General features: G+C 42.9%; 5 protein-coding genes and 1 long non-coding RNA gene across 16 annotated transcripts in view; 5 read left to right on the top strand and 1 right to left on the bottom strand.

The window, feature by feature from the left end:
- Window positions 1-28,901, top strand: part of LOC138758912 (cyclic AMP-responsive element-binding protein 3-like protein 3) — an 83,100-nt gene extending 54,199 nt beyond the window's left edge. For 4 of the 7 annotated variants that reach the window (XM_069928517.1, XM_069928518.1, XM_069928515.1 and 1 more), the window contains 8 exons: window positions 31-313; window positions 6,602-6,711; window positions 8,322-8,432; window positions 9,476-9,582; window positions 10,992-11,060; window positions 15,863-15,947; window positions 19,461-19,557; window positions 20,760-22,709. In XM_069928517.1, coding sequence (XP_069784618.1) covers window positions 31-313; window positions 6,602-6,711; window positions 8,322-8,432; window positions 9,476-9,582; window positions 10,992-11,060; window positions 15,863-15,947; window positions 19,461-19,557; window positions 20,760-21,115 — 1,218 coding nt within the window. In that variant the 3' untranslated portion in view covers window positions 21,116-22,709. Of the gene's footprint in view, window positions 1-30; window positions 314-6,601; window positions 6,712-8,321; window positions 8,433-9,475; window positions 9,583-10,991; window positions 11,061-15,862; window positions 15,948-19,460; window positions 19,558-20,759; window positions 22,710-22,750 lie in introns of those variants that run through there. The other 3 variants (XM_069928520.1, XM_069928516.1, XM_069928519.1) reach the window with 3 other exon arrangements.
- Window positions 28,902-48,091: 19,190 nt separating this feature from the next.
- Window positions 48,092-50,976, top strand: LOC138756838 (relaxin-3 receptor 1-like). Its single transcript, XM_069923229.1, has 2 exons — window positions 48,092-49,197; window positions 50,922-50,976. Exons 1-2 carry the CDS (start codon window positions 48,092-48,094, stop codon window positions 50,974-50,976), a joined length of 1,161 nt encoding a protein of 386 aa, XP_069779330.1.
- Window positions 50,977-62,637: 11,661 nt separating this feature from the next.
- On the bottom strand, window positions 62,638-97,334 carry sirt6 (sirtuin 6). 4 transcript variants are annotated; one of them, XM_069928503.1, is made up of 8 exons: window positions 97,195-97,334; window positions 93,779-93,906; window positions 90,901-91,083; window positions 78,483-78,542; window positions 75,005-75,100; window positions 70,952-71,032; window positions 66,513-66,636; window positions 62,638-64,034 (listed from the first exon to the last, which is right to left on the bottom strand). In XM_069928503.1, exons 1-8 carry the CDS (start codon window positions 97,258-97,260, stop codon window positions 63,681-63,683), a joined length of 1,092 nt encoding a protein of 363 aa, XP_069784604.1. In that variant the 5' UTR covers window positions 97,261-97,334; the 3' UTR covers window positions 62,638-63,680. The 4 variants fall into 4 exon arrangements, with proteins under 4 accessions (XP_069784604.1, XP_069784605.1, XP_069784606.1 ...); XM_069928504.1 differs by having other exon boundaries at window positions 90,955-91,083; XM_069928505.1 differs by lacking the exon at window positions 70,952-71,032.
- An 84-nt stretch (window positions 97,335-97,418) lies between these two features.
- LOC138756513 (uncharacterized) lies at window positions 97,419-102,071 on the top strand. The gene is made up of 3 exons (XR_011353123.1): window positions 97,419-99,016; window positions 99,868-100,053; window positions 100,661-102,071. It is a non-coding gene; the product is annotated as an uncharacterized lncRNA (long non-coding RNA).
- A 2,844-nt stretch (window positions 102,072-104,915) lies between these two features.
- On the top strand, window positions 104,916-215,347 carry ankrd24 (ankyrin repeat domain 24). The gene is made up of 21 exons (XM_069928502.1): window positions 104,916-105,012; window positions 112,709-112,795; window positions 146,988-147,118; window positions 149,652-149,740; window positions 151,801-151,865; window positions 159,836-159,893; window positions 166,174-166,244; window positions 167,062-167,168; window positions 168,778-168,965; window positions 176,976-177,007; window positions 179,090-179,164; window positions 181,457-181,540; window positions 184,198-184,305; window positions 187,068-187,115; window positions 191,963-192,061; window positions 194,459-194,528; window positions 197,276-197,397; window positions 203,161-204,669; window positions 210,098-210,262; window positions 212,565-212,630; window positions 214,982-215,347. Exons 2-21 carry the CDS (start codon window positions 112,760-112,762, stop codon window positions 215,057-215,059), a joined length of 3,201 nt encoding a protein of 1,066 aa, XP_069784603.1. The 5' UTR covers window positions 104,916-105,012; window positions 112,709-112,759; the 3' UTR covers window positions 215,060-215,347.
- Window positions 215,348-232,474: 17,127 nt separating this feature from the next.
- Window positions 232,475-255,623, top strand: LOC138758908 (interleukin-27 subunit beta-like). 2 transcript variants are annotated; one of them, XM_069928501.1, is made up of 7 exons: window positions 232,475-232,561; window positions 237,871-237,967; window positions 239,172-239,408; window positions 242,121-242,238; window positions 246,502-246,665; window positions 248,534-248,697; window positions 254,978-255,623. In XM_069928501.1, the coding sequence occupies exons 1-7, from the start codon at window positions 232,541-232,543 to the stop codon at window positions 255,128-255,130; spliced, it is 954 nt and encodes a 317-aa protein (XP_069784602.1). In that variant the 5' UTR covers window positions 232,475-232,540; the 3' UTR covers window positions 255,131-255,623. The 2 variants fall into 2 exon arrangements, with proteins under 2 accessions (XP_069784602.1, XP_069784601.1); XM_069928500.1 differs by having other exon boundaries at window positions 246,496-246,665.
- The last annotated feature ends 32,735 nt before the right edge of the window (window positions 255,624-288,358 follow it).

Here is a 288,358-nt window from a genome sequence, read left to right as displayed (position 1 = left end):
TCTCATGTCAAGCTCCTTCCTTTGTCACAGACGCACAGTGGGAGAAGTAGTGAAGAGATCCTGTCCTCAATCCTGGCTGAAGCTGTCCCTGGCTCCCCACTCTGGTCCTCATCTGGCAGCGACAGTGGGATATCTGAAGACCTCCTGTCTGATCAGCTGGATAGTCCACAGCAGCCATCCAACAGCCCCTGCCATTCTGAGGGTTTCCACAGGGAGCTGCCCTTTCACCCCAGGCCAGAGTCTTGGCGGCCAGACCCTTGTCCAGGAGCTCCAGATGTGACATACCCAGATGCGGATTTCTCAATGAGCTTTGGTGAGAAACACAGCTGCTCTCTAACTGCCGCCTCTGGGAACTAAGTAGGAGTCTCCCTGGTATTTTCCCAAGATATTAACCTGTTGTTTTCCCATGTCCCTTTTGGATAGGATTTGTGGGGTGTAATTGGTTCAGATTGAGGTTTTGGAAGAATGCCAGAGTTTAAATTAATATTAGTAGGTCAGCATCTGTGGAGAGAATCAAAGAGAACTTTCAGGTCTTTTCACCAGAATCGAAGTGTCACCATCACAGGCATCCTCTTTTGTGTGCTCCCTGGTTCCGATGAACAGTTATTGATGTGAAAGGGTTGCTTCTTTCTCGTCAGCTGCTGTTCAAACAGCTGAGTGTTTTCAGCACTCCCTGTATTTATTTCACAATCCATTTTTTATGTTTTTAGTGCAAAATAATCTTTTTCTTGTAAATCATGGGAATTCCTTGCAACCTTGCTCCAAGATTCATTCAGGTGTCTGAATGCACACTAGGAAATGCAAGAAATCTGACCCCTCACATCACTTTGCTTTCATGGAAATGTTGAGAGATTGGTTACTATTGATGTTGAAAAGTGAACTGAGTGTCTTTTTACGTAAGTCATGAAAACTAACCTGGAAAAATTGACATAAAGCAAAAAACAGTCGAAGTTTAGAACCTGAACCTCAGGCTCCTGAAGAAAGGCTCAGGCCTGAAACGTTGACTTCCCGTGGATGCTGCGTGACCTGATGAGTTTCTCCAGCAACTTCTGTGTATTGAACAAAGATCAGTCGTGACTACCTTGAGGGATGGAGCAAGCTCCAAAGGATGAATATCCTAGTCTGATTTCTCATACTTTATATTCTTTCTTCTGTTCTCACTGGCTGGAATTTCTTCACTCACTTGCCTACAACTGTGACTGGGTGGACAGAGATTGTAAGGATACAGCTTCAAGTTCTATACTGGGGTTTGTTGCCTTACAATACTGATGGATTGTGTCACGACAAGACATGTTGCTGTTAAACTGATGTCCCTTCTCTCAGCCAGGTGCCTGGTAGGGTCCCACTCTTTCCAGAATAGCAGTGAAGATATGGCTGTCCCTCTGCTGACATCACAAAGAAATTATAGCCTCATTTTCTTATTGATGATTATGGGAGCTTTCCCTGTGAGATTTCTCGACTTTGCTTCCTACTGACTGCTGTTCAAAAGTAGAAATTTTTACACTCATGGAGTTACACAGCACAGAAAAATGCCCTTTGGCCTCACCTCCATATTGATTTGTCCATGCACACTAATGTTTGCTCCTACTGCTTCTGACCACCCAAATTGATGAAAGGCATCAAAAGGTCATTATGGTTTTGCTGCAACACCACAGGGAAAGCAAAAGGCTCAATTCGACCTTGATGCCACATTAACACAAGGTGGCAGCAGGTGACCATTTTTACAGTGAACGTGGAGCAGCAGGGAGAGACTCAAAAGGTCAGGCAGCGTCTATGGAGAGATGGCGAGTCAATATTTCGGGGGGGGGGAAAGAGCTGAGTTGAAGCTGTGAAGGGGCTAAGAGGTGATAGGGTATTTGACAGAAGGTGGGAAAGGTGGAGTGATTGGTGGGGAGGAAGGCAAGAGAGGAAAGTAAGAATGGGAGTAGGTCAAGAAGAAATAGCAGCAGTGGAACCAGTGGTTTTTTTTAAACATGGAAAATCAATGTTTATGCTGTTGGCTGTCCATGAGGAATGTGATGTGTTGCTGTTCAAGTTTATATCTAGCCTCACTCCAGATGAGGTCGAGGACAGATATGTACGCGTGGAAATGGTGAGGGGAATTGCAATGTTTAGTTTCTCGGAGTTCTAGCTTGAACCTATAGGTGTTTGGTGAAGCAATCATACAATCTGTGTTTATGCTCACTGATGTAGAGGAGGCCACACTGTAGCTCAGGTTGGATGACGTGCAGGCAAAGCTTTGTTTCACCTGGAAGGACTGTCTGCGTTGGATGGAGATGAGGAGGGAGATAGATGTAGGGTCAGATGTACAGGAGCATCAAAATCAGGACTGCCAGGCTGGGAAATAGCTTCTCCCTGCAGGCTGTGAGATTGATGAACAGTATCCTGTAACTGAGTAAATAATCTTAAAACATTGATATATATTTATATTATTTCTTTCTGTGTATATGTGATTATTATGTGATGTGTAACGAGTGTGTATGTGCGTGGACTGTGGTCTGGAAAAACATTGTTTTGTTGAGTTGTGTATGTACAGTCAGATGACAATAAACTTGCACTTGATAGGTTTTGCAAAATCTGTGGTGGAAGCGAGAAGAGGACCAGGGAGAGACTGATCCCTATGAATGGCAGATAGAGTTGAAGATCCCCCTAGTGGTGGGATCACACTAATGTTGGGAGGAGTGTCAGAGGATATAGAGTTGCAAGATAATGTGTCCATTGTGGAGGCTGTTGGAGTGGGAGAGCTCTGTCCTTGTTCTGCCTGGGGGTGGGGGGGGGGGGGGGGGGGGAGGTTCAAGTTTGAGTTTATTGTCATTTGGCTGATTTCTCTGGACCACGGTGCACTTGCATAAACACACAATACACGGCACAGAATAAATAACAAATATACATAAAGATGTGATGCAAAAACTTAATAAATATTTTGGAACAATTGTTTCATTTATAAGAGACACCAAGGTTACTGGTTTACTGCTCATCAATCTCACTGACTGCAGGAAGAAGCTATTTCCTCTCCTGGCAGTCCTGATCTTGATGCTCCTGTACCTCCTTACAGATACTATGTCCAGGATGGATAGGGTGCTCAATAATTCTTTGAGCCCTATTTAAGCAATGCTTCTAGCGAATTTCAACAATGGAGAAAGGGAGACCCCAGTGATCTTTTCGGATGTGTTGATGATCTTCTGTATTGACTGATGCTTTGCAGTTACCACACTGCACAATGGTGCAACCATCGTATGCTCTTAACTGTAACATGTTGTCAGGAATGAAACTGGTAGTCTTGCCCTCCTCAACTTCCTTGGGAAATGTAGGTGCTCCTGTGCCTTCCTGACTAATGAGGAGATGTTACATGCCCAGGATGGGTCATCTGCTATACGCACACCAAGGAACTTTGCGAGGTGAGAGCAGAAATGTCATGTATTCACTAAAGTTCTTTGCTGAATCCTTGAATACAGACCAGACTTCTAACTTGAAGCAGTCATAAGGGAGGCCATTTTTTAAAAAAGTGTATAATGCCCACACAAACATGAAATCCGGGCGCAATATTGATTATTTTGATCTAGAATCCTGGAAATTTAACAAAGATCTCAGACTGGTACTGTCCGCAGTGAGTCCATTTCTCTGTACTAATTCCTGACAGCAGAGAAGTACTGAGTTTATTTCTTACCAGCCCTGGCCACATCCGTCATATGAATTCCTCAACGTAACATGCCATCAGAAGCTTTCCTGCCCTTCGTCTATATTTCTGGTTACAGAACCACTAAAAACATTGGACCTGAACCCAAGTACTTTTTTTTGAAGCCCCCTTATTCTTCCTCTAGCAGATAGGAAAGTTTCTATTGCACTTTTTCTAGGAAGAGCTGGGGAGTTCTTCCACTTTACTGTCTAATATTTAATCTTCAACCCATTTGAGTTTTGATCTTTTTGGTCTTTGTTGGCTTTGGTTGCTGTTGCAAAATCATTTCCAAAGTAATTCAGGTTCTGTAAGGTTGTTTGGGCTCTCCTGTAGTCTGAAAGGTGCTGTATGAATGCAGGCTGTATCTCGCTTGATTTAGTTTATTGTTGCATGTACCAAGATACAGTAAAATGCTTGGTTTGATGTGCAATCCAGGCATCGCAAGAAAAGAGCTGTCATTCTCCAGTGTCATTTTTGATTTAAAATTCACAGAAAACATGGCAAAGACAAAGTGATAAGATTGATCATGACATTTGATCAAACTGGATTTATAGCAAGTTAACAGAGATAGAGATGGAATCGCTTGAAGACAGGCCATTTAGTCCAGCATGTTCATTTCAAGGGAGATCTTTAGTTGAACCTTGTCTATGGGTCTCCTACAGATCCACGGTATGTTTGTTCAACCCCATCAACCATTCTATGTCCCCCATCCTGTGGTCTTGTACTCAGACCTTTGTGGTGCAACCACTGTATGTATGTATTATATGAGCTGGCCCATCCCCTGAACCTGTGATTCCTCCCTCCTGGAAATCCCTATAAAGGCTGTTACACCCAAACTCCTCCCTCAATACCTGCCTTGGAACCGGCAGGGCCAGCAACATGTGAGATGTGTTGATTTCTTAAGGTGATTAAGGCCTATTAATCACCACTCTCAGTCTAATGTGGTTGATCGATAGCACTGCAACCTTATTCTGGAATTCCTTCCCTAAACCCTGTGTCTTTGCTGCCTCCCTCTCCTTTCACTTCTACTCTTTGTAAGAGCCTTTCATCAGCGCCTCATATCAAATATCTCAATCATTTTTGCAACCCTAATGTTTTCTGCTGAGTCCACCATTTATTGCCATCCAGGGCTTCCTTTGAGAAAGTAGTGGTGACTTAGAATATGGAACATTACAGCACAGTACTGGCCCTTCAGCGCATGTCATTGTGCTGATCTGAATAAACCTACTCAACAATCTAAACTTTCTCTACCTCAGACCCATCACCTTCTGTTTTTCTTGCATCCATGTGCCTGTCTAAGGGTCTTTTAAATGTTCCTATTTTATCAGCATCTACCATGACACCTGGCAATGCATTCAGGCACCCACTGCTTTCTGCGAATGTAAAAATAAAACTTATCCCTGATGGCTCCCCTAAACATTCCTCCCCTCACCTTGTACAGATGTCTTCTGGTGCTTGCTGCAGTCGCCTCTCTAAGCCCCTCATAATGTTGTAGATCTCCATTAAGTCACCTCTCATTCTTCTTTGCTCCAAAGAGAAAAGCCTTACCTCTGTTAACGTTGCCTCATTGAACATATTCTCCAACCCAGGCAAGTTGGAGTCTCCTCTGCACCCTCTTCAATGCTTCCACATCCTTCCTGAAATGAAGCGACCAGAACTGAACACCATATTCTAAGTGTGGTCTAACCTGAATTTTATAGAGCTGCAACATTACCTATGGCTTTTGAACTCAATCCCCTGAATAATGAAGGCCAACATGCCATACTCCTTCTTAACTACTATATCAACCTGCGCGACAATCTTGAGAAATGTATGGATTTGGTCTCTCAGTTAATTGTGAAGAATCCTTTCCACACTGTTAAGAATCCTAGAAGAGTTTCAAGTATCCCTTTTACACAGAGATCCCACTTAATTGGTGTGCGACCGACTCATGTTTAAAGCCAGATCAAGTCGTTCACACTGAATCAAGAAAAACAGGGTCAGGAGCTAAAGTAAAGTGCATCAGCTCTGACAATACCCACCTTGTCAGGGTTAAAATGACCCCCCCATCCTGCGTTCGTTGCATTTACACAGTGAATTGAAATGGTTAAAAGGCAATTAATTCCTGTCTTTTAAGAGCTGTGTGAAAGGGGTAATAGTGACATGAACCTCTCAGGCCCTTCAGATGAAGGTACTCCCACAAAATGAAGAGAATTAAATTTGTTGATGATGAAAGACTCGTGATGTACCTTCCAAATCAAGATGGGGCAGAACTTGGTGGTGTTTCTATGAATCTACTGCTCTTGTCATTCTTGCTGGGAGAGGTTGCAGGGTTGGAAGGTGCTGAGACATAGCTTGGGTGAGTAACTTTCATGAATTTTATAGATGGTGCACACTGCAGCTATCATGTGCTGGCAGCAGAGGGAATGAATATTTAGGAAACCTTACCTGTGATGTGCCCTGGGATGCTTTGTTGCATTAAATACAATTTTCTGTCTTTGCATTGTGCTTTCTGTCGCCTGAGGAATCACTGAAATCCTGGATAAAGAGTCGTACCCAAGGAAACAGGCCCTTCAGCCCAAAGTGCCCACGCCAAACAAAATGGCTCACCCACATTCATCCCACCTGCCTGCGTTTGCCCGTGTCCCTCTAAACCCATCCTATCCATGTTAATGTCCAAATGTTTCTTAAGAGTTGCCATTGTACCTGACTCAACCAACTCTGGCACCTCGTTCCGTACACTCACCACACTGTGTGTTTTTAAATTAAAAATTTTTTTTAAAAAAAGTTGTCCTCAGGTTCTTGAGGGTAATCTTCCATCTTCCCTCTCCCCACAAACTTATGTCCTCTGGTTACCAATTCCCCTACTGTGGGCAAAAGGTTCTATGTGTCAATTTGATCGATTCCTCTCATGGCTCTGTAAACCTTGATTTGTTTTTCTGCCAGGTGACTGGAACACTAAACTCCTTGAGGAAGGAGCACAGACCATCCCAACTTCCAACAATTTCCTCGCAGTCACTGTCAAGGACCTGCTGCTGTCAAACATGGCAGAGAAAGTGAGTCTGTGGGAATGTTGCTGGGAATGAACACTTGAACCTGAAGTGAAGTGTTTATTTATTTTACACTGTTTAGTTTAATCATAAGGTTGAGTGAGAACTTAATTTTGATGTAAGTGTGAATAGAATGTAAATGTGAGACTAATTTTGCATTGAGCTAGTGCACACACATTGGATTGAATGGCATGTTATAGGCTGCATTATAACTACCTAAGCTTCTTCACAAATTTCAACTGCAAATCTATCCTGTTTGGTTCCTGCTGACTTCTTAATCAATACATTGTTAAATTCTAACTACAAAAAAGACTGTTAGTAAATGCTCTTACTTAAACTAAATATTTAATGATGCAGGGAATATTAAATCCTTATAAAATATATTGACAGTGTATGAACCTATTCTCATAGAAACAGTTATTTTTCCAAAAATGAACTTTATTCAGAATAAAATCATTTACAAAGGAAAACTGTACAGAGTCTTATCACATCCTTAGTGTCATATTCATACATTCCATTCCTGTACATTGTCACATTCATTCTCCAACTGGTATGTATCACTGTTGCCACTACTGTGGCCCATAGGAGGGAAGAATTCTCTTGGAAGACATTGGCACAAGTGATAGTCTTGGTCTAACTTCCAAATCTGAGGTTTGTGGATTTGTGATCAGAGACCTGAGAACATGGGGAGTGCTCCCAGGTCAAGATGTTGTTCTTCAGAGAAACGAGTGACTTTCCTTTCTGGTCAATGTAAAGAGGGCCCTGTTGAAGAAGTTCATGGGGACTTTCCCAGTCCAGCCTGAGACCTTTATCTCCAGGCCATTATGAAAGTGAATTATCCAGCTAGTGATGCACAAAAGCATCCATGGAAACCAACAGGCAGTCAATGTCTCAGAGGCTCAAAATGTTGACCTGCTGAATCCCTCCACTATTTTTATGGATTGTCCTAGTTCTCTTAGAAGCTGTAGACTCCTCCTTTATCTGATCGGTATGTCACTGATGTTTGGGAGACATAATGTGTCGGTATTGAGTGTCCATAGTCAATTCTGACTAAGCATCTGGACATACAGCAATCTGAGCTATCCTTTGCTGTTGTTGACGGTCTCTCTTCAGTTTGTGTAGAGTTGAAACAGACCCTTCAGCCCATCATGTCCATGCTTCATATCAAATGCCCATCAATTTACCAGCACCTGGTCCATACCTTCATGTGCCTTCATGGTTCAAGATACTTTCCAAATATTATGAGAGTCTCTGCCTTCACCACTCTGTCAGGCACAATGTTCCACCTGATGGGTGAAAATGTTCCTCCTCTAATTCATTCCACTACACAAAATGATTTATCCCCCAAGAATCGGTGCGGACTAGAGGGGCCGAGATGGCCTGTTTCCGTACTGTAATTATTATATGTTATATGAAACCTGCTGCCCTTCCCTTAAAGCTGTGCCCTCTAATTATAGACACCTCTGCTTTGGGGAAGAGTTCCTCACTGAGTACCCTATATCTGCCCCTTATAATTTTGTACATCCACAAGGTGAACAAGTCACATCTAACCAGCCTCCCTTCATAATTGAGATTCTCCACCTGAATTTCTTCTGACTTTCCCCCTTGTTCTTTAGCAGCACCAATCACAGCTACACCTTGCCAGGGAGCTGGTGCTCAATGATGATGAGAAGAAGTTACTGGTGAAAGAAGGGGTCACACTTCCATCACAGCTGCCATTGACTAAGGTAGGCCAATGTCTTACTGTCTCCACCGAGAACATGCATGGCTATCAGGCTCTTGAACCTCCTCTTACTACCCTAACCTTAAACTACTCCAGATCTGTCTGCACTATTGAAACACCACATTTTTTCCTTCCACTAACTGTAACTGTGAATGTTATTTATCTATCCTTTCTGTACTGGAGTAACTTAAGAGTATGCTATTGTAGTTGGTCATGTAAAGAAGGTGGTCCACCGAACATAGAACATTAGAGCATACAGAACAATCCCCTCAATCCATAACCTCTAGTGTATACACCTGCTCCATAACAATCTGAACTTTCCCTACCTCACACCCATTACCCTCTATTTTCCTTACATCTATGTGCCTGTCTAAGGCTCTTTTGAATGTCCCAATAGTACCATCCTCCACCAATACCTCCGGCAATGTATTTCAGACTCCCACCACTCTCTGAGTGAAAAAACTTACCTCTGATGTCTCCCCCTAAACTTTCCTCCACTCATCTTCAACAAATTTCCTCTGGTATTTGCTATTGTTGCCCAGGGAAAAGATTGCTGGCTGTCTAGCCTACCTAAGCCCCTCATAATCTTATATACCTCTGTTAAGTCTCCTCTCATACTTCGTCACTTCAAAGAGAAAAACTCCAGCTCTGTCACCCTTGCTTCATATGACATATGTTCTCCATTCCAGGCAACATCCTGGTAAATTTACTCTGCCACTCTCTAAAGCTTCTACATCCTTGGAGTGAGGTGACCAGAACTGAATGAATACTCCAAGTGGTCTAACCAGAATTTTGGAGAGCTGCAACATTACATCACGGCTCTTGAACTGAACCCCTCTACTAATGAAGGTCAACACACTATATGCCTTCTCATACACATTAGTGTCTTGTGAGGCCATCTTGAGGGATCTGTAGACGAACAACTCTTTCACGTTCTCAATCTCCCTATCTCTTTCTCACGCCTTCTCTCTTTGCCGACCTTCTCTATCTTTGAGTGACTGAATCAAAATGTGACAGATTAAAGAGTTGAGTTTCTTGTCGTTCCAGCAAGAAGAACGAATTTTGAAGAAGATCCGGAGGAAGATCAGGAATAAACAGTCTGCCCAGGAAAGCCGCAAGAAGAAGAAGGAATACATCGATGGCTTAGAAAACAGGTGAAGGATGTCATAAATTGATGCAGCATGGAAACAGGCTCTTCAGTCAACTTAGTCCGTGCCAACCACCAAGCCCTGATTTAGATTTATTCTCCATATCCCTTTCCTGCCCAAATTTCCATTAATTCCTCCTAGATTCTCCTTTCCACCCGCTGGCCCACACACTTGGTGCAATCATGGCCAATTGACATAGCTACCTACATGCCTTTGGGATGTGGGAGGTAAGTCATGCGGTGAGAAGGAGAATGTGTAAACTCCACACAGGCAGTGGCCAAAGCCAGGATCGAACCCAAGTTACTGGAGCTCTGAGACTGACATTCTCCCAGATGTGCCTCCGTGCTGCCCAAGACATCAGCTGATTGGCTGATTCCAGACAACTTGATGGTGGAAATGCTGCAACTGACCTCAGTGCCTTTGCCACGAATGGCAGAGCAAGGGATCATGCCCATTCACGGTAGGAATTTATGAGGGAGAAGTTGGGTGCCAAGCAAATTGAAAGTGTCTCTGGAATGGCTAAATTTCCTCATTGGGAAATGAGGCCCACTGAATCAATGGCCGTTTATACATATATAATGCCCTTTGTGCAGTAAAATCATTCAAGTCCTTTCACAGGTTCATCAGAGAAGAAAGGGCACCAAATCATCGAACCAGATCAGCAGTAGTGACAAAAGGCTGAACTGGGGAGAGGTTTAAGGAATGCCACTTTAAGCGGGGAGATGTGTGGTGTGGGGTGGGGTAGAACCTGCCCAGAAGAAGGTTATCTCTGATCCAGGATACTCAGTGCTCAGCGTCAATTGAGTCAATTGAGTTCCAATGAGTACTCTGAATTGATAACAGTTTATTGTCACATACATTGTATGCACCAAAATTCTTACTTATGCGTACTTTGTAAGAAAAACCAATCACAATAAGAATGTAATTGAATTAAAGCGACTAAAAAAAGATGATATACATTCACAGTTATCCTCGTGCAAAAAAAAGTGATTTAGCAAAAGTGTAGACAATTATTTTGTGGTGTCCCTGATTAGTGTAACAAGGGGAGGTTCAAGGGCCTGATAATTGTTGGAAAAAACTGTTGTTGAACCTGGAGTTGAAACACGATAGAATGCAGGTGCTGTGATTGTATTAAAAATACTACTTGAAGAAGGGCTCAGGCCCGAAATGTTGGCAATATATCTTTGTCTCCTATAGATGCTGAAAAGACCGGCTGAGTTCCTCCAGGATTTCGGTGCTTTTACTTGAACCTAGAGGTGCTGGTCTTCTGGAACACCAACCATTCTTTTTCTCCCGCTGATGCTACTCGACTCATTGAGTTCCTACAGCAGGTTGTGCTATGTGCTCCGATTGAAGAGGTGGCTTTGTGTTTGAGTTGCTCCATCAGAACCATTGAATTCCTCTTTTCCCATCAGGATGGCTGCCTGCACAGCCCAAAACCATGAGCTGCAGAGAAAGGTCATCCACCTGGAGAAGCAAAATACGTGAGTAGTTACCTCTGCTGGTCCACGGTACAGTGGCAGACATCATGACATTGAAAATCCAACGAGCAGTGCACATCTGAAACCAGGGCAAACCTCTGTCAACCCAAGGACCTTTCTATAAGTGGCTGGGAGTGGACCACAATCCCAGTTTGCTATATCCTTCCGATACTGTTACTGATAAAATTAACACCTGCCACATTAGTGAGGTTTGTTGAAACTAATTGCCTCTCTGAATTAACATCTGGTACTAGGTAAAATAATAAAAACTTTGTATGCACAGATAAAATGTTTGAGAAGCTAAAGGGAATATTAGGAAGTTTGACCAAAAGTATACTTGTGGAGGATCTTCAGTTCCAGCAACATCTTTTTTAAATCTTCTCTGCACTTTTATCAATCTTATTGATAACTTTCCCAGAGGTAGGTGACCAAAATTGCACTCAATAATCCAAATTTGGCCTCACCAATGTCTTGTAAAACTTCAATATGACATGCTAACTCCTGTACACAATACTTTGATTTATGAAGGCCAATGTGCTGTTCAACTACATCTGCCTCTGACGCCTCGTTCAGGGAATTATGTACCTTTATCTGCAGACCCATCTGTTCAACTGCACTCCACAGTGCCCTACTGTTTACAGTGTAAGTCTTACCCCGGCTTGTCCTCCCAAAGTAAAACACCGCACAATTTAAATTTAGATATACCAGCCATTTTGGCCCACAAGTTTGTGACGGCTAATTTAGACCCAATTAACCTACACCCCAGAATGTTTTGAATGGTTGGAGGAAACCAGAGTCCCTGGGGAAAACCCACGCAGACACGGGGAGAACGTACAAACTCCTTAATGACAGTGCAGGATTTGAACCCCAGTCTTGAACACTGGCACTATAAAGGCATTGCGTTAACAGCTATGCCAACCGTCCCGCTCTTTGTTTGCATTAAACTCAATTTTCCAGCTGGTCCAGATCCTGCTGCAAACTTGAAAAGCCCCACCGTCCACTATGCCTGGAATCTTCATTTCATCTGCAAATTTGTTGACTCAATTTATTTTATTTAATTTAGACATACAGCATGGTAACAGACCCTTTCGGCCCACAAGCCCGTGCCACCCAATTACACCCAATTGACCTACATCTCCAGAACGTTTGAATGATGGTAAAAACTGGAGCTCCGGAGGAAATCCATGCAGACACAAGGAGAAAATATAAACTCCTTTCAGACAGCGCTGGATTTGAACCCTAGTCGCTGGCACTGTAATAGCATTGTGCTAACTGCGAACCTAATCGTAACCACGCTATCATCCAGGTTGTGATGTAGACGACAAGTAACAATAGATACTCCATTAGTTGCAGGCCTCCAGTCAAATAAGGAATCCTCTACCATTCTCTGGCTTCCTCGCAAGCCCAGTATCTAATCCAATTTACTACTTTATCATGGACATTGAGCAACTGAACCTTCTTGAACAACCTCCCAAGTGGGACTTTGTCAAAGGCCTTACTAAAGATATCTCCTACCTTTCCTTCATCAATTTTGCTGATAACCTCCTTGAAAAATTTATAATTGGTTAGACTTGACCTACTAAGCACAAAGCCATGTTTACTATCCCCAATCAATCTCCATATGTCTAAGGATTTATATATCCAGTTTCTAAAGATACCTTCCAATACCTTATCCACTACTGATGTCAGTCTCACGGCCTGTCATTCTCAGATCATTTCTCCTGCAATCCTCCTGCATCTCGTGCGTGGCTGAGGATGTTTTAAATACCTTTGCTAAGGCTTCTGCAATTTTGGCACTAGCCTCCATCAAGTTCCAAGGGAATATCTTGTCAGGGCCTGGGGATTTATCCATCTTTATTTGCCTCATGACGGCAAGCACCTCCTCCTCTGTAACCTGTTTAGGGTCCATGGCATCACTGCTGTTTTGCCTCACTACTATAGACAGTCTCCATATCCTGAGTAAATACAGTAACCATAAATAAATAAATAAATAAAATCTCTCCATCTCTTTTACCTCCATGCATAGATGACCACTCTGGTCTTCAATAGGATCAATTTTGTCCCTTGCTATCCTTTTGCTCTTAATATATTTATAAAACTCTTGGGGTGTTCCTTCATCTTGTCTGCCAGAGCCCCTTCATGCCTTCTTTTGCCATTCCTGATTTACCTCTTGTGTTTTCTTGCATTTCTTATCAAGTAACTTGTTAGTTCCTTGCTGCCTTTACTTGTTTCTTCTTCTTCTTAACCATGGCTTCAATATCTCTCGAAAACCAAGGTCTCTAGACCTGTTAGTCTTGCCTTTAATTCAGACGTCCTCTCAAAAGTTGACCAATGAAGACCTTCACTTACCAAGCACATCTTTGCCAGAAAACAACCTGACCCAATCCACACTTGCCAGATCCTTTCTGATACCATCAAAATAGGTCTTTGTGCAATTTAGAATCTTAACCTGAGGACCAGACCAATCCTTTTCCATAATTATCTTGAAACTAATGGCACTATGATCTCTAGATCTAAAGTTTTCCCATATACACACTTCCCTCACCTGTCCTGTCTTGTTTCCTAATGTGGGGACCCTGTAGATCCAGTATTGCACTCTCTCTAGTTGGTACCTCTACATATTGATTTAGGAAATTTTCCTGAATACATTTAGCAAACTCTAACCCACCTAGCCCTTTTACAGTATGGGAGTCCTAGTCAATAACTAGACCGTTTAATTCACAACTTTGTTGTTTGCAACTGTCTACTACCTCTCTAAAATGTTCCTCCAATTCCCACTATTATAATCCCAATACATGATCATCCCTTTCTCATTCCTCAGTTCTTCCCATATAGCCCTCTAATCTGTCCTATCCAAATAATGCAGTGACCAGAAATGCCACCCCTCCCCCTATCATATCTCCCTTGCTATCATGTCTAATACAACAGAACCCCAGAACATTGAGCAGCCAGCCCTGTCCCTACTGTAGCCAAGTCTCACCAATGGCCATAATGTCATAATTCCACATGCTGATCCATTTTCTAAGATCATTTGCCTTTTCTACAATACTCCTTGAATTTGAAATGGACACAACTCATAACAGCATTTCCACCATGCACAACCTTTCTATTTCTGACTTTGTCTTCAGGCCTGACAATATATATTTGCACAACCACTCTGCTATTCACTTTGGCACACTTGTTGACACCCCCCCACCCTCTCTCCACCATCCCGCAATTCTAGCTTAAACCCTCCAGAGCAGCACTAGTAAACCTTCTTGCAAGAACATTTGTCCCCCTCCAATTCAGAAGCAAACCATCCTGCCAGCACAGGTCCCACCTTCTGTGGAAGGGAGGCCTGTGCCCTCCCTCTTGCATAATCTCCTTAGCCACATATTAAGCTGTATTATCCTCCTATTTCTGGCCTCAGTAGCAAATGGCCCAGGTAGCAATCCTGAGATCACAGCCCTAGAGATCTTTTCCTTTAACTTTGCAGGATCTCATCACCCTTCCATCAAATGTCATTGGTCTCAACATGGACCACAACATCTGGCTGCTCACCCTCCCACTTGAGAATGCAGTGGACTCAATCAAAGATATCCCTGACCCTGGCACCCAGGAGTCTCAATCTCATCCACAGAACTTCCTGTGAGTTCCCCTAATTATTGAATTCCTATCACTACAGTTCACTCCTTCTCACCCTCTTTCCCTCAGAGCCACAAGGCCAGACATCATGCCAGAGACCTGACCATTGTAGGTCATCTCCCTCAGCAATAAACTGTGCTACCTGCCTCTAGGGAGTGACTGCCTCCCTGTAACTCCTGTCTATTACCCCCTCAACCTTCCAAATGTCAGGAGCTGTAGTTGGATTCACATCTTGCAGGTGAAGTCATCAGGAGCACCAGTGGTTTCCCTGATTTACCACATCCTACGAGAGGAGCATACCTCTGGCACCCACTCCTCATTCTGAAATTTAAAAAAATCCTTACCTTACCTGTGCCTTCTGTCTGAAATCTTTTTGTCCTACAGGCTGTTATCACTGCACTTCCTCTCAGCAAAATCTCAAACCAAAACCTTTGTGCCCCACTCTTAACATTGGACCACTCCTATGTGGATGCTTCATTTAAGCTTCCCTTCCTTTTAATGCCTACGGTTCATTGTTTATTACAATCACCTTTTACTGGTCCTTATCAAAGTGTCCCTCTCTTGCTCACTTTCAGACCAGTACTGTTGCTAAAAAAGAAAAATGCAAAAAATTAACTGTATCTTAAATTCATTTAACAAGGCAGCCTCTGCTGTTTCACTGGGCAGAGAATTCCACAGATTCACTACTTTCTGGGGGAAGCAGTTCCTCCTTATCTCTTGTCTTTAATCTACTTCCATTAATCTTGAGGCTATGTCCCCTGGTTCTAGTCTCACCTGTCAATGGAAACAACTTCTCTGCTTCTATTTATTACACATTTCATCATGTTATAAGTTTCTAGGACTCCCTTTCATCTTTCTAAAATGCAGTAAGTTTAGCCCATTACGTATTTGGAGAATTAATTTGATTTTAAAAATAAAAGCCCTGATCACATCACTAAATCTAAAACAATATCAGGTTGCAAGCTTTTGGGCATCTTGGAGATGGTGATGCCCCAGTACAGACTGATGGGTAGGGGTGTCGGAGATGTACTATTGATCCCTGGGTTAATCATTGCCGTTGAGCAGAACAGTAACAGTTGAGGCCGCTCCGTCTGGGAGACATGCTGCATTTCTGAAAGTCTAGAATATTTATCATTTATAATAAACAAGGAAATGTTTCACACACTGCTTTCTTCCTGCAGGTCATTGCTGCAGCAGCTGCGAAAACTGCAGGCTCTGGTGATGAATACTGCGGGCAAGACTGCACAGACAAGTTCATGCATTATGGTAAGTGGACAGACCTACTATTTCCACGATCCTGTTTGTACTGACAATAACCAGACCAGCAGTGCGAGTATAAGACAGCTTTAAACTAATATGTACACTAAGAGGTCTTGTCTCTCTGCAAGACGAACCTGGAAGGCTAGACCTTGCTTTATATACAAGGTCACTGGGGTGACCCCTGGTGACCTAGTGGTGTAATTACATATCGCCACACTGTTGGCACAAGTTACTCGTGAAATGTAACCTGCTGGTGCATTTAATTGGAGAGAGTGAGTGAAATTATTCATCACTGCTCTGGGTGGTGTGATAGTCTCTGTCCAATATTCAGGCCCATTGACTTCCCTGGAATGAGTAATGGGCTTATCAAGTGTCCTGGGTAAACTTGTACCTCTCACTTTGTTTTAGATTGGTCACAGTGTTTGAGCTACTGAAAGAAAATAGACACACACACTGAGAGCAGTTCAGTTTATACAAATGTTTATTACAAATTCAAAAGCTGATTTCAAACTACAATATGCAAGCCCTTCCCAACTATACTTATCAACACCAGGACTGGTCCCAACTGCTGAAGCGAGGCAACAACCGCACACTTGTAGTAGGTTGTCAGGGCGCCGGTAGCAGCTTCTCCATCTCCCTCGACCGGGACGTTAGCTGGACTCTATAAGTTCTTCTTCTTGCTGAGAGATGTTGCACCTCTCGGAGAATCTCAAACTTCAGCAGCGGGACCATGGCTTATATTACCCAAAAACTGCTTACCCAAGCACCTATTCCCAGCACAGTAAGAAAGATAAGCGAGCAAGCTAGCATGCCTAGGCTTCTATCGAATAAAGTAATTTTCAGCTTATCACTTTGAATACAATGGTTTATTTTGCATCAAGGCTAGGCCTCTGACAGTCTGTGACCAAAACAAGCAGGAAGATTAAATGTTCTTGGTACACAGATGTCCTTTCGTCAGATAATTGCATCTCTGGCCCCTCGGTGGTATTTAGCTTATGTCTGCTGATTCTAAAAACAAGCAGGTTCTCAGCCTTGCAGAAGCAAAGGCTGTAAAAGTAAAAAACACGGTTTAAATCTTCCTTTACATCAAGTGATCCCAGTTCTTTAGTGTCTTGGCCATGTACAGTGTCACCCTCTGACACAATGCATACTTCCTTAATCAATTATTTACTTTGGCCATTGAGTAAGTTACCTTTAATATATCATTCCTGTTAAGGTCTGTTCATGTGACTAAATTCACTGCAGTCACATTTGTTTTGTGTTGGTGATTTTACCCGACATCCCAATAATATCTGAATTGTCCAGATATGGGGCATCTATGTTCCAGTGGAGTTATCCTGATTTTCACAGCTAAACACAGATCAGAGTCTGACATATATTAATGAGCCACAGGTAAGGTAAAATGAAGATGTGGAATTCACTTTTAAATCAACACAAGAGTGCAAGGTTGCTGGGAATGTTGATCTGTGAAAAACAAGTTCATGGCTTGTGCAACATAACCCCCTGAATACCAACCAGCAGGGATTTAAAAGTATTTACAGATTGGCACTAGCAGTGAGCTGTGAGCTCAAAACACTAGGATGAAAACAATGTTGGTATAAAACATGGTCACCTCTGTTCATCCACCAAATGTCCTTTTAATCATTCAAGGGATGTGGGCTTTGCAGGCTGAGCCGGCATTTAATTGCCCTTGATAAGGTGGTGGTGAACTGACTTTTTGAACCTGCTAAGGGATGAGTGATTTAGACAGAAGCTGAAAGGGGAAAGAGCCGATTGAACAGAGAAGGTAAAACAGTGCAAATTACAGACTCTTTGGCCCATGATGTCTGACAAAACAAAACAGAAGTCAGAGAAAACATGGCTTGAAGGAGTATTTGAAGATGGAAAGTAATTGCTGTCAATAAGAATTAAAGAATTAACGTGGTGTATACCTCATATCCTTTCCAGTTCAACTTGCAGTGCATGCATGCAGCAAACACTGGGTAATCATATCATCTCTAAGCTCAGTTCATACCTGTATTAATTATACATCCACATTAACAAGGGTCAGGCTTGGAAATGCTGATCCACTCCCCCCCCCCCCCCACCCCAGAACTATTCTTTCTACTTCCAAATATGGCAGTGCAAACACGTCTTTCAATAATCTGAGTGAGCTTTCGATCTTTACCTCCTATACCTTGTCCAGCCCTGAACCCCACCTCTGACTTTATTATTGACCAGTGCCCCTGGGTGAAATGGCCAGCCACATTTCACTAACAGATCTGTGCATTTGGCAGCAAGACATTGGGTCAGCCAGCTCTGGCTTCTGTAGAATTTGTTATCATGTGACAGACTCGCCCATCAGAAAACCAAGAATCAAATGTGAGAAGATTGTTTGAAAATCCTCAAAATAAACTGCCTTCACCTCAATAATGCAATTAAATGCAGTGAGGAAAATTCTGCATGCACTTGGATCATGAACATGCTTAAACCAATCCACATTCCTGACGTGTATTCTGTTATTTTTAACATTATATATGCGACCAAAAACCTCACAATCCTAACTCCATGGAAACTGTTTTAGTAACATGGGTTGGGAATATAAATATTGGGGAGAACATCCCTAATTTTTCCAAATACAGTACACTACCACGGGATCCACATGGTGTATTTGGAACCTGGATTTTACTTCCTCTGAAACATCATCGCCTGCCATGTACTTGACTTCCCCTACAAGGGATTTTCCCCTATAGAAGATGAGAGTGAAAAGAAAACACAGGAACTCATTAAAAATGCAAAGTGCTGGTGAAACTCAGCAGTTCTTGCAGCATCCTTAGGAAGTAGGAAGGGCTCAGTCCCGAAATGTCGTGCCTTTTACGGCACTTTATGTACTGCACTTGACCCAGCAATTACAGATTTTCTTGTTTACATTCATTAAATACACGTAGTTCTCCTTTTTTTTGTGGGGCATAGATAAGGTGAATAATCAATCATCTTCTCAGGATAGAGAAATCTAAAACTAGAGGGCATAGGTTTAAAAACGGAGGGAAAGATTTGCAGGAGTCTTGAGGTCCAACATTTTCATGCAGAGGGAGGTGGTGGAAAGAACTGGCAGAAGAATTGGTAGAGGTGGGGACAAATATGTCAATGATTGGACCCGTCCAAGATTAGGAATGGTTTAGAGCAGGGGTGGCCAACCTTTTAATTTTTAATTTCGACATACACCATGGTAACTGACCATTTCAGCCCACGTATCAAGGGTGTAGGTTAATTGGACAGCACAGACTTGTGGGCTGAAATGGCCTGTTACCGTGCTATATATCTAAATTAAAAATTAAAAGGTTGGTCATCCCTGGTTTAGAGAGATATGGGCCAATCACAAGCATATGGAATTAGCTCAAGTGGGGAGATGAGCTGAGCTGAAGTGCCTGTTTCTGTGCTGAATGACTGGAACCGTGTGACTATGACATGTCCTATAAAGTGAATGTCACTTCAGAGTGCTGAGTGCAATTATTGTTAATGTGAGTCTTCTCTCTTCAGGTGCTGATGTTGACTTTCAGTCTGATCATCATACCCAGCTTCAGCTCATTCAGCACCAGCAAGAGTGCAAATGAAGGTGACTTCACTCCTATACGAGGTAACAGTGGTTGTTTTGGCTAACACTCCAACACTGTACATAAGCTGCAAACAGAACCCTCAATCTAATTAATACCTTTGACTTCCACCGATAATGTGAGAGTTCTAGGGTGCGGAAGGATCATAGGACTATCTAACAGTTAGGCTGAACATAGAACACTAGTCACTAGAGAGACAATAAAAAAGTGGGAAAGAAAATCTCCAATATGTCAGAAAGCAACTCATGGTAGTAAATGCTCTTTCTATGGATGGCTGAACCTGCAGGGGCAATTTAAACATCACCTGCCTTTAGAAAAGCAAAATCAAGACCATAAGACCTAGGAACCGAAGTAGGCTATTCAGCCCATTGAGTCTGTCCATTTTCCCAACTCCTCAGCCTTCTCCCCATAACCTTTGATGTCCTGGCTAATCAAGAACCTATCAATTTCTGCCTCAAATACACCCAATGACTTGGCCTCTACAACTCCCTATCACATCTAATTCAACAAATTCACCACCCTCGGGCTAAACAAATTTCTTTGCACCTCTATTCTAAGTGGACGCCCTTCAATCCTGGCTGTGTCCTCTTGTCCTCTACTCTCCCACCATGGCAAACCACCTTTCTACATCTACCTTGTCCATGCCTTTCAACATTTGAAATGTTTCAATGAGGCACCCATTGAAACTGAACCCTAACCCTTACACCTAATGTGTCCCCCAAACCTTCCTCTCTTCACCTTAAACAGATATCTTACAGTATTTGCTGCTGTCGGTCCAGGAAAAAAGGTGCTTGTTGGCCTCCCTATCTATGCCTCTCATAATCTTGTAGACCTCTATTAAGTCACCTCTCATCTTTCTTTGCTTCAAAGAGAAAAGCCCTAGTTCTGTTAACCTTGCCTCATAAGACATGTTCTCTAATCCAGGCAACATCCTGGTAAATCTCCTCTGCGCTCTCTCCAGAGCCTCCACATCCTTCCTTTAATGAGGCGACCAAAACTCAACACAATATTCCAAGTGTAGTCAGTGCTGTTCATGAGAGTTTACTGCAGCTAACTAATTTCCACATGACCATGTTGTGACTAAACTTCACACGTAATAAGCTAGAAAGTATTTTGGAGCATTAAGAAAGACCACATAAATTGATTTGTTTTTTATCTGGGAAGGAAGCTGTCAATATTTCTTCCTGCAGTCACTGGAAACCAATAAAATGGATCTGCCATGCAGTATTTTCTAGGTCTCTGCATGATGTGGAGTCAAGCCGTGTGCTTCATATATTGGCCAATCCTCAACAAGAAGCTTCAACGGAGAAGAAGCAGGAATGGAGTGAACAGGTGACCTTGGAGAACATTGCCACGATCAATGAACAGAACCAACCAGAGAGTGGCAAAGAACTCACTGGGGCCATTGACAGCTTCTCTCTCGACAAGCCTAGCTCTTTGCAGAGGAATGGCACCGCTTCCAAGGCGGTCACAGTCTGCAAGGATCTCCATCCTGAACACCACACGACAGAACATGGCCATTCAGTCCGGACTGAACTCAGCTCTTCCCAACTGACCTCTGACCATGGAGATGAAATGTAGCGGCTTTGAATGTCTTATTAATTGATACATAAATTAGGGGCTGATCGGGTTTTGAACATGAGAGTGAGATTAAAGTTTTTCCATCAGAATATATTCTACCAGTTCACTCTCGAGATTAGAAACAGTTTCACATTTCCAAATTGACCATTTTGCAGTCCAAATATTTGTTGATCTTCCATATCTTGGTTTTATATAGCTACAGTTTATATATTTACATTTTTAAAAAAGTTAAATGCTAGTCTTAATGACATTAATGTAGCAATCACCACTTCGTATCACCATCAAAGAAACTCAACAACTTCAGATGCTGGAATCTTGAGTAAAGAATGAGATGCTGGAGGGACTCAGCAGGTCAAGCAGAGTCCACAAGGAGTCAACATTCAGAGACTGAGTCTCGACAAAGGGCCCCAAACTGAAATGTTGACTGGACTGTTTCTCTCCATGGATCCTGCTTGATCCGTGGAGTCACTCCAGATTCTCTTTGTTCCCTTCAGATCATCGCTGCTCTGCACTTGAAATATTTTCTGGTAATTGGAGCTAAATGCATCCTGTGTGTTGAGACTGTTGGGTGATTTTGGTGATCTTGTTGCTACTGCAGAGACAGGATCAGTTGTGTGAGAGCTGCAGGATATCCTGTGACTACCAGCTTCCCTCTCCCTCTCTGATTTCTCAGATCCACCATCCTCAGCTGGGATGCCCCAGTCTCGACCTTTCCGCTGGGATGCAGAGGAATGCCGCCTTCACTGGCTGTTGCTCATTGCTAATGTAGGCTCCTAGGCCACCTCAGCTGTGGGAACTGCTGAGTAAACCATGTGTGTTGCTCAGAGCTTTCTCATTACCCTGACTGGTTTTCTTCTCCAAAGAGCAAGAGTGAGACCAAATGCAGGTTCCACCCCCATTCAAATGATCCCAATTCATCACCATCCCACATCTCATCATTATCCAGATCTTGCCTCAGCATTCCTTCCTCCTCCATCACTACACTCCTCTCTCATCAATCATCCACCCTGTGATGTGATGTTGTCGCAAAACAAATTTTGTGACACGTTCATGACAATAAATCTGATCCTGATTCTCCTTACCCCAACTCGTCCAACACCTCCTCCCCGTCCACTGCCAGCTTCCAACCATCCCTGATCCCTCCCCATCAACCCCTCCTCCCGATCCACCACTAATCCCACATACACCCTTCCACCCACTCCCCCTCCCCATCAACCACTCCTCAATTCCAACCATCACCTTCTCATCCAGCCCATAACCTCTCCTCCCTATCCACCTCCAATCACATCCAGCCCTCCTTCAACTATTACCCTCATTCCACCTTCCCATCTATCTCCTCTGACCAATCCTCCTTTCATCACTCACTGAAATCTTTCCCCACCATTCACTCCCACCCCATCAACACCATATCCCCAACTCTCCCCCTGAGCTGCACCATCCCTCATCGCTTTTTGATCCTTCTATCGTTGCACTTTGCTTTATTGGTGACTTTCCAAATAAAATCATTGGTTGATGTTGAACATTTTTTAAAAGATGTCATTGCAGCAATCAGATTGAATGTTAATCATTAAAATTCCATAGCTCTTTAAAAATACATTTAAGGATCTAAATCGTCAACCTCTTTCTCCCCAGCAGATAATAGAAATGGGAAAATAACTTTCTACACATTTTGGCTTCAGTGCCACACTTCACTAATGGAAGCGGAATTCCAGAGGTGACTTCCCTTGACATTGAGAAGGCAATCAAATTAGTGAGGTACCAAGTCAAGGTATTATCAAGGTATATTAAATAATGAAGGGCATGGACAAGGTGAATGCCCTGTCTTTTTTTCCTCCAGGATTGATGATTTTAGAACAAGAAGGCATATGTTTAAGGTAAGAGGAGAGAGATTTAAGAGGGCCCCAAGGGGTAATTTTCTTCTCTTAGAGGATGGCTGCCAAGGAAACTGTAGAAGCAGAGACTTTTGGTCAGATCTATGGGTTTAGAATGATATGGACCAACTTCAGGTAAATGGGATTAGCCCAGTATGTTACCTTGGTTGGCATGGAGAAGTTGGGCAAAGGGCCTGTTCTGTGCTGTGTGGCTCTGCTAAACCTGGACAATTAGAATACAATCCACACATCTCCAATAGCTGGGTTTGGACCAAACAGTGATGGCGACGGTTGGAAGATGTGCTTCTTCAGCCTCATACCTCACTCTTCAGCAGTTGGTTGTGATAGTAAGTGGATGTGCAGCCTTTCAGAACCTTGAACTTCCACATGCTGCTACTTCATATGTACACAGTGAGCAAGATTTGAGCTGTCTGTGCATGGACAGCAAAGGGAAGAGGCAATGCATGCAGGTGATGCCAATTGGAGAAACAGAGGGCTGGCAGTTGCACAATAGCAAGTGTTCCATTGTAGCTTCAACTCTTACCATTAACACTTTGCAGACAAAAGTACAGTGGGTTGTAGAGCTATACAATAATGCAACATAGAAATGGTCCCTTTGGCCCACCACTTCCGTGCCATTGCTCATTTACAGCAATCCTACTTGTCTGCATTGGAACAAGGTAGGAGCCCAGGAGATCCATGGCAATTTGGCAAGTCAGGTCCTAAATTGGAGACACTGGAAAAACTCAGTGGGTCGAGTAGCATCATTGGGAGAGAAAAAAAGGAGTCCTAATGATGTGTCTGATACATTGGCAATGTTTTTCTCCCACTGATGATGTTCGAATAGTGAAAACAAAGCATGCTGAATATTGAAAGAATTGGATAGGTGGACAAGGAGACGATGTACAGTCTGGATAGGAATGTAGCACATTGGATTAGTAGCTTCACAGAGACCCAAAATTGGCAGTTTTGTTAATTGTGAGGAGTGTAATGATAGGCTACAGAACAATAATAAGTTGGGCAGTGTAATGGAAGATGGAACTTAGTTGGGAAAATGCTGGGGTCAAATACAATACGCAAACATACTGGAGAAACTCAGCAGGTCACACAGTATCCATAAAAACCAATGTTTCCGGCCTGGGCCTTTTATCAGGAATAATCTATTGCCTCCCAAGATCTTGGTTTGATTCTGACCTCAGCTGCTGTCTGTAGGCTTTCTCCCGATGTTGCATCTGCTAACCTTGTACATCCAAAAAAAAAGTTGGTAGGTCAATTGGTCACCTTAAATTGACCCAAGGATGCAGGTTAATGGTAGAATCTGGGAGGGGGAGCAGACGAGAATGCAGGGAGAATATATGAGATGCAAGTGGGTGCCTGATGGGTGACATAAGCTCATTTGGTGAAGGGTTTATTTCTGTGCTGTATATCTCTTACGACTCTGAAGCCTGAAGCTGACAGTGCAGGTGAATAAAGTGACAAAGGAGGCATTTGGGATTTATCCTTGTTAGATGGGACATACAAGAGCAGGTAGATCATGTTGCAAATGTACCAAAGACTGGTGAGGCCGGAGATGGCCACACAAGAGGGAGTGAGGGATTGTAATGGAGAGGGTACCGAGGCCTTTACCTGGGATGCAGCTTGGCAGTTATGAAGAGAGAGCTCGGATAGGCCAAAGCTGGCTGATAGAGGTATACAAAATTATGAGGGGCATGAATGGGGCAGATAATGAGAAACTTTTCCCTCTTCACAGAGGTATCTGTAGCCAGAAGGCATTGGTTTAAGGGTGGCATGGTTAGTGTGCCAGTTAGCATGACACAGGACTCGTACTTGTTATGATGGGCCAAATTGCTAGACTGCTCCTGTTTCAACCATGATCTCCTTGCTTCCAATATGAGACCAGCCAGGCATTATTTTAGCAGATGCTCTGATATTAAACGTGTTCTCAAGAATGCATGGCACCATCCTCTTGAGTTTATAATCCAGAAGTGTCCAATGAGATACAGAGACAATCCCTTAATTTAGACATTAGATCAATGTTTTGTTCTTTCAGATGACTGACAGGGACTTCTGCCCAACATGGTTCCCTTAATTAGCACCACCAAGACCAATTAAGCTTTGTGTCAGATTGTCCTGGGCACAAAGTAATTTCTTTGTACTTTATAGAAATTCTTTGTGTGAGTGCTGAGATTTATAAAAAGATAAGATAATAACAAATACCAGAGAGCATCTATTTTTGAGTGGAGGAAAGTTTAGGGGAGATGTTCATTTATGTATTTTATACACAGTGAGTGGTGGGTGCTCTCTCCCCAATTGTATCTGCTTCCACATCACCCCCGACAATGCATTGAGTGGTGGTGGAGGCAGGTACAATAGGAGCCTTCAAAAGACTCTTAACCATGTGGTTGTAAGAAAAATAGAGGGGTATGGGTGTGAGGTAGGGAAAAATTAGATTGTTGTGGAGTCGGTTTACATGGGTCAGCATAACATTGTGAGCTGAAGAGCCTGTATTGTGCTCTAATGTTCCATGTTCTAACCGCTATGCTAATCATGCCACCAAAGTGTCGAGGATTAATTATCTCAGTCTCCTCCTCTAATACCACCATCACAGGAACAAATCTTCAGTCCACATGACTTCAGCAAATGGTTGAGGACATTAAGTAGTGCCTAGACTATGGGGCCAGACAGCATAATGATATTCTAGTCCTCAAGATTTGTACACCAGAACTGGCCACTCCTTTCATCAAGCTTTCAACACTGTTACAACATAGCCATTACCCAGCAATGTGGACATTGCACAGTGACGTCTTTTATTGAAGGCAACTATTTACTTAACACATTGCTATTAGAGCGCCAGTGAACCAGGCTCAAATCCGGCGCTGTCTGTAAGGAGTCTGTGCGTTCTCTTCGTGACCTGCTCTGGTTTCCTCCCACCCTCCTAAAAAAACATACAGGGTTTGTAGGTTAATTGTTATATTTGGGGGACATGAGCTCGTGGTTGGAAGGGCCTGTAATCATGTAGCATCCCTAAAATTAAATTAAATGAAAAAATAACAAGTTGTGGCAGCAGGATGGGATACAACAGAAATTTGTGAAATTCTTGAAGGAAGAATGATGTCCATGCTCAGTGAATCCTTTCCACAAATAGCAGGCTTCATGACAGTTGAACTAACACACCCGAGATGTGCACATTTACACATTGAGATAATGTAGCACTCTTGATGTAGGCATTCTTTGTCTGACCTTCGAACCATAGACTCTTCTGGCATTGGAAGAGGAGCTAACACAATGAGTAGGCCAATACTTCAACTGACCTTGGCCACCTAACTTATCCTTGGAGCTTCCCATGCTCCAATTAGCAATTGTGTTTCCTGATGTTAATTATAAGGGGATAGGCACTTCCTTTATGTTTGTTCTGTCATTTTTAGTTTTCCACTGCGTGTAATTTCCTGAACAAGGAATGAGCTTAAATAATTTACAAAAGTTTAATTGTTTTTAATTTAGACATACAGCGCAGTTACAGGCCCTTTCACCCCATGAGGCCATGCCGCCCAATTACACCTAATTAACCTATAACCCCAGTATATTTTGAATGGTGGAAGGAAACCAGGGCACCTGGAGGAAACCCATGCAGACAAGAGGAGAACATACAAACTCCTTACAGACAGCGTGGGATTCGAACCCTGGTCGCTGGCTTGTAACAATGCTGCGCTAACCGCTATGCTACCGTACATTAATGTTTGCCTCTATGTGTACATGTGGGTATCCACATGTACATGCATATCTCTGTGATTATTTGCAAGAGTTCATAAACATGGTGTAATTATTCAAGTTTACCCTTCAAGTGCAAGATCAGGTTGCACCTGAATTAGAGGGTCATCACTGTCCTGGCAGAGAGATTTGCTCGTGTTGCTCATGGGGGTTTAAACTAGTCTAACAGGGGGCAGACTCAAAACTTCAAAAGAGTAACAAGGAAAACTGGGGCCCCTTAAATCTCAACAAGGTTTTCTATGTGCGGAACTACAAGAGATGCGCGAGGTCCTTAATGAGTATTTCTCGTCTGTATATTCCCTGGAGATTAGGGATTTCTGGAAAGGAATCAAGGAAAACTGAGGCCCCTTAAATCTCAACAAGGTTTTCTATGTGCGGAACCACAAGAGACGCACGAGGTCCTTGATGAGTATTTCTCGTCTGTATATTCCCTGGTATGGAGATTAGGGATTTCTGGAAAGTAGAGAATGATGTTTTGAAAAGAGTCCAGGTAACAGTAGGTCTTAAAACACAGTAAGATAGATCTCTGGGGCCTGATCATGTATCCTAGAATGTTCTGGGAAGCAAGGGAAGAACTTGCAGGAGCCCTGGTTTTGCATGAGTGAGGCCTGGGGAGAGTTGTAGATCAGAGTCTTGGGGATACAGGTACACAGTTCTGTGAAAGAGCTGACACAGGGAGTGGTGAAGACAGCATTTGGTGTGTTTGCCTTCATCGGTCACGGCACTGAGAACAGGATCAAGGGCATCATGTTACAACCCTTCAGGACACTGGTGAGACTGTCCAGTTTTGTTCACCAACCTATAAAGGTATTTTTAAGCTGGAAAGGATGCAGAAAAAAAAAATCACAAAAATCTTGCCTGGACTGTTAGCAGAGACAGGATAGGCTGGGACGTTTCTCCCTGGAGTGTAGAAGATTAAGATTTACAAAGTCATAAGGCAATAGTTTTTTTTTTAAGAGTAGGTGAATATAGAAATAATCAGCATGGATTTAAAGTGAGGGGAAATATTTAATAGTGAACTGAGGGTGGGAGGTAAATGGAATGAGCTGCTAGAGGAATGGTAGAAGTGGGCACAATTATAGTCTTCTAAAGGCATTTAGAGAGAGATACATAGCTTAGAAAGGGTTAGATGCACATGGACGAAACGCATGCAAATGGGTCTATCTGGGTCGGCATTGGGACGTTGGGCCAAAAGATCTGTTTCCACACTGATGCAATGAAAATCTCCCTTGCTGCAGCTTCCCAGGTTCATAAAGCACACGACATGTAACAACACACCATCATTGGGAGGAGAAAGAATAAATAAATAATAATAAATATTCAAATTTGGTCGTGATGCAAAGGCAAATGGTTTGAGCCAGTGGTGCAGACAGATCTTTGGTGGTGTTGAAGCAGTGTCATGGAGAGAGTAGTGAAACGAGGTTCTAGAACCTGATAGCTGTTGGAAAGAATCTATTCTTGAACCTCGAGGTGCTGGACTTCAGGCTTCTGTACCTTCTGCTTGAAGGGAGCAGCAAGAAGAGAGCATGACCAGGGTGATGTTGGCTGGCTTCTTGAGGCAGCGCCTCATATAGCTGTCTGCAAAAACCAGGAGATTGGTGCCTGTGTTGGACTTGGCTGCATCCGTCATCTTCTGCGTTCCTGGACATCAACTTTCCAATCCTGCCTGCGATGCAGCTTGTCGGTATTCTTTCCACAGTGCACCTACAGGAGTTCACTAAAGCATTTAACAACACGACAAATCTCAAATTCCTTAGAATCTCCTCAAACTCTTTAGAAATTAGAGTATACAGTAGCTACACGTGACATGCATTGCACATGTGAGTGTGTAATTACATGGAGGGAGCTGATTGAATCAAGGGATGTAGATTTTAAAAATGAAGAAAATGTTTTTGAAGGGAGTAATTATATTCTGGCCTTTCCTAAGGGGTGAAGGAAAGAGAATCAGAAAGTAAACTAAATAAGCATAGCGTCAGGGTAACACTAGACACTGCACTTTTTCCTGCTGTAACACTATACCCTGTTCTGCTATTATCACACGACCTGCTGTACTTACCAATGGGTTGGCCTGTCTGGAAAGAAAACAAAACAAAGCTTTTCACTGTGTTTCTCTACATGTGACAATAAATGATTCAATTAATTATCTACTTTTTTTGTATTTCTAATTCAATTAAGTGCACTTTTGTAGTTCTTTTAGTTATTTTAAAAAGTACCTTTTCAGCTGCCACAGGTAAAAATTCTCAAGGTTGCCATGCAGATGAGTTGGGTGGTTAAGAAGGCTAATGGTGTGTTGGCCTTCATTAGTCAGGGGATTGAGTTCAAAAGTTGTGAGATGATGATGCAGCTCTATAAAACGCTGGTAAGACCACACTTGGAATATTGTTCTGGTCACCTCATTACAGGAAGGATGTGGATGCTTTGGATAGGGTGCAGAGGAGATTTACAAGGATGTTGCCTGGAACGGAGAACATATCTTATGAGGCAAGGTTAATAATTTCTCTTTGGAGCAAAGAAGGATGAGAGGGGACTTAATAGAGGTCTACAAGATTATCAGAAGCATAGATAGGATGGACGGCCAGCCAATTATGCCTGAGTTTTCAAAGAGATAGTAAGTTTTCACAGATAATTAATCTTAAGTGTTTACAAGTCAATTAAAGATGAAAGTAGGCATTTGAAAGAGCCATAATACACATTAAGGTTCAGGATCAAGATCCCATTATTGTCATGTACACAAAATGTGTTTATTGAAGCAAGAAAGTGCTGGAGAAACTCAGCAGTTCACGCAACAACCGTAGGACATAAAGGGTAAAGTTTCAGACCCGGGCCCTTCATCAGGGATAAGCAAAAACTGGCAGGTTCCTGAATGAAAAAAATGGGGGGTGGATGAGGAGAAGGGGTGAACAGGGACGAGGTCATAGGTGGATGCAGGTGCAAGGGTAGAAGAGGAAAAAGCTGAAGTTATAGGGGATGATGATAGAGCTCTGATAGGAGAAGGGAGGGAAGGGGGTGGGGAGCTGGAGGAATGGCAATAGAAGGATAGGGAAAGATAGAGACTCCTCTTGAAGAGCTTTTTCTTGATGACGAAGGGCCCTGGCCCGAATTGTTGGTTACCCTTTTCTTTTGATGGATGCTTCATGACTTGCTGAGTTTCTCCAGCATGTTTGTGTACGTGTTTGTGTATTGAGCAAAATGACATTGACATAGAGTTTTGTAGCTGGGAAATGGGCCCTTCAATTCAATCTGCCCATAACAACCAAGTTGTCTACCTGAGCTGGTTCCATGGCCCATATCCCTCTGAAACTTTCTTATCCATGTACCTATCTAAATGTGTTTTGTGCATCATACCCAGCTCTGCCACTTCTTGGTAGCTAACAGGTCCCAAACCCTTGGTGAGATAGAGAGTTGTTTATCCCAGCATGTGAAGACAGACACCGGCAGACTGAGTGGATAAGACCAATGTAAGGTCCAATGGTCAAGAAGCCAGTCCCTTCAAGAGTTGTGGAACACGAAGAGCACGACAAGACACAGAAGATGTCCTGTTCATCCACTGCACGTAGTCCCATCTCCAGCTGTCTCGACTTTTGAGCTGCCCCTGGATCCAGATAGGAATTGGGAAGGGAGAGTGAGGATGATGCTGTGCAACTCTCCCTCACTTTAATCTAAATAAAGCGCAGGTCTCGATACCATCATTACTAATGGTGTTGAGGTCTTCTTCATCGATGGACGAAAGAACCACTTCTTCTGGTAGTTTGTTCCCTTTATCCACCAACTTCTGTGTGAAGAGGTTGGCTTTTGTTCCTTCAAATCCTTTTCCTCACACTTTAAATCTATGATCTCTCCCTGTGGAAGATACGTTGGGGAAGGACCACAGCCTAGAGATCTTCTGTTTCTGGACACTGATGGGCTGAGACCAGAAAAGAAGACCCTCAAACAGCAGAGTGGGATGTAAGTATAAGGGGCTACAGGTTTGCTCCTGGGCCTGGTCCATGGGTCTAATCAGCGGGCAGTTGAAGGTCGGGCTGAGCTGACTGCCCGCCTATCTTCCAGGGTTACGTCCGTGCCCATGTTTCTCTTCAGAAGGAGCAAGCAGTACCCACAGGTATGATGGGACAGGCGGGCACCAGAGTGGCTCGAGACCATTATGGATAGTGATGACTGTTTAAGTAAGTAGTGTGTAAATAAAGTACCGTATTCACTGAATTAAGGAAAATAAAAGGGACCACAGGTGTGGAAATGGTGCTGTGAAGCAAATAAAAGAATGAATATAATAATGTACAGTAATGGAATGTATGAATATAACACTAAAGATGCAAAAAGACTGTATGATTTTCTTTTGTACGTAATTTTATTGTGAATAAAGTTAATTTTTGAAAAACCGTCCAAAGTGAGTGGTACAGAGAAAAGTGTGGTTAAAGAGTAAAAAGACTATTTTTGTTTTACCAACGAGCAGTCCATTTAAAAGGCTGATAACAGAATGATTTTTGCAGGACATCTCTCGAATATGATGAATGAAGCACCCTTCGACAACCTTTACCATCAATCTGCACCAACTCAGTGAACCATTGCCAGGGGATCCTTCCAATATTCATTCACCCTGCTGGTTGGGGTGTCTGCCATAAGCTCTGACATGCCCATTACTTTGTGGCTTGCCTCTAGTCATTAAAGAGACACCAAGGTAATATATGGCATCATCTCTCAGGCAAGTTAACGTGTGAATGATTAAAGAATGCATAAGGTCTGCAGGCAGTATTGACAAAAATCTCTGCAAGCAGCATAATGAGCCCAAAAGACACACTTACCATAAAATTATACTTGATTCATGCCTTTAATAATTTAGTTGCAGCCATAATGAGTTCTGTGTGAAGATGAACATGAGGGCAGTGACATTAAGCATGATTTAACAGTAGTTAAACTCCTTATTAATATCTTCTTTAAAGAACTCTGCCATACATCGAAACAGAATTTGGACATCCACTGTCAATGAGGCAAATAAATGAAATGCAATCTTTTTCTTCAAAGAATCATGGAAAAACTCAGTTGAAACAGGCCTTTCAGACCACTGAGTCCCTGTCAACTATCAACCTCCCATTTATACAAGTTCTCTTTGAAACCATTTTTAAAATTTCTTCACATTCTCATCTATCACCCTCTCTCCTCTCCCTCCACCACCCCCTTCCCTTTCCTACCATTTTATTCAGACATATACCTGTTTTTCCACATTCATGCTCAAAATGTTGACTGCCTTTCACTTCCTATGGATGCCATGTGACCTGCTGAATTTCTCCAGCCCTTTTGTGTCCTGCACTAGACCCCGGCATCTGCACATTTTCAGTCAACCAAGTCAGCCAATTGTGCCTGTATTGGCTCCTTGGACGAGTTAAGTATACAGCCACACCCTGCATACTCTCCCAGTGGACGACAATTATCTGCTCCAGTAGGCATGCAGTTCCTTTTATCAGCTGCTTTTCTTAACTTTGCTCAGTTTAATTGTGAGCATTTGCTGCTAGCAAAATGATGTCCTTTCTCACACCACTGTGGTAACAAAAAACTATGAATTTTTGTTAATTTTTTTCTTTTATATTTTTTTACATTTTTTTTCTCTTTGTGGCACCTTATTGGCAATTATAATTAATTTATGTTGGTGTGGTGAGCTGTTAGCCAGAATCACACACACACACACGGTAAAGACTGTACAACATGCTTTAATCCACAAAGACTTCCACAGAGTGGCTGGAGCTGCAGAAACTCTTGAGTGAGCTTCGGGAGACCATCCGGTGCAGGCTTATAATCCCAGAGGGTGATTGACACCCAACCGGGTGAGGCTTGATCCCTTCAGGCCAACTGATTGGCAGTCGGCCAGGTGTTGTCCTGTCCCCTTACACTCCTGCAGGTACAGAGGTTGCCCTCTGCAGTAGGCCGGCGGTGGACCACCACAGTTGGCGTGTTTTATGTACCTGGAAAGCTGCAGTAAATAAAGGTTCTCTTGCATCTGGGGATTGTACTTATATATATGGCAATAAACTAAACTATGAAACTATCCACTCCACTCTAACCAGTTTGCAATACCTTTTCAGGTAATGCAATCTGGATTTTGGAAACCAACTTCACAACACTTTCCTCCTTTTCTTCTGGTGCATTTTTCCAATTACTTCTAGTGCAATAGAAATAATTCTATTGATGGAGCATTTCATAATGTCAGCATATTCCTCAGTGATTTGGTATCAATCAAGAACATTCTGCTGTTTGCATTGTAGTAAATGCATTCAGAGCCAGCTCTTCAGCGCTTGACGTCCTGCTTTGCGGAAACTGCCAAAATGTTTGGCCTGGAAGTCAGCCTGAAGAAAACTGAGGTCCTCCATCAGCCAGCTCCCCACCATGACTACCAGCCCCCCCACATCTCCATCGGGCACACAAAACTCAAAACGGTCAACCAGTTTACCTATCTCGGCTGCACCATTTCATCAGATGCAAGGATCGACAATGAGATAGACAACAGACTCGCCAAGGCAAATAGCGCCTTTGGAAGACTACACAAAAGAGTCTGGAAAAACAACCAACTGAAAAACCTCACAAAGATAAGCGTATACAGAGCCGTTGTCATACCCACACTCCTGTTCGGCTCCGAAACATGGGTCCTGTACCGGCACCACCTACGGCTCCTAGAACGCTTCCACCAGCGTTGTCTCCGCTCCATCCTCAACATCCATTGGAGCGCTTACATCCCTAACATTGAAGTACTCGAGATGGCAGAGGTCGACAGCATCGAGTCCACGCTGCTGAAGATCCAGCTGCGCTGGATGGGTCACGTCTCCAGAATGGAGGACCATCGCCTTCCCAAGATCGTGTTATATGGCGAGCTCTCAACTGACCACCGTGACAGAGGTGCACCAAAGAAAAGGTACAAGGACTGCCTAAAGAAATCTCTTGGTGAATGCCACATTGACCACCGCCAGTGGGCTGATAACGCCTCAAACCGTGCATCTTGGCGCCTCACAGTTTGGCGGGCAGCAACCTCCTTTGAAGAAGACCGCAGAGCCCACCTCACTGACAAAAGGCAAAGGAGGAAAAACCCAACACCCAACCCCAACCAACCAATTTTCCCCTGCAACCCCTGCAATCGTGTCTGCCTGTCCCGCATCGGACTTGTCAGCCACAAACGAGCCTGCAGCTGACGTGGACTTTTTACCCCCTCCATAAATCTTCGTCCGCGAAGCCAAGCCAAAGAAATGCAGTAAACAGTTTTGTACATAACCAGCAATGAGATATCGACAAGACAATAGTTCAGTGATGTTGGTTGATGATAAATGCTGGCTAGGACATCAGAAGACATACAGTGCCTTCCTTTGAGTAATGCCACAACTGTCAAACTTAGTTTGACATCTCTTGCACAGATGGGTTCTCAGAGAGCAGAATTGCACTGTAGTGTAAGATGGATTACTTGATCCGCATTACCAAGTTTCAACGCTGACTTGAAACATTGCTCTAGTCTCAATAAAGGGTTGCAGCCTGAACAATTGACCATTCTTAACTTTAATGTTAATGGTAGAGCATGGTAGAAGGCCCTTCCAGCCCACGAAACGTATGTTGCCCAATTGCACCAAATTCATCTCCCAGCCCTGTATGTTTTGGAAGGTGGGAGGAAACTGGAGCACCGAGAGAAAGCCCACGCAGGTCACGGCGAAAACGTTCAAACTCCTTACAGACAGCACCGGATTCAAACCGGGTCACTGGTACTATTATAGCATTATGCTAACTCTTCTTTGGCTTGGCTTCGCGGACGAAGATTTATGGAGGGGGTAAATGTCCACGTCAGCTGCAGGCTCTTTTGTGGCTGACAAGTCCGATGCGGGATAGGCAGACACAGTTGCAGCAGTTGCAGGGGAAAATTGGTTGGTTGGGGTTGGGTGTTGGGTTTTTCCTCCTTTGTCTTTTGTCAGTGAGGTGGGCTCTGCGGTCTTCTTCAAAGGAGGTTGCTGCCCGCCAAACTGTGAGGCGGCAAGATGCACGGTTTGAGGCGATATCAGCCCACTGGCGGTGGTCAATGTGGCAGGCACCAAGAGATTTCTTTAGGCAGTCCTTGTACCTTTTCTTTGGTGCACCTCTGTCACGGTGGTCAGTTGAGAGCTCGCCATATAACACGATCTTGGGAAGGCGATGGTCCTCCATTCTGGAGACGTGACCCATCCAGCGCAGCTGGATCTTCAGCAGCGTGGACTCGATGCTGTCGACCTCTGCCATCTCGAGTACCTCGACGTTAGGGGTGTGAGCGCCCCAATGGATGTTGAGGATGGAGCGGAGACAACGCTGGTGGAAGCGTTCTAGGAGCCGTAGGTGGTGCCGGTAGAGGACCCATGATTCGGAGCCGAACAGGAGTGTGGGTATGACAACGGCTCTGTATACGCTTATCTTTGTGAGGTTTTTCAGTTGGTTGTTTTTCCAGACTCTTTTGTGTAGTCTTCCAAAGGCGCTATTTGCCTTGGCGAGTCTGTTGTCTATTATTATTATAGCATTCACGTTGTCCCCAATGCTTTGCATCTTCAGAGCTACCTCTGCCCAAGCAAATTTGATGCCACAGTCCATGCTGTTGCCGACATTCCTCTCTTCCTGCCAAAGGCAGAACCTGCTCTCCCTATTAATCTCCATCAACACCAGACCTTGTTGATTCCTCCTGATGACTCTAACACCTCTGGAACGACATGCATGGAGAGTCTTCTCAATCTCACGCATTCTTCCTGTAAAGTTGTGCGGTAACATCACCTCCAGCATCACTTTCCAAAATGAATTTTGCTCTTCTCCTGCTCTTCAGGGTTTTCTGAACTTCTGGAAGATGTATCTGCATCTTCCAATCCCCTCTTATCTCTGTTATCTTTTGTTTGATGTCAACATCTCTCTCTCTCTTTCTACATGCTCTGATAAATGCCGAAGCAAAAGATTATATTTAATCAGTATTCCTCATGGCTTAAGGATGAGCTATGAGGTCAATTAAGTTTTTTAAGCAGTTGTAATATAGGACATTTATATTCAGCTAAGTCCTACTTACAGTTAGTCAATTAATTTTTAGATGAAGACAAAAAAAAAACTGCAGATGGAATGGAGCAGGGGAACGAGGAAGTCCAGATGGAGCTTCAGGAGACAGAGGATGAACGAGAGATTGAGGGAGACTTCTACAAAGCATTTGGAGCCCAAGTTGGACATGCTTCTGATACTTCACGGAGCTCAGGAATTCTACAGTCTATTGGTTGAAAGAATGGATTTGGCAGAGGATGGAGTAGAATTATGGGTCAGGGAACCCTTGGGAAAGAAGGCCTGGAGCTGTGGGAAAGAAAGAGAAAGGGCCAAGAAGATAGCAACACAAAGTAGAGAATGGTAGAAGGTTGGTCATGGAAAGCAGCTCTTTGGGAGAAGTGGTTGAACTGCTTGAGATTTAAAAATGGTACAGGTTCCATTATTGTCACATAATACTACGTTTAGAATGTAACATACATGAAATTCTTTAACTTTGTCTACCGTAAGGAAGACAGAGAGTCACCACTTTGTCCTGTGCCCCCCGCAGAAATGAGGCCCCAGTGAGGAACGAACTTAGGACCCCGGTTTAGAAGACAAGTGCTCTAACCACTGAGCTATCAGAGCCTCCACATTGGTTAGAAATAAATATGGGCCAGAAGATCTTGAAGAACACCTCTTCAAACACTGTTATGGACTTCTTCCATCGACGTGAGTAAAGCCTGCAACTGAAAAGTGAAGAATTACCAATGCTAAAAATGGGAAATAAATAGAGAATGTACTAAAGAAACTCCACAGGTGAAAGTGGGTGCTGCCAGACTGAGATCACCAGCAAAATGGAGGAACAACAGCTCATCTTTCATCTGGGAATCCTCCAACTGGATGGCATCTGTTTCTGTAAAACCACACCACCCCCTTCCCTGTCATCTTTCTCTCATATCTCTCTCTCTCTCTTTCCTTTTCCCTCTGTCTCCTTTCACAGAACCAAAATCAATTTTCAGCTTTCCCCTCAACATCTCTTGTTGGTCTGCACTCCTCTCCCTGCCAATCATCAACCTTTAATCTGACACCTTCCTGTTCTCTGTTTATACCTTGAAGAAGGGCTCAGGCCCGAAACATCTTTACCTCCTATGGACGCTGCAAGACCGGCTGAGTTCCTCTAACTTTTCTGCATTTTTGCCGCAAACCCAGCATCTGCAAACTTTTGTGTTTCACTCTGTGAAGAGAGAACCACCGAGTTCCTGTTCTCCTTCATCAGACAATTATAATACAAGCTGCAGAGAAAGGGCAAGAGTTCAGGCAATGAGATTGTCAGTGCCACGCTGGAGATTTGGGTTTCTAGATGCTTGTCGTGATGTCCAGGAGCTCGTCATGCCAGGAGGAGTGCAAGCAAAGGAATGAGAATGTGAGCAGTGGGAGAGGAAAACAACAAACTGGTTGAGACATGAGATGCCGACCTGAAATTTAAATATGGGAAATATTCAGAAGGTCAGGCAGTATCCGTGGAGAAAGAAAGGCAGGAGCTCAGGTTAACATCTCATGGAAAGGCAGCTCCTCTGACATTGCTGCAAAGGAGAATCAGGTCAGCCTGCCTGTGTCAGTCTGGTGTCTCCTGAGTGAGCTCACACATACAGTGTCAGTGGAATTACCACCAGAACACTGATGGCTATTGTCCCTGGACCTTCCTGGTATCTGGGAACTCTCCCCTCAGCCTTATCAGACCTCTGTAAATCCAATATGATTCTCCCATTTCAAATAGAATCAATTACATCTTAAAACCATTCAAGAAATTAAGCATTTTCAGATTCAGATTCTGAAGACTGCAGGATGGCTGGGACAATTAAAAACAACAAAAGTGAGATTTCAGGAACCATAAACATGGGGAGCAGTAAATTAGTTTCATCCATTCTATATTTTATCTCTCTTAAAAGGAAACAGGAATCTTAAAACCACTCCATGAAATCTTTTAATTATGATCTGGTGGGGGATCAGTTTAATTGAAGATAAAGTAATGTACAATTTGCAACAAAGAATCAGGATCCAGTTCAGTATTTGAGGTCTCATGTGAGTTTTCCTTCCCTCATTGCAACAAAGTACAGCACAGGAAACATCAATTTACACTAATTCTATATTAATCCTAGTTTTTTAAAAATTCTCTCCGCATTCTCTTCAACTCCCCCTGCAATTTTCAGCGGTCATCATTCTACCAACACATACCTCTTTGGAAACTGCCGAATCCAAAAGAAACTCCCATGGTCACAGAGAGAATGTGCAGATTCCACACAGGTCAGGATTGAACTGAATCATCCTAACAGTGAGGTTGAAGGCTAACTACGTATGGCCAAATATCCTAAATATAACTCACATCCCTCTTTCTGTTCTTTCATCAATAACTTACCTGGCTCTCCCTTAACTTTGAGTTGCTATTCTCCAAAAAAAAATGTTTCTTCTGACGTTCTCTTTCTTTGAGTAAAAATACCAGCAAGGTAGCAGGCAAGTTGGGACCAGGTGAAGGCTACTCAGGCTCTTCAGTCCAGATGAAATAAAAATGCTGAAAATACTCACCAGGACAGGCAGCATCTGTGGAGAGAGAAACACTTAACGTTTCAAGTCTGTGAATAAGAAGGAAAACAGAACTCCCTGGTCTGCTCTTCCCTCCCACCCACCCACCCTTTCACCCTCTGCTGCAACTACAGAAAGTGTAAAACCTTGTCCCTACATCTCCGCCCTCACCTCCATGCAAGGCCGCAAAGCTTTACCTGCATGCTGTCTGACCGGATCCATCCCATCCAGTGTGCCCACTGTGGCCTCCTTTACATTAGGTAGACCAAATGCAGATTGGGACCACTTTGCCAAACATCCACACTCTGGGTATAGGTCTAAGCTACCTCTTCCTGTTGCCAAACATTTTAACTCCCCCACCATTCCTGCACTGACGTGTCTGTCCTTGACCTCATCCATTGTCAGGTTGAGGCCACATGTAAACATTAAGAACAACACATCATGTACCTCCTGGACAGCCTTAAACCTAACGCAGAGGTTCTCAACCTTTTTCTTTCCACTCACATACCACTTTCAGTATTCCCTATGCCATATGTGCTCTATGATTAGTAAGGGATTGCTTAAGGTGGGATGTGGGTGGAAAGAAAAAAAGTTGAAAATCACTGTTTTCATCTAATTGACTTGTTATGTGCATGGTTTCATAACTCCAAAGGAAATGGGCCAATGACAATTTTTCTCAAGCAAAATATTTCAGAAACATTTGGGTCTAGAGCAGTGTTTCTCAACCTTCCCTTCCCACCCATGTGCCACCTTAAGCAATCCCCTACTAATCACAGATCACTTTAGGATTACCTAAAGTAGTATGTGAGTGGAAAGTAAAAGGTTGAGAACCACTGGCCTAAGGGAATGAATATTGACTTTTCTAATTTTAGGTGACCTCCACCCTCATCTGATTCTACTATTTCCATCTCTTCTTACCAACTCCTGTACTTATACTTTCTCTCTCGCTCCCCACCCCCAAACCTTTCTTTCCCTACTCCCCTTCCTAATGGGTTCTCCCTCTACCTGTCCCTCCACTGCCTCTCCCTCTCTCACACCTTCTGCCTTATCACCTGTGGGCCCCTCTCACTTCTTTCTCCCATTGTGTATGTAATTTAATTGTTTCCATTTTAGTCTTTGTAAAGGGTCCAACCCAAAAAGTTGACTGACCATTTCTACCCATGGATGAAGTCTGCCCTGTCAAGATCACCCCCACACCCAAGTGATTTCTTCATTCGCAGTGCAACCAGTGTTTATTTGGGAATAAATATTGCTCACCTGTTTATGATTGGGCTCAAAAATTATGCTGATGTTAATGTTGCTGTAGGTCTGCTTAGAGACAGGAAAGAAAAAGAGGTGGGAGCTGCCGAGGACTCAAGGGGGGAACATTGCAGAAGCAAATCACCACAGGAGTATATAATGAGAGATGATTAGCTTGGCAGTGGTAATTAATTAAACTGAAGAAGTTTAGAGAATGCCAATTCTTCCTATCAATTGTCTAACGCTAATTATCCTGAGAAGATTTCTGCATCAGTGCTTACATTGGCTGAGGCATTAATCTTGAATGTTATATTCAAAGTATGAATGTTTTGAGAAGCCCCCTGGCTGGTTTGCTCATTTGTAACTAGCTTATTACTATTTATCAGCACATAAGAAATTTGCAATTCAGTTTGAGAACTGGAAAATTTGGAATTTAGATGCAAATGATATACAATGTCATTGTAAAGTAATGTTAATGGACTTGGATGTCCCTGCTGTTCAAAACCAGTTGACTTGGTCCACTTTTAATCAGTCATAATTGTTACTTAAAAAGAATGACAGACAACTTCCAGAGAACAGAGTAATGAGGTAAACTGCAGCAGACCCGTTTCAATGATACAGCATGGTAACAGGTCCTTCTAGCCCACATGGCTGTACTGCCCAAATACACTCCTGTGACCAATTAACCTGCAACCCTACACATCGTGGGAATGTGGGAACAAAACATAGCACCTGGAGGAAACCCATGAAGGCACATGAAGAAATTACAGACAGCGGCAGATTCAAACCCGGGTCGCTGGTGCTGTGAAGGCCAACCATGCAGTGGCAGATTTGGTAAGGCTCCCCCTGTCCCACCCTTCATTGAATAAAATAAATTGATGTTAAATTATGTTAAACAACATATTTGGGGTCTCCAAAGTGGTTGATATCGACTCCTGGGAGATGATGGGACTATCCAAGGGGTCAAAAATGCCAGGGGGTCAAAAGGGGGGCGGTGGGTTGACAAACACTGGGGGGTCGATTGAACTTTTGGGGTTGAAAGAATTGTAGAGCCCGATGCCCCTGTTCCTGCCCGTGAACCCAAGGTCCCCGCTTCTGCTGGGAGCCTGACGTTCCCACTCCTCCCGGGTCCGCCTAATCAGCCTAATGGTCAATCCACCACTGGATGCCATCTGGTTGGAGACTGCTGAGATGGATTACAAGTTGTTTCTCCAATTTATGGGTTGCCTCGACTTGGCAGTACATGAGGCCATGCTATGATACCATGGCTATGATACACAAAGTTGAAAAGGAAGATCACTGCCATTGCAGTAGGCAGAGCCAAGGTGCTCAATGAGGCCACACCCCAGTCTATGTCCATCTCCCCGATGTAGAGGAGGCCAAATCCACATTGACCCCTGCAGATTTACAGGTGGAGTGTCGCTTCACTTGAAAGGACTGCTGGTGCCCTGAATGGTGGTGAGGCAGGAGGTGTGGGTACAAGTGTAGTTTTTCTTGTGGTCACCGGGGTAGGTATTTGGGGGCAGGTCATTGATGGGAAAGGATGATTGGATGAAGGTGTCCCAGAGGGAGAGGTCTCAATGGAGAGCTGAGAAAGGAAGGGAAGATTAGCCTGGTGGTGGGATTACCCTCTATCTCTCTCACCACCAATTCTGATGGACCTGCTGAGTATTTTCAGTCTATTTTAGTCCAATTAGTCACCGGCACCCAACCTGCCACCAAATGCATGACCTTTAGTGACCCGGTCATTCCAGACATTACAAGTCAGGCCTTTGTGGCATGTTTATCTCTATGAGCCTGCTACCCTGGCCTCACTTCTGCACACACACTGATACTTTAGGGAATACAAAAGGTTTGATGCACCTTGCACCTCTAACGCAAATCACAGGAAGTTACAAAGTGATTTCCACAGTAGAGGGTTACTCTTGTTAACCTGCAGTTAATTACTGCACAACAAGCTCCCACATATGAGGGCAAATGAATGATTGGATAATTAGTTTTATTGGGTCTCGGAGCTTGGCAGAATTCACCAAATCTTATCTGAACTCTAATGACGTTCAATTTTTTGGAGTAATGAGCCTTTTCTGAGACAAATATTGGGACTTTGGAATGGAATTTCCTCCATTTAACCACTGAAACAGTTATCATTCCAGGGGTCCAGCAGTTCGATGGAAAGGGGTGGGGGATGCCTGGGTCTCTCCAAAAGATCTGCAAGAATGTGAGGAACCACTGACATGAATTAGGATAGAAGGGCTCCCAATAAGGATCCCATTCAACAGTGCAGCGGACCCTCAGTACTGCCCCTCTCACAGTGTGGCATGCCCTCAGTGCTGCATCTCCAACAGCACAGAACCATTGGTGTAGTCAATAGGTGTTTAGAATATTAAACTTTTGAACGCAGAGTATAAGAAATGTTTAACCTTTACATTTAAGTGGATGTGAGAAATGTTCAAAGCATGAAATTGAACAAAATGTTACACTGGTAGTTTAGGTGGGAATAGGCTTGCATCAAACATTAACACCAAAGTAGGTCATTTGGAACAAATGGCTCTGATGTACACTCTCTGTAATTCTATTAACCTGGAGGAATCTGTGTAATGAACCACAACAGATCTTACTTCCAAGTTAGTGAAGCAATAAATTCCTACAGAAAGCAATGAGATATTTTTCAAAAGAAAAGCTTGGTGTTACATGAAACCAGAGATTTAAATGAGAAGTGAAAGGAATTTCCTCACTTGTGATAATGAAAATACTAGTAAAACACACCAAAATGCTGGAGGACCTCAGTCGGTCTTTTCAGCATCCATAGGAGACAGAGATACATTGCCGACATTTCGGGCCTGAGAAATTAAAATCATGGTCCTTGTTATATAGTGAAACAATCTCCCAGTTTGGGCATATTCGGAAGGATTGCCCCTAACTGTTGAGCTTCTGCGTGCACCTCAACAGCACAAGAGAGCACTGCTGGCCCTCCATCCTGCTGTTCCTTTCTCCATCTGTTTCATCATCATTTGGGAGGAACATTGCAACACAGCACAGTCCAGGCCCTTCAGCCCTCAATGTTGTGCCGACTTCACAACAATTTAATCCTTCCCTATCTCACACCTCTAACCCTCCATTTTCCCTACACCCATATTTTTTAAGTGTTCCTATTGCACCAGCCTCCACCCCCATCCCCACAAATGCATTCTAGGCATGCACCACTCTCTGTAAAAAGCTCCCCTAGACTCACCTTCAACAAATATCCTCTGGTATTTGCTATGGTCATCCTGGGAAAAGATCTCCTCCTTGTTCAGGAAGCACGTCATGAATATAATTTGTGCCCGATTTTCAGTACTCCTGAAACATTGGCTGCCTTTTACCTCCCATGGAGGTGCATGATTAGAAGCTCTAAGGTCAAACTTGGTTTTGTCTGGAGTGTTGGAAGCTGATGGGAGACCTGATAGAAGTTTAGAAAATTATGAGAGGCAGAGAAAGGGTAGATGGTCTGAATCTTTGACTGAGGTAAATATGTCACATACTAGAGGATACACATTAAGGGGAAAGTTTAAGGGGGATGTGTGGGACAAGTGGTGGGTGCTGGGAACAAGCTGCCAGGAGTAGAGGAGGAAGCAGAGATAACCCTGTGTGAAAAATGATTGAATGTGATTAAACTCGCACCATTCTGTGAAAAGTGATAGAATGCAAAGTATGTAGATTAGAGCTTGAGAGTAGACAGTACTAGCTAGTGGGCCCCTTCTTATCTTGAGCCCCAAGGATGCAAGGATCTGGTTCAGGCTGGTACAGTGACCTAAGGTAGTCTATAGCTAGTACTGTGCTTGCTTAATAGAGACATGAATATTAACTTAGATGCTCCTAAGGAGGGAATGAACTAATTAACATAACATGCGATGTATGAAGAGGGAGGAACTGAGTGATACCTGGATTGATGGAAGGGAGAAGGTGAACGTTGTAATGTATTGGAATTCTGATTGGAAGAAGGTAAATGAAGGTAGGGTGATGTTGAGCGCGGGACTGTACAAAGGAGTGATGATTCTGAACCTCCGGTGTGTCTCCAGACCAGGGACACCCAACTCTGCAGTCTCGAAATAAAGCTGAACCTATTCTCCAAGACTTTGTCTTCAGAGTAGTGATTGTGAACACTTTATATTTCACAACTGGACAACAATTTTTTTCACAAGATTTGTTCCTGAAAAGAAATTACATATTATGATAGACAACCTCACACTGAACACAAAGATAATTTCAGATTTGCTGTATCACGTAGGAAGTTGGAGAAACATTAAATGAACTTTTATTGAAGTTAGCACATTTAATCGCACAATGATGATGCATTGTAGTAGTTCAACTGACCTAAAAAAAATGTTTTGCCACTGATTTCCATTTGTACTCAGCATCTGATGCCTCTCACATCAGTGTCCAACAATAGTCGGCCAGCATTGATGGATTCCAGTTGTCCTGATACTGCTTTTCCATGTCATGGTGAAACCTTCCACTATGTTTGTCACTGACTGCACCAAGAAGGGAAGGTGTCCAAGTGTGATTTTGTATGCTTTTAAAAAATTTTTATTGGCTCATGTAAAAAGTACATGGCCAAATTACTATAGATCAAAATCCATGTTTTATCATTTTTTTCTCTCCCTTCCACCCACCCCCCTCCCTCATAGAAACACCCTCAAGAAAAGAAAGAAGAAATAGAAAAATAAAATAGATTTAATTTGTATAATCATTGGATATTACCTTAAATTATGACCTAAGTATCTAACCTCTATAACTATAAATATGTAAAATGTATATATATATATATATATATATATATACATACACATATAAAACATCAACAATAATGAAAGTAAAAAATGAAAAATTTATTAAGGTGAGGTAAGGCCAGGGAGTGACAAAGCTCGAACCATAGTCTACCAATTCACTTAATATAAGTATTTATAAAGTTATAACACCAATCTTTTGCATACATGGAAACCAAATTCTCAAAAAAAATCATATTTATTCTTTAAATTATATGTAATCTTTTGCAAAGGTATACAACTTTGGATTTCTCCATGCCATCTATCTAATACTAAATCAGTGTCCAATTTCCATGAAACAGCTGGCAAGTTTTCTAGCAACTGCCAGCGCAATCTTTAAAAATTCCTTTTGAAACCAATCCAACTTTAAATCTGGATTAATCCGTCCGTGAAATAGCCCCCAAAAGAAATAGCGTAGGATTTCTCAGGAGTCTAACACCCATTCCCTGTTGGAGAAAGTCTATTAAATTAGTCCAAAAGAGTTCAATTTGGGACATAAAATGTAGAACGTACCCATATCCTGTTTACATCAGAAACATGATTTTGTATGCTTGAAGTATGACAGGAAATAACAAAAATAGGCTATAGCTAAAAAAAAAACATGATAGGAAATTTTTAAGGCGCTTTTCATGATCAACAGGTCGAAGTCCATAAAATACACCCATATAATCATATAACCATATAACCGTTTAAAGCACGGAAACAGGCCATGTCGGCCCTTCAAGTCCATACCGGTTCACTTGAATAACTCCACTAGCTCCTCCACAAATTCCTGAGGAAGTAGAGGCTCTCTTCATGATGCAGAGCAGAAATGTGTATAAAATTGTGATTTGCCCATGCCCATCACTTAACATCAATCAAGAGAACAGCCAAAATTTAATTCAGAGTGGTCCACTAGAAATTACTGATGAACCACAGGTGCGGTTATATGGCAACACTATTTTCTACTAATTACTTACACACACTCACAGATCATAGATAAATATATTTAACATGTTTATATTTAATTAAGATCTACCACTATTCAGTAATCAAAGCAGTACAGCATTTTAACAACAAATGCACATCAGATGAAAGGACAAGTCCACCAACTGTGCGAATGAACCCCCAAAAGTGTTCAGGAAGCAGTATCTTTATTGTCCAGTGTAATAGGAATTAAGAAGCGTCCAGCCAGACACAGACAGAGACCAGAGGGAGATGGATCATGTGTAAGCAGCAGCGATTTTGTTTTGGCCATGATGGACTGTTCCTGAGTGATCTTCTAATCCATGAGTGATCTTCTAATCCATGAGTGATCTTCTAATCCATGAGTGATCTTCTAATCCATGAGTGATCTTCTAATCCATGAGTGATCTTCTTCTAATCCATTTACAACATGATTTTGATGCCTCTGCAATAACCAACCTTGCTCCTTTTGGAGAAACCCAGACTGCAGGTTGTGCAAACTGGAGTGAACGGAGGAGGAGGTGGAGGGACTCGATGCAGCATTGGTGGTTAGAAGTGGTCAATCCATTGTTCCAGTAAAGGGTCTCTGAAACGGTAACTGATCATTTCTACCCAAGGATGCTGCCCAACCTCCAGCATCTCCTGGCTTTTTTTGCTGATTTCGGGGAGCTTGTGCTCACTATCCACCACCATTTGCTCTTCTCGCTGGAATTCCTTCAGGAATTCCTTGAGAGTTTGCTTCATCAGAAGGGAATCCTGCCGATGGTTATCAGGGAATGGACAAGCTCTGCAGAACCCGAGTGCAGAGAACGAGAGAGGCTTCACCGTGAATAGGGTACAAGGTCCGGCACCTCCAGCTTCAAAGGTCTAAACCCGAAATATAAACGTGGATACCAAAAGATCTGTTTGCCCCAATGGAAACCACTTACTTCCATGCACCATCTGAAATTGTGAACATTTATTTATCTATCCCTGATCTCGTTTTCTGTCTTGCACTTGTGGGGAGTTCAATGGGTTTTCTCCTCGACGGTGCACCCTGGTGAAACATTAAAGTCTCGGCGAGACCGGCCGAGTTCTTCCAGCATTTCGCCGTGTTTCTTCTACCCCTCCTCCCGATCCCTCTCCCTACCCCTCCTCTCGATCCCTCCCTACCCCTCTCCCGATCCTTCTCCCTACCCCTCCTCCCGATCCCTCTCCCTACCCCTCCACTAGAAATTACTGATGAACCACAGGTGCGGTTATATGGCAACACTATTTTCTACTAATTAGAATCGGAAGGAAGGGTAGGGAAGGAAGAGGGATCGGGAGGAGGGGTAGGGAGAGGGATCGGGAGGAGGGGTAGGGAGAGGCTGCAAGAACATCGGCGCGCCTGCACCCGGTAGAATGAGAACAAGTTCGCGCTGAGCACAAACTAGTCCGAGTGGCGAGGAGCCGCCGTCTTTTCAATACCGGGCTCGGGGACACAAGCTCTCAACCCAAACGCTCCTCAGTTACTTGGCTGCGCCGTGAATGAAGGGAACGTTCGACAGATTCAGGCAATGTCGCCTCGCTCTCTTGTGAAACCATGAATGACAAGTAGTTGGATGGACAAGGTGTCCCGTGGCCGTGTCGACCCCAGGGTCGCTGCTGACCTTCAACCAGACCCGTGGTTGCTGGACCGGACCGTGTCGCCCTTGGTTCAAGAGCTGGGCGATCAGTCCCCGCTGATGGCCAAGAGGCAAAGAAGCGGAGATCTCGGGCGAGACATGAACTTGGACAAGTAGGCGGGGGAAGGAGGGAGAGAACGGCGAGAAAGGGGATCCAGGTTGGGGGGTGGGGGGGGGGTGGGGAGGATAGAGACGCGATCTGACTCGAAGAGATCGGGGGTAGAGAGAAAGGAGCGCCGGGTGAAGGGTTCGGGAAGAGGGCAGGGATCAGAGATCAAAGCATCAGGGAGGGGAGTTTGGACCGGGAGAGGGATCCGAAGGAGGGACGGATTGGGATTGGGGAAGGGATCAAGATCGGGAGGAGGGGTAGGGAGAGGGATCGGATCGGAGTGGGATCGAGAAGAGGGACCCGGAAAGGGATCGGAAGGAAGGGTAGGGAAGGAAGAGGGATCGGGAGGAGGGGTAGGGAGAGGGATCGGGAGGAGGGGTAGGGAGGGATCGGGAGGAGGAGTAGGGAGAGGGATCGGGAGGAGGCGTAGGGAGAGGGATCGGGAGGAGGGGTAGGGAGAAGGATCGGGAGGAGGGGTAGGGAGGGATCGGGAGGAGGAGTAGGGAGAGGGATCGGGAGGAGGGGTAGGGAGGGATCGGGAGGAGGAGTAGGGAGAGGGATCGGGAGGAGGCGTAGGGAGAGGGATCGGGAGGAGGGGTAGGGAGAGGGATCGGGAGGAGGGGTAGGGAGGGATCGGGAGGAGGAGTAGGGAGAGGGATCGGGAGGAGGCGTAGGGAGAGGGATCGGGAGGAGGGGTAGGGAGAAGGATCGGGAGGGGTAGGGAGGGATCGAGAGGAGGGGTAGGGAGAGGGATCGGGAGGAGGGGTAGGGAGAGGGATCGGGAGGAAGGGTAGGGAGGGATCGGGAGGAGGGGTAGGGAGAGGGATCGAGAGGAGGGGTAGGGAGGGATCGGGAAGAGGGACCTGGAGGGGGTCGGGAGGAGGGGTAGGGACGAGGGGAGACGGACGATTTCAGGAGCCACCGCCTTGGACCAGACCTTCGGGAGCATCCACAAGCAGCGCCAGGGCTCCCAGCAGCCACCCAGACCCCCCTGCCGGCGGCTGCGAAGAGTTGGGGTGGCGGCAGCAATGTCTGACCGAGACTGCCACCTGGACGAGGACGGAATGAACTTCTCGCCGAATCAAACCAAACAGTGTCTGGAAGACTTGATGATTTCCTTGATGTTCCATGAAGCTCAGGTACACAATAATGGGTACAAGGTGACCAGGATCCTGATCTGCATCCTGTACTCTGTGGTGTGTGTCTTTGGTCTGGTGGGAAATACCCTGGTTCTCCTCCTCCTGCACGCCAACAAGAAGAAGTCCACGATGACCATTTTGGTCATGGGCCTGGCCATGACCGACATACATTTCGTGCTGATGCTGCCTTTCTGGGCAGCCGACACGGTCATGGACTTCAGCTGGCCTTTTGGCAGGGTCATGTGTAAGGTGGTGTCCTCGGTGACAGTGATGAGCATGTACGCCAGCGTATTCTTCCTCGCCGCAATGAGCATCAGCCGGTACTGCTCGGTATCCCGGTCGTTGAAGATGAAGAGAAGATCCTCCACCTCCTGGGACAGACTGACCTGCATCTTCATTTGGGTCTTGGCCTGCCTGGTGACCCTTCCCCAGGCCACCTACTCAACCACCATCGTCCTCCCTACCGAAGAACTCTGCATCGCCAAGTTCCCCCAACTTCACAGCAACCCCCAGTTTTGGTTTGGGGTCTACCAAGGTCTAAAAGTCATGGTGGGTTTCATCCTACCCCTTGGGATTATCTCAGTCTCTTACCTCCTGTTGCTGCGTTTCGTGAACAGCAAAGAACCCAGCAGCATCAACCCAAAGAGAACCTCCAGGGTGACCAGGTCCATCACCATCGTGGTGTTGGCCTTCTTCTTGAGTTGGTTGCCCAACCAAGCCATCACCCTCTGGAGTGCCTTCATCAAGCTGAACGTGGTTCATTTCAGCTCGGCATTTTACAACACCCAGGCGTACGTCTTCCCAATAACCGTCTGCCTGGCTCACAGCAACAGCTGCCTCAATCCAGTTCTCTACTGCCTGATGAGGAGAGAGTTTCAGGCAGCTGTCCGCGACCTGGTGCTGAAACTAAGCCGCCTCCACCAGATTCGCCCTTCGGTGTCGTGCGCGGCGCCTGGCAAGAAGAGACAACTGCTGGTCACCATCACCAGGACAAGGTGAGAAACCATTCCCAGTTGTGTTCACGGTTCTACCAGCGTGCTATGCAGGATCTGTCACAGGTTTCATGGTGATCCCAAGGTTCAGATGAGCTCCTGCTTTCGGTCTTCATTTAAATGTTAGGTTGCGTTAACTGTGTCAAGATTGATGACAGTTGACATTCACCTCATCTTAGGACATACTATGGATAAATTGTACCAAAAGAATTACAGGAGTGTTAACAAAAGCTTCCTATCCACGAACCCGCACCGATGTGACCAATTAACAAACTAATCCCTTACATTTTTTTTGGAATGTGGGAGCAAACTTTTATGTTACTTGTAGGGTCCGAACCAGCCCAGTTAGATTCTCATCTAAATAATTTCTATGTATAATCACATAAAACATGTTTTATAGCTGCTACATGACTTCCCTACTTTTATACTTAATTATCCTGCCACTATATGTCAGGTCATTGGTCTGAGTGCTACTGGTACCATGTAACCCAGCCCTACCTGTTGCATGGTCAGGTGGTTGGTGACTAAACTGCCTCCCCCACCAGGCTTGCCTGGTACAGAGGGTGGGTGGACACCCTGCAGGATGAAAAACAAGACCCATCAAAGGGAGGACAAACCCTCTTGTAGGATCAACGACCATCTAGCAGCACGTGCTGTGAAGTGCGGAAAGGGTATCCCTTGCATGGATGCTAGGTCTGGCCATTCACTGCAACAGGACTTCCCCCAGCAGTCTTGGACCTCACCGTGCTGCTGGGTCCGGGAGGGGATGTGGAGAGGGTGGGTCTGGACCTGTGCAACCCCCTACTCACCTAAATCCAGTCACACACACCCTGTTCTTTGCTGAGGATTGGGGTATCCTCATATCAAGCCCCACGAACTGACTGAAAGGAACCATCATCATCCTATGGGAATGGATGGCCAGAAGAAGAGACTTAATATTCCAAATGATGAAGGCAACTGTGCTCGATCTTTACCATTCTATCATCTTTTGTTGCTGCTTTCAGAGAACTGTGCAGTTGCACCCCAATTCCCTATGCACATTAATGCTCCTAATGGTGTTCCCATTTCTGTACCCCCCTCACTGTCCATATCAAATGTCATCCACTATTTTTTTTGCCCATAGCTACAACTGACCTACATCCTGCTGTATCTTTCGATAATATTTTTCACTATCCACAACTCCATCAAATTCTGTGTCACTTGTCAGGTTCCGAACCAGCCTCATTACATTTTCATCCAAATCATCCAAATGTATATCACATACAACAGATATCCATCCACTGATCCCCACTGCTCATAGACTTTCATTCAGAGAAACATCTCTTCTCCACTACCCTGCCTTCTCTGGTCAATCCACCATGGGGGGACCAAGTTAAGTACCTTAGTTAAGTTCATGTCGACAAGATCCACTGTCCTATCCACATTAATCAGTGGTTCTCAATCTTTTTATTTCCGCTCACATGCCACCTTAAGTAATCACTTACTAACCACAGAGCACCTATGGCATAGGATGCTACAGATGGTCTGTGCTTAGTAAGGTGGTAGGCAAGTGGAAAGGAAAAGGTCGAGAACCACTGTCATAAATCATCTTTGTCACCCTCTCAAAAAAAAGTTTGTAAGACATGACCAGCCTTGCACAGCATAATTTGCCTTAAGCATCCAGTTAATGCACAATTAATCATCCTGCACATTCATGCTGATATGACTCTCATATTTCCTCCTCTCAGGGCTGCTCCACCTGAGGAATCAAGCAAAGACCACAAATGTGGTGGATCGTCCTAAAAACCCAATCCTGTGAGATCCTGCAGCATCCAGAGTTTCAAGTTCCATCTCAGATATATCGCCTGAAGCCAACCTCCATGTCGCTGGCTTTGTCCAAGTGGCCAACCTTAACCAATACAGTTACAAATTGAACTGATGGGGGACCATCAACTGCTCCAAACTATGCCTCTTTGGTTCACTATGTTCTTCTCTATAAGGGAAAAATCTGCCTCAAAATGTCTTGTAACTGAATTGTGTCATGTGGTTGGTTAAGTGCAAGTGTGTTGAACACAGAGCTCAACTTGCAATAGTAAAAGGCCCTCAGAGGCACGACCTAAACATTGGTTTGATGCTCGTGCAAGCTGAACTCAATTTTGAGTCACGAGGTATAATGATCTGGTTGTTTGCTGTGGCAGCATTTTATGAGGAAGCTTTGAAAACAACTACATTTATAATTGAGGGAGAGCTTGTAATTGAAAGTTGTTATTTTGAGCAAATTATCAGCTGCAGTCAGAATCCAAGATAAGGTCTTGTTAAACTCTGTGTACAGGCAGACAATATCAATTACATCCAAGAGCCCATGGCTAAAACTTGGAAGTGCCAGCAGTTACATAGGGACATCTGGGATCAGCGACCACAGTGGATTAGACCTGGCACAACTTCCATACATTTCATTGGAAGATAGATGCTCCTTCTTTTCATTAATTGTTATGAAAAATGTATGAATTATTTGAAGTATTTTCATGAGCTTGGTCAGCATGGACATGTTGGGCCAAAGGACCTATTTCCATGCTGCAGAACTCGATGACTCTACCTGTGCATCCTAAATCATTCAGATTAAAGGTTTTATCAGCATTGCCTCCTTGACAAGATATGAACTTAAAAAAACCAAAGAGAGTTGTCAAAGAACAATGGAATGGAGTCACAACCAGCTGTATAACACACAACAGTTGTTACTTGACACAAAAAGGTGTTTATTTTCTTGGTAGGTTTCATTTTTAATAATGAACGAGTATTTCTCAAAGCTGATGGTTTGGACAAGCAGTGAGCTGGAGAGGGGGAGTGAGTGTTGCTCAGTCTGGAGTCAAGGTATTTCTCAGGCAGTTTTTGTTCCATGTTCCTGGATGACCAGGATCCAACTTCAGCTGCCGGTGAGACAGGCAGTTCTCCTCTTACTGAGGCAGCCCTGACTGCAATCCAGATGTCATAGACTCAAAGAGCAATACAGAACTGAAATGGCTCTTCGGCCCATTGGGGCTATACTGATCATCAAGCATCCATTGACTCAAATCCTTCACAAATCATATTTCTGCTCTTTCATCCGCCCCCAAATTATGTCATTGACTTGCATATTCGGGGCAATTTTAGGGCCCAATTAATTCACCAACTTACATCTCTGAGATATAGGATGAAAATAGGGGCACCTGGAGGAAATCTGTGATTATAAGCATAAAGAGGGAGAAATAATACGGTACCAATTTGGACATGTCAATTAATTTCATTTTAACCTTAATTTTTTTGTTTTGTTTATCCTATACCAGTTAGATGTAACTAATTCAAAGCAGAACATCTACTGTGTTAGAAACATTGTGCTGGTGCTATGAAGCAGGCCGGAAACACTTCTGTCATGCGCTGACGCTGCCAGTTCCCAAAGTATGCAAGGACTGAGTGATTAAGTCACATGGTTAAAGTTCTCTCCTTTGTGTTATTTGTCCACTGGAGGCTGTGTTGGGCAGGGTGATAGTACAAAGGGTGGTTGGGGGAGGATATGGGAACAGAAGGGAGAACGTCCCAAGGGCGATTTGCTACATGGGTTATCTATTCAAAGCAGAATTATTTGTGATGGGTTAACCAGGATCCTGCTCAGATGTGTCCTGTGAAGTCCTGATTTAGCATGAAGCATGGGTAATATCCATGAATAAGCATGTGTCGTCCATGGATGTTCCAGTGCATGTTCTGGTGGTTCTATACATGAGTCTACCAGATGAAAGGAGGATTAGAAAGAAAATTGTGGATCCAAGCAGGCCACAATGTAATGTGAGTTTTGCATAAAGATAGTAGCGAATAATGTGCATTGTACTCTGTGACAAAATGTACACCTTTTAGTGTCTAGTAATAATTGTTGTGTGTAATACAGCTGGTTGTGACTCCATTCCATCGTTCTTTGACAACTCTCTTTGGTTTTTAAGTTCATATCTTGTCAAGGAGGCACTGCTGATAAACCTTTAATCTGAATGATTTAGGATGCACGGGTAGAGCCATCGAGTTCTGCAGCATGGAAATAGGTCCTTTGGCCCAACATGTCCATGCTGACCAAGCTCATCGACAAGAAAATCTGCAGATGCTGTGGTCCAATGAAGTACACAAAAGTGCTGGAGAAATTCAGCAGGTTACAAAGCATCCATAGAAAGTAAAAGGCAATCAGTTCTAGTAGCATTTACCCCATATCCTTTTAAACTTTCCCTAATGTACCTGGCTAAATGCCTTTTCTTTTTAAGTTATTTTTAGTAAGGTTTACAAAAATTAAACAGTACAATTTATAGAATGAAATACAAATGACAAGAAAAAAAAAACCAAACCACTATACAAGGTTGGAAAAAAAACCTAATGTGTGGGCATCAAGTGACAACAAACTGGACACAGACAGCTCAGCATCAAAAAGTCTGACAACCCTAAAACCTTAATTATGGTCATGGTCCATAAAAGAGCCCCATGTCTTTAGGACATTAGTATTTGAATCTTTAATGGCATACCTATATTTTTCTAAACTTAAACAAGACATAATATCATTTAGCCATTGTTGTCTTTCCAGTTAATCAAAATTGCATGTCTGGCTATCAATGAAAGTAAAAGATAAAATTTGGTTTTGAGCAGAAGTCAATAAAACATTATCATCTCGAAATGATCTGAAAAGAGCTATTAGAGGGCAAGGTTCCAATTTAACCTTAAGAATCACTGATGTTTGAAAAATATCTTTCCAAGCTTTTTCTAAATTAGGGCAAGTCCCGCACATGTGAATCAAAGAAGCCTCAAATTTTACATCACAGAGGGTTTACACCAGCATAAAAATGAGGTAATTTACTTTAGACATATGACTTTTAAATGGATCGCTGGCGCTGTAATAACTTTGCTCCAACCATTACACTAACCATCCCACTGTATAATGCCAATTACTACTGGACTCTTGCTGCTACGTTATGGAAAGAAGTCACACATACTGATCAAATGAGCCTGACATGCAACTGAAGTTTGTGTTATTAGGCATGTAAATAAGAACTACATTTCCCAGCATGCAATGAGTAGTATAGGATGGGAGTCCCGGGCATTGTCGCTGGAAGCCAGTTGAAGCAGCTCAAGGTAATCAAAGTTTTGGTTAAGTGTTAAACCCACGTAAAATCGTTCTTCTTGAAAGAACAAGAATAACAAACTACTGCACCCAGTCCAACCAGTGGGAGGTAGAAGAATGTTAAGCTTATTATTACTACTGCTGTCCAATGGGTTGGTATAGTGGACCCATTCCCTCCTGATATATGAATTTCCCAATTTTAACATTAGCATCCAAATAAGCTCTTTGATATTGTCTGCTATACTTAAAATATACTTTAAGCTTACTATTGTACCTGTCCCTATCCCTTCCTTTGGCAGCTTGTTCTAGATAACCATGTTAATAATATTTCAACTTTGGGATTTGAATTCATTTCTGGCTCAGGATTCCTAAAATAAATGGATCTAATGTGAACCAAGTTTGGGAGGCTCCTTGTTGCCAGAGTAGCAGCCACAAATGAGAGTGTCATCAAAAATCCTTTAATGAATGCAGTTGAAGAGGCTAAGACTAGAAAATGCCAAATGGTGGCAGGTGGAAGTAGTGTGGGTGGGATATTTTGGTCAGTCGGGGCAAGTTGGGTTGAAGAGCCTGCTTCCACACTGTATGACTATCAGCTGTATATATGTTTAATGGCATGTCTTTGTTACCTAGTCCAGTAATGTCTTACAGCATGTTACTTCCAAAGCTACTCTTGTCCAAACCCCCACACTTGTATCATTTTATTTGTAGTGAAAATGCTGCCAGATAGATTTTCAGTTCCTTGTTTGATCTCTATGTACCAGTGTCTATACCTGAAAAAGTTAAATGTGATGGCTCAGACTTAACATGAATCATATGAATTCAAATTGTGATTCATAACACATGAATCACAAGGCCATAACTTACATGACTATTCAATAGAACGAATTAAGATCACCCAGACACCAGGAGCCACATTACCCCAACTGATATATGAGCAATATATTTTATTTATTTTTCTTTGCATATTTAATTTTCAATATTTGATAACCACACAATTAGCATTAAACACTATTTTAATAAACAACAATTAAATTCTATAGTAAGATTAGCTGTTAATAAGTGTTGCTTTGATCTGCAGGAGTTCTGGGCAGCTTTGCTTCACTTAAATAATAACAAAATTGTAAATGAATCTTACTGAGATTTACCGAGTTACCAAGTCTTCAATGCTAGTGACAAAGTATGTACAACAGAACCCTACCATTTAAGGCACGCTCTGACAGCATTGAGTACACGTTGATGGTGTGTTTCACCCTGCATTAGAATTGTGAAATAGATGTAACCAGGAATAACATTTCAGGTGCATGTAGATGTGGAGGCCTTTTTGTTTCCTCTTTCGATGTTTGTACTATGGAAGAAAGATGTAGAATGCTACCCTCTGTGTTAATTACTCCAAGCAAACTCAAATAAACCTCTACCCAGCTTATTCTCTCCAATCGCTTCTCTGGTTTGTTGATTATTTTTTCCTTTTGCTCTCTGCTCAGCTTTCACATTTAACTTTAACAGAAAAGTTAGAGGCGGAAGAAGGCCACTCAACCCCTCAAATCTGTTCAATGAGGAGATGGCAGGGGTTTACATAGATTGTGGAAAACAGGCCCTTTGGCCCAACCAGCCCATGTTGACCAAAATGTCCCACCTACACTCATTCCACCTGCCTGGATTTGGTCCCCTAAACACATTCTATCCATGTGTCCATCTATTCTTTTAAACGTTGCAATAGCGCCTGCCTCAACTACATCCCCCACTCACTGTGTGGCATTCTCCAACCAGACGGCATTAACACCAAATTCCCATCAACCTCCTCTCCCTTTTGCTCTATCTCCTTTCCTCCAGCTCCAGACCCCCTTTCCTTCCTTCAGAGAGCGACCCTCAACCCACTCCCTATTACTTATCAGCTTTTTTCTTAATTTAACACCCTGCCACCTGTATCCACTTATGATCTGTTACCCCACTTTAAAAAAAAATTTAGGCACCTTCTTGCTTAGATCTGACGAAGGCTCCAGTACTGAAACAAATATGACCTTTTCCTTCCTAAGGATGCTGCGTGACCTGCTGAGTTTTTCCAGTACGTTTATGTATTCCACTCGACACCAGGATCTGTAGACTCTATTTAGGTCCCTGTTAAATATCTCCCCCCACCCCCCCCCCCCCCCCGCCAACTTAAACCTGTGTCCTCTGGTTACCAATACTCTGGGCAAGAGGTTTGTTGCACTTCCCCTCTGTATCAGCCTATTCCCAACACTCCATTTACTTCGATTCCTTCATATCCGTAAACTAATCAATCTCTGATTTTGTAAGTTAGTTTCAAATGACAGCAAACAGCAGCAACTTGTGTACAAAAATGCCTTATAATAATTAGATAGTGTCAATATAAAATGCGCACGAGAGATGTAATTGTAATGATAAACATTCCAGAGCTACTCTGAGAGAAGTGTTAATGGATATTAACAGAGAATTGAGAGACCATTACTAAACAGGAATTTGTAATTTAAAAAAGTCCGAGGTTCAGGCACATTGATCAGGGTGTGAGAAGCAGAAGTACCTTCACAGAATTTGCTCAAGACAAAAATTGAGAACAAAGAACTTTATTATACTATTACAACAATGCAAAGTTGGGTGCTTCCCCTTACCCTGGGAATACACATAGATACTGAGGCTGACCCATCTTTTCTACATTTCATTTCAGTACAGAGATGCCTTCCCCCTAACATTCTTCTGCCTCCTGGATTGGTTTAGCATTAGGTAATTCTGCCCACGTGGATTCTAACTTCTTATCAGTTTATGTGCCTTCCTGCAAACTTGTTAGCCAGGAAATATCATGTCTTTGTTCTTTACTCATTCATCAATCCCCAAGACTTGCTAAAGCTATCTACTTGCTATCCTGTTTTGAAGATCCTTATTTTATTATACTTTTATAACCTTCCTCCCATTCCAGCATCCCTTCACCCTGATTTAACCCATAATACTTCATTTCTAATGAGCACTTGCTTGACTCCTCCCATTCCAGCATCCCTTCACCCTGATTTAACCCATAATACTTCATTGCTAATGAGCACTTGCTTGACTCCTCCCATTCCAGCATCCCTTCACCCTGATTTAACCCATAATACTTCATTTCTAATGAGCACTCGCTTGACTCCTCCCATTCCAGCATCCCTTCACCCTGATTTAACCCATAATACTTCATTTCTAATGAGCACTCGCTTGACTCCTCCCATTCCAGCATCCCTTCACCCTGATTTAACCCATAATACTTCATTTCTAATGAGCACTTGCTTGACTCCTCCCATTCCAGCATCCCTTCACCCTGATTTAACCCATAATACTTCATTTCTAATGAGCACTTGCTTGACTCCTCCCATTCCAGCATCCCTTCACCCTGATTTAACCCATAATACTTCATTTCTAATGAGCAATTGCTTGACTCCTCCCATTCCAGCATCCCTTCACCCTGATTTAACCCATAATACTTCATTTCTAATGAGCACTTGCTTGACTCTCCAATTCCAGCATCCCTTCACCCTGATTTAACCCATAATACTTCATTTCTAGTGAGCACTTGCTTGACTCCTCCCATTCCAGCATCCCTTCACCCTGATTTAACCCATAATACTTCATTTCTCATGAGCACTTGCTTGACTCCTCCCATTCCAGCATCCCTTCACCCTGATTTAACCCATAATACTTCATTTCTAATGAGCACTTGCTCGACTCCTCCCATTCCAGCATCCCTTCACCCTGATTTAACCCATAATACTTCATTTCTAATGAGCACTTGCTCAACTCCTCCCATTCCAGCATCCCTTCACCCTGATTTAACCCATACTACTTCATTTCTAATGAGCACTTGCTTGACTCCTCCCATTCCAGCATCCCTTCACCCTGATTTAACCCATAATACTTCATTTGTAATGAGCACTTGCTTGACTCCTCCCATTCCAGCATCCCTTCACCCTGATTTAACCCATAATACTTCATTTCTAATGAGCACTTGCTTGACTCCTCCCATTCCAGCATCCCTTCACCCTGATTTAACCCATAATACTTCATTTCTAATGAGCACTTGCTTGACTCCTCCCATTCCAGCATCCCTTCACCCTGATTTAACCCATAATACTTCATTTCTAATGAGCACTTGCTTGACTCCTCCCATTCCAGTATCCCTTACAAAGGTTACATTGAGGAAAATAGCCAGGAGAGAAAACAGTTTGTTGCGTTATTTAAAAACGCACAAATTATAGCTATTAAAAAAAAAATCAGGCAAAATATCATCGGTACCAGGAATAACAAATGACAGATTAACCTTGAATGATAATTTATCACCTCGAACATCGCATCTCGTACATAGAACTGCTCTTCATCGAGTACAGCTCGGCCTTCAATACCATTATTCCTTCAGTGCTGGTCAAGAAGCTACAAACTCTAGGCCTCTGTACCCTGCTCTGCAACTGGATCCTTGACTTTCTTATCAGAAGGCCACAGTCAGTATGGATTGGATTCAACATCTTCTCGCTGATTATCAACACAGGGTCACCCCAAGAATGTGTGCTTATCCCACTGCTCTACTCATTATACACCCATGACTGTGTGGACAGGCACAATTCTAACGCCATCTACAAGTTTGCCGATGACACCACAGTTGTCAGTAGGAACATAAACAGCAATGAGGCAGCGTACGGGAGGGAAAGAGATCAGCTCGTTGAATGGTGGAACGACAATTGCGCTCAATGTTAACAAAATCAAGGAGATGATTGTGTTGGAGAGTGGGGGAGAATGCCTTTGGTCAGCTCAAGGGACAATGGAGACATTTGAGCAAGCTGTTGGACATCAGTACGCCATTCGTGTTTGACGTTGTCATTGCCTGTGGTGTCCTCTATCACTTTTGTGATGATGGAGGTGGATAAATACTTGCCTGAGAGGGACATCACTCAGGAGCCCTCAGCCACAGAGAACACCATTGCGTGATTCGACAGCACGACTTGCCCATGCCAACCGTGATTGTGTCAACTATGTAAGCATTGGACAGCGAAGTCTGTGGGATGATGTCAAAGCTATGCTTTATTTGATTACATAGGAAGGCTTGGAGGGCAGTTATCATGTAGTAATTTCTACATGGCTCAATAAAACATTGTGCAGTCAAGTAGTGCAAAGTCCTATAAAGTACAGTGCAAATCTACAATCGTAAAGTGACCATTATCTGTGCATTACGACCACGTGCATAGAACATGTGATGTAAAAATATTTGGACTTAATGCCTTAAAATCAGTATCTACTCCTCCATAAATTTATAAATCTTATTAAAAAGTTGCATCTGTCACCAGCGCATTTCATTCAACACGACAGATATTTAAAAAGAAATACACAATAAAAGGGAAACAAATAACATCAGACCCATGCATCATCTCTATTCCCTCGGAATAAACCTTAAAACACAAATTAATCTAGTGGCAGCCATGGGAAAAACCCCTGCATGTCTGTAAAAAGATTACACGCTATGTTGAGATGTAAAAATCTCATTGCCTCTCAGTGACAGCACAGCTGAGAGGGTGGGAGGAGGGATAGAGGTCTCCATGGGCAACCACTGCAGTGGGAATGAGCTGCTGTTGACTGGCCTGCTGGGAATGGGTTATTTGCAGTTGAGAGTGAATCGGCACAAGAGGGGAGGTGGAAGGCGGCAAGGAGGGTGCTGGTTGGGGGTCTTGTGAAGGGGTCCCTGCGGAGATCTGGACATACTTGCTCTGAAGAATTCATTTGGCGCATGATGGATGTCTGCTCCAAGAGAATCACCTGGAAGCTATCCAGGCCGCGCCTCATCAGTTCCTGTTGTTCAGCATGCATAGACTGGTACACCTCCAGTCTCCTCTCCTGCCTCACATGGTCATGCTCCTCGTCCAGCACCTTCATGAAGCCGTGGATTGCCTCGACGGTGCCCTGGTCCCAGGTTGCTCTCCTCCTCTGGAATCCTGCAGTGAAAGGGAGCAGATTTTACACAGCATACGGGTCAGGCGCACTTACCAACCTGACATGTACAGCTGAATGAAACACTCGAAGCTCACCAGCATGGAATGCTGCATGTTCTGTTCAGGCTTACCATTCACGTGCCCCTCCTCCATAGTTGGCATGCTAGGACAGTGCAGGTGCCCATGGGCATTCCTGCCAGGCCGCTGGAGTCCTCTGCCGTGATGTCCTCCAACTCACCCCCATCTGAGGACTTGGCTCGAAGGAGGCCTGGATCGTGCTGGGAGTGGATGCCTCAATGGGACCTTTCAGCTTGGTGTGTGCATCCCTGGCGTGGGGGGGGTTTCAGCAGTTGGCAGGGTATCCAAGTTAGCAATGAGTGAAATAGGGATTGCAGACAGGCTGATGCCCCAGATATTAAAAGCCTGCTGACTATAGGGCCACTCCAAGCAGCTGTTGAGGTCGTTGACCTGCATAAGTCTCTTTGCAGGTTTTTCAGTTTGTTTATAACACGAGTTTTTGCCTTTCCTTACCTTTTCAGCCTCAGCACAATGAGGTTGTACATACGACCTTTTTTCACTGTATGCGATAAAAGTTTGCTAACATCTAGATCTCCCCTTATGGAGAGCAGCTCCTCTCTGCCTCCATCCATACACCAGCCATTGCTCTAATTAGCTGAAATCCTGATCAAGATGGTAAGATTGAATATCTGCCAGGACACTAGCTGAAAAAGTTGCTCCAATTACCTTTTTCCTTTACAATGCACACAAAGGCAGGCAAGATGATTAGCATTGGGGGGGGGGGGGGGGGAACAGACTGCAGGTTTCAAGGTTGCAATTAAGTCCCTATCTCTACCTGAACACTCAAAACTATCAAAAGAGATGAGATGAAGTAAATAATTTAGATGCTTACAACATGTTTAAACCACGCTGTAATGTCCCATTCACTGATTTGCACTTCACAGTTTCTCCTCTACCATTGAACTTGGTGCCCGGTTATGCAACCATGCAAGCGCTGACGTCACCAGAACCACCGGGTCGGCCATTTTCACTTTCAAGTCACGGGAGGACGTGACCTCGGTAAGTTTTAATGGGTTCCCTGACTACCTCTGAGGTAGGGCACGGACCCAGTTGATTTCTGACATGAATAACCGTGTCAGACCCTTTCAAACTGCCCTGTGAATGGGCGCTAACCACGCAAATTGCCTGGTTAACCCCATTTTACAAGGCAGTTTGAAAGCCCCTAGTGTCAGCAGCAAACTTGCTGATCCCTGATCCAGTTTACCACATCATTGATATAGACAACAAACAACAAAGGTCCCAGCACCGTTTCCTGAAGCAAACCACTCATTATCAGCCTCCAGTCTGAGAAGCAATCATCCATTACCATTCTCTGTCTTCTCCCATTCAGCCAATTTAGAATCCAGTTTATAACCTCTCCATGGATACCTAGTGTCCGAATCTTCTGAACTAACCTCCCATGTGGGACCTTGTTTAAGCCCTTACTAGTCTATATAGATATATATCTATATAAAAAAGTAACATTCACAGCCTTTCCTTCACCTACTTTCTCAAAAATTCTAAGATTTAATAAACACACAAAGGCTTGCTATCTTTAATCAGCCCTTGGCTGTCCAAATACTTGTATATCCGATCTCTCAGAACACCCTCCAATAATCTACCCACCACTGCTATCAGGCACTCTGGCCTATAATTTCCTGGTTTACTGTCAGCAGCCATGGCGTTGGGAGCTCCGCCGGGTGTGCAGCAGAGGCCAGGGCTCTGTGGGTTTGGTGGCTGGGGCCGAGATGGGATGCACATTGAGGATTGCAGAGGCTGCTGTGGCAAGGGAGGCAAGTTTATGATCCTTAGTGGACATCAGGTGTAGAGCCGGCTGATGGACGCATGGATTCAGTAGTGGTAGTATAGGAAGGGTCCACTTCAGGCCATGGCCAGCGAGGTCCAGAGCTGTGGCAGTGAGAGGGCAGGTTGCCGCTGATATCTCCGCATCGAGGCGAGGGTGGTGCATAGGAGTACATTCTCTAGCAGGTAGTGACAGAAATTCACCACCCTCTACGTGAAAAAACACTCTTTGATCTCTTCCATCTCGTGTTCAGCCTCGGAAAGGGCATTTGACTATCTATCTTACCCATGTCAATTATTATTTCATAAACCTCCGAGGTCTCCCCTCAGTCTCCCATGACCAACTGAGATTAAACATAAGCCTATCCCACCTCCTGTTTTAACTGCGGCCTTCCCTCCCAGTGAATCTTTTCGATACTCTATCCTTTCAACCTCTTTCAATGTATGACTTGAAATCAAGTGCAGAAATGCTGGCACATGCCGGATTTCTAGCCCTCAGCGCACAAACAACAACAGTAATTACATACAATTGAAATGTAATGCAAACTCATAGGCATCCATTAGGTTTGCTTTGTACATCAGGATTGCAGACTTAACAATTTAATGTTTTACCGTACAATGTTCAGTTATTGGCTAAATAATTAGTGTTGGTTAAACGGTGTCTACACAATAATTACTGCACTCTAATGGTAAATCCTCAGATATTCTAACATAATTGCTTGCTACGTAAATGCATGTACAATATAACTGTTCATCAATCAGAGCAGATTAACTATTGGAACGTACTCCAAATCGAGCGGTCCTGTGTCAGTAGGAGTAAATGACATGAGGAGATACATTCTCCCAGATGACACGATGGCATAATTTTCAGATTATTAGGCAATAAAATTATATCCAGAAGATCTCAGTGATCTACAGGCTGGACAGTTGAGGCACTAGAAATCCACCCCCCCACCCCCACCCCTTGCCGGATCTTCATTTTGAAGGTGTCACCTTAATGAATAAAATCCACAAATGTTAGAAACCAACCTCGCCAGCATTCTGTGAATGAGTAACAGAACGTGTTTCATATTCACAAAACTCCTCCCTCAGCTATACAGCATTATTTATGACATGCATTGTTTACAAGACATAAAACAATTGTTTTTCTTCCTCAGTTTCTTTTATGTAATTGATGAATTTCATGTTGATTTGAAAATATAAATAAAAAAATAAAAAAAAACAATGATATTAAATGTGCATGAAAAATTCCGAATTCATCTGATACAAAGAGTTATGGAGCTGTATAACAATAAAAGCCCTTGGGCCCCACATTGTCCTCTGAACAATAAGAAACAAAGAGAGGAACGGTTGGCCCTTAGTAATTTTCTTCAGAGCTACAGTTTAACAGGAGACTCAAGAGATTGCAGATGCAGAATTAAAAACAGGTTCCTTTACCTTAAAGAAAAATATACATTTACGCAATCAGATTTGTTGCAGATTCAAAATCCAGTTTATAAAATAATTAGATGTGTAGTCACAATAAAGCAATGATGTTTGTAGGGGAAAACCAAGAAGATGCTTTACACCATGACTGGCTCCAGCTTGATGCGCTTTGTCTCAAATGTATTACAGTCCACGTCCTGGCAATCTGGTTTGTAACAGCTATTGGTTTGAGAGGGGAGTGACACTAGTGATTCCAGGCCACTTGTCCCCTCATCTACTGCATCTCCATTTTGCTGCTTGACCTCAATTTTGGGTTTATTGTCCAGATCTTCTTTCACTGAAAGGTGGTTCCCCATTTCTTGCTTAATTGGCTCTGCTGTCTCCACCACCTGGGGTCCTTCCCATTCAGGGATTTCAATGCCAAGGTGTTTCATTAATTTAGTAACAACTTCATCAACGTAACCAAATATCCGAAGGTCTGAATACCTGTCCTGGGGACACAAATAGGAATACATTCACAAAAAAAACTTACAGTACCTGCTGAGAAGGTCTAACCAATTAATGAGAATTAATACAATTTTCCTCAGTTTATAAAAGGGCAACATTTAATAAACAGGGCTTGTTATTGTGAGGCTTAATTCAAAAGAATGAAAATATTTAACTGAAAATGCCAATTTCAGTGGGCTGTTAATGGATTTGGTTAGACGACAATGAAAAAGGAAGACGTGACGATTGAAAAATTAAAGCTTAAGCCAGTTTTAGCTGAATGTAGAAAGATGAGAGGATGTAAAATAAAAAATGCAAAGACAGAATGAAAATAGTCTGCTAATTTAAAATAAGAATAAGATATTTGGGTACATAAGGTAGATGTACATAAAGGTAGGGTGTGAAGGGGCAGAGCAGAATCTGCAGTTACCAAGCTTCATTTCACCTGTGATTTTGCTCATCACATCTCCAAGAAAGTTGACAGATGGCAGAAGACTGATGGTGTTGATAGAGAGGATGGTTATCTTTGGTTACAGAACAATGTTGTTCAGGTGATAAGATGGACAGAGAAAGGACATACTGAATTGTATCTTGATAAATACGAGGAGATGCACAAGTCTAGGATATTTTTAAATTTAGACATACAGCATGGTAATCAGCCATCTTGACCCAAGAGTCCGTGCTGCCCGATTACACCCAATTGACCTACAACCCCCCCCCGGTACATCTGGTTACAATCTTTCTGTTTCAGATGATAAAACACAGGAGCAGAAATAGGCTATTCAGCCCATTGAGTCTGCCCAGCCATGAGCAGATCCATCTTCCCACTCAGCCCCCTGCCCAGCCTTCTCCCCATAAACTTTGATGCCTTGGCTAATCAGAGACTCGTGGGTGTAAATCGGCTGCTATTTATCCCACATTACCCGAGTTAGTACACTTCAAACTATTGGCTGTACCATTTTTTTGGGGGGCGAGGGATGTGTTGGGATCAACCACGTTGATTTGGGCAAGGATTCTGGTTTCCTACATAACCTGTGGATGAACTAGAACCATAGAACCTTACAGCACAGAAACAGGCCCTTCTAGTACACGCTAAACCATTTTTTTTTGGCCTAGTCCCACTCACCTGCACCCTTCATACCTCTCCTGTCCATATTCTTCTTAAAATTGAGCTCACATTCACCACTTCAGTGGGCAGCTCGTTCCAGCCTCCTACCAGTCTGTGTATGAAGATGCTCCCCCAAACTTTTCCCCTTTCACCCTTAACCCATGTCCTCTAGTTTGTATATGACCTTCCCTCAACGGAAAAAGCCGATCTATATTTACTCTGTCCATCCCCGTCATCATTTTAAATACCTCTCAAATCTCCCTTCATTCTTTTACACTCCAGGGAATAAAGTCCTAACCTGTTTAACCTTTCCTTGTAACTCAGTTCCTGAAGTCCAGACAACATCCTAGTAAACCTTCCTTGCACTCTTTCTATCTGATTGGTATCTTTCCTGCAGTTAGGTGACCAAAACTGCACACAGTACTCCAAATCCGGCCTCACCAGTGTCTTAGACAATTAGAGTTAGATCCAGATCTAGATATAAAAAAACCCAAATTCTTATATTCTCCACATTATTTAGTTCGAGGACTTGATTTTTCAGTTTCAAGACGACGTGCATGAAGTTACACAAAAGGATATAAATATTTTCCTGAAGAAATGCCACAGTTCCTGTAATGCTAATTGTTAACAAATCAGATGAAAGAAATTTACAGCACAGTCCCTCTGACCCACAATATTGTGCCAACATGAGCTACTCAAAGAATTATCTAAAATTTCCTCACTGTATAACCCTCCATTTCTTTGTTCCACATATCTATCTAATAGTCTTTTAAAAGATACTATTGCACCTGCCTCCACCACTGTTGCCAGCAGTGCATTCCATGCACCTACTAGTCTCTGCATGAAGAACTTGGCTCATATATCCCTCGTACTTACTCCCAAACACATCAAGACTACGCACCTGGTGTTAACGTAGTCTCAAAATTCCAGTTTCAACTTCTGGAGAAGCATAGGTGTTGTCCTTAATAGAAATTTAATTAAAATGGAATGCAAATTTTCTAGCAAAATTGTGGAGAAATTCACAACTCTTGGGCGACATTGCTGGTATAGAGATTAGTGCCATGCTGTTATAGCACCAGCAACCTAGGTTCAAATCTGTCACTGCCTTTAAGGAGTTTGCACGTCTTCCCCGTGTCCACATGGTTTCCTCCCATGTTCCAAAGACATACAGGGTTAAAAGGTTAATTGGTCATGTGAGTGTATTTGGGCAGCATGGGATCATGGGTTAGAAAAGCCTATCACCGTGCTGTATTTCTAAACTAAATATACTTCACGTGGGGATCAAAGGTCGATGCATTGCTTTAGAAGTAAATTAACTAGTGAAAAATGAGCAACATGCCAGTTGGACAAAAGCTCAAGTTCCATCGACTCTTACCAGCTTGGTGGCTTGAAGATTAACAATAACCAACTTTCCTCCCTTCTTTTTTGTACTGAATGGCAGATTTCCACTTGGTTTGATTTGAAGAGAGCTCCCCAGTGTAATGGCTACATCAGATTTCCTGTGGGGGTGGAGGTGGAAAGAAGAGAAATCCTGAGAAAATAATAAGTTGTAATTCCCCGCACCTTACAACAAGAATATAAATGTTTCAGTTCAGACTAACAACAAAATTATAAAGTCTTTTAAATAACCCAATATCTTCTCATTGTTCATGTTTTATTTTGCTTATCCACATATATTTTTTCTATGTATTAACTTTATTTGATGTAATTTGTGGTTTTAAAAATAAAGTATTAATAAAAAGATTACCGGTAAGTAATTGAAGCTAAGAAGTAATTAGAGGTTTTGGGAGGCAGCTAAGTCCATGAACCAAAGTGAATGCTGTTTCCATTTAGAACACATGAAGTCATATGTGTAGGCATTGATCTAATTTACTATGTAAATTGTCCCATTTCTGTATGAACTTTGAGAAGGGAATCAGCACCCTAGGAATATCCCTGTGTGATAGTACAGGTTCTATCACCAATGTGTATATGTAGATTGTAGTGTAGGATGATTGTGATTGGCTGAGAGCGTAGCCACACCTACTGGCAGGTCTTAAAGGATTGCTCCTAGCCAGACCTGGTCATTCTGGACTGGTTGACCTACTTGTGATATGCTCCAGTCTTTTAGTTAATAAAATTGTAGTGCACGTCGAAAGAACCAAAGACTTGTCAATCTCAGCGCCACGGCGGTCACGCCGGATGGTCAGGCCCCCTAACCGGTACAGCCCCTAACCTCCATCCACCCTGGGGTCGGTTCTCAAAGAAGGGGTGAGTGTGATAGTACAGATTCTATCACCAATGTGTATATGTACATATGTACAGATGGTAGTGGGAACCTCATCCAGCTCTAGCCTTAGGGGCTGTTGAGGGAGCTGGAGCAGGGCGGAATCTTGGACTGAGCGGTTGGTACTGAAAAGAGATTGGAAGTGTTCTGACCATCGGTTGAGGATGGAGATCTTGTCGCTGAGGAGGACTTTGCCGTCTGAGCTGTGCAGCGGGCTTTGGACTTGGGGTGAGGGGCCGTACACAGCCTTTAGAGCCTCGTAGAAACCCCTGAAGTCGCCAATGTCCGCGCTGAGCTGTGTTCGTTTGGCGAGGCTAGTCCACCACTCATTTTGGATCTCCCGGAGTTTGCGCTGAAGATGGCTGCATGCGCGACGGAAGGCTTGTTTTTTCTCTGGACAGGACGGCTTTGTAAGGTGAGCCTGGTGGGCAGCTCGCTTCTTTGCCAGCAGCTCCTGGATTTCCTGGCTGTTTTCGTCAAACCAGTCCTTGTTTTTCCTGGAGGAGAAGCCCAGTACCTCTTCAGTGGATTGCAGTATGGTAGTCTTCAACTGATCCCAGAGGGTTTCAAGGGACGGGTCCGGGAGGCGGGTTGCAACGTCGAGCTTTGCTTTGAGGTTTGCCTGGAAGTTTCCTCTCGCTTCGTCTGACTGCAGTTTTCCAACATTGAACCTCTTTCTGGGGGCTTTATTGTTCCTGGGCTTTGGCTTGAAGTGAAGGTTGAGCTTGCAGCGAACCAGCCGGTGGTCAGTGTGGCATTCCGCGCTAGGCATGACCCTGGTGTGGAGCACATCTTGTTTGTCACTTTCTCGCGATGATGCCGCTTTAGTTGCCCATTCAGAGCCAGCTCTTCAGCGCTTGACGTCCTGCTTTGCGGAAACTGCCAAAATGTTTGGCCTGGAAGTCAGCCTGAAGAAAACTGAGGTCCTCCATCAGCCAGCTCCCCACCATGACTACCAGCCCCCCCACATCTCCATCGGGCACACAAAACTCAAAACGGTCAACCAGTTTACCTATCTCGGCTGCACCATTTCATCAGATGCAAGGATCGACAATGAGATAGACAACAGACTCGCCAAGGCAAATAGCGCCTTTGGAAGACTACACAAAAGAGTCTGGAAAAACAACCAACTGAAAAACCTCACAAAGATAAGCGTATACAGAGCCGTTGTCATACCCACACTCCTGTTCGGCTCCGAATCATGGGTCCTCTACCGGCACCACCTACGGCTCCTAGAGCGCTTCCACCAGCGTTGTCTCCGCTCCATCCTCAACATCCATTGGAGCGCTCACACCCCTAACGTCGAGGTACTCGAGATGGCAGAGGTCGACAGCATCGAGTCCACGCTGCTGAAGATCCAGCTGCGCTGGATGGGTCACGTCTCCAGAATGGAGGACCATCGCCTTCCCAAGATCGTATTATATGGCGAGCTCTCCACTGGCCACTGTGACAGAGGTGCACCAAAGAAAAGGTACAAGGACTGCCTAAAGAAATCTCTTGGTGCCTGCCACATTGACCACCGCCAGTGGGCTGATAACGCCTCAAACCGTGCATCTTGGCGCCTCACAGTTTGGCGGGCAGCAGCCTCCTTTGAAGAAGACCGCAGAGCCCACCTCACTGACAAAAGGCAAAGGAGGAAAAACCCAACCCCAACCAACCAATTTTCCCTTGCAACCGCTGCAATCGTGTCTGCCTGTCCCGCATCGGACTGGTCAGCCACAAACGAGCCTGCAGCTGACGTGGACTTTTTACCCCCTCCATAAATCTTCGTCCGCGAAGCCAAGCCAAAGAAAGAAAGACAGATGGTAGTGTAGGATGACTGTGATTGGCTGAGAGTGTAGCCACACCTACTGGCAGGTCTTAAAGGATTGCTCCTAGCCAGACCAGGTCATTTTGGACTGGTCGACCTACTTGTGATATGCTCCAGTCTTTTAGTTAATAAAAACCTTGGTTTGGATCAACGTCTTTGGTTCTTTTGACGTGCGCTACACTACACCCTGATATTTCACAATTCTGCCCTCTTTCTCCCACTGGTGTTACAATTGAAGCATTAAAACTGTTTCTATTTTAAACTGGTCTGTGGTTCTCTGCTGTGTTCTTTATTCAGAGGTACATTTGCAGCGTGGCAGACTTTAACAGAAAGCTTGGGAATAGGCGAGAGGCAGTTTATGATAGAGGTCTTGTGTAGGAGTGGGAGAGGGTGGGAATGGAGTGCAAGGAAGATGTGAGTAGTGCTGCAATTGGAATAAACTGAGTGGCGAAGACGGGGTAAACTGAGTGAAAGGTGCAAATATGGCTGCAAAAAATGAACTGACCATTTATTTAATTCTCGATGCAAGATTCTGTTATGTAAAAAAGATCATTCACAACTTGCTAAGTACCTCAGATACTTTGACTATGGTCATGCAATGATGTTCGTGCATATTTTTTTTACCATGAACCGAGAGCAGGCCAAGAAGCGGGGGGTGGGGGGTAGGTTAGTTAGGTCTGGGATCAGGTCAGCAGTGAACAATGAAATGGGGGCAACTGGAAAATGCTGATTTCTAGTAGTTCAGGAAAAACTCTAATTCTTCTGGGTGATTATTTGTATCTGAACTTTGTAATTCAGTTGTAGAAAAATTGGGATTGGTATTCAGACATCTTGAGCTACCTTGCTAGATTACGGATCTGTTTGGGAATGTGGAACAGAGGAATCCATGCGCATTGATCTTTAACCAGAGCACGTACAAATAGATGGTAACATTTGTGGAATTCTGCGTTTTGTAAAGGAATGAGGATGTATCTAATTTGATCTTTGCACATTAGGAAGGATCTGAAATTTTAGAGAGGGTTCAAAATAGACACTACAGAAAACCTCTTCTAATCTGTTACATTTGATACTTCGGTCATGCAGAACCAGCAGATTTTCTGGGCTATTAGATGTGAAGGGTTGAGAATTACCGGAATTTTCTGGTGAGAAATTTCAGCAACAAGGTTACATTGATGAAGCTGCACTGTTCTGTCATCATTGAGAACTACCTTCTCTTTAGGCAGTTATCAGGGATTGATGTTCACTTTGACCATCTTAAGCTCTGAGGAGCAGTATATGTTGTGGGGTGGGGGGGGGAGTGGTACCATAAGTTTGACAGAGAGAAGGCTTGGTGCAATGGCAAAGGTTTAAAATATGGTTCAAAGGGACAGCTCACTGGCATAGGCAGCAGATCTGCTGCCTTTCAATTCTAGTGACCTAAGGTTTGACTGAGACTTCAGGTGCTGTCTATGTGGAATTTTACCATCTTCCCCTTGACCTCGTAGGTTTCCTCCAGGTGCTCCCGTTTCTTCCTATTTCTCAAAGATGTATTGGCAGTTCAGTTAACGGGCCACTCTAAATTGTCCCTGCTTTGTTGGCAAGAGCTAGAATCTAGTGACAGTGGAAATGTGGGAAGAATGAAGTAGGGCCAGTGGGAGTGGATGAGCAGTTGATATTTAGTAGGCCCAAGGCTTGTTTTCATGTTCTATGATTAGAAACCAGGCTTTGATACACAGACACTGAATGGTTTCAAAAATACCTGCATGCTTCATCTGCCAAACTGAGATCCCTTTCAGGTAAGGCATCTTCCCAGTCCAAAATAGTATCTTGCAATTTTCCCCTGGTTTCAAAATTTTAAAAGTCACACTTTTAAAACATCTTCCTAGAAGTATACTCTGATCTTTTCAACATTATTAATGAAGAAACACAAATGCATCATAGCTGTTCTGTAATGGAAGCTGACAATCATCAGTCAATAAATATATTCACTTGTCATCCTTTAAATTCAATTATAGTTTTATTAATAACATTTTAATCCTGTACATAATCATTACTTAATGGTGAGACTGCATATATACACACTGCAATAGACAGTACAACTTTGACATGAAGTCTTTGTTTCATACTGCTTCTTTTTCTTTTTCAATATTTGGAATAAAACATGTATGGCTTTGCAGGTTAAGCAATTGCTTTTCAATTTCTAAATGATTACTTTATCATTACTTACCAGCCAAATTACAGTGGATATAAAGTTTTGAATAATGGGTGTTTTGAAAGCTATAATTACTCATTGCACTTTCTGGATTCACTCACAATTTTATGTTTTGATAAGTTACAGAAATAGGAGGTGGTTCCTTGGATGTTAAAGAATGTTTCCAATCACAAATTAATGCTTTTGAACTCAAGTTCAAAGTGGAAGGTCCCAAAAAGAAATCAAGTATGGTTTGTGGGGTCTGAGGTGCTAATGAGGCAGTCTGACACCTGTATTATTAAGACAGGAGGGGCAGCCTATCTATGATGGGATAAAGGAGAAATGGTGGGGGGGTGGGGGAAACAGAATATGCAAAGTTAAATTTGGTGATCCATATCTCAGAGGGCATTAGACAATAAATCTCCATTAAAACATGACGAAGTATTGATGATTACATTTAAGAGCTTGATTTTGAGGTGTGGATGCCTTGGGTTTGCTGGTACAGTACAACTCCGATTATCCGAAATCGGATTATCCAAAATCCTCAGTTTTATGAAATTTTTTGGACCTAGAAGTGACATATGTTCAGCTCCGAATTTGTTTTTTTAGATAATTGAGGATTTCAGAAAAAAAAAATCAGAAATCCTGTTGTCTGAACTCTTTTCGAAGCCGAATTAACATCAGAGGTTGAAAAAATCTTGAAATTTTGGAAAAACCTCTGTGTAGAATTTTGATGTTGGATTTATCTTATTTTGTTCAGGTGGTTTTTCAGTGAGAATTAAACATTATTTCATGCTTAAAAAGCCTTCCCTTGTTGTTTGTTGTTATTTAAACACCAATACAAGTGAATTGCCGTTGCTACTGGGCTGTTTTTAAAAAATGACTAGTTACCCAAAAATATTGTTTATCTGAATAGGCCCAGTCCCACCCATTTCAAATAATCACCCATTTCAGATAATCGGAGTTGAACTGTATTTACCAGTAGAATCCTTCGAGAAAATCCTTGAATTGCTAAATGCTTCTGTATTTCATTTTTGAAGATGTAGGGTAATGATGCGTAATTTTGTAAATTGGAGAAAATTTCTTAACCAGTTCCAAAGCTGGGCCACTAAGATTGGTCCTGGTCATTAGCTTTCATCAAGTCCAAAGCCTAATGTTCATCACTCATTAGTGCTGAGTTTGTGATTCACATTCATCATTATTGAAAGGATACCTTCAATAAACCTATTGAATGCTCTCCATGGTACACTTGTAGAAGTTTTCAAGTCTTCAATGACATATCGTATCTCCTCAAACACCTCAAAGTATAGGCACTAGTGAGCCTTCTTCAACACGGAGGCTCCAGGAGTTGTAGAGTTCTCAGTTAGTATCTCTCTAGTTTCTCACCTGTAGCAGCTTGTACATTGAATTTGAAATATTACTATAAAAATGCACGGCATAAAGAGCATATGGAACAGCACACAAGTCTGCCATCATCATCTAAACCCTACATCTCCCATGAGCTCATCTTGTATTAAGATACAAATTACCTAATATTTATCCTCTTGTCTACTATCTACTCTCTTCTCACTGTATGGTCAAGGTCACATTTCTCATGAAGGCTGGGAAACATGTAACAATAGGAAATGATTTTCAATAGCTCCAACTTGTAGTTAAAATGCAATATAACAATCTTGGAAATGTTATTAATTCCCCACCTTATTAAACTCTTGATTGAATTTTTGAACTACAGGTACTTCCCGACTCACCTCTACTTGACCTACATCCATCCGCACGCATGACCAAGTTTAAAAAAAAACGCGTTTGTGCAATAAACCACTGACGCGCAGTCGCCATTCTGTAGTCGTGCTAGAAAGATGGCAAGCAAGAGGAAAAACCTATCCCTTTCCGATAGATTGTCTCGTTCCATGGTTTCAACAATTTTAAACAACAAAGAAAATATGCGAGGCTGTAAAAGGTTCTGCAAGTATAAAGAGCCAACTTGATTCCTGTGCTTATGCATGAGTGTTCAGTTGGTGCACACGCAGTGGGTGATTTCTGGTCAAGGAATTAAAAGAAACTCCATTCAGTGAAATACACAAAAGTGTTGGAGGAACTTCTGGGTCACGCAGCATTCATGGAAAGGCTAGGCACGGCCATCTTGAATTCATGCCCTTAACTCTCGTGCATGCGCCAACCAAACTCCAATTCGTGAACCCACCATGCATGCGTCAACTGAAGACTTGCACATGTGCACAGGAATCAAGATGGCCGTGCCTAGCCTAGGGACGCCGGGGCACCAACTAACAAAGCAATTACGCACATTTTGGCTCTTCCGTGCCCTGTATCCCTGTTATATTTTGTCAAATACAAAATTTGATTAAAAAAGTTTGCTTTAAGACTGGAGTACTCCACGCGTGTGGACAAAATTCCATTTCGAGATACAACTGATCCTTTGGTGCCGATTATGGTCATAAGTCAGGGTACTTGCTTCCTCTACATCGAGGAGATTACACACAGATTTTTGTGGGGAGGGGGTGGCGGCGGGGAAATCACTTCATTGAGCACCTTTGGTCTGTCCATGGCCTCCTATGCTGCTAGGTTGAGGCCACACGCAAAATGGACCAACGACACCTTGGCAGACTCCAACTCGATGGCATCAATAGACCTCGAATTTCTGGCAAGTTCATTCTCTTGCTTTCCCTCATCCTTGTGTTTCCCTTCATCTCGCTCCCCAACCCCTTCCCTTCCTATCTCCTTCCAGAGATCACCTTTCACAGCCTTCTGGTCCCTCCTCCTATCATCTCTCAGTTTCTTTTTCTTATTCCCCTCCCACTTATTAGACTGTGCTACTCCCCGTTCCTTCCCTACCCTGCACCCCCCACTCACCCCGGCTTTCTTATCCGGGCACGTGCTGTGCTACTCACCATTCCTTCCCCACCCTGCACCCCCCACTCACCCCTGCTTTCTTATCTGGGCACGTGCTGTGCTACTCACCAATCCTTAGCCACCCTGCACCCCCCATTCACTTCAGCTTTCTTATCCGGGCACGAGCTGTGCTACTCACCATTCCTTACCCACCCTACAACCCCCACTCACCCCGGCTTTCTTATTCAGGCATGTGCTGTGGTACTCTCTATCCCTTACCCACCCTGCACCCCTCACTCACCTTGGCTTTCTTATCCGGGCACGTGCCTGATTTTCGGCATAGCTGAAGAAGAGCTCAAGCCTGAAGTGTTGATTGCCAATCGCTTTCCATGAATGTTGCGTGACCTAGGAGTTCCTCCAACACTTTTGTGTATTTCACTGAATGGAGTTTGGTCCTGCTGGCAAGTCTAAGGGTATGGAGTGCCAGATGAGTTCTGCACTTAGCTTGACTGTTCAGCTCAGTCCACGATCTGCTCTCTCTTAGATTAGTTATCAAGGTTGGATGGCATTTGTACAGTACTACTACAATTAAGTCAAACATTCAGGGATCTACATATATAACTACAATATTACAGATGTGAATGTGTGCAACACTTTCAATCGAGATGTGCAAAGGAGGAGCAAAAATTAACAGAGCTATGAGAGGTGATTGCTAATGTTCCACAATAAAGTTTGAATACATCACATGTAATATAACTCATGTGGATGCCATACCTGCATGCTCGAAGGCCTCTGGCCTTTTTAACATCACACAATCGTCCAGTTGCTTTCAGTCCCATGGTCCCAACTACAGAATCTCGAACATACTGTCTATAATGGAAAAGAAAGAGTGAAGGAAAATGTTAATTAAAAACATTTTTTTTAGAGATGCAGGATGGAAATAGGCCCTTCTGGCCCACAACCCTGTGCTGCCTATAAATACATGAATTAACCTATAATTTGGAGGGTGGGAGGAAACTAGAACACCAGGAGGAAACCCACAAAGGTACGGGGAGAACATACAAACTCCTTATGGACAGCATCATATTCACTGGTAATAACATTACGCTAACTGCCACGCTAACCTTGCTGCCAAAGTTAACATATATAACACTTCAGGTTCTCATTTAATTAGCTTGTTAAGTGGTGTCACACCAACAACCTTTCACTCAACTTTAGCAAAACCAGAGGTGATTATGGACTTCAGGAGGAAGTCTGGAGAACACGAACCAGTCCTCATCAAGGGCTCAGTAATGGAGAGGTTCAAGAACTTAAAATTCCTGGGTGTCAACCTCTCCGAGGATCTGTCCTGGAGCCTCCATGTTGAAGGCGGCTCACTAGTGGCTATACTTTATGAGGTGTTTGAGGAGATTCGATATGTCATCGAAGACTCTTGAAAACTTCTACAAGTGTACCATTCGGCTGATTGGATGTGCCAACGCTTAGGGCAAGAAAAAAAATTCCAGCGGGATGCTGACTTGGTCTGTGACATCACAGGCACCAGACTTCACTCCATCTAGGACGTCTACAAGAGGCAATATCTTAAGAAAGCAGCCTCTATCCTCAAGAACTCCCACCACCCAGGCCATGCCCTCTTCACTCTGCTACCATCGGGAAAAAGGTACAGGAGCCTAAAGATGAGCACTCAAGGCACAAGGACAGCTTCTACCTGGCTGCCATCAGATTCCTGAATGATCAATGAACCAAAGACACTGCCTTACATTGACTTTTTGTGCACGGTTTTAAATTTTTTTTGGTACGCTGGTTTATAGGAAGGTTTGCACGACGAAGCTGCACAAGACATGAATTTTATGACGGGTTCACGACAGTAAATTCAGATTCTGATACATCGCTCTCCTCATTTATTTTTCAATCTAGCATCCGATAAGTCTGTGATGACTTAGCCTTTGAGCTTTCAATTCCTCTACCCTTGGAAAAATGACCGACATATATGCCCCTATAAAGCTACCATTATTCCCCAGAGCTTGACAAAAAATTCTCAGTCAATCCAGTCACTCCTTATAACTCAAGCCTAAAGTCTGGTAATATTCTTGTGAATCTTCTCTGCAGCATTTCCATTTAATTCTGTAGCTGGATGATCAAAACAACATACAATACCCCAAGTGTGGTCTCACAAATGTCATGTATAGCTGTGGCATGATATCCAAATGCCCTCATGGATAAAGAGAAGCATGCCAAAAAGATTCTTCACCACCTATGTGGCCACTTTCAGGGAACTATCTACCTGTATCCCTTGGTCCTTTTGTCTCACACTCTTTGGAGGCCCCTCATTTATTGTACATGTCCTGCCCCAGTTTAACCAAGATGCAACAATTCAAAGTTGCCCGAGTTTAATTCTTTGACCCAATTCCTCAGTTGACCTGGATCCTTTAATAATCTTTGACAACTCTATGCAGAAGAAGGAGCAACTTCAATCCATCTGAGTGTACCCTCTAGACAGTTTGGAGTTCACCTGTTGAATCCGCCCTCGGTGCTTTTATATAGTGAAGTGGTGTAAAGACAGAGGATATCTTCCTTTATATTCGCATTTCCCCCGCCCCCCACTATAAAAAGATCTCATAGGTCCCCAAATAGCCCTCAGGAGACTGGGAAGGAAATAAGTAGGCAGATTTTGGAATGGTGCAGAAATAACGGGGTTGCTGTTATGAGAGACTTCAAATTCCTAAATATTAACTGGCACCTGCTTACTGCAAGAGGGATAGATGGGGCAGAATTTGTCAACTGTGTCCATAAAGGATTTTTGACAGTTTGTGGACAAGCTGACTAGAAGAGAGGCCATACTGGATCTAGAACTAGATAATGAACTTGGTCAAGTGACAGACCTCTAGGTGGGGGAGAATTTCAGTGAGAGTGACCACAACTCCCTAACCTTTAGCATAGCTAATTGCAAGAAGTAGAAAATAATAACGGGTTTAATTGGAGAAGGATGGGATTAGGAAGAATTGGGGAGAGTAAATTGGGAACAGATGTTCTCAGGGAAAAGCACAGAAGTAATATGGAGGATGTTTAGGGACCACTTGCATGGGATTCTGGATAGGTTTGTCCCACTGAGACAGGAAAAAGATAGCACAAGGGAACAATAGTTGACAAAAGGGGTGAGACGACTAGTTAAGAGGAAGATGGAAGCATACATAGGGTTTAGGAAGCAAAAATCAGGAAGGGCTCATGAAAATTAGATGGTAGCCAGGAAGGAACTTAAAGGACTAAGGGGACATGAGAACACCATGGCAAGCAGGATTTTGCTTCAGTGTTCACTGGAGAGACAGACCTTGGTCAATAGAAGGTCAATATAGAACAAGCTTATGAGCTGGAGCATGTTAAGGTTAAGAAAGAAGAAGTGCTGAATCTTGTTAAAAGCATTCGGATTGCTAAATCCTCAGGAGCAGAATAAATATACCCCAATTATTATAGAAAGCAAGGGAAGAGATTGGGTGATAGCAATACTTAGGTAGATACCGGAAGATTGGAGAATGACAAATATGGTCTCCTTGTTTAAAAAGGTAATAGTGAGATTCCTGGGAATTAGACACCAGTGGGTCTTGCATGAGTGGGAGAGGATTGTTGGGGACAGGATTTATGAGCATTTGGAGACGTATTCTCTTCTCAGGGATAGTCAGCATAGCTTTGTGATGGGGAAGGCCATGTCTCACGAGTTTATTGAGGAAGAGACAAAAGGAAGTGTTAAAGGTAGGGCAGTTATTCATTTAGAAAAACAGGCATGGGGTCCACAGAACCTTCGCTGTTTGGATTCAGAATCAGCTTGCCTGCAGAAAGCAGGGGGTAGTAGAACATGGAACATATTCTGCCTGGAGATCACACAGGATGTGTCTTGGGACCCCCCCAGCTCTTTGTGGTTTTCATCAATGACCTGAATGAAGTAGAGGGATGGGCCAGTGAGTTTACAGAGGTCATGAAGGTTGGAGATGTTGTGGATAGGGCAGAATATTGTCTTAGATTCCAACAGGATATACAAAGGATACAGAAACAGTGGAAGATGAGTTCAATCTGGGTAAGAGTGAGTGATACATTTTGGAAGGTCAAGCTTGAAGGCTGAGTAGATGGTTAATGGCAGGATTCTTAAGAGTGTAATGTTCTATGTTCTAAATCAATTAACTTCATGACAAGGCTCTGCACAGGTCAAGGTTTCTATGCAATGAAGAGTTGAAGCTTTACAAAAATGTACAAAACTTACTTGCCGCACTTGGTGCATTCTTCCACAAACATATTGCCATGGAGCTCTGAAAGCTTGTCCCTGTGAATTAAAGTCTTGTGAAAATGTGGAAGTCCATTAGCAATCCCTACTTATTCACAAAGAATCTCAGACGCTGCATAGAAACAGTTCCATCCAGTGCATAAACAGAGCTTATTCCATTAAGATTGTCAATGAATCTTTGTTCAAAAGCTGCACCCACAGGTACCTTTAGTGGTAGCAAACACTACATCTTGAATGTTCCCTTGGCAGACCAATTTCTCCCAAAGGTTTCATGTCAGTTGCGCAACTTTAAAAAAAAAAGGTAACAAGCTTTGGACTCATCGCTGTTCCAATGAGCAGGCCACATCATAGAGAACCAAGAGAATGCAGATCTATATGGAATCTGGAGCAACAAACAAATTGGTGGAGAAACTCGGTGGGTCGAGGAACATCTGTGCGGATGGAAGTAATTGTTGATGTTTTGGGTCGAGACCCTGGATTAGGACTGAGAGTGGAGAAGGAAGATAGCCAGTATAAATAGAGGGGCAGGGTGAGACTGGGGCCAGTGAAGAATAGACTACCGAGGAAGGTTAAAGGATGATATTGCTTCTCGGCCAAGATCATGTAGTTCTGATTAACTGGAACTGTGAGAAGTGAGGAGCTATGGCGGCAGCACAGAAGAAGATGGAATAGGAAGATATCTGAGACGATACTTGGAAGTAGATCGTCTGGTCTGAGCTGGCCTGCTGATGCAGGGGCAGATCTATGCGGATTGGAGGACAAATGTAACATGCTTTCCAGCTGTATGTCTGTCTACACCAGTTCCACGAGGATGGCTACAACAGGAAACCCTTCTTAGCAGCATCAGAATCCGGAACACTGTCAAGATGGCAGTTAAGGATTTTGGCAAGGGATCACCATTTTCCCGGGACCTCTTTGTACGTAAGGTATTGATGAGGTGCTTCAAATATGAAACTGTGGTAACCACTACACCAACTGCTGTCTCGCGGCAACAGTCACTTCAATGTGACATTCAAGACCCTGGCTGGATGGCAGAGGATGATTCAGGTGATCCAGGAGAAGGGAAACATGGCTCCACTCTCGTTTTTCAAGGTGCAGCCACTCTTCCGACACACAAAGAATGAATGATAACAGTGCACAGGTGCCAGTCGTGGATGTGCTAACCTTCCTTGGCCATTATGTTGAGGGGGCAGGGACCTGCAAGGACACGTTTGGAATCTGGACCAGCAAAAAGAGGCAAATGAAGGTGAAGCTAAGAGGACAGCAAAGGAGCCATCATCCATCCCCCTCAGTGTTTGTCATTGGAGGGAGCCGTGGGTATCTTGTCTATGCTGGATAGTATAAAGTGTGCAGGAATTGCAACAAACTGGGGCATATGGTGGCCCAATGCAAGTGCAGTCACCTGTGAAAACTACAAGGAAGGCCACCAGACCAAGATCTGCGGAGAAAGCAAGTGCTGCAACCTGTGTGGGGAAGCAGGCCACCTCTACAGGGGCTGCCCAAAATGCACAGCCACTTACACACAGGCAACAAGGGGACAAATGGCCAATAGTATCACCCCCAGTGAGCCCAACATCCCCTCAACCGTGACCGTGACTGACACTGTGAGATCAAGGGAAGAAAGGAGACCCTGTGGCGGCATGCTGCCGCAGTGATCAAGCCGGCGAGTGCAACTAAAAGCCAGCAGCCTGTGTAGCGACACTGGCCCCAAAAGGCGAACTGGCAGATGAATGGCAAGGGCAGCTTAAAGGTCAGTGACCCCAAAATGGTGCTGGCTTTGCTGCACAGCCAACAGTCAGGGACAGCGCGACGGGAAGAAGGGATTGTTATGCAAGAAGACACCCGCGTGCTGGAATCCCGGCTTTGTAATGTGGATTGTGACGTAAGCAAAAGGGGGAAAACAGTGAGAATGTGGTGAGTATAAAAGTTGGGTCTAAGCCCCTAATAAAACACAGCTTAACCTGACGACACTACATGTGTGTGTCTTCTTTTGAGTAGTGCATGGCCACAAGCCCAAGCACATCCAACCTTCAAACCCCAGCCACAAGTCTGGAGGCTTCTCCTGAGGAGGAGGGAAAAGAAAGAAAATGCCAATGGACACTGCAAGCAGGGGAAGGAAAGGGTCAAGGTGCAAGCAGAGGCCAGCAGCCTCCCGGCATCTGAGGAGGAAGCTGGCGTAAACGCCAGATGTAGACAGAGGAAGCACAAGGATGGAAAAAATATAAAAAGAAAACAGTTTACCATCAAGTTTGACAGTGGAGATACACCACCCAGTGACCCCAAGCCCTGGGAGGCCATGAGCAAGGCAGAGGCCAGTGGCCTCTGACCCCGGGAGACTGGAAGCAGTAGAGAGGCCATCACTCCCAGCTCATGGAGAGCAGGAGCAGTGCAGAGAAGCTACAGGAGAAGAATACAAATCAATCAAGAGATGGAAGAGTACAGCTGGATCTCCCCACAGCATTGCATCAGGAGACTCTGCTCCCAGAGGAAGGTCACACCCTGTTCCTCAATCAGTACTGAAGTTCATCAAAGCTGTGGGCATGTGGGCTCAGGCTGATGGACACTGACTGGACTGTAAGGATTTCAAACTGTGGACTTTTATAAACAAAGAATAGAGATGAAAATTCCCAACTCTAAACATATGCAGTGTTAAACGCAGTATGTGATACGTTAACACTTTACAATACCTTGGAATTTTCCTTCAGGAGTGTGGGTTGCCATATCTCCAAAACTATTGGAAGTGGTCACAATGGTGGCCCCATGGGTTGTCTGTGGGCGTTTTGGGAGGGGGGGGGTGAACAACTATTGTTGTGTTTTTGGTTTGGGCATCTTGCTGTTGGGGGGGGGGGGAACTTTGCATCCCCGAGGTTAAGGAGGTGGCTCCGACTGATCAACATGTATGCCTTGCCCTTGTGGAGTGAGAGGCTGGCTGTTTTCCAGCAACTCCCACCTCTGCTGGCAACATCCAGGCTGACGGTTCTTGCCAGTGACTTCAATTGCATCATAGATGCAGCTGGATGATCTGGCAGTGCCAATGGCAGACTGGACAGCTCCTCCAGACTCCTGAGACAGTAAAGAATGCACAGCTGTGCGACGTCTTCTGCAACCCTGTAGTTAGAACATAGCCACAGCCCACCTGGTTGAGATCAGACGGCTTAAGTCAGTCCTGGATAGACTTCGTCTTCATGATGAAGGCTGTCATAGTCAGAACCACCAAATTAAGCCTGTGTTCTTCTCTAACCGCTGTCTCCTTCGTGCCTCCTGTTGCTCACAGGAGGACCAGAAGGTGGGCAGGGGAATGTGGAAGCTGAATGTGAAGTTGCTGTCCCCAGAGAATGTAGAGGAACTATAGAAGCAGAACACTGGTTGGAGAACCATGAAGCCTTTCTTTGACTCCACAGTGACCTGGTGGGAAGCGACCATCAAGAGGTTCTTTATCCTCAAAGGTGTTCAGAGGGCAAGACAAAGACAGCAGGAACTGAGCCAACTCCAGACTGACCTGCAATATCTCCTTTTACTGCAGATGAGATGTGTGGAATGAAGGGGAAACTCAGAGAGGTGAAGAGCACGAAAGCCAGGCTGAGTCCTCCAAGATCATCATCTGATTCAGAGTTCGCAGAATGGAACAGGATAAGACGTGGTCATGTTTCTTCTTCCAAAAGATTCAAGGGGAGAGCTCTGTGATCCACAGCCTTAAGGAAGAGGACGGATCAGTCATATCCTCACAGATGGGCATTCAGAGAATCGGCAGGTCCCTTTATGCCAGTCGGAATTACACTAAGGTTACAGACAGAATAGCCTCCCAAAACTCCCTGTCCTCTATGAAAGAGGTCTTAGATAGCAGCAAGAGGGAATGTCTGGATTAACCAATTACTCTGGGGGCGCTGACAGACTCCATCCATTTCTTTGGGTCGAGTAAGACTCCCAGAAGCGATAGCCTACTGATTGAGTTGCACATGGCTCTATGGAACTGGATGGGTCTGGACCTGCTGGAAGCATACAACGCAAAGCTCCTGGCAGGAAGCATGTTAAACTTCATTAGGAAGGGCATCATCACCCACATCTTCAAAAAAGGGGAGGAGGATATCAGGAATTTGAGTCCCATTTCATTGCTAAGGTTGGACTATAAAATCCTGTCCAAGGCCATTGCCAATCGAGTCCAATCTGCCCTGGAGCAGATAATCCACCCAGACCAGACCTGCACAGTTCCGGACAGGAAGATCTCTGACACCCTCATGCTGCTCAGGGATACCATTGCCTTCCTGGTCAGCTTAGACCAGGAGAAGGCTTTCAACCTGTACGGACACATACAGTATATGATGGATGTGCACTCCAAACTGGACTTTTTGGAAAGAAATCCAGAAATGAATTAATCTACTCTATGCAGACATCTGTAGTGCAGTCCAAATTAATGGGTGGAAAACAGATAGCTTCTCCATCAAGTGTGGAGTTAGGCAACGCTGTCCACTGTCTCCATTATTATTCATGTGCTGCATGAATCCATCAGGAAGGAAGCAGGCATCTATGATGCAATTGAAGTCACTGCCAGGCAGCGGAGACACTCAGGTCAAGGCCTCCCTGTCCATAGACTATGTTGCCATCTTCAATTAATTTAAAAAAAATGTATACATTGAGTATATGGCAACAGGCCATTGTGGCCCACGAGTTCATGCTGTTCAGTTAATACCCCATTAACCTATACCACAGTTCGTTTTGAATGGTGGGAGGAAACTAGAGCCCAGGGAGAAAACCCTTACAGACATGGGGAGAACATACAAACTCTTACATAGAGCGCAAGATTCAAACCCCAGTCCCAATCGCTGGTGCTGTAAAGGCACTGTGCTAACCACTACACCAAGCGCGCCATTCCTTCTATTCAGATCGGTCTGGAGACTGATCAGCAAATGCAGACAATTTGAGTCCGCATTAGGTGCCAGGGTAAACCAGAAGAGCAAAACAATGATCTTCGGTAACTGGCCCAACTAGTCCACCATCCCCATTACAGTTAGATTGGATTACCTGAAGGTGCTGGGGACCTGGTTTGGAGGAGCTGAGGTGTGCAACAAGAATTGGTTGGAGTGGATTGCAAAGGTCCACCAAAAATTGGGACTGTGGTCACAGTGCTCCCTCTCGATAACAGGGAAGGATTTGGTGCTCTTGATGCTGCTGTACATGGCGCAGGTGCGGCCCATCCTCTGCACCTCTGCCCTGGCAGTTACCAGAATTGTTTTGAGATTCATGTGGGGATCCAAAATGGATAGGGTTCAAAGATCAGAAAATGGGGTCAAGGGTGTACCCAACGTGGTGCTTGTCCAATGACCACCTTCGTGTGTGGCTGGATCAGTTGTGCATAGAACCAAAGTATGAGGGCACCAAGTGAGGTTCTTTCAATCTGTTACAGGTGTTGTGAAGGATGGGCCTGGCCCCATTGCTGTGTAACATTCCAGTTAGCTGGACTTGGTCACACCACCTATCCATTGTGGAAAGGTTTTTCCAGACCAACACAGATGACCACCAAGGCCATCAGGCATCAGGCATGCAACATCTTGTAGAAACAGAGATGAGGACTCGATGGATCTAGTAGAATGGTTCCCTGAGCAGACTGTCCAGATCATCTGGTGGAATGCCTCAACACCAGTGTTCACAAACAAGCACCAAGACATGACCTGGCTGGCACTATTCTTGTACAAATAGAACATTACCCTCCATTCACATTGTCCTCAGGACGCTGCGGAGGAATGGAGAATTTTGCTTGCCTTTTTGCTGAATGCAGATTCGCAAAGTGTGTGGAGAATGCAAGGGGGCTTTGTCATAGTCAACACCAGCTGCAGCATGACAGAGGACTCTGATCTATGGACTGTTCCTGGAGGCACACACTTGAGTCCAATATCCAGAATTGTGGGAAGACCATCAACTCGGTGAAAGACGCTCTTTGCTCTGCCCGAAACCTGTTGGTCTTTCAGCTTACTAAGATGTTAGTCTGGGAATGCTGCCAGCTGGCATATTCCAGGCTGTAGGAGTACATGGTGAGGGACGCACTGAGGCTCGGTGCAGCCAACGTGAGGGGGCTGTGGGGGAGGACCATAGTCTAGGTTCCCCCCATTATTGGGCACTGAGGGGCTGTCTCTGAGGGGAAGCCCCACAACCAAACAAGGTGGGGGGGGGGGGTGGGGAGAAAAATAATATGGTGTCACAGTGGTGGTAAGGAACTCTTCAGATGACAATGGTGAGAATGTACCAATATGATTGACCCTATAAATGCAAATTTGAGTGGGTTTCTTGTATTGTAAATTATTTATTGTGAATGGTATATTTTTTGGGGAAAATAATGACATGCAGATGGACAAAGCTTGGAAACGGGTGACATTGGGACACAGGCAGCCCAAAACATTGACAACTTTTTCTCCCAACAGAGCTACTCAAACCACAGAGCCCTTCCAGCAAATTGTTTCTCACTCAGTTATTTGTATCCTTGACATTGAAAAAGGCATGCTATTCCAAATTTTACCATGGGAACAGTTCACTAGGCGGACATAGGAAACAATTCAAGCATGTTCTCAAAATCTCCTTTAAAAACTGTAACATCCCTATTGACACATGGGAATCTATGGCCGTTGTTCAAAATGGATGAACATTTGGAATACATTGAAAACATAATTTCTATTTGTCAGGAGTACAGAGATGCTAGCTTAAATAGTGAAAGGCATCCACCCTCAGCCCAACACATCAATCACTTGCAGTCCTGGTTGTGGTAGTTCAGCATGAACTCGATGGGCCGAAAGGTTTGCTTTTGTGCTGCAGAGCTCTGTGGTTCTATGGTAGCCTGCTGGATCCACATTGGCCTCATTAGGCATCTCAGACCCATCCAACAGCAGCCTAGGAAGTGTTCTTGTTGTTTCTGATTCTTGGTGTTTTGTGATGTTTTATGTTTTATGATTCCATTGTAGAGTTTGTCAAGAAATATTGGTTAATTTTGATATTAGTTAAATAATGGTATTTTACTATAGTTGATTTTTCAATTGTGACAAATGTAGTTGGCAGACGCAGTAATTTATTATTTGGCAAATGGATGTTAAACAATTAAAATAACTGACAAACAAGGAATATAGAAAATGTTGACATGACTACATGAGTAGCTGATAAATATGAAAGGGTCATGCTATATGTTTGGGCACCTCTATTCGAGAGAATAGACAGAAAAGCAGAAAATATGTAAATCACTGGGAAGACCACATTTCTAAGGTTCCTTTTACTGTCAAGTAATAATATTAACAATGTAATATTCAAGATACACTTCACCTTTAGTCTGCTATAAGGCAAACAAAGAGTTTCCATGAGCAGTGCCCAGCACCCCCAACAATCTTTTCTTTGGCTTGGCTTCGCGGACGAAGATTTATGGAGGGGGTAAATGTCCATGTCAGCTGCAGGCTCGTTTGTGGCTGACAAGTCCGATGCGGGACAGGCAGACACGGTTGCAGGGGAAAATTGGTTGGTTGGGGTTGGGTGTTGGGTTTTTCCTCCTTTGCCTTTTGTCAGTAAGGTGGGCTCTGCGGTCTTCTTCAAAGGAGGTTGCTGTCTGCCAAACTGTGAGGCGCCAAGATGCACGGTTTGAGGCGATATCAGCCCACTGGCGGTGGTCAATGTGGCAGGCACCAAGAGATTTCTTTAGGCAGTCCTTGTACCTTTTCTTTGGTGCACCTCTGTCACAGTGACCAGTGGAGAGCTCGCCATATAACACGATCTTGGGAAGGCGATGGTCCTCCATTCTGGAGACGTGACCCACCCAGCGCAGCTGGATCTTCAGCAGCGTGGACTCGATGCTGTCAACCTCTGCCATCTGGAGTACTTCGACGTTAGGGATGAAAGCGCTCCAATGGATGTTGAAGATGGAGCGGAGACAACGCTGGTGGAAGCGTTCTAGGAGTCGTAGGTGATGCCGGTAGAGGACCCATGATTCGGAGCCGAACAGGAGTGTGGGTATGACAACGGCTCTGTATACGCTTATCTTTGTGAGGTTTTTCAGTTGGTTGTTTTTCCAGACTCTTTTGTGTAGTCTTCCAAAGGCGCTATTTGCCTTGGCGAGTCTGTTGTCTATCTCATTGTCGATCCTTGCACCTGATGAAATGGTGCAGCTGAGATAGGTAAACTGGTTGACCGTTTTGAGTTTTGTGTGCCCGATGGAGATGTGGGGGGGCTGGTAGTCATGGTGGGGAGCTGGCTGATGGAGGACCTCAGTTTTCTTTAGGCTGACTTCCAGGCCAAACATTTTGGCAGTTTCCGCAAAACAGGACTTCAAGCGCTGAAGAGCTGGCTCTGAATGGGCAACTAAAGCTGCATCGTCTGCAAAGAGTAGTTCACGGACAAGTTTCTCTTGTGTCTTGCTGTGAGCTTGCAGGCGCCTCAGATTGAAGAGACTGCCATCCGTGCGGTACCGGATGTAAACAGCGTCTTCATTGTTGAGGTCTTTCATGGCTTGGTTCAGCATCATGCTGAAGAAGATTGAAAAGAGGGTTGGTGCGAGAACACAGCCTTGCTTCACACCATTGTTAATGGAGAAGGGTTCAGAGAGCTCATTGCTGTATCTGACCCGACCTTGTTGGTTTTCGTGCAGTTGGATAATCATGTTGAGGAACTTTGGGGGGCATCCGATGCGCTCTAGTATTTGCCAAAGGACTACATCCTGGTGCGAGAAAGTGACAAACGAGATGTGCTCCACACCAGGGTCATGCCCAGCGCGGAATGCCACACTGACCACCGGCTGGTTCGCTGCAAGCTCAACTTCACTTCAAGCCAAAGCCCAGGAACAGTAAAGCCCCCAGAAAGAGGTTCAATGTTGGAAACCTGCAGTCAGACGAAGCGAGAGGAAACTTCCAGGTAAACCTTAAAGCAAAGCTCGACGATGAAATCCGCCTCACGGACCCGTCCCCTGAAACCCTCTGGGATCAGTTGAAGACTACCATACTGCAATCCACTGAAGAGGTACTGGGCTTCTCCTCCAGGAAAAACAAGGACTGGTTCGACGAAAACAGCCAGGAAATCCAGGAGCTGCTGGCAAAGAAGCGAGCTGCCCACCAGGCTCACCTTACAAAGCCATCCTGTCCAGAGAAGAAACATGCCTTCCGTCGCGCATGCAGCCATCTTCAGTGCAAACTCCGGGAGATCCAAAATGAGTGGTGGACTAGCCTCACCAAACGAACCCAGCTCAGCGCGGACATTGGCGACTTCAGGGGTTTCTACGAGGCTCTAAAGGCTGTGTACGGCCCCTCACCCCAAGTCCAAAGCCCGCTGCGCAGCTCAGACGGCAAAGTCCTCCTCAGCGACAAGATCTCCATCCTCAACCGATGGTCAGAACACTTCCAATCTCTTTTCAGTGCCAACCGCTCAGACCAAGATTCCGCCCTGCTCCAGCTCCCTCAACAGCCCCTAAGGTTAGAGCTGGATGAGGTCCTCACCCAGGATGAGACATATAAGGCAATCGAACAACTGAAAAGTGGCAAAGCAGCAGGTATGGATGGAATCCCCCCCAGAGGTCTGGAAGGCTGGCGGCAAAACTCTGCATGCCAAACTGCATGAGTTTTTCAAGCTTTGTTGGGACCAAGGAAAACTGCCTCAGGACCTTCGTGATGCCACCATCATCACCCTGTACAAAAACAAAGGCGAGAAATCAGACTGCTCAAACTACAGGGGAATCACGCTGCTCTCCATTGCAGGCAAAATCTTCGCTAGGATTCTCCTAAATAGAATAATACCTAGTGTCGCCGAGAATATTCTCCCAGAATCACAGTGCGGCTTTCGCGCAAACAGAGGAACTACTGACATGGTCTTTGCCCTCAGACAGCTCCAAGAAAAGTGCAGAGAACAAAACAAAGGACTCTACATCACCTCTGTTGACCTCACCAAAGCCTTCGACACCGTGAGCAGGAAAGGGCTTTGGCAAATACTAGACCCCCAACAATAAAGAGAAGCAAAAGTCAGTCCCTTTAGAGACATTGAGTGTCTGTGAATTCACCTCCAGCACTTGTGTAGCTGCACAGACTCGAGTTCAAACCATCAGCAATCCGAGCTCGAGACCCAAACATGTAACGACCAGGAAATCTTCAGTGCTTGAGGCCCTCTAAGAGGCCTTCATGCCCTCACACCCTCTCGAATCCTGATTTTGATACCTGGTTCTCATCAACTAATAGCCTGCAGCCTGTGTGAGTCCTTCAACTGCACACAGCCTGTGTAGATCCTTCAGCAGCTGAGAGCCTTCCTGATCCACTGCCAATATCACCCTCCCTGTAGGGTCATCTCTCCTGCTTCTCCTTCTCAGCAGCGGGGGGGGGGGGGGTGTTCTTCCTGCTCTGGTCCATTGTTTCACCGGAGACTGCAGTCCCTCATAGTACATTGCCCAGCACAGGCACCGCCTTTGCGGGCACAGATTCTGTGCTTAATTGAGACTGGGCAGTCGGACCCTGCGGAGCTCCATTGTGTCTTGGTTCTATGCTCTCCTGGGTCCGCAGCAGCAGCATAACTGCTTTTTTTTTTTAAAAAAAAGAACACGGAACAGCTCTGGTCTCCATATTGCATGAAAAAGGAGAATTAAATTCCACTGCTGAAATGAAGAAATAATGAATGCGGAAGGTTTATGTTAGTTTATATTCAAGTATGAAGAGGCAATTTTGAATAGAAAGCTGAGTTGTTGAATGGAAATCTTTAAGAATATATAATTTACAACTCTGGTTAGATCAATCTTGCATTCAATTCTGGTCACTAAATTATATGAATGATGTGGAAACTTTCGAAAGGTACAGAGGAGATTCACCAGGATATTGCCTGAATTGGAGATCGTGTCATATGAGGCAAGGTTAACAGAGTTAAGGCTTTTCTCTGGAGCGAATAAGAATGAAAGGCATACAAAATAATGAGCAAAATAATGGACAATTAGCACCTTTTCCTGAGGCAACAATAGCATATACCAGAGGACATTTCTTCAAGGGGAGGGGATGAATGTTTAGGGGAGGCGTCAGGGGTGAATTTTTAAAAAAAACCAGAAGTAGTGGGTGCCTGGTACGCATTGCCAGGGGTGGTAGTGGAGGTTGGTACAATAGGGACAGTTAAGACTCAGATACATGGATGCAAAAAAAAAAGGGTTATGGTTGTAAGATAGGGAAGGTTTAAATTGTTCAGTAGGTTTATACAGGTCAGCATAACATCTTAGGCTGAAGGGCCCAGACAGTAATGTTCTATAACAGGAAATATGCCCCCTCTTAAACAAAATTAAAATTGAATTTAGAAACAGTAGCAAATTTCAGAGAACATCTCTTCAAGGTGAGTGGAGGAAAGTTTAGGGGAAGTGTCAGGGGTAAGAGTAGTAGCTGCCTGGAATGCATTGCCAGCTCTGGTGGTGGAGGCTGGTGCAATAGGAGCATTTAAAAGACTCTTAGACAAGTACATGCATGCAAGAAAAATAGAGGATTATGGATGTGAGACAGGGAAGGTTTAAATTATTCAGTAAATTTATATAGGTTGGCACAACATTATGGGCCGAAGGGTCTGTACTCTAATGTCCTAACAGGAAATATGCCTCCTCTTAGAGATGTTCAAAATTCAGGGTCATGAAGATAAGAAAGCCAATCGTTAATGAATTTTTAAAAAAATACCTAGTGTGCTGAGATTATGAAACTACGTGAAATAAAAGGCAGATAATGGACTCTTGTGGGAAGCTGGCTGAATAGATAGGGAGTACAAATAGAAGGGATACTCTGATATTGAACAAGAAAGTCTGCAGGTGCTGGGATCGGGTGCAATAAACAAACTTACTGGAGAAACGCAGCAGGTCATGCAGCTTCCATAGAAAGTGAAGGGTAATCATTTGGGCCTGGGCACTCCGTTAGGTGTCATACCTGCGTGGATTCTGTGTGACTTGCTGAGTTTTTCCAGCACGTCTATGGACACACTGGGATGATGAAATTAAGAGGGTTGGCAGATGAATTTGGGTCGAGACCAAAGTGTCATATGGTTTGTCCCTGTGGTGTAATTTCCAAGTCTGAGCAAAACATAAATTAGGTGTTGATGAATAGATCATGGATAAGTGACACTTCTGTGGTTAGGGAGTTGAGTTTTTATATCAAAGATGACCTCTGGAACATTGATAGTGGTGGCATGGCAAAGGTAATTTCATTCAATGCAAGCAGAAAGTGGATAGCAACTCTTGTTGAAGATGGTCATTGCCTGGCAAGTTACACTTGTGTCATTGTTAGCACATCCGCAAACGATCTGTATCTAATCCAGGTATACAATATTTACCAGTCTTAAGATGAAGATCATGATGAACAAATGAGACATTAAACAACAAAGGCACACAAGGCAGTAAAAAAATACTTACATTGGCTGCAGAAGTGCTCAAAAGACCTACCTGGGAAATCCCGACCGTACATGAAGCCCATCCACATTCTGACTGATTACGTACTTAACAATGCCAACCCTCTGAAGTGCCACTAGTGCCATATGAGTCTTGGAAGGCTTGGCTTCCTCGAACGTGGTGTCAAATTTGGGCTCCAGACCCCGTTCCTCCATTGTCCACACACCACGTGGTCCCCTGTTAATGGCACAATTTAATAGTTTACAAATGAGGCTGTCAAGGCGGCACGTTGTAGCGAATTGTGGGGTTCACAAACATTCTGCAAAGTGTACATCCAAAACTTGGCATTACCAAATCTGTTAATGTCACCCATGGTTCTTTGAATTTTATTTGCTATCAAATTACACTTGCTTTAACAGCGAAGGTGGTGAAGACACTGGATATCTGATGCTGTCAGATCAGAGGTAAAGCATGCGTCATTCCGTAAGTCTGACTGGTAGTCGACAAACTGATGTGTTACAATCAGATCCAAATGTGCCAAACCTGTAAATCATGTATCTGCAGAAGTAACTGCTACCAGCATGACTTTGATTGATCTGATCAATTGGCACAGCGAGTTGACTTATATTTGCTCCTAATTTGCATCCTGGCACATTTGATCTGCTGAAACACGATACCTTTCAATCTGAAATTATGTTATACTGTACATAGAAAGACATCCAAAAGCACAACAAAAATTGACGCTGGGCGAAGAGTGACATCAACAGCTGAGCCGCTCCTGTACAGCTCCAGAGACCGGGTTCAATCTCCACCTGCGTGGAGTTTGCATGTTCTCCCTTTGACAACGTTGATTTGATCTCCAGTTGGCTTGCACATCATAAAGATGTGTGGGCTGTTTGATTAATCAGCCACAAGATACTGCCTTCTCTTCTGATAGAAGAATAATTTGTGGAAATATGGGAAAAAATAGGATTAGTGTAAATGGTGGTTTGATGACTGGCACAGACTCAGCGGGCCTAAGGGCCCAAATCTGTGCCTCAAAACACCAGAAATATATACTATAGACAAAGAATTCTAAAGCTTGCAGGGAGATGGGGAAAATGCAGAGGATGAACTGCAGAGCTACAAATTCCTGAGGATTGAAAGACTGCAAGTCATTACAGAGACAAGTGAAGGGAGTTAAACAGAAGAGAGAAATGTTGGGAATGCATCAAAACTCTTATTTTCTGCAGCTACACATGGACGCAAGATACACTAATAACAGCAGCAGATATTGAATCAATAGAATATGCTGAGAAAGAGAATACTATAAAAGTATAGATAAATAAATATTCAGTTATTGCAAGACAATAGTGACATTTTAGTAGAACAGACATTTTTTGTTGGTTCCAGTGTTAGAAAGTGATTGGAGCAGCACGGAGGTTCAAGGGCTGGACATCAGTTGAAATAAAAAAACTGTCCTGCAACTTAGAGGTGCAGGACCTCAAGCTGGCTGAAGGTAGCTGCAAGAGATGGTGTCCAGGCTGATGGGGATCCTCTATGACATTGGCTGTCTCCTTGAGGCAGTGTGGCACATAGGTGTTTGCAAATGCTCAGCTAGTTGTTGTTTGTAAAATTTACCACTGAGGACAAATTTATTGGATGGCCACCATTTTCAGTGAAAGTTAGAGGCCAAGTATTTAAGACAGCTATGGTATCTTCAGAGAACTCACATTTTTAGAAAACCTTTGATAGAATAAGTTATTCTATAGCCTTTGGGAATCATTATCATTCTAAAACAATGATAAAGGTGATATTGGACATGATAATTAAAAGATTGATGAAAGATCTCAGCTTATGGAAGGATATATGTTTGAGAATGGTAGAAGGCAGCGATGAGGGAATTCATAGCATAAAAAACAATTTTAACATTGGCATTGCTTTCCAGTAATGACCCTCAACTTGTTTAACAAAGGAAATGCTGTACAGTAATGACCCTCAACTTGTTTAATAAGAGGAAATTTACAACACACAACAGATCCTGATGAGAGCAGCAGTGGTGCTTGAAAAAGACTGAAAAGAATAGAGTCATTTAAACAATCCATGCTACGTTATGGACTGTCATTGCACATTTTAGGCAGATACAATTTGTAAGGCACCATTGGAGATTGTCTGGTGGTGCTACTGCAACAGCAGCACTGCCACAGATCTGGGAGAGCGGGTGATGGGGAAGTGGGTGGGGGGAAGAGACATTCACACACATACCACTGCTCTGCAGAGCCTTATTGCCCGGCCCTGAAGCCGACACTCTGTACAAGCTTTAGTCAGCCAGTTAAAGGAGATGCTGTTTTTTTAAAATACATCTGGAAAACGTGGAGGACTGTGCCCAAGGAATGGCAGACTCCAGAGGAACAGCTGACAGGCACAGGAAACCAGAAGCGGGGAGAACACCACCCCCCCCACCATTGGGAAGGAGAAGCATGGGAGATGACCCTTATGAGGAAGGAGACCACGGTAGCAGTCGAATGAGGGATCAGTGGCTGAAGGATCCACAGGCATTTGGAGATATAGTCAGGCAACCCACACGGATTATGGAAGACTGGGTCATGGGAACCAGGCATTGGAACTGGGATTCAAGAGGGTGCTGAGGGGAAGAAGTGCTCCCAGCCTCGGGTGGTGAATGCTTCCTGGAGGTTTGGACCTGGAGCTTGGGTTGCTGATTGTGCGGTTGCAGAGGCTGTGGGAGCGTTGGAGGCAAATCCACAAATACTGAGTGTCTCTGAAGGTACTCTCTTTTGCTTCTCTTTCTCTTATTGTTAGGGGCGCCTGGCAATGCTCAAGGCAACTCTTTGTTTGCCTTATGGAAGACTAAAGCTGAAGTATATCATGATAATTACATTTTTATGTATTATTAAGTGACAATAAAGGAACCTTGAGGGCCAAGGGAAAATACCTGAAATCAGGAATCCCAGAGGACGTGCTGATCCCAGCTCCAGTGTGGACCACCAAGTATGCGGCATTCCGTACTACATCAACCAGCTCCAACACTTTTCTCTCTAATTCCTCAGGGGAATCAAAATTCTGTAACATTAACAATGAAATCTGGTTTCAATCCAAAACGAAACTGAGTGGCTTTGAAACAATACCTGCTTTTTCTTCAACCCTAGGTCCTTGCAAAGTTAAAACAACTGGAAAATGTCCATTTGGATCAGATGGGAATGATGCTAGTTCAACTCATCTCGGAGATTTGAAACCCATCGTCTGGACTGATACTTCAATACAGTATTGAAGGTATTGCTGCTGTTTGGTGAAAACTTTTTAAGAAAGCAGATGCTGAAAATATGTAATAACAACCCAAAACAGTGGAAATACTTTGCAACTCAGACATAATCTGCAAAAGAAGATAGAGTTTTTTTTTCAGGTTGAAGATCCTTCTCTGCAACTGCAGAGGTCAGTAAACAAGGCAGTTCATGTTGAGGTTGGCTCAGGGATGGCGAAGGAAATTTCTACAATGTCAGGATTGTTGAGGTGATAAAATATTGAGTAAGTTATCAGTTTGATAGGTTAACAACGACAGTTAGAAAGAGGAGGGAACCCGAAAGAGGCAGGTCAAAGTTATAAAATGTAGTGCTCTAGGGAATGCTCAGTATTTGCCTTTTCTGCTCCGTAAATGGTTATAGTTATATGGTAATTGTCCAGTTCTACTGCACATCATCTATGTTATTGATTCAGGTTCTTTGCTCTTCAGTGACACAGCCTGTCATGGGAGGACATTTCCTAAAGTTCTGTATTTCATAGATTTTACCTGACCATTGTTTGTGTATATTTTTCTCTCTAAATGCACTCATTAACCCATCAACAACCTATCATAATGGCAATTGGGGTGGCACGGTTGGTGTCGCGGTTAGTGCAATGTCTACATCGTCAGCAATGGTGACTGGGGTTCGAATCCTGCGCTGTCTTAAGTAGTTGGTAAGTTCTTCCCGTGTCTGTGTGGGATTTCCTCGAAGGCCCCTACCATTCAAAAACGTACCAGAGGTGTAGGTTAATTTGGTGCAACTTGTGGGCTGAAATGGCCTGTTTCCATGCTGTGTCTAAATTTAAAAAAAATTAAAATTATGGGTTCATCCTACAGGAAATATTTCTTTTGTGCTATCCATCACCTCCAACTTCTCTGGAACTCAAATCAATATTTTTTATTTTGTCCTGTTCAACCCAAGGCATTATCTGTTTCTCTGCCTGCAGATGTTGCCTGACCGGCTAAGTGTTCTGAGCATTTTCCACTGACATTTTTGTAGGTGTCTTCTTCCTTGGTAATTGACTAGCCCCTAGTTTATCTTAGATGAATTCCATTATATTAGAACTCCTGAGATGGGGATACTGACACATCAAGTTATTTATCTACTTGCCAATGACACCACAGTTGTCAGAAGAATCACAAATAGCAATGAGGAAGCATATAGGAGGAAGCTAGATCAGCTCGTTGAATGGTCTCACACCAATAACCTTGCACCGAATGTTAAAACCAAGATTGTTGACTTCAGGAGGAAATCAGAACACAAACCAGTCCTCGTGAGTGCTCGGTAATCGAGAGGGTCAAGAACTTCAAAGTTCTGATGTCAACATCTCTGAGGATCTGAAGCAGTGCTACTTTCTCCCCCCCCCAATAACTTTCTAACAATAAATAATTTCATAACTTCCATTCAACAAAGTAAAAAGCAAGCAAATTTGGTGTTGACAGTGTGACAAAAATGTATCAACATCCATTGCTGCTGTTTTCCACACACACAAGCTTTAAATTAGCTTAGAAAAAATACCAATTGACTAATAAATCACAAAAACTCAAAAGTTTAAGATCCAAAAACTCAAATTTTCAATCAGAAAAGATGAGTCCCCAAATGTTATGGGCCCAGAGGACCCCAAAACCCAGCAGCAATAGAAATTCACCAAAGACAAATGGTTACTTAAATAAAGATTTTTTAAAATTATCTTTAAAGATGAAAACAGGATCAAACTTTAAGTTATTACTATTAACTTAACCCCCTTCTAATTCTAAGCGCACATGTATGTAATGTGTAGGCAAGTTCGGAAAAAATTCTTTAATTCACAGTCCAATCTCACTTCTCCAAGTTCACTGGTTGCAGAATTTAATATTTATGAATCTTCACCAGGCTTTGGTGCTTGAAAGGTAAATGGTTACCACTCAGGAAGGCTCTTGTTGGTTTTCAGAGAGAGCTTTGTGGCTCGTTGGACACCCACAACTGATTCCTTCCGATCAGCTACTTCAGTGCTTGCCGAAGAAACTTGCCCCCTCAGGGTTCTCCAGATGATAACTTCTTTCCTTCAGATCACCACAGAGTTCCTTTTTATTTCCCTTATTTCAAGTGAAACATTGTGCAGCCAGCCATCTCCTCTTGTATGGACCACAAGGGCTTTGACCAGGCGGAACTAAGAACTCACAATCCGTCTTCAAAAAAGGGATTTTCCACAAAGCTTGCCAGCTTGTCATGTTCCAGTTTCTGCTGCTTAACTGTAGAACTGATTTCTCTCTCAGAAAAAAAAAACACATGACCCTCTTAGAGCAGCCAATTACACTCAGACAGACTGCAGCTCCGGACCTAATCTTCTGAGTTCGTTCATCTGCTGCTTTCCAAAACAATAATCCATTAACACCAACTTGTGAAGTCCGTATAGGCATTCTTCAAAGTTTTTGCATAGGCACTCAGAGTGTGGACTATCTGGCTTGAGCAGAGCTCTGGCATTTTAAATGAGATATGTTTTGAAGTGTTTGTATTTGTGTGTGACCTAACTAAAAACCCCACAATTTATCTTCCATAAGTATATCTATATACAATATAATACATAACAATCTGTCACAACAGGATGGGGTAACAATTTATTGCAGGATGCTTTTAACTGCAGTTGAATAGATATAGTTCTTCTCCTGATGATCCCTGGAACACTCACAATCCCAGAATAATAGCTTCAACCACAATGGATAATATTGTGAACACAAAAGTGCTGGAGACACTGTGCAGGTCACACAGCACGTAAAGGGGTTCCAACACTTCGGGCCTGAGCCCAAGGTTTAAGCAAAACGCCGGCAGGCACCTGAACAGAAAGGGGGAGTGGAAAAGGGGAGAACAGGCACAAGTGGATATGTGAGGAGGGGAGATGGGGAGGCGATCGCTCTCTGAATGGGAAGGGGGTGGGAAGCTGGAGGACTCTGGGGACGTAAAGGCTTCCGAGAGCACCGGGTGGCTAGGCCGCCGCGGAGATGCTCGCTGGGCCGAGGGCCGGACGGCCACCGGCCCGGGTCTCATCCTTCGCCCTAAATGTAGACCACGGCGCCGCCTGCACCATTCTTACCTCGGGGAGGCCGCATTTGCCCTTGTGTTCGTAGTGCGACAGCCCCGCCGCGTAGTTAACTGACATGGTCCGTCAGACCCGGAGACCCACAGTCACGCACGGCGAAGACGACGGCGACCCGCTGACGTCACCCAGGTTCGCCAGGCAGCCCGCTGACGTCACCCAGACGCGCCCGCCGACGAGGCTCAGGCTCTGCCCGGCAGTCCGCCGACCGGCGGGGGCGCTCGAGGTCTGACGGGCGCTTGATGGTCTGGTGATGGGAACTGAGAGGCTCAGGGCTGGAAGAAGCAACACGGAGGTGGTAAAGGAAAAGGCCGCAGAGCAATACAAGACAGGAGACAGAGACAGACTATGATAGGAACGAGTAGGGCACAGACCACTTGACTCAGGAATGGCACAGGTGATGGCCTGGGCTTCAAAAGGCAAGCGGGCTGCAGAGGTTGGGTTGGAGGGGTTTCCCCCATCATAGATCAGTGGGGGAAGGATTGACTTGAACAGTTCATTGTCGCCTATGTTGAGATATAGTGAAAAACTGATTTGCATTGCTTGCTAGGTAAGTCAGGAAGCCGAAGAGGACGTTTCTGTGCTGTAGTGTTCAAAGGTCCTATAGTTCAACCTCTCCTTGAGTTTGATAGGTTGTGCAAGATAAAACAAAGCCGCAGAGAGTACTGTTGGGAAATGTTCAGTTAAAGCAGCTCCACTGCGGCCTCTTCAAGACAGGCCAACTCTGAAGAAGTTGTTTTTTCCAATGGGATTTCAGTGTCCCTCTCTCATTTCATTTCCTCTTGACCATTCTTTTTCTCCCACTGTTGCCCCTTGCCCTCCAGCTAACAGGTGGATATGGTTGGGAGGGCAGATGAGAAGGGGTGGGGAGCTGGGGGAAAGGAGACAGGGATGGGAAAGAGGCTCGGGGGAGGTCTAACAAAAACCATGACCTGAGCTGTCCCCTTCACACAGGCTTCTCTATTACATTTGACCACCCTCGAGAAAGGGTCTCAGTTCAAAACATTGACCATTCATTTTCTCCCACTGATGCTGCTTGACCCACTGACTTCCTCCAGCAGATTGTGTTTAGCTTCAAGAGCAATTTTATTTGCTAATGGAGATCCATTTAATTATAACAAGGAAGAACTATTTCTTGAATCTGGTGGAACCTGAGAACAGTAGAAGATAATGTAGCAGGGATGTAATGTCCTTTAATATGTTGGCTACTTTCCCAAGGCAGCAGGAAGTGTAGATGGAATCAATGTACAGGAGGTTCGTTTGTGTGAAAGCATTCACAACTGCAATTTATTGCGGTTTTGGGCAGAGCAGTTCTGCTACTGTATCTAAATATTGGTAAGAGATGATGTGTCTATGCTGAATTTTGTTAGGCTTCTGAGGAAGTAGAGGTGTTGGTGTACTTTCTTGGCTGTAGCATCCATATGGTTGGACCAGGACAGATTGTTGGTGATATTTACATTTAAAAGCTCCCTACCATCTCCACCTCAATACCATTAATATGGACCAGTGTGTGTGCCCTACTCTGCTTTCTGAAATCCTTGTTCAGCTGCTTGGTTTTGTTGACATTGAAGTAGAGATTTTGGTTCTGACATTGTGCAATTGAACTCTCTACCTCCTTCCTCTATTCTGACTTGTCATTGCTTGAGATCCATCTTAGAATGGTGGTGTCATCTGAACGTGTAGATGGAGTTAGAGCAGAATTGAGCCACACGGTCACAAGTATAGAAAGGGGATGAGGAAGCAGCCTGGTGGGACATCATTGTTAGGGATCATCGTGAAAGAGGTGGTGCTGCCAATCCTCATTGCTTGCTTTCTGCAGGTAAGGAAAATCAATAATCTGGAGATTATTGGTTCAGTTGTTACATTATGGCCTTTGAAAAAATAATACATGACAATTTTATTTATTCAAAAGGTTTGATTCCTGAAAAAAAGGAGATTTATGATAGATAACCAAGCTGAACACAAAGATAATTTCAGATTTGCTGTTTCACATAGGAAATCAGGGAAAATTTAAATTAACTTTTATTGAATGTATCCTGTTTAATCACATAATAACGCTGACACATTGCATTAGTTCAACTGACCTAAAAATGTTTCGCTGCTGATTTCCATTTCTACTCAGCACCTGATGGCTCTCATGTCAGTGTCCAACAATAGTTGGTCAGTGTTGATGGATTCTGCTTTCCCATGTTTGCAATGTCCTGGTGAAACCTTTCACCATGTTCGTCACTGACTGCACCAAGATCCACAGGGAAGGTGTCCAAGTGCGAGCGCAGAGAATTAATTTTCAATGACAGGTTGCACTTCATGATTTTGTAGCTTGAAGTGGGTTTAAAATGTGACGGAAACACAAAAATAGGTTGCATCTAAAAAAAAGTATGCAATCGGAAAATTTTAAGGTGATTTTCGTGATCAGCTGCCTAAAATCCATAAAATACACTCAAAAGTGTGCAGAAGCAAAATTTTTGTTGTTTTGTGTAATTAAACATGTTCTTTTTGAAAAGAATTTAAATAATTCCCTAACAAAATTATGCAATAAATCTCAGGGGTCTAGTGCACATTTTTGCCCATACTGTGACATTTGCAACATATACAATTTGTATATGTGGAAAACCTTGCATAGGACACGCAAGCAGGCATTCTTAATGAAATTGCGTCCACTTTTCACAGGGACTTAAACATCATGGAGGATTATTTCTGAGGTGGTGAGGCAAACTTCCCAGAAAACAACAGTCACAGTTATGAATAGAGGAAGAGTACATTTGCAACAACAAAATTGGATCTCACTTTACTCAAAGCTATATCTGAGTGGCAGTGATAACCTTCAAAGGCTGTCGAAGGAAAATAGCTGGCAAGGTAAAGTCAATAGCGAACCTTATTCAAAAACTGGCAAGTACAAAGGGGGAAAATCTGCATCACTTCTAAATACAGATAGACCCCATGTCAATTCAGTAACTGAGCATTGTCAGTGTCCTTGTCAGTGCATGGCTGAGAACCTCAAATGTGCATCAACATCTTAGTTGCCTCCTATTTGTTCATCATAATCCTCTTACCTTTGCACAATCTAGTGACTAGAGGAAAATAAACCATTCTTATCCATTTGGATCTCATGAGATGCACTCCCCTGCAAATTTGTAGTATCAACAAGGCAAGTTCAACCCCAGTAATATTTGGAAAGTCAGGTTAGGCAAGTCACAATCAAGTCTAATTGTGTCACGACAAAACACTCAGTCATCAGTGCAAAACATGCAGACACACAACCAGACATAACACACATATGATTTGTCTAAATCATACAAGTATTATATCGATAAAATAAATATTGTTTTGTACAAATGAGAACTTTGGATGTTTAATGTGAGCAGCTCCTTTGGTTGTTCAGCATTCTCACTGCACGTAGGAAGAGGCTATTCATCAGCCTGGTGGTGCTGGCTCTAATACTTCTGTTTCTCTTCCCTGACAGGAGTATCTGAAAGACGCTGTGTGCAGAGTGGAGAAGGTCCTCAATGATTTTGTGTGTCCTCTTCAGACAATGATCTCAGTGGATCATGTTGATGGGGGGGAAGGGAGACTCCAGTGATCCTATCGTACTGTGGATTGACCTCCATTTCTCTCCAGGAGGAGATGTTGAGCGTCCACAATAGGTCACTAGTTACGTGAACTTCAAGGAACATGGTGCTCTCCACTAACGCTACTGTGTGTAGCAGAGGGTGGTCATTCCTGGGGTCCTCCTGAAGTCCACGATTATTTCCTTCGTCTTGTCACATTGAGACTCAGGTCATTATTCTTGCACCATTTCACAAGATTTTCTGCCTCTCCTCTGTAGTGTGACAACTGTTGAGTCATTTGCAAATTTGATTACACTGTTGGAGCTGGATCTGGTGATGCGGTTGTGGATCAGTAGCATGAACAGGAGTGGGCGGAGCACACAGCCCTAAGGTGCACCCTTGATTCCAGCGATAACACTGGGCATCAAATTTATTGAAAAGGTTTGCTTCCTGAAAAAAAAAGGGGATTATGATAGACAACTTCAAGCTGAACACAAATGTAATTTCATATTTGCTCTATCATGTAGGAACTTGTTGAAGCATTAAATTAACTTTAGCATGTTTAATGGCATAATGATACTGATACATTACATTAGTTCAGCTGACCTAAAAATGTTTCCCGCTGATTTTTGTTTGTACTCAGCATATGATGGCTCTCGTGTCAATGTCCAACAATAGTTAGCCAGCATTGATGGATTCCATTTGCTTAATCACTCCTAGTACAATTCCCCATCTCAGGAACAAATCTGGTGACCCTTTGTGGCACCCCATCAATTGCAATTTAAATTTATTAGGCACCCCTTATCTACCACACTGGTTGTATTTAATCGGAGAGGGTAATGTCCAAATATGTGCCATTTTAACTGCAACCTAAATTGATATTGTGCTTTGAATCAAAGAACATCTACCATATTACAGGAGGCCATTCAGTCTATTGTCACTTTGCCAGGCAATATAAAGTTACTGAGTCAAATCTTCTCTGGCCCTGAAAATTAACATCAAGCACTGTATAAAATTTACATGGGTTTCTGCCTTAACTTCCATTCAGGTATTATGTTGGAGGTTGAATGTAAGTGGAACGATGCAGTTAATGGTAGGACTCCAAAAAGCACTGCTGTGCAGAAGGATCTGGAGTTCAAAGTGTAGTTTTATTGTCAGAGTACATACATGACGTAACATAAAACTGAGACAGTCTTTATTCCTGCTGGCCAGGCAGTATCTCTATTTACCGGTAACTGTAAACTGTACCTGAGAAGAAAGAAATGTATCCAACAGAAAGAAATGTAAACAAACCGATGCAAATACAGATAATAAATATTCTGTAATAACTAATAAGCAAAGTAAGAGTTTTTAAATGAGTCTGTTGTTCAGGAGTTTAATGGTTGAAGGGTAGCAGCTATTCCTTAATCCAGAGGTGTAAGTGTTATGGTAACTGTACTTCTTTTCTGATGGCAGCAGAGAGAACAGGGCATGTTCTGGGTGGTGTGACTCCTTGAAGATTGCTGCTGCTCTCTGATGGCAGCATTCCATGTTGATATACTTGATGGTGGGGAGAGTTTTGCCTTTGATTTGCTGGGCTGTGCCCACAACCTTTTGCAGGGCTTTCTGCTCAGAGGAATTAGGTTCCCGAATGATGCAGCCAGTCAGCAAGCTATCCACCACACACCTATAGAAGTTTGCCAAGGTTTCTGATGACAAAATAAACCTGCAAAATCCTGAGGAAGGAGAGGCGCTGATGTGCTTTCTTCATGATGAGATTAATGTATTGGGTCTGGAAAAGGTTCTCTGAGATAATGACTCCTAGGAATTTAAATTTGTTAACTCTCTCCTCTGATTTCCCCAATGATCACTGGATCATACACCTATCCCAAAGTCTATAAGCACCTTCTTGGTCTTGGTGACCAAGCATCAGGTGAATGGGCCATGCAAGAAGTTGGTGGCAAGGAATATAGTATGCTTGCCTTTATTGTGTGGGATGCTGAGTGGAAAAGTTGCTGAATTATAAAACTTTGGTTCACATCACAAGATAAAGGAACAGAAGCAGGCCAATTGGCCCATCAAGACTGCTCCGCAACTCCACCCTGAGCTATTTCTGTTCTTCATCTAGTTCCAAATTCTGGCCTTTCCCCCATATCCCTTGATACTCTGACTAATTAGATACTGATCAATCACCTCATAGACTTGTAAAATTCAAACAAACCTTGCCTGGGCCGATCAGTAATATTTTTTGAAATCAGGAAATTTTAAACCCTCCCTAAATTATAGTTCCATGTCAACTTTTCAATGGAGATTCTAGCCACTTTTCCAGTCCACAGGAACCTCCTGACACATTCGTTGAGTGTCTTAAAAGAGCCATGTGGCAACGAAATGGGTAACGATTGGAAAAAAAAATACTAGAGCCTTGGCGTCACCTTCATTTTGACACCAGAGTTATGGGCAGAGTCCTCCATCTAGCAAGGTCCTCCTCAGTCTTCTGGAGTGAAGGGAGATTGAGTTTGTATAAATTGTTTAAATCCTTGTTCACTTTTATCCCCAGATATTTAATGCCTTCTTGTGGCTATTTAAACTGACTTCTCTGTTGATATTGTCAATAATCCCCATTTGTCGAGATTTACTTTATACCCTGAGACCTTCCCATAATCCACCAGTGTGGTCCTCAGCCTGGCCAATGACTCTCCGGGGTCGTTCATAAAAGCTAGGGTACACTTAGCCACTCTGGCCCTTGTTACCTTCTTTCCTAATTTGTCCATAAATAGATCCAAACAAAAATTAAAGTCCCCTCCAATTCTCAAACCCTTCAGATACTTTCAAGAAGTAAGAATGAATACGGGAGCTCAAAGAAAAGGAGGGAGGTACAAGTGGTAGATGGGTGCATTGGGCACATCTCAAAATGGTGGGGGGATTGGCACCAATAGCTTGGTTATTGGTGCCAGGGGAGAATAAAAGTAAACTGAGAGGGGAAAAAGAGGAGTGGGAGTTTCTGGGGTGTTTTTCATTCTGTTCTGAATTGTGGGTATTACCTTTGTTAATTTGTTTAGTTCTTGTGCGGAACATGGTTGCCCACACCAAGGATTTACAGAGGAGAACCAGGATGGAGGTGAAGTGTCAGGGAATGAAAGGAGGGGGAGGGATATAGCAGAGTGGTCAGGGCATAATGGATAAGTCAATCAAATTCGTGAGTTTTAATGTAAATGGGATAAATGGAACGATAAAGAGAAAAAGAGTCTTGGCACAACTATAGAAGATGCAGGTGGATATAGTGTTTTTACAGGAGACCCACCTTACAAAGGAAAATCATTTAAAGTTAAAGAGTGGGAGGGTGGGCCAGGTGGTGATATCCTCCTACAATTCCAGAGCCAGGGGAGAGGCTATCTTGATAGGGAAAAATGATCCAATGATGGTCAAAGAAATGGTTGCTGACTCGGCGGGGAGATTTGTGATGATGCATTATCAAATACTTGGAACCCTGGACACGTGATTCCCCCCCCCCCCCTCATCTTTCTAATCTCCAATAAGTATAGTCTCAGGCCACCCAATCTCTCCTCATAAGATAACCCCTAATTTCTGGAATCAATCTATTGAATTTCCTCTGCACTGCCTCTAAAGCTAGCCTATCCTTTTTCAGGTAACTTGATATTACTCTCTTAGAATATATTAGATATGAGAAGAGTGACTAAAAGCTTGGATGAAGAGTTAATTTGATGAAATGTTTTTTAAGGAAGAAGTGGTTTGGTCAAATGAACAAAAGGGGGCTGTGTCTGAAATGGAAGAGAGTGATGAATGTCGATGTATCACTGAAGGAGCTTGCAAGGTCAAAAAGGATGACTGCCATGGAAGTTGCTGAAAATTGTTAACAACTGAGTTCAAAAAGTAGGAGCTTAACTTTTCTGTGGCAGTTGTGCTTTTGGGATCCAAAATCTGCTGCCTTTTAATGTGCATCTTGGTCACCATTGTTCCCAATGTCTGAAGTAGAACAATGTAACTCTAGGCACCCTGTTGTTGGGCTCATCCTGTTTCACCCACAGCTTCTGCTCATTGGTTCAGACAGACACAGTTAGAGTGCAACTTGTTTCTCCTGATTGGTCCTTCACTTGTCATTCAATAGGGGATATCAGGCTACATGAAGTGACATGAGGCAACATGCTCACATTTGCAGTTCTACAGAGACAAGTTGCAGCAGTTAAAACATGGTGCCTTGTCGAGGAGGTCTTAAAACAACTAGCTGTTATCAATATACATATAGAAAACATTGCATGATGGACTACAGGTAAGTTTTACTTGCAATGTTGCCAGTAACTATTCAAAACCAGTGAGAATAATTGTGTTAGTGAACTTGTTTAAAAAAAAGTGTTTTGTGGTGATGTTCTTTAAACTGGCATTTTTTAATGCAATGCCTTGTTCTCAAATTTCAGGAATGCTATGGGTGATAATAGATAATTGATGGGTGTTGATGGTAGAATTGAAATTAAACATTAATTCCCCAGCAGAGGTTCAAGGATGGCACCCTGTCAGAAGACTGTCACTTTCCAACAAACTGAGTACAAAAGCGAGGCTGATGCTTTAATGCAAAATTATCTTGCAGATTTCTTCAGGGGTCTTTTTCCTCAGATAAAGCATTAAACTGAGGCCATGCCTATTTGCTGAAAAGATCCCATGACATTATTCTAATGTTGTGCAAGAAAACTAACCCTGGAGCCCTGACCAATATTTATCCCTCAGTCAACAACATCAAAACAGATGACTGTTTATGGGAATATTCTGTGTACAAATTGTCTGTCATGTTTAAATTTAAATCTTAACTTTAGACATACAGCACAGTAACAGGCCATTTCGGCCCACGAGTCTTTGCTGTCCAGTTTACACCTAATTAACCTCTACCCCCCCCCCCCCGGTATGTTTCGAACAGTGGGAGTAAACTGGGGCCCCAGAGGAAACATGGGGAGAACATACAAACTCCTTACATATAGCATGGGATTCAAACCCCAGTCCTGATCACTGGCGCTGTAAAGGCGTTGCGCTAACTGCTACGCCAACCGTGCCGTCCCTTGTACTTTTTCCTACAATACAAAAAAAAAATCAAAAAGTGACATTAATTCATGAAAAATGTTAAGTAAATGCAAATCCATTTTTAAATTTTTACCCGATGATGCAAACAACAATCTTATTGTGAGATATGTGGGATAATGTACAGAATATTGACTGAATGGGAGGAATGACAGGATAGAATTTAGTTGAGGGTTCAATGGTATACATCTAGAATAGCCAACACCAGTATAGGGAACCAACAATCTTCAGTGTATTTGTAGTCTATGAAAGAACCAAATACATTATAGAAGTAAAGAATAGTTATGAACATGTTGAAGGATCAAGAAACTTTTATATGAATATATATATAAAAAACAAAAAGAAAGAAAAAAATAATTTTAAAATTTTAAATTAAATCCCCACCCACCCTCCCATCCCATCAGCCAGCTCTCTTAAAGAGAGCCAAAAATATATAAACGGAAACTAAGAGTATATAATAAATCAAAATATATCTAAATGCATATATTCCAAATATGGTAACCACTTATTAACAAAAAAAGAATAATTATCTTGCAGATTATATGTAATTTTTTCCATAACAATAGAAGCTTTCAATTCATTATGCCATCGCATTATATTAATTACCATGTTATCTTTCCATGTACTTGCTACACATTTTCGAGCTACAGATAATGCGAAATATATAAATGCAATTTGAAATTTATCCAACCCTAATCCCTTTAAAAGAATCATATAACCCATTAAAAATAGATGGATCTAATGGTAACTTAAAATTAACTTAATTTCATCCCAGAATGGTTGTACATGCACACAAGACCAAACAGCATGTAAAAAAAGTTCCAGTACATACACCACATCTAAAACAAGAATCTGAATTACTAAAACCATATTTTTTCAATTTCTCTGGGGTTAAATACAACTGATCTAGAAAATTATAATTAACCATTCCATACTGCACATTCATCAATTTAGTAACACTATCATGACACATGTTGGCCCAGTAATCTTCAGGAAAAAACAAAAGCTAAATCATTTCCCATTTAAGCTTAGACTAACAGAAATATAACCCCTTTTTGGTATAGAAGAAATGAAAGACTCGAATTCCATCAATACAGATAAAATTATCTCTCTACCATACATATTTTTCACCAAAGCTCGAAGTTGATAATAAATAAAGAATTTTCAGCAATATCAAAATGCTCTTTCAATTGATTAAAAGAAAGAAGCTGCCCTTCGACAAAACAATCCTGTAACATTTTTATATCCTTAGAATCCCATCTCTTTAAATGACTGTTAAACATTGAAAAAGAAATAAGCTGATTATTATATAATGGAGTTAAAATTGACAATTTACCTTTTGATCCAAAAATCTTATTTTTTTTAGTCCATAGTTTTAATAGATGTTTTAATATCGGCATATTATATTCCCTCAACAAGTTTACATTCCATCAAAATATAAATTGATACACCTCGACTTCAGAAATACAAGCCATCTCAACTTTAGCCCAACTCGGAGCCTGGTCCAAATCCATCAGTCTACTAATAAATTTCAACTGAGCTGCTTCATAATAATTTTGAAAATGAGGTAATTGAAGCCCACCTAACGCATACTTCCAAGTAAGTTTATATAATGCTACCCACGGTAATTTACTTTTCCATAAAAATTCTCTCGTGACTTTATTTAAATCCTGAAAGAAACTCTTTGAAAGAGAACACGGTATTGATTGAAATAAATATTGAATACGAGGAAAAATATTCATCTTAATACAATTAACTCGACCAATTAAAGTTAACGGACGATCTTTCCACTTAATTAAATCTGCTTTAATCTTTTTAAATAAAGGAACATAATTTAACTTGTATAAAGATTGATACTCAGTATTTACAATTATTCCTAAATATTTAATTTTATCAGACCATTTCAGTTTTATAATATTTTTATACTCTGAATAATCTCCTCCGACTGGCAAAATTTCACTCTTGTCCCAGTTAACTTTATATCCAGATAATATTCTATATTGTAATAAACATACCCGCAAATGTGGCAATGATTGTTCTGGGTTTGTTAAATATATCAAAACATTATCTGCAAATAAATTAATCTTGTACTCTTCATCCATAACTCTCATCCCTCTTATCTGTTCATTCTGCCTTATTGTTTGAGCTAACAGTTCAATAGCCAATGCAAACAGAGCTGGTGACAACCTTGCCGAGTTGAACGCATCAGTTTAAACAATGATGAAACTTGACCATCTGTCACCACCCTAGCAGTCAGGTTGATATATAAAGCTTTAACCCAACCAATAAAAAAGGGCCAAATTTAAACATCTCCAATACTTTAAATAAAAAAATCCCATTCGACCCTATCAAAGACTTTTTCCACATCAAGCTGCTGTCGATATGCATTGACCAAACTAATCAATCGAAGAATATTATCTGAAGCATTTCTATTTTTAATAGAATCTGTTTGATCAACATGTATCAATTTAGGTAAATATTTGGCAAGTTGATTTGCTAACACTTTTGCTATAATTTTATAATCAACATTCAATAAAGAAATAGGTCTATACGAAGACACTTTCAACGGGTCTCTATCTTTTTTCGGGAATACAGTAATTAAAGCACTAGAGCAAGATTCTGGTAACATGCTATTCAGTCACTTGCTGTAATACCTCCTCAAACACTAAAGATAAATCTTCATAAAAGGTTTTATAAAATTCCACCGAAAACCCGTCATCACCTGGTGACTTCCCATTGGGCATTTCCAACATAGCCGCCTTCATCTCTAATTCTGTAAATGGAGCTTCCAAATCCATAACATCCTCCTCTTCTAATGCTGATAATGTTAACTGAGATAAATAAGAACCAATAGAACCACTATCCTGTTTCCCCACAGAAGTATATAATTTTTTATAAAATGAATAAAACTGGTCATTAATTTCCTGAGTTTATAGGTAACTGTTGAATTCTTTTTTACAGCATTAATAATCCATGAAATCTGTTCCATTTTTAACTGCCATGCCCTCTCACCCAACTCATAATAATGCTGCTTAGATTGATTAGTTAAATGTTCAAATTGTTAAGTCTGCAACGTATTATAATGCAATTTCAATTTAGTCAAAGCCACTTTTTTAAAATCTTCTGTCACTTCCTTCTGAAATTCCTTCTCCAATTCATCAATTTGCTTTTCTAATTCTAAACTTTCTGCCATATACTGCTTCTTAACTTTAGTGGTATAGCTAATAATCTGTCCTCTTAAATAAGCTTTTAACTCATCCCATAACACAAAACTACTTTCTACTGAATTAGCATTTTCAGACAGAAAGAAAGTAATCTGTTCTTTAACAAAGATAACAAACTCTGGTTTTTTCAACAACATTGTGTTAAATCTCCATCTATAAGATGAACGTACCACTTCTGAACTTACGTAAGAGAAAAAAATAATGATCTGATATAACCCTGCTTTTATATTCCGCCTGTAATACCCTTCCTTGTAAATATGCAGATACTAAAAAAAAATCTATTCTAGAAAATTAATCATGTCGAGACGAGTAAAAGGAAAAATCCTTCTCTGTACGGTTAACCCTTCTTCAAATATCTACCAAATTTAAATCCTTCATCAAGGCCCCAATTTGTATCGCCATCTTTGATTTCTTTATTTGGGGATCTATCCAACAAAGGATCCAAGACACAATTAAAATCTCCCCCAACTAAAATATTTTCATTAGCTTGGTTTAATAACAAAAAAGCATCCGAAATAAAACACTCATCCTCCACGTTAGGTGCATAAACATTAAGCAAAGTTCAAGATTCAGTAAAAATTTTACAATTCACCTTTAAACCCCTTCCAGCATTCCCTTCCATAGTTTGCAATTCAAAAGACAAATTCTTATGAATTAAAATTGCTATGCCCCTTGCCTTAGAATTAAATGAAGAAAAAAAACACATGTCCAACCCAATCGCTCTTCAATTTCAAATGGTTTTTTTTTCAGTCAAATTTGTTTCTTGTAAAAAGGCAATATCAATTTTCATTTTTTGATATAAGCCAAAACTCGTTTTCACTTAATCGGATTATTTAACCCCTGAACATTAAAAGTCGCAATTTTCAAATTAGATATCTTTATAAACTAACAATATAATCACTTGCTACAAAATATCGCTCCCCTTATAGTAAGTTAAAACCACTCTCCCCTAAATATTTTTTAAAAGAAAGTATATAAATTAAAAAAATATTATCCCCCCCAAAAAAACTACCCAAAGGTAGTAACGCCCTAAAAAACTGGGTGTGGAAAACCCCACTAGTGGCAGATGACTATCAAAAATTTCAGTGCTATCCATCCCACCCCTCCCAGCCAGAAATACATAATTTACATCAATACAATCCAATACTGTAAATATATTCAACCCAATGACTTCATTCCCAATGATTGTTCCGGATCTTCAATGTCACTTTGTGTTAAAACCTCTTTCTTTCAATTTTTTTCTATTCTTCCCATTCTGCCCATTTCCATTTACCCTCTTTTTAGGCGACGGTGGCGAAACTCTTTCATGTCCTCGTAAATCCGGTAATGGATTAGCAAAAATTAATGCACCATGATCATTCTCAAAAAATTGAGATTGAAAGTTACCATAAAAGACTTTCAACACAGCAGGGTATCGAAAATCAAATTTATAACCCTTCTGCCACAGTACTTCTTCAGCCGAATTAAATTCCCGTCATCACCTAATAATTTCTTGACTCAAATCTGCGTTAAAAAATACTTTGTTATTTTGAGTCATCATTGGAGATTGACTTTGTCGTCCCTTCCGTCCGGCCCACCGTAGTATAATTTCTCTGTCTTGATAGTTCAGGCACCGAACTAAGACCGCTCGTAGCGGTTGTCCCGGTAACAGTTTCTTTCATAACGCTCTATGTGCCTTCTCCAATACTAAACCTTCCGAAAAAAACTATTTGCCCAACACCTCGGGAATCCAATTCTTGAAAAATTTTATTGGATCAGACCCTTCAATGTCTTCTGGAAGACCTACAGTTTTCACATTGTTTCTCTGACTTTGATTTTCCAATTAATCAATTTTTTTCAGTAAGTCTTTCTTCTGGATTCCCCAATCTACAAACAAATCTTCCACTCAGTGCAATATTCTTATAGATTAGTACATCAGAGCTCCTATCAAATTCAAACTTGCCATGCCAGGTTCAACCATACTACTAGGACTAATAGATAAAGTCGCTCCAGGTCAAGCAATTGCAGTTTGGCATAGCGAGGGTCAAGAAAGTGGACAGCAAATCAAAAATGGAAAACAATGCCATTAGCCGTAATAGCTCTTCCAGTATAACAGCTGTATCTATTTGTAGCTTTGCCCTGTTATTCCTGACATTGGGACATTAATATTTCACAGGGGACAATGAGTCCTGCTGAATTCCAATCAGCTTCGAAACCTCGAATGCCAACATTGAAGAAGTTCTGTTCCTATCTGGCAATTTTTATTTTCAACTTGTAACTTTAACTCTCCTTCCACAGATGCTTCCAACTTGGTAAAGGTTTCTAGCATTTTCTGATTTGATTTCTGTTGAAACTCTAAACCCAACTAGTTCATTAATGTAATTGAGGAAAAGTAAACTATTCTCTCCCTCTCTTATGGGGCCTAAACAGAATTTCAGCCTATAAAATGAAGTTAACTAAAAGTTATCTTATTTGAATGATTTTGTGATAAAATTACAAGAGGTATCAGTAGGGTAGATGGTAAGAATCTTTTCTCCTGGGTAAATATGTCAAATATTAGAGGACATGTGATTAAGGTGAGGAGTTGGTGAGTTTAAAGGAGACGTGCAGGGCAAATTTTTACTTGGAGAATGGTAGGTTCCTGGAACAGGATGCCTGTGGTAGAGGTGGAAGCAGATATAGCTGCATATAAGAGGATTCTAGAGTAGATAGACACATGAACATACAGGGAACAGAGGAATAAGGATCGTGTGCAGGCTGAGATATTTTAGTTTAATTTGGCTTCATGTTTGCCACAGACATTTTGGGGCAAAGTCACTGTTTCTTTGCCATTCTAAGCCTTTTACTTATGGAACAAAGGTAAAATACTATAAGGACTTGAAAAAGAATGGCCAATATGTTTCCAAAGCTACCCTTCAATTTATAGAAATACATTATCCCTTCTGAATCTTCTCAAAAACAGGCAAGCATTCAAGCATTGAACTGATTGCTACTCCAGAATCAATTAAGGTATGTGAGGCTGCAAGAATAATGCACAGGTGATTGTGGGGGTAAGAGTGATGGCATTGTGCCGATCGTTTCTCCTGACTGGCAGTTAATTGCATTTGTGCAATTACTTTTTAGGTGCGGTGTACAAATTTAAAGAGCAGCAAATTTTGAAAGGCTACACAGCTGTGGCATATAGTTAATGTCAGCAAGCCATTCAACTGTGAAGGGTAGTGGATGTTGGATAATATTTACAGATAATCTTTACCCATCATCGACACACGTTACATGACAATTGTGTGGCATTTAACAGCAATCACTCTGACTTGTGTCTTCTCAGAATGAACATATACCATTAATAATTTTACAAGACAATCATGTACACTTTATATCCTAACTTATAATCGATAGAAGAGTAATATGTTTGTGTTATATTGCAAATAAAACAGAATAGAAAATGAGCAATAGATGCCTTGTGTATATTGCAAAGAAATTAATTCTGCATGCATGCATATTAGAGTTAATTTGTGCCTGCTGGATATTAGTGTGGTTATAAAAAGTATCTACTACTTTTTAATCAATCAACCCCACAGTGTATCTGGATCATTGTTCGTTTAAGAAAGGAAATTGTTGTTAGCATTCAACCAGTTATTAAAATTTCTCCATCTTCTGATCTCTGGCCAGCTGGGATACTGACTATTTCTTTTCCAGCTCCTAATATCCGAGACGGGCAGGAGTTTGGCGAGAGCACTGAAAAATGAAATGAAGAGTTTCAAAGCTAAATTCAAGAAAAGTGAGGTGAGAGTGTTCATTTTCTCAGCTCACCATCTGTTGACACTAAAGATGCAAACAGAAGGAAGGTTAAACATGATACTAAACTGCTTCCATCGAAACTGTAGAGAACCCTTATGGCAACAGCATACTTTCTGGAGTCAGCAATCTGCTTTTCTTTGAATAATGAATTTTAAATCCATGTATTTTAATTTTACTTTCTTACCTTCACCAATGGTTATGTTCATGAAGTCTCTTGTTTTCTGATGAATATTTTATTTTATTTTTTATTTTTATTTTCATGATACATCAGGGAAGAAGACCATTCTGCCGTGTGAAACCCGTGCTGCCCAATTACATCCAATTAGGCTACCAACCCTGTACGTTTTAGAGGATGGGAGGACACCGGAGAAAACTCATACAGGTCATGGGGAAAATGTACAAACTTCATACAGGCAGCATTGAGTTTGAACCTGGGTCGTTGGTTGTGTCAGCCTAACTCTAAATGTGCTGTCTTACTTTTCCAATATTCATGTTCATTCACTACATGCCTGCCTGCAAGCACATTTGGTGGGCTACTTAACTATGAGAGGCATCTTCTATGTATGGATTGACATGCTTGCTTACCTGTAAAATGAGCTTTCTCATTGCACCTCAGAAACTTGAACTTCATGGCTTGATCCAGTCTTTGCTATATACCTAAACATATTTCCTTAAATTAATTAAAGTCATAAATTGGAATCTTGTTGATTTCCTGTAGAATTCCCCTAACACTATCCACCCTTTCGATCTAGGATTCTTAGACTATTTGTAGCAGGTCCCTCTGAAGCAGTGGTTTTCAAACATTTTCTTTCCACTCATATACCACCTATGCCACAGTGCTCTGTGATTGGTAAGGGACTATTTAAGGTGGTATATGAGTGGGGAAAAAAGGTTGAGAACCACTGCTCTAGACCCAATTGTTACTGAAATATTTTGCTTAAGGAAAAATTGTCATTGGCCCATTTCCTTTGGAGTTATGAAACCGTGCACATAATGAGTTAATTAGGTACGATTAAAACAGTGGTTTTCAAACTTTTTCTTTCCAGTCACATACCACCTTAAGTATTCCCTATTGTCATAGGTGCTCTGTGATTAGTAAGTGATAACTTAAAGTGGTATGTGACTGGAAAGAAAAAGTTTGAAAACCATTGCTCTAAAGCTTTGGTTAAGATTAGTGGAATTGAAGGCTGTCCCAAGACTTAAATGAAAAATTTTAAACAAACGGACACAAAAAGAACATCCTTTCAGATGCCAGTGGATTTGAACCGAGGTTGCTGGTGCTGTGATAGGATTGTATTAATTGCTGCACTATCCGTATTGTCCTCCTTTGCAGTATTATCCTAATGCTCATCTAGCAGGCAATTTCCCAACCTTGGTGAGACACAGAAGTCTTGCAGACGCTGTGATTGCAGTAAAAACGCACTGAAATGCTGGAGTATCCCAGCCGGTCTCGCAGCGTCCATAGGAGGTAAAGATGTACAGTAAAATCCTCATTATTTGGCACCCACGGGGATCGCAAATGCTGGAAATGCAAATTTCTGGCTGATTGAGACTCACTGTTACAATGCCTAGCATACACCTGCATTAAGAATGCAGTTTAAACACCAAAGACAGTGCAAAATGTAAAGTGATTTAAACAAGAATCAGTACTGAAGCCTTTAATTATGTAAAGTTTACTGTAATCAAGTAATTCTTGTAACTTACAAAATTTAAATTTAAAATTGAACCCCTGTCACTAATGCTGTAAGTGTTGTGCTAGCCGATACACTAACTATGCCACCATTTTAATTAACCATTTCCTCCCCCAAGTTTACAGATAAATCCTTACTAATGTACCTAATACTAATAAAGATATTGACTCTTACTAGGTGGGATAGGGAGATACTTTGAGAGAGTCATCCCAGCTTCGAGCGATGTCGACCGGCTCTTCACACTGGTGACCAGATCAGACCCTCTGTGCAACCTGAGTCACCTCCACGCCAAAGTCCCGGTCAGGCCTTCAGCACAACGTGACTCACCTCCACACCAGTGTCCCAGTTAGGCCTTCAGTGCAACCCGATTCACCTCCACACCAGTGTCCTGGTCAGGCCCTCGGTGAACCTTCCTTTAAATTTGAGCCCCAGTGCTGTAACAGTGTTGCATTAGTCGTGCCACCATCATAATTAACCCCCCCCGCCCCAAGATTACAGATAAAGCCTTGCTAATATATTTAATAATATATGAATAAAGATAAAGACTCTTACCGTGCAGGGATAGGGAGACACTTTAGGAGAGTTGCACCAGCGGCAAGCAGCATTGGACAGCTCTTTATCCTGGGCGCTGCCATTTTATTGGAACACAACTTTATTGAAACTTTATTCAAACAGCTGCAGTGGGCTGGGCACAGAAAATATGGTAGGAATTAATACTCGAAGTTTCATAAGACAAGGGAATGATTCCTCTTGTCAGCAGGTGCCACATTAAGTAAAATCCTTTGATAAATTAAAGCAATAGTCAATTTTGACATTACAGTGTGTAATTAGATGTTCTTTGCAATATTCTCTGCAGTCATCTTTTTGCAACTAGCTCTGCCATTAATAGTTTGTAGATTACCTCACCAGCATTTTGACAAGGATACAGTTCCCTTTTTTCCCGTAGCATGCTTGAAACATTGAAGATTAATATTGTCTGAACTCTAGCTAGTCAGTGTGTTGATTAATGAAGATTAATGAAGCTATCAACAGTCACAAGACTAATGTCTATTGAGATGAGTTTTATACTTTGTCTCTGAGATATGAGTTTTAGATTGGTAGTAGCTTGCAGTACTAGAAATGTACGATGGCTTGCATCAGTTCCAATGCTGTGGAGTCCAGTGTTTGGCTCAGATTTTGCTATGTGTATGGCAGGACGTGCTTAGTGAGGCAGTTGCCAGATAGCTGAGAAGATGGTGTTCTTATGTCATATATGTTGGACTCGTACTTACTCCAGATGCAAGGTTCTGAATGACATTACAAGCATTCCTTCTCAACTTTGAGAGGTTTGGACAGTTGGATATGGATCGGTGGGGCCATTAGACAATATGATCAGAGTTGGATGAGGCATCAGACATAGGATTGGGGGCAGAGAATTCTGATGAAAGGATTGGGTTGATGATGGTATAGATGACACTTTCCAATCTCTCGTATTTCCAAATTTAAAAATGTGTCATCTTCACAGAAACGTAAGCGACGATATTCCGAATTACTATCTTATCACTCCAATAAACCAAACTTCATATATTCAGCTTAATGTAGTCTTTAATTAGTAATATAAACATTTTGCTTAACTTTGCATCAAGATTTTCATAACTTAAGGTTTAATGGGTTGGGGGTTGGAAGGAGGGAGGGAAGATAGGGGGGGGGGAAAAAGGGGAGAAAATGCCACTGTGTAGATTTAAGAGGGAAATGTTTGTATGTATTTTGATTGATATGGTTCATAGTGTGAAAAATAAAAAAAATTAAAAATATATATTTTTATAACTTGAATAAAGCATACTGAATAATAATTACAATATTCTTCTTTAAACAATTAAACCAAAATTAAGACGATTAAAATAAAATAAGATGATTTGGATGAGGGGATTATTAATAATTTGAGCAAATTTGCAGATGACACGAAACTGGGTGGCAGTGTGGGGTGTGAGGAGGATGTCAGGAAAATGCAGAGGGACTTGGACAGGTTGGGGGAGTGGGATGCTGAATGGAAGATGACGTTCAATGTAAGCAAATGTGAGGTTATCCATTTTGGGGGCAATAATAGGAAAGCTGAGTATTATTTAAATGGAGACAAGCTAGGGAGTGGGGAGGAGCAAATGGATCTGGGAGTACTTGTTCACCGGTCACTGAAGACTAGCATGCAGGTTCAGAAAGCTGTGAAGAAGGCTAATAGCATGTTGGCTTTCATAAAGAGGGGATTGGAGTATAGGAACAGAGACGTCCTTCTGCAGTTGTACAGGGCCCTGGTGAGACCCCGCCTGGAGTATTGCGTCCAGTTCTGGTCTTATTAGGTCTGCTTTGTTCATGAATGAGTGAGTCAGACACCAGACTTAGTCGAAATCAAGGTTCTTTGTTCTTTATTGCCGGATTGTAACACTTGCAACTAACAGTGTTAGTTGGAGAAGGCGCATTCTGCCGTTATCAGCAAGTGGTGTTTTTTTTATACCTCAGGATACGTACGTAGTAAATTATCATACCATGACATTGTCCAATGAATAAACTGTTGCTACCCTTCTCTGTTAGTCTGCTGCACATCATTCTTGTTAGTGCCACGCTTATCTTGAGAGTACAAGGTCACATCTGCATTCTGTTACTCCTTAGTACTGGGTGACTCCTTCTCCGGTCCCATCTCATGATGTTTTTACCTTACAGTCTCCAATTTTGAGGAAGGGCATACTAGCTATAGAGGGTGTGCAGCGCAGATTTACAAGGTTAGTTCCAGGGATGGCGGGGTTGACATATGCTGAAAGGCTAGAAAAACTGGACTTGTATCCGATGGAGTTTAGAAGGATGAGGGGGGACATGATTGAGGTATACAAAATCATCAGGGGGATAGACAGGGTGAAGTCGGATTACTTGTTCCCAATGATGGGGGAGACGAGGACTAGAGGGCATAGTTTAAGAATACAGGGTAGGCCCTTTAGGACGGAGATGAGAAAGCATTTTTTTACCCAGAGAAGTGTGAATCTGTGGAATGCTCTGCCACAGAGGGTGGTAGAGGCAGATTCGCTGATTATGTTCAAAAGAGAGTTAGATAAGACTCTAGTGGGCAAAGGAGTTAAGGGTTATGGAGATAAGGCTGGAAAGGGGTACTGATGGTAGTGATCAGCCATGATCTGTAAAATGGCGGTGCTGGCTCGACGGGCCGAAGGGCCTACTCCAGCTCCCATTGTCTATTGTCTAAATAAGATGTCGATAATAAGATGATAAGACGATGAATTCAAAGAAAAGTATTTTGATGCTTATGCCTTCTCCATGGTTCTTCAAAGACTGAATGCAAGCTTCCCGTTCACCCAGATGTTACAACATATGATGTCATAGTAACTATGGTAACACTACAAAAACAATTTACCCTTAAAGGGATAGTCATAAAATTAACAAAAATCAAAAACACAAGGTTTTAACCTTTACAGATTGTAGAATGAGAATTGGAGGGGTTTTATTTGGGTGGGTATTTGAGGAGTCAGATGTGGATCAAGGTTGGAGTGATGTTGGGCAGTAGGGTCAGGGCTTAGGCGGGGTTCGACAGATTGGAATACAGATTGGAGGATCACATTGGATTAGGATGTTGGGGATGGTTTGATAGCATTGGATGGGTAGTGGTGAGTATTAGGATTGGAGCCACTGTGTCAGTGGACCTCAAGGGAGTGGAGGGTTGGTGTATCAGGGCCTTATTCTCTGGGCTCAGGTTTGAGTTTGGAATTAGGATTGATGTTTTCAGTGTCTTTAGCATAGGCTGCAGTGGAAGTGAAGAGTCAAAGATCCTGGAATATATCCTGTAACCCAGAACTCAGAAAAACTTGTCTCAATTCCCCTGTGATGTTTCAAAATGAATGAATAATGATATACCCTGTTTGACATTGAAGGCAGATATTGCATGCATTTTAGAAATATCTATTTAACTTTCAAGAAGGTTTACCATAGTTACATTTCACTCAGGGGAGTTAATTTTCAATGATCCAACTCTTGTGTAAATTTCTAGATTGCACTCCCCTTGTTCCATGGTCCATGCATGCACCTCCAACAGGCCACAACAACGAGCAGTTTGACTGCAGCTTTTGAGGCTGATTCTGCTTGCCCTCTGCTAGCTCTGGTAGAGGCGAACGTTGCTGATTGGAGATGATGTAATTTGAACTGTTCCACAAGGTACATGCATCCACTAAGCTTTGGTGATCAGGATGTCAACCTCTTGCTCCATTTTTCATTCTTGGTTGGTAACATTCATTATCCTGGTGTCACTGATGTCACTTGAATAGAGATATATTTGGCCTCATTCCTGTGAATCTAATTGACAGATGTAGAGATTGAATGTCTGTCAGTGGGATGACATTTGTTCTGCCTCCCTCTGTATCAGGTAGCATCATTTAGACACCATAGGGCACACAATACAAATCATTCATCAGCAGGGTTTGGGTAGTAATGTAATTTGGTTTATTAGTCTCAAGGGCAATGTTATGACCTGGAAGAATTGTGTGAATGACTCGGTGGTTATAATGAATAATTTATAACTCTCCATTCCTTTGTTATTCAATTATACTGTACTTCCACTGCAACTCAGCCACTGGTATATTCAGGAGTTTATTTTCTTTCAAACTGTGTCCACATTAGAGTTGCATTATAACTGGGAAACTCCAAGCCATAATTTAAAAAAAACTATTAGATTAGTGGTTTAAGTGAGATGACAGCCCAAATATTGTTTAGCAGTTGTCTGTGTGTGTGTGCTGCAAAATTCAGCTTTAGGTGATGCAGCTTGCAAAAAATAAAAAATACACAAACTTCAATTTAAATAGATTATTACGGCTGAGATTCTGACTGCATATCCTCTGTTATGCACCTCTGGAATCTCCTGCTTTGCATTTCTCCTGCCGAAACCCTCGTCCATGCCTTTGTTGGACTTGCCAATCCCAACTCGCTCCTTTTCATTCCACATCAACTTCAATTTATCCAAAGTACTGACGTGTGGCATCCCAACTTTCATCCAGTCTCCTTCATCATTAACCCCTCTGCTCAGTGATTCACATTCATCCCTGCAAAGACTGGAAGGTGGCAGAAAAGCCAAAAGGAGTGAGATGAATTTACTGATCTCATTGATCAGGGTTATCTCTATTATTCTGTGTGTGAAGTTCAAAAAGCTTATGAGCTTTGTGAAGAACGGTTGGATAGGCTAAGCTATTATTGGCTGGAATTTGGAAGAGTGAGAGGGGACTTGAATGAAAGAAATAAGCTGCCTTGAAACCAGCAGGACGATGGGCTGTGGTAATGATGTGATGTAGATATCTGTAAGAACATCTGTCAGTTGGTCTATACAGTCCTTCACAGTACCCCATTGGGTATGTTGTCTCATCCCGCTGCCTTGTGTGGGTTCACCCTGGATAGAATTCTCCTCACCTCGGTTGCGGTTGTACTATAAGTGAAGCCAATAATATCCCTGCTGATTTCATCTGTGAGAAGTGCATCCAATAGCACCTCGTGATAAACAGTGTTAGAAAATTAGAGCTGAAGAACTATGGATGATTCAGGAGGCTGAGGGGGTGATAGACAGGATTTATAGGATGCAATCACACTTAGAAGGCAGGAGAAAGATGGCTGGGTAACAATCAGGAGAGGGAGAGGGAAAAAGAACAGGTAGGCAGGACAGAGTGCTCCTGTGATTGTTTCCTTCAATAACACGTATACCGTTTTGGATTCTGTTGAGGGGGGACAACCTACCAGGGACAAGCCACAGTGGTCAAGTACTTGGCACAAAGACTGGTCCTGTGACTAAGAAAGGGAGGAGGAGAAGAGGTGAGCTGTAGAGATTGGAGATTCAATAGTGAGGGAACAAACAAAGATAACCTCATTAATGCAGTCATACCTTTCCCATTCCTCAGCTCCACCTATGTAGCTTCAGCGGAGTCCTCTAGTCTGTCCTGTCTGAGCAAAGGTGTAATATTTTCACTGATGAGCAAGGCCACTCCTTCCTCTTTCGCTCAATGGTGTCTGAAACAATGACTTGTCGGAACATTGAACTGCCTGTCCTGCAACTAAGTTTCACTCATGGCAGCAATGTCATAATTCCAGGTGCCAATCAACTCCAAGCTTTTCTGCCTTTCCTATAATACTCCTTGCATTGAAGTAGATGCACTTGAGAACATTATTTCCACCACACACAACCCTTTGATTTCTGTCTCTATATGCAGACTAAACATCATCTTTTTCCTCGGCCACTCCTTTAACCGCTTTGGCACACTGGTTGCAACCCCCTGCAAATCTAGCTTAAACCCCTGGAGTAGCACTAGTAAGCCTTTCCAAAGGAATAATAGTCCCACTCTGGTTCAGATGCAAACTGTCCTGCCAGTACATATCCCACCTTCCCTGGAAGAGAGCCCAATGATCCAGAAATCTGAAGCCTACCCTCCTGCATCATCTCTTTAGTCACATGTTAAATTGCATTATTCTCCTATTTCTAACCTCACTAGCACGTGGCATGGATAACAATCCTGAGATTACCATCTTGGAGCTCTTGTTCATCATCATCCTGAACATTCAGGACCTCATCACTCTTCCTTCCCATGACATTGGTCCCTAGACCATGACATCTGGTGCTCACCCTCCCTTTTAAGAATGCTGCAAACTTGATCTGAGATATCCTGGACTCTGGCACCTGGGAAGTGACATGCCATCCAGGATTCTTGATCTCTTCTTCAGAACCTTTTATTTGTCCCCTCAATTTAAATAGAATTGAGATTGAATCCCCAATCTCTACAGCTCACCTCTTCTCCTCCTCCCTTTCTTAGCCACAGGACCAGTCTTTGCGCCAAGTACTTGACCACTGTGGCTTGTCCCTGGTAGGTTGTCCCCCTCAACAGAATCCAAAATGGTATACGTGTTATTGAAGGAAACAATCACAGGAGCACTCTGTACTGCCTACCTGTTCTTTTTCCCTCTCCCTCTCCTGACCGTTACCCAGCCATCTTTCTCCTGCCTTCTAGGTTTGATTGCATCCTATAAATCCTGTCTATCACCCCCTCAGTCTCCTGAATCATCCATAGTTCTTCAGCTCTAATTTTCTAACACTGTTTATCACGAGCTGTTAGTGGATGCACTTCTCACAGATGAAATCACCAGGGATACTATTGGCTTCACTGACTATCCACATTCTGCAAGTGGACCGTGTCCCTGCCCTGGCTGCTATTTCCACTGTCGCTGAAATAGAAAAAAAATTAGGAAAACCTGTCCTTACCTGTGCCTCCTTTCTGAATGCTTTTGTTACTCGACAGGGTTGTCCTGACCTTACCTCAAGTCCTGTACTACCACCTGAACTTTTGTCACTTATGGCTTGGTATCTCAAATGTTCTCAAACATTATGGGTCACAGATATTGAAGATTATGGGTGGCACAGTGATGCAACTAGTAGAGCTGCTGTCTCAGCCCAAATTACAAGACATGAGAGCAGAAAGAGCCCATCAAGTCTGCCCCACCATTTAATCATAAGCTGATCCATTTTCCCTCTCAGCCCCACTGCCCGGCCTTCTCCCTATAACTTCTGCTGCCCTGGCTAATCAAGAACCTATCAATCTCTGTCGTAAAAACATCCACGGATTAACCACTCTCTTGCAAAAGAAGTTTCTCCGCATATCTGTTTTAAGCAGACACCCTTCAATCCTGAAGTTGTGCCCTCTTGTCCTAGATTCTTGTACAATGGGAAGCAACTTTCCATATCTTCTCTATCCATGCTTTTCAACATTCGAAATATTTCAATGAGATTCCCCCTCATTCTCCTAAACTCCAATGAATACAGGCCAAGAGCTGTCAAATGCTCCTCATATGATAATCCTTTAATTCCCAGTATCATCTTTGTGAATGTCCTCTGTACCTTCTCCAACATTAGCACACCCTTTCCTAAAGTGAGGAGCCCAAAACTGCTCTCAATACTCCAAGTGAGGTCTCATCAATGCCTCTACATCTCTGTTCTTGTATTCTATTCCTCTTGAAATGAATGCCAGCATTACATTTGCCCTCTTAATCACCTTCTCAACATGCAAGTTTACCTTTGAGCTATCTTACACGAGGACTCCCATGTCCCTTTGTACCTTGGTATTTTCAATTTTCTCTTATTTAAAAAAATGATCTGTCTGGTTTTTTTCTACCAAATTGCCTGACCTTACAGTTTTTGACATTGACATTTGTCACTTCTCTACCCATTCTCCAATGCTATCTAAGTCCTTCTCCAATTTTCCCATTTCCTCACCAATACCTGCTCATCCACCTACCTTCATATCATCTCCAAATTTGGCCACAAAGCCATTCATTCCATAATCTAAATCATTAATATACAACATAAAAAGAAGTGACCCCAACACTGACCCCTGTTAAAAACCACTGGCAACTTGCAGGCAACCAGAATATGATCCCTGCTTCCAGCCAATCTGTCAATGCTCTATTTGTCAAAGACCTGAAAATCCAAATACACAACTCCACTGCATCTCCTTTATTTAGCCTGCTTGTCACTTCTTCAAAGAATTCCAGTAGGTTTGCCAAACAAGATTTTCCCTAAAGGAAAACCATGCTGGATTTGGCCAATCTTGTCATGTGCCTCCAAGTATTCTGTAACCTCATCCTTGACAATTGACTTGAGCATCTTCCCAACCGCTTTCTGCTGCCTCCTTCTGTTCTTGAATAGTGGTGTGACATTTGTGATTTTCTAATTCTCTAGAGCCATACCACAATCTATTGATTCTTGAAAGTTCAGTACCAATGTCGCCACAATCTCTACTGCTACTTCTTTCAGAATCAGAGGGTGCACTCCATCTCGTCTGGGAGATTTATCCGTTCTTAGACCATTCAGATTCTGAGCACTTTCTCACTTGAAATAATAACTGCACTTGCTTCCCTTCTCTGATATCCTTCGACATCTGGCACACTGCTAATATCTTCCATGGTGAAAACTGATGCAAAATATTAATTTAGTTCTTCTGCCATCTCTTTGTCTCCCATTATTATTTCTTCAGCATAATTTTCTAGTGGTCCTTTATCTACTCTCATCTCTCTATTCTTTTTTAAAAATTATTTTATTATCATACAATCATACATTATAAATTGCATATAATGTTCATTTGGATTGGTACGAAATTGAAATAATAATGCATGGACTCTTATTCCAATCTAAACATATCGGAAAAGGAAAAAAGGAAAAAGAAAATAAGTATATTCTTTAGATGACCCCTGCAGATTCACAAGTGAAATATTGTTCTGAAAGAAACAAAGGACTTTAAGCCCTTCAGTATGGAGGATGGGAGTGTATAGAGATTGGATGTCCATGGTAAACATGGGGCGATTGAGTTCAGGGAACTGGAATTTGTTGAAGTGATGGCGGATATGTGAAGTGTCTGGATGTAGGTGGGGAGGGACTGGACCAAAGGGGACAAAATGGAGTTGAGATAAGTGGAGACCAATTCAGTGGGGCAAGAACATGCAGACATGATGGGTCTGCTGGGACAATTGTGTTTGTGGATCTCAGATAGGGGGTACAAGCAGGCGGTGTGGGGTTGGGATACAATAAGGTTGGAAGCTGGCCCAGGGAGGTGACTGGAAGTGGTGAGTTCAGAGATGGTGCATTATACAGTAATTTGATGTTTTGGTGAAGTCCTGTTGGAGGGATAAATAGGAGGTGCCTGAGTGCTGTCAACTTGCTTTGGCCAGACAGAGGTTAGTATGCCAGACCGCAACAAATGCCACCCTTGTCTGCGGGTTTGATGGTGAGGTTCAGATTGGTGCAGAGAGAGTGGAAGCCCAGGTGTTCTGAGCGGGTAAGGTTGGAAAGAGTGAGGGGAATAGTGAAGTTGATATGGTTGATGTCACTGTGGCAGTTGGAAATATAAAGGTCCAGAGCAAGCTGAAGACTGGAATGGGATGTCCAGGAGGAAGGCTAAGGTTTAAGGCGGGAGAATGGATCTGTAGTGGGGGGGGGGGGGTGGGGTGGAGAATTGTGGTTGTGAAGTATGCATGGAGATGGAGCTGATGGAAGGAGAATTCAGCATCATGTCATGCATGGGACTCATTGAAGTGTGGGCGAAAGAGGATGAGGGTGAGGCCTCTACTGAGCACAGAGTGTTCCGTCTTCAAGAAGGGAAGATCAGGGAGATGGTGACAATTAGGCAGGGATTAGGGAGAGGTTCAGAGGGGTGGAGGGTGTCAGGGAGGGGAGGAGGATGGGGTGGATTAGGAGGTGGAGGGTAAGAAGGGTCCAGGAGAGGGTTGGGAAAGGACCACCTCAACTGTGTTATCATGAGCTTATAATTTTGGGGTGGATTGGAACACTGATATTTAAACAGAAGCGGATCTCATGAAAAATGGCTGGGAATAGCTGATCTAAATGAACAATGAATCAAGCTTGAGAGTTGAATGGCCAGCTTCTAATCTGGTATGACAACATTACTCAGATGACACTTTGGTTCTCTCTCCAAACCAAAATGGGGCTTTGCAGGAAACCTCATAATGAAAGGACCAGATCTTTAAATAGAAATAGACAATTAAAACAGTTGAACTGGAGCAGACCAAAAATCTACTTCACTTTTTTTCTGGAGCTTCAGCATAATCTTTAGAAATGGAGCAGACAGAATCCAGGTCAAGGAGCAGTTGACTGGTGTAGAACTGTGATAATGGAGCCCATACATTTTAACATTATTCTGTAAGCAGTATCCTCTCTCTTACTGTGACCATAGAACCTTTGAACACTACGGCACTGAAAACAGGCCATTCAGCCCTTATAGTGTGTACCAAAAACATCATACTATTAATCCCACTGCCCCACACCCATTCTATTACCCTCCAGACCTCTCCCATCCATGCATCTATTTTATTTTTTAGTTTATTTTTAAAATTTAAGAGTGAGTCTGTATTTACCACATCAGATGGAAACTTGTTCGAAACTCCCACCACTCTCTGAGTGAAAAGTTCCCCCTAATGTTCCCCCTAACCAACAACAGGCCATATCATGTACATATCACAAATTAAATATATAATGTAAATTATAAACCTATCCATAATTGTTTATTTAATTTATTTCTTTAAGACATCAAATTCTAACAATAAGGTAATTACGTTTATCCCTTTCTCATAATATATCCCAATATAGTTCTGGATAGAAAATAGATAAGACAAAATTAAATAATCCCTTTATATAGGCAAAGTTTGTATTCTATCTTATTTAATGATATAATCCATGACAACCATATTTAAACCTATGTTTTTTTTTTAAACTTTATTTATTTGAAGAATCATTAGTAGTAAAACAGAATACATTCCATAAAGAAAATTTTATATGAATATATATTAAAAAAACAAAGAAAAAAAATAATTAAAAAACCAAAAAGTTAAATCAAATCCCCACCCACCCTCCCACCCCATCAGCCAGCTCTCTTAAGGAGAGCCAAAAATTTATAAACAGAAACTAAGAATATATAATAAATCAAAATATATCTAAATGCATATATTCCAAATATGGTAACTACTTATTAACAAAAAAAGAATAATTATCTTGCCGATTATATGTAATTTTTTCCATAACAATACAAACTTTCAATTCGTTATCCCATCAAATTATACTAATCACTATGTTATCTTTCCATATACTTGCTACACATTTTTGAGCTACAGACAATACTAAATATACAAGTGCAATTTGAAATTTATCCAACCCTAATCCCTTTAAAGGATTTATAACCCATTAAAGAAATAGATGGATCTAATGGTAAAGTTATATAATCTTTCCAAAATTATCTTAATTTCATCCCAGAATGGTTGTACTTGCACACAAGACCAAACAGCATGTAAAAAAGTTCCAGTACATACACCACATCTAAAACAAGAATCCAAATTACTAAAACCATATTTTTTCAATTTCTCTGGGGTTAAATACAACTGATGTAAAAAAATTATAATTAACCATTCCATATCGCACATTCGTCAATTTAGTAACACTATTGTGACACCTATCTGCCCAATAGTCTTCAGGAAAAACAAAAGCTAAATCATTTTCCCATTTAAACTTAGACTTCTCCCATTCCGGTTTATCCATATTGTCTTGTAATACTTGGTACATAACAGAGAAAAACCCCATTTTGGTATAGAAGAAATCAAAGACTCGAATTCCGTCAATACAGGTAAAATCATCTCTCTTTTTTTCTTTGGCTTGGCTTCGCGGACGAAGATTTATGGAGGGGGTAAAAGTCCACGTCAGCTGCAGGCTCGTTTGTGGCTGAAAAGTCCGATGCGGGACAGGCAGACACGGTTGCAGTGGCTGCAGGGGAAAATTGGTTGGTTGGGGTTGGGTGTTGGGTTTTTCCTCCTTTGCCTTTTGTCAGTGAGGTGGGCTCTGCGGTCTTCTTCAAAGGAGGTTGCTGCCCGCCAAACTGTGAGGCGCCAAGATGCACGGTTTGAGGCGATATCAGCCCACTGGCGGTGGTCAATGTGGCAGGCACCAAGAGATTTCTTTAGGCAGTCCTTGTACCTTTTCTTTGGTGCACCTCTGTCACGGTGGCCAGTGGAGAGCTCGCCATATAACACGATCTTTGGAAGGCGATGGTCCTCCATTCTGGAGACGTGACCCATCCAGCGCAGCTGGATCTTCAGCAGCGTGGACTCGATGCTGTCGACCTCTGCCATCTCGAGTACTTCGACTTTAGGGATGAAAGCGCTCCAATGGATGTTGAGGATGGAGCGGAGACAACACTGGTGGAAGCGTTCTAGGAGCCGTAGGTGATGCCGGTAGAGGACCAATGATTCGGAGCCGAACAGGAGTGTGGGTATGACAACGGCTCTGTATACGCTTATCTTTGTGAGGTTTTTCAGTTGGTTGTTTTTCCAGACTCTTTTGTGTAGTCTTCCAAAGGCGCTATTTGCCTTGGCGAGTCTGTTGTCTATCTCATTGTCGATCCTTGCATCTGATGAAATGGTGCAGCCGAGATAGGTAAACTGGTTGACCATTTTGAGTTTTGTGTGCCCGATGGAGATGTGGGGTGGCTGGTAGTCATGGTGGGGAGCTGGCTGATGGAGGACCTCAGTTTTCTTCAGGCTGACTTCCAGGCCAAACATTTTGGCAGTTTCCGCAAAGCAGGACGTCAAGCGCTGAAGAGCTGGCTCTGAATGGGCAACTAAAGCGGCATCGTCTGCAAAGAGTAGTTCACGGACAAGTTTCTCTTGTGTCTTGGTGTGAGCTTGCAGGCGCCTCAGATTGAAGAGACTGCCATCCGTGCGGTACCGGATGTAAACAGCCGGATGTAAAAATCATCTCTACCATACATATTTTTCACCAAAGCTCGAAGTTGATAATAAACAAATAAAGAATTTTCAGCAATATCAAAATGCTCTTTCAATTGATTAAAAGAAAGAAACTGTCCTTCTACAAAACAATCCTATAACATTTTTATACCCTTAGAATCCCAGCTCTTTAAATGACTATTAAACATGGAAAAAGAAATAAGCTGATTATTATATAATGGAGTTAAAATTGACAATTTACCTTTTGATCCGAAAATCTTATGTTTTTAAGTCCATAGTTTTAATAGATGTTTTAATATCGGCATATTCTATTCCCTCAACAAATTTACATTCCATCAAAATATAAATTGATACACCTCGACTTCAGAAATACAAGCCATCTCATCTTTCGCCCAACTCGGGGATTGGTCCAAATCCATCAGTCTACTAATAAATTTCAACTGGGCTGCTTCATAATAATTTTGAAAATGGGGTAATTGAAGCCCACCTAACGCATACTTCCAAGTAAGTTTATATAATGCTACCCACGGTAATTTACTTTTCCATAAAAATTCTCTCATGACTTTATTTAAATCCTGAACAAAAACCCTTTGAAAGAGAACACGGTATTGATTGAAATAAGTATTGAATATTTAAACCCATGTTTAACTAATTAGTTTAAAAAAAACTAAAAGAAAAATTAAGGAAAACAAAAATCCTCTGACTAATCCAGGGGTCCCCAAACTTTTACACCCGCCGACCACTTTAGGAACTGCATGGTCCCTCATTAACCCCCAGGCATAGAATCCTGGTGCTCGATGGGTGGGGGGTGGTGGAAAGGGCTGGCGAGGGGTGGACTTCACAGGGGGAGGGTCCTGGTTGGGGAGTGCTAGTGGTGACAGCACTGGGTGGCCAGATGTCTGGTTTTAGGCTGGACAGTCTAGCTTTTGAGCCCTCCATTTGGGCGTGTAAGCCCTACAATTCTAAATGCTGGACAAGTTTAAGGGGCAGAAAGGGCACTTCTCTGCTAAATGCAGTGTCCTGCGGTCCGCAGGCCATGCTCGGCTGGTTGGTGCATGCGCGATGAGGGGCAAGTATGATGGCGGCATATGAAGGTTCATGGCATGTAAGCCTCCTTACCCCTCCACCCCTGTGCTGGATAGGGGGGGAGGGAGCAAGAGGGCGGCAGTGCATGTGCTAGACCGGTTGGGGTTGGGGTGGTGGGTGGATGTGCTATTTTAAATCGACCCCTCCCATGTTATTGACCCCCGTTTGACCCTCTTGCATTTATTGACCCTCTGGATGGGCCCATAGATCCCTGGGGTTTGATATCAACCAGTTTGGAGACCCCTAGACTAATCTAATCCCTCCCTCTAAACAAGGTTAACGTAAAATCGTAAAGATATGGATTGAATAGCGACCTTCAGACACTGGACAGAGAGTCTCCGGTCACAACCATCTTCGAGGATCTACACACCTGGATTCCTCAGAATTCCCAAGGATTTTTACCATTCATTATGTATGCTTCAGCCTTATAAATAGTCCCAAAATACATCACTTTACAATTACCTTGATAAAATGCCATCTGCAAGTTAAAGTGCATATGTAACCAGATGAAAAAAATTATATATATATATAATAATGATTTTTGAATAATTTACTTGTTTTATTTATTAGAGACTCAGGTTACAGGATACCATTCATCAATTTTATGGCCTGTAGGAAGAAACTATTTCCCAGCTTGGCAGTCCTGATTTTGATGCTCCTGTACCTCCTTCCTGATGATAGAAGGTCAAAGATCCATTGTGATGGATGGTAGAGATCCTATTTAAGCAATAATGAATATCAATAGAAGAAGGAGAGACCCCAATGATTTTCTCGGCAATTCATCTAATCATTGATAGCACCTTGTAGCCTAAGACAATCCTTCACACTGTTAACAACACCAACCTAATGTTATCTGTAAGCTTGAAGATCATGCCCCAACATACTCATTCCAGATTATTTGCATATATCTTCTTTCTCTTTGGCTTGGCTTCGCGGATGAAGATTTATGGAAGGGTAATGTCCACGTCAGCTGCAGGCATGTTTGTGGCTGACAAGTCTGATGCGGGACAGGCAGACACGGTTGCAGTGGTTGCAAGGGAAAATTGGTTGGTTGGGGTTGGGTGTTGGGTTTTTCCTCCTTTGTCTTTTGTCAGTGAGGTGGGCTCTGCGGTCTTCTTCAAAGGAGGTTGCTGCCCGCCGAACTGTGAGGCGCCAAGATGCATGGTTTGAGGCGATATCAGCCCACTGGCGGTGGTCAATGTGGCAGGCACCAAGAGATTTCTTTAGGCAGTCCTTGTACCTCTTCTTTGGTGCACCTCCGTCTCGGTGGCCAGTGGAGAGGTCGCCATATAACACGATCTTGGGAAGGCGATGGTCCTCCATTCTGGAGACGTGACCTACCCAGCGCAGTTGGATCTTCAGCGGCGTGGATTCGATGCTGTCGGCCTCTGCCATCTCGAGTACTTCGATGTTAGGGATGAAGTAGCTCCAATGAATGTTGAGGATGGAGCGGAGACAACGCTGGTGGAAGCGTTCTAGGAGCCGTAGGTGATGCCGGTAGAGGACCCATGATTTGGAGCTGAACAGGAGTGTGAGTATGACAACGGCTCTGTATACGCTAATCTTTGTGAGGTTTTTCAGTTGGTTGTTTTTCCAGACTCTTTTGTGTAGTCTTCCAAAGGCGCTATTTGCCTTGGCGAGTTTGTTGTCTATCTCGTTGTCGATCCTTGCATCCGATGAAATGGTGCAGCTGAGATAGGTAAACTGGTTGACCATTTTGAGTTTTGTGTGCCCGATGGAGATGTGGGGGGGCTGGAAGTCATGGTGGAGAGCTGGCTGATGGAGGACCTCAGTTTTCTTCAGGCTGACTTCCAGGGCAAACATTTTGGCAATTTCTGCAAAAGAGGACGTCAAGCGCTGAAGAGCTGGCTCTGAATGGGCAACTAAAGCGGCATCATCTGCAAAGAGTAGTTCACGGACAAGTTTCTCTTGTGTCTTGGTGTGAGCTTGCAGGCGCCTCAAATTGAAGAGACTGCCATCCGTGCGGTACCGGATGTAAACAGCGTCTTCATTGTTGAGGTCTTTCATGGCTTGTTTCAGCATCATGCTGAAGAAGATTGAAAAGAGGGTTGGTGCGAGAACTCAGCCTTGCTTCGCACCATTGTTAATGGAGAAGGGTTCAGAGAGCTCATTGCTGTATCTGACCCGACCTTGTTGGTTTTTGTGCAGTTGGATAACCATGTTGAGGAACTTTGGGGGGCATCCGAGGCGCTCTAGTATTTGCCAAAGCCCTTTCCTGCTCACGGTGTCGAAGGCTTTGGTGAGGTCAACAAAGGTGATGTAGAGTCCTTTGTTTTACAACAAAGATCCCAGCCCCTACCTCACTTATTGTTTTCTCTTGCCAAGCCAGTTTGAATCTAATGTTCCAACTTATAACCATATATAACCATATAACCACTTACAGCACAGAACAGGCCAGTTCGGCCCTACTAGTCCATGTCGTAGCAAATCCCCACCCTCCTAGTCCCACTGACCAGCACCCGGTCCATACCCCTCTAGTCCCCTCCTATCCATGTAACGATCCAGTCTTTCCTTAAATGTAACCAATGATCCCGCCTTGACCACGTCTGCCGGAAGCTCATTCCACATCCCCACCACCCTCTGCGTAAAGAAATTTCCCCTCATGTTCCCCTTATAATTTTCCCCCTTCAATCTTAAACCATGTCCTCTAGTTTGAATCTCCCCCTTTCTTAATTGAAAAAGCCTATCCACATTTACTCTGTCTGTCCCTTTTAAAATCTTAAACACCTCCCTCTATCAAGTCCCCTCTCAATCTTCTACGCTCCAGAGAAAAAAGCCCCAGTCTGCACAACCTTTCCCTGTAACTCAGACCCTGAAATCCTGTCAACATTCTCGTGAACCTTCTCTGCACTCTCTCTATTTTGTTTATATCTTTCCTATAATTTGGTGACCTAAACTGTACACAGTACTCCAAATTTGGCCTCACCAATGCCTTGTACAATTTCAGCATAACCTCCCTACTCTTGAATTCAATACTCCGATTTATGAAGGCCAACATTCCAAATGCCTTCTTCACCACACCATCTACCTGAGTATCAGCCTTGAGGGTACTATTTACCATAACTCCTAAATCCCTTTGTTGCTCTGCACTCCTCAACTGTCTACCATTCAATGTATATGACCTATTTAAATTTGCCTTTCCAAAATGCAGCACCTCACATTTATCTGTATTAAATTCCATCAGCCATTTCTCAGCCCACACCTCCACCCTTCCTAAATCACCTTTTAATCTACGGTAATCTACCTCACTGTCCACAACACCACCAATCTTTGTGTCATCTGCAAACTTGCTTATCCAATTTTCTACCCCTACATCCAGATCGTTAATATATATAACAAATAATAGTGGACCCAGGACCGAACCCTGAGGAACTCCACTAGTCACCGGGCTCCAATTGGATAAACAATTTTCTACCACTACTCTCTGACATCTTCCATCCAACCACTGCTGAATCCATTTCACTACCTCCTTATTTATACCTAATGCTTCCATCTTTTTTCCTAACCTCCTGTGGGGAACTTTGTCAAAAGCTTTACTAAAGTCCAAATAGACAACATCCACAGCTTTCCCTTCATCAACCTTTTTTGTAACCCCCTCGAAGAACTCAATCAGGTTTGTTAAGCATGATCTACCCCTGACAAAACCATGCTGATTACTCCCTATCAATCCTTGTACCTCCAAATATTTGTAAATAGCATCCCTCAGAACACTTTCCATCAACTTGCCCATCATAGACGTCAGACTTACAGGCCTATAATTCCCAGGTTTGCATTTGGACCCTTTCTTAAACATAGGAACTACATGCGCCACCCTCCAATCCTTTGGTACCACCCCCGTGGCCAGTGACATCCTAAATATCTCTGTTAATGGCCCTACTAACTGTCCACTAGCCTCCCTGAGTGTCCTAAGGAATATTTTGTCCGGTCCGGGAGATTTATCCACCTTTATCTTTTTTAACACAGCCATCACTACCTCCTCAGTTGTCCTTATATGCTTCATGACCTCCCCACTATTTTTCTTTACTTCAACTGGTTCAACATTTTTTTCCCTAGTGAATACCGAGGCAAAGAAATCATTCAAAATTTCCCCCATTTCCTCAGACTTTTCACTCAGCCTACCCTCGCTATCTACAAGTGGTCCAATTTTATCTCTCACTAATCTTTTACTTTTAATGTACTTATAGAAACCCTTTGGATTTCAAAGAGGCCAAAGCCTCTTCATGCCTTTTTTTGGCCTTTCTAATTTCTTTCTTAAGATTCCTTCTACACTCCTTGTAGTCCTCCTTCAACTTCTCAGCTCCCTGCTCTTTATACCTCTTGTAAACCTCCCTTTTTCTCCTAACCAAATTTCCAATATTCCTCGAAAACCAAGCTTCCCTATGACTTCCAGCCTTTCCTTTGATCCAGACTGGGACATAACTACTCTGTACCCTCAAAATTTCTTTTTTGAATATCCTCCATTTTTCATCAACATCCTTACCTGAAAATATCCTGACCCACTCAACTTGCCTTGGATCATATGGGCTCTAACCTTTTGGGGCAACTTCTGTGCAAACCGCATCTACTGCACTCTCCTCATCAATGCCCCTCTTCAAGAAATTGAATGAGGTTGGTCAGACAAGATCTGTTGTTGGCAAAGCCATGCTAGCTCTGATCTTGTCAAACTGCAGTGGCAGTGAAATAAAAAGAGATGACATGCTGACGACTGTCATAAAGGACAGTTGTCAAAGAATAGAACCATTGCTCCAATCTTGGGCAAACCTTGACACAAGCTACAATGGAAGGCAAGCTGATTTTCTTTGGCAACGACAATGCTAGTTCAGGAGAGGGGACAACTCTCTGGAATGGAGCAAACAGCTGAGCAGAAATTGGGGAAGCTTGCTCCAATGGAGTCCTCCCTGAAGAAATATCAATAAAATTGTCTCACCTTAACTAATCCTCCGTTCCTTCAAGGCACAAGTACCAACTCCATGGCACTGTGCTTTGTGGAGGAATTCATCCAGCAGCTGCTGACGGTCTCACTGCCCTTGAAGAGTTCTTGACTGTTGGCTCAGTCGGATGTAGTTTTTTTTTGACATCACTGAAGCTTCCCTGCATCTGAATATGAAATACTGCTGCAGCTAGAAATGGAACATAGGAATGCTTGTAATAGTTCAGCCAAAATATTTAGGGAGAGAAACATATTTTTTCAGTTCATTAGAAATTCAGAAGAATTAGTATAGTGACTGGGTGCTCAGGTTTCCTCCCATGTTGTAAAGATGTACAGGTTAGTAGATTAATTGGTCACATGGTTGTGCTTGTGGGCAGGAAGGGCCTTTTATGATGCGTAATCTCTAAATTTTAAATTCATAGTAGTCATAGAGTTGTTGGGTCCCTACACTCTGTCCACTCATGACTTGATCTTTATGTTATGAGTTTCTATTGGATCTCAGGTTTCAGTCATCGATAGAGCCTCGAGTTGTGTTGGCACTTCTAATCGAAGAACACCTTGGATTTAGGATGTTTTCCTATTCACAAATCAGCCACAGGGTATTGTGGTAGAGAAACTGAGGGTTCTTCAGGGAAGACTCAATACCCTGTATGGCTCCTCTAGTGGGGAAATATCAGATTGTCTCTGTGGCATTAGAAAGACATTTATTTGTGGGGTCTTTGAGGCCTTCAACATTGATTTCCCTTGGCAATGATTTTGTTGCCTGGTTGATGAAGATAACAGAGAGGGTTAGACACTGGAAAGTCCAGCAGGACATGGTAAAGCTTGGAGGATATCAGATTGCAAGAACTTGTGCCTTTAAGGAACGGAGGATTAGTTAAGGTGAGACAATTTTATTGATATTTCTTCAGGGAGGACTCCATTGGAGCAAGCTTCCACAATTTCTGCTCAGCTGTTTGCTCCATTCCAGAGAGTTGTCCCCTCTCCTGAACTAGCATTGTCGTTGCCAAAGAAAATCAGCTTGCCTTCCATTGTAGCTTGTGTCAAGGTTTGCCCAAGATTGGAGCAATGGTTCTATTCTGTCTTTTCTGTTGCTTCCACAGTTGGACAGTACATCAGTAACATGCTGGATCTGTGACAGAGTGAGTCAAACGATCCAGAGGTGTTCATTTATCCCATGAGGGATTTGCAGAGATGTCAAATGAGATGAAGCTAGCCAGATAATGATACAATTCTTCCTCCAATTTCCTGTTCTTGAAGATGTTCCCATTGCATGTTCTTTAAGCCATCCATCTCAGGCCTGCACAAGGTGGTGGTCAGGGTGTGTGTATCACACACATATCTAAGTTTTAAGTCTTGCACAGGGTCATGACCTTGAAGGTTCCAAGCATCATTTTGAGGCGAAGCTACCCCTGCACGATTGTTTTAATGTGGACAGGACAAAGCAAGCCAGCAACCAGTCTCAATCCATTGTCAAGGTCCACAACAATTGGAGGCCGGATTCTGCCACATGGACTTATCCTATGTAATCACATTCTAATCACAGGCTCATGTGGTCCACACACAAACATTTTCTTGTCCACGCCCTCCATCTCGACTATTCCCCTTCAACTCCTAAACTCATTGTCCTCTTTCTCTACCTCCCCTTTCTGACAAATCATTCTAGTCTCTTCACTCAACTTCAACTGTTCACATTCTCTTTCTCCTTTCTGTACCCCTCCCACAACCCCCTCCTATTTCCCCTCTCCTGAAATGAGGCTGCATGCCGACGACTAGTCATTCTCCATGAGTTTGTATCGCGATGTGGATTTCTTGGAATTCTTCCCTCCCTGCAATCCCCATAAAACCTTGCCATACCTTTAGTCACTTGATGACGGCTACCTGTTGGGGTGGCAAGCAGGGGGAGATATTTGTATGTTTCGTCAGCTGCAGGGGGAGGGGGGGGGACGGTGGTGGAGGTTTTATTCTGTGGGCACAGAACTGCTATCCAGTTGCACATTCAAACGTATGAATTTCAGGTTTTTCATAAATCTTACAAAGCTTAAATGTGTGAGGTGTTAATTCAGAATGAAGCCCTACAACTGCTAACTGTCCTGTGAGTTAGCAGGCAAGCTCACAGCAGCTCGATGACCTGCTGATGGCAGTCCTGCATACGTTTCTGGCGCTGTATTTAAATGCAGAGTGGTTGATTGATGACCCCGGAAATTACACGCTTCTGTCAGGAACAAGCCACGGGATAACTAGTCCTGCCACATTGTTTGCTACCCTCCAAGCTGAATCTGATCTTCCAGCTCGTGGAAGGATGGATTAGATTAGAGGCCAGATGCTGCAGTGGACTGCAGTGTGATTGCAGTGCTGGGGAAATGGAGGCATGGACATTCATGAAGGAGAGCCTTGGCTGTGCTGCAGGACTGATCCTAGCTGGGGAAGAAGAGCAGCAGTAGGACGCTATCTGAGGAAAGCTGTGGGGGCATTATCCACTGAAGCTGCATGGCAGTCAAGTGTCTGCGATTGGTTATGAAACGCATCTGTCTCTGTGCTGCTTCTCTGTCAGTATGTTTGCTTTCTGTCTCTTGTACATTAACCCTCCTCACATTCTCCCTGCTGCATGTAGTCGTACCTGCGTAAAGAGCACTGATGTCGCAATTATACATGCCATTGCCTTTAAAGCTCAGCTTTATTTTGGTGAATGTGCATTCATTTTGGACAAGGTATGACTTGCACCTGGGGATGGGGTGGATTCAGGGAGTGGGGGTAACTAGAGAACTGAGAATTTCCAGTATTTAATATATCCCAGCAGATTAATTACAAATGTTTCAATATAGTCTGTGGTGAAATGATTTTTAATATGTAAAACAACTGAAATATGTTGCTAATCTTTGAGGAGCAAATCCTTTAATGCAATTGTATTAACAACCAAATTCTTCTGTGAGAAGCTTAACAGGGGATTTTGTTCAGAGTGCATTTGATCTGGCACCATTTATTCTTTTGGCATAAACTCTATAGTTCCCAGGATTAACATATGATATCACACAAAAAATTGGCATGGGAATAACAATGCATGATTAAGTATGTCCGATGATAATAATCCAGGCAACAGTTTAACCTTGTGCTGATTGCTCATTTTATCGATACTGCTGTCCAGCAAGACCTAATTAGATTGTTTATTGGCAGAGCACATCATAACTTCAAGACTACTAAAACTCTGGGCAAACCTATACTGCACTCCTGAATATGACTAGACCTATCAAAATGATGTCACATAATGGCTGAGCGGGTGCAGACTGTCTGGAAGAAAGGGAATTTAATCTGGCAAGCACTGAAGAAAGGTATAATATGAGAGAAAATGAGTCGAGGTCTTTCATAGATTCATTGGAAGGAGTGAAAATTTAGAAATATATTCTATATTTACAGGGGAGCAAAGAACCTCAAGTATCTGGATGGCAGTTCTGAGCAGAGTTCAAGAGTCTAGTCCTAAATGTCTGGATCCATTGCTGCAGGAGGTTCAGCAGTGGCCTCCATGTAGTTACGGACGCCTAATATACCTTCAAACATCTTTGCTTAAAGATGTGGTGCATAGAATACAAGGTGGAAAAATGTGAGGTCCTCGACTTTGGTAGAGACAATAGAAAGATGGTGAGAGATTGAAAGGTGGTGTTCTGGAGGATCTGGGTATCACTATACATAAATCACTGAAAGTTAGCGGGTAAAATCAGAAAGCAATCGGGAAGACAAATTGTTGGTTTGTATTATAAAATGATTTGACTACAAGACTTCAGACCTCGTGCTCCAACATCTGGAATATTGAATATCGTTCTAACCTCCCTGCTTGAGGAAGCGTATACTATAGAAAAACTGAAGCAAAGTTTTATTAGATCGATTTAGAATGGTTGAGGTAGTCCTATGAGGAGAGATTAATCAAATTAGAACTATATGTCTATAATTTAGAATAATAAAAAGTGATCTTATTGAAACCTGGAAGATTCTGTAGGGACGAGACGGGGTAGATAGTGAGATGATGATTCCATTCCTCTGTCTATGGTTGGCCTTTAAGAACCAAAATGAGAAGAACTTTCTTCACTCAGAGGGTGGTGAATCTGATATTCCACAACCCAGAACAGGCCCAAGTACATTCAGGAAAGAGATCTGTGGATATTTTGAGAATTACGAGAATTGTGGCATGAGTGCAGGCAAGTAGCATTGACTTAAAAGATCAACAAAAATTATTGAATGGTACGAGGGGCTGAATGTATTGTGTTCTTAACACAACTAAGGAGATGATTGTTGACTTCAGGAAGAAGTTGGGAGAACAAGAACCAGTCCTCATTGAGGGCTCAGTAGTGGAGAGGGTCAAGAACTTGAAATTCTTGTGTGTCATCATCTCCAAAGATCTATTCTGGAGCCTCCATGTCGATGCAATCATGAAGAAGGCTCGCCAAAGGCTATACTTTGTGAGGAGTTTGAGGAGATTTGGTATGTCACCGAAGACTCTTGGAAACTTCAATGTGTGTACTGTGGAGAGCATTCTTGCTGGTTGCATCACTGTCTGGTACAGAGGTACCAATGCTCTGGACAAGAAAATAATTCAGAGGGTCGTTAACTCAGCCTGTGACATCACGGGTACCAGTTTTCACTGAGGACTTCTACAAGGAGCAGTGTCTTCAGAAAGCAGCCTCTATCTTCAAAGACTCTGACCACCCAGGCTATGCCCTCTTCACTCTGGTACCATCAGGAAAAAGGTACAGGAGCCTGAAGATGAGAACTCTGGCACAAAGACAGCTACTTCCATATTGCCATCAAATTCCTGAATGAACAATGAACCAAAGACACTGCCTTACTTTGACTTTTCATGTACTATTTTTATTTATTAATTGACGGTGTGTAATTTAGATGGCTGGCTCCTCCTTTGGCTCTTCCCCCACCTACCTCAATAATAACCCTGGTTTTCCTGCCATACCTCAGATTCACCTGAGGACTATTGTATCTACCAGCCATTGATTGTAAGCTATTAAAAGTGTGTTTGTACTCCTCTCAGTTTCTGAGTGCAATCAGTCGCGTCACAATTTTAGCTTACTTTTGAAGGAGGATGGAAGCCCTATTGACCCTCTGTCCCCAGAGGCCCCAGAGGAATTTACCTACTGGCTGGAGTGCTTCCAGTCCTACCTGGCGGCCACGCAAGACGTCTTCAGTTCCGATAGTCTCTGGAGATCTGCACTTCTCTCTCAAGTCAGCCAAAGGGGTGTGCTGTCCTCAGGGACTGTGCAACCTATGAGATTGCCATACAAGGCTTGAAGGCCCACTCCCTGATGTCTCAGAATGACTTGGTGGCAAAATACTGGCTCTCTCAATGTTGGCAACACCCGGCTGAGTCTCTTGATGACTATGTCCTTGAACTGTTGGCCCTGACTAGGAAGTGCCACAATGAAGCGGCCAGAGCCCAGGTGAGAGAGGAAGAACAAATCCGGGATACCCTTGTGGCAGGAGTGAGGTTGAGGTACGTGAGGCAGTGATTGCTTGAATTTGGGAAGAAGGACTTGGCCAGCACCCTAGAGCTGGAGAAACCACTTGAACAGGCCCAACGAGGAGCTGATGACCTCACGGATGAAAGCAAAACCTTTTCGGAAGACCTGACCTGTGTGACACCAGTGGTCCCCTTGCCTCAGGATCGACTACTGCTGCCACGCGCAACCGGGGATGCTACTTCTGTGGGCAGGCAAAGCACCCTCATGCCTGATGCCCCGGGAAGGATGCCGTGTATTCAGGATCTAGTAAGAGGGGGCACTGGGTGAAAGTCTACCGAGCCAAGTGGAAGCCCAAAGCCCACCAGTTCTGAGGTGCTCAACCAGAATAACTAGACCTCCTGACAGTCTCAACGTAAATATTTGTAAATTATTATTGTTTTTAATGTATGGTCTCTGTTTTCCACCCTCAGTTTCCCTTCTGAAGGATGCTGCCACAAAACAACAAATTTCGTGACTTGTTCATGACAATAAATTTTGATTCTGATACTGAACTGTAGCACAAGAGAGGTCAGGTCTTGCCTTTCCCATTGGGTAATGAGTGGCTACAGAAGAATACCAGAACTTGGAGCAGGAGGAGCCCAGTTAAGTCTTTGAGCCTGCTTCACCATTTTTGAAAATCGTGGCTGATTTTTGACCTCCTGTCCTTTCCCCAAATCTCTTAGATCCTTTATTCTCCACAAAATGTACTTTTTAAACTTTTTAAAAAAATTTTCACACTATGAACCATATCAACCAAAATACATAAAAACATTTCCATCTTAAATATACACAGCAGCATTTTCTCCCCTTTTTTTCCACATTACTTTACCTCCCTCCTTCCCACCCCCCCTCCAAAACCAATAAACATTCAACATATACAATTCAATAAAACCATTAAACAATGTCATCACACAATGAAAAATAAACAAGAAAAATGTCATCTACTTTTACACACTGGATCAAGTCATTTTGTCTTCTTATCATTTTAGGGGGTGGAGGTCCGAGGCTAGCCCTCTCTGTTATATTCCATGTACAGTTCCCAAATTTGTTGAAATAATGTGACATTCTTTTTTAAATTATATGTTATTTTTTCCAATGGAATACATTTATTTATTTCCATGTATCATTGCCGTACTCTCAGGCTCTCTTCTGATTTCCAAGTTGACATACATTTTTTTGCTACTGCTAAGGCTATCATAATGAATCTTTTTTGCGCTTCATTCAGTTTGAGGCCTAATTCCTTACTTCTTATTATTACTTAGAAGAAAGATCTCTGGATTTTTTGGTATGTTGCTTTTTGTGATTTTATTTAATACATGATTTTGATCTTCCCAAAACTTGTTCACTTTCTCACATGCCCAAATTGCATGTACTGTTGTTCCCATTTCCTTTTCACAGCGAAAAAATCTATCTGATAATGTTGGATCCCATTTTTTTTAACTTTTGGGGTGTGACATATAACCTGTGTAACCAATTAGACTGTATCATGCGTAACCTTGTGTTTATTATATTCTTCATGGTTCCAGAACTTAACTTTTCCCATGTTTCATTTTTTATCTTTATGTTTAGATCCTTTTCCCACTTTTGTTTGGGTTTATAGCTTATTTCATAATTTTCCTTATCTTGCATCTTGATGTACATGTTCATTATAAATCTTTAAATTATCATTGTGTCTCTAATCACATATTCAAATCTGTTTCCTTCTGGTAATCTCAGTCTGTTTCCTAATTTATCCTTTGTGGGCTTTCAGTTGATGGTATGCAAACATTGCACCATGAGTTATTCCATATTTGTACTTCAATTGTACTTTAATACATTATTTCCCAAAAAACAATTTTCTATTCTCTTAATTCCTTTTTTCCCCCATTCTCTTAAGGAAAGGTTATCTATTGTAAAAGGGATTAGCTGATTTTGCATCAATAATAATTTTGGTATTTGGTAATTTGTTTTTTTCCTTTCTATGTGAATCTTCTTCCATATATTGAGTAAATGATGGAATACTGGTGAGCTTTTATATCATACCAGCTTTTCATCCTACTTATAAAGTATGTCCCGGTACCTTCTCCCCTATTTTTATCTAGCTTTATCTTAGTCCAATCTGGTTTTTCCTTTGTCTGATAAAAATCTGATAAATACCTTAATTGTGCTGCTCTATAATAATTTTTAAAGTTTAGTAACTGCAAACCACCTTGGTTGTACCTCTCTGTTAATTTATCTAACGCTATCCTCGGTTTCCCCCCTTTCCATAAAAATTTCCTTATTATTCTCTTTAGTTCAGTAAAGAATTTCTCTGTTAAGGGAATTGGTAATGATTGAAATAAGTATTGTATCCTTGGGAAGACATTCATTTTAATGCAATTTACCCTCCCTATCAACGTTAGCGGTAATTCTTTCCAATGTTCTAAGTCTTCCTGCAATTTCTTTATTAGTGGCTGATAATTTAATTTGTTCAAATGGCTTAAATTATTATCTAACCTAATACCTAGGTATCGGGTTGCTTGATTTTGCCATTTAAATGGTAATTCTTTTTAAAATTTGTATAATCCGCATTACTCATTGGCATCAGTTCACTTTATTGCGTTGATCTTGTACCCCGATATTTCTCCATACTCCTTCAATTTCTTATGTAGTTCTTTTATTGATATTTCTGGTTCTGTTAAGTATATTATGATGTCATCTGCAAATAAACTGATTTATACTCCTTCTCCTTTATTTATATCCCTTTTATTTTATTTTCTGTTCTTATCAGTTCTTCCAATGGTTCTATTGCTAAAACGAACAGTGAGGGAGATAATGGACATCCCTGCCTAGTTGACCTACTTCATTTAAATTAGTTCGACACATATCCATTTACTGTTTCCTTCGCCAATGGTCCATTATATAATGCTTTGATCCAATTAATATATTTTTCTGGTAGATGGAACCTCTGTAATACTTAGAATAAATAATTCCATTCTACCCTGTCAAAGGCTTTTTCTGTGTCTAAAGCAACAGCCACTGTTGGCATCTTATTTCCTTGAACTGCATGAATTAAATTAATAAATTTACAGACATTATCCACTGTTCGCCTTTTCTTAATAAATCCAGTTTGATCTTGTTTTACTATTTTTGGTACACAGTGGGCCAATCTGTTTGCTAATAATTTTGCTATTATCTTGTAATCTGAATTAAGTAGAGATATTGGTCTATATGATGCTGGTGTTAGTGGATCCTTCCCTGTCTTTAGTATAACTGTAATTATTGCTGTCTTACATGAATCTGGCAAGTTTTGTGTTTCTTCTCTCTGGTTCATTACTTCCAGGCGAGGAGGAATTAATAACTCTTTAAATGTTTTATAGAATTCTATTGGGAATCCATCCTCTCCAGGTGTTTTATTGTTCAGCAGCTTTTTTAATATATCCTGTACTTCCTCTATTTCAAATGGTTTTATCAGATTGTTTTGTTCCTCTTCTTGCAATTTCGGCAGTACAATTTTAGCTAAAAACTCTTCTATTTTATCATCTTTCCCCTCGTTCTCATTTTGGTATAATTGTTCATAAAATTCCTTAAAGTTCTCATTAATCTCCATTATATGTAATTTCTTTGTCCTTTTTCCTTGATGCCAATACAGTTCTTTTATCTTGTTCTGTTTTAAGTTGCCAGGCTAATATTTTGTGTGTTTTTTCTCCTAGTTCATAATACAGTTAATTTATTTTCATTATGTTCTTCTCCACCTTATATGCTTGTAATGTTTCATATTTTATTTTTTTTTGTCCGCCAATTCTCTTTTTGTTATATCATCCCTTGTTGCTAGTTCCTTTTCTGTACTTACTATCTCCCTTTCCAACTTTTCAATTTCCCGATTGTAGTCCTTTTTCATCTTAGTTACATAACTTATTATCTGCCCTCTAATGAAGGCTTTCATTGCATCCCATAATATAAATTTGTCTTTCACTGATTCCATATTTATTTCAAAGTACATTTTAATTTGGCATTCCTGCCTTTTAAGTAGCATGGAGTTTAACCTCCATCTATATGTTCTTGGTGGGATGTCCTCCAGTTCTATTGCTAATAACAGGGGTGAATGATCTGATAGCAATCTAGCTTTATATTCAGTTTTCCTAACTCTCCCTTGAATATGGGCCGACAACAAAAACTTAATAATCTTCGAATAATATGAGTATTCCTTTTCCCTTGGGTGCTGCCTCCTCCATATATCCATAAGTTTCATTTCATTGATTTAACCATAAATTTAGTCACTTCATTTTTTTTGCTAGTCTTTTGTCCAGTTTTATCCAACATTGGATCCAAATTAAGGTTAAAATCCCCTATCAATATATTTCCTTGTGTATCTACAATCTTCAAAAAAAATCTTGCATAAACTTTTGATCCTCTTCATTAGGTGCATATATATTGAGCAAATTCCAAAATTCTGAGTATATCTGACACTTTATCATTACATACCTCCCTGCTGGATCTATTATTTCCTCCTCTATTTTGATTGATTCATTTTTATTAATTAATATAGCTATTAATATATAGCTATATTAATATAGCTAATATAGCTTTTGAATTATATGATGCTGCTGCTATGTGTCCTACCCAGTCTCTCTTTAATTTATGTTCCACTTCAGTTAGATGCATTTCCTGCACAAATGCTATGTCTATTTTTTTCTTTTTTCAGTAAATTTAATAGCCTCTTTCGTTTAATTTAGTTATGTATTCCATTAATATTTATAGTCATATAATTCAACATGGCCATTTCATATCCTGTTTACACCTCATTTCTGCTTCCTCACCACCACCATCCCCCTTTTCCCTATTTTCATCTCTCAGTTTTCCCTTTTTAAACTCAATATATGACAACACATTTAAAACATAAAATACTTCAACAACTCCCAAATCCAATATTCCCTTAGCCCTAAATGTCCCCCCCCCCTCTGAGTTGCCCCTTATCCCTTGCCGGGCAACCACAACTCCCCTCTCCATTTGGATCGTGAACCTGCTCGCAAGCGTCAACTGATTTCGCAGTGATGGTTATTCTCTCTCACCCAATCCACCCAGAAAAGACTTTTTTTTCACACATATAACAAAGTTCACCCTCTTTTTTCCCCTTTACTTCCTTTCTTCCCTTCTCTTTCCCTTCTTTAGTTCTTACATATACATTATTTTTACATCTTTATATATATTTTATTGCCGTTCTTCATTCTTGTTACATCTCTTCATCTCTCCTTCTGTCCTGCAGGCATTCTGGAAATTCTCGCGCATCCTCCGGATCCGAGAACTGTCTGTTTTCCTCCCCAGGGATAAATATTTTAAGCACACCTGGATGTATTAACATAAATTTATAACCTTTTTTCGATTTTGCTGTATTAAACTCCTTCCTCTTCTATAAGAATTCAACATTTATGTCTGGGTAAAAAAATACTTTTTTACCCTTGTATTCCAATGGTTTATTGTCTTCTCTAATTTTATTCCTTGCCCCCTCCAGTATATTTTCTCTTGTCGTATATCTCAAAAATTTTACTAAAACCGATCTTGGTTTTTGATGTGTCTGCGATTTCGGAGCTAGTGTTCTGTGTGCCCTTTCTATTTTCATTCCTTCCTGTATTTCTGTCATTCCCAGGACCTTTGGGATCCATTCTTTTATAAATTCCTTCATATCTGTGCCTTCTTCATCTTCCTTTATGCCCACTATCTTTATGTTGTTTCACCTACTATAATTTTCCAACATATCAATTTTCTGAGATAACAACTAACTTTTTTTATCACTTTCTTCCAATTTTCTTCTTGTCATTCACTTCCATTTCTACAGCCATTTCTCGTTCTTCCACATTTTCTAATTTTTTCCCTATTTCTGTCATGACCAGCTCTAATCTATTCACTTTTTCTTCTGTATTTTTCATTTTTCTTTTAATTTCACTTATTTCTAATGTCAACCATTCTTTTAATGCTCTCATTTGTTCTTGAAAAAAATTTTTTATCTCTATTCTGTCCATCTGTTTTACCTTCTATTTCTCTGTGCAGATCTTGGTCTTCTTCTTCCTCTTCTTCTGTGTCTATACCGGTGTTTGTGTCTTCTTCTTCTCTTCCTTGTATCTGTGTCTCTTCTGACTATCCTAATGAGTTGGTTGTCTCACTTTGCTGGGCTCCTTCTTGCTGTTGGTCCTCTTCTTCTGGGCTACTCATCTGTTGGGCCTCCTGCTGCTGCTCTTCTTTCCTTTCATTCCCTTTCCTGTCACTTTCCTCTTCTTCCGGCTGAGAGCCCTGGTGTCGGGCATCCCTCAGCTGGTTCCGTTGTGTTAGCCCACTTCACAGCTGAGCCACCCTCCCGTCGGTCTTCTCCTTAGTAAGCGCTCTGCATATGCGCACTTTTGTTTGGCTCAGAGAGCCATTTTTGCAGTCCAGCGGACTGGGGGTTTGTTACTCTGAGGGTTATCACCAACCACGGAGAACGGGCTCTCTTCTCCACAACGGCTCCCTGTTTCTTCATGCAGGTAAGGCCTTTTCCTTTCTCTTCTGGCGTCTTTTCTTCTTTTTTTCTTTCTTTTATCTACAACTTTATCTTTTATTTGTTATGTTTTGTATTTCTTGAACTTTGTATTTTCTTCTTTTCTGGAGAGGGCTGGTATTCCCCTACCGGCCACTACTCCATCACGTGACTCCTCCCACAAAATGCACTTTGAAGGAACACTAGATGTGAACCTCGGTAGCAAATACCAAAGATTCACCATTATTTTTATTTATTTTTGTAAGGTGGTTTCTATGAATGTCTGCACTGTGACGCTGTTGCTAAACAACTAATTTTGTGACTTGTTTATGACAATAAATTGTGATTCTTCGCAAAGAGAAATGTGGAGAGAGAAACGAAATTAGTTTCAGCTTTGTGTCCTTTCCGCATTCTGATGCAGGACAGGGAGTCTAAAAGCTGCTTTACTGCCTGATCTACCGAGTAGTTGCAGCATTTTCATCTGTTTGCATGAGATTTCCAGCACATTTCCAGTATTTTGCTTTGATCCCAACTCCAGGACAAGGTGGAAAAGATGGAATTTTTATCCTTTTTCCTTCCTTCCTCTCCTTTAAGTCTTCCTCCTTATCAGCTGATCACTATCTCAAGAACTATCCTTCATTATACAGCATCCTATGAAATCAACTCTGTGAAAAGAACTGAGGGCCTCCCAAAGAGAGACAAAAGGAACTGTAGAAGCTGTAATCTTAAGCAAACAATGAGAAACCAGGGGCTCTCAGTGAATTTGGCAGCATCCAAGGACAGAAATGGTCAACATTTCAAGTTGGGTCCATTTATCGGCAGTCCATTTCCCCCCATGGATGCTGCCTGACACACTGAGTCTTTCTAACTTCTCATTGTTTGTCCAAAGTATAAGCTTTGTTCCAGGTTAAAGTGCACTGTCAGATATGCTAATGTCTGAAATTGGAGGCAGAATTCACGTTTGACCATTTCTATAGAAGCAATGTTTTGTTTCGTGTCTTGATCCATCACTCACTAATATCATTTCAAAACATGATTTGATCACTTCTCACTTTGTGGGAAATTACAGTATGCATAAATTGCCTGCGTCAATTCTAGATTTCAAAGGTGCTCTGCAGTGAACTATTGCTATATAAATGTAATATCAATTGGAGTCTTCCTTTAATGGTTCTTTCAGAGCCAGGACTGGAGTAAATATGATGAGAAGCTACTACAGGCCGTGGCTATTTGTGACGCAGAGAAAGTGGCCTCACTCCTCAATAAAAGGACTCTCCACGCAACAAAGCTCGACACTGAGGGGCAATCAGCGTGAGTCTGGAACTTTCTGCACTTGGAGAGACATTCTTTAAAACTTGTCAGCCAATTATAATGCATTCAGAAGGGGGAAAAGGTGCAAAAATTAGAAATGGAATTATTCCCGTTTAAAAAAAAAAAGAAACATTTGTAAATACTTGGCAGATTATACAGGATCCGTGTAGAGAGAAAGTTGCAGCAAGATGGAGAGAACAATGGAGATATTGGTGATAAGGCTCAGTCCAAAAGATGTCAAAGTAACCATTATTTTAAATTCTGTCACACTACTGTCGTAGGATAATCCCTTCTGGTTTGGGGGCCTATGAAGCTGGAGTCTGTGGAAGAAATCTGAAAGGATGAAATTCGCAAATATTTGGGAGGAAATAGACTGATGTTCAGTGCTATACTGTAGTTATGCTCCAGATGGAGGAATGAGGTGGATCTAAGAGCTGACATTCAACTTCTGTGATTTTTCCCCCCTTTCTGTGACAATGCTTAATCTTCTTCCTGTGTATAGTGTAAAATGGGTGACTGTTTCAGGAGCTGAATGTATATTTTTTTTACTGTGGAAGTAAGAAAGAGATGGAACAAAAAGCCAGATACTAATTTAACACAGTGGTACAAGTCTGAATATCCCCACACTACATGTGACACTGGCAACAGACACGACAATACATTCAGAATTAACATCATGGCATTCATTAAAATGGGTGACCTTGCATTAGTCAGCAAACTCAATGGATTAATATTAGCTCTTAATCTAATGCTATAGGGTACAAGCATGATCATGAGAGCAGGTAAATCCAACCTGCAGTCAATGCACTTCTATTTGCTTTTTGTATTTTGGTGTGTTGGAAGATGTCCATGACTATTCAGAAGAAGCATTTGTGTGATCCACAACCAATTGTTTCTGTGAGCCAGATGCTGCATTCCCCCTCAAAAGGTCGTGGATGAAATTCTGCTCGATGGTTTTGAGGAAAGAGATCCAGACAGACTCATTGTTTTGGACAAAATATTGAACTGAGAACCTGCCTGCTCCCTCAACATGATGTTAAAAACTGAGTATATTAATGGTATCCTGGCCAATATTTATTACTCATTTAGTATTTGGTGCTTGCTGTTTGTATATGGGCTGCAGCACCTCCAATGTTACAAAGTGATCAAGAATTAGCTGCCCAAGGCATAAAGGTGCTTATGAAGTGCACATCTTTCTGTTTCTAATACATCTATCAATTTCACAGGGCTTCAGGAATATGATTTGATTTAACACTGGCTGGTGAGTTCTTAGGCAGGAAGATTAACCAGCTTGGTACCGGGATGAGATCTTCAGAGATACTAGAGAAAGAAAGAGGAAATTGAATCCAGAAGTGCTCAGTCAGTCCTGGTAGATAAGTGCAAGAATGCTGACCCTCACCCCTCAAAAAAACTTATTATACCTGCACCAGAGATCAAATCCCAATCCCAAATATCCTTCCTCCCAATTGCCAATACAATATCCCCTTAAACCTGTGAGTTTTTCCACTAATCAGAAGCTACCCCAATGGTCTTCAATCCATCAACCCACTCTGGCTTTCCTACTCGGCAGATGGTGGACCTGAATCCAGGAATCAGAATTAAAAACTTAAGAGCTGTTTCTTCCCATTAACTTTCAGCATTTCTGGTTCTCTCTCTCACATTCCATTGCTCCCTCCCAACCTCTCTTAAATATCAAGGCTATTGAGCTTTAAAATAATCATTCTTTGTCTTGATGGAATTACTTTTGATGCAAAATTGGGATTGCTTGGACAATTCATAGAGAAAGCACAGAACTTTGAGAGCATGTGAGCAAATATTTAAATAAATTATGTTTGGTTAGTTAAAATATGCTTCTAATGTTGGACATTTTGAATGTTCACATTTTTATATAAGCTGAAGACTTATATGCTCATCAAGTATGATTGGTGCATACTTGATGGGCCGAAGGGCTTGTTCTGTTCTCAATGTTCCATGACCAAAGTCAACTGTGCAGTAATGCCAGCTCCAAAAGTGCTGTTCCACTTCCCTGCTCTTTCGCTGTGTAGCATTGTTCCCTTGTAAGTTACTATTAAATCTACTTGCTCCATTCTCTCAGTATTTTGCATTACAACGATAAACCAGATTTAAACATTTCTCCTCATTTTCCACTCATTCACTCATTAACTTAAATTTGTGTTCTTTGTTACTGACGGTTATGCCAGTGATATGTATTAAACTCACAGAATAGTGACAGTTGTGCTTTGTACACCACAGGCAAAGTTGTCTTTTTATTTGTCAATCAATATCCCTCAAAATCTTAGACTATTAAAACATACTTTCTCTCCTTTAAGGAGATTAATGCCAGCTCCACACATGACTAATGATGTCCTCGGATTACCAAGCAGACTAATTTTCTCTGCCATTTCTCCACACCTTTCCTGAAATATGTTAATCAGAAATGAGGACCAACCAACTGTTTTAGAGAAGTTAGATTGCTATTATATTCTGTTCCTCCACCATTAATTTCACAGCCTATTCAACATTTGTACCTCAGGTATCACCTGGCAGCAATTAAGGGTCATGTGGATTGTCTGGAGGTCTTCTTGGAACATGGAGTAGATGTCACTGCACTGGATGGCTCAGGTGTGCATGTTATACTTTTGCATTTTAAGGGAAATATTTTTTCTAGCAGAAAGGACCTTTTTGCCCAGGGTCCAATTTCTGTTTTCCAAATTAGATATGCTGACTGCCGGAGGAACTCCACAGGCCGAGCAGCATTATTGGGAGAAAAAGAACAGTCAACGATTCGGGCTGGAACCCTTCATCAACATCCATCTCGTGATGAAAACGTCAACCGTTCTTTTTCTCTCACTGCTGAGTTCTTCCAGTAGATTGTTTTTTTTTCTGCAATTTCCAACATCTATAGTCTCTTGTGTCTCCTTGCATATGCTGCTTATTTTGAGTCTTCCTAAATTTTGTGCTAAAGTTTTGCTGGGGATTCATTGTGGAAGTTCAGATCCTTGACATACATGTCACTAAGTTGCAGTTCCCTTGTTAATGTAACAACAGCCGTCATTGATTAAACATCGAACTGTAGGAGGAACTCAGTGGCTGAGGCAACATCCATGGTCAGAAATGGTCAGTCAATGCTTCAGGTTGGTACTTTGACCATTTCTGACCATGGGTGTTGCCTCACCTATGAGTTTCCCCCAGCAGTTCATTGTTTGCTCAAGATTCTAGTATCTGCAGGCTTTGTGTTCCTCCATTATCGATTCTTCTTTGGTTCTGACTATGCCCCTGCATTTTTATAATTAACATGTGTAGATCATGTTAATGAAGAGTCCCGACTCACATTTTCCAGATACAAAGTCTGAGGAGATCCCAGCTTTCAGCTTAAATTTGGTTAGTTGAACTGTCAGAGGTACTTTTGGCCTCAACTTTACTGAACTAGGGAAAAGAATCAAACCATATTATTTTGAATGATTTGGATAAAGAAGTGGAGGGGTGAGTCTGCAAGTTTTCAGTATATATAAACTTTAGAGGTGTTGTGAATAGTGTCAAAGGTTACAACAGGGTACAGAGTTGAGCGGAGAAGTGACAGATAGAGTTAAATCCAGATAAGTGTGACATGATGCACTTTGGAAAATTGAATTTGAAGGATGAGTAGGTGCTTAATAGCAGAATTCTTAACAGTGTGGAGGAACAGGCGATCTTGGGGTCCAGGTGTCATAGATGCCTCAAGGTTGCTGTGCAAGTTGATAGGGTGATTAAGAAGGTTTGTTGGACTTCATTAATTTGGAGGATTGAGTTCAAGAACCATGAGGTAATGTTGTTACTCTACAGAACTCTGGACTACACTTGGAGTATTGCATTCAGTTCTGGTTGCCTCATCACAGGAGGAATGTAGATGCTTTGGAGAGGGTACAGAGATTTACCAGAATGTTATCTGGATTGGAGAACAATGTCATATGAAGCAAGTTTGACAGAGTAGGGCTTTTCTCTTTAGAGCGACGAAGGATAGAGGTATATAAATTATGGGGTGCTTAGACAAGACGGACAGCCAGCACCTTTTTTCTTGGTCAACAAAAGCAACTATCAGAGGACATCCATTTAAGGTGAGTGGAAGAAAGTTTAGGGGAGATGTCAGAGGAAAGATTTTTAACACAGAGAATGGTGGGTGTCTGGAATGCATTCCTGGGGTAGTAGAGTAGTTGGTACAATGTAGATCTTCAAAGACTCTTAAATAGGCACATGGATGTAAGAAAAATAGATGATTATGGGTGTGAGGTAGGAAAAATTAGATTGTTTATGGAGTAGGTTTACATTGGCTGGCACAACATCATGGACTGAAGGGCCTGTACTGTGCTGTTTATGTCATATTCCTGATCCTTAGAGCACCGAAAGTAGAGGGAGATTTAATAGAAAATAATTAAAATTATGATAGATTTTCATGAGAGAGCACTTCCACCAGTAGGAGAAAAGTAAATTATTATGTTTTAGCAGGTTATTATAATCTGGAAGAGATGGGTTGAATAAACAGATTATTGACTATGTTCAAAAAGCACATCAGAATTTATTACACATACATTAAGAAGTATGCTAAAATATTATATTGTGTGAATGAAATGCCATATACTTCATTTTCCAGAGGATGTTATTGGGGAAAAAGATATTTCATGACTGTGTGTTTGATTGTAATCTAGGTTTGAACGCTTTACATCTGGCAGCAAAACACGGGCACCCTCAGTGTGTGAAGAGACTTCTCCAGGTATGGATGTTGTGGGATTCTTCAAGTGCAATAGAGGAGCACCTAGGAAAACACTACAGCAAACCTGAAAATTCTTATTGCTGATACTCCATGTGCTTCAGAATGACCAGGGGGGATTAGAAAGAAGCATGGGTCATTAGGCTGGGCCCACTGTCAGCTTTTAAATTGATAAAAAAGAAAATGCAGGAAATATTTAGCAGGGAAAAGAGCATGTGCAGAGAGAAATAGTGTTAACATTTCACATCAATGACTTTGATCTGAAGTGAGTCAAAATTTAGAAAACTGGCATCTTTTAAGTTTCAGAGAAGGATGAGAAAGGGAGAGTGGAATGGTGAGAAACTGGACAAATTTCTGTTTAATGTCAGAGTGGTGTGAAGGCTTATTCACGGCAGCTAATGTGTCTGGAGGAGGCCAAACTGCAAAAAAAAAACAAGAATCAAAATTTAAAACCATGCTGAAACTATGAGCTATGGACACAAATCTGAAATAAAGTAGGAAAGCCCTGCATGTGCAGAGAGAAGGGATGATTACATCATAACTGCCCATGTATTATACCAGGATGGGATTATGGTCTTAGGTTTCCGCTCTCAGGGTTCAGTGTTGAATAAGACAAATTCAGATCACTAGCCTTTCCAGTTTGTGTCATCTCTTGCCAGTTCTGGGGGAAGAGCAGGGATTGCTGGAAGCACTCATTGAGTGTGTGGTATCTGAGGTTCTGGGGTCAGGGTTAGCCATTCTGATTGGTTCGGAGTTGTTGACCGAGTGATTTTTGTCTTGCTATGCAGGTGCTGTCTGATTTAACGAATATTTAAACATTTTATCTCTTGTTTTATTTTGCTTTTTAAAAAAAAATCTACCATCAATTCAGTGAATTTGCTAAGAATTGTATTTTCCCGTTCATGTCCTTTTGTTTTCAAATCATTGGTAATTGTGACCAGTGTTTGATTTTGGTCTCAATCCATGTAGAGAGTTGTATTGAATATTTATGGCTAGGATTTGTTCCCCTTTTTGTGCAGGTTGATGTAAAAGTTGCACTTACTCCAGGTTATTCTTCCCCTTAATTTTGGCCAAATCCTGAGGGTAAAGGGTAACTTGCTTTCATTCCAGTTCTTTGAATACTGAAATGGCTGGTGACACCAAGGCAGGATTTTCAGATACTGCTGCAGGGTGGCAGGAAGTGCCTGATGGGGAGTGGTGTGGACTTTCTATCTTTTTCACTGTACTTCAGAGTGTATCTGATGTGGAGGCTTGAGTGCCATGTCAAACATTCTTTATCCATTTTGAGTTGTCATGGTCACAAGTTGGTGAGGATGCTTTAATTTTTCAGGGATGCTCAGAGAACTTGCTTACATTATTTCTTCTGGTTACGGCTTGGCTTGAAGGAGCTCAAGAGTAGTATGCCTGTTTCAGGAGTCTGATATTGGTGGAAATGTGGAGTTGAAGTAACAGCCAGATCAGCCATTATCTGACTGAGTGGTGCAGCAAACTCAAGGGACCGAGTTGACCTAGGAGAGGATGCTGATGTGGACCTCTTTGGTGGTACCTCACCAGTGTTTTGAAGTGCCTGGATAGTCTACAGCTCAGAAAGGTGCAGAAGGGCAAGGATCACTGATCAAGTTGTCGTGGGCTTTATGCTTGGTTTAAGGTCTTGATCTTCAAACACCTTTGTCCTCAGAGAATCAAAGTCTTTGCTAATGGAATGGTGAATTTTATCATTGATGTTTGGCTTTGTTGAGAGGCAACTCCTGAGATGTGAGACATGGTTTTCATTTTCCAGGGTCTGATTGTAGACCATTATTGTCAAAGGCAGTGTTATATAGTGGAAAAGTTAGCATTTTTGTTTGCTATTCATCCCATTTTCTCTTGCAGTTCACTGAGTGAATTGACAGTAACCCTAGATCTAGACCTTTGAGTGCATAAGCAGATGTCCTCTGCATATTTCAATTTCGTGTTTCTGAAGTGAAAACACATGGGTGAACAATTTACCATTTATCCAGTAGATCAGCTCCACTCCATTGGGAAGCCTGTTGGAGGTGATATGCAACGTTGTGGCAAGAAGGATTGAGAAAAATATTTTTATGATGCTTTAGGCTTGCTTAACCCCCTGCATTTGGGTTGGCTTTGTGTTGAATTTATTGATTAGAACCATAGCTTGTATGTTCAAGGATAAAGGTTCCTTTTATTGTCATGCAATAATACATAAAAATGTAAAATACATCATATACTTCAAATTTTGTTTGCTGTAAGCAAACAAAGTGTCTCCATAAGCATTGCCAGGTGTCCCTAACAAAAGAGAGTCCCTTCAGAGACTGAGTGTCCGTGGATTCACCTGCAGCCCTCCCACAGCCTCTGCAGCTGCACAGACTCCTGTTCGTACCATTAGCAGCCTGAGCTCCAGGCCCAAACTTAAGAAGCTTTCAATGCCCGAGGCTCTTTGGTAGACTTTACTGCCCTCTGCACCCTCTTGAATCCTGGATCCCATACCTGGTTCCCATGAGCCAATCTTTAGCAGCGCACCACCTGTGTGGGTCTTTTGACAGTAAGTCGCCCACAGCCTGTATGGGGCTTTCAGCTGCTGAGCCCCTCACTGGTCCATTGCCATGTTAACTTTCCCTGTTGGGTCGTTGTCTGAAATTCTCCTTCACAATGGGGCATCCTCCCTGTTTCTGGTGCCCTGCACCCATCTGCTGCTCCCCTGGAGTCTGCAACCCCTTGTGGTACACTGCCCAGCACAGGTACCGTCATCTTGGGCGCAGTCCACCGAGGTTGCAGAATTTTTTTTTAAAAAAAGCACATTCGGCTCCTTTAATAAGCTGTTTAAAGACTGTACGGAGCAGCACTGCATCACTTCTCCCCACTCACCAAGGGCCACACCAGTGGCAGCGCTGCCCTTAAAGATCATCCTCCACAATCTCCCTCAATTGTGAGAATACATTCTTTGAAAGGCTGTATTTATCTTGTGAATATCTGGAATTTCTTTGAGGTGCAGATTATGTTCATCAGTCTCTGGTGGACGAAGTCCACATTGTAATTTGTGGAGCTCCTCTTTGCCATCAGTGTAAGGCGACTATGGAAGAATCTTATGAAGGCTTTGATATTGCCACAATCATTTGTGCCTCTTTTTTTGAAAATAATCACAACTCCAATGTCTCCGAAGTCTCTTAGACTCCTCTTCATAAGTGTGGGAGATGATATTCTGATTTTGTATCTGAAATTTTGTCATTCAACTTTTTGGACATGCAACAACATGGACAGCACGGTTAGTGTAGGGGTTGGCACCACATTGTTACAGCACCAGTGACCTGGGTTCGAATCCGGAGCTGTCTGTAAGGAGTTTGTCCGTCCTCCCCCGTGTCTCCGTGGGTTTCCTCCAGGTGTTCCGGTTTTATCCCATCCTCCAGAACGTATCAGGGCTGTAGGTCAATTGGGTGCAATTGGACCCGTGGGATGAAAGAACCTGTAACCATGCTGTAGTCTAAAATATAAAAAATATATAAATTGTCTGCTCTGAGCAGTTGTTTTTATCAGCTGACACAGGACCTGATTGGCCTGGGATGGCAGTGAGATTAAGCTGGGCAGTATGTTTGGGATAGAGTCAAGAGCGCCCATGTCAAGACCATGTAGTAGATGAAGATTGTCTTGCTCATTCTAGTAGACATTGACTGTGCCCCTGTCCTTGGTTGATAGGCTGTAATAGGAAAGCATGGTGGAAAATATGGCTGAAAAATCTGAAAGGCCTTGAATTATTCTCCTGGAGTAAGGATGAGTCCATCCCAATTGGCCAGTAAAGGACAGACTGGGACCCAGTAATCTTCCTACAATTCATGGAGAGATGGCTTGAATTTTGGTGATATTAATTCTGACGACATTTCAATTTTAAAACTCTCATCCTTGTTGAAAATAGCAAGAGCACAAAGCTTTCTCTGGTGTCGGGCTTGGTAGAGCAAAACAGTCCAGACTGGTTCTGTGACAGGTAATAAATGGATAAAAATTTGGGACATACCAACTTGCCTTTTTCCTTTCCATCAAGCAGCTTTAGATAAGAGCATTGGTGATGGTGACCACTGTACAATCCCTGTAAAGGTAAAATTTTGTCTTCATTACCTTCATGCTGAATGGAATGGTTTCAGAACTGATCTGGCAGCATAAGACTAGATATCTAGGAGGTGCTGTTGATAACCACCAGTAGCAAATGTTCTCCATCACAATCTATAAACCGATTCAATGAAGTTCATTTAAGCTGGTTCAGTGAGGATTCCGGAAGTACTTAGCAGGAGTACCCTCAAGCATCCCTGAGCATACCACAGACCTCCACCCCCTAAAATGATAGAATGAGAAGATGAAATGAACTGACCCAGTGTGTAAAAGTAGATGACACAATTTTCTTGTTTATTTTCATTGTGTGATGACATTGTTCAATGGGTTTATTGTATTGTATATGTTGAATGTTTAATGGGATTGGAGGGGGGTGGGAAGGAGGGAGGGAAGGGAGGGGGAATAAAGGGTAGAAAATGACACTGTGTAAATTCAAGAGAGAAATGTTTGTGTGTATTTTGGTTAATATGGTTCATAGTGTGAAAATTAAAAAAGGTTTATAAAACATGAACTTGGCCACACCCAGGACATAGCAGGAGCACAGTTAGTGCAGCGATTAGCACAACGCTGTTACAGAGCCAGTGACCTAGGTTCGAGCCTGTATCTGTCTGTAGGGAGTTTGAATGTTTTCCCTCTAGGTGTTCCCCCCCCCACTCTTCAAAGTGTACTGGGGTTGTAGGTCAATTGGGTAGCATAGGATTGAGGCTTGTTACCATGCTGTATGTCTAAAAAATTGTGTCCAGTTTTGAGTGCAAAATTTAAAAGATGTGATAAGGATCTCATGGGCAAATTGGCCTGCTTTCCTGTGGTAACTTAATTTTTAATTTGGACATACTGCATTGCTACAGGCCATTTTGGCCCATGAGTCCATGCCACCCAATTTATACCTAATTGACTTACACCCCCCAGTACGTTTCAAACAGAAAGGGCCCGCGCAGACGTGGGGGGAACGTGCAAATTCTTTGCAGAGAGTGCAGGATTCGAACCTAAGTCCCTGTGGTGAAACCACTATTGTTTATGTAAATGATATGACCTTTTTATGTTTGACCCTGCTCTCACAGGCCACAAAGGCTGTCATGCCACAACCCTGCCCCCGGTTCGAGCTTGGGTCAGGGAGTGCCAGCAACACAAGGGATGCTGTTCATCTCTCGCTAATAAAAGCCTTCAGTTTCAGTTAAAAAAAAAAGCATCCCTGAGCATTAGGGAAGACCTCCAGGTTCAAGTCTTGGACAGCACTAAGCGTTTCCACAACCAGCAGATCAGGGTAAAGCTCTGCAATACTGCCTCAACCAGTTTACATTAAACAGCTAACAGCAAAGGAGACCAAGATCATTCCTGTCATGTGTGTAGAATAAAAGGTTTGAAGCATTCTCAAGTACCTTCAGCCAGAAGTGCTGAGTAGATGATCCTGTGGTGCACTGTTAGTCAGAATCAGACACACACAAAGATAAACACTGTACAACAAAGACTCCCACAGAGCCAGGCTGGCTGTGGCTGCAGCAACTCTGAATGAGGCCTCGGGAGGCCGGCGCAGGCTTATATCCCAGAGGGTGATTGACACCTGACCGGGTGGGGCTTGATCCATTCAGGCTGACTGATTGACAGCCGGCCAGGTGTTGTCCTGTCCCCTTACACTCCTGCAGGTATAGAGGTTGGCCCCTGCAGTAGGCCGGTGGTGTACCACCACAGATTCTTCCTCCTGAGAGTTCCATGAGCTTCTTTTGTGTAATAATTCTTTGATGGCACTGAATCCTGATGCATCTCCCTGTGTGCTATTTATATGTAGTTGTGGCATTGCAAATATTTGGGATATTGAGCAACACCAGTGTTGAGAAAGGGAACTTGTCCTGAAACAAAGCTCACATCCATTTTCATGGCAGTGATGTGGGAAAGAAGATCAAGAGATAATTGTACAAAAATGGAATGAAAGGATTTGGGAGCTGAGTTGAAGTTTAGTGTGGTTTGATTGCATGGTGGAGATGACTTAATGGGAATATTGAATTATTGGTATTATATTGGAGTATTTTTTCACCATGCTAAAATATTTAACTGTCAAATTATTCAACCAAAGCTTTGTTATGTAGAAAACTTCAGAAAGAATGAAACATGGCACTGACTGTGATTACACATGATGAGTTCGTTCAGCAAAAAACAATGCCCCCTTCCTCTCTTCAGGAGAGAACTTTGAATTCATTTTGTATCTCAGGTGATGGTCTGATGGAGGTGGTCTCAGCAGGTAAAAGGAGCTGAGGGAGGTGGTCTCAGCAGGTGAGGGTCTTGAGGGAGGTGGTCTCAGCAGGTGAGGGGCTGAGGGAGGTGATCTCAGGTGATGGTCTGAGGGAGGTGGTCTCAGCAGGTGAGCTGAGGGAGGTGGTCTCAGCAGGTGAGGGGCTGAGGGAGGTGATCTCAGATGATGGTCCGAGGGAGGTGGTCTCAGCAGGTGAGGAGCTGAGGGAGGTGGTCTCAGCAGGTGAGGGTCTGAGGGAGGTGATCTCAGGTGATGGTCTGATGGAGGTGGTCTCAGCAGGTGAGGAGCTGAGGGAGGTGGTCTCAGCAGGTGAGGGGCTGAGGGAGGTGATAGGTGATGGTCTGATGGAGGTGGTTTCAGCAGGTGAGGAGCTGATGGAGGTGGTCTCAGCATGTGAGGGTCTTGAGGGAGGTGGTCTCAGCAGGTGAGGGGCTGAGGGAGGTGATCTCAGGTGATGGTCTGAGGGAGGTGGTCTCAGCAGGTGAGCTGAGGGAGGTGGTCTCAGCAGGTGAGGGGCTGAGGGAGGTGATCTCAGATGATGGTCCGAGGGAGGTGGTCTCAGCAGGTGAGGAGCTGAGGGAGGTGGTCTCAGCAGGTGAGGGTCTGAGGGAGGTGGTCTCAGCAGGTGAGGAGCTGAGGGAGGTGGTCTCAGCAGGTGAGGGGCTGAGGGAAATGGTCTCAGCAGGTGAGGGACTGAGGAAGGTGAGTTCATTAGGTGAGGGGCTGAGGGAGCTGACATTGTCCACGTGAGGGGCTGAAGAAGATGATCTGAGGGGTTGAGGGAGGTAAATGTAGGGAACCTCAGGATGGATTAGTTTCCTGCCATTGATTATCAATGAGTTTTACCAGTTTGTAGATGACAAGATTGGACAGCTCACACCAGCACTTATGAGAAAGTGTACCAAAATCAAAGTGAAGGGTGACCAAATCTGTATTATAGGATGAGAGGTTTCAATAGATTGCAATGTCTCCCAAAATGGGTGGACTACACAAGTCTGTGACATCAGCTGACTAAAGCTCCAAACATTATTGGAGAAAATATTAATTTTAAATTGCAACAAATTTCTAAATGTAGTTTGGGAGCACAAATACATCTTTGAATTGGAATCTGTAAATTAAAAACCGACACCAGACACACAAAGTCTGGGGTGACATTCTAGAACACTGTTCAAAGTGCTCCCTTTTGGATAAATATTGAGCTAAGACTCCATATGTCCACTCGGGTGGATGTATAAAATTGTGTAGCATTATTTAATAGAAAATCAGGGATGTTCTCCCTGGTTATTCATCCGATATTTGTCCAACAATCAAATATGATAATTTTTATTGATTTTATGAAGTCTTGCTCAGTGAAAATTTGGAATTTTATTTTCTCCAAGAGCAACAATGATAACATTTCAGAAACACTTTATTGGCTGAAAAACTGCAATACCCAAACATGCTGGAGAAGCATCACGCGGGTCATGCAGCGTCTATAGTAAAGGGTAACCAACATTTCGGGCCTGGGCCCTTCACAGGTGAATTGCACTCGATCCCAGAACTTGCAGATTTTTTTTGTTGAAGTCCATTTGATTGAAAAATTTGATCTTGAAATGCTCCCTATAAATCCAAATCTTTCTTTCTTCAGGAAAAGTGCCCAGTGAATGCAGTTGACAGTACAGGCAGGATTGCACTACATCATGCAGGTCAGTGTTTCTCCAAGATTCCTTCCATTCCTTCCTGTGTTGATGAAGGGCTCCAATATGAAATTTTCCCTCCCACTGGTACTTCTCAGCTGCTGAGTTCCTCCAGCAAATTGATTTTTGTTCCACTTTCCAACATTTACCGTCTTCTATCCCTCCATCTTTTCTGTCTGCCTGAATTGAGGTGTTAACCAAGAACCTGTGAAATGAAAAATTTAAAAATGATCTTGGCATGCCCAGGAACATGGTATGTTGGACTCTTGGGCAAGAGTGGAAGGCAGGGCAGCAAAGTACCTACATTCTGGGGCTTGCATTCTGCTGCACCATGTTGCTGCTACACATGAACTTCCTGTTATCTTAAGCATTTACTCTTTCATATTTAAAACTCATCCAGTATATCCTGCAGCCACTATCGCGACTTTAACATAAGTGCAATTGGCAACCTCCTCTTCACAGACCGTCACCACGGGCACCCTAGGTGCTTCGTCCCCTGCTCCAGTCCATGTACACGCATGACTGTTTGGCCAAGTTCAACTCCATTGCAATACATAAATTCACTAACATCGCCACCATTGCCAGCCAAATAACTGGTAATGATGAGTTCGAATACAGGAGATAGACGGTCTGGTTTGGAGGTGTCAGATCAGCAATCTTAGTTTCAACGTCAGAAAGACCAAGGAGCTAAATGTTGATTTTAGGAAGGAGAGACTGCGGGACCATGCATTTGTCCGCTTTGATGGGATACAGGTGGAGAGAGGTAGATCCTTCAAGTACCTGGGATTCCATACTTCAGAAAACCATTCCTGAACCCAGTAAGTCGAGGCAACTATGAAGAAGACAAACCAATACTTCTACTTTATGAGAAATCTGAGAGGATTTGGCATGTCATCAAATGCTCTTATCAAACGACTACAGGTGCACTGTGGAAAATATATTTGACTGGTTGCATTACTGCCTGGTTTGTTAATTCAACTGCCTAGGAATGCAGAATGTAACAATTATTGCCAGGTCCATCTGAGGCTCCGACCTCCCATTCATTAAAAATACATACACGAGACAGGAAAGCAGCCAACATCATAAAGGACCCCCATCACCCTGGTCATAACCTCTGCTCACTGCTACCTTCGGGTAAAAGGTAAAGAAACCTGAAGAGCAGAACTTCTACGTTCAAGAACAGTTTCTTTCCATCAGCTATCAAGCTCATGTTACACGAACTGGGACTGCTTCGACACCACCGAAGGACTGTCTGCTTCACATTTTTTCTTTACATTGTGGTAACTGTGAATATTTATGTTCTGTCTATCTTTTGTATTTATTATCACTTTTTAATTAAATATAACATGAAGTGTATACACTCCAACGGTCATGTAAACATAGAGGAGTACGTAAGCTCAGTGACTGGCTAAATCAGCAAGTGCATTGATGTCAGCGAGATCAAATGCTTCATAACCAGGGTCAACCAGAAACTATGCTTGGATGCAGAGGTCTGGGCCCTTCTCAGAGCTCGTGATGCTACCTTCAGGATAGTACTAAGATCAGCCAGGGCTGACATCTCCAGTGCAATCTGGAAGGAAAAGTGAGGCTATTGTAAGGTAAAACATCATGAGATGGGAATGTGTAGGGAGTTACCCTGTACAGGGCAGTAACAAGAAGGGGAGGTGTCCTTGTACTCCTGTTAGGTAAAACATCATGAGATGGGAATGTACAGGGCTGTAACAAGATATGAATGCATCCTTGTACTTACAAGATAAGAGAGACATTGATGGATTGAGAGGCAGGAAGCTAGCAGGGAAAGGATAGCAACAGTTTTAGTCATTGGACAAGTAATGATATGATGATGTTCTAAGCATGTATCCAAGGGTATAAAAAATCACCATTTTGCTGATAACGGCAGAATGCATTCTCCGACTAACATGTTTAGTCGCAAGTGTTACAATCCGGTAATAAAGAACAAAGAACCCTGATTTCGACTCAGCCTGGTGTTTGTCTCACTCATTCATGAACAAAGCAGACCTAACACTATGCACAGAAGATCCACAGGGAGTTGTGAGACACTGGTGACATGAGGTGCATGTGGCAATGGATCAAGATTATAACAAGTCAACCTTGCAAGGTAAGCACAATGATGCTTCCCTTCTGGATAGACTGAACATCTATGCACGGTTTGATGACAATAACAGGATGAAGCCAAAGAAAGCTCTGTGTCCCCCTAATGAATGGGCCCCCTGTATAGCCGCGGGCAAGGTGAGGAGAACCCTATCCAAGATGAACCCACACAAGACAGCAGGACCAGACAATGTACCTGGTCGGGCACTGAAGGACTGCGCAGACCAATTGATGGTGGTCTTCATGGATATCTTCAACACTTTATTGCAGCAGTCTGTTGTTCCTGTAGGGTTCACGACAGCCACCATCATCCTTGTACCCAAGAGGGTGACGATAACAGGTTTCATTGATAACTGCCCTGTGATACTGACCTCCACCATTATGAAATTCTTTGAGCATCTGGTGATGGAACACATCAAAGCACAACTCCTGAAGAAACTGGACCCATTTCAATTTACTTGTAGAAGAAATTGCTCCACAGATGATGTGTTGTCACTTCACTCCGACCTGGCCCACCAGGAGAACAATGCCTCATATGCCATGTTGATCTCAGATCAGAGTTTTAACACGATCATTTCCCCAGAGGCTGTTGGAGAATCTGTCCTCGCAAGTACTCAACACCCCTCTCTGTCACTGGATCTTGGATTTCCGAACAGAAAGACCACAGTCTATCCGGGTTGATAGCAGAATATCGTGCTAAGCACTGGCGCACCTCGGGGCTATGTGCACACCCCCGCTCCTATACATGCTACTGCATCGCCATATCCAGCTCCAATGGTGTCATCAAGTTTGCAGATGACACAAAAGTAGTTGAACTCATCAATAACAATGATGAGTCGCACCACAGAAAATCTCGTGAAATGGTATGACAGTAACAACCTGAGTCTCAATGTGGACAAGACAAAGGAGATGATCATGGACTTCAGGAGGACCAGGAATGACCACCCTCCACAACATATCAACAACTCTGTTGTAGAGAGAGTGGAGAGCACAAAATTCCTTGGAGTTCACTTAACTTGTGACTTACTGTGGACCCTTAGCATCTCCTTACCTGTCAGGAAGGTGCAATAGACACTGCACTTCCTGAGAAGAGTGAAGTGGCCAGGCTTTCGGCCACCATTCTATAGGAGCTCTATGCAGAGCATCTGGCCAGCTGTATAGTTGTTGCAGAGAAATGGATTGGAGGTCATTCCACAGGACCATAAGACTGGCAGAGAGGATCATGAAAGTCTTCCCCCTGCCCCCTATTGATGTGATCCATCTGAATCCTCTGAAGAGGGCAGGCAAAATCATTGAGGACCCCTTCCACCCTGTACACAGCATCTTTCAGCTGCTCCCATTGGGGAAGAGATACAGGAGGATCAGAGCCAGCACCACAGGGCCGAGGAACAGCTTCTTCCCACAGGCAGTGAGAATACTGAACAACCAAAGGAACTGCTCACACTAACCATCTGAGACTCTCATTCACACATAACAAAATTTATTTATTTATTTATTTGCATAGATGAAATACTTCTCCTGCATCTGTATGTGTGTAATGTCTGGTTGCGTGTCTGCATGGTTTTTTTAAGTACCTATTTGACTGTAGCAAGTAAGAATTTTGATGCATATGTACATTGTACAATGTATATGAGAATGAGCTCATTATCACATTTCCAGACATTTGGAATACTCCAGTCACAAATCTGCAGACTCAGTTTGGGGTGATGACCATCCAAGCTGTATTTTTCTGCTCTTGATTACTCAGTTGCCACTTGCATCCTGTTTGTGGTCTAGGAATACTTGGGCTACCAGAAGCCTGCTCGAGTGGCAGGCATTTTCTGCCCTATTTTACTTGCATGGTTACACTTCTTTAATAACATTGCCTTCCTCATTTCTGCGACCCAATTATTAAAGCCAAGTACTAACCCAATTCTGCTCTGTAAGGATGTTGGGACTTTCCTATTTTTTAACATCTTCCCTTCAAAACATACTTTATTGTCAGTCTTTTTTTAATCCTTTAACTCTTCCATGCTAACTCAGTGACCTCAAGCACAGTCAGAACAATTATCATGAAATATCTGAACACTACAGCACAGAAACAAGCCTTTTAGTCTGTGCCAAACTATTATTCTGCCTAGTTCCACTGACCTACACCCAGATAATATCCATCCATATCTCTCCTATCCGTGTAACTGTCCAAATTTTTCTTAAATATCAAAACTGAGCTTGCATTTACCAATTCAGAACGCAGCCCGTTCCACACTCTCTGCGTGAAAAAGTTTCCCCCTAATGGTCCCTTTGAACATTTCTCCTTGTTTCCATTTTTATCTCTCCTATCTTCTGGAAAAAAGCCTCCCTGCATTAACTCTATCTACACCAATCATAATTTTGTATAGCTCTATCAAATCTCCCCTCATTCTTCCACACACCAGGGAATAAAGTACTAACCTGTTTAACCTTTCCCTGTAACTCAGATCATCAAGTACAGGCAACATCCTTGTAAATCTCCTCTGCAGTCTTTCAGTCTTATTGATATCCTTCCTGTAGTTAGGTGACCAAAACTGCACACCTTACTCCAAATTTGGCCTCACTGATGTTTTATAGTTTGTCAACCAGAATTTGACAGGCGATGCCATTTGCTGTGAACCTCTTAAATGCTTTTTATCTGGACAAGATGGCTGTGCCTTATCCCTCTAAATTTTGGCATTCCTTCTTAGGTGAATAAACTTAAACATGTTCCATATTGTTGAGGTGTCCTAACACTGGCCTTCAGTCTCTGCACTCTAGTGATGGCATCTCTGTAAAGTGGATGAAATAAGATCCGGAATCCATGCACGCCAAGTAAACTGTGGCAATCCCCACACTCTTGCTAATGTTGATCCTGTAGGGTTCACGACAGCCACCATCATCCTTGTACCCAAGAGGGTGACGATAACAGGTTTCATTGATAACTGCCCTGTGATACTGACCTCCACCATTATGAAATTCTTTGAGCATCTGGTGATGGAACACATCAAAGCACAACTCCTGAAGAAACTGGACCCATTTCAATTTACTTGTAGAAGAAATTGCTCCACAGATGATGTGTTGTCACTTCACTCCGACCTGGCCCACCAGGTGAACATGTGAACACATGTTGGTAGGGAAGCAAGAAAACCACATTGTCGACTGTTTTAGAGGGAAACTAGATAAGAGAGAAACAGGGTAGAAACTTGCTCATGTACTTTTAAAGGATATAATGGAGACACCACTGAAAACACTCAGCCTGACTAAAGCCAAGAGATTGCAGATGCTGCAATGTGGAGCAAATACTAGTGGCTGCAGGAACTGAGAGGGTCAAGCAGCATTTTGGGTTGAGGGCCTGCATTAGGACTAAAGCCTTTCTGAAATTGAGACTTGGCACTTATTTGTACTGTATTCCTGACAATTGTTGAGGCAAGAGGGCAAAATTCTTTACAAGTGTTAAAGTACTGGGCTCTGCCACGAAGCCACCAAGATAGGATCAGGTCACCTGCATAGCATAGGGATTGATCCAGTTGAACTATGCTCAGCCAGGACCTAAACTAGAAAAATCCCAGGAACTGGGGAAGTCTATCAGGGCATGGGTTTGAGAGGATACATTTATGAGGAATGCTTGATGGTTTTGGGGTCATACTTGGAAGGATGAACCAGGGTGGGGGGGAAATCTCATTGAAACCCACTGAATATTGCAAGAACTGGATAGAGTAGAAGCAGAATTATTTCCAGTCATGGAAGAGTCCTGTTCCATAGGAGACACGCTCAGAATAAAAGGATGTCTCTTTAGGACAGAGGGTTTTTTTCAAATCAGAGAGTGATGAATCTTTGGAAATCATTTCCACAGATTGCTGTGGAGGCCAAGTCATTGGGTTTATTTAAAGCAGTAGTTAATAGATTTTTGATTATTAAGGGTGTCAATAGTTGTGAGGAGAAGGCAGGAGAACGGGGTTGAGAGGAAAAATATGTCAGCAGAATCGATTCAGTGGGTTGAATGGCCTTATTCTATTCTTAAGAACCAAATCCAGGGTAGGCCCAATTCCCATTATCTCAACCAACTGTGCTCAGAGGGGGTTCTCCATTATGATAGCATTAAGAATGAAAAATTGTTTATCTCAAGAAAATATTGTTTAACTTCTGCATTTTCAAAACCCTCTGCCTTTTTTTCCCTTTGTTGCAGCTCAAAGTGGAAATTTTTCCTGTGTTCAGACACTTTGCGATTTCAAAGGCCCTATAAATATCCATGATGATGTAAGTAATATTTTTCCCTATTCTGTAGATTAATTGGAAAGCACAATGTGAAACTGAACTCTGTACACTTTAAAATGGTTTGGGGAGGATTTCAATGTGAAGCAGTGTAGAGAGGGAATCAATGTGAACGATGTAAGTCCTTCAATGGTGAACGAGCTGACCTAGACCTGGCCACAAATGAAGCTCTCTTCTGAGTTGGTCATTAGAATGCACTGCAAGTTATTGTTTCTGGTTTGACAAGTGGGCAAAATTAGCAGTCAGGATTGATCTGACTTTTCCAGTTGTTGTGTATAAAATAAGCTCACAAATGGTGAGAAATGGATGTAATATTGAGAATTATTGTTTTTCAAATTCTTTTCACAGTCACTGTCAAACAGCACAAAAACAGGCCCTTCTGCCGTCCGTCTATGCTGACTATAAAACACCCACTTAGGTTAATCCATTTTACTCTCCCCAACAATTTACCCCAGATTTTACCACTCGTAGGAGGGGCAAACTAAATTAACATCCTGCACATCTTTTGGATGTGGGGGGAAGCTCATGTAACTGGAGAAGTTCAAGGAAAAATATACAATCTCCACATCGACACCTGGAGATCAGTAGGTTGTTGAAGCTGTGAGACAGCAGTTCGACCATCTGCACCAGGTGCCTCTTTTAATTAAGGTTGTCTAAACAAGATCTCAGCCACCAGAGTGTGGGTATTCAAAGGGTAGTACTCCTGGGATTCAGACCTATCAAGGGATACCATGAGGAGGAGAATATTGACCTGGTGTGGGTGGATCAAATATATTCTCTCTTCTGTCTCCCATCACTACAGGATGGTTGTACCCCACTGGTTCTAGCTGCGCAGATGAGTAACTACGAGATGTGCAGGTGCCTGATTGTGAGGGGTGGAGACGTCAACAGCAGGGACAAGCAGGGAAGGTGAGTTGCGTTTGTCAGCTGGGAAAGTGTGCAACTGTACCCCAGCAGGTAGGGAAAGGGAAGTGTAGTGAAAAGGAAGCACCTTGTGTTCTCAGAACTTCTGCAGAGTAACACTGCTAAAATTGAATTTCAAATCACACCTTTATGTGAGAAAATAAGAATATAAGAAATAGCAGCAGGAGTTAGCCATCTGTCGAGCCTGCTCTGCCATTCTTGACAATCGTGACTGATCTGGCCGTGGACTCAGCTCCACCTACCTATCTCTTCCCCATACCTTTACTGTGCAAAAATGTATTGAATTCTGTCTTAAATATATATAAGCCTCTACTACTTCCTTGGGCAGAGAATTGCACAGATTCAGTACTCTCTGGGAAAAGCCATTCCTCCTTATATTTGTCGTAAACCTACTCCCCTGAATCTTGAGGTGGTGTCCCTTAGATCTAGTTTCACTTGCCAGTGCAAACAACTGTCTCTATCCATTTCATAATTATATGTTTCTATAAGATCCCCTCTCATTCTTTTGAATCAACTCAATCTCTCCTCCTAGGCTAACCCTTCATCCCTGGAATCAACCTGGTTAACCTCCTCTCCACTGCCTCCAAAGCCAACGTATCTTTTCTCAAGTAAGGAGACCAGAACTGTATGCAGTACACCAGGTGCGGCTTCACCAGTAACCTGTACAATAGCAGCAGAATCTCTCTGCTCTTAAATTCAATTCTCCTTGCAATGAAGGCCAACATTCTATTTGCCAATTTGATTGCTTGTTGCACTTGCAAACTAACCTTTTGTGATTCATATACAAGCGTTGCCAAGTCTAACATTAGTAAAGTGCCTAATTGTGTAAAATGAAGAGCATAATTCAAATAAAAATATCACATCAACTCATGCAAGAAACCCTTAGCAGGAATGACCACAAGCCTGGCCACAGAAATGGAATTGAATTATTGTCACATGTACTGAGATGCAGTGGAAAAAGTTTGTTTTGTGTGCTATCCGGGCAAGTCAGCTTCAACATCATACATCAGGTCGTGCAAGGATAAAAACCTACTGTGGCTATAAGACAAAAGTGCAGGGTATAGTGTGAAAAAGAAAGTTTCAGTTAACAGTACAAGGCATCATGACACGTGGATCATCTTAAAAGAGAGGCTGGGGAAGGACCAAGACAGCTGAATGTATCACTGCCAATAATGGAGTGAAGTCAAACTAGAAGGAATGTACGTTTCTTAGAGAAGGTTGAGGGAGGAGTGAAACAATGGTGAGTTTTAAATTCAAGGATGAACAATTTAAAATCAAGGCATTTGGTGATATGCAGCTAATTTGTGTTCAGTGAGATCCAAAAAAGAACAAATGAATAAATAATTCAGATTTGGTAATAGTTAATGGTGGAATCCATATATCAATGCTTTTCAAATTAGTGATGTGGGAAAACAAAGCCATCATGATTTGGTAAATCAACAAACATGAGTACCAAATAGCTTCTATAGCCAATAGCTTCTCCGACCTCAGGCTGAGTAGTTTCAGAGACTATGCAGGAAGGTGTTTAGTACTGTACTGCATTTTCTCACTGCTAATTAGGATGCTCACTCTCCATTATCTTTTCTAAACATAGAACAGCTTTGATGCTGGCCTGTGAAAACAACAGTGTGGAGACGGTCGATGTTCTTGTCAGGAGTGGAGCTAACATCGGCCTTGTGGATGCTTTGGGACATGATGCCATACACTACAGTATGGTGACTGGGAATCCAGAAATCCTGCAACTGCTTCACACAGCTGTTCACAGAAATTACTGGAATAACGGTAGATCAATACCCTTCCTTGACTTAAAATCCCTTTTGTTTTCCCCTCCTCTTGCGACAGAATAAATTTCTTCCACTTGCATACTGAAGGGATATATTTAACGGTTGATTGAATGGATCCGAAACTTGAGAATGAACTTTGGAGAGGGGGCGGTTCTCTTCCAATTTGCAGTGATTGTTAAAGGATATTTAGGGTATGTTTATGCACACTCCATATTGACTGAATTCACAATGTGGTGTGTCTACTCCATTGCTGAGACTTGGGATTCCTTTCAACACGTGAAGTTTCTGTTTGCAATCTCTTTTCTTCAGGCTTGACCACAACCTACCAAATTCCACCCAACTCCATCCCCAATTCTACCAATGTCCGACTCCTTTTCGTAGTTGGCTCCTTGTTTGGATGCAGTTCCATAAGGACCAGTTTATTCCTGACATCTTCCTGAAGAAGACAACAGGAGCGCAGCTTCTTCCCAGCTGATGGATTGTGTTCAGCCCTGGGAGTCTTGTGGAGAGGTGTGGAGTGAGAAGGAAAGATTGTTGGGGGAGCCATGAGAGGTGAAGGCAATTATGTCAAGAAAATAATTAAAGTTAAATTTGGCCTTCAAAATTTGAAGAATTCCCCACAAATTTTTCTACTATGCTTCCTGCTGGTTCTGAAGCTAAATGTTAACAAGTTTATTGTCATATACATTGTACAATATATATTTGCACCAAAATTCTTACTTGCTGAACTGGTACTTCATGAAAAAAGATTAGGATACATAATTTGAATTAAAAAGGGACAATAAATACAAAAGATGGATATAATAAATATTCAGTTACCATAGAGCAAGAAGAAAATGTGACTGCAATAGTGCAGACGGACCTTTTGTGGTGTCGGAGCAGTCCCTGATTTGTGTAACCAGAGCCTGATAGCTGTTGGAAATTAACTGTTCTTAAATTTTAAATTTATTTACAATATGGTAGAAGGCCATTCCAGTCCATGAAACCTGTGGTACCCAATTACTCACAATTAAACTTTCAACCCATATGTTTTTGGAGCACCTCCGGGGAAAACCCACGCAGGTCATGGGTGGAATGTATCAACTTCTTAGAGTCGCGGCAAATTTGAAGCCGGGTCTCTGGCATTGTCATAGTGTTGTACTAACCATAAGACCCTAAGATGTAGAAGCAGAAGTAGGCCATTTAGCTCATTGAATCTGCTTCACCATTCCATCATGAGTTAAAACATTTTCCCACTCAGCCCTGTCTTTTCCCCTTAACCTTTGATATCTTAACTATTCAGACACCCATTAACCTCTGCTTTAAAGACACACAAAATGACCTGGCCTCCGCAGCCATCGATTATAGCAAATTCCAGAGGATCACCATTCTCTGGCTAAAGAAGTCCCTCTGCATCTGTGTTTTAAATGGACTCCCTTCAAATCTGAAGTTGAGCCCTCTTGTTCTATATTCCCCTACCATGGGAAACAAATTTGCCTCATCTATTCTGTCCTGGCTTTTTTAACATTTGAATTGCTTCTGTGAGGTCTCCCCTCATTCTTCTGAACTCCAAGGAGTACAGTCTATATGCTACTCTTTTCATTTCAAGAATCATTCTTTTGAATCTTCTCTGAATGCTCTCCAATGCCAGCAAATCCCTTCTTAAACAAAGAGCCCAAAACTGTACCCTGTATTCCAGGTGAAGCCTCACCTGTGCCTTATAAAACCTCAAAATCATATCCCTGCTCTTGTATCATATTCCTCTGGATATGAATGCCAACATTATTCGATGACTTCACCACCGGCTCAACATGGAAGTTAACTTTTAGGGTATCCAGCAGGAGGACCCTCAAGTCCCTCTCCATCTCCAAATTTTGAATTTTTTTTCCCATCCAAATAATAGTCTATCCTTTTATTCCATCTACCAACATGCACAACCATTCAATTTCCAACGCTGTATTTCATTTGGCCACTTCTCTGCCTGTTCTCCTAATCAATATAAATCTCTTTGCAGCCTCTCCATTTCTTCATCTCTACCAGCACTTCCGCTATCTTTGTATCGTAAACATACTTAGCCACAAAGCCATTTCTCCTGCAATTCAAATCATTAACATACCACATAAAAAGAAGTGGCTTCAACACTGATCCTATGGAACACCACTTGTAACCGGAACCCAACCTTTATTCCCACTCCATTTCCCCAATTAGCCAATACTCTACCCTTGCTTAGTAATTTTCCTGTAATTCCACGGGCTCTCGTGAAGCAGCCTCAGGTGCGGCACCTTATCAAAAGCCTTTCGAAAATCCATATATATACAACATCCTTTGTTGAACATGTTTGCATTTTCCTTAAAAATAGCAATAGGTTTGTCAGGGAAGATTTTTCCTGAAAGAAGACATGCTGAATTTGGCCTATCTTGTCATGCATCTCCAGGTACTCTGTAACCTCGTCCTTGACAATCGACTCCAACCACTTCCTAACCACTGATGTTAGACCAACAGATCTATAATTTCCTTTCTGCTGCCTCCATCCCATTTTAAATAGAGGAGTGACCTTTTGCAATTTTCCAGTCCTCCGGAACCTTGCGAGAACCTATTGATTCTTGGAAGATCATTGCTAATGCCTCCATAATCTCTATAGCTGCTTCTTTCAGAACTCGATGGTGCCACATTTGTGGCCCGAAATGTGAAGTTAATAAAACATTAAACACAAGTTTATCAGGTAAACTTCTTAGTGTCTTTTTATTCTCCGGTTTCCTTTGTTCTCCTGCTTGTGTTCTTATCTCTCTCTCATACCACGTGACTTCCGGTATATCTCATACATATTCATTATCATGTCATCCCTCCTTTAATCAGAAATAAACTTTACCTTCATTTACCAATATCCCTCGGAAACATACAAACATCGTAACTAATGGTAATACTATAACTCAACTACATAAAATTTACTTCCTACAGCACTCATACATGCACTTTATGATATAAGATTAAATACTGTCCCAAAGTTCTTATTAAAACTATGGCACAAAGTCTTCGTATCGTTTGGGCACGTTCCGGTTTCGTTATATTGTGATATTGTCGTCGTAATGCCTGTGATATTGTCGTCGCTTCTCGGTTGTTCACTCTCGGCATCGGAAATACTGCTCGCCACGGCTTCGGGTGTTTCTGGCGCTCTAGTCACTTCATCAGGAGTGCTGGTAACTGGCTCTGGAACATCATCAGGTCTCTCAGTTTCAACATCTCGTATTGGCCTTTCAACCTCTTCGCTCGATGTATCTCTGGACTGGTACCTTTTTACACCTGATGCATTTCTCTTATACAGGACTCCAGTCGGAGACTTGACTGTTACCATACTGCCACTTCTGGATACGACAGTATAGGGTTGATGGTAATAAGGTGTGTCTAGCTTACCACCAGTTTCATGCCTCACTAGAACATTATCTCCTGGCATGATGTCTGAATACTTTGCTCCACGTTTCGAATCTGTGTACAGCTTTGCTGCACCTTTCTTTTCAGCATCGTGGTCCCTCATCTCCTGGTCGTCTCGGATTTCCTTTATTTCTGGCATTTTTGTGCGGATTTTTCTCCCAAAAAATGCTTCCGCAGGACTTTTTCCAGTGGTTGCATGAGACGTTGCTCGATAGACAGCCACATAAGATAGCAATGCTTCTCACCAATTTTGTCCTTCTGCGTGTGCAATCCTCAATCGTTTTTCAATGGACTAATTTTGTCTCTCTACTTCTCCATTGGCTTGCGGCCATTTCGGAGTTACTTTATGATGGTGGATACCTGTGGTCCTCATGTATTCTGCAAATGTCTCTGAAATGAATTGTGGACCATTGTCAGAGTATAATGTAACAGGTAATCCATATCTTGCGAATATCTCTGCTAACGCTTGTATTGTTTTTTCAGTGGTTGTGGACTTCAACACCACGTACTCATAGTATCTGCTGTAGTAATCTATCACTACCATAATTGATTCACCCGTCGGTAAAGGTCCAAGAAAATCAACAGCTACGTCGATCCATGGTCCTGTTGGAAATTCCGTACTCCAGATCGGTTCTGGCGGATAACTCCTACTTGTGATTTGACATCCGTGACAAGTTTTAACAAATTTCTCTGTGTCTTTATCACAACCTGGCCACCATACCTTGGTCCTGAGGTTTTGCTTGGTACCAACAATGCCTAGGTGTCCTTCATGCGCTAAGGATACGATCTTCGGTCTCAATCTTTGCGGAATCACCAGTCTGCAACCTCTTAATACACACTGTCCGATGCAACAAAGTTCGTCTCTAATGGGAATGTAAGCCTTGTGAGTACACTTGTCCCATTGTCCACTCTGTATGTATTCTCTTACTTCCATGAGTATCCAAGAGTTTTTGCATCTGTCAGGCTTTGCTTCAGCGCTGTGAACGCTTTCTTCTGCTCAGATCCAAAATGAAATGGTACACCTTTCCTGGTTAGTTTCCTTAGTGGTTCTGCCACTGTAGCGAAATTAGGAATGAACTTTGCACAAAAGTTGACCAATCCCAGGAAACTCCTCACCTCTGTTGCGTTCTGAGGTGCACGTGCCTCTGCAATAGCTTTCACCTTGGCCTCTGCAGGGTTTAGTCCTTTCCGTGTAAGTCTGTGTCCCATGAAGTCCATTTCTGACACACCGAACTGGCACTTGTTTCCATTCACGGTAAGGCCTGCCTCCTGTAGTCTAGATAGTACACGCCTCAACCGTTTGTCATGCTCTTCCTTCGTTGGTGCATGGACTATGATGTCGTCAGAAATGTTGGCAACTCCAGGAATGCCTTGAATCACTCGATGGATTTCATACTGGTAGATCTCCGAAGCTGCATTAATTCCAAATGATAGTCTCTTGTAACGATAAAATCCACAGTGAGTCACAAATGTTGTCACATCTCGGGAACCTGGATCCAGCTCTAATTGATAATAGCCCCATTTCAGATCAATTTTTGAGAATACCTTGCTGGTAGTTAGTTCTTGAAGTATTTCCTCCACTGTTGGTATAGGGTGTCGTTCTCTAATTATAGCTTCATTGGCCATTCTCATGTCAACACATAGTTTTATGTCACCCTTTGGTTTGGGCACAATCACTACGGGACTGACCCATTGTGTCGAATGTTCCACCGGTTCAGTAATGTCTTGTTCGATCAATTCTTTAATTTTGGCTTCGACTTTCCCACGAAGTTCAAACGGAGTTCGGCGCATTGGTTGTGCCTTGGGTTTGACCGTTTCATCTACCGCTAGCTTCAATTGTCGACCTTTCAGCTTTCCTACTCCTTGGAAGACTGCGGGGAATTCTTGCTTCATATCCTCGTATGACTGAATTGAATTGACACAAGCTCCAATATGAAGTATTGCCAGGTCTTGCGCTGTGCTTCTACTCAGCAATGGTTCTCCCCTCTCTTCTACGACCATAAACTCTGCTTCAGTGTACTTATCTCCAGCTTCAACAGTTGCAGTAAAACATCCAAGGGTCTGCAATGGCTTGGTTGCTGTGTATGGATACAGTTTCTTGGAACACTTCTTTGAGGTACAGATGATCTTTTTCCTTTTCAACTTCTCCCATAAATGTCGATCAATCACATTACTGTCACTGCCTGAGTCTACAATGACCTGAACTGTCACTCCACCAATGATCACTGGGACCTTCTCATGATGTACTTCATTCAACGTAAATTGGTAACAACTCTGTTCCTCCTGGGTATCATCATCGTCACCGTCTATCTGGCGAATGGTGTCTTTCTTTCCAGGATACTTTCCTTTCCCCCAGGCTTTGCCTTTGGAAGTTGTACTCTTCCTCTTCTGGTCTGCATTGGACTTGCTTTTGCACTTCTTTGCAAAGTGGTCTTTACCTCCACACTTTCTGCAAACTTTGCCTTTGGCCGGGCAATATGGGTCTTTTCCAAAGTGACCTCGGTTTCCACATCTATAACACTCCACGTCATGTGTCGGCGTATATCTTGGCTGATTATGGCGATGTGAGAGCCTCTTAATTTGCTGGCTTGAGTTGTCTTTCAGGGTCATGGTATGAAATTGCCCTTCAACAGCCTCTAATGCAGCAGCAATGGTTAAAGCATCGGTGAGTTCCAACTCACTCCCTCTTTCCAGTAGACGTCTTCTGAGTTTATCTGATCTGCAGTGCTGTACGACTTGATCCAATAATTGGTTGTCCAAATCAGCTGGCATGTAATTGCATCCAACAGCTAGCTGGCGTAGTCTCGTCACGTACTGAGCAATTGTCTGGCCATCTTCTTGTCTCGTTCTCCGAAACAAATGGCGTTGAAATGTAGCATTCGGTGTCACTACATAATGTGCATTTAATGCATCTACCGCTTTCTGGTACTCATCCTTTCTTCCAGTATTCAAAAGTGTTTTAAATGTTTCCCGAACTGCGGATCTTGCGGTGAAAAGAAGTAACGCCCTCCTCTGCGCTTTTTGTTCAACTGTACCGGTATCTAGAAATAGGCCACGACTGTCGGCGTAGGATTCAAATTCTTCCAGCCATGCCTTCCACTTCACACTTACAGTGCTTGCATCACCAGTCGGGTCAAAATGAGTAATTCCACTATGTGTTAGAAAGTCACTGTTTGCACCAGCCATGAGGAAATATTCCAGCCCCAAAAGTACTGAGACAAGAGAAAATTCTTATCACCTTGAAGTTGTCTGTAATCCTCTGTAATCTTGTTTAGTCTTTAATTTTCTTCAAACTTCTTTCATCCTCGTCGCCAATGTCACATTTGTGGCCCGAAATGTGAAGTTAATAAAACATTAAACACAAGTTTATCAGATAAACTTCTTAGTGTCTTTTTATTCTCCAGTTTCCTTTGTTCTCCTGCTTGTGTTCTTATCTCTCTCTCATACCACGTGACTTCCGGTATATCTCATACATATTCATTATCATGACAGGTTTGTCAGGGAAGATTTTTCCTGAAGGAAGACATGCTGAATTTGGCCTACCTTGTCATGCATCTCCAGGTACTCTGTAACCTCGTCCTTGACAATCGACTCCAACCACTTCCTAACCACTGATGTTAGGCCAACAGATCTATAATTTCCTTTCTGCTGCCTCCATCCCATTTTAAATAGAGGAGTGACCTTTTGCAATTTTCCAGTCCTCCGGAACCTTGCGAGAACCTATTGATTCTTGGAAGATCATTGCTAATGCCTCCATAATCTCTATAGCTGCTTCTTTCAGAACTCGATGGTGTGTTCCATTATCTGCCCTTAGACCATTTAGTTTCCCAAGCACCTGCTCTCTGTTTATCGTGATTGCACTTCCCTCTCTTCCCTGGCAACCTTGAAAGTCATGTAAACTGCTAATGTCTCTTCTTTGACCCTCAAACGAAGACAAAAAATCACATCAGGGGTGAATATTGAAGTGCGGTACTTGTATTGGAGAACTTTAGGCCTCAGGATTCCTAAAATGGGAGGTGGGGAGAATGTGATTTAGTACTTGCCTTCCATGTTCAGGACTGGCCAGTGATAGTAGAGGGGTCAGTCACTCTTTCATTATAAAGTGTATTGTGGAAACATCTTTATTTTCTACCATAGGTTCTCTGTTGGAATAAACTGGGATTCATATATTCCCTCCAAATGATGACGCAGCTAAACTTGGAAATTCATGTACAAGTTGGATATTACTGCATCTCATCCATCTATGGCACCAGGCCCAGAAACACAATGTACATTGCCATGATACTGTTTCTGTGTGATATTTAATACTAGATACAGTAAGTTGGTGTAGCGGTTAGCGCAAAGCCTTTTCAGCACCAACAATTGGGACCAGACCAGGGTTAAAGTCCCTTGCTGTCTGTAAGGAGTTTGTACATTCTCTCCATTCTGCATGGGTTTTCTCTAGGGGCTCTGGTTAAATCTACAGTTCAAAATGTAGGTTGATGGGTGTAAATTGGGCAGCATGGACTTGTAGGCTGAAGTGGCCTGTTACCGTGCTGTGCATACTGTATGTATGTCTAAGTTATACACACCTTATTTCTGTTTTTAATTTATTTCTTAGCAGAACCAGAATTGAGGAAGCGGCAATATCAGGTAAAGGAAATGGATTTTCCTGAACTCCATGCCATAATCAGAAGCATATTAGGTGTGTTCTCTTGCCATGATCCACCTCTGCCAAATATAAAAACAAGGAAGTACAGGTTCAAGTGATCATAGAAAGCTGCTCTCAAAAACCCGTTACTCAGTGATTTCTGGCTCTAAAATCCAAATGTGGGATTGGAATGTATTATTCAAAATAGTTTTTAAAAAAAAACTGAGGTGGATAAAATTTCTTAGGCATAGGTGCTAGGAGACTGGACATCAAGGCAGGGAGATGGAGTTAAGCGACAGAACATTCCAAAAGGTAAATTTCTGAGCATCTTTAGGGTTGTGTAGTTCCTCTGATTAACAACAAAGTTGCAAGTTCTATGAGGAGTGTTTGATGGCTCTGGGACTGTACTTACTGGAGTTTAGAAGAATGAAGGGGGGGGGATCTCATTGAAACCTCTCGAATATTGAGAGGACTGAGTAGGGTGGATTTGGAGAGGATATGGCAAGGGTATCTGGGACCAGAGCGTACAGCCTCAGAATAAAAAATGTCCTTTTAGAACAGATATGAGAAGGAATTTCTTAATCCGGGGGTGGTGAATCTATGGAATTCATTTCCATGGACAGGTCAGGAGGTCAAGTCATTGGGTATATTTAAGATAGAGGTAGATTAGGATGGGAAGACAGGACAATGGGCTTAGGAAGGGTAGCAAATTAACCATGATGGAATGATGGGGTGAACTCGATGGGCTGAATGGTCTAGTTCTCCTCCGATGTTTTATGGTCTTATGGTACCATAGGAACATAGGGGGCAGCCTAAAGTCTGTGTGATAGCCTTCTGCTTTATTGTACCTGATGCGCTGATGTACTGATAATGGTATTGATACTCTGCATCAGCCAGACTGCACGAAAGCCTGAAGTGATATGAGAAAATACTGGGGCACTACTGAAGGCAATTGCAGCAAACCCAATTTCCTTAAGTTAGGACCAAATAGACTGTCTGCTGCAGTTGCCAGCCATTGGAAGGCTGGAAGATGTTAGGTTCTGCGTTAAGCAGGGTTGTGGTATGGTGTTGAAGAAGGGTGGAGGAGGGTCTTCCTTTGGGCTTTACTGTAATGTGGAGTATAACCAGTGGTCTGTCTCCTCAGAACAGAGATTCACTGACAGTAAACCTCTGGGTCTTTTGTAGTGGTCACCGTCATCTGACAGAACTGAGCTTGAGGCATTGTTCTCTGATTAGCAGGAAATGAAAAATATGGAACTGCTACTCGCATACGATAGTACTTCTCACGTTTAGAGGCCTCCGACTGGAAACCGTGATATAGTTTGCAGGCCTAGACAGCTTTTGAGCATCAACCTGCTGAGGGCTATGCCATTAAGATTTTCAATTTGTATCCCCAGTTTTCAAATACAAGAGTACGTATGTGCGCTTACTTCTTCCTCCAACACTCTGTTCCTGAATATTTCAGTTTCCTTCTTTATCCTTGCCTTCTGATTTTAACACCTGATGAAGGGCCAGGCCCCTAACTTTAACTGCCTTTTGCTTTCCATGGATGCTGCATGGCCTGAGTTTCTCTAGCATGCTTGTGTAATGCACTGGACCCCAGCATCTGCAGATTTTTTGTTTGTCTCTGATTTCTCTGGCTCTCTTTTCATTTGGCCTTCCATCCTTTCCTTTGTCTCATTGCTCCCTTACATAAACCCTGAACATGTATCCCTGAGCCTCTGAATTAGAGATAAAGACGGATGACTTTAACAAAGTGAACTTTGATACTGCTCCATTCACTCTCGTGCAATTTTGGTTTGGGCAAGGGAAGTGCTGAGGTGACACCTGGCACTGCTAAGACTCCATGACTCTATCCATATCTGGTATTCTGTGCCTTGGATTCTTCAAAGGCCCTCATGTTTGCAGGATCCTTCTATCCTCTGCATCCCTCTGTGACCTCCTACCAACTGCATCAACAATTCCACCCAAATTCCTTTTGTCTTCAACCCTACCCCTTCCTATCCTCTCTGACTATAATATTTTTGGATTTTTTTTCTTTTTTATGTGGTTTCCTTCATATGATTTATTCTCAAATTCTGCAGGTCTTGGCAAAAGAGAAGGCTACAAGTCCCCGAAAGAGACAAGCTCCCTTGCCACCAAGCAGTCCTTCCACTCAGGTAACTAGTAATCCAAATTGACACAGGGACTGGTAATTATGGTCTCCTGTGGATGCACCAAGCTCAGGGTCAACCGTACTCTCAGTGGAAAAAATCAGATTTTGGATCTAACATCTGAAATACATTGTCAGTATGTGCGGGAGATGAATCTGAGCCAGTAGCTTTTTTTTAAAGCAACTAATAGCTGTAAAATCCTGCAGAGTCACAGAACCATGCAAAAACAGGCCCTTCTGCCCAACTTGTCCACATTGGCCCAAGTTACCCTAGAAGCTGACCAAGTAGCTGACCAGTAGAAGCCTTATTGTTTCTTCAGGATGGTTTGGCCATTGAAATCGCTCATGGAAATTCTGAAAAAACAAAAATTCCTGAGAATAAATGCTGTCAGGTGGTGGAGTTTGGATGGCCCATCAAAATTCCTTCTGTGATTTTGCGGAGCAAAAGGACCAAGTTCTCAGACGATCCGTGGGCATGGCGAGTGAGCTGTTGAGGACTCTGCAAGCATGACGTTCACTGCCTTTTGCTTGCACTGAGTGAACTTAACTTTGCCTTAGTCTAGTAGTGAAAAATATATTATGAGGTCTCTGCTCTTGATTTGTAACCAGTATGCATGTCTGAGCTACACCCTTCGGCAACTAAAATGAAAATAATACCAGGTTTTCAGATTTCATAGCGATTCTATTCATGAGGCGAAGAGTATACCTGTACTTATTGCTGAATGCCATGTGTTTAAATGAACGGCCAGGGAATTGATCATTTGGCAAGATTAGCAAAATCCTTTCAAAAATGGAATGTAGGAGGGATGGATAATGATGACTTCTCAATTTCTGTATCACAGTGGTCCAATTATCAGGATTGGCACAGTCCATTCTGCTCTGGATGAATCTGAACAAAGCTCATCTCATCTCTTTCCAAACTTTCATGCCAAAACCCTTCAAACAGGAAAAAGGTTGGCAATACATCGAAGAGACTTTGCAGCGGACCGGCAAACAAGGGAGACTGCAGATGGTGGAAAACCGAAGCAATATTCAATGACTGCCTATTGCCTTCCATGGATGTTACCTGACCGGCTGAGTTCCACCAGTGTTCCAGAATCTACAGTTTCTTGTTTACCTCCATTTTGCTACTCCACTGAAAAGTTACTTCATGAAAAGTCACTCTATTTGAAGGGTTACGGCCCAAAATGTTGACTATTACATTTCATGGATGCTGCCTGACCCGCTGAGCTCCTCCAGTATCTTGTCTGTTGTTCATGGCAAACGTACAGTCCAGAGGTAGATGCACCAAAATACAGGAGAAACTCAGCAGGTTCCGTAGCATCCATAGGAAGCAAAGATATTAACCATCATTTTGTGCATGAGCCCTTCAGCAATCCATTCGTCAAGGTATATGTTTGCCTCCTAAAGAGGCTGCTGAACTTGCGGAGTTTCTCCAGCAAATTTGTTTATTTACTGCAGTCACAGACTTCCTTGCTTCACTTGACTGTACTTAATTTGGCTCCTACTTCAATCATAATTCATTGGATGGCTTTAAAATGAAATTGAAACCTGTCAATAGTCAGTGTAACAGATGTTTGCATTTCTTGCAAAGAACAAACTATTCATTACCCAGTCAGCGTACAGATATCAGATATGCCCTGAGAGAGAGAGAGAGAGACTGAGAGACCCTGGTCAGTGCAGATATTCCCATGAGACCATGATAGAGAGGAAATGAAGCAACTGCTCAGTGGACGAATAGTTCCCAGAGAAGGAGGTACCAAGAGACTCCGTTAGTGTGATGTAGATATCTTTTATTTAGCAAGCTGGAAAAGTTTTCAGTGGCTTTTTTTCTAATTCTGCAGAGTTTTTTGTTTCAGTCCAGATAGAATATGATTGGATTGAAACTCTAACTGTGCATGAGGATATGATTGGGGGAAGTGGAGGCTTTCTTCTGGCCAGCCAAGCAAAAGACTTAGCGCTGCTTTGAAAGTGTGGCAATGAAGCATTCTGTGAAATAACTGTTAAAGGAACTATGCAACATGATTGAAGCACGATCAATTACACAAAGACTGAAGGCTTTCATTTACAAGAGATGGGCAGTATCACACTGACCTGGACTCAAACTGGGGGCAGCTCTGGCATGACAGCCTTTGGGAAGAAAGGGGGAGGAGTCATGAGCTGGCCAATGAGAGCAGGGTCAACCAGGAAAGGTCATTACATTTACATATGGCAAATATATTCAATAGTGGTTTCACCGCAATGAGTGTCTTGAGGACTGATCTTTAAATTGAAACCCATCTTATTCTGCTGATTACAGAGCCCATCAGAATCCTGTGAGTTTCTCTCCACTGGTGAATCAACGAGCCCATCCTATTCTTCAACAGAAACACTCACACCAAAGGTGAGCTCTTTTCATTCATTTTTGAACACGTGGAAAAATTATAGCCATTTGTCGAACACAATCTGATAAATCTCATCACCTAGTCCCAAACCAGATCAATCAGGTGACCTCCTACTCCAAGGTTCTAACATAGACTGTTTTTCAATGCAGGACTGAGGTGAGCTGTGTCTGGAAGTGTTGTCTTTCAGATGGGCTGTTAATATAAACTTCAGAGAAAATATCCTGTCTAACATTTAACACTCATCCAATCCTAAGAAACTCGTGTATTCTATTTGAGTTTCAAGATTCTTTTATTGTCATGTAATAAAACAGAAAATGTAATATTACATGAAATTTCCTATAATCTGCCATAAGGCAGAAAAACAATTTCCATTAGTATTTCCCGGCACCCTTTAGTGTAAGAGAAATAGAAGCAAAGGAGAGTCCCTTCAGAGTCATTGAGTGGCCCTGGATTTGCAGCCTCTGCAGTCACACAGACCCCTGTTCTATCTGTTGGCAACCTGAGCTCCAGATTGAAACCTGATAGAATCAGGAAGCATTCAGTGCTCTTCGGGAGCCCTTCTTGCCTTCAGCACCTGCTGGAATCCTAGTTCCGATACCTGGTAGTCTCTAGCAGCCCGGACCCTGTGTGGACCCTTTGAGTGCAAGTTGCCAACAGCCGGCAGCCTGTGTGCATCCTTCAGCTGCTGAGCTCCTCACTGGCCTGATTGATGGCCACCAACCTGTAGGGTCATCACCTATGCTTCCTTCTTCTCACCCTGTCTGCTGCTTGCCTGGAGTCTGCAACCCCTTGAGGCCACTGCCAGCACAGGTGCCACCATCTTGGGGCACAAACACTGCAGCTGTAGGACTGGGCAGCCGGACCCTGCAGAGCAGCACTCTGTGCCCGCTCCCTGCTCTCCCCAGGTCCACACCAGTGGCAGTGTTACTGTAACGGCAGCTCCTAAATGACATACTGTGTCTAGTCATTTGGATCATTGGTGTTTGTGGAAAATTCTTGCATGTAAATCAGCTGCTTTGCTTTCTCTCATTGTAGCAGCCAACAGACATAATAATAATGATGAGTTTTTTTTTTGTCATATACATTGAACACTACAGCATAGTACAGGCCCTTTGTCCCTTGATATTGTGCTGACTCGTATATCTCTTTAAAAAAAAGTTCTAAACCCACTCTATCCCATAACTCTCTCTTTCCTCTATGTGCCTGTCTAAAAATGCCCCTAACGTTTCAGTCTCCACCACCATCCCAGGCAAGGCATTCCAGGTACCCACAACTCTCTGTGTGTGAAGAAAAAAAAAAATCTACCCCTGATGTCTCCCCTAAATTTACCTCCCTTAACCTTTTGCATCTGTCCTCTAGTGTTTGCTATTCCTGCCCTGGGAAACCCCTCTCATAATCTTGTAGTCCTCTTTTAATTCTCCTCTCATTCTTCTACACTCCAAAGAAAAAGTCCCAGTTCAGCTAACTTTGCCCTCATAAAACTTGTTTTCCATCCCAGGCAACATCCTGATAAATCTCCTCTGTACCCTCTCTATGGCTTTCCACATCCTTCTGAGAACGAGGTGACCAGAACTGATCACAATATTCCAAGTGGGTACATCAATGACCACCCACACACACACATCCCCGCACTCAGAAGAGTTGGTCAGCAGCTGCAAGGGGAAAGTTGTAAACCTATTTTAAGGAAAAATAGATATAATTATGAATACATGTACTTCATTGTCTCCACCAGAGATCTGTAGAGTTGCAACATGACCTCTCTATTCCTGAACTCAATCCCCCTGTTAATGAAGCCCAGCATCCCATAGGCCTTCTTAACTATCATGTGTTCCGAAATTCTTGCTGCTGCCAAACAGGTACTTTGTATAGAAAACAACTACAACAGTAAACATTAAATTAAATTCAGATAATAAATGCAAAAGATGGATAGATAATAAATATTCACAGTTACCATGGTGCAAATAAAGTTGGCATTATAATCATGAAGTCAGGGCTTTTATGGTGTCAGAGTAGTTTATGATTAGTACAGGAAAGTCTAAGAGCTGTTGGAAGGAAAGTATTCTTGAATTTAGAGGTGTTGGACTTCAGGGAGCAGTGAGAAGAGGTTGTGACCAGGATGATGGGGGGTCCTTTTGGATGTTGGCCGCCTTCTTGAGGCAGTGCCTCACATTGATGTATTCAAGTACATGATTGAAAGTAAAGTTCTTTGGAAGAGTCCTATCATAAATACAATTCTGGTGCTACATAAAAACAATTCTTTAAATGTTTCAATGAAAAACTATTAAAAAGTAAATACAAAGAGTAAATTTCAGAAAAATTATTTGAAAATAATTTAGGAGTTGTGTAGACAATGAAGTACATGTATTCATAATTTTATTTATTTTTCCTTAAAACTTTCCCCTTGCAGCTGCTGACCAACTCTTCTGAGTGCGGGGATGTGTGTGTGTGTGGGTGGTCATTGAAGTACTACTTGGAGGTGGGATCTCACAGGACTAACCACACATTTACACAAGGAAAATGCACATGGCATGCAGTATTATGAGACCCCAACAAACCTCTTCATCAAGTCATGGCAATATTTAATACAGAATAAGGGAACCGACTGCAAAACAATTTAGATATTTACCTTCTTTAACCAGTTCTCTTGATTTCACAGAATGACCAGAGGTTAAGTGATGAGGTATTTGAACTTCAACAAGAGCGACAGCACCTGCTGCAAACAATTAGCAACCTGGAGCAGCTGGTCGACAAGTGTCAACGGGAGGTAATTCTTTTTGACCCATACATCAGATGACTTCAGCAGCCCAAAATTCATAAAATACTCCGGTGTTCTTGTAGAATATAGCAAAGATGTTTGCTGAAGAACCACATTGGCAACCTTCCAATCCTCTGGAATCTCTCCAGAGTCTATCAAATTCTGGAAGATCATCGCCAATGGATCTACAATCTCCAATGGGTGGAGTTGTTCAAGTGAACCGGTACGGACTTGAAGGGCCGACATGGCCTGTTTCTGTGCTGTAAACGGTTATATGGTTATATGGACTGTACACCGTTTGTAGTAACCCAGCTACCCCTAGCCTGCTGTTTTAAAAAAAAAAAAGCACTGTCCTTCATTGGAAAGCATCAGGAAGCCTGATTAGAAGAAAAGCTTTTGAAAATGAATTTCTTGTTCACCTTGCTTAATAAAAGATCATCTACATCAGACACTGGGATGTCATGAATTGTTTGCCCCTCATCCTGCTAGAATAGTCAATGTGAGAGGTTTCGATTTCATTTTAATACCTTCTAATGAACTATGACAGTATCTAAGTGGGAATCAAATTAAGTACAGCCAAGAAACTTTTAATCTGGGCAGTAGAATTATAGTATTTTGCATCACGGCAGGTCATTCTGGCTTTTTCAAAAGTTATCACCCTGAGTTGTTTTTGTTATCATGTATTTGTCCCATTCCCATTTGACATCACAATTTGCCCCATTCTCATTTGACAATCACAGTTTGTTACTTGGAGACACATTGAGAGTATAGAAACTAGGATTTGGAGCCAAAAAACGATTGGCTGAAGTAACTCTGTGTCACGCAGCAACAATGGGAGAAGTAAAGGGGTCGACATTTCCCATCCAAATCCTTCATCAAGACCAAGAATGCAGGGGGAAATAGCCACTATAATGAGGAGAGGTTGGGAAGATTAGGAGAAGGGCCAATGAACCATTGATGAACCATTAAGGAGTGATAAACAGATGTGGAAGTTTCAGCAACAGGAGAACTGAAATGGTGCTTAGTTGGTCAATGTTATATAGATATGCTTTGTGAAATTCTTCTTCATCTTTTTGTAACTTTTTTGCCTCATTAAATCAGATCCTTCCTACCAATAAGACCAGTTTCTCCATATTTACTCAATCCAAATTTTGAACAAATCCCCTTAACTACCCATGCACATTGGTAATATATTCACAACTTCTTGTATCCCTTACTTATGGACTCATTCTGGTCAAGCTCCTCTATGATTTTTCCAATGTTGTGTGGCCCAAGCCCTCCATGCACTAATGTTTATTTCAAAAAGGTTCCTCAGCATTGACGATTTGTGTTGTATGTCTCCTCAACACACTGTTACTCCCAATTACCCACAAAACCTGGACAACAAATTTTTTCAAAAGATTTGCTTTCAGGAAAAAAATGGGGATCACGATAGACAACTTCAAGCAGAGTACAAAGATGATTTCAGATTTGCTGTTTCACATAGGAAGTTGGAGAAACATTAAGTTAACTTCTATTGAATTTAACATGCTTAATTGCATAATGATGCTGAGCCTTGCTCTCAGGTTGACAGCACATGTTGCACAACAAATGTGAGAAGCCCAGGGTTTGTCTTGGTCAGCAATTTTATAAGTAAAATAGAGCTCATAGGCTTTCTTCATGAGGGGAGTCATGTTATGCCTTTGAGTCTTAAGCGCATGCTAGGCAGAAATGTTACAGAATATAATGCAGGTGTTGCAACATTGATGAGACATTTCCAATGCATTGAATCTTCCTTAAGATAATAAATGCTATTTGTTAAGTACTATGCTATCTTCTGAAGAATATGGGCATCAACATCAATCTATCAATCTATATCAATGTAATGCATAGCATCTGTATATGTGAGCTGCTTTTAGAGTCTGTCTACATCTATCCTGATTAAGTATGCCTAGGCCTATGACAACATTTGCTTGCTTGGGCTGACCAAACCAACTTGCTTTGTGGGCAGTATACTAGTATACTTAAAAAAATCACAAAAATAGGTTATATTAAAAAAATGGGATGTGATAGGAACATCTCAAGGAGATTTTCTTGATCAGCCCAAAATCCATGATATACACCCAAAAGTGTTCAGGAAGAGAAATCTTCATTGTCAGTGTAATGAGGAACCCTCTTTAAGATTACACCAATCTAGTCAAAGCCAAGTGAGCATATTAAGGGAGATTGCAAGGGATTCCATATTTGCAAATAAGAAAATTACTGCAAACATTAGAAATCTGAATTAAAAATAGGCATGCTGGAAATAATCACCAGTCCAGGCAGCTGTGTGGAGGTGATGCTACAGGATGATGGTCTTTCATTTACACTCTGTGGATGTATTCAGGCCATTGTTATCCATCACTCCAAATCTGTATGTTTTATTCAATTCACATTCACGGTCTCAAGTTTTAATCTGAGCCATTTTCTCTGCACCAGTCCTCACTTAACCTCGTACCTAACCCTAAAAGCATGGCAGTATATGTTTAACTGAAGGTAGGATCTACCCATATGCTTTGGAGTTACTGAATGCACTCTTACGTCTACTGTTTCAATTTGGGAAATTCATCTTTTAGAAATAGCATTTCTGACAGCTCTATACTGTATTTCATAGTATTTTCATTTGAATTAAGTGCCGGGATTCTTAGACAATATTTTTTCATGACTGACCAATTCTGTATGAATAGTAGTTTTCATAATTGACAAAGTAAAGAGTTCATAATAATATAATAATAAAGCCTTTCCATTTTCAGAAGGTGCTTATTGCAAAAGATAGCGGAGTTCAGAAACTGGAGAATCAGGTACGTTAATGATTTCTGGTAGTCTTTTACTATTCTTTCCGAGTTGGAAATTATAGTCAATATTATAGTTCCTGCAGTGAATGCTCTTGTTTTAATTTGGATTTTGATTTGTAATTCAAATTTGTCTGCATGAGAAATTCCAATTGCTGAGTCCAAATTAACAGACTAAACTGCATTTCCTTATTTCAACCAGAATGTCTGTATATTTTCAGAATGGGATTATAATCTATGTTGAATTTGTGAAAAAAGCACCAGACCTACATAATTTCAGAATCAAAATATATTTATTCAATGATAAAACATATTAATCCATCAATTACCAAATCATCTATTAAGGACTTTGGCTCATCAGTGAGACTATTAAACCTTGCTTCGCTAATATGTGGCTGTTGGTATTATTTAATTGTATTTATGTCTGAATCTTCAATTATTTTGTAGTCTTCAATAATCTAGGATGTTAGTGGGCAACACTAATATTGTGAGAGATTGGGAGGGTTTGGTGCAAATTTAGCATCAATATTTCAGCCATTGAGGGTGGTTAATTTATGCAATGAGAGTTTACTGTCATATACGTAAGTACAATGTACACATAGGCCGAAATTCTTAATTGCTGCAGCCAAGCAGGCATGTAAGATGTACCAACTACAAATTTTAAAAATGACTATGAAATGCCAATAAAAAATGTGGAAGGGATAGATAAGTAAATAAATAGTTTCCATTAATGCAAGAAATAAAAGTGATATTTTAGAAATGCAGACAAATATTTTGGTGGTCTTGAGGTAGTTTATAGTTAGGGTAGAATAAGGAAGTTTAAGAGTGTGATATCTTTTGGAAAAAAATGTTCTTGAACCTAGAGGTACTAGACTTCAGGCTTTTGTGCCTCCTGTATATAGGAATAGGAAATAGGAGGGAAACTATCACTGTGATCCAAGTAGTCTATAGGCCCCCAAATAGTCCTCAGGACACCAAGGAGCAGATAAGCAGGGAGATTTTGGAATGGACTAGGGTTATAGTTGAGTGGCACCTCCTGACTGCAAGAGGGATAGATGGGGCTTAATTTGTCTGGTGTGTTCAAGAGGGATTTCTGACACAGTGTGCGGCCAAGCCAAAGAAGAAAGAAGAATCTTCACAGAAGTCTGCTGGCTTGTCAGTAGCCTTATGGTGGCGCCAGTGACCTATATTCTCTAAATCAGGGGTGTCAAACTCAAATTCACGGAGGTCCAAAATTAAAAACTTGGACGAAGTCGAGGGCCGAACTAAATATTTATTGAAAATTTTCAACAACATCTGCATGTTTTCTCTTCTTTCAACATATGTAATGTTAAACTTTTTCTTATTAAAATAAATGTTTAATAATAGTTTTGGATAAACTCTTTCCAGAAGCATTAACAAATGAGAAATAAAATATGCAATAAATAATATTTCTCTATAGAGGATTTGTTAAATGTTGCTAGTGTGCTGTCGAATAGTAAAATCTGAGGGCTATTGAGAATGTGGGAGAATAACATGATTCCTGAAACAATCAAATGGGTGACTGATTGTGGGCATGAACTCTAGCAGGGTTATTTGCCATGCCCTTTTTCCATTGGTACAGATATCCTTTGATTTACACACTTTTCAAGTTTTATGCCTAATGAGCTTGTATCCAGGTGCAGGACCATTTTTAACCAGGAATATATTTATCACTGTGACATGAAACGATTGGAAGATCGTTTTATCCTGAGATCAAAGTTCATAATACTTACTCAGGCCTGTGTGCGGGAGGGCGGGGTTTGCGGGCGATCGGGTTGGACAACGATAGTGCGGGGGCTTCGGCTCTCGTTACAGGGCGGCATCTCGACAGATCAGCGGCCCCGTCACCGTGAGTCACGGATCGGCCTGCGGCAGGGAGGGGGAGTGGGCAACGGTCCTGGCGAGGTCAGGCCTGAGGCCTCCTGTTCCGGGCGCTGGGAAGCGGCCTTGGCTTCCCCTGACACCGGCCAGGCCCCAAAACCAGAGTCCACAGTGAGACTCTGCAACGTAAACAGAGGAGGTGGGGGCGATTAGCAGGCTGACGCCAATGCATTCTGGGATTTGTTATATTACTGTGCATGCGCTATACTGGCGCGGCGGCCAGCGGGCCACCTCTAATACATTTTTGAAATGATCTTGCGGGCCAAATATAATTATATCGTGGGCCAAATTTGGCCTGCGGGCCAGAGTTTGACATGTGTGCCCTATGCCATTGGAACTCTGTAATTAGTAAGGGATTGCTTAAGGTGGAATGTGAGAGGGAAGGAAAGGGTGAGAATCACTGCTCTAGACCCAATTGTTACTGAAATATTTTGCTGGAGAAAAATTGTCATTGGCCCATTTCCTTTAGCGTTCTGAAACCATGCACATGACGAGTCAATGAGGGATGATTAAAGCAGTGGTCTTCAAACTTTTTCTTCCCACCCACAGACCACCTTAAGCAATCCCTTACTAATCACAGAGCACCAATGGCACAGGGACGCGAGTGGAAAGAAAAAGGTTGAGAACTGTTGTATTGTGGTAACTCCACATCTGATTAGGTTAATTGTTAGGCAAGTGGTCAGAGAAGGACCCCCTCCCCATCCCAAGAAAGGCTTAAATCACAGGAACAAAATAAGCTTCCGTCTCACTGCTCCCAATCTTACACACAGTCCTGATGTGGAATGTGGGGTCGCAGCTCCACGTTCACCCGAGTTCAGGTGCTGTCTGTGTGGAGTTTGTATGCTCTCCCCTTGTCTTGGACCAACAGGTCGGTCGCCTGACGAAGGCACCCGAACCCCCCGTTGAAACGCCGGCGTCCGGGGCGGTGGAGGAATTGGCTGAGAAGAGCGCGTTGCTCCCACCCCCCTCCCATGGTTGGAGAGGGATTAAACTGTGATCTCACGGCGCCGGGCTCGTCTCCAACAAAAGGAGCGGGAGGCAGGGTCCACCGCAAACGGAGCGAGGGGGAAGGCATCGCCAACGAGACGTTCGGTCCGGTGACGCCACTGAAGCGCAGACCCAGCGAGGATGGTCCCCAACTCCAGCCGCGTCTGTGTGTCCGGGAGCCGGGCAGGCTGAGTGCGGCGCTCCGATCCCCGGGATTTGGGACTCTGAGATCCCTCCACACCTCCGGCGTCTTCATTTTCACCTTCAGTGTGCATGCGCTATACTGGCGCGGCGGCCAGCGGGCCAACTCTAATATATATTTAATATGATCTTGCGGGCCAAATATAATTATATCGCGGGCCAAATTTAGCCTGCAGGCCAGAGTTTGACATGTGTGCTCTAAATAAAGCTGCCAGATTTTTAGAAAGATGTTCTATCTCTTCCTAAGACTAACTGTATGTGACCTTTTCAAGGGGAACGCAGGTGCACATTTCTCAATGAGGAGAGGGGAGTCTGATTTTCATGTTGCTGCTGTACATTTCCTGGCCACACACAAGGCAATTTCTGTGAATTTAATTTGGATATTTGTTAGCGATCTACCAACACTTGTAACGTTTCCCAGAAGACAGAGCTCTGGGTCGTTGGCTGCCTTCTAAAGGCAACATCTCACATATATGTTTTCAGTGGACGGGAGGTCAGTGCCCTTGTTGGACTTGACTAGATTTGTCACATTCTGCAGCCTTCTGCGTTCCTGCGCACTTGAGTTTAAAAACTAGGCTGTGATGCAACCAGTCAGTGCACTTTCCACATTACACATATATAGGTTTAATAGTGTATTCAATGTCAAGCTAAATTGCCTCAGACTTCTTAGACAGTGGAGGTATTGGTGTGTCTTCTTCACAGTTACCTCGATGTACCAGCTCCAGGAGGAAATAATTTGAAGGTACAAACCATCTCCACCTGCATCCTATCAATGGTCCCTCAGCCTCTCCTTCTTAAAATCAACAATAAGTTCCTTGATCTTAGTGACGTTGAGAGTAAGCTTGTTATTCTGGCACCACCTAACCAGATTCTTGATCTCCGTTCTGTGGTTTGATTCTTCATTTCCCGTTATTTGCCCAACACTGGTGGCGTCATCAGTGAATTTATAGAATGTGCTGGAGCCAAACATGCCTACACAATCGTGTGCATAGGAAATAGATGTGGGGGCCTAAGAACACGGCCCTGAAGCACCCCCGTGTTGATGGTCAGCATGGAGGAGGTGATGCCCCAATTGCACTGATTGGGGTTTGCAGATGAGGATCCTGTTGCTAGTGGGATAAGCAGAAGCCCTGATTCTTGATTATGAGTTTTGCTGGTAATAATGGGGATAAATGCTGAGCTGCAGTCAGTTAATAACAACCCGATGTAGGTGTTCTTGTGGTCCAGGTAATCTAACAAAAAGTGGCGGGACAGCGAGATGGCATTCACTGTTGATCTTTTATGATGACAGATGAACTGAAGTTGGTCCAGATCTTCCCTGTGACAGGAGTTGATTTGCTCCATAACCAGCTCTGGTATAATGGATGTCCTTCTGAAGCAAGTAGGTACCTCAGCCTGTAGGAGCGAAACCTTCAGAAGCTTGGTCTGAAGTTCAGATCAAATGCAGACGAGTTGGATTTGGTTCCAAGGTTCACTTTCTCAGCCAGATGCTTTGCAAGGATTAACCCTCCTGAAGACTCTTTTCACGTCAGCCTCAGCAATGAAAGCACAGAGCCCCCGGGGTCTCTTGGGGTGTATCGTTGTTTTCTGTCTCAAACCGAGCATAGAAGGCTTGTCTGGAAGAGAAATTTTGCAGTTAATAATACCTCATTTTACTTTCAAGGATGTGATGATCTTACAATTCTGAAACAAATTTATATGACTTTTTCTTAGTAAGTCGCAATCTAATTTATTTATTCCTCATTAATCGACATTTATATTAATAGGTACAGGAACTCACAAACAAGCTGAACAAGAAAGAGCAAGAACTTCAAGAAGTTACCAAGCAGAATGAAATTCTACAGGGCAAACTTTCTTTGCATGAGGTAAGTGGTTAATGTAGCAAGATACATTGTATCTTGGAATCACAGAATGATCACATCACAGTACAAGACTATTTGGTCCATCATGTTCATACCAGGTCAAATTAAAAGCAATCTAGTTAGATGTATTCCCCTGTTCTCTCCCTGTAGCTCTGTAAATTATTTGCTTTCTGATACATATTCAGCTCCCTTTGGAATTGAATCTGCCTCCACAATTTCCCATGGAAGTGTATGCCAGATCCTAACCACTTAATGCATAAAAAGATTTCTAGTTGAGTCACTTTTCTTTTTACTTTCTCATCATGTTTGTTTAATTTCCACACGCTCTTGAACATTCTACCAATAGGAACTAGTTTGTTCCGTCTGCTCATCTGAATCATCATGGTTTTAAGTTTCAGATCCCCTTGCCACTTACTCTTTTCCAAGTTGAACATCCGGAGCTTCTCCAGTAGATGGGATAAGCGTAACCACCCCCACTCCCCCCACCTGTGTAAGAAAGGAGGGCAGGGCATGAAGAGAAGGCAGAGAGCTACTATTTAGTTTGATACCAGGCACAGAGGAAAATGTTTTTATTATTAAGTGATGAAATAATGATAGGTGTGGACAGAGCCATGACAGATTTAGGAAAGGGAATCATGTTGAACAAATCTGTTAGAATTATTTGAGATATCTGGATCAGGGTAAACCACTTTATGCAGATTCACTTGGATTTTCAGAGAGCCTTCCATTGATTAAGTGCCACATGAGATGTTATTAAGCGTGGATTAATAACATGGACAGAGAAGGCATCAAAGGGTAATTTTCAGGTTGGGTGGCTGTAACTAGTGGGGTACATAGAAATCAAGTGAAGCATGAAAGTCTGCAGACACTGTGATTGTAGTAGAAACACAGAAATGCTGGAGGAACTCAGCGGGCCTCACAACCTCCATAGGACGTTTCGGACCCTTCATCAAATATGAACAAAATGTCTCGCACCGTCCGTAGAAGTATAATGTGGGGAAATGCAAAGTTATTTCCAATGAAAGGAAGTTTTGTTATTTAAATGGCCATTTGCTCCAGGAATATCTTCAACTTCTCATCTGAAAACTGTCTCCCCTCCAGTTCACTCATTCCTGAAACTTTCTGAACTTTGAAAGCGGCTTTTGAAAAAAGTTACCTAATTAATCGGGCTTAAGCCCGAAATGTTGGTGATGCATCTTTACCTTTGCTACATCGAGGCACTGTTTGACCTGCTGAGTTTCTCCAGCATTTGTGTGTTTTTTCATCTAATTAATCTTGCTTTTTTCCAAATTGTTTTATTGTATATTATCTTCCATAATGTCTCCAGCAAATTTTTCAGATGATGAAATACTTTTGAAGTGCAGATACTGTTTAGAGTAGATATTACAGTCCAACAGAGTTCTGCAAATAGAAGTTGTGATAGTACAGATTCTATCACCAATGTGTATATGTACAGATGGTAGTGTAGGTTGACTGTGATTGGCTGAGAGTGTAGCCACACCTACTGGCAGGTCTTAAAGGATTGCTCCTAGCCAGACCTGGTCATTCTGGACTGGTTGACCTACTTGTGATATGCTCCAGTCTTTTAGTTAATAAAATTGTAGTGCACATCGAAAGAACCAAAGACTTGTCAATCTCAGTGCCACGGCGGTCACGCCGGATGGTCAGGCCCCCTGACCGGTACAGCCCCTAACCTCCATCCACCCTGGGGATGGTTCTCAAAGAAGGGGTAAGTGTGATAGTACAGATTCCATCACCAATGTGTATATATACATATGTACAGAAGGTAGTATAGGATGACTGTGATTGGCTGAGAGTGTAGCCACACCTACTACCAGGTCTTAAAGGGTTGCTCCTAGCCAGACCAGGTCATTCTGGACTGGTCGACCTACTTGTGATATGCTCCAGTCTTTTAGTTAATAGAAGCCTTTGGTTCTTTCGACACGCTCTACAGAAGTCAGATAAATAGCCAGTTAGAGATTACATTTATTACATTACATGTAAGCCCCTGCCTATATTTTGCTCATACCTTGAGGACCGGTGCTTCTCCCCTGCCCTCCCCCTAACCCCCCACCCCACCAGCATTTTATTCAGGTGGTCATACCTCCATGAAGTATTCAAGATTGGTTATGCATCTTTGTATTTGCTATATAAAGTACACTTTGACCTGCTGATTTTTTCCAGCATTTTGTTTTTCTTGACAATAACCACAGGTAGGTGGCGTTAGGTCATAAATTAGATCAGCCATGATCGTATTGAATGGCGGAGCAGGCTCGATGGGCCATTTTTGGCCTACTCCTGTTCCTACTTCCTATGTTCCTATGTTTAAATAACCAGTTAGTGATACACTGGGGTTCCAGCTGCAGTCCCTTCTTCAACTGAACTGTTTTCTCATTGTAGCAGGGCAAATGCCATGAGAACAATGAGAATGAATCAATGGACGAGGAAGAAATGCTCTCCAGTTTTGCAGGTAAACCATGTTCTTGAATATTTTTATCTGTTTTAGTGCAAAAAAGTATAGTTTTTCAGGTCAAAATTATAAACCATTTGACCTAACTAGCCCAATTTGCTTAATTATATAATCAAGCATTTCAGATTTACTTATCCATTTACCATTTCCTTTCTTGTGCAATCCCATCGTGAATGTTTACATGCATTTACTTCTGTGACATTGCACAATGTACTTATCTTAGGAACAGCCAAAATGTCAGCAAATGAAGCTCGAGTTGCCCACAATGTGTTCCAACAGTAGAGGACAACTCGTGCAAGGGGCAACAATAACGTTGCATAATCTTGGGATCAATGCAGGCTCAATGGACAGAATTATCCAGTGTAACCAAAGATATTGTGTGAAATAATATTAATCGGTGAAAGAGGAGGCAGAGAATGTGATCTAGGATCTGCCAGTTATTGTTCCTAAGTCTGACCATTTTTGTGAAAATACCCAAAATGTGCTTTATTATATTGAGAGATAATTTAAAGGACAATACACCAGGATAATCAAAAAAACTACCAGTACATAAAATTTAATTTTTTTTAAAAAAAATTAGCCATTCACACCTTCCTCTCAGAGCACAAATATTTCCTCTTCCAATGAGTCAGGAAGTTGGACAGTCCTCTATCCCTTCACTCACTCCTCTTGCCATGTATTTCAAAACCTTCAATTTTGCACACCAGCTTTATCTGGGAATTGGATGAGTTCATTTACAAATACCTGTTTGTAACCAGAATAAATCTGCAGGGGAGTGCGGGGGGTGGGGGGGGGGGGAGGTGAGGGAGTCTGGAGTGATCATTTAAAGAATGCTTACAATTCATCATGACTGTGTGGTGATATGTAATTACACCACTCGATCACCGGGGGTCATCCCGGTGACCTTGTAAATAAAGCAGTCCAGAACTACAGTCTAGCCTTCCAGGTTCGTCTTGCAGAGAGACAAGACAAGGCCTCTTAGTGTACATATTAGTTTATTAAAGCTGTCTTATACTCACACTGCTGGTGTGGTTATTGTCAGTACAATTTAATAAACTAATATGTACATCTCCATCGGGCACACAAAACTCAAAACGGTCAACCAGTTTACCTATCTCGGCTGCACCATTTCATCAGATGCAAGGATCGACAATGAGATAGACAACAGACTCGCCAAGGCAAATAGCGCCTTTGGAAGACTACACAATAGAGTCTGGAAAAACAACCAACTGAAAAACCTCACAAAGATAAGCGTATACAGAGCAGTTGTCATACCCACACTCCTGTTCGGCTCCGAATCATGGGTCCTCTACCGGCACCACCTACGGCTCCTAGAACGCTTCCACCAGCGTTGTCTCCGCTCCATCCTCAACATCCATTGGAGCGCTCACACCCCTAACGTCGAGGTACTCGAGATGGCAGAGGTCGACAGCATCGAGTCCACGCTGCTGAAGATCCAGCTGCGCTGGATGGGTCACGTCTCCAGAATGGAGGACCATCGCCTTCCCAAGATCGTATTATATGGCGAGCTCTCCACTGGCCACCGTGACAGAGGTGCACCAAAGAAAAGGTACAAGGACTGCCTAAAGAAATCTCTTGGTGCCTGCCACATTGACCACCGCCAGTGGGCTGATAACGCCTCAAACCGTGCATCTTGGCGCCTCACAGTTTGGCGGGCAGCAGCCTCCTTTGAAGAAGACCGCAGAGCCCACCTCACTGACAAAAGGCAAAGGAGGAAAAACCCAACACCCAACCCCAACCAACCAATTTTCCCTTGCAACCGCTGCAATCGTGTCTGCCTGTCCCGCATCGGACTGGTCAGCCACAAACGAGCCTGCAGCTGACGTGGACTTTTTTACCCCCTCCATAAATCTTCGTCCGCGAAGCCAAGCCAAAGAAAAAAAATGTACACTAAGAGGTCTTGTCTCTCTGCAAGATGAACCTGGAAGGCTAGACTGCAGCTCTGGACTGCTTTATATATAAGGTCACCGGGATAACCCCAGGTGACCTAGTGGTGTAATTACATATCACCAAAGCCTGGAGCAAGCTGATACCATGGAGCACTGTTGAAATCAGTGTTGGGATACAGCTCACATAGTACTAGATGTCCCCATGGAACAACTTGTGTGGTACTGGATGTCCCCATGGAACAACTTCTGACTGTGGGCACAGTTTCCCTTACAGTGAAGATCACTGGGATTTACTTCACTTGGTGCTATCTCTCACTGGGGTTGACTATCAATTGGAGGAGCAACACCTCATTTTCTCTCAGCACTCTCCAGCCGGATGGGATTAATGTCAACTTCTTAGGTTTCTGCTAGCTTGCTCCCCATACTTCATCTCTTCTCCAACCCTCAGTCTTCTTTCCTCCAACTCTCCACCCCCTTCCCTCTACATTCACTAAGCCATTCCCCCCTCCCCTTGTTTGCTGGTATGCCCCCTCTCCCTTATCTACCTATTACCTCCTCCCTGTGGGTCTGTGCTCCTCCCCACCCCTCCCCCAAACCTGTAACTGCCTATATTTTGTCCATACCTTGATGAAGGGCTCAAGCCCAAAATGTTGGTTATGTGACTTTATCTTTGCTATATAAAGTACACTGTTTGACCAGCTGGTTTTCTCCAGAGTCATGTTTTTACTTCAATCATAATGTCGGCAGACTTCCTTGTTTTACTCACTGTCAAGTGTGATGCACTTTTGGAGTGGAATAATCCTTACAATATTGCTTACTGTTGTCTCATTGATTCAGGCACTGAGAACCTATTTTCAGAAAGGAGTCTTAACTATTTCAATGAAGAATGTCTTGGAACTCTGCAGAGGCAAGTAGAGAGTCTCACAACTGAAAATCAGGAGCTGCAAGGAAGACTCCAGGTAACAGATGTTCAGGAAGTGATTCTTAGTATTTGCCTTCCTGTAATAGGGGTGAGAGGATCAGAAGGAGGAGATAAGGAAATCCTTGTCTTGATTAATGATACTTCAAAAATATTGCTGATTAGTTGGAGCATTAAATAAATGTAATGATTCACATTCTTCTCTCACCCAACATCCAAACTTAGATTATTACATCACCTAAGATGTGACTGCCTCTGAGGTCAGTTAATCTGGGTAACTCAATTCTTCACCCTTGCATTGTAAAGTTGCAATTCAGATTGCAGTTTGGCCACACTGAGGTACACAAAGTGTAACCTTCCACATGTTGTATTCATGAAGTCATGTCTATGTCACTGGTGTGGTTCGAGCAGGCTGGAGCCCAGATCCAGCTCCAACAGATCTCCACCGATACCACAAAGTACTACTAAGTGGTGAGCTCACTCGACCAGGACACAACAGCAAGGATCGTTGATTTCCTGCAGCAACCTCCAGAATAAGGCACATATGATGCCTTCATAGAACTTTCTCTCACAGCATGGGTGCGCCACCTGACTGTTGCACATGGGTGGCCTGAGGAACAGGGCCCCATCTTTCCTCATGAGCAACGTACCGGCTTTGGCCAAGAGGTACAAGCCTTGCCTGCTTTTCAAGAAGGTTTTTCTGGAACAGTTCCCCTAGGATATCAGACTACTGCTCGCGGTCAAAGACTTCAGCGACCCCAGGAAAGTTGCCGCCCAGGCGGACGTGCACTGGAGAGCACAAAGGGACAGCAATGTGGTGGAACAGGTTGCCAGGCAATGCACGCAGTGAACACCAAGGCCGCATCAACCGACGGAAAGGCAAATGGACTCCTTCATCAACCAAAACTGTTTCTATCGATGGGGTACAGAGGCTTGCCAATGCTGTCCCCCCACACATTTCAGGGAAACGCTGTGGCCTACCATTCCTAGTCAACACAGGTGCCAAGATCAGCGTCCATCTCCCCCCCCCCCCCTCAGCCTACGACACCTGAAGAAGGAAGCCAGACATGGAGAACAGTAGAGGAATAAGAACTCTCTGCACCTGCACCATCCCACTCCGCTTTGGAAACAGCCAGTTCACATGGATCTTCACACTAGCGTTGGTGGCACAACCAGTCCTGGGTGCAGACTTCCTCCAGGCCTACTGTCTGCTAGTGGACCTCAAAGGGCAGCCTTTGGTGCACACCAAGACTTCGTAGACTTTCTCCGAGTGAAGTTCAGTTACCTCAACTCCGTCACGGTGTCTGACAATGAATTCGCGTGCATCCTGGTGGGATTCCCTTCCATGGTGGTGCCACAGTTTACCTCAGCCAAGTCCAAGCACATGGTACGGCACCACATCCCGACAGAGGGTCCCCCACTCCACGACAGGGCACGCCACCTCTGAGAAACTCAACCTCGCAAAAGAGGAGTTTAAAAAAGATGAAGGAACTGGGGATCATGCAGGGTTCCGACAGTCACTGGACTTCTCCCCTGCACATGGTACCAAAGGTAGCGGGAGGGTGGAGATTACTGCCACCTAAATGAAGCCACCACAGCAGACAGGTATCCTGTACCACACATACAGGATTTCATCGCCTACAGGGGGCACGGATATCCTTGAAGTGCAACCTCATCCGGGGCTATCATCACTTCCCAGTCCTTCCCGATGACATCCATAAAACTACTATCATCACCCACTTTGGGCTGTTTGAGTTCCTAAGAATGCTTTTAAGGGGTCAAAAAATGAAGCCCAGACCTTCCAGAGGCTGATAGACATAGTAGGCCAGGACTTCAGGTTTGCATTCATTTACTGGGATGACATACTCATAGCCAGCCACAATTGCAAGGAATATGCAGCCCATTGAAGACAATTGTGCACTCACCTGAGTGACTTTGGCTTAACAATCAATCAGGCCAAATGTCAGTTCAGGCTAGAGACAATAGACTTCCTGGGCCACAGAATTAATTAACACAGGGCAACACCCCAGCCCAAAAAGGTAGAGGCCGTCATGCGCTTCACCAAACCCCACACAGTCAAGGGCCTCCAGGAATTCACTGGTATGATCAATTTTATCAGCGCTTCATATTGGCAGCATCCCCCATCATGTGCCCCCTGTTCGCACTAATGGCGGGGAAGGAAAAGGAGGTCACTGGGAAGCATTGGAGGCATTTCAGAAGGCAAAAGATGCCCTGGCTAATGCTACGCCTCTGGTACACCCCAGGACAAATGCTCTGACTGCCCTCACAGTAGACACCTCCAACGCAGTGGACGGGGGCATACTCAAACATTTGATTGAGGAGCAGTGGGAGCCCCTTGCATTCCTTAGCAGACACCACCGGCCACCTGAACTTAAATACAGCGCCTTCGACCGCGAACTCTTGGCACTGAACCTTGTGGTCCGACACCAGGTACTTTTTGGAGGAGTAGCAACTTAAGGTTTTAACAGACCACAAGCCATTTACGTTCACCTTCAATAAAATGTCAGACCCATGGTTGGCCAGGCAGCAAAAGCACCTGTCCTATGTGTCTGAGTTCACCATGGACATTGAGCATATTACCAGGAAGGCAAACTTAGTGGCCAAAGCACTGTCATGACTGGTGATCCAATCCATCCAGACTCTGTCCCAAGGGATAGATTACATGGCTCTGGACAGTCCCCAAGATTTCCACATGCAGGACAGTGGTTTCAGGGCTCAGGCTAGAGGACATCACCATCAGCCCCGGTACTCAGACACTCCTGTGCGACATGTCCACCAGCAAACCCCACCCCATCATACCAGTAGCCTAGGGACAGCAGGTTTTCAATTCACAACCTGGCGCACCCGGCCATCAGGACCATCACCAAGATGGTAGCCAGCAGGTTCATCTGGCATGATCTCCAAAAGCAGGTCAGTCAATGGGCCAAGACCAGCACGCTGTGCTAGGTATCAAAGGCACAGAGGCACATCAAGGCACTCCCCCCCAAATCTTTGAGCCAGCACAATGAAGGTTCATTTCACAAAGACATTGAAGGACTGCTGCTGGTCTCTCGGGAGGCAAGATACCTTTTTTGACAATGGTCACAAGATGGCCAGTAGTGGTCCCACTGGCAGAAACAATGACCGAGGCCTGCACCAAAGCTTTGATCAACACCTGGGTAGCAAGATTTGGTATCCCAGAGCACATGACTTCAGATAGAGGTGTGCAATTCACCTCAGGGCTCTGGGCAGCACTGGCTAACCTTTTGGGAACCCAACTCCACCACACCACAGCATATCACCCCCAGGCCAGCGGGTTAGTGGAGCGGTTCCACAGACATTTGATGGCTCGGCTCAAGGGACCGCATTGGACAGACGAGCTACTGTGGATCTTCCTGGGGATTCACACGGCACCAAAAGAGGACTTCAATGCCTTGGTGGTGGAAGTGGTATACGATGCGCCCTTAGTCATCCCGGGGGAGTTCTTGGCTGTTGCCAAGGACACAGAAGAACCACCACCAGCGACAATGGAAAAACGAAGGGAGCGACTAGGCAATCTAGCTCTGACAGCCTTCATCACACAGCCAACCCAAAACATTCATCACCAAAGATCTAAAGACACGCAAATACATCTTTGTGCTACAGGGAGCACACCACTCGTCTCTACAGCAACTGTACAAGGGGTGCTACCGAGTGACCAAACACAACAGATCCACATGCATGCTGGACATTGGCGGTAAGAAGGAAATGTTCACTATTGACACTCTCAAACTAGCACATTAGCCAACCGGTCACCACGCAGCCCCCGTGACGCAGGCTGACAAAATCAAAGGACAGCGCCCGATCGCCAGTTCTGGGGGAGAGGGTTGTGTAGCGTCCTGCTACCTGGGAAGCACGGCAATCTCACAAAGCCTGTGCAGGCTAATGGACTTTCTTCCTGGCCGACAGCCTGCTCAGTGGGAAAGCTGACCAATCAGCAGCCAGAACGCCATTGATGTCACTTCCACCGGAATTGGCAGGAAAACCAGGCCCACCGGTGGGAGAGCAATAAAGCAGTGTTGTCTGTAACCACATCAAGTACGTGTCGGTCTTCCAGTCTCTGCTGTAGCACGCACACGCTAACAACATTTTTAAAAATAATTCCATCTTTAGTAAGCATCAGTCAAGTACTTTCTGCTTGAAATGAACCGGAAACAAAGAGAGTTTTCCCCTTCCCTGCCTGTACTGATTTGTACTCTGTTTAAACTGCACTTTGTGCAATGGTTGGTGACTTAGGAGTTTGGGTGATTATTAAGTCATACCTACATTTATGACATTATCCTTGCAATCGACTTGATAGCTCTAACCTTTCTATGTTCAGTACAATCCTATTCCTGTACAGTGGGGTGCAGATAGGGCAGCCATTCTTAAGCTTTTATCAGCTATGCCCCCACCCCCCCCCCCCCCCACCCCGGACTCTGCTCAAAGTTTATGGGCCCCCTTCCCTGTGAAGCAGTCAAGTTTTGGTTTCTGTCATACTTCTCTCCTACTGACTACATTAAAATAAATGTATGCTACGTGAAGTGGAAAGAAATCAAGTTTCCTTGAATGTGCTGTGGCCCCCTGTTGAGAATGGATGAGGTAGCCTGTTGGGATAAGCTGGGGGCAGACTTTGCAGTGTGGGGGTCTGTTGATCATATTTTAAAGATTGAAATCTTCAGTCAAGAGTTGAAGGAATTATGGCGGTGATTTGGAATGTTGAAGGGAGCAGTGTGACGGGAGAGGGAATCTGCTTATGGGTGGTGAAAGGGAGAGATGAAGCATTGTCCCGTGAGTAATACAGAAAAGCTGCTGGAGGTCACCTTTCCTCTCTCCATTTAGCACTGGGTTTCCTGGCCAGTGCCTGCAAGGCAGAAATAATTGCTAAAAGTCGATGTATGCAAGCTATATTAATATAATTAAATGACTTATCCTTCTTCCTTACTTTTCTCACCAACACATCCCCTTCACTCTTGCACATTTAGACGGGGTTTCAGATTTTAAAAATGTTCACACCTGTCTGCCTGGTAGGTTAAAATTTACCTTGATCTCCGATGAGATTGCCCGCCTTGTTATTTCGGTGCTGAGGTTCAGTTGCGGTGTTGGGTGGTGCGCTTCTGAGGCAGTGATTTATCAGAGTCCTGGAGCTAGAAGTGAGAAGAGTTCAAGGAACGTCCTGACAATCTGAGGACTTGAATCCAGTTTAAAGACTAACTATGAGATTGGCTATTGAAACACGCCCTGATGTCTCTCCCTTCTGATGGCAGTAGTGACATACAGTTGGGTGGTTGGCTTTGCTAGAGGCTTCTATGCCCCAGAAATTAAGAATGTTGATCTAATCGCCAAGGAACCAATGTAAATGTGATTTATGAAGTTCCCTGAAGCTTCTGAAGTTTAATTGAATTGTTTAGGACAGGGAAATTAGGGCTAGTGCTTCCTAAACGTAAATAGGATTTATCTTTAAAGTCACTCAAGTAAGGGCGACACAGTTGGCATAGCGGTAAGCACAAAACGCTGTTCCAGCCCCACTGACAGGGGTATGAATCCCACCCTGTCTGTAAGGAGTTTGTACATTCTCCCCATGTCTGTGTGGGTTTCCTCTGGGGACTCTGGTTTCCTCCCCCTCTTCAAAGCATATTGGGGATGTAGGTCAAGTGGGTGGCATGGGCTCGTGGATCGAAAGGGCCTGTTCCCCTCCTGGATGTCAGAATTTATAAATTTAAATTTACTTATTGTTACAGCAAAGTAATTAAGGGACATTCAGTTTGTCATTTTCTTTTTTCAGGAGCTGGAATATTTCCAGAAAGAAGCAACTGAGAGCGATTCTTCCGAAAGCTTTGATTTCATTCCAGTTGTTCTCTATGATTCATTACAAGCAGAGTTTAAGAAGTTGAAAGAGCAGTATGAAGAGATGCAAGCTAAAACTTTGGAAGAAGGTAGTGCAGCAACCCTTGGAAAGTTAGTCCCCGTGGAAGTCTATGAGCAGTTAAAAGTGGAGCACGAACAAGAAGTTCAAAGGCTACAAGAAGCTCTTGATGAGCTCAAGACCAAAATAGATCTATCCAAGGATGTCAACTCAGAGCTGAAAGACATGGCAGAATCTGAAAGCCAAGATGTTCATGTTCTGAGGAAAGAATTGAAGGAAGCCCAAGTTAAATATGAAGGAGCAATGTCAGAGATTCATCAGCTTGAAGAGCAAATGCAACTCGGAATCCTTTCAGTAGTACAAAATGACGCTGCTGTGAATACTGAAAGGGTAAAATCAAGCGCTGATCTTGAGTTAGAGAACATCAAAATTAAACTTCTGGCAACACTTGTAGACAAAGAGCAGGAAGAAAAGAAGGTCAAAGAATTGGAGGAAAAGCTGTGCGAAATGGAGACGACCTTGACTGACAGTGTTCCCCTGAAGGAGTATAATGAAATGAGGATTTCACTAAATTCCTCCCTTGAAGAAACTTCTAGAGAGAATTCCTTGCTGACTAAAAAATATAACAAAGTAGAAGATGAACTCAAAGAACTGAGGAGAAGCCTTTTTGGAGAGACCATTGAAAGTGGCGCTAAATCATCCAGAGAAGTCAAAGAGCATTTTGTCGAGCTGACCGAAGCCCACAAGGAATTGCAAGAAAAATGCAGAAAGCTTCAAATGGAGTACCAAAAGAAAGTTGAAGAACTTGGGTCAGTTCACTTGACACATCTTCCAAAAGAAGAGCATGAGGAGGTGAAGGAGACATTAAGCAGGTCCCTGAGGGAAGCCAAGCAGCAGTTCTCTGACTTAGAAATGAAACACCGTGAAATCCAGCATGAGATTACAAGGCTGAAAAATGAGATAGACCACCAGAGGAAGAATTCTGTCCTGAAAAGTGAACATGAGAAGATGAAGGAATCACTGGAGAAATCTCTGGAGGATGCAAATGGCCAGATAAAGAGTCTAAAGTATCAACTGGCTTTGAAGGAAAATGAGATGTCCCAGCAAAAGGAGGAACTGGCGTTAACTAAAGGCCAAACCATTGACAAAGAAGAGCATGAGAATATCACTTCCTCCCTGAAAGCGGAGGTAAACTCTCTGATAATTAAATTAAATGATCTGACCAAGAAGCATGAGAAGACCTGCACGGAGGTGTTTCAGGTACAGAGACAGGCACTTTTCATGAAGAGTGAGAAGTATGCTGCAGAGGAGCAAGTGGCTGTGGTGAGGAAGCAACTCGACGACTTAAAATCGGAGTCCAATAAGATCAATGAACTGCATAAACTCATGGAAGACTCCAATGGAATTATTAAGGAAAAGGATAAGAAGGTATCGAAAAATTTCACAGACCTGGTGAAATCAATATCTTTTCATGTCTGATTCGTCTTTCCTGTATTTGCTCTGCATTTCTGAAATCTTCTTCCATCTTTCTCCAATCCCCTTTTCTCTCCTCTCCTCTTATCATATCCAGTTATCACCTTTTGTTGGTCTGGACTCCTCCCCTGCCAGCCTTCAGTCTTTATTCTGATGCCTTCCTGTTCTTTGCAAATTCCATGGAGAAGGGCTCAGGCCCAAAATGTCAGTAATATACCTTTACCTCCTGTGGACACTGTGAGATCGGCTGAGCTACTTCAGCATTTGGTGTGTCTTTACGCTAATCAGGGACTGCTCCAACACCACAAACAAGCTGTCTACCCTATTGCTACTGACTTTTTGTTGCACTGAGGATTACTGTAAATATTTATTAATCGTCTCATTAATTTATTGTTTCTTTCAATATAATTCAATTAATTTACCATTATAGTTTTTCTTCACAAGTACCTGTTAAACTGCAGCAAGTAAGAATTTTGGTGCATACAGTGCCCTCCATAATGTTTGGGATAAAGACATTAGTTTTTCCCCTGTGCTCCACAGTTTAAATTCGTAATCAAACAATTCACAAGTGAATAAAGGGCACCTTCTAGATTTTATTCAAGGTTATTTGTTTACATTTTGATTTGACCATGTAAAATTTACAGCATTTTTTATACATTATCCCATTTCAGGGCACCCTAATATTTGGGACAAAGCAATGGTATGTATATTAAATTAGTCACGTTTAGTACTTTGTTAGATAGTCTTGCAAATAGCGCCTTTGGAAGACTACACAAAAGAGTCTGGAAAAACAACCAACTGAAAAACCTCACAAAGATAAGCGTATACAGAGCCGTTGTCATACCCACACTCCTGTTCGGCTCCGAATCATGGGTCCTCTACTGGCACCACCTACGGCTCCTAGAACGCTTCCACCAGCGTTGTCTCCGCTCCATCCTCAACATCCATTGGAGCGCTTACATCCCTAACGTCGAAGTACTCGAGATGGCAGAGGTCGACAGCATCGAGTCCACGCTGCTGAAGATCCAGCTGCGCTGGATGGGTCACGTCTCCAGAATGGAGGACCATCGCCTTCCCAAGATCGTGTTATATGGCGAGCTCTCCACTGGCCACCGTGACAGAGGTGCACCAAAGAAAAGGTACAAGGACTGCCTAAAGAAATCTCTTGGTGCCTGCCACATTGACCACCGCCAGTGGGCTGATAATGCCTCAAACTGTGCATCTTGGCGCCTCACAGTTTGGCGGGCAGCAACCTCCTTTGAAGAAGACCGCAGAGCCCACCTCACTGACAAAAGGCAAAGGAGGAAAAACCCAACACCCAACCCCAACCAACCAATTTTCCCCTGCAACCGCTGCAGTCGTGTCTGCCTGTCCCGCATCGGACTTGTCAGCCACAAACGAGCCTGCAGCTGACGTGGACTTTTTACCCCCTCCATAAATCTTCGTCCACGAAGCCAAGCCAAAGAAAGAAGAGATAGTCTTGCATGCAATGACTGCTTGAAGGCTGTGATTCATAGACATCACCAGGTGCTGAATATCTTTCTGGTGATGCTCTGCCAAAGTCTCTACAGCAGCCACCTTCTGCTCCTGCCTTTTTCGGGGACTAAAGTCCCCTTAAGTTTTCTCTTCAGCATATGGAAGGCATGTTCAATTGGATTTAGATTGGGTGACTTTTCTTTTTTAATCTTTTTATTAATTTTCCACAAAAAAATGTAAAAAGCAGAATAATATACAGAAAACGTGAAAAAGTAATATACATTGTCCTTGAATATAACAATTAAGTACTTTCAAATTAGTTCAATATTTCCATATATTTTCAGTTACATTGAGTAAGGAAATAAAGAGTTAGTGCATAAAACAAAAAAAAATCTAACTCCTATTGGAAAAAAAGATTTAAAAAAAAACACCAAAATCAACTGGTTAATCCGTTCTGAGAGTAATTTCAAAGTAAGTTGAAAAGAGATTCTTTCTGAGTAAAACACTTGGGAGGAAAAAAAACTAACAAACTGGAAGTGGTTCAATTTTGTTTATTAGTTTGAGTCGTATGAAAATATTGAATATATGATCGCCAAGCTTTTTAGTACCAAATGTCCGACTTTGAAGTACAGTAGGCGGATTGTAATCTTTCCATTTGAGTCATATAGCTCTCCTTGGCATCAATGTTGAAAAGGCTACTTATCCTTTGGGCTGAAGCAGATGCAAAGCCTGATCCCAATACTGTGATCTCAAAAATAGCTGTGACTAAGTTTGATGGTAAATCTAGATCCAACATTTTAGCTAAAGTTTCAAAAACACCTTGCCAAAAATTATCTAACTTTGTACAGGACCAAAACATACTAGTCAAAGTGGCCTCTTCGGATTTACACCTATCACAAATAGGACATAATAGGAAAAATAAAAGCCAATCTGTCCTTAGACATATGTGCCCTATGCACTACCTTGAACGGAATCTAAGAGTGACGAGCACAACTGAAGAAGAATTGATAAGACAAAAAATTCTTTCCCATGAGTCATCAGAAAGTAGCTGCTCCAATTCCAGTTCCCAAGCACTTTAATTTTTTTTGAATAGGACGTAAATTAAGTAAGTTGTTATAAATATTATCAATCAGTCTTTTTCAGGAAGGATTTAATTGAAAAAGAATATCAATCAAATTAGTTGAAAAGGCAAATTGAAAATTTGGCAGATTGTAGAAAACTCCTCATTTGAAAATATCTGAGAAGATATATCTTAGGCAAATGGAACTTTTCAGCTAATTGATCAAATGACATTAAACAATTTCCTTCAAACATATTGAGAAAGGTTCCTTTATCTTTATCTTTCTTTTATCTTTCCATAGGGCAAAAGCTTGGTCAAATTATGTCTTAAAAATAATTGGAATAAATTTTACTAGACAGAACAAAATTATTTAAATTAAAAAACTTAGAAAATTGAAACCAAATTCTTCATGTATGTCTGAGAATTGGATTAAAATCTTGTTTATATTCTTTAGATAATGCAAAGGGGAGAGAAGTACCCAATAGAGAAGTTAAAGAGTATCCTCTAACCAAATTCTTCTCCAATTCCACCCATAAAGTGATTGGGTGACTGACTTGACCATTTAAAACATTTCCAGTTTTTAGCTTTGAAAAACTCCTTTTTTGCTTTTGCAGTATGTTTGGGATCATTGTCTCCCTGTAGGATGAAGAGCTGTCCAGTGAGTTTGGAGGCCTTTGCTTGAACTTCAGCAGATAAAATGTTTCAGCATTTATTTTGCTACTCTTATGAGCCCAAAGGACCCCAAAACCCAGCAGCAATAGACATTCACCAAGACAAATGGCTTTCAAAACAAAAGTTATTTTTAATCAACTTCAAACAGGAAAATAGAATCAAACATTAACTTAACTCTATACTTAACTAACCCAAATTACCCCCTTCTAATTCTAAGCGCACGTGTATGTAATGTGTGTGTAAATTCAAGAAAAGTTCTTTGGTTCACAATTCAATCTCACTTCTTCTTCCAAGTTCTCTGGTTGCAGGCAATCACCATACTGTGCACAGAATTTAACGTATAAAGTTCACCAGGCTTGGTGATTGAAAGGTAAATGTTTACTGCTCAGGAAGGTTCTTGTAGGGTTTGCAGAGAGAGTTATTTGTTGCACTCCAGGATTTCCACAACTGAGGTACCACCACTAGTCATCTCAGGGTCTCACTGATGAAACTTTCCCCATCAGGGTCTTCTAGATGGTAACCTCTTTCTTCAAGCTACCACAGAGTTCCATTCCTTCCTCTATTTCAAGAGAAACATCAGACAGATAGCACTTCCAGCCATCTACTCCTCTGGAACTTGGTTTCATCAGTTTCAAACAGTTTTCCCTGGATTGCACTTTTCAGTTATTTGTCAGTGTCCCACACTCTGACTGACTGACTGAGCTGTTAACTCAACTCTCTCTCCTCCACTTGCAACCCCAAGGAGAGCGTGTGACTCATGTCTTGCAAAACCTCCAGCAAACAGGATTCTTCCTTCTGCTCTCATCTGTTGTTATCTTAGGTAAACAATCCAGAATTGACCTTTCCATGAGCACTTTGTAGAAAGGGTAATAATGGTCAAGCATTTTATGATGTCAGTTCAATTAACACCTACTTGTGAAAGGTGCTTACGTTCTCCAGAGATTCTGGAATATGAATACTTCAGTCTTTCAAATAAGATCTGTTTTAAAATGTGTGCATGTATGTGACCTACTCTAAATTTATAAATTCTCCCCGAATTTTAATATTATTACACGACTGCCATCAGCACTTACATCATTAATGAAAATAAGTTCTTATGACAGCCATACAAGCCTAGGCCAAAACACCCCCATCACCATGTTTCACTAATAGGATGGTATGCCTTGAATCTTGGGCAGTTCTATTATAACTCCACACTTTGCTCTTCACATCACTCCAATACAAGTTAATCTTGGTCTCATCTATTCACAAGGCCTTTTTCCAGAATTCTGCAGGCTCTTTTAAATACTTCTTAGCAATTTCTAATCTAGCCATCCTGTTTCTGTGGCTAACTAGTGGTTTGCATATTGCAGTGTAGCCTTTGTATTTTACTTCATGAAGTTTTCTGTGGACAGAAGTCATTGACACATCCACACTTGCCTCATGAACAGTGTTTCTGATCTGTTGGACAGGGGTTAGGGGATTTTTTTTCAGAAAGATGAGAATTCTTCTGACATCAGCAATGGAGGTCTGCCTTGGCCTATCTGTCTCTTTGCAATGACTGAGCTCACCAGTACGTTCTTTCTTTTTAATGATGTTCCAAACAATTGATTTTGGTAATTCTATGGTTTGGGCGATGTCTCTTACAATTTTATTCTTGTTTTTCAGCCTCATGAGGGGTTCTTTGACTTTCATTGGCACAACTTTGGTTCTCATGTTTAAAAATGGCACCTACGGAGTCCAAGGTGATCAAAAGCTTAGAAGCAAGCCTAGCTCTCTTATTACCTGCACCAATAAAGCAATTAAACATACATGAGTGCTCACAAACACCTGTGAAGTCAAATAAAGGTGCCCTGAAATAGGGGAAATATGTCATAAAAAGTTAAACCAAAATGTATACAAATAACCTTGAATAAAATTTGGAATGTGTACTTTTTTTTTAAGATCTACAGCACGGTAACAGGCCATTTCGGCACACAAGTCTGTGCCACCCAATTAACCTACACCCCCAGTAACGTTTAATCAAGCAAATTGTTTGATTACAAATTTAAAACAGGAAGACAGGGCAAATAAAGGAAAAAAATGTATCTTTGTCCAAAATATTATGGAGGTCACTCTATGTGCAATGTATTATGACAGTAAACTCATTATCATTCCTGCCAGTTGGTTCTTGTCCTGTTTTTTTTGTGTTTGTAGATAAGTGAACTCTCAAAAGAGGTGACCAAACTGAAGGAAGCTTTGAACAGTCTGTCGGAGCGCACCAGTGCTGCGGTAATACCTGCCAAGCCAGTCTACCAACACGATCAACAGCATGCCGAATCCTTGGAGAGGCAGATCAAGCTGCTACAGCAGCAGTTGGCAGTAAGTAGTTTATTCTGGGTCACCGGGGCACAAGAAGAGTAACATATTCATACCACGTGCAGGTTTTATCATTGGTAGTCACAAGTAGAATTAGGAAAGAACTGGCGTATCCGTTCAATTACACGTGGACGGATTTGTGCATGGAGCTTGATCACTCGTGTTCTGGATCCCTTGATTCCTTCAACTAACAAGTTCTATAAGAAGGGTGAGAGGTGACTTAATGGAGGTGTATAAGATTATAGGGTGGAAAGCCATCCCCAGGGTGGTAAGGGCCAATCTGTTTAAAGTGAGTGGAAGAAAGTTTAGGGAGATGTCAGAAGCAACTTTTTTTTTTTTACAGAGAGTGTTGGGTGCCTGCAGTGCTTTGCTGGGGGTGATGATGGAGGCTGGTAAAATAGGGATATTCGAAAGCTTCTTAGACACAAACATGGATGTTAGAAAATTGGAGGGTGTGAGGGAAGGAAGGATTAGATTGATGCGAATAGGTTTACATTGGTCGGCACAATATTGTGGGTTGATGGGCCCATACAGTACTATTGTAATGAAGTTGAACATTTTTGGATACAAAAGTTTTGATTAACCTGATCCCTTGCCTTTTCGGTGGAACTGTTCTGAATTCCACTAAACAGGAACAGTGGAAAAACCTCATCAATGGAAGGCTTTATTCCTCCTGTGTTTCTTAAACTAATACCCTTCAGTCAATTGAGTCTGCTCTGCCATTCAATTCATGGTTGATGAGTTTTTCCTTCAGTCCCATTCTTGAGGAGAAGGCAGAAGGTTCAAATCACTTCTGAGCTCTAATTCCAGAAGATTATATTTTTGTTTTTCTTTAAACTTTATTTATTCATTCAAAAAACAAATAATATATGACATATACAGCAATTAAACATGAACATTTTTTTTAATATATATAAAAAAAAGAAAAAAAAAGAAGAAAGAGGACCCCCCCCCCCCCCCCACCCTTCAGCCAACAAGATTATATTTTTTGGAAGAAATTTGAATGAACAAATTAATACCAGCTATCTCTTGAGGGGAGATTGATCTCATAGAAACATAGAAGATAGGAGCAGGAGTAGGTCATTCGACCTTCGAGCCTGCTCCGCCATTCAATGAGATCATGGGTGATCTTAAAGTTCAGTACCCCGTCCCCGCCTTCTCTCCGTAACCTTTAATACCCTTATACTGAAGAAATGTATCTAATTCCCTCTTAAATATATTTAATAAACCTGCCTCTACTGCCCTCTGTGGCAATGAATTCCACAGATTCACCACCCTCTGGGTAAAGAAATTCCTTCTCATCTCGGTCCTAAATGGTTTGCCTATTATCCTCAAACCATGGCCCCGGGTTCTGGATTTTCCCGTCATCGGAAAGATCCCATCTGCATCCATTCTGTCCAGTCCTGCCAGAATTTTATAGGTCTCTATGAGATCCCCTCTCAATCTTCTAATCTCCAGGGAGTACAATCCCAATTTGCGCAATCTTTCCTCATAAGTCATTTCTGCCATTCCAGGTATCAGCCTGGTGAATCGCCTCTGCACTCCCTCCATTGCAAGAACATCCTTCCTTAGATAAGGTGACCAAAACTGCACACAATACTCCAAGGCCCTGTACAGCTGCAGTAAGGTATCCTTGTTCCTATACTCAAACCCTCTTGATATGAAGGCCAACATACCATTGGCCTTTTTAACCGCCTGCTGTATCTGCATGCTCGCCTTCAGAGACTGATGTACAAGTACCCCTAGGTCTCTCTGCACTTCCCCATCTCTTAATCTATTGCCATTCAAATAGTAATCTGCCCTCCGGTTTGTATTACCAAAGTGGATAATCTCACATTTATCCACATTGTAGTGCATTTGCCATGTATCTGCCCAGTCCCTCAATTTATCCAAATCACACTGGAGCTTCCTGACCCCCTCTTCCGTGCACACAACCCCTCCTAGCTTAGTGTCATCTGCAAATTTGGAGATATTTCATCCAATCCCCTCATCCAGATCATCAATGTAAATTGTGAACAGCTGGGGTCCCAGTACAGATCCCTGTGGCACCCCACTGGTCACCGCCTGCCACTCAGAAAATGAGCCATTCATCCCAACTCTCTGTCTTCTACCTGCCAGCCAGTTCTCAATCCACATCAATACTTTGCCCCCAATCCCAAGTTGAACGCAATTCCTTGTCCCTCAGTCAAACACTGGTTATGTTGTTTTTAAGAACTAGCAGAAGGTTGAGTCACTTAAGTCAAGTAATCTGTCACAAAATATCATCATCTGGGCTTCCAATAAAATTGTCTGTTTTCCTTCATAGCAAGCAGAGAGTGAACATAGAGCTGTGGTGACCATTTACCGATCGCATCTCCTCTATGCTGTTCAGGTAAGGAGTTCAGTGCTAAGATCACACTTTGACATGCATTCATATGATATGTAGATGGACAATTGGCATTAAAATTGATCACATAAAGGCAAGAATGGTTCTTTGGACAAAATCCTTCAAGAGATTGAGTTTCCACTAGAGGGAAAAAGCCTCCATTTCCAACTACCATTGATTTATGGTTTACCCTCTCCTCACAGGCTTTGACTCTGATTGGTCAGAGGTTAGATGAATGATGACCTAACGCCATTTTCTATCCTTAATTATGGGTTCAGAAGTTGAATAAATTTCACCTTTGTGCGCTCAAGTCTTACTGTTTAATAAATATTCTAAAAATGCTAGTTCAGTGTATTCTGCTGTTGAAGGATTCTAATGGAGGAAGTGGTTTGAAAAAATACAATAGATCTTTCCCCATCAGTAAAAGACAACTCAGGACTTTGAATATTTAAACATCTTCCATTAAAGGTCGCAAATATCAACGAGACCCATTTCATCATAAACCATCTCAAACTGCCACAGCATGGTAACAGGATCCATGAGCACCTGCCACCTAATTACACCCATGTGACCAATTAACCTACTAACCCCGAACAACGTGAGATTGTGGGAGGAAACCCACCCAGGTAACGGGGAGTAGGTAAAAATTCCTTATAGACAGTGACCGATTCGAACCTGAGTTGTTGGTGCTGGAATAATATTGTGGTGCCGCTATACTAACCGTGCCACCCTGAACACAAACTTTGTAATGAAAATAAAGCTATTCACAGAAAATAAGACAAACACACAACCTCTATGGTCTCTTTCCTTGGATCTTTTTTTTTAACTGCTTACTCGTGGGATTTAAATGTTGCTGAAATAGTCATTATTTAGTTCCCATCTCCAGTACCCCTGAAGAAGGTGATGATGAAGGCTGTGTGGAACTACTGTAGTTTGTATGGTGATGGTACTCAACACAGTGCAGTTAGTTGGGAAGTTCCAGGATCATTTCCATTTCCAATGTAAAAAGGAGTTGTGGTATTCCCATTGTCCTTTGTATTAAAGTTTTGTAGGGTTGGGAAGAAATGTTGATGAAGCCTTGGTGCATCTTGTGGATCACGCACTTCCCAGCAATTGGTCCTAGCAACACTCGTCAGAATAATCCAGCGTTGTCCTGGGGTCCGAAGGAGGGCTGGCAATTCCCACATTGTTTGAAGAACTAGTGAGAGTGACATCAGGTCAGATGTGGGCATGTTCACTGATAATTGCGCCATTTGTTCACTCTGAGCTAATGAAGCAGTCCATGCCTCTGTTCAGAAAGACCAACCTCCACTGCCTCTGGGCAATGCAGTCCAGCATCCACCATTCTCTGAGTCAAAAAAGATCTACCTCTGACATTGACCCTGAGCTTTCCTCCACTCATCTTAAACAAATGTTCTCTGGTATTTGCTAAATTTTTATTACTCTCAATGATTAGGTTAAAACTATTTAGTATAGTGTATACAGTATTTTAACTTACAAGTTCAGAAAGCTGCAGAGTTTTCTGAGAAACACAAACAATGCTATTAAATCAAAAATACTTCAAAACAATGTGTAAATGAATTAAAGATCTCTCATGCAGAAGCATTCATGTCATTAACAAAGAATTAACGACTTTTGGAAGCTTTTATAGTTCTGTCCCAATCAAAACCTTGCAAAGGGTTGAAACTTGGTGGTGGATGGACTTCCAATCTTAACACTGGCATGCTGGATTTGCTTACACATGGGTTGAGAGCAGCTAAAAGAGTTAGATACATAGTGTGCACCATTATTGGTAGAAAGAGGAAAAGCTTGCATTTAGATAATACCTTTTGCAATCTCAGGATTTCCAAAAACATTTTTGGAAACCATTAACTAATCTGTTCACATCCACATCTACAAGAGGCGGAAAGGCAGTAGAGAAAAAAAAGATTCTTTTTTTACCCCCACCGCCCCATTATTGGCAGGAGACTGGGAAATGCAGCTCCTCTATGAAGTTAAGCCATGGGATCTACTGCTCCTCCCTTTCTCTGCAGTTTAATGGCTCATTTGCAATATGGCCTTTCCAAAAGCTCCACTCCCTTCACCACAGTCAAGATTTCGTTCAAAATTGACTCGGTGTGTGAGGTGCTGATCCCTGATAATGCTCAAAATTGCGGGTGTAATGAGACGATCCCATTTTGTAATTCTGCACACACTCTGTCAGTTTGGCTGTAAGAATAAGAGAAAAAGCTGGAGAGGGATAGATTTCATCACCAAATACTCTGCTCTTTTACAGCATATTGTGTATCAGTTAACTGTATTCAAAAGGAATTGAGTCGAGATTCAGTGAACCCGATTTGTTGTGGTTTTTTTTGTAGGGTCGAATGGATGAAGATGTTCAAAGCATGTTACTTCAGATCCTAAAAATGCACAAACCTCATGAGCAAGTCATGTGATACTTTATAAGAAAACTCAACATTTTACTGACAAAGTGCTGTTTGGTGCTCACAATGACAAGATTAAAACTACTTCATTGTATCTTCTAGCTTTTTCAAGTTAAGTGAGCAGAAATTTAAAGAGAAACAGGAGAAGAAACTACAGGTTGTGGAGGCTATCTTTTTGTATGGCTAAGATAGGAAATTGAAACCAATGTGGTGAGTGGGTCAGTTTGCAATATAGGCTGACATTGGGTGTATTGGTGTGGAGCCCAAATCAATAAAGTGGAAATACTTAATGACTCATAATTATTGGTACTCTTTTGTTTACACCTGAGGCCCATATTTCCTTGGGACAGCTAGCTGGTGTTCACGGGAGAGTGATGGTGGGTACCATTGCATAGGATGACTCGTGTATAGGAGGACCCCAGAAGTTTCACCTAAAATGTTTGTTTTGGGTGAGACCCTTTAAATAAGATGTCCCCTCCCCCTCAAAAAATCTGTCACTTACTGCTGACCAGTGGATGCTCTTCAAAGTAAATCACAATATTTTAATAACAAATGATCAGTTAAATTTTATTTGGATATTTTAAAATAAACCACTGTCGGCTCCTATAACAGGCCATTTAAAGCCTGCACAGACCTGAACGGAGATGGACACCGCAGAGGAGCACTGAGACTTTGCAAATAACATCCAGGGCATGCGTGAGATTGAAGATGGCTGTGGTGTTGCAACTTTGAGGCCAACGTAAGAATTTTAGACCCTTTGTATAGGACAACCTGGATTTTAAGGTAAATATATTAAGTTTGCATCGTTCCATATGATGGCATATACAGTGCATAACCGATAAGCTATCGGCAATGGGAAAGTGGAGCTGAAAACACAGCACAGTATAAAACTGCGCCCAGACACGACAAGCTCTCACTTGTACTTCACACAATTCTCTTGTGCTTCCCATCAGAGTATTTTCCCATTTCATTCTCGGACCTATTAGCTTCCCATTAAATGCATCCATGCCATTTGCTTCAAGGCCCCCAGAGTAGCAAATACCACAGATCCAACATTTTCTGGGTGAAAAGTTTCCTCTGATTGTTGTACAGAGTTCATCAGTGGTTCTGTTATATACGGCCCCCAGAACTGGTAATCCTTCGAGGTAAAAGAGACCATCAGGCAGAATGCCAGATCTCAAAATCCGTTCCTTCTGATATTTCTCCCACCATCACTGCTTTTCCATACACTCAAAAGGATGAAAATTAACCCCTGGGCCAAAAATAAAACTGAAACATTCCCAAGTGACTATATTGGCATTTTGAAGGGGCCCAGATTGTAACCGACTGAGGGTTTTGTACCTTGGCTCATTTTCTGCTCCCACATCCAGGATCCATAGGCTGCATTGTTAACTCTACTCTGACTCTCTCTTACCCTGTCTCCTTTAGTTTTCTGGTTAAAAAAAACCATAAACCACTAAAATAACAGCTGTCAACTCAGCTCATTGCTATTTGTGAAATTTTCTAATGTGCAAAAATGTTATATATTTTCTATAAACTGCCACGGCAATATTACCAAGTGCTTACATTCATAAATATTGTTCTAGGAGATGTTATTGAATTTTATATAAATGTAAGTATTTTTATGAAACAATCCTTAACCTAATATGTACCAGTCATGAATTTGATTAAGGCAAATGATGCCTTGAGTATGTCCAACATTCGATAGTTTATGAACTACATTAGAACTGAGGGCGATGTCCATCAGACAGTGTTGAGTTTAGGCCAAAGATCAACTCAGCAGAGCGGATACACAGGCCTTATGGGCATTCCAGCTCTTGCTTCTTATGTTGCATCCTTGTGGCCCATTCCACTGTCCTCCACAGTCTCACACCTCCTTTGAAACCTCTTCCCTTTCTTGCAATCTCTGTTACCAAACCAATTCCACCATCCATCTTGATCTTTGATACCCATGATCTCTCACCCTAACCTGGGACTCCTTGCCTCTCCCACTAATCAACAAATTTTCTGCCAATCCATATTTAATGGAGTTCAGATCATTTGTGGTCTCATTGAGTGCTAGGGTTGATTGAGGGTATATTGTTATCCTTCCTATCTTTCATGATTTTATTTGAACTAAGAGATTTGGGATAGAAAATTTCTTAGTTCAGATCCCCCCTTGACAAGTTGTACAATTGAATGATATACAGTATATTTTGTTATTTACAACCTGACTGCAGAATAGAAAACTAGCAAAGGCACAAGAACAAATAGTTTGCTAATATTTTTAAAGAAAGGGGACGTGTTCCTCTTCCCAGCCTAGCATCTGCATGTCAGCCTTGAGGCCACAGCGTCATGTAGCACAAAACAGGCCCTTCAGCCCAACTCATCCATGTCAACCAAGATGACATTCTGGGCTAATCCCATTGGCCTTTATTTTTTTTTTTAAAGACTTTATTTAAAATTTTTATAACATGAATACAATAAAGAATTACATTTAAAGAAAAATAGAAAAAAATTTTAAAAAGGTATGATTACAATATTACATCAGAAAACTACACAAAATAACCCCCCCATTAATTGTAACACAATATTAATAGTCTAACTTAAAATTAGTCCAACCCTCCCCCCAAAATAAAGAGTGAAGAGTTAATAAAATTGACAATATTATATATGAAAAAAAATACCCACTTACAAAAAAAGAGATAAAACTTAACCTAAAAAAATTCTAACAACAACAACAACAAAAAATTGTCAATACTAAAATATCACACTTAAACATATATTTAAATCAAACTTAAATGCATATAATTAGCAAACGGAGTCCACTTTAACTTATAAAAAGACATCTTATCCTGAATTGAAAAAGATATCCTTTCCATAGTCAAACAAAATTTCATTTCCAAATACCACTTATCTAAAGTTAGTATATTTCTATCTTTCCAAGTAAGTGCTATACATTTCTTAGCCACAACTAAAGCTAAATAAATAAATGAAATCTGATAATCCTCTAAACCTAAATCGATTAATGATTGCATGTTCCCTAATAAAAATATATCGGGATCTAATACAAGATGGATATTATATAAACTGTTAAAAACAGATTGAATACCTTTCCAAAACTGTTGCAATCTATCACAAAGCCAAACAGTATGCAAAAAAGTATTGGCCGTCTGATCACATCGAAAACAAGAATCCAACTTACTAAAACCAAATTTTTTAAATTTCTCCGGCGTTAAATATAGCTGATGAATAAAATTATAATTAATCATTGCTAGTCTAGCATTAATTAATTTCCGAATACTATTCTGACAAATTTCCATCCAAGCTTCTTCAGCTATTTTATGTCCTAAATCTTTTTCCCATTTCAACTTATCTTTATCCCAGTCTTTTTTACTATCAATTTCTTGTAAAATACAATACAAATCAGATATATATCCCTTTTTTGGTATTGAAAGTACATATTCTTCAAAACTAGATTCAGGCAATAAAATCAAATATCGACCACATAACTGTTTTACAAAAGATCTTAATTGATAATATACAAATATAGAATTTGCACTAATACCATATTTCCTTTGTAATTCGTCAAAGGAACAAAAACAACCCTCAGAAAAACAATCAGATAAATTTTTTATTCCCTTCTTTTCCCATTGTTTCAAAGTGGCATTGGAGACTGTAAAAGGAACAAGTTGATTATTATATAATGGCAATCTTCCAGAATATATATTTTAAAGTCCCAATTTTTTAAGTTTACTTGTCCATAAATTCAATAAATGTTTCAATATTGGCACATCATAAATTCGTAATAAATTTTTATTCCATCGAAACAAATACTCATGAGGAAATCTTTCTAAAATAACCGCCATTTCTATCTTTACCCAACTAGGTGGGTCGTTCATATTCATTAATGCACTAAGAAATTTGAATTGAGCTGCTTCATAATAATGCTGAAAATTCGGTAATCTTAAACCTCCAAATTGAAAATCCCACATCAATTTTCTCATTGCTACTCTCGGAATTTTTCCCTTCCATAAGAATTCTCTAATCGCTTTATATAAATCCTTAAAAAAACTTAAAAAAAAATAAGGAATTGATTGAAACAAATATTGTATTCTTGGAAAAATATTCATTTTTATGGTATTAATCCTCCCTAGTAAACCCAAAGGTAGATCCCTCCACCTAATCAAATCTAATTTAATCCTTTTTATTAAAGGAAAATAATTAATTGAATATAATTCTTGAAATTCCGTATTAACATTAATTCCTAAATATTTAATTTGTGTACTCCACTTCAAATTTGTAATATTTTTATGTACTGAATAATCACCTTTACAAATTGGTAAAATTTCACTTTTAGCCCAATTTACTTTGTAACCAGATAATTGGCCATCAATTTCTAAACATTCTTGAATTGCAGGTAAAGAAATATCCAGATCCACCAAATATAATAAAACATCATCAGCAAATAAATTAATCTTATATTCCTCATTCAGAACTCTCATACCTTTAACATTTTCATTTTGACGTATTAATTGTGCTAAAGGTTCAATAACTATAGCAAATAAAGCAGGTGACAACGGACATCCTTGTCTAGTAGATCTTGTCAAACTAAAAGATTCTGAAATTTGGCCATTAACAGCAATTCTAGCCTTCGGGCTATTATATAAAGCCTTTATCAACCCAATAAATGAAGAACCAAAACAAAATTTCTCAAGTACTTTGAACAGAAACTTCCATTCCACTCTATCAAAAGCCTTTTCTGCATCCAATGAAACCACTATTGGATAATTCAACTGAAATTTAGATTTATTTATCAAGGTTATTAACCGTAAAATATTATCTGACGCATACCTGTTTTTTATAAATCCCGTTTGATCACCATGTATAATTTTAGGCAGATATTGAGCTAATCTATTAGCCATAATTTTAGCTACAATTTTATAATCTACATTTAACAACGAAATTGGTCTATAAGAAGAAACCTGTAAAGGGTCTTTATCTTTTTTTGGTATAACCGTAATTATTGCGTTAGAACAAGACTCAGGTAATTGAAAAGTATTGTAAGTTTGTTGTAATACATCCTTATAAATAGAAGATACATCAGCATAAAAAACTTTATAAAACTCTATAGAAAACCCATCTTCACCAGGTGCCTTTCCATTCGGCATATCTCTTATTGCCCTTTCTATTTCATCTTCTGTAAAAGGTTTATCTAACTCTTGTCTATCTTCTTGATTCAATTGTGGCAAGTTAATATTTTCCAAGAAAGAATCTATTGCGTCTCCAGTTACATCTTTACATTCCGAAGTATACAATTGTTTATAGAAATTACAAAATTCCTCATTAATCTCCTTTTGATTAAAAGTAATAACTGATTTCTTTCTAATCGCTGGTATAATCCTAGATAATTGTTCCTTTTTTAATTGCCATGACAAAACTTTGAGCTTTCTCACCCCATTCATAAAACTTATGCTTAGTTCGATTCATTAAACATTCAAACCGATATGTTTGTAATTCATTATATTTAAATTTTAAATTAGTTAACTGATTCTTTTGCGTTTCGGTAGCATGTTTTTGAAATTCTTTTTCAGTAGCAGTTATCTTTTCCTCTAAGTCTTCAATCTCTTTAATTCTCTCCTTCTTTACTTTAGAGGCATAACTGATAATTTGGCCTCGCAAAAAAGCTTTCATTGCATCCCATAAAACAAAATGACTAGAAACAGAATTACAGTTAATACCAATAAAAATTTCAATTTGCTGTTTTAAAAAACTAATAAATTCTGGTTTTTGCAATAGCATAGTATTAAATCTCCATCTTGAAGCTTTCTGAACATCTTGTGAACTCAAATATTCTAATAATAATAATGATGAATGATCCGAAACCAATCTAGCCTTATGCTCCACAGATGTAACCCTATCCTGCAAATGTGCTGATATTAAAAAATAATCAATTCTAGAAAAAGAATTATGTCGCGAGGAATAAAAATAAAAATCTTTCTCTGTAGGATTAACTCTTCGCCAAATATCAATTAAATTCAAATCTGCCATCATATTAATCACTTGGATTGCCATCTTAGACTTCTTAATTACTCTTGGATACTTGTCCAATAAAGGCTCCAACACCACATTCAAATCTCCCTCAATCATCACATTAGAGTTCGATTGTCCAAGTAATAAAGACATATCCACAACAAAACCTGTATCCTTAACATTAGGAGCATAAACATCAAGCAAAGTCTATGCCTCATTAAAGATTGTACAATTTAATTTTAATAATCTTCCACCATTTTTCTCTTCATTTTGTAACTGAAATGGTAGATTCTTATGTACCAAAATTGCCACACCTTTTGCCTTAGAATTAAACGAAGAATAAAAAACTTGCCCAACCCATTCACGTTTGAGTTCCAAATGTTCCTTATCTGTTAAATGAGTTTCCTGTAAAAAAGCAACATCAACTTTTAATTTTTTAAAATAAGCAAGTACTTTCTTATGCTTAATAGGATTATTTAAACCCTGAACATTAAGAGAAGCAAACTTCAATTTATACATTTCTTATACTCAATAAAACACAACAACAAGAAACAAACAAAAAAAAGGAAAAAAAGAGAGAAAAAAAAGAAAAAAAAAGAAACCCCCCCCAAAATAACCCCTTAATTCCCCTTTGAAATTACAACCAAAAACTAAAAAAATAAAAAAAGTTATATATAAAAAAAAATTAATTATTTAAAAAAGATTAAAAAAAAAGGTTTCACTCCCTAACCCAAAAATTAAAAAGAAAAAAAAAACAGGTTGGAGGTCACAATTACCTCCTCCTGTTTAAACCGCCTAATGTGGTAACTCCCCCAAAATATTGGGTGTGAGATAACTCACACGCAGCTGATGACTTCTGGAAATTGGTGCCCACCCAGTTCCCTCTCCCAACTCCCATCACTATTTAAAATCTTCTCAACAAAAATAATTTAAAAAAAATTATTTATTTTTTTTAATCAACTTTTCCATTGCGACCACCGTTTCTTCAATTTCTTCCAGAAATCAAATTCCCTTCTTGCAGCTCTGCCCTCTTTGGAGACCGTGGAGGACTACGTCGTTCCTGGAATTGCGTAATTGGTAAAGCTATAATCCATAACTTCTTTAGGATTATCAAAGAACTTTGGTTGATATCCATCCTGAAAAATCTTCAGTACCGCAGGGTATCTAAATGTTGCCTTATATCCTTTTTTCTACAATAATTCTTTCACAGAATTAAATTCACGTCGTTGAAACATAATTTCCTGACTCAAATCCGGATAGAAGAAAACACGATTACTCTGAACCATCAAAGGAGATCTGTTTTGCTGTGCATTTCTAATAGCCATACGTAAAATAGTCTCTCTATCACAGTAATTTAAACAGCGAACCAGAACAGGTCTTGGATTCTGTCCTGAAAAAGGTCTCCTTCTCAAAGCTCTATGAGCCCGTTCCAATATTAAACCTTCAGGAAACTTATCTTGTCCCAACACTTGTGGAATCCATTCAGTGAAAAATTTTCTTGGATCTGGCCCTTCTATGCCTTCTGGCAAGCCGACAATTTTCACATTATTCCGTCTGGATTGGTTCTCCAAATAATCAACCTTTTTTGCTAAATTTTTATTCTGAATCTGTAGCGTTTCAATTGTTTTATTCACATCTTGCAATTGATATTGTACATCAGATGATCACGCATCTCAAGTCTTTCAATAATTTCGACTTTAAAAGCTCCATAATCAGCCATCTGTTGAGTATTGACATCCACCAATGCATTAATCTTAGAAGTAAGATTATTCATAGAATCACCTAAATGCATAATTGAAGAAAATATCTTATGTTCAAGACTCTTGAAAAGTATATCAACATCAGTAGATCCAGACATGGTGGGATCCTGCTGTTCTTGTGGAATCAGAGGACCTTCTATCCCTTCTTTTAATTTAATAGTTTTTCTTGCAGTTTGACTCCGTGTAAGAGTCCCTGCCACAGACCCCCCAGAAGTATCAGGAGGCTGATGATCAGGGTTATCTTTGATCCAAACCTCCTTTAAAAGCTTCGTTACGTCAGTATCTGGAAGAGCTGTTATATCTGGTGGTATAGCAGTCAAATAACAACTCTTTAACTCTCCAACTGGTGGCGCCCCAGCTAACTCAGCAGTCAAAGTCTCAGTAGAAGTTGTTTGAAATACTGGCATCCGGCCAGCCCTTTGTTCTAAAGGCAGCTGAAAACGACCTTCAGAAAGACTTACGGAATCAGAACGGAGCTCCAAGGCCGAATTCTTCGCTTCTTTTCCTGGATCCATTTCACGCTGAGTCGTGGCTTTTTGTAAACAAGCAGGCTCAGATAATTTTGGAAAATATAATTTTTTAACAATCTGTTGATGTTTCCTTTTACTTTTTTTTAACAAATGTACCATTAGGTATTAATTCAACACCTCATACTATTTATAAACTTTTAAAAAAAGTTTTAACGGGCACTTAAAGACAAAACAATAAGTTAGAGTCAGGAGAGGACTGGAAGGCACGTCTGTTCCTTACGCCATCTTGCCACGCCCCCCTCCCCCCCCCCCCATTGGCCTTTATTTAATCCATATTGTTCCAGCTTCTTCTTCTCCATGTATTTACCCAAATGTCTTTTGAACATTGTTATTGCGCCCACTTCCTCTGGCCTCTCGTCCCAGATACAGACCATCCTCTGAGTGGAAAAAAGTTACCCCTCAGGTCCCTCTTAAATCTCTCCTCTCTCACCTTCAATCTATATCCTCTAGTTCTAGATTAATCTATCCTGGATAAAAAAGAATATGAGCATTCACTTTATTCTTGCCCCTTGTGATTTTATTAACCTCTATAAGTTCATCCCTCAACTTAGGCAACACAATTAGTGTAGCGGTTAGCACAATGCCTTTACAGAGCCAGCGATCGGGACTGGGGTTCAAATCCTGCGCTCTTTATAAAGAGTTTGTATGCTCTTTCCCAGGGGCTCTGGCTTCCTCCTACCGTCAAAATGTACTGGGGGTATAGGTCAATTGAGAATAATTGGGAGGCATGGGCTCGTGGGGCAAAATGGGCCGTGTTACTGTGTTGAATGTCTAAATTTTAAAATTTAAATTTAAAATTCCTGTGCTCCAGAGACTAAAAATCCAGTCTATCCAGCCCTCTAGTCCTGACCATATTCTGATGAATCTCCTTTGAACCCACTCCAGTTTCTTAATGCCTTTCCTCTATCTGGGACTGAACAGTGTGTGGTCAGTTCAGGTGGACTTGCCTCTCTCAGGATGGATGTTCGAATGAATGCAAACCATCGAAATGTCTACAGGACTCTTTAATAAGCAACAGGTGACAACATAAGTGGCAGTCTGCCTTATAATGAAGTATTATGCAGTGGTTCCTTGCACCAGATTCAAATCTTCAGACAAGGTGGCATCTTCTGCCAAATGCATAGGTTCTCATTCTTGACTATTTCAGTGGTTCATTGGGGCACTTCAGTGCTTTGCCAATAAGTCTTGTCAAGTAGATAATAGAAGATAAATTGTGCCTAAGTCACATCTGCTAACTTACCGAAAGCAACAAATAAAAATAACTCATTAATTATTGCACGTCCTTTCATGCAACTATACAAATGATGTGCAAGGATTTTAACGTGAGTTACGTGTACAATACTTCTCAGCTTTTTCACTGGCACAATTTATCATTGATAAAAGCAGAGATGCTATCTATCATGTTGAGGCTACCCACAAATTGGAGGAACAATACTTTGTTCTGTCAAGGTACCCTCCAACCAGAAGGCATTAATATCAACTTCTCCTATTCCATTGATCTCTCTCTCCCTCCCTCCCCCTTCTGTTTTTTATATATCAATCCCACGATATTTCCTTAATAAAGACCCTGCAATATCCTGGCATTGGTCGTTCACATTGGAATGAGCAAAACCTGTAATTTTACGAGCCAATGCGCCTTTTTACAAAGCGTGCCGGCATTGTGGTATCAAAGAAGGCGGGACGAGTAAATCCACTGCATCGACATCAACTGTGATGTATTACATACGCATCCAACATATCCTTCAAAACAAAACAAATGGTAATAGATCTTGATGTTCTTATGGTTCTAGCAGTGAACATGTAAAGCGTTCTTCGAGCCCAGGCTAATTTCCTGTGCATTATGCATGACTTCATGATGTGAAGATGGGTGCAGAATCTATGTGAGCAACGTATTTGTGCGATCAGAAATACATTAGAGGAGAATTTGAATAGAAGCAGGGAGCAGTTTGAGGCGCAAACCTTAGATGCTGTAGATGGAGCTGTTTTTTCCTTGTGATTCAATTCGCGCTGCTGTCGGATGGAAAAATGTGGAGGAGAGAGAGACCACACAGGCCCATGTTCTGGCCTAATGTCCTAAGCAATTTTGATAATGAGTGGAGGACTCATTTCTGTACGTCTCGGGACACTTTTGACTTTGTATTGGAACTCATTGAGCCACAAGACAACGAACTGGTGACAACCTCTGGAATCTTGCTGTTGTTTTGTGGTGGTATGCTACCCCATGTGAATATCAATCCATAAGTTGCATTTTTGGTGTCGGTGGGGACAGTGTCTGTATGTTGGTACGCCAAGTTACAGGAGCATTGAAGAGGGCCCTATTTAAATGTTTTGTTGACCTGCCAAGTCGCTTGGCCAGGCACCTCCAGTGACCTTTGAGACATCCGAATGCATTTTCCACCACAATCTTTGCCAGGTTCAAATGAAAGTTGTAGATACACTGCCGTTGATCGAGTGTATTGCGGTTAGTGAACCCCTTCATCAACCACTTCCTCAGTGGGTTTGATGGGTCTCCAAATGGATGCACTGGAATCTGTTAACAGTTTTGGATTTCTATGGGCAGAGCAATGTAAATGTATTTACAGGAGAACGGGGGTATCCAATGTGGGCTGGTACTATTGATGGCACACATATTCCCATCAGAGGCCCCCATGAGGATCCCCTAACCTACTACTGTAGGAAAGGCTAGCACTCCATTGTTCTACAGGTGGTTGTAGACTACAACTATTGGTAAGGATCATGCCCTGAGTTACAATTATTGTTCTTTATTAATTAATGTCTTTCATATGTCTATCTAAACACAGACTTCTTGTTGATCCAGCTTCATAGATGTGTATGTGGGTTGGCCTGGGTGCACCCATGATGCTCAAGTTTTAGCCAACTCACCCATCTACAGAAAGGCCGAGAAACAAGGTGGGTACCTCTTCCCACGTGAAGTAAGTTAAACTATCTCTCTGCACAGTGATTTATGTAGTCTTCTCAGAGCTGTTTATACATTTACATTGCTCTGCCCATAGAAATCCAAAACTGTTAACAGATTCCAGTGCATCCATTTGGAGACCCATCAAACCCACTGAGGAAGTGGTTGATGAAGGGGTTCACTAACCGCAATGCAATCGATCAACGGCAGCGAATCTACAACTTTCATTTGAACTTGGCAAAGATTGTGGTGGAAAATGCATTCGGATGTCTCAAAGGTCACTGGAGGTGCTGGCCAAGCGACTTGATATTTGTACCACTTTTGCATCAGACATAGTTGTTGCATGTTGTGTTCTTCACAATATATGTGAGATCAAAAAGGAACACTTCTTGCCTGAGTGTTACAATGATCTACCCGATCTCCCTGAGGAGCCTGAGCAGGTTGCTTATCGGGGGAACAAGCACATAGTCTCCAGGAGATCCATGAGGCAATTATGTCCCTTCTGTAAGAAATTTAGCTAATGAATGACAGCTATCTAGAGCACTTGTCATAGAATAGTAGTGAACAGGAGACAGGTAAACAAAAATAAAAACTTAATTCAACTGCATTTAACTATTTACAACTGTGCAATAACACCATTCATTGATGACCACTTGCAAAAATCACATTACCTCAGCAGCTGGAGGAGGGAGGAGGTTGAGGGTGATTGAAAAGATTCATATACCTCTTAAGAGTGTTGCATGCAGTGGCGTATCTTGGAAAAGCGGCAACCTCGAGCTGCCACTGACATTGGTGTCCATGTTTTAAAAAAAAAATGCCCAAAAAGCCACCACACACCAAGCGTGCCACAGCCACTTGACGTAGTTGCCATTTTAAGTGGTTCTCACCACCACCACCACACACAGGTTGTGATACAGGTTGCGAGACGCCAATCTCTCTTTACCCCTTCCCTCCTCCTGATCACTGGGAGCCCACATTCCGGTGATGGAAGTCTGTCAGAAGTTTTTGTTTGGGGAGCAGGACACGGGACAGGCTGCAGGGAGATCGGCGAATTATTAATTGGAAAATCTCCACGGGTGGTTGGGTCAGGCTGTTGGCAGGGCTATCAGCGCGCGGCTGAGGTCACAGCTGGCAGGGCCATCAGCGCACATCTAGAACAGTCTGTGACAGCCCCACCAGCTGCCCGATGACAGCCCGCCCCACCGGCTGCCCAGCCTTCAGCACCTTACCCAGTCGCTTCTGCCTTCAGGGCCACTCACTGGCACCAGTGGGATAATTGCAGGATCAATGGGTAAAATGGCTGTCTTCCCTACCCATAATCCTCCATGCAGCTGGAACCGCTGGTCCTGAACATTTGGTCCTGGTCCTATGGGTAGGGAAGATGGCCATTTTGCCCATTGATCCCACATTGAGGTGCTGCCAGGTGGCCATTTGCATGCTGGAACAGCCCTGAAGCAGCCCGTATTGGGCTAGGGACTCGGATATTGGGCGAGTATGGCGAGGACAGTGGCATCTCCCTGCAAGTGGTGACCTGCCATACCTTAGATACACCTAAGGTTACATGAGGTAACTCTGTTGTGGTGTCTGATAGAAATATTGGCTATGGGTTTGTTGAGTGTGGTACTGTCGCATAGGAGTTTGTGGCAGTGTTATAGGAAGTTGATGCTGTCGAGCAGAGGATGACATTAAAGTCATCAAGGCCCTCATGAATGAGGCCTGGTTTTGTATTTCCTGCTGGAAATCTTTGAATATTTGTCCAAACCCTCCCATCTTCTCTGTGCGGGTACAACTGCCTGTGCTTTTTACTCCACACATTCCAGAAAAAAGGAGAAAATGTCCCGGAACCAAGTGGCTGTGTAAAAAAGCATCTCCCTATCTCTCTGTCTCCTCTCCTCCAGCTCTCCAACCTCCTTCTCTCACCTCTCTTAGCAGAGAATTAACCCCTCCCCTTATCCCTTCTCAGTTTTTTTCTTCCATCCTCCCACCAGTATCCACATATACTGTTAGACTATGCACCCCTCTCCCCTCCCTTCCTCCTCTACTCCCTCCCCCCTACCTTTTTAGTCAGGCATCTGTCTGCCTGTATTTGCTTGTACCTGGAGAAGGGCCCAGCCCCGAAATGTTGGTAACCTTTTACTTCCTGTGGATGATGCATGGTCTGTTGAGTTTCTCCAGCATGTTTGTGTATTGCAGTCCAACCCATCATCTGCAGACTTCCTTGTTTATATGCCACGTAGTAAGTGTTTTTATAGATCCTGAACTGTGCAGGAAACTGAGAATCCTGTTCCATAATTACCTCCTTAAGAGGAATTAACGATATCACAAAGGCAAATTATTGTTGCTTTCATCTGAAGATGTTATCTAGGTTCCTTCAACTAACTGCGCCCAGTTTTTCTCTGAGCAAACAGTTGCAGTTCCAAATAAACGGAGAGAAGCTTCAGTGAATCAGATAAAGTCCGTGGAGAGAAATGGTCACTGTTTGGGGTCAGAACCCTTCAACTAAGACTAAAGTGGGAGTAGCTGTTCTCTATTTGCTTGTGTAATTCAGATCTGAGGTATTCTACAGGGAAGCCAAAAGCAAGTTTTAGACATTCTCCATCCATCTTTTGATTTTATACTAGCGCTGCTTTTGCTACACCTTCTCTTGCATTATTTTTACTTTTTGCCATTTGACGCCCTCTGCCCTCCACCTCCCTCTTCTTTTCTTACCCCCCACCCTCTTTTCCTCACCACTCTACAGCCTTAAAGCCATTCTCCTGTAAGTTTATCCAGTGCTGATGAAGGATCATGGATCTGAAACTTCATCCATGTTGGTGGTGAATCAATGAGATCTAGTGAAATTGGGCTTCATTTAAATAAAGGCCACTTTGTGACCCTCCCCACACCCCAGTGGACCAATCTGATTGGCCCCATTCCTCCCTCCTTATTTCCCTGTACTCCTCCAACTTATTCCCTCTCACATACACCCATCGACTCCTTTTTGATGCTTTTTGCAATTAACTACATGTGGTGGGGAATAAGTTTGAAAGGTTTGAAGAGTGACAGCCCTGGGCATGTGGCAGTATTAACTGTGAACTTTATTTAGAACATGGAACAAATGCACAACAGGACACGCACAATCCCGCATGTAAACCAAATTTGCTAGCGTACAAGTTAACTGCAAATAACCACAACTACAGAGGGTGAAAACAAGCTATATCTGCCACCCCTCCCCTGATAAGCAAGCATGGCACTTAACTTAAAGAAGCTGTTTTCAAATTAGATTAGACGGCTCATGATGGTTCCCTTTGAGGTGCTTGCGAAAGAGAGCCCCAACCCAGCTGCACACCTCACGTTTAGTTAGTTCTCCAGCACTGTTCACCATCCCCAAGTGGATCAGGGAGTTTTCTCAGCAAGAGGTCAAAGAAGAAAGGAGCACATGGTCAGGTTTTATACCCATCCCCTGGTGGCTGATCCAGGTACTAGTTCATGTGACTCCAGGTGACTAATTGTAAAGTAAGGTGGTACAGGTGAGTAACCATTATCCAAAAATCCGAAATGCTCCGAAATCCAAAACTTTCTGTGCACCGATATGACGCAACAGGTTGAACATTCCACACCATGACTCTTTTGCCCACGTGAGGCTCTGGCACCAGTTTGTTACCAACCGTCGTCACCGCCAGACCCATGTGCATTACTCACTGTGATGACTCTGTAGGAAACATTTAAAAAAGCCGTCCAGCAGAATTTCTAGTATTCGGAGCTGCATTTATCTTCTTTTGTAAGCAGAGATCAAGTTTATTTTTGTTAAGTGCAAAACATTATTTTCATGTGAAATCTGAAATTCATCTCCACCTAAAATGCCACGTTTGAGTGGAACACAACCAGCAACATAATTGGGTTGGATAAAAAAATACAGTGGACTGTAACCTTTTGATCAAAACACAGCATCGTAGGTGGAGACTGAAAACCTGCTGTTGTTTTGAGGTTGTTGTTTAACAGCTGATGCTACTGCACTGCTTAGTTATCCTGAACACATTATTCCAAAATTTAAAAAATCCCAAATCTGAAATACTTCTGGACCCATGCACTTCAGGTAAAGGGTACTCGACCTGCATCAGCTGTGGGCAGATCTCTTCATGTCCAACCGGTAAGATGACCCTCCATGTTTCACTGCATGAAGGGGTAATTTACGGTGGTCAATTAACACACCAGTTGCACATCTTTGAGATGTGGGAAGAGAGTGATGCACCCGAGGGAAAGTCGTGCTGCATGAGGGAAAACGTGCAAACTCCACACAGCACCAGAGATCAGATGCAACCTGGGTTCCTTGAGCTGGGAGATAACGGCTTGACATCCTGTACCACTTAATCTAATGAACCTTGTCCAATCTGTTCTCAGTCGAATGTAAAATTGGGCGGAGGGAAAGACAAAAGCAAGATCTTGCAGTGCACCAAGGTACTGGAGAAACTCGGCAGGTCATGCAGCATCCATAAGTAAAAATGCAGTCGACAGTTCAAGCCTGAGACCTTCTTCAGATGGATGCTGCAAGACCTGCTGAGTTTCTCCAGCGCATCTGTGTACTCCGCTAAATCTCAGCATCTGCAGATTGTCCTGTTTACCTCTTAACATCAGAAACTTGCATTCCCATAGTGTCTCTGATGAAGCTACTTCAAATAGGAATGGACCTAGATTAGGGAATTAACCAGGCCATGTGATTGAAGTTCCAGTGGGGAGCAGCTTGGGAATAGTGATCATTATTCTGTAAGCTTTAAGGTGGTTTTAGATGAGAATAAGACTAGTCTTCAGATGGAAGTGTGAAATTGGGGGAAGGCTAATTACAACAGTATGAGGGACAATCTGGGGAGAGTAGATTGGTATATCCCTCAAAATGACGTGGGAATCTTTTAAAGGCATATTGGAGTTCAGGACCAGCATGTTCCTTTGAGGATGAAAGATAAGGATGGCTAGATGTGGGAGCCTTGGATGACAAAAGGCATTGTTAGTTGAAAAGGAAGCGTGTGTACAGTTTCAGAACCTGAATAGTACCAGGTCCTTGAGGGATATAAAGGAAGCAGGAAAGCACTTAAGCAAGAAATTAGGAGAGCTGAAAGGAACCATGCAATGTCATTAAGGAGAATCCCAAGGCACTTTATGGATATGTTAGGAGTGAGATGGTAGCTAAGGAAAGTGTGGGTCCACTCAAGGACAATGGAAGGAACTTGTGTGGAGCTAGATGGTTAATAACTAGTACTTCACATCAGTATTATCCAAGGAGAGGGACATGGATGATGGTGAGGTTGGGGAGGCTAATGTTGATATTCTAGGGTGTGTCAATATTAAGGAGGTGTCGGGTGCCTTGAAAAACAAGAAACAACAGGGTCTGGTGGGGTCTATAAATACGTGAATTATAGGCCAATAAGCCTTGCGTCTGCAGTAGGAAAATTATTGGAAAGGTTTCCCTTTCCATTTCAACCCATGGCTGCTGTCTGGTCTGCTGAGTTCCTCCAGCAACCTGAAGATTCCAACATCTGCATCGTTTCTGCTCCTCAAAAGTACAAGAGGTCTTGCATTTGGCAATGGGTAAAGAAACATTTATTTCTGTTTATGTAAAAGTAGAGATCAATGTCAAGCAAGCCACAATAAACTTCCACCAAACTCAAATCAAATGTACACATTTAATCTCAGTACGGAAACAACATCTTAGCAATTATTCAGGAATTTTTCAGTACCGTAAATCCTCATATAATAGTCAAATTTTAGGGACCAATTTTTTGGGGTAAAATTGGGGGGTGGGGGGTTGTCTTTAACACAGATATTACTTTTGACCGCAGAAGTACCTGCGTTGTTCAAGGCATCAGGTGGGTGGGAGGCCTGGGCAAAGGTCCACGGTCAGGGTGTCGGGTCCTCCGGTGGGAGGGCAGCTGGGGCAGGGATCCACGGTCTGGGCAACTGGAGCTAGGATGGGCAGGCAGATAGGGTGTTGGGTGCTCAGATGGGTGGTCATGGCATTAGGATCTTAAATGGACAGGTGGCTGAGGTGAAGGTTTGTGGTTGGAGCTTTGGGAGCTCGGATGGATGGGTGGCTTGGGGCCAAAAATAGGAGGGTTGACTCTTATGCGGGTCATACAGAAAACATGGGATTTTTGGGTTCAAAAGAGGGAAGGTCAACTATTACACAAGATCGACTATTATATGAATAAATATGGTAATTACTGAGTAAAACTGAAGTGATTCTGATTTTTAAACTCAAAATAAATAGAGTGCAGAGAGTATTGCAGTGAATTTTCCTTGTATGAATACCTTTTCTGAAGGGGTAAGTTTTGATTTTGATATTTGCTGTTGAAATTTAATTTTGACCATGATAAAACATGTAGGAGATCAAGTCAATGTGAAAGAGCACTCAAACAATGTGGACATTTCTGTGCAGTTTCCAAATAGAGATAACATTCTTGTACAGTTCTCGAATACAAAATTGATGCAGATATTTCCTTCAGTAATCTCATGTTGGAAAGTTCAGTTGAATTAAACTTGTTTAGTGAGTGGAGGGAACTTTGTGTAAATGCAATGATGTGAGCTGGAAAGGATTCTTTGTGGAAAGCTGTGCATTTGTTGTTCAGGCTTTTTGAGCTGGTTAGTTTATTTGGTATATTGCTGTTTACCGTGCATTTGGCAATGGGTAAAGAAGCAATTTATTTCTGTTTATGTAAAAGTAGAGATCAATGTTTACCGTGCTGCCCAATGACATCCAATTAACTACAACCCCACTTTGGAGGGTGAGAGAGAACCGAAGCACCCGGAGGAAACCCATGCAGATCATGCTGAGAATGTGCAAACTCCTTACAGATAGCACCAGATTTGAACCCGGGTCAACGGCGCTGTAATAGCATACCGCTCATCGCTATGCTAATCATGCCAGTACCATCTCCTCTCAGACAGGTGCAGAATGTGTCAGTCATACAGCACAGATACAGGCCCTTCGGTCCACCAAGCTGATGCTGGCCTTGAAGCACCCTAGTGGTGCAAACATCACACTCATGGGGCGACACGGTTGGCTGAGTGGTTTAGTGAAATGCCATTACACCGCCAGTGATTGGGACTGGACCGGGGTTTGAGTCCCGCGCTGTCTGTAGGATCCATAGGAATTATGGTGCTGTCTATTTTTGCTTCTACCTGATGAAGGGCCCATGCCCATATCATTGGTTATTTATTTCCTACAGATACTGCACGACTTGCTGAGTTTCACCAGCATGTTTGTGTGTTACAGACAATCCGCTCTATAATTGTTCGTTATCACAAAGGAAAACATCCCAGGTTACAATTCGTTTGATAGCATTCAATATGTCTGTGAGAAACTGAGCGCTGCTTGTTTTGCCCTTTCAATGGCAACATCCAGCACTCTCAACCAGAAATAATAGATGGAAAATAAAAGATAAGCCGGAATAGGATAACACAAAAATAACGGCAACATTTCCCTCTCAACATTCACAGAGTCATAGAGTTCTATGGCAGAGAATGAGGGCCTTCGGCCAACTTATCCAAACTGATTAAGCCAGTCCCATTGGTCTATCTCCCTGGAAACCTTTCCTAACTACATACTGTACCTGCGTAAATGACTTGCTCATTCCAATTGTCCCTGCTTCTACCTCTTCCTTTGGCAGTTTGTTCCACAAAGAAGCTCCCTTTTAAATCTTCCTCTCTCACCTTAAATATATAGCCTTTAGTTTTAGTGTCCCTGACCCGTGGTGGGGGTGGGGGGGGGAAGGAAATCTCTATGGCTATTCACCTGAACTACACCCCCCAAAGAATTTATAAGCCTCTCTTTGGTTCTGCCTTTGTCTTCCACCCTGCAGTGAGAGAAGTCTCAGACTTATCTGTGACTAGACAAAACCAGGGTAGTTTATGTTGATGCCTCACTTTCACTGACCTTCACTGGAGCCATTCATCATTTCCAATCTTGTCCTTATTGAAACAACCGGTTATACCAAAAAGAATTGTCATTGTTTGACACTGAATCTGAGGAAATGTTCCAAAGGAGAAGATGTTTAGGAGTACCATGAAGAGGGTCATTTTTAATTTAATTTTAACAGCCCTTCCAGCCCATGAGTCTGTGCCATCCAAATACCTCAATTAACCCATGACCCCTGCCCCCCCCCCATAAATTTTTGAAAGGTGGGAGGAAACTGGAGCACTCAGAGGAAACCCACGGAGACACAGGGAGAGCTTGCAATCTTCTTACAGAGAGCACTGGATTTGAACCCAGGTCAATGGCACTACAATAATGTACTAAACGTGCTACCCAATGGTGAAATCTTATGGAAATTTATGATAAATAGTCATAATCTTTTTCCCATGATCTAAAAATTGATGAGACCACACTTTGAGTATCGTATGCAGCACTGGACACTCAGGTTTGCGGAAGATGTCATTAAACTGGAAAAGATGCAGTAAAGATTCACAAGGATGTTACCAGGACTGGTGGGCTTAAGTTATAAGGAGAGGCTGGATGGGTTGAGAGGGTCCTGGAGCATTGGACACAGAGGGGTACCTGATAGAGATGTATAAAATCATGAAGAACATGGATAAGGTGGAGTTTCTCCAGCAATATTGTGTATTGCACTCGACTCCAGTTTAACTGGGAATGGTCATTCATTTTTTTCTAAGGGTGGGGTGGGGGGAATCTAAAGATTTAAGATGAGAGGGGTAACCTGGACAACCTTCCCACCCCGAGAGTGGAGGGTACATGGAGCAAGCTTTCACAGGAAGTTTTGGAAATGGGGGGAAAGACATTGAGACAGGTACATGGATCAGAAGGGTTCAGAGGAATAGATGTAGCAAATGGGACTACCTTTAGTTAGGATGTAGGAGTTGGACCAAAGCATCTTTTTCCATGCTATAAGAAGTCTGAAAAGATGTGAAGAAAAAATATAACTTTAGTTATGGTATGTCAGGGTTCTAAGGCCAAGGTGGCTGATGTGATGTGAATGCACAAAAGCCAAGATTGAGGTAGTGTATAGACACTGAAGGTTTGAGGAGCTGGAAGAAGGTGCAGAGCCTACAGGGAAGGTGGGTGAGACCATGTATGGTCTGGAAAACTGAAGGGATTCATAACTGAGGATCTGGTAGAGTGGAAATCAATGTACATCAGCAGGAACAATGTGATGAGTGAGCTAGATGTGAATGAGGACATTTATAGTGAGAGCCAGGAGGTTGGCTGGTAATTGAAGCTCTCAAAGCAACTGCTAAATGGCTCTGGATTCTTGATACCAGTGTCGAAAAGAAATCCACAAGTTCCTCCCACTTTTACTGGAGGGCGGGATGTTGGAGACAGGAGATTGGTGGGAAAGAGAACCCAGGAGCATGCCAGCAATAATCTTTAAATATTGTCATTACTACTGGAGAGTAGGAGGCTGTGAAAGTGGTTTAACTAAATCTGGCAGCCAACAGTTTGCGACATTGGAAGCTGAGAGATTGTGGGTGTGATGTGGGGAGTGTCACGAGGAACCAGTTAGAAGAGTGGAAAAGGACCTAAACAGCAGTGAAGAGTTTGTAACTGTCGAGCTGGATACCACACACTTGAGGTTTCAAAGTGCGGAGTCAGAGCTTTGAGGAATGGTAATTCCAGTGTTGATTTGGAAAGATGCAAGATAGGGGATGAATAGCATTGGCTGCCTGCGGGCTCAAAGTGGCAAACAAAAAGGGTGGAGCACTTTGGTTACTGCCCACTCGAAGGCAGTTGTAAGGACTATTGGAGAACAACTGTGGAGACACAGGATGAGTGCAGGTCTTCCACGAGGGTATCATCCGGCACAGCGGCAGGGAATGGGCACCCAGGGGCTCATGAGAGCATCAGAGATAAGAAAGCAAAAGAGGCATAAAATAGGGGGGAAAAGAAGAGGAGAAAAATGAAGCAGAAATAAAAGCAAAGAGCTTGGATCTGGAGCAAGGGGAACTCAAGAGTGAAGGTGGATTGGCATGATAGTTCTGTGCACAGGGTGGTAGCAGGAGGTAATGTGGCACTCAGAGGCCGAAACATCGTAGATAGGGCAACAACTCCACTATGGGAGGGATAGGCAGGCAACACGGGTGTGGAAGAAATTTTATGAAGATTGACACTGACCCTAACATAATTGACACCAAATCTGTGAAAGAAAATTTGTGTTGACAGTTTTGACATTGACCCAAACAGAGTTGGTGAACAGCACGTTTTCATACAACATCTTTCAGCGAGATATTATTTAGAAGGCTAAGCCTTAACCAAAGTCAAGGACACTAACAATGGTTATTGGTGCTTTCAAATCATTTAGGAAATGAGTTTTAGCTTGAACCTTAGTTAAGGACATTAACACTCTCTCCTTCATATTAGATAGACTAAGATTTTAATACAAAAATATAATCAAGGTCTTGTGCAGTTCTCATGCATTTATCCCATTACATAATCCATTGTTCTTTCTGTAACAGTTTGTTTGTCTCTGTATAAACATGTATGCTTTAGAAGTGAATTTTAGAGCCGAGTAGCAGTGGAGACTGCCACCTACTTTCCAATAATATATCATGTGAAATAAAGTCTGTGAGATGATAGTGGAGGTCTCTGATCAGTTAATTTTGTTGGCCTCAAGCAGAACAAGTTCCCATTAATTATATTTAACATCCAAACTATAAATTAAATTGCAACCAAAAACTTGCTTTAATTCCCAGCTGCCACAACTGGTTCTTTCGACGCAGGAGCGAGAAGTTATTTTGGTCATAGTTTCTTGGGATTTCAGCAAAAAAGGATCTCTGGGCACTCAGATGGTGCCTCAGGCTATGGAGCAGGTGTGGGTTAATTCACTGTTAGAATATAGAAATTTACTGCCCAGCACAGGCCCTTTGGCCCACAGCATTGTGCTGACCTAATAATGTACTCTAACAAGTGTCTCGAATTTCCAATCTGTGTAACCTTCCATTTTTCTCAGTTCCATGTATTATGCCTGTGATAGTACAGATCTATCACCAATGTATATAGTGTATATAGTTACAGTATCTAGACTGTGCTTACAGCGATTGGCTGAGAGCTAAGCCACGCCTACTGTCTGGGCCTTAAAGGGTTGAGTCGCTAGCCAGGTCGGATCATTCCGGACTGGTCGGCCACCTGTGAAGAGCTCCGGTCTTTTGCTAATAAAAGCCTTGGTTTGGATCAACAAGTCTTTGGTTCTTTCGACGATCTCTACAATGCCTGTGAATTATACCATGCCTCCCAGCATTTTTGGCCTGCCACATTCTGTCATCTGGCCTCTGAGTTATGAAACAACACATTACTTAAACTTAGCACAGTAACAGCCCTTATTGTCCAAATACAACCATATGACCAATTAACTTACAAACCCTGTACATCTTTAGAACATGGGAGGACACCAGAGCTCCCGGATGAAACCCACAAGGACACGGGGTGAATGTGCAAACTTATAGACGGTTTTCAACAGTGTTTTGGCAGTGTTGTACTAATTGTGCATTGTATGTCCACTGCCCATTCTGCAGCAGGCATACACTCTCAACCAGTCTCTCTGGAACATAATAGCAGTATGCGGGTGATTAATCCATTAATTGTACCAATTTATCAACTAAGACCTTTTGTTTCAAACCCAGATCTCCAAGATGTATATGGAGCTACCCATTATGCTTTGTGCTGTGATGGTGTTGCTAAGCGCCAGTGGTACAATGGAGCATCAACCCCTCGTGACAGGTGAGTAACACTCTACACCAACTTAATTTCTCCAGTCCAGTTTCCAACCTCGATATATTGACTGCTTCATGCCATTGTATTTCAAAAGGCAAAATTGTTTCATTCCCCCGACCCCTTTCCTGTCCTCAGTGTCAAGAACTGGTTGAGATATGTAAACATTCCATGCTCTGTCCTGTACTGAACTTTTGATTTCACTCAGAATTCATTATGAATATTTAGTAGCTATCAATTTGTTTGTATTTACTGCCTCTTTTTAATTCAATTAAGCATACCACTGCAGTTGTTTTTTTTTTAAATCAAAGCACCTGTTCAACTGCAGCAAGTAAGAATTTTGATGTAGATGTACATTGTACAATGTGTATGACAACAAAATCATATCACCCCTTCCTTGGGGTCTGTCCCTGCAGTGTTTCCTAAGTGATCTCAATTTGCGTCATCTCCAATGACTGGCTGCCAGGCCTCCTGATCACTATAACCTTGAACCTCTGGTGGCTGACTCAGAACAACTTTACTTCCACAAACTATGGGAAAAACTCTTTAATATGTTGATTTTTGGGATACACAACTTGTATATGTATCCTATCTTTAACATAGCAAAGTGTCCCAGGGTGCTTGTTAAAAACGTTAGAGAATATTTTTCACCAAGCCACAGATGACGAGATTTTATTTATTTTAAATTTAGAGATAACCGGCCCTTGAACCTGTGCTCTCCAAATACATCCATCTGACCAATTAACCTACTCACCCCACACATCTTTGGAGCATGGGAGGAAACCCATATGGTTACGGGAGAGAACGTAAACTCCTCACTGACGGCGGTAGATTCAGACCCATATCGCGGGCGCTTTAAGAGCGTTGGTCTAACGGTGACGCCAAAGCCTCAGTCAGAGGGAGGCTTTAAGCTCGTCAGATCTCAGTCAGTGAGAAACCCAACCTGGACCACATGATAGTGCAGAGAGCTCTGAGATGACCACTCAGTCTGATGAATGGACTGTCCAGGTTTTCTTTCTGCAGACTCAATGAGCGCAAGTGGTAAAAATCATGCCATTTCCAGTCTTCAACTCGAGACATTAACTCTGTGCTCCTTTCCACAGATACTGCCCGGACTCATTGAGCATTTTCTGATTTTGTTTGCGATTTCCAGTTCGTTGCTTCAACTGCTAATTTCCACTAAAGCTGGTGATGTTTCCCGGTTGTATTTAAGGGGTTGTCGTGCGTTATGGGGAGATTGGGAGGAAAGTCATTCTGAGTTGCAACATCTCAGCCAGCGAGCAGGCAGAGTGGAGGTTGAACAACTCACAAATCATGGAGACTGCAGACGTGATACTGACTGAAAATGACCTCACCATCCTCAGCGCTCGTCCCACCATGGAAGGGGAGTATAGCTGCCACAGTCCCGAGACAGGGAACACTTACAGCAGAGTTTCTTTGCAGTTGGGATGTAAGTTCATGGCTCATTCAGAGGAACGCTATGGCAATTTTGTTGCAGTACACAAAGGTGTTAGAGCAATGGTTCTCAACCTTTTTCCACTCGCATACCACTTTAAGAATTCCCTAGGCCATTGGTGCTCTGTGATTAGTAACGGATTGCTTAAGGTGGTATGTGGGTGGAAAGAAAAAGTTTGAACACCACCTAATTGACTCGTTATGTGCACGGTTTCATAACTCTAAAGGAAATGGGCCAATGACAATTTTTCTCAAGCAAAGTATTTCAGTAACAATTGGGTCTAGAGCAGTGATACTCAACCTTCCCTTCCCACTCACCTACCAACTTAAGCCATACCTTACTAATCACAAAGCACTGATGGCCTAGGGTATGTGAGTGGAAAGAAAAAGGTTGAGAACCACTGTGTTAGAGGAACTCAGCAAGTCATGGATCATCCATGGAAAGCAAATGGCAGTTGATGTTTTGGTCCTGACCCTTTCTTCACACAGATGCCCGAATAAGGAATGAAGGACAGGGGGAGGAGCACAGGCCAGCAGGTGAGAGGTGGATACAGGTATAAGGGGGGAAGAGAGAGAAAGGATGCTCTCTGATAGGAGAAAGGAGGGTTCCTCACCCGTGCTATGGTGAGAACAGCAGAGAGTGGACAATGAGGGATACAGAAGTTGAGCTGTGAAGGCAATGATACCTGCTTCAGTTTCCAATGCTACAAAGATTAAGATGCAGACACCAGGCCAGGACATTTTAATGACATTGCTGAAGGACACAGCATCTCAACCCTCCCATCCTGACCTCTACACATTCCATCCCCAGTCCTGCTGAAGGATTTAATTGAGTCTTCTATTTCTCCCCACTGATGTTGCTCGACCCACTGACTTCCTCCAGCAGATTCAGATTCCAGCATCCGTCATCTCCTGTGTCTCCCATGTCAGCTGACATGACCCTCTTAATCTTACTCTCCCAAGCCTGACCTGTCTGTTCTTTGTTCATAAGAAAATCCACCCAATGCTATTACTCTGGTAAACCTTCCCTGAATTCCCTCAACGAAATAATATCCTTCTTTAAGTAAGGAGACCAACACTGTACACAGACAAGATCTCATCAATGTCCTTCTTAAATGAAGCCTAGCCTTCTTGCAGTTGTATTTCTATTCCATTAGCCATAGACAATGGCGCCTTTTTAAAAATTACTCACTGCATTTACACACTGAGCTTTCATGAACCACAGACTGTGACTCTGCAGGTCACAGTCATTTGGAATGTCATGTTACAACTTACAAAACGTTGGTGAGACCTCACTTGGAATGTTGTGTGCAACTCCCAGCCACATGGGAGATACGCACCTAGTAAAGGTGCAGAAATGATGCGCCAGGACTGGTGAGCTTGAGTTATAAGGAGAAGCTAGATAGGCTGGGAATTGTTTCTTTTTTTTGTTTTAAATTTGGACATAGAGCACTATAACAGCCCCTTTCGGCCTGTGATGAGGTCCATGCCACCCAATTACATCCAATTGTCCCTCAACCCTATACGTTCTAAATGGTGAGAGGGAACCAGTGGGCCCGGAGGAAACCCATGCAGATGCAGGGAGAATGTGCAAACTCCTTACAGACAGCATAGGATTCAAACCCCCATCCCAGTCGCTGGTGCACTAACCACTGCACTGACTGTGCTGCACTGGGTGAATAGGAAGCTGAGGAGAACCTTTATAGAGGTATACAAAATCATGAGGGGTTTATACAAGGGGAATGGTCATCATCATTTTCCCAGGTTAGGGGAGCATAAAACTAGAGGGCAATAAAAAGTGATGGGTATAAAGAATGAGCTGCCAGAGGAAGAGGCAGGAGTCTGGCACAATTGCAACATTAAGACATTTAAACCAATACGTGGAAAGGAAAGGTTTAGAGGAAAATGGGCTGGGGGTAGGCAAATGAGACTAGCTCAGTTTACAACCTGGCTGGAATGTTGACCCTGACGTCACGTGCTACCTCTGCAGAGTTTGCGCGTCTTTCCACAACCGTGTGGGACCTTCAGTGCCACATCCCAAGCACATGTGGATAGGTTTGCTGACTGCTGTGGCACAAAGAATTGAAGGGAAATCGATGGCCAGGTGAGGGAGAATAAGTTGAATGGAGAATGGGATTGATGGGACTATTCTCTTTTGAGAGCTGTTGACTTGATAGTGTGAGGGACGACTCTAGAAATGATAAAGTGTACGTACGGTCAAGGTAATTTCAAACAACACAAGGAGGGAGTGATATTAGCCCAGTGGGCAGATTGCAAGTAATACTGGAATGGACACCCTCCATTTCCCTCCCTCCTTTCAAACCAATGGAGAGCTCTATCCCATATTGGCAAGACAGCTTCAAAGACAGTCATTTCTTGCATTTATGAAATGAGAGCATTTCTGGAAAATAATTTGCTGGACAAAATGTTCTAATTGGCAAAGGCCAAATGACAAGCATTAAGTGCATTTTTGCACAGTGCAATCCCATAGGCAGATCGAGGAACACCATTGGTTGTAGGGAATGATGGATTCATTTGCAGAAGATGTATTCCCCAAAAAGTCAATGGCACGGTTGTGAAAAATTTGCCAATGGAGCCTATGTGAATGGCTGAATTCTTGTCACTTGCCCAAGGTTGTTCTTCCAAATTGCTGCTCCAAGTTTGGGTATCAATGCTCCATGCATCAATTGTCCGTTCCTGTTCCTAGATGCCCCAGGAAAGCCTCGATTTAGATGCTGGTCGGTGAACTACCCACTAAATATGGCCTGCTTCTGGAGTCTGGAGAAGCCAACCAACATTCCAACCGAGGTTAAAGCCACATTCAGGTGATGGATTTTGGGGTGATACGGCTGGGGTATCTGCGCTGAGGTTTTGGCCAGGCAGGAGGACGGTGTTGAGGAAACTTGCTTGCAGAGGAAATTGTTGAAATGTTGCTGTGGAAATGCCGGGGCTTAGAAGCAGTGCAGGGAACACTTCCAAAGATGTACCCCTGACTCCAATCGGAGCATGGGGTCCAATGGCCATGCTCTGATGATGGGCCCAAGCTCACGATCATGGGGAACTGAATTCAAGGTCAATCTTCAAAGTGCAAGTGTAGAAATGAGTTGAAGCCCCTCTAGGGGTTGATGTTGGGTTTGCTTCTTTTCTGCTGTATATAAATGATGTAGATGACAGAATTGATGTCTTTAGAGCCCAAGTTTGTGGATGATGCAGATAGGTGGAGGGGCAGGTAGTGTTGAGGAAGCAGGGCGTCTGCAGAGGGGCTTGCCCAGGTTGGGAGAACGGTCACAGGGAAGTGTACGGTCATCCACTTTGGTGGAAGAAGTAAAGATGGAGACAATGGGGAGAGAATTCAGGGTGTGGAGGTCCAAAGGAGCTTGGGTGTCCTCGCGCAGGATTCCCTAAATGTTAACTTGCAGGTTGAATTGGTAGTAAGGAAGGCAAATGCAGTGTATTGGAGGGGGTCCAGAGGAAGTTTATGAGAATGATTCTAGAGATTAGAGGGTTAACGTATGAGGCCAGTATGATGGTTCTGGGCCTGCATTCATTGGAGGTTAGAAGCATGAAGAGAGAATCTCAGTGAAACGTACAGAATATTGAAAGGGCTGGATAAAGTGGACATGGAGAAGATGTCTCCAGTAGTGGGAGAATCTTGGACCAGAGGCACAACCTTTAAAACCAAAAGGGTGGTGAAAATCTGTGGAATTCATTATCGCAGAAGTCTGTGGAGGTCAAGTCATTGGGCAGATTTCAAGCAATGGTTGATAGGTTCTTGATTAGTAAGGTTGCCAAAGGGAGAAGGCAGGAGAATGGGGTTGAAGGGAAAATACATAAGCCTGATTGCAAGGAGGGCAGAATGGGCCTAATGGGCTGAATGGCTCCTAATTCTGCTCTTTAGTCTTAAGTTCTATGCACTAGCCTGAGTTTGAGCTGGGAAGGACTGGCCCAAGTTTAAGTTTGGAGTGATGGGACTGCGTTCACCGGACTCGGGTAAAGTCCCCAGGACCTGTGCCCTGAGAGCTCCCAGGTACATCAACTGGGAAGGTAATGGATTCGGGTGAGCAGAGTGTGGAAGGAGACAGAGCAGTGCATTTCCTCTGGAGTCGGGATAACCATCAGTGAACTCAGCAGAGCGCAGCCATGAGTGTTGAAATGTGCCAGAAGATTAGTGAAATTCAAGCTTTGCTGTTTCAATTGAAAGTGATTAGAATGGAAGAACACATAAAATATTAATGTCAGCATTAAAATAGTATTAGTTGATCCAGGAAAATTATCCTAGAGTAATGGCTCAAAGTGGATAGACACGTCCGTGTGGGAATGGTGCGTGCAATTAAAATGTTTGGCTACTGACAGGTCCTTGTTGTTGCAGTGAACGGAGCGAAGATGCTCAAAGAAACGATCTCCCAGTCTGCATGTAGTCTTGCTGATGGAGGAATTGAGAGAAAGGAATAGAATCCTGACAGCATTTGAAGAGGTGGGGGAATTGAAAATATATTTGTTGAAAATATCTGTTGAGGGTTTGTCTCCCGAGATGGTGACAGCGAGAAAGGAGAGAGTGTTGCCAGATGTGGACCAAGTGAATTTGAAGTCGTGGTCAAAGTTAGCAACAGGGTGGATAAAATTGATGAACTCTTCGTTGGTGCATGAGATATCATCAAAGTAGTTGTTAATGTAGAGGAGAAAGAAATGAAGAGTCTTGCCAGGTGTGGGCTTGTAGCAAAAAAAAGGAACAGGCATGACTCTGAGCCATGGTTACCCCTTTGATTTGGAGAAAGTGGGATGAGTCAAAGGAGAAGTTATTAAGGATGAAGACAAGTTCTGCCAGCTGGAGGAGGGTGGTCATGGAGGGGGACTGGTTGGGCCTGTTGTTGAGAAAGAAATGAGGTGCTTTGAGACCTTCAGTATGAGTATTACTGAAGGTCTCAAAAATTGGATGTCCACAGAAAATGTGCAGGGAATTGGTAGCTGTGGGATATGTGGTGTCGTGGATGTAGGTTGGAAGGGACTGGACCAATGGGGACAAAATGGACTTGAGGTTCCAGTTTGGTGAGGCAGAAACAGGTGGGAACAATGGGTTTGTGAGGAGATAGAACAGTGTGGGGTTGGGAAACAATTAAGAATACAGGATTAAGGAAAACATTAAGGTGTTCTACACGTATATGAAGAACAGAAGGATGACTAGAGTGAGTGTAAGACTGATATATTCCACCCCTTTATCTTTAATCAGTCTGACCTATATGCTTGGAGGCAGAGGAATTAGATGAGTTGCTTCACTAGGGAGAGGGAACAAAGTGAATGTGAGATCAGCATAGAACAGGCTAATGTGCTGGAGCGTGTCAAGTTTAAGAAAGACGTTCTGGATCTTAAAAATATTTTGATAGATAATACTGAATGGGACATACATTGGTTACTACAGGAAATGAGGAAAGAGATTGCTGGGGCATTGGCAATGATCTTTGCATCCTCCCTGGCCAGAGGGAAGGTACCATAGGATTGGAGAATGGCAAATGTAGTACTTTTGTGGAAGGGAAGGGAGAAAATCCTGGGAGCTATAGACCAGTGAATGGTGGACAAACTATTAAATACGATTCTTAGGGGAAGGATTTATGAGCATTTATAGTTTTCTCAAGGATATTCAGGATGGCCTCATGGATGTAATTGGGTTTTTTGAGGAGGTGACAAAAGAAATTGATGAAGGTGGTGGATGTGGTGTACGTGGATTTTAATAAGGCGTTTGACAAGGTTCCCATGGTAGATTCATTCAGAAAGTCATGAGGCATGGGATCCCTAGAAATTTGGCTCCATGGATTTGGAATTGGCTTGTCTACGGAAGGCAGAGGGTGATTGCAGATGGAGCATATTCTGCCTGGAGGTCACTGACAAGTGGTGTTCCTTAGGGATTTGTTCTGGGACCCCGGCTCTTTATGAAATTTATGAATGACTTTGGCAAAGAAGTGGTGGGGTTTACAGATGACATAAGGAATGCATTTTTGTGGAAAGTGCAGAGGATTGTCACAGGTATAGAGAGGATGCAGAGTTGGGCAGAGAAGTGACAGATGGAGTTCAGTCTGGATAAGTGTGAAATGAGGCACTTTCGAAGGTCCAACTTGAAGGCGAAGTATGTGGTTAATGCCAGATTCTTAGCAGTGTGGAAGTACAGATGGATCTTGGGGTTCAGCTCTATGGATCAGTTGATAGGGGGGTTAAGAAAGGGTATGGTGTGCTGGCATTCGTTAGTTGGGGATTGAGTTCAAGAGCTGTGAATTAATGTTGTAGCTCTCTGTAAAACTCTGTTTAGACCATACTTGAAGTATTATGTTCATTCTGGTCACCTCATTACAGGAAGGATGTGAAAGCTTTGAAGAGGGTGCAGTGGAGATTTACCAGGATTTTGCCAGGATTTGGGAACATGTCATTTGAAGCTAGGCTGACAGAGCGAGGGCTTTTCTCATTGTAGCAATGAGGAACAAGAGGTGACGTAAAGGAAGAGTATACAATTATGAGAAGCGTAGATAGAGTGGATAGTCAGCAGCGAGGCCGGGGGACATCTATTTAAAATGAGTGGAAGAAAATCAGAGGTTGATTTTTTTTATACAGAGAGTGGTGGGTGCCTGGAATGCATGGCCAGGAGTGGGGATGGGGTATAATAGAGACATTCAAAAACACTCTTGGGTAAGCATATGGATGCAAGAAAAATAGATGGCTATAGGTGTGAGGAGGGGAAGGGTTAGGTTGTTGTGGAGTAGGTTGATACAATTCTGGGGGTTGAATGGCCCTCTGTTCTCTGTTCTAAAGCCTGGGAACAATAGTGATGACTGAGTTTGGGTTGGAGTAGCCCATTATTCTCACTTGCTTTAATGGGCTGCTTTACTTTCAAAGTTTTCTCTGAGAGAAGTGCGGCAGCAGGGATGAACTCCCTATTCTGCCTCATTTATCTGCAGCACCGAGGCTGCGATTTCATCTGATACAAGCCCAGCTTCCACAGTGGGAGGTCAGAAACCCAAGAGGCCAAATGAGCACGTAAGGTATTAAAATTTCTGTTCATTCTCCTGCGCACAATAACATTCCTGTGTATCTGAAAGCTATAGAAGAGAACACGTTAAAACCTGCTCGAGCGCAGACTCTCTGCAGGGCAGCTGTTCAATCGAGGATATCAACCTATTCTCAACGATTCCCTACAAGGTGACGGTGACCGCAAAAAACCTTCTGGGATCTCGATCCACCACAAAGGAATTCATTGTGGAGAAGATAAGTAAGTATTAGAGTCAGTCTGTTCCACCATCATTTCGCGTATGCCTTGATCCACAACGCCTGTTTCATAATAGGTGTATGGGGTGCTAGAAATTCCAATGAGGAAAAGATATCCTGTGGTTATTTTGAGAAAATTGAGATTAGAATAAAAAATTGATGACAGAATTTTATCGGTTTGAAACAGAAGACTAAGTGTCACAGTGGGTGCTGTCTGTGTGGAGTTTGTGCGTTATCCCTGTGATCGTCTAGTTTCCCCTGGAATGCTTCAGCTTTATCACACATCCCAATGATGTGCTGGGCAATTATCAGCTGCTGTAAATTGGTGTGTATGTGTGTGTGTGTAACTATGCAAGAATGGGATTGTTGCAATACCTGTAAGATCCACTACAGACTTGATGGGCTGAATGGCTCTTTCTGTGCAATAAGGGAATGTGAGGAAATTCGATGCCAAATCATAGAAGCAGAATTAAGCAATTTGGCTCTTCAAATCATGGGTGATATATTTTTCCTTTCAATCCCATTTTCCCACTTTCTCCCAATTACTTTTGGCAGTCATTAATCTAGAACCTATCAACCTCAGCTTTAAATCTATCCAATGACTTGACTGCCACAGCCGTATGTGGCAATGAATTCCACAGATTCACCATCTTCTTGCTGAATAAACTACTCCTCTCTGTTCTAACGGAATGCCTTTTGGTTCTGGACTCTCCCACTTCTGGAAGCATCTTCTTCATGTCCACTATCCAGTCCTTTCAATCTTTGGAATATTTTGATGAGATTCCTCCCTCATCCTTCTAAACTCCCAGTGAGCACAGCCCCAGGTCCATCAAACATTACTTGTATGTCAACCTGCTCACCCCCAGAATCATACTTAAAACCTCCTCTGGACCCTCTCCCATGCCAGCAAATCCTTCCTTGGATATGGGCCCCAAAACTGCTCACAATACTCCATGTGTAGTCTGGTACAAACTCAGCATTACATCTTTGATTTTATTTTCTGATATATTTCAAAAGAATGCAAATATTGCATTTGCCTTCCTTACTACCAACTCAACCTGCAAATTAACCTTTAGGGAAGACGCAAAGCTGGAGAAACTCATCAGGTCAAGCAATATCCTTTATAGAGCAAAGAAAAAATTCTGTCATCAATTTTTTTGGTAATAGGGAATACTGCACAAGGCCTCGCGTCCCTTTTGACCTCTGCTTTCTGAATTCTCTCCCCATTTAGAAAATTGTGCCAAACTGCATACACCTCCATCTGCCACTTCTTTGCACATTTTTCCATCCTGTTTCTCTGCGTCCTCATCACGACCTGCCCTTCCACCTTCTGCAAATTTGGCCACAAAGCCATTTACTAAATCATTTACATGGAGCAGAAAAGTAGTGGACCCAACATCAGCCCCTGCGGAACACCGCTAGTCACCGGCAGCCAGTCGGAAAAAAAGCTGCGGTTATTGGGGTCAAAGGTAGTTCTCTTATAGGAGAAGGAAGGGAAGGGGGTGGGGAGCTATAGGAAAGGAGGAAGTGGGATAGGGAAGCAGAGAAACTCAGGAGAGGGGTTTAATGGAAATTGGAGGTCGATATTAATGCCATCTGGTTGGAGGGTGCCCAGATGGAATACAAGGCTTTGTTCCTCCAATTTGTGGGTGGCCTCGGTTTGTCGGTGCACGAAGCCATGAACAGGCCTGTCGGTGTGGGAATGGCATGTGAAATTAAAATGGTTGTCACTTGTTTGTTGCAGTGAAGGTGATCAACAAAACGATCTCCCAGTCTGCATCCAGACCCTCCCAGCACCAGTCACCCAGATTTGTTTATATTTCCAAGCGAATGGCTTTTGTTAAAAATGCTAAATGTGTCTTTTCCCTGCAGTTAAACCAGACCCACCTGCCAACGTCAGTCTTTCTCCAATACCCAACCAACGTAAAAAGCTGCTACTGCAGTGGAAGCCTCCTGCAACCTGGCCCAATCCTCAACTATTCTTGCTGAAATACATAGTCAAATACTGGCAAGTGGGATCCAACAGACACAGAATGGTAAAGATGATATTTTCTGTTCTCTTTAGAGGCATAATATTAGAAAGAGGTAGCGAACCAATGTCTAGGTCCTCTCCCTGCTGAAAACTCGGCTACACTGGGCAACATACCCAACACTTGGCTCCCAGAGCCAACATCCTTGAAGGCAGACATCATTGCCAGTGATCCCTGTGGCTCATGAATACTCAAAGTGCACAAGGAGCATTCAGGGATGGTATAAAACCTCGAGGCCATGAATTGAAAGGACATAGACCAGTCATGGATGGTGGAATGAAAGAAAAGTGAAGCACTCAAGTCTGCCTGCGCTGTGATTGTAGTAAAAACACAAAAAATTCTGAAGGAACTTGGCCGGTTTCGCAGCGTCCATAGGAGGAAAAGATTTTTGGGCCCTGAGACCTTCTTCAAGGTATGAGCAGGCAGGCCCCTGAATTAGAAGGGCTGGGCAGGAGCGTGAAAGGTGATAATTGGTCATGGATAGGAGGGGAGAAAAGGAAAGTTAAGAATTGATTTGGGTTGGTTCTGTGAACGCAGAGATGGAGGAAAGGAGACGGGGAAGGGAATGAGAGAGAGAAAGGAGAAATAGGGAGAGATGGCTAACGGAAACCAGGGAAGCCTGATGCTAATGCCAAATGGATGTAGGGTGCTCAAGTAGAATACAAGAGGTTGTTCCTCCAATATGCAGGTGGTCTCAGTCTGGCAGTGAATGAAACTCAGTGACCGGCTACATTAGCAAGTGCACTGAGGATGTCGCGGAGATCAATTGCTGCACAACCAGGGTTGGATGCAGAGGTCCATGCACTTTTCAGAGCTCAAGATGTAACCTTAAGGCCAGGAGACAAGTTGGCACAAAGATCAGCCAGGGACGAACTCTCCCGTGTAATCTGGAAGGCAAAATGTGGGTAAACGCAGTGGGTCCATAGTCAGCTGTGAGCCACCGGTGACACGAGGTGCACTTGGCAACGCATTAAAACAATAACTGATCATAAGGCAACCTTGGGGGAATCAACAGCAATGACACTTCCTTCCTGGACAGACTGAACGCACGGTTCGATGAGAAGAACAGGATGACACCAAAGTGAGTTCTGCCTCCCTCCTCCTGATGAACTGGGCCCCTGAATAGCCACAGTCTCCTATCCAGGGTGAACCCACATAAGGCAGTGGGACCAGACAACATACTTGGTCGGGTATTGAAATACTGTCCAGACCAACTGACAGAGATCTCATCAGAGATCTTCAACACATCATTGCAGCAGTCCATCATCTCCACAAGTTTCAAGACAGCCTCTATTATCTCAGTACCAAAGAGAGGAACAGCCTCAATGATGTCACAGACTTCCACCATTATAAAATGCTTTGAGTGTCTGGTGATGGGACATTTCAAAATGCACCTCCCAGAGACTCTTGACCCATTTCAAATCACCTACAGATGGACTGTTCCACTGATAATACTTTAGCTTTGTCCCTCCACTCCATCCTGATCCACCAGGAGAGGAGAACAACACCTCAGACATCAGCCTGCTGTTTATCAACTTCAGCTCAGTGTTTAATACAATCATACCCCAAAGAATGCTGGAGAAGTTTTTCTCTCTGGGGCTCACCAACCCTCTCTGGAACTGGATTCTGGACGGAAAGATCACAGACTCTCCGGGTTGGCAGCAGAAAGTCGAGCACCGTCACGCTGAGCACCTCAGTGCTCAGCCCACTCCTGATCATGCTACTGACCCACGACTGCATCGCCAGATGTAGCTCCACCAGAGTCATCACTTTTGCAGATGACACGACAGTCGTCAGCCTCATCAGCAACAACGATGAGTTGCACTACAGAGAAGAGATGGAAAATCTTGTGAAATGGTGTGAGAACAACAGCCTGAATCTCAAGCCAAAGAAGATGATTGTGGACTTCAGGAGGACCAGGGATGACTACCCTCCACTACACATTAATAGCTTGATTGTGGAGAGCACCAAGTTTCTTGGAATATAATTTAGAAGTGACCTATCCTAAACACAATATCTCCTCACTAGTCAGGAAGGAGCAACAACTAGACTTTTTTAGAAGGCTGAGGCATCCAAGGCTACCGGCCACCTTCTCATGGTCTATCGAGGTCATCCTGGCCAGCTTCATCATAGTGCACAGGACCATAAAAGCAGCAGAAAGGATCACCAGGATCTCACTCCACCCCCCCCCCCCCCCCCCCCACATGGATGTGATTTACTGGGATCATTGTTTAAAGAGAGCTCGCAATATCAGGGTACCAAAAAGCTGAGGACCAACTTTCCACAGATGGTGAGATTCCTGAATGAATGTTGAATTGCTAAAATAACTCTGAGGCTCTGTTATTTGTTACTAATATTTATTTTAATGTATATATAATCTGCACTGTGTATATGTATTATTCGTCTGTATGTGTCTTATGTATGTATGTGTTTCTGCACTGTTTTGCTGTGGACCAGAAAATGCTGTTTCGTCATGTTGTGCTGGTACAATCAGTTGATAAATGAACTTGAACATGTCGGTATGAGAATGGGACGGGGAATTGAAATGGGTTGCCACTGGGAGATCCCTGCTGTTGCAGCGGACAGAGCAAAAGACCTCAACAAAGTGATCTCCCAGTCTGTGTCCAGTATCTCCAATGGAGATCTCACGATGGAGCGAGCCTGGGATCAGCGCTAAAGCCGTTAAACTGCCTGAATTCTGGGTTCAGCAGCCGGAGACCTGGTTCGGCCACGTGGAGGCCCAGTTTCACCTCCGCCAGATTTCGTCCGACACGACCAAATTCTACCATGTGGTTGCTGCCCTGGATCAGACCACTGCCAGACGCGTGCTGCACCTTGTTCAGCACCCACCCGCCGAGGACAAATACGAGACCATCAAGCGAGTGCTTACCGGGTCCTTCAGACTATCCAGACACCAGCATGCCACTCGGATGCTGCACCTCCACGCCCAGGGGCACAGACCCCCAATGGAGCTGATGGACGAGATGCTTGCGCTCATGGGTGAACACACCAACTGCCCACTCTTCAAGCGTATCTTCCTCGACCATATGCCCGGGGACATCCGACCGCTGCTGGTCCAGGAGAGCTTCACCTGACCAAGGAAGATCGCCCAGAAGGCCCAAGAGCTATGGCTCGCACGATTCCCGGAGGGCTCAGTGGTCCAGCAGGACACGCCAAGCCCACCCCTAGTGCTGCAGTAGAGCACCCGAGAGCATAACCAAGGCCACAGCATCTGCTTCAGGCCTCTGCTTCTACCACCAGCGCTGGGGAGCCAAGGCTCGGAAGTGTCGTCAGCCCTACTCATTCCAGGGAAACGACCAGGCCGGCCGCTGTTAATGACACAGCCTCCTCTGCCTGCGGGACTCAGTCAGCGGCCGGTGGTTCGCCACCACACACCCACATTTACTTGCACTTTGTGTCTGATTTCTATAGATTAAGCAATCCTTAGCCACAGGGTTATAATCCCATTAGCAGTAGTTTGACAGCTCCTTCCCAGGGAAGTTGAATTGTTTTGTTAATGATCCTTTAAAGTGCCCTTTATCTGTAAGGTTATAAATAGGCTCTGACCAATTGCATTTGTTTTTACAATTGCTCCTGTCGACTGCACTTCCAAAGCGTACTTTTCCTTCACTGGGGTGACCTAGAGGGTGGTTGAGATCTGTTATGTGGCTGGAAGGTGGTGAGATGGTATTCTGCTCAAATCTATTGCTGTACCTCTGGCGTGTGAGGATTTACCAGAATGATTTTGGCAAGAGTCATTCTGCAAAAGTGGATAGACAGAATGGAACTGGACACAATGGGACCCTACCTTCCTTATGGACTCGGGCAAATCTACAAATCCAGCAGCTACTGAGATTCTGTCTTTTACCATACAAATAACTCATGTAGAGGAATGTATTTTTAGGGATATCCATTTTTACTTGGTTTAATGCTAATTCCTGGGGAAAGTACGAGGACACTGTTAGCATTTTTCCATAAATAAACACCTTCTCCTATTTGAGGATCAATATCATTATCAACAGGCTTGAGCCCTTCATCAAGATATGGAAAAATGTCAGCAGGCTTCTGAACAAAAGAGTGAGGAGGGGGGTGGGAGGGGTAGCCACAAAGGCAGGAGGTGATGGGTGGAGAAGGGAGGGAGTGGACAGCAGTGATCAAGGGGAGGAGGGATGGCTCGGGGAAGGGAAGGAGGAGAACTGGGAAGTGGGAAGGGAAAAGGAGAGCAGGTTAGCAGAAAGCAGAAATGTCAATGTTAATGCCATCTGGCTGGAGAGGCCCAGGTAGAAAATCAAGAGTTGTTCCCCCAGTTTGTGGGCAGTCTTGGTGGGATAGTACATCAGGCATGATGTGACACAGAATTGAGATGGTTGGCTACTGGGATGTCTCTGTTGTGGCGGATGGAGTAGAGGTGCTCCCTCTGTGACTCCCTCATGCACTCATCCCTCCCTCCCAATTGCCTCCCTGGCACCTTCCCCTGTGGCTTCAGGAGGTGCCCCAAACAGGCCTTTCAAGTGAAGTAACACTTCTCTTGCGTATCCACAGGATTGATTTACTGCATCCAGTGCTCCCTTTGTGGCCTTCTCTACATCAGAGAGACTGGGTGGAAATTTGGAGATCGCTTCGCTGAGCATCTTCGCTCCAACCGCACCAGTGACAGAGACCTCCCAATAGCCAACCATTTCAGTTCTGTGTCGCACTCCCACACTCACATGTCTGACCATGGCCTTATGTACCGTCCCACCTAGACCACCCACAAACTGGAGGAACAATACCTGATTCTCCGTCAGGGCCCTCTCCAGCCCCTCTTCCCCCTCCCCCTCCCTTACCCTTACTCATTCACCTCCCTCCCTTCTCCACTTATCACCTCCTGCCTTTGCGACCATCGCTCCTCCCAATACTCTCTCATTCAGTCGCCTGCAACCCTTTTGCGTACCTTGACTGGGCCTTGTCCCCATTTCAGCAAGTACAGTCCTTGCTGAGTTCAATTTCTGCTTTCCCCCTTTTATTTCGGCTACCCTTCCGATAGGGATCCTGCTGGCCCATTTCCTCTAGAATTCTGAAACTGTGCACCTAACAAGTCAATTAGTTACGATTAAAACAGTGGTTTTCAACTTTTTTCTTTCCACCCACGTTCCACATTAAGCAATCCCTTACTAATCATAGAGCTCCAATGGCATAGGGAATACTTAGAGTGGTACGTGAGTGGAAAGAAAAAGTTTGAAGACTACTGGTCTAGATCATCTCATCCCCATCTGATCATGATCACTTTTTGACCCAAACCAATTAGATTTTCTGGTTCAATATGTGGTGAGGCCACAATGTTTTGTGGAGATGCCCTCATTTCTCCATTACCTTCAGTACCAGCAGTTAATTGTCCAGGGTCTGTTTATATTGTCCAGTAGTATTTTTCAAGATTCAATTTATTGTCATGTAATTAAAAACAGCATCATATTACACAAAATTTCTTTTGTCTGCTGTAAGGCAGAAATTACCCGAAGGGCCTCTTACAGTCAGGGAAAGAGAAGCAAAAGAGAGTTCCCCCAGAGTCGCTGAGTGTCTGTGGATTTGCCTCTTTCAGCCTCTGTAGCCACCCAGAGTCCAGTCCAAATCAACGGCATCCCAAGCTCCAGATACGATCCTCCATTATGATTAGGGGCCCTTCAGCGTCCTCAGTACCCTCTTGTGTCCCAGAGTTCCGATACCTGGCACCCCTTCAGCCAGTTTTGAGCCAGTCTCCAGCAGTCCACAACCTGGTGTGAGTCCCATGACCACTCTCTCCAGCAGCCCACAGCCTCAGCGGGTTCCTCGCCTCGAGTCGCCAACAGCCCGACGCCTGTGTGGTTCCTTCAGCCACAGAAACTCTCACTGGCCTGTCACAGTGGTCACCGTCCCGTGGGTCATCTCTTCTGCTTCCCCTTCTCAGACGGGAGTCAGTCTCCTGTTTTCTCGTGTCCTGCACCAGTTCTCCGCTTCCCTAGAGTCTGGAACCCCCTTGGGGCTGCTGCCGATTGTAGGCGCTGTCATCCTGGGTCTGGCCCCGCAGTCGTGAGATTTTAAATAAAACTATTGTCACTCCATTAACAGGCCATTCAAAGCCTGTATGGAGCTGACAGCAGTCAGACTGGACAGTTGGTCCCTGCGGGAGCACTGTGTCTCTGCTCCCCATTCTCCGTGGATCCACAGCGCTGCCGTTTCTTCTTTTACCGTCCGGTCTTCCATTACCCTGTTTCTCCATTACCAGGTTGCCTTTAAACTTTGGTTAAGTTCTTTCTTTTATGTCCCACAGATTGAGATTATCAATCAAACCAACTATACCCTGAGTGGCCTGCACTCCAGAGGTGTGTATTTTGTGCAAGTCGCAGCAAAGGATTTTGTCGACAATGGCCATCCTAGTGAGTGGAGCCCAGTGGTCTCTGCAAAGCTGTGGTTCAAAGACTGATGCTGGTTCCCCTTGAATCTAAGAACGCTCCTGGTGGTAACGTTTATGACACTCCAGCCCTCAGGAGCAGAAGAGCATTTATCTGAGGAGCAATTACTAATGAAAGCATTGTTGCCACTTGTGAAATAAATGTGAGGCAAAATTTCTTCTGCAATGTTGGAGAAATTCAGCTGGTCATTCAGCATCCATCACCAATGTTTCGGGCCTGGGCCCTTTTGACTCTCTGCCAGTGGTAACATTGTGTGTATCCCACCCCAGTCCGATCTATACCAAATGGTTTAAATTGACATTAATTTCAAACATTTACAGAAGCTCTCATAAAATATTTGCAAACCCTATCCTCTGTAGATTAATGGCTGTCTACATTTTTAATGTTATACTATTAATATTACAGATCAGCAAATTCTCTGCCCATAAAATATTGATTTTGTATGTATATATTGGAATTAGTTCCTATGAATCTTTCAAAATATGAGGGTTATTTTTCTGGAAATTTATTCTTGGTTGCTATTTGTAAATGTGTAACATTACACCGTCATTACACCGTGATCTGCTGAGAATCTCACAAGACATCCAGTGCACTGACACTTCAATAACACCCATCCCAACATCTCCTCTCTCACTCCATCCAAATCTCCTCCAACCTGCATTTGTTGCTCTTGATGTGGCCCCTTCCTCATTGGGGAGACCAAGCACATACTGGGCGACTAGTTTGATGAACACCTGCACTCTGTCTGTAGTGGCCCTCCAGAGCTCTCGGGGTGGGGGGGGGGGGCGGTGGGCTGGGCATTGCAACTCCCCTCCTCGTTTCGAGTCTGTTCTTAGGCTCCTCCAGTCCCAGGGTGAGGAGCAACACCTCATATTCTCTATGGGTCGTCCACAGGTATGAACATTGAGTTCTCTAATTTAAGATAATTCTCACCCCCTTGTTTCTTCTGATCCATACTGGTCCCTTCACACGCACCCTCTTCTTTCCAAACTGTTTCTTTCCCCTTCCCCACTCATCACCTGTACACTCCACCTATTGATTCTCTTTTCCTCTCTCCCTACTGACTCCATCTGTTCTTCATCCCTCTCTTTCTCTGCACATCATCCTTCCATCTCTTCTTTCAGAATCTCCTTCCTCTCTCATCAAATTCCATCATTTGCAGCCCTTCGTTGTCTCCATCTCCACACCTCCTTCCCCTACCTGTCTCCACCTGCCTATCAACCCCTCCTCAGCCTCTTCCACCTATTGCTGGTCAGCTATGGCCTCATCCCTCCCCCTCAGCTCTTTATATGGGCTCTCTCCCCTTCACCTTCACAGTCCTGATGCAGGGTCACGATCTGAAGCGTCAACCATGCAGAGACAGACATCCTGAGCCGCTGCAAGATCAACTCGGTGAAACTCACCCTTTGGTCTTTCCGAAACTTGTTGGTGTTCCAGCACACTGAAATCCTGTTGAGGGAATGTTGCCGTCTGTCACATTCCAAGGTGCAAGAGTACGTGCTGAGGGATGGACTAAGACTTAGCACGGCCAATACGAGGACACTGTGGGGTCCTTCCATTACTGGGCATTGAAGGGCCAAGGGGAAGACCCTCAAACAACAGAGGGGGTGTAACAAGGCGTCACAGTGGTGGCAATGCTACTAAATAGAGAACAACGTTCATTAATGGAAATGTATGGATATGACACTAAGGATGGGAAAAAAGTTTGAAAGTTTTTATTTGTTGTAAGTAATCTGTTGTGAATAAAGTTTACTTTCAGCAGAAAAAAACTTTTATCCTCCACAGAAGCTGCCTGTCCCTTGGAGTTGTTTTTATCTATTGTTCCATATTTAGCCACTCTTGATTGGAATTGAATTTCTCTCCTATTTTGTTTTAATTTTGAAGGAGCATACAGCATTTAATCTTCCATATTAATCACTCCTGTATTAGAACCAACATTAAATGCTGAAAATGTTTAATTCAAGCTTGTCCAAGTTTATTCTCATGCTATACCTGGTCTACTGAGAACGCTTCTTCCACGAGGCAATCTAGTGAGTCAACTCTAACATTCATGCAAAGTAGCAGGACAAGGACGCAGAGACGGAGCACAGGATTGCAATGAGAAAGGTCAACTAGTTCACAGCAAAAGCAGATAAGAGCACAGTAGCGGAGTCCAGGCACTTGTGAGCATTCTTCGATTTGAATGGGTTCTCAGTCAGAGTTGCCACAGAGTTACACCTTCACCGCCTGCTGCTCTCTCACTCTACGTTTATGTTTTCACCAAGATTCGCTTCCCCAGTCACATGTCCTATCCGGGTCCTTTATCATATTCAATTAACACCTGTTGTTGGCCTGAATTCCTCACCCATTGTCTGAATTCTGAGACTTACTGATATATCCTGCTTCTGCCCTTTCTGATTTTTCCTAAAGGCCCGAATCATCGGCAATATTACCTTTGTCTCCTATAGATGCTGAGTTCCTCCAGCATTTTGGTGTGTTTACTACAATCACAGAGTCCGCAGCCAATCATGTTTCACTTATGCAACAGTACAGCCTGGGATCCTCTAAATGGAAGCCAGTCAGAGATGGGGATCTACCAAGGATAATCCATGCCAAAGTAAGTGCTGGTTATGGGAAGCTTTCTTTGAGGGTAGCAGCAAGCATTGTCGCTGCTCAGCCAACTGGCTGAAAAGTCTAGGCTGTCACAAACTGTGGCCACCTCTCCAGAAAGCTCTCGGTAAGTAGCCATTCGGTAAGTCGTCTGCTCCGACAGGCTGCAAAGTCTAGGCTGTCGCAAACTGTGGTCTCCTTTCCAGAATGCCCTCGGTAAGTAGCCACTCATTAAGTCATTTGCTCAACAGCCAGAAGGAGCTGGGTCAGGCATCATTTAAGTGGTCTGTCCGGTGAAGAGAGCAGTAGAAAAGGGTTTGACTAGATGGGAGGGTGTCCGCATTGAGAGGACATTTACAAAGGTCCAAGTGACCTCTGACTGCAGATGTGGTGGAGATCTGCAGAATGGCTTTGATGCTGGGAAGCTGAGAGCAGTCTTGTGTCTGATGTTGATCTCCACAAGTAAAACATCCAGGTCCCGTGAATGAGGTTCAGGGAGGTCACAGATGTCACTGAAGACAGAGCGAGCAGGTTGAGTGTTTTCAGAAAGCCTCAGCATGAATATGAGAGTCTGTTGTCATAAACATGAGTACAATGTATAGAAGCACTGAAATTCTTACTTGCTGCAGCCATCCAAGCAATAGTATCATTTACATTAATGATTTGGATGATGGAATGGTAAATTTGGTTAGTAAATATGCTGCCGATACAAAAATAGGGGGAGATGTGGATAGTGAAGGTGGTTTTCAGGGACTGCAGAAGGATTTTGACTGCTTAGAAGAGTGGGCTGAAAGGTGGCAGATGGAGTTTAATGTAGATAAGTGTGAGGTGCTTCATCTTGGGAAGAATAATTAAAATAGGACATATGCAGCGAATGGGAGGGTATTGAGGAATGCAGGGGAACAGAGAGATCTTGGAATAATGGCTCATCGTTCTTTGAAAGTGGATTCTCATTTGGTTGGAATGGTGAAGAAGGCTTTTGGTACACTGGCCTTTATAAATCAAAACATAGAGTATTAGGAGCTGGGAGGTGATGTTGAGACTGTTCAAGGCATTGGTGAGGCCAAATTTGGAATATTGTATGCAGTTCTTGGACCCAAATTATAGGAATGATATCAATAAGATAGAGAGGGAGCAGAGAAGATTTACTAAAATGTTGCCTGGATTGCAGTATCTAGAATACAAAAACTGGGTCTTTACTCATTGGAGCAAGAAGGTTGAGGGGGGGATTTGATAGAGGTATTTAAAATTATGAGGGGGATAGAGAGAGTAGATGTGAATAGGCTCTTCTCCTTGAGGGTAGGTGAGATTGGAATGAGGGGTCATAAGTTAAGGGTTAGGGGACAAAATTTTAGAAGTGACATGAGAGGGAGCTTCTTCACTCAGAGTTGGAATGACCTTCCGGAAGAGGTGGTTGCAGCAAGGTCAATTTTGTCACTTAAGAGAAGGTTGGATAAGTGCATAGATGTGAGGGGATTGGAGGGTTATGGACAGGGAGGAGGTAGGTGGGACTAGAGGAGATCACTTAAATCAGTGCGGACTAGAGGGGCTGAGATAGCCTGTTTATGTACAGTAATAGTTATATGGTTATGGTTAAATGGATAGAATATGCTGTGAGATAGAAAAATAAATAATAAATATAAAGAGGTCAATTCAGTTGTAGTTAGATCAAAAATAAGTGACGTTTCAACAGCGCAGAAGATCTTTTGGTGGTCCAAAAGTGTTAACGGGGAGATTCAAGAACCTGATAGCTGTTGGGGAAAAAAAGTTCTTGAATCTAGAAGTACTGGACTTGGCTTCTGTACCTTCTGCCCAAAGGGAGCAGTGAGAAGAGGTTGTGACCAGGCTCCTTCATGATGTTGGCTGTCTTCCTGAGGCACTGTCCACGGAGATGCATTCAATGGACAGGAAGTTGGTGCCTGTGATGGACTTGGCTAGGTTTGCCACTTTCTGTAGCCTTCTACATTCCTAGGCACTCGAGTTACCAAAGCTGGCCCTGATCCAACCAATCAATATATTTTCTACAGTGCCATTGTAGAAGTTGAATAGAAGTACCTGATGATGTGCCAAATCTCCTCAGACTTAGAAAGTTATCTTGACGTGCTGGATTCAATAGAGGACCTCTGATATGTGGAATCCAAGGAACATGGAGAGGGTTAGTACTTTCGACACTCTACTCTGGTTGTCCTGAGAATAAATTTTTTAAGAATCATCAGGAAATTTGTGAGATGCAGACGTTTCTTTGCAACCTTGCTACATTGTGGGGATTCCCACTCCCGGGTAGGGAGAGGATGTGAATGCTGTCCTGCCCCCTCTTCTTACAGTGGGTCCAGTGGGTTTTCTGGTAGCCCCTGATCCAGCTCTCAGTTCTGCTGTCCACACACCTTGTTGAGCAGGACCTTCACATCCCTTAGAATAGATTTGGGGGCAGTCTCCCTCTCTCCTGCAGCTTTTGTCTTCCTCTCGCCAACCAGTGTGTTGCTGTTGTGCGGTTGCTGTGGGGAGTGGGTCTGTGGGGAAGGGATACCCCTTCACTGTTCGCTGTACATAAAGTGTGGTAAATTCGTAAAGTTCCTTCAGGGACTATACATTGATTAAACATTGGGCTTCCAGAGGCAAACCACCCAAAATGTTTTGGAAAATTTTACTTCTTCAATCACAATGATGTTTCAGTTCAACAAAAACCAGGGGAATTTGATTTCTTCCCATGCAGGCTTCTCGTCAACCTGTGAGATTGAACATAGGAACAGGAGTCGGCCATCTGGCTCATTGAGCCTGCTCCTCTGTTCAATGCCAATAAGATTATAGTTGATCTGGCCTTAGACACAGCTGCACCCTCCTGTCTTTTTCCCATTACCTTTAATACACCTAAAATGTAAAAACCCATCTAACTCTTGCCTTATTTAATGAGACAGTCTCCACTACTTCCTTGGGCAGAGAATTCCACAGATTCACCACTCTCTGGAAAAAACAGTTCCTCCACACCTCCATCCTAAATCTATTCCCCCGAATCTTGAGGCTATGTCCCTGAATTCTAGTCTCACCTACCAGTGGAAACAACTTTCTGGTTTCTAACTTGTCCATCCCGTTCATAATTTTGTATGTTTCTACAAGATCGCCACTCATTCATCTCAATTCCAGCAAGTATAGTTCTAGGTGACGGAATCTCTCCTCATTGGCTGACCCCTCACCTCTGCAATCAATCTTGTGAACCTCCTCTCGACCACCTTCAAAGGCAAATAAGGAGAGCATGCATTTCTCCAGGTGGGGCCTCACCAGTGCCCTGTACAGGTCCAGCAGAACCTCTCTGTTCTGAAATTCAATCCCTCCAGCAACACATTTCTCTCTGTGGACACTGCCTGCTAAGTCCCTCCAGCTTCTCTTTGTTCATCAAGAATCAGAATTTATTATCATGAAATTTGTTGTTTTGTGGCAAGAACTTATATAAACCATCTTACAAAATAAATACAAAAAAATAGTGCAAGAGAACATCAAAGTTTGTGGTTCATTTTTAATTCAGGAATCTGATGGCAACGGGGAAGAAGCTGTCCTTGTGCTGCTGAGTGCTCGTCTTCAGGCTCCTGCACCTCCTTCCTGACAATAGAAGAGGGCATGGCCTGGGTGGTGGGGGTCCTTGAGGATGGAGGCTGCTTTCTGTAGACACTGCCTCTTGTAGATGTCCTCAATTGAGTGAAGTTTGGTGCCTGTGATGTTGCAGGCTGAGTTAACAACCCTCTGGAGTTTTTTCCTGTCCTGAGCATTGGCATCTCCATACCAGACAATGATGCAACAGTCAGAATGCTCTCCACGGTACACCAGTAGACATTTTTTAAAGTCTTCAGTGACATACAAAAAATCAGAAAGAGCAAGGAGGGTGAAAAAAGCAAATCTGAAGGCTTTATATCTTAATGCAAGAAGCATTCGGAACAAGGTAGCTGTGGAAATTGAGATAAACAAATATGATTTGATTGGGATTACAGAAACATGGCTGCAGGGTGGGCAAGCCTGGGAACTTAACATCCCGGGGTATACGATATTTAGGAAGGATCGGCAAGAAAGAAAAGGGGCTGGGGTAGTATTGATGGTAAGAGAAGGGACCGACACGATTGACAGAAAAGATATCAACTCGGAAGATACGGAATCTATATGGGTAAAACTGAGGAATAGCAAGGGGCGGAAAACGTTAGTGGGGGTGGCATATAGGTCTCCAAATAGTAGTGTAGAGGTGAGGGAAAGCATTAAAAGAGAAATTAGAAAAGCGTGCAATAAGGGAACAGCTGTCATCATGGGAGACTTTAATTTACATATAGATTGGACGAGCCAAATTAGTAAAAATACTGAGGAGGAGGAATTCCTTGAATGTTTACGGGACGGTTATCTAGACCAATATGTCGAAGAACCAACTCGGGAGCAGGCCATTTTAGATTGGGTATTATGGAATGATAAGGGGCTAATCAACAATCTTATTGTATGAGGCCCTTTGGGTAGGAGCGATCACAATATGATCGAATTCTCACTCGATATGGAGAGTGATGAAATTAAAACCGAGACTCAGGTCCTGAATTTAAATAAAGGGAATTATGATGGTATGAGACGGGAGTTGAGTAAGATTGATTGGGTGGTGTTTATGGGGGAGTTCACTGTGGATAGACAATGGAAAGAATTCACAGATCTAATGGAGAACTGCAGAAATCGTTTGGCATAAAAATAAACCAAAAAAGGTGACTCAACTGTGGATAACAAGGGAAATTAGAGACAGCATTAGGTCCAAAGAGAGAGCATATCAATTGGCCAAAAAAAGTACCACAACCAAAGACAGATGCACCAAAGGAGGACAAATGGATTAATCAAGAGAGCAAAACTAAATTACGAAAGTAAGCTTGCGGCAAATATAAAAACTGACTGCAAAAGCTTTTATAAATATGTCAAGAGGAAAAGATTGGTGAAATCCAGAGTAGGCCCTTTGCAGTCGGAATCAAGGGAATATATAATCTTTGGCTTGGCTTTGCGGACGAAGATTTATGGAGGGGGTAAAAGTCCACGTCAGCTGCAGGTTCGTTTGTGGCTGACAAGTCCGATGCGGGACAGGCAGACACGGTTGCAGCGGCTGCAGGGGAAAATTGGTTGGTTGGGGTTGGGTGTTGGGTTTTTCCTCCTTTGCCTTTTGTCAGTGAGGTGGGCTCTGCGGTCTTCTTCAAAGGAGGTTGCTGCCCGCCAAACTGTGAGGCGCCAAGATGCACGGTTTGAGGCGATATCAGCCCACTGGCGGTGGTCAATGTGGCAGGCACCAAGAGATTTCTTTAGGCAGTCCTTGTACCTTTTCTTTGGTGCACCTCTGTCACGGTGGCCAGTGGAGAGCTCGCCATATAACACGATCTTGGGAAGGCGATGGTCCTCCATTCTGGAGACGTGACCCATCCAGCGCAGCTGGATCTTCAGCAGCGTGGACTCGATGCTGTCGACCTCTGCCATCTCGAGTACTTCGACGTTAGGGATGAAAGCGCTCCAATGGATGTTGAGGATGGAGCGGAGACAACGCTGGTGGAAGCGTTCTAGGAGCCGTAGGTGATGCCGGTAGAGGACCCATGATTCGGAGCCGAACAGGAGTGTGGGTATGACAACGGCTCTGTATACGTTTATCTTTGTGAGGTTTTTCAGTTGGTTGTTTTTCCAGACTCTTTTGTGTAGTCTTCCAAAGGCACTATTTGCCTTGGTGAGTCTGTTGTCTATCTCATTGTCGATCCTTGCATCTGATGAAATGGTGCAGCCGAGATAGGTAAACTGGTTGACCGTTTTGAGTTTTGTGTGCCCGATGGAGATGTGGGGGGGCTGGTAGTCATGGTGGGGAGCTGGCTGATGGAGGACCTCAGTTTTCTTCAGGCTGACTTCCAGGCCAAACATTTTGGCAGTTTCCGCAAAGCAGGACGTCAAGCGCTGAAGAGCTGGCTCTGAATGGGCAACTAAAGCGGCATCGTCTGCAAAGAGTAGTTCACGGACAAGTTTCTCTTGTGTCTTGGTGTGAGCTTGCAGGCGCCTCAGATTGAAGAGACTGCCATCCGTGCGGTACCGGATGTAAACAGCGTCTTCATTGTTGGGGTCTTTCATGGCTTGGTTCAGCATCATGCTGAAGAAGATTGAAAAGAGGGTTGGTGCGAGAACACAGCCTTGCTTCACGCCATTGTTAATGGAGAAGGGTTCAGAGAGCTCATTGCTGTATCTGACCCGACCTTGTTGGTTTTCGTGCAGTTGGATAATCATGTTGAGGAACTTTGGGGGACATCCGATGCGCTCTAGTATTTGCCAAAGCCCTTTCCTGCTCACGGTGTCGAAGGCTTTGGTGAGGTCAACAAAGGTGATGTAGAGTCCTTTGTTTTGTTCTCTGCACTTTTCTTGGAGCTGTCTGAGGGCAAAGACCATGTCAGTAGTTCCTCTGTTTGCGCGAAAGCCGCACTGTGATTCTGGGAAAATATTCTCGGCGACACTAGGTATTATTCTATTTAGTAGAATCCTAGCGAAGATTTTGCCTGCAATGGAGAGCAACGTGATTCCCCTGTAGTTTGAGCAGTCTGATTTCTCGCCTTTGTTTTTGTACAGGGTGATGATGGTGGCATCACGAAGATCCTGAGGCAGTTTTCCTTGGTCCCAACAAAGCTTGAAAAACTCATGCAGTTTGGCATGCAGAGTTTTGCCGCCAGCCTTCCAGACCTCTGGGGGGATTCCATCCATACCTGCTGCTTTGCCACTTTTCAGTTGTTCGATTGCCTTATATGTCTCATCCAGGGTGAGGACCTCATCCAGCTCTAGCCTTAGGGGCTGTTGAGGGAGCTGGAGCAGGGCGGAATCTTGGACTGAGCGGTTGGCACTGAAAAGAGATTGGAAGTGTTCTGACCATCGGTTGAGGATGGAGATCTTGTCGCTGAGGAGGACTTTGCCGTCTGAGCTGCGCAGCGGGCTTTGGACTTGGGGTGAGGGGCCGTACACAGCCTTTAGAGCCTCGTAGAAACCCCTGAAGTCGCCAATGTCCGCGCTGAGCTGGGTTCGTTTGGCGAGGCTAGTCCACCACTCGTTTTGGATTTCCCGGAGTTTGCGCTGAAGATGGCTGCATGCGCGACGGAAGGCTTGTTTCTTCTCTGGACAGGACGGCTTTGTAAGGTGAGCCTGGTGGGCAGCTCGCTTCTTTGCCAGCAGCTCCTGGATTTCCTGATAATGGGGAATAAGGAAATGGCAGACCAATTAAATTCTTACTTTAGTTCTGTTTTTACAAGGGAGGATACAAATAACCTCCCAAGGATGTTGGGAAACATAGAGACTAATGCAAGGGAGGAACTGAAAGAAATCAGTATCTCTAAGGACATGGTCTTGGGGAAATTGATGGGATTGAAGGCAGATAAATCCCAAGGGCCTGAAAATCTACATCTTAGGGTACTTAAGGAAGTGGCCATTCAGATAGCAGATGCTTTAAGAATTATTTTCCAGAACTCGATAGACTCAGGATCAGTACCCATGGATTGGAGGGTAGCTAATGTTACCCCACTATTTAAAAAGGGGGGTAGAGAAAAAGCGGGTAATTATAGGCTGGAGAGCCTTACATCAGTAGTGGGCAAAATGATGGAATCAATTATTAAGGATGTAATAGCGGAGCATATGACTAGCAGAGAAGGGATCGGACAGAGTCAACATGGATTTACAAAAGGTAAATCGTGCTTGACAAATCTATTGGAATTCTTTGAGATGGTGACAGGTAAAATAGATGGGGGAGAGCCAGTGGATGTGGTGTACCTGGACTTCCAAAAGGCCTTCGATAAGGTCCTGCATAAATGACTGGCTTCCAAAATCAAGGCTCATGGGATTGGGGGCAAAGTTTTGATGTGGATTGAGAACTGGCTGGCAGGTAGAAGACAGAGAGTTGGGATAAATGGCTCGTTTTCTGAGTGGCAGGCGGTGACCAGTGGGGTGCCACAGGGATCTGTACTGGGACCCCAGCTGTTCACAATTTACATTAATGATCTGGATGAGGGGATTGGATGTGATATCTCCAAATTTGCAGATGACACTAAGCTAGGAGGGGTTGTGTGCACGGAAGAGGGGTTCAGGAAGCTCCAGTGTGATTTGGATAAATTGAGGGACTGGGCAGATACATGGCAAATGCACTACAATGTGATAAATGTGAGGTTATCCACTTCGGTAATACAAACTGGAGGGCATATTACTATTTGAATGGCAATAGATTAAGAGATGGGGAAGTGCAGAGTGACCTAGGGGTACTTGTACAACAGTCTCTGAAGGCGAGCATGCAAGTACAGCAGGCGGTTAAAAAGGCAAATGGTATGTTGGCCTTCATATCAAGAGGGTTTGAGTATAGGAACAAGGATACCTTACTGCAGCTGTACAGGGCCTTGGTGAGACCCCACCTGGAGTATTGTGTGCAATTCTGGTCACCTTATCGAAGGAAGGATGTTCTTGCAATGGAGGGAGTGCAGAGGCGATTCACCAGGCTGATACCTGGAGTGGCAGGAATGACTTATGAGGAAAGATTGCGCAAATTGGGATTGTACTCGCTGGAGTTTAGAAGATTGAGAGGGGATCTCATAGAGACATATAAAATTCTGGCAGGACTGGACAGAATGGATGCAGATGGGATGTTCCCGATGACGGGAAAATCCAGAACCCAGGGCTATGGTTTGAGGATAATAGGCAAACCATTTAGGACCGAGATGAGGAGAAATTTCTTTACCCAGAGGGTGGTGAATCTGTGGAATTCATTGCCACAGAGGGCAGTAGAGGCAGGTTCATTAAATATATTTAAGAGGGAATTAGACATATTTCTTCAGTATAAGGGTATTAAAGGTTACGGAGAGAAGGCGGGGACGGGGTACTGAACTTTAAGATCAGCCATGATCTCGTTGAATGGCGGAGCAGGCTCGAAGGGTCGAATGACCTACTCCTGCTCCTATCTTCTATGTTTCTATGTTTCCTTGGGTTGCTAATGAGGAGGAGATGTTGTTTCCAATTCATACTGACTATGGTCTTCCGATCAGGAAGTCAACGATCCAGTTGCTACTGGGTGATGGTCGTTGAGGCATCCCACTGGGGTTTTCTTGGCCACCCGGATAATTGACAGCCTTTTGAAGATTCAGGTTTTATTTATTTTAATGATACAGCATGGTGGAAGGCTCTTCTGGCCTATGAAATGCATGCCATCTAATTTCATCCAATTAACCTCCCAACTCCGTACATGTGTGTGTGTGTGTGAGTGTGCATGTGTGTTTGTTTGTGTGTGTCCCCTAAGGAATTTCATTGACCGCTTCAGATCCAGCTTCACATTGATATCTGCCTCACCTTGTAGCATGGGGTTGGAATCCAAAGGTCTTTACATGGCCCTCAGTGCCCAGGGTAGAATCGATAATCTGCCACTTGCACGTCTTGAAATGGGGTGTGTGCTTGGAGACTGATTAATGGCCTTTTCCGTTGTCTGGAAAGAATGCCCTTGGCACTGAAAAGCTCCCTCTTTGTTATAACAGGAGCGTACAAAGGAGTTAAATTTCATTCACTCCAGCTGGCTCACCAGTTTGTATTCTTATTCAGGACACGTGGATGCTGGATCCCACCTGTCCAGGGTTTGCTCTTGATGAATCAAGTTTATTCTCCGTGTCTCCATTCACTTCACAAGGGGGCAGTCTAATCCTTGCAACCGTGATGAGACAGTTTGCTGCTTAAACTCACCACTTCCTCACACCTTCAATCACAAATCCCTTTCACACGTCTCCACACTTCACACGCACAGTGAATGATCATACTGCTGCACTAACAGTCACTCTAAATTGCCAGCTTACCTTGAATACTCTGCGATCCAATCTTCCATTTCAGTCGAAACAAGAAAATTTCCAGATGCTGGGGTCCAATGCAGAACTCAGCAGGTCACACAGCATCCAGAGGAAGTAAAAGGCAATCGAGGTTTCATCAGGGATGGTGTAAGTAAGGCAAATGCCCCAATAAAAAGGTGGGAAAAGAGAGAGGAGGGGGAAAGGGGAGGAGGGGGAAGGGGAGGAGCACAGGCTAACAGGTAAATGGATATAGGTGGGAAGGTCGAAGGGAAAGAAGCTGAGAAATGATAGGGGGAGAGAGCAAGGGGGTGGGGAGCTGGAGGAAGGACGACAAAGGGGTGGGGAAAGAGAGAGACCAGAGAAGGGGGATAATAGAACTTGGAGAAGTCAATATTGATTCCGTTGGAGAACAGCACCTTGCATTTTGCCACAGCTAACCACTACACTAATCAAAACCTATTGGGATCCTGAGGAGGTAACTTTTTTTTTTTACACAGAGGGTGGTATGAGTAGAGGAGGTGGTTGAGGCAGGATCTATAGCAACGTTTAAAAATAATTTGGGCGGATACATGGATAAGATGGGTTCAGAGGGATATGGGCCAAATATAGGCAGGTGAGATGAGTCTGGGTAGTGTACTACCATCAACCACAATCAGACAGAGAATCGTGATTAATTGGCTTTAATCACCTTAAAGTGTCAGCTCAGCTTGCACATTGCTGGCCCAGTTCCAAGGCAGGTACTGAGGGAGGGGTTTGGGTGTGACAGCCTTCATAGGGATATCTGGGAGGGAGGATTCGCAGGTTCAGGGGGAGGGCCAGCCCATAAGCATACATATACCTCGTGGTAGCACCACATTTGAGACATTGTGGTTGACATGACAAGTTGGGCCGAAGGCCCTGTATCCACACTGAGTGACTCGATGAGTCTATAGCCTGCTTTGGTCATTTATTTTTATGCTAACTCATGTTAACCACAAGAATAGATGGAATGGAATATCACCTTCAGATATTCCTGCAGCTCAAGATTCAATGAGCTTTCGAGGATGTCTGTAAGAATGTTGCAACAACATCAGGGCAAGCTGGATAGAATAACAGCCATACGTGTCAAGACTAGTGCTCCTCCCACTTATCTCAATTCACAACTCCTTGTCTGCCACAGTAACATAAAGGAATCCAGGCCCAAGGCAGAGCTGATAGAATGAATCTGTCAACAACAGGTACTTTGAACTAAGCAAATTGGGGAGAAAATTTCCAAAGCCAGAAAGGAGTTTCCTATCATGTGGATTAAATAAGTGGCAAAGGATAGAATGTGACGGAGAAATGAGAACAAGGGAAACATGTTAGGTTTAAATGAAGAGGTGAAGGTGGTTAGTGTCGACTCAAACAAAAACATTGTATAGCGCACTGACCGTGGGATTGGACAGCGAAGTGCTGGTGTTCGCCTGCTGTGGTGCGCTGTTAGACAGAATCAGACACACACAAGGTAAAGACTGTACAACAGGCTTTAATTCACAAAGACTTCCACAGAACCAGGCTGGCTATGGCTGCAGCAACTCTGAGTGAGGCCTCGGGAGGCCGGCACAGGCCTATATCCCGGAAGGTGATTGACACCCGACAGGGTGGGGCTTGATCCATTCAGGCCGATTGATTGGCAGCTGGCCAGGTGTTGTCCTGTCCCCTTACACTCCTGCAGGTATAGAGGTTGGCCCCTGCAGTAGGCCGGTGGTGTACCACCACACCTGCCAAGAAGCAAGCATCACAATAGCCCAGTAAGAGAGGTTGGGTATTCAGGACAGGGAAGTGATGACATCTCCTCACCAGGGGTTGGTAAATGTGTGGAATTCTCTCCCCCAGGAGGCCCTTTCACCTGAGTATAACATCGGGATGAAAGGATTTTATTTATTATAGCAACCAAATGAGGTTCATTGCAGGATTATGACAACCCACTAAAGCAACCATTTTCACAGCAACTCAGTACACATGACAATCAACTTGAATGTCAACCAATATAGCAGAGCTTGATCAATGTGCCTCTTCTTGCTTCTGCTCCATATTATAAATTAATTTCAGTAAGAGTTTCTGTCAGTGGAGGAGTAGGCTACTTAACTATGATGGATCTTGGGAGGCTCTCCAGTTAGTCCTTTCCTTTCTCCAGATTCCCGTGTATTTTCCTTTCTAATTATATATTCAATTTCTCTTTGGTCATTACAATTGAATCTTCCACCAAACTTCCCAACACCACCAACCCATTCTCAGGGACTGTTAGGGAAGGGACAATTTAGATGTTGGAAACATCCGTGACCAATGAAAGAATTATGTAAAACTTGCCCTGAAACTTGTGTTTGCAATTAATCAGTTGGTCTTAATGAGATGAAGGAGGTCATCTCACTGACTTCGCTCATCGAGGAGGTGACTTCAGACTTTATTGAAAATGGAACGCTTAAGGACAGCTCCCTGCTCGATAAGAGTGGCCCTTTGACGCACAGGATTCCCAGTGACATGGTCAAAGCCTGAACGCAGCACGGCACAGGCAAGATGTCAGTCACACCAGTGACCACTCCATGTGAATTCTCTTCCCCCCCCCCCACCCCAGACGAGGTGCTTTTTCAACCCATCGGCACAGCGGATGCAAAAAGAACCTCATTACCGGAGTGACTGATCGTTTATTGCAACAGGAAATCAGTGCGACGGCTTCTGCTCTGGGAGAGGGCTGGTTTTGTTCTCATTCCATATCCTTTCATCCTGTTACCAAGAGGTGAGCAGCCAATAGCTTATTTTTTTCTGTCACTGACTCAGTCCTTACAATCTGAGGGCTCAGTCTTTGATACTGCAATACCTTCTCAACATCAAAGTGAGGATTTCTGAATTTATTGCAAGATTAGCTCACAATTGTTTATACGGAAAAAAAATCCATTATAGTGCACGTATTGATGTGCAACTTATGAACAAAATCTCCTTCAGATTGATTGGATACTCAAGACTAATCCAAGTGAATGTACAGCTGTTTTAATTTTGGGGGGGGAGCATGTCTACACCAAGACTTACTGTCTACACTTGGCTATTGTCCACCCTAGGCTACAACACCAATCTTGCTGTCATTCATTGAGCATTAATAGCCCTTGGTCTCGGACCTATGTTATGGTCAGGCTATGCCATGTATTGTCAAATACTCCCAAATCTCATCTCTTGGCAGAAAGAGGAACCTGTCCAGATTGATCTTGCAGAAGTTTAAGGAAGTCATGTTGCACTTAACATATATACTCATGTAAAAGTCTAATATTTTTTAGACTATTTTTAAATGTTAAATTTACGGGGTCGACTATTGCATGGATATTACTTTTGAGGGGCTGAAATTCACACTGTATCAGTAGCAGAAGTCCAAATGATCTTTAAATTAAAAAAACCCACAATGATTTAAAGTAATAATTTAGAGCCTGAGCATCAAAACTAGTGTACACCACCACAATGTATCAGCTTGCCTTTACAAAACCTTTAACCACAATTTCATGTTCGGGACTACAGTATCATTTTCTTTGCCTCATTTTTGTTTTTAATGCCACAAAGCCACAAAATATCGAAATTAATAATGACAAAAGACACCAAAAAAAAATTTAACGGTTGAGAAGTTTTTATTTACAGTATGCAGACAAAAAAGTGAAGTAAATATTTACTGTAATAAGACTTTCAAACCACATAAGTTCATTAGACTCCTCTAATATCTCACTCTTCAGTGTTTTCAGCACTGCATAAAGCATTATAGTCATCAGGAAGAATGCTATCGTCGTACAGATCCTCTTCGTCTTCATCCTATTCATCCTGTGGATAATTGTCTCCTGTACCATCCAGTGCATTCAACACTTTACCTTTCTTGAAGGGTTTGACAATAATGCTGGTGTTCACTTCCTTCCATGAATCCATGGATCAGATGCGGTGACGGAGCCCACATGCTGCCCCCCTTTTGTCTATGTTTTTTTTCTCCTTCACTCATCCAATGGCTCCACTTCATTCGCATCACGTCCTCAAACGGGCTTATCGACACTAACATCCATTGGTTGCAAAACCATTGTAAGTCCGCCGGGAATTACAGCCACATGAGTGTGTTGAAATCGGACGTCATCAACAGCATTCTTCACTTGATGTGCCCTGAATTGATCCCAGACGATCAAACTCTTTTCCTTGCAGGTTGTAAATTCCAAGCTTCCTTTTTCCCTTTTCTGCGTCCGCCTTCACCCATCCGGCCTCGTGGATGTGCATGGATGACATTTCGTTTTGGCAACTTCTCCTTTGGCAGAGTTTTTCTCTTAACAACAAACATCAGCTTTGATTTAATACAAAAATGAACTAAAATAAGTCTAGTTTTCTCGTGGTCACTGGGTTTTCACCAATACAGTTTTTTCTCCTTTTTTGGTTCACAGTTCGATTCTCTGGCATGTCAAGGGTAATAGGTGTTTTGTCCACATTCCCAATGCTTGTAGCCTTCCTTCTGCCGATTTCTGATTACCAACTGGTGAAACTGTAGTATCTTGCATCTAGATCAGCAGGCAGCTTTTGTGAAATGAGTTCTCTGCCGCAGTACTAAGTCATATTGCCCTCGTGAACCTAGTGCACCATTCCTTCCTTCGTGGATTCCTTTTCGTGCATAGATTTGAAAATGGCACCGCCATTATCCATCTTGACAATTTTCAATCACCCGCTCAGCAACGTTTTTCTTCCCAATTGTGGCCACTTGCTCTGTTTAACTCTGTTAGCACTCATTCTTTTCTGCATTGTCTGAGGTTGGTTTGATATCTTTCTCCAGTCTCTGATACACAAACTTCCGCACAGTTATTTGTCTTCTCAGAATTTTAAAACCAAAAATGCTGTATGAAAACTGAACTGAACTGCAAAGAGAGGTGTGACCCTACCTCACACTGAAGCATTATTACATTTTTGTATCAAACTCTTCCATCTCTTATCTGTGAAGACCTGGCATCAACCTTTACATGCAATACATGGAAAATGTCAGATTCTTTGGCCGAAAATAGGGAGTCGACTTTAACATGGTATTGACTTTTGCACGAGTATATATGGAATATAAAACTTTGGTTGGGCTGCACCTCTTCGAATTTCGAACAAGCAGGATATGGAGGCTTGGGAAAGGGGCACAGGAAAGGTTTACTTGGATTTGTGGGCATGAGCCATCAGGAGAAATTAGCCAATCTTAGGTTGTTGTCTTGGAGGCTGAGTGGAGACCTGATTGTGGTTTATAAAAGTACGAGAGTCAGACCTTTCTCTCAGGGTAAAAATGTTACTTGCTAGAAGACATGATTAAAGAGGAAAGCTTAAAGGAGATGTGCAGGGTAATTTTTTTTAAGCTGAGGATGGAAGATGCCTGGAACAGACTGCAGAGTTTGTGGTGGAAGCAGCGACAATAGGCCCATTCAAGATTCTCCCAGATAGATACATAAATGGGAAGGGAGGCAGTGGATCAAGTAGAGACTAAGTTTAATTTGGCTTCATATTCAGCACAGGCATTGTGGGCTGAAGGGCCTGTTCCTCTGTGCTATATTCTACGAGATAATACTTAAGGTGTGCTCACACCTTGGAATTGTCATGAGACATCATTCAAAAGTCAATATAAATAGTTTTTACTCTTTTGCAAAATTCCTGCAACGTAGCTTGTGTAAAAAGTTTGGAATGGAAATGAGTGACTCGTTCCCGTTCTGACATCTTTCATGCGGCAGCCCTAGACAATTTTGTGGACTGCCTGCAGTCAAAACTGAACGGCAGGCATCCACAACAATGGGCTAAAGGAATACTGTGACGCTGTACATTGCATGCAGGGTCTACATCATGGTCAACGTCGACCAACAGCATTGCTTCAACTCAGGCATTTAGTGTAAATGCCCTTCCTGTGTGAACAGCCGTTCTGGAAGGTAAGCGTGAAAATTATCGACGGGAAATGATCTTGGCAGCTGTGTAAAAACCATGATACTAGCATGGGTAGGACCTACACAGTGAATAGCAGAGATCTGACAAATGTTGTAGAGCAGAGGGATCCAGGAGTAGAGGTACATTGTTTCTTGAAAGTGGAGTCACAGGTAGATAGGTTGGTCAAAAAGGCTTTTCATCGGCAAGAGTACTGAGTGAAGGAGGTCATATGGCAGTTGTATAAGATGTTGGTGGGACCCCATTTGTATTCAGTTTTGGTCACCGTGCTGCAGGAAAGATGTTGTCAAGCTGGAGAGGGAGCAGAGAAGATTGACAAGGATGTTGCCAGGACTCGGGGCCTGAGCTACAGGAAAAGGCTGAGCAGGATGGGGCTTCATTCTTTGGAGCACAGGTGGATGAGGAGAGATATCACAGAGATGTACAAAATGATGAGACAAATAGATCAGGTCATTTCCCCAGAGTAGGTGAAATCAGTAACCAGAGGTCATAGGTTTAAGGTTTAAATCCCTGCTGTTACACCATTCCCTTGTCTTAATTATTTGCGTATGTATTTGTTATTATTACACCAAATACTATATGAGGTGACACCTGGATACCAAGCTAAACAATGCTTCTTATTGTACAATGGCACATGTGACAATAAATAATTAATTCCTTCATTCTAACAGCTAATCATTGCCATGTAAAATTATCCTGGAGAATTATTTGCAACATATATTGGGATTTTCTGCTGCATTCATGGTAACCAGATAAGAAAAGCTGTGTGTTGAAAGAAACGATGACATCAATAATTCTGCAGGCTTCTCAGCGGACGTCCAATTTACAACTGGGGTATTTCAACCTCTTCATTTATTCATTCATAACTTTTCAGATGTCTCGGGGCTTTGACGTTTCTTTATTCATCTGTAGTTTTAGTTTTAGGGATTTTAGTGTCGTAATTTAATTGAAGTACTGTGATTTCATGTGGGGTGCAAAAGAGGGATGATTTCATTCATTACGTGTAAAGTGGGAAGATAAAGCCAACGCCACCTGCATTTCTACAAAGCATCAGTGCAGGAAATGGCCCGTTGCAAAAATATTCTATGGGAGGAAGTGTGAATCAATTTGGACCATTTGGATCGCTGAGAAAATGCATCACCCATTTGGGATAAAAATTAACATTGAAGTGACACTGATTTGTGAGAATAGCAAGTCTGCATTTCAGGAAACACGGCCACAGATTGGATTTTCATTCATTTTTGGTGCACTTTAAGTGAGGATTTAATGTGTTCAGGCGAACAACATTGCATATTTAGTTGGAAGTGGAAGCATGGTTTGCACTCAGAAAGAAGCACTGTTGGTGGGACCTGCTGATACTTGGTGAGAGATAACTTGATATCACCGCACAGCAACCTGAACGGGGCATTCGTCCTTCAAGACTCACCAGCTCCTCGCCGAATCAAAGCACGGGGAAAACTCTCAGCAAGCGATGGAGGAACTCATCGGGTCAAGCTTCATCCATGGGCAGCAATGGACGGACGGCATTTCGGGACCAGACCTTTTAATGAGACTGAGACTCATTAAGTAACCTGCAGGTTAGGCAGTATCTGTGGGAAGAGAAAGAAAGTGGACGTCTCAGGTCTGAGACCTGACCTGCTGAGTGATTGCAGTGCTTTCTGTGGTTATTTCAGAGGAGATAAAATCATATGTATAGTGGCTGCAGCAATCAGCAAACTGGGAGGAAGGCAAGGCTCGCAAAGATCCTTCAGCACTGGCTGTGAGAACTGATGTTGGCTTGGCCTCCTCGAAGAGAGCAGTTTAGACATGAGAGCACAGACAAAGGCATTCTGCAAAGCCCCATTGATCTCTGTGATGACTGTCTTGGGAATATCTAGCTGTGTAAATGCACCAGGAAGGACTTGTCTGATGATTCGCTGTGGGGTGGGCTTTTTAGATGGGAACATCCAAATCCACCTTGTGTGACCAGCAGTGTCATCATTGCAGTAGCTAAGCATTGGAGAAATCGCTTCCAGTTAGTTTGGTCTCTCTTGGAGGTGGGTGAGCAGTGTGCGGTCAGTTCCTGAGAGCATTGCATCAGCTCTCCCCATTATCACTGATGGCAAAGCAAAGCAGCAATGATTGTTTTGGAGCATTGAGCTCCGATTTGGATACGTTCCAATATGGGCGTCTCCTGACTAACGGCGTCATTAGAGTCGGAGGGTTTGGCAGAGAAAGAAATTCAAGATGTACTGGAGACCAAAAGAGGAGGCAGGTGGATTTCTAGGCGGTTTGTAGAGAAGGGAGATGTCAGCTCAGGGTTGGACTTGCTTTTTAAGTGTTGAATCAGTATATTATTGATCAATGGAGCAAATGCAGTTAAAATTACTAGTTGTGCTGTGCTGGTGTTGAACAGGAGTTGATGGCTTGTTGGAGCCCGTCTGATTAAATAAATGTGTTTGTAATAACCTGTTCATTTGGGCATGTTGGTTTATTGCCACATCTTCTATCACAATATTCTCGGGCGATAGGGCAAATATAGTGAAGGGAGTTCAATACTGCTCTGGACTTGGCTAAATTGAGATATCCTTATCAAATGTTTGCTCAATTCCAACAGACCATTTAATCGAAGATCAGGGCCAATAACCTTATCACCTTTCTAGATCTGTAGTGACAGCTCCACTGCAATCAAAAAGGGGCAGTACATTCGTAGACCAATCGCCATAGACCTGGGTTTGATTCTGACCTCGGCTGAGGAGAGAATTTGCCTTTTTTAAATATTTTTTATTGATTTTAATAGAAAACAAAAACCTTTATACGTGATTCCTAACTGATGGCATAATTCAATTCATAGTAATACTTAACATTTCTAAATTGTAATACAGAATATAAACCATAATTATCAGACAACATATCTTGCTCAAAAACCTCAGATTCTGATGTAATAATAAGGTAGAATGAAGAATCCCATGTAGGGACTATAAATCTTCATCCTGTTCTATAATGTGATCATTTTTAATTGTCTACTGTAGCCTGGTTTACCTGCCTAAAGTAAATAGATATGAACCGAATCGTGACTCTCGGACATCAGATAGGGATTTACACAACTAAATCTTCAATTTAAAAAAAAAAGAGATTAAAGTAGGATTAATGTAGTTAGGTGCCGATGGATAGCACACGCGAGGAGGGCTGCGGGCCTCTTTCCCTGCTGTATCTCTCTGTGATTCTAAAATCACGTCCCAGATTCAGAAATAGCATCCCATTCCCATTGTATGGGCTGAAGTTCCATCAAGGTTTATTGATGTTTTATGTTTCAGAAATCAGGGTATTATTCTTTCAATGTGGAATAATTTTTTTAAATTTTAAATTTTTATTTTTATTTGGATGCGCAACACTGTAACCGGCCAATTCGGCCTCAAGTCCATGCCACCCAATTTACACCCCTTTAACCTACACCCTGTTTTTGAAGGGTGGGAGGAAACTGGAGCCCCTAGAGAAAACTCATGCAGACATGGGGAGAACTCCTTACAGACCACGTGGGTGTCAAACCCAGGTCCGGTCCCAATCGCCGGCGCTGTAAAGGCATTGCGCCAACCGTGCCACCAGTAATGGAGTCTTTGGAACCACACTGTGGAACTTGAGGTGCCTAGCAAGGGAAGAGCACTGATTAGTCCTCAGGAGCTTTACCATCACAAGAGGTGCCTCTCCTCTCCACCCATCAGCCAGTGTTTCTGCTTTTGTTATTCGTTCACAGAACACCAGGCCACCTGCCTCAGGAAGGGAGGATTTGAGGGCAATTAAGAGCCAGCAAAACTGATGCAACCTCCAGCCACAAACAAGCCAGATGAAGTCAGGGCCTACAGATTTTCTCTCAATGGATGTTTGTGAACCAGATGCGGTCTTCTCAACGATTCAATAATTTTATTATCATCAGTACTGAGAGAAGTTTATTTATTCCAGATTTCAGTTTTAATTAACTGAATTCACTTTTTCCATCTGCTGTGGTGGTTTTGATTTTATTTTCCCAGATCAGCAGTCCATGTTTCTGAATTACTAGTCCGGTAATGTGAGCCCTGTGTTACCAAGTCAATACAAAGAACCATCAAAATGGCCGAGAAGAGCACTGGGGTCTCCCTTTCCTCTATTAATAACATTCAGTGGGGGACATTACTTAAATAGGGCTCAAAGAATTAGTGAAGACCCTGAATATCAATCACATAGGACCACATAAGGAGTTTAAGTTTATTATCATCCAATCTGACAAAACAGCATTCGTCAGACAGTGCAAAAAACCTGCAAACATTCATACAGATATAAAACACATGAGGATATTGTTTATTTAATAGTAGAGTCTCGGAAGTTTTGTGTGAGCAGTTCATCAGTCGTTTGGCATTCTCACTGCCTGTGGGAAGAAGCTGTTCCTCAGCCTAGTGGTTCTGGCTCTGATCCTCCTGTATCTCTTCCCCGACGGAAGTAGGTGGAAGATGCTGCATGCGAGGTGATAGGGGACCTCAATGATTTTGAGAGCCCTGTTCAGACAATGAATCCGGAAGATCACATTGATGGGAGGTGGGGGGGGGGGTGGTAGGAGGGAGAGCCCAGTGATCCTCTCTGCCACTCTTATGGTCCTTAGATTGACCTTAGATCCAATACTGCAGCAACTGTACCACACTGTGATGCATCCACCCAGGACCCTCTCCATAGAGCTTCTGTAGAAAGTTGACAGGATGGTGGCCAGTAGCCTTGTCCGCCTCAGTCTTCTCAGGAAGTGAGGAGATGTTGTGTGTCCACGATAGATCACCACTTAGGAATTTGGTGCTCTCTACTCTCTCCGCTCTTTGTGTGCAATGAAGGATGGTGGACTTCTCCACAATTATCTCCTTTGTCTTGTCCATATTGAGACTCAGGTTGTTTTTCTCGCACCATGTCATGAGATTTTCCACCTCTTTTTAGCAATGCACGCATAGTTGTTGGTGCTGAGACCAACTACTGTCGGATCATCTGCAAAAGTGATGACACTGTTGGAGTCACGAATCATTAGATTGAACAGGACAGGGCTGAACGCGCAGCCCTGAGGTGCGCTCAGCGGGATGGTGCTTGACATTCTGCTGCCAACCCGGACAGACTGTGGTCCTTCTCTTACGAAATGCAGAATCCAGTTACAGAGAAGGGTGTTGAGTGCTGGTGAGGATGGCTTCTCCACCAGGCCCTGGGGAATGATCACATTAAACACCAAGCTGAAGTTGATGAACTGCAGCCTGGCAAATATGGTGCCGTTCTCCAGGTGGGACAGACAGAATGGAGGAACAAGGCTACAGCATCGTCAGTGAAACAATCCCATCTGCCGATGAATTGAAATGGATCCAATGTCTCCGGGAGGTGAACCTTGATGCGTTTCACCACCAGACGTTTGAAACATTTCATCATGGCGGAAGTCAGTGCCACAGGGCGGTAGTCATTGAGCCTGTTACTGTCGCCTTCTTTAGTACCAAGATGATGGTAGCTGCCTTGAAACTTGTGGGAACAATGGACTGCTGCAGTGACGTCCTGAAGATGTCTATAAGGCCCCCCGTCAGTTGGTCTGTGCAAGCAAGAATGTTGTCTGGTCCTGCCCCCTTGTGTGGGTTCCCCTTGGATAGGATTCTCCTCACCTTGGCCACAGCTCTGTAGGGGCCTCATTCATCAGAGGGACACAGAGCTTTCTCACTCCCTTTCACATTGAATCATGCATAGAACATGTTCAGGCTATCTGGAAGAGAAGTGTCACCGCCGTCACACAGTGGATCTTCTGTGATTTCCCACACTTTGCCTCCTAGATTTCTCAGGAAATTTCAGCCCAGACCCATCTTAGGTGCCGTCTTGTCTCCCTTCCTGAAGACAGCAGCTCTGAGAAGTGCCCAGATCTCTGCACCTGACCATGGTTTCTGGTTAGCCCTGGCTGTGATGCATTTGATCTCAGTGACAACTTCAATGCATTTTCTGTTGTAGCCAGTCCGTGAGCTCGTTTACCCCACGTTGCTAACATGACCACCGTAGGTGGCTACCTTCCTGAAACAGCTCCAGTCCGTGGTCTCAAAGCAGTCCTGTACTGCTGCTGTGCCTCTCTCCTCCGCACCCCCGGCCACATCCTGATCTCCCTTTCATCGTTTCACCTTCATTCACTGAAGGTGAAACATAGACTGCAGCAATCAACGTGGCCGTGAATTCCCTGGGCAGGTAGAAGGGTCTGCATTTCGCCATCAGGTCCTCTGTCTCCGCTGAGCAGAAGGTCTTTACAACTGAAACATTTGTCTACCCATTCTCACTGATGTAAATGCACGGTCCCCCTCCTCGAGTCTTGCCAGAAGCAGCAGTATCTCCTTCTCTCCCGAGAGAAATAAGGCCATCTAGCCGGATCGCTGAGTTTGGAATGTAGGTGTGGGGAGCCACGTTTCTGTAATCAACAGAGCGCAGCCGCTCTGCAGTTCTTTCTTTTCTTCTCCAGCGATCTTGCATTTGCGAGTAAGATCGTCGGGAGCGCGTGTCCAAAGGGGTTAATTCTTAGTCTAACTCCAATGCTGGCCCACTCACTGCGCTTCTGCCTTCTCCAGCAGTGCATCCGACGCCTTCCTCCAACTCCAAACGGCCTCTCTTGCGTCTCCAGCAATCTGCTCCGCACTTTACTACAGACTGGTTCTCTTGCTCCAGCAAATTAAAACTGCTCATTACCTTTCCAGTTTGATCCTCTACTTTGAAATTTCATGTTGTGTTTCTAATTTCCTTGAGTTTTGGTGATCACAAACAAAACATGTAGGGTCAGGGATTTTTCCATTATACGGAGGCGATGTGGCCACTGCAACCTTGGGCGCAGCGTTTTTCAAACACACAGGAGCATCCATATCAGGACTGCCAGGATGAGTAAATGGCTTCTTCCTGCAAGCTGTGAGTATAATGAACAGTATCCTGTAACCTTGCTTCTCTTATTAATAAAACAAGTAAGTTATTCCTAACTAACAGCCATTCCCAGACATGCGTCCGAGTTCCGTTCCAGCCAGCCGGTTGGATCTCGAAATGAATGCAAATCAGGTGTATGTTAGCATGGCATGTAGAAGTTGTATACCTGTTCAGCATTATTTTGTGGTTTAATACAATAACAATTGAATCCAGCATGAAAATTCATTAGATTTACTCGAACAATGCGTGCTTACCAAATGGCAACTGAGGGCGAGAACTGAGAGAGATGCTGTGATGTTCACAATGCAGAGAATATCGTCTTGATGGTCACTATGGTACACATGTAGCACAAATGGATGTATGACCAAGTGTAATTTTTATTTTTTTTAATTAAAAAAAAATATATATAATTTGTTTTTCAGTCGTATGCACAGTCATAAGGACGCATAGGTGGTAAGTAGGGGAGAGGCTGTACTTATTTTATAATATATCTTTATGTACTGTATATAGATATATCTATATAGATATATATAGATATATCTATATATGTTGTATGTTGTGTGTGTGTGTATGTGCATGTACTGTGGTCCGATGAAATAGTTTTTCGTATGTGTGCAGTCAGATGATAATAAACTAGAACTTGATGTTCTCTGGGATGACATCGAATAACCCTGTGTGATCATTTAAACATGCCTGCTCTTGGCTCTTACAGTAGATAAGACTGAGGTAAACACCTTGTATAACGCATGGGCAGTCTTCAACCAGACAGCACCAATATCAATCTCCAATTTGCGTGACCCCCCTCACTTTCCCTCATCCCTCTTCCTCCCTTTTTCCAGCACCCCACCTCCCCTTCCCTTCCTTCTCCCATCACACAGCGTCTCTTTCAATCCTGTGCCCCCTCCCTCATCACCTCTCAGCTCCAATCTTTCCCCCCTCCTCCCCCACCTGTATCCACCTATCGCTTATCTCCTCACCCACTCCTTATCCTTCTTATCCAGGCATTTGCCTGACTTTCAGCCCTCCTGAAGAAGGCCTCAGGCCATAAGCGTCGACTTCCTTTTAGTTTCTCTGGATGCTGTGTAACCTGCCGTGTTTCTCCAGCACCTTAGTGTTCTGCAGTTATGAGACTGAAAGATATTGAAAAAGAAGACAGCAATACCCTTCATCCCTTCGAGTCCATTCTGAACTATTTTTCTGCCTCTTCCCACTAACCTACACACAGTCCATAGCCCTCCACACTTCTCCTATCCATGTACCTGTCCAAATGTTTCATACGTTAAAATGCCTGCCTCTCTTCCTTCCCACACTCCTCTCACCCTGCCTCTATCCGCTCTCTCTACCCATGCCTCTCTTTCTCCCCGCCTCCTTCTCTCTCCTCCACTGCCTCCCTCCCTCTCTCACCCCCACTGCCTCTCTTCCTCTCCTCTCCACTCTCCCTTTTCCCCCGTCTCACCTCACCTCTCTCCCCCGGTCATTCCCTCCCCCACACTCTGCTTTTCTCTCCCTCCCTCTCTCACCCCCACCCCTCTCCCTCACCCCCTGCCACTCTCCCCGCCAATCTCCCTCCCCGCCTCACCTTGCGTCTCTCCCCCTCTCCCCCAGCCTCTCTTCCCCCACCTCTCCCCATCTGTCTCTCTCTCTCTCTCTCTCTCTCTCTCTCTCTCTCTCTCTCTCTCTCTCTCACCCTCTTGCCTCTCTCTCTCATCCCTAGATTATTGACAGGGGAGGCCATATATTGTGTGCTCATCATAAACAATGATGGACCAAATGGAAGTCTGCAGATGCTGTGATGGTAGTTGAATAAATGTGCTGGAGAAACTCAGCAGGTCCCTCAGCGTCTATAGCAAGCAAAGTTATATAACCAACGTTCCAGGCCTGAGGAAAGGTCACTGACATAGTGATTTCCAGGAATTTAAGTTTGCTCATCCTCTCCACCTCGAATTCCCCCAATGAACACCTCTGGTTTTCCCTTCCTAAAGTCCTCAAACACTTCCCTGATTTTGATGACATTTGAGTGCGAGGTTGTTATTGGTGCACCATTTTGCCAAGTTTTCGATTTCCTTCCAGCATGCTGACTCATCGCCCCTTTTTGCATAGCCCACTTCTGTGTATCCTCAGCAAATTTGTAGACAATGTGGTTGTCGTACCGAGCCACACAGTCGTAGGTGTAAAGCAGGGCTGGATTAAGGTCAACTGATGCCCTTAGCAGAGCCCAACAATGGTTCCCCCTTGACCCTTCCGTGTCTAACTGACGAGACATTAAGACTCAATAAATGCTGAATGTGGAATAATAGATTAAAAATCTAGTTTCTTCCAGACCAGACCCCACAACGATATTGAATATAACCTGTTTAAATAAAAATGATTTAACATGAAATAGCAGTTAGCAATATAAGCAAATTATTTACTTATAACTAAGGCAATAGGAAAAAGCTGCACCAGGGTAAATTGGGCACTGGAAAATCTGTGTGGTGACCCCTTCCCCTGGTGCCTTAAGTACATGCTTATTTTGCTTAATGGTTAATCCAGGCCTGATGTAGAGCGAGTAAAGCAGGGGGCTAATTACGCTCCCTATGGTGCTCCAGTGCTGATGGAGATTTTTTTGCCAAACCACACTGATTGGGGTCCGGCGGTGAGGAAATCCAAGATCCAATTACACAATGAGGCCCAAGTCTTGGAGTTCGCTGATCAGTTTTAAGGGGACGATGGTGTTATTTCCTAATGCATGCATCTTTACTGTCCAGGTGTTCCAGGGTTTTTTGTAGAGCCAGTGAGATGACATCCACAGTAGATCTGTTGCTGCGGTAGGCAAATTGGAATGGATTGAGTTTGTTGTTGAGGAGTCTGATGGCGGAGGGGTAGCAGCTGTTCCTGAACCAGATGGTGTGAGTCTTGAGGCACTTACACCTCTTTCCTGATGGCAGCAGAGAAAACGGTGCGTGTGCTGGGTGGTGAGGGTCTTTGATGATTGCTGCTATCCTCCGACGGCAGTGTTCCCTGTATATGTACTCAATAGTCAGAAGAGTTTTGTCTGTGATGTCCTGGGCTGGGCCCACTACCTTTTGGAGGGCTTTATGCTCAGGGGTATTGGTGTTCCCATACCAGACCATGATGCAGCTGTCCACCAAACCTCTGTAGAAATTTGGCAGGGTTTCTGGTGTCAAACCAAACCTCCACAAACTCCTGAGGAAATAGAGGTGCTGATGTGCCTTCTTCACGATGCCATTGGTGTGTTGGGTTTTCTGAGATAGTGACTCCCAAGAACCTAAAATTGCTCCACCCTCTCCACCTCTGATTCCCAAATGATGACTGGATTGTATACCTCAAGCTTTCTTTTCCTGAAGTCAACAATCAGTTCCTTAGATTTAGTGACAATGAGGGCTAGGTTGTTGTTGATGCTCCATTCAGCCCTTTTTAATCTCCATCCTGTATGCTGACTACATTTACCTGGTAATCTGGCAAAGGGGCTTATTCCACGGTTCATCATTTCACTCAGAATGAAGGAGCCCTGTATCTGCAGACTGCAGTCAGATCCACTACAGCATCCTTAATAGACCTCTGTCACGCAGAGAAAATATGATCCAGCCCAAATTGCTCCAATCAGCCGTCTTTTTACAAAAGCCTAAATGTCTCGGTTTTACCTGTGAACAAGGGATGAACAGCAACAAGTTTTTAAAAAGGGTGTATCAATAATTCATCTTCTCAATCTAAAGCTCTTAGAGTTTCAAAGCCAGTGAAATTCTCCTGCTGTGTTGCTACTACTGCAATAGGGGTATGCATCAGGACGGGGAGATCACACAGAGAGCAATGATGTGAATGGCTAAACAATCTGTGTCAAGGAGCAGGTTGAATACAAGTTGCTCAGGACATGAGGAGAGCTTTCCTGGTTTTCCCTGTTGGAGACCCCGATACTTTTTGGGGGGCACAGTTAGCACAGCGCTATTACAGCACCAACGAACCAAGTTCGAATCTGGCACTGCCTGTAAGGAGTTTGTACGTTCTCCTCCTGTCTGCACAGGTTTCCTCCAGGTGCTCTGGTTTCGTCCCACCCGTCGAAAAATGTCTGAGGGTTAATTGGGATATCTGGGCTCGTGGGTTGGATGTCTAAATTTAAACTGACTGTACAGTGGACTGGCTATTTTGCATCCGAAGTATAACGAGGAGATACAGGAGCATCAAAAATCCAAACTGTCAAACTGGGAAATAGCTTCTTTCCGCCGGCTGTGAGACTGACGAACGGAATCCTGTAACTGAGTGAGCAATTCCAAAATATTTGTATATATTTATTTAAAATTCGATCTGCATGGTTATATGTGACGACCATATGCTGTGTGTATGTGTGTGCCCTGTGATCCGGGGAAATCCTGCTTGACTGGCTGTATCTATAGAGTCAGATGACAATGAACACAAGCATTTCCTCGCTGAATATTCCCACATCTCTCTGGGGCTTGAACTTCTGACGTACCAGCTGGAAACAGGAAAGTCTGCGGATGCTGTGATTGTAGTAAAAGCACAGAAATGCTGGAGGAACTCACCCGGTCTCGCAGCGTTCTTAGGATGTAAAGATATGTTACTGACATTTCGGGCCGAAACCCTTTTTCAGGCAGACGCATGAATTTTAAAAGAAACGCCGGGGGGAGGAGGGGTGCAGACCAACAGACAAAAAGTGATAATTGGATATGGAGAAGAGGCCAGGAGAGAGGAAATGTGAGAATTGATAGGGGAAGGTGGTGCAGTTTAGCATTGTGAATGCAGAGCCGAGATCAAGACAGAGGGAAAGAGAGGAGAGAGAGTCAGAGCTACAGGAAAAGAGACTGGGGGGGTGGTGGTGTCTAACAAAAACTGGAGACATCAGTGCTAATGCCATCCAGTTAGAGGGCGCCCAGGCAGAAGATCAGGTGTTGCCCCTCCAATTTGCAGGTGGTGCAGTGCATGACACCATGGACCATGACAGCAAGGGAATGGGGCAGGGAATTGAAACAGGTGGCCACTGGGAGATTGCTGCAGTCAGGACTGAGGTGCTCAGTAATCTCCCAGTCTGTGTCCAGCCTCTCTGATGTAGAGGAGACCTGCAGGTTCACAATTGAAAGGTGGCCTTGCTTGGAAGGACCATTTGGGACCATGGATGGTGGTGATGGAGGAGATATAGGCATGTGGACATTTCCTGCAGTAACAGGGGGAGGTGCCAAGGGGGCGTTAGTGGGAGAGGAGGAGTGGATGAGGGAATCATGGAGGGGGCAGTCCCTGTGGATAGCAGAGAGTGGAGGAGCAGGGAAGATGTGTCTGGTAGCTGGATCACGTAGGAGGAGGCAGAGAATGATCTGTTGGATGCAAAGGCTGGTGGGGTGGTAGGTGAGGACAAAGGGATCCCTATCCTTGTTGGGCGTGGGGACGGAGGGGCCCAGGGCAGATGTGCGTGTAATGGAGGATATGAGGGTGAGGGTCGAGTTAATCATGAGAGAAAGGGAAGCCCCATTGTTTGAAGAAGAGGAACATCTGATGATCTGGCATGTAAGACCTTGTCCTGGGAGCAGATTCAAAGGAGACGGAGGAATTGAGAGAAGGGAATGGAATCCTTACAGGGTATAAAGAGATGTAGTCAAGGTAGCTGTGAGAGTGGTGGATTGGTGGAAGATGCCTGTTGAGAGTTGGCCTCCCGAGTAGGAGACAGAGAGATCAAGGAAAGGGAGAGTGTTGCTAGAGATGGGCCAAGTGAATTTGAGGTTAGCGTGGCAGTTGGCAGCAAAGTGGATAAAGTTGACAAGCTCATTATGGGTAGAAAATAGTTGTCGATGAAGCAGAGGAAGAGTTGAGGGGCCTTGCCTGTGTCAGCTTGTAGCATGGAATCCTCCACAACCAAAAAAGACAGGCCTAGATGGGGCTCATGTGGGTACCCATTGCTACTGCTTTGACTTGGAGAAAGTGGGATGAGTCAAAGCAGAAGTTATTGAGGGTGAGGACAGGCTCTGCCATCTGGAGGAGGGTGGTGGTGGTAGAGAGGGGGCTGGATGGTTGTGTTGTCGAGAAAGAAACAAGAGGCATCGAGGCCTTTGGTATGGGGGATGGAGGTGATTGGAATCCCTTGGCACACTAACCAAAGCTGAAGTTCTCCCATTGGGCTGAGGTTGAAACCTTCAATTTTGCTTCTAAATTAAATTCCACCATCCTCATCTGCATGACCTCTCTCGACCTTTCCCTTCCTGGGGAACCCTTCCCATTTTCATGTCGACTTCTAATGCCCCACAGAGCAGATGGTGCCACGTCACCTCAGGAAGTGATACTATTCCAAGTCAACTGTTAGCTATTACTTGTCTCTACTGATATTTAGTGCTGCAGTTTTTTTTATGGACTGATGATTAATTAGCTTGCCTGCTGTATTGCACACCCATTCCCTACTCATGAATTCCAAAATAGATTACAGCGCCAACGACCTGGGTTCAAATTTGGCAATGTCTGGAAAGAGCTTGTACACTCTCCCGGTAGAAGTGTGGATTTCCTCTGGGTTCCCTAGTTTCCTTCCACCCTTCAAAACTTGCAGGGAGTGTAGGTTATTTGGTGTATTTGGGTAGAACAGGCCTGTGGGCTGGAAGTAACTGTTACCTTGCTAAATTTTAAATTTATTAACTGCCAGCCTGTGTCCTCTCTCACACTGAATAGAAGGATGCTATACAATCCACAATTATGGACTGATTACCCTGTGTAAGGTGTAAAAGATAGAAGAATATGTTGTAGATTGATGTTCTAAATGGGCTGAGGTCTCCCAGGAGTTTAAAGCTTCCTCTGTGTGCTCAGAGAATGTCAGGGACATTGCAATCAGCTTGGGACGCCCCAACACGAAGTGCATGGCTCACAAGATTCTGACAATTAATTTGTCACAGCACTTGGCGTGATTGATGGGGGCACCAGGCTGAGCTGCAAAGAGCTTCGCAGGGTTCCTTTAACCCTTTCCTTGCCCCCTCAGTCCCTGGCGTGGATGGGTTGGTGCCTCTGTCCTCTCATGATGCCCGAAGAGAGGGAGCTGTGTCCACGCAGCCTATTGGTCCTCCGCCTCCTTATCGTGGTGATGGTGTCTGACGATACGGTTCAAAGGTGCCCAGACCACTGAAGGCTCAGGTTTCCAACAGAAGCAGTGACTTTGTTGTGCTGGCCAAAATAAAACTCAGAGAAATAGTTTCAGCTGTGACAGAAGGTACAGCACCCATCAGTACACAATACAGGCGGACAGTCCTGAGGGAGAGCAGCAGTGTCAGACCATTAGTTCCTGCTTATCTCAGCCAGCTACTGCGAGACTGATTAACAGTATCCTGTGATTGAGTAAATAATTCCAAAATATTTATGTGTTTCCTTTCAATTATATCTGCATGTGATTATTATGTGCTGTGACTCCATGCCCACCATGGTCTGGAGAAATACTGCTGTGTCTGATTGTATATGTACATCTGAATGACAATAAACTTGAACTTAAGCATTCCCTCATTGAAGTGGCAGTGTATATTCCTGCATGTCTGAAATGGGGCTTGAACCCCTGGCCTAATAACCAGAGCTGAGGTTCTCCTGCTGGGGAAAGGCAAACCTCATTGGCTGGGAATTGTTCTGTGATGTCCCTAGGAACTTAAGTTTTTGGGAGTCACTGTCTCAGAGGATCTATCCTGGACCCCACGCACTAATGGAATTGTGAAGAAAGCACATTGGCTCTATTACATCCTCAGGAGTTTGCAGAGGGTTGGTATGACATTGGAAACCCTGGCAATTTTCTATAGTTGTGTGGTAGAAAGTGTGCCGACCGGCTGCATCAAGTTCTGGTATGGGGACACCAATACCCTTGAGTGTATTGTAGAAAATACTGTACACAGCCCAGGACATTGCAGGCAAAACCCTCCCCATCATCGAGAACATCTACAGGGGAATGCTGCCGTCGGAGAGCAGCAGCAATCATCTAGGATCCACACCACCCAGCACACGCTCTGTTCTCACTGCTACCAT

Source organism: Narcine bancroftii, chromosome 3 (assembly GCF_036971445.1).
Source record: "Narcine bancroftii isolate sNarBan1 chromosome 3, sNarBan1.hap1, whole genome shotgun sequence".
Lineage (NCBI taxonomy): Eukaryota > Metazoa > Chordata > Chondrichthyes > Torpediniformes > Narcinidae > Narcine > Narcine bancroftii.
Note: the sequence above shows the minus strand (reverse complement) of the source record. Positions and strands in the feature narration are given on the sequence as shown.

Bases quoted from the DNA above. Each gene is read 5' to 3' on its own strand.
- LOC138756838 (XM_069923229.1), top strand. From the start codon at position 48,092: ATGTCTGACCGAGACTGCCACCTGGACGAGGACGGAATGAACTTCTCG. The intron at 49,198-50,921 runs GTGAGAAACCAT...TCCTCCTCTCAG, and splicing joins GTCACCATCACCAGGACAAG to GGCTGCTCCACCTGAGGAAT.
- sirt6 (XM_069928503.1), bottom strand. From the start codon at position 97,260: ATGTCAGTTAACTACGCGGCGGGGCTGTCGCACTACGAACACAAGGGC. The intron at 71,033-75,004 runs GTATGGCATCCA...TTTTGAAACCAG, and splicing joins AGAGGCCTTCGAGCATGCAG to GGGAAAATTGCAAGATACTA. The intron at 66,637-70,951 runs GTATTTTTGAAA...CCACCCCCACAG, and splicing joins TTGGCAGATGAAGCATGCAG to GAAATCTGATGTAGCCATTA.
- ankrd24 (XM_069928502.1), top strand. From the start codon at position 112,760: ATGAAGAGTTTCAAAGCTAAATTCAAGAAAAGTGAG. The intron at 147,119-149,651 runs GTGAGTCTGGAA...TTTGTACCTCAG, and splicing joins GACACTGAGGGGCAATCAGC to GTATCACCTGGCAGCAATTA. The intron at 212,631-214,981 runs GTAAGGAGTTCA...TTTTTTTTGTAG, and splicing joins ATCTCCTCTATGCTGTTCAG to GGTCGAATGGATGAAGATGT.
- LOC138758908 (XM_069928500.1), top strand. From the start codon at position 232,541: ATGAATACCTTTTCTGAAGGG. The intron at 232,562-237,870 runs GTAAGTTTTGAT...TTTCAAACCCAG, and splicing joins TGAATACCTTTTCTGAAGGG to ATCTCCAAGATGTATATGGA. The intron at 237,968-239,171 runs GTGAGTAACACT...GTTGTATTTAAG, and splicing joins GCATCAACCCCTCGTGACAG to GGGTTGTCGTGCGTTATGGG.